Raw genomic sequence first — 253,958 nt, 5'->3', positions numbered from 1 at the left:
AGGGCTAAACCGGTGTCAGCACCTTCCTGCTCTCATCACACTCCATCTTCCACTGTGGGCTGGTCCTATTGATTTACAGCCCTGTCCTCTGCATGAGACTCAGCTCAGCACAGGGCCTAAAGACGGCCCTCAGGGGACACCAGCTGAGTAGAGCACAGAAAGGGGGACCCAGTCCCCCCTGCACCGTGGTCCTCACTGTCCGCTCAGGGGTCTTGATCTGGGAAGGAGAAGGCAACCGGGGAAAAAGCAGAGGGAGAGTCGGACTCAGCTGTGAGGCCAGTGGGTCTGGGTAGGGGGTACAGGCATAGAGGGGGTATGGGTGGGACAGTGCACAAGGACTGGACTCCGACGACCCTGGCTGTGTCGCTTTGGGCAGCGAGTTCTCCCTGAGCCTCAGTTTCCCTCTCTGTAAAAGAGATAACAGCACCACCTGGCGAAATTAACTTGAACTGCCCCAGCACAAGGCCCAGGAGGCGCCCTGCAGGTGCTTTAACCAGCTTAGCAAGGGTGGGAGCTGGGGTTGGTGCCGAGGCAGTCGGAACTCTGTGTAGGAGGGTCCAGGGCATGGAGGCGAAAGCAGAGCCCCTGACCCATAACTCACTGCGGCCCATTCAGCTACTGGGGCTAAAAATAGTGCGACCCCCGCCCCCTCCTGCTTTCTCCCGGCATCCTCCGCGAGGGGGCCACGGGTCCTGCAAAAGGAAGTGAATTACGGTCAGGTGGGGACTCAAAAGTAAATCACGCTGTGACTAGCATTTAAGAGCCTTTTCTGAGGCTCTTCACTTAACCTCTCGGCCCCTCCTCTTTCACTCGGGGACAGCGCTGGATGGGCACCAGGGCGTCCAGAGGGTCAGGGCTCCTGCTACCAATGCCCAGGCCTTGAGGTCCGGAGGCCTTGAGGTTGGGTAAAGAGAGAGGGACCGGGAAAAACACCTGCACCTTTGGGCTGGATGATAAAAGGGGGCGGGGCTGGCCTGTGGCCGTAACTCGCAGGTAATGGGCACCCACGCAGGATGGTACGGTCCCGCCCACCCTTACGCATGCTCGTGGCACTGAGGCCCCCCCCCCCACCTCCGTCCGTCCGTCAAATAGCAGACACACGTGTGCACGCCCGGCGTTTGTCTGGTTCCACCCCGAGTTAATGCTCCAGGGCAGCCCGAAGAAACTGAGGCACAGAGCAGGGCGGTGACTTGCTGGGGGAGCTGCAGAGCTGGGGTGCCACCAATGCTGCCTTTCAGAGGGCGCCTGACAGCCACCCAGGTGAGTCCAGCCCTAGAAGTTGTGTCTGAGGGGAGGGTCTGGGGTGGGCAACCCTGTTAGCCCTTATTGGGTGGGTGACCCCAAACAGGTGGCCAGCTGTCCTGAGCCTCAGTCTCTCCACTGCGGTGGAGCTGAGTCTCTCCCTCTGGGCTGTGGGGCGGCGACAGGGCCTGGGCTGGGCTGAAGCAGTCTGAGTGCCCCCCACCCAGGCTCCCCACCCCATCCCCCTTCCCTTTGTAAGTGCAGCTGTGCTTTTGGCCTCTGATTCCTAGCAAAAATCCACCAGCACCACATCCCCCAACCCATGGCTCTTGTCCTGTGTTGCCTTTACCACAAATAATATACCTTCTCTGATGAAACTTAGAACATTCAGACTTGAAAGAAAAACTTCAAATTCCCCGCTCCCACCCAGCAAAGCATCAGGGTTCATCCTGCCTGATTCTGCCTCTCCCCGACCCTGTAACCCGGGGCGCACACCACTGACGGTGTGGTCTCAGGGTGCCCATTGGTAGCTGCATGACTCGTCCAAGCCCAGGTCCTGGGGTTAGAGCTCTGGCTGTAGAAGACCTTGGTTCAGAAGGGGCAGGGGTTGCCCAACTCTGCCCATGGCACGGAGGGGGAAATGAGAATGGAGAGGCAGGGATGGGGTGACATGGGTCCAGTTGAGGAAGTGAAAGTTCTCCTGAGTCCACCCACCTCTGACAGGGCTGACTGCAGCCAGCCACCACCGCTCCTTGTCCCAGATGGAGGTTCACAGGGTGGTGCCCCCACCAAACCCGGCCAAAACCATCCTGGGGCCCCAGGCTGTGATGCAGGGAGGGAGCGGGTCCCCTGGTCCCTTGCCCAAGGAGCCTCAGCTCAGGGGGACCGTCCCAGCCTCAGACCCCTGACTTTGGTCTGGCCAGCCAAGCCTCTTGAGTGAGGACGGGGAAATTGGGGCCAGGGAGGGGGCACTTGATTGGCCCTGTTTTCAGGTAGAGACTGAACCGGGACTAGAGTCCAGCCAGGGCCTCAGACGCCTGCCCCAGACGTTCTTGGTGGCGGCCTCCGGGTCAGTGCTGGTGTCCCCTGAGTCTACTGTACCCTCTGAGAGATCTCCATGGTAACACAGAGCTGAGTTCAAGTCCCGTGCTAGCCTCGCTGCTGATGTGGCCTTGGCAAGCCCCTGCCTCTCTTTGGCCTTCTGTAAAATGGTGCCAGTGAGACCTTGTGCTCATGTGGGGAGTAGATAAGTACAGACCCGCCCTGGGTGAGCCCCGGATGGATGTCAGTTGGGTTGGGGGTTTGGGCATGGGGCTGCTCCTGCCCCACCAACTGACCCCAGGTGTGGCGGGACAATGGGCTGGTGGCCGCATCTGTGCTGAGCTCACCGGCTTCCGCTGGGGCCCCACAGGGCCGCCTGTTTTGCTGGGGAGAGGGTCTCCCCTCCTATCCTCTTCCTCCAGGCCTCCTTCCTGCTTCCCTAGGTGAAGCCGGCCCTTCCGTCCAGGCGCTCATCAATCGCACCCGAGGTGCCAAGCGTCCGGCTGGCCTTCTCAGGCCCTGACTCACTTCCTGTTTCCCGGAGCTAAAAATAGCTTCCCCTGGATGCTAGACCAGTGCTGGGGGGCTCCCTTCCCGGGCAGCTGCTCAAAGTCTCCACAGTGCGCCCCTACCCAGGCCTGTGCACCCACCACTAAGTCTGTGTTCTGTTGGACACCAAAGCAGCCCAAGGACCCATTCGTTGCTCGCTTAGGGATGTAGGAGCACCCCTGGGGGCCTGGCCATGGGGCAGCAGCAGTGAACAAACAGATGAGGACCTGCCCTCGGGTGTCTGCAGACATTAACCAAATAACTCTGCAACTAGGTGCCTTGAGCCCTGTACAGGGAGGGTGTGGAGGCCTCTGACTGCCGCGCAGCCCACAGAGGCTATGGATGAGGAAAAAGGGGTGGGGCTTTTACCCCTTTTCGAAGGGTTTCAAGTTGTAGAAAAACAGATTCTACAGATTTGCAATTTGAAAATCTCCCTCAGGCTGCTTCATGGAGAAGTGATTCCGGGAGAGGCAGGAGGAGGCGTCCAGGCAGGACGGGGGGTTTCAGACCAATGAAGTAGTCTCAGACTGATGGGAGGTGATTAGGGGGTGACGTCTGGACAGGTGGGAGGAAGGGACGGGGTGTCCGGGTGCCCCCCGGGTTTTGCCTTGAGTGCAATGCGGTGGAGGCCTGGGCTGGGTCCAGGTGGTGTGACGCATCAGTCCATGACTGTGGGCGAGTCACTTAACTCCACTGTGCCTTACTTCCCATCTGCAAAGTGGGTATAATGAAAGGGCCTCTCTCCCAGGTGGTTGTTGTGAGGAATAAACATGATAATCCATGCGAACCTCGTGGGCAGCCTCAATAAACTTTAGCTGCTTTTATTTTCTGCCTTAGGCCTGGTCTTCTGCCATGTGCCAGGGGCTGTGAAAGGGGTGATGAGGCTCCTCTGAGTTGGAGAGGCGCAGCCTCACACCCATTTTGCAGAAGGGGAAACAGAGGCTGGGAGAGAGAAGGACTCTGTCCCAGGTCCCACTGGGAAGTGGTGAGGCAGGATGTAAACCTGGTCCCTCTGGCCCCATGGCCTCCCACGGGGATCCCAAAGTGCCCCTCCCCTGCCTGTGGCCCTAAGCTGGGGGAATGGAGGTGAAGCTGGTGCAATTGTCCTATAAATTTCAACCCAGCCGAGTCACGTCCTTGTAGGAAAACCTGTAGTTTTAGACTCACAAACCCTCCCCAGGCCAGGCCTGGCCAGGAGGTGTCGACCTTCCCTGGCAGGTGGGTGAGAGCAGGTGGGTGAGAGCAGGTGGGGACATCAGCAGGATCCTGGGGGGAAGGAGGGCCCTGGAGCTGTATGGAGTGGGTACCAGCCAAGAAAGTGATGAGAGAACATTTGTTCATCTCCTCCCCCATTCATTCATTCATTCATTCATTCACCCTTGTGAGCCTGCTTTGAGTCCAACCTTCTGCCTAGTCATGCAGGGGACACAAGTATGCCCCCAACAAGATCCAGCTCCTGAGATGCCCCCTGGTGGGGGAGCCAGAGCAACAGACACATCGTCACCTGGTGTGGGTGCTCTGATGGTGGCAGCATAGGGGGGCCATGGGAGCCCAGAGTAGGAAGACTAATCCAGCCTGGGGGATCTGGGAAGGCTGCCTGGAAGAAGAGAGGCCAGAGCCGAGTCTTAGAGACACCCTGGGACTTAGCCAGGGTGATGGGGCAGGGAGGGAAGTTCAGGGTCATGGTGAAACTTAATATGCACACCAGGACCCTGAGGACTGCAAGGCTTTTGGGACTCAGATTCTGACCTGGGTTGGGGGAGGTGTGTGGGGAAATACAGGCAAAAGATGGTGGCTCATCCTGAGACTCCCAGCTGTGGTTAGTGGGGGCTGCTCTTGAGTAAGATGAAGGATGGCGTCATCCAAAAGTCCCTGAAGAACCGGTTCCAAGTTCCTCAACAGAGGGGACTTTGGCCAGGCTGAGTAATACTCACAGGCTGGCCTGCCCAAGGTTAAGGGCTGGACCATCCAAGGCCCGCGGCTGGACCATTTAAGGTCAGAGACTAGACGACTCAAGGCCAGGCTGAACTCTACAAAACAGAGATCAGGCTATTGAAGGTTGATAATAAAAATCTTGGAGTTTCAGGAGGAAATCCTCTAGCAGCCCTGGGGGCAGAGGAGGGTGTAGTCTGGAGAGGACAAGAGCCTCTTGAGGTGAGGCTCTGGCTGCAGGGGGAAGAGGAAGGGACAGGGAGAAGAGCTACCTCTGTGGGCACCTGACACCCAAGCCAGCTCTGAGCTCTGTCCAGCTAGGGCAGGGCAGGGGCAGAACTTTCCAGAAGCCAGAGCTGGAAGGATGGTGGGAGCAGCAACGTCTCCTCCCCATCAATGACTTTAATAATAAATGTCATTGATTATTTACCACGGGCCGGATGGCTGGTGGCTCCACACTCTCTAGGGATTATTTCTTTTGATCCCCCACAGCCTGGAGGGATAAGAACTCTGAGACCCATTTCACAGGTGTGGAAACTGAGACCCAGAGAGGTGAAGGGACTCACCCTGGGTCATGCAGATGGGAAGCAGAGGGTTGGGATCTGAACCCAGGTCCCAGGACCACAGGATGACAATTCCATAGCCTTGACTGGACCCTACTCCTGGAGAAGAGGGAACAGCCAGACCTAAGAATTCCTGCTCCACCTTGAGCAGCTGGGTGGCCCCGAGCGAGTCACTTCCCTTTTCTGAGCCTCAGTCCCCTCCTCTGTAAATGGGCCTCACAGCCCCTGCAGTGTGAAAGATGAAGTTTATGTTGGATACTCAGTAATCCTGTGAGGGCTCCTTAAACTGGGCTCAGGTGCCCCTTCCCCTGGGAAGCCTGCCTTGCTTGCTCCCATGGGCCTGGTTGCCAGAATGCTCCTCTGTGTATCCTCAGGGCATCATCGCTGCTGTGTCCCAGGGCATACAGTAGGTGCTCACTCAGTATCCGCTGGAATGAGCATGCTTAGACAGACCTCGGTTCAAATCCAGGACCACTGCTTTGCCTCTCTGAGCCTGAGTTTACTCATCCATCAAATGGGATCACTAGCATGGACCTTTGACGGCTTTCGCAAGGATTGGCTGAGAAACGTCTAGCACACAGTAGGAGCTCAGCCCCTGTGACTCCCTGTCCTCTTCAGCTCTGGGCCTCCCCTGCTTCCCTGTGGCTCCATTCGTGGAGTCCCTACCTTCTGCTCAGGAATCACCTGTCCCTGCCGCCCAGCCTGCCCCGGGCAGCTGTCCCCTGGAGATGGCAGTAGCCTGGGAATGTGCGTGGGGTCCCCCAGGGGCGGCCCTGCCCCCGCCGCCACCGCCGCTGCTGGACAGAGGCCTCAGTGTGGAGCTGCTGGGGTCCTTTCACGGGCCCAGACCCATGACTGGACGTCTGAGAATGCCGCCCATTATCCGACTCACAGAGCACAAAGGGGCCACGTGGGGGCTTGGCAGGCCAGGCGCCCGGGATGGGTGCACGGGGGCTCCGGGTCCCCACCCCAGCCTGCTGCGTCCCCACCACAGAGGGCAACGATGTGCCCAGAGTCGGGAGAGGGCGTCTGTCACACGCAGGAATGAGAACCATTTCCTTCAGCCCCTCGGGGAGACAAAGACAGAGAGAAACAAGCAGGGGCTTGGCTCATCACAGACAAGGGCGGGCACCCCTCCTGAGCCCTGATACCAAACCTAGAAGGCCACCCCCCGCCCCTGCCACCCAGGGGTATCCAGTGGGGCAGGGGAGGGAATACTCCAGAACTCAGAAGGGGGGAAACCCCCCTGGTCTTCCACAGAGTCTGCAGTGGGGAAACACCAGCAGAGCCACACCAGCAGCACCAGCGGTCTGTAATTGAGACACAAGTGCGATGGGTCCTGTGTCACCTGTCAGTGCTGCCACTCGAGGGTCACCCGGCCCCTCCTGGGCCCCTCCTGTAGGACATGGTGGCAATGACAGGAGACCCAGTGTGGAGGGGCAAGGCTGGCTAGAGATGGGGCAGGGGTCACTTCGGGCCACCTATTTGCTGTGTGACCTCAGGCAGGCCTCTAGGCCTCTCTGAGTCTGGCGTCCATGTTTATGAGAAGAGGGGAGGGAGACCTGGTGGAGGGTTAATTAAGGCAATTTTTTGCATCCGAGCCCTTAATGGCACTGGCACCTATGACGCGTCTCAGTGGCAGCTGCTATGAGGATGAAGTAATTATCTGGGTCTGGGGGCTCTCCTGAGTGGGGTACAGATGACCAATTTGAGGACCCTGGGGAGAGGACCCCTGTGATTCAGAGCTGGAAAGTCAGTGGATGCCATACTTCCTCATGTGCCAGGCCTTTGACACGTGTATGTTTTTCCATCCTCACAGCAGCCTTGTGAGGTGGATTATACTCCCCTTTTCCAGGTAAGGAAACAGAGGCTCAAAGGGAGGTGGTGCCACCAAGCTCACCCAGGTGGTTGGGGCACAGCTGCGCCTGGAGCTCAGGTCTCTCAACTCCAAGGCAAGAGGTAGAGAGGGACACAGTGGCCCAGGGCAGAGTTTGGAGGCTGGTGAGCTGTGCAGCTGTGGGCAAGTGGTGTCACCTCCCTGACCCTCAGTGTCCCCATCTATAAAACGGGGCTGATAAAACCCACCTCTCAGCCTTGTTCCCAGAGGGAATGAGATGGGCAAAGCCCCCAAGGAACTGCAGTGGTGGCTCCTGGCACCGTCGGGGCCCACGCTGGGGTTGCTGAGCGGTCCTGGAGGCTTCTGTTCCTGTCACCAAGGCAGTGCTTGGAGCAGTGAGCATGTCAGGAGCACTTCCTGCAGGGGCAGCATTCGCTGAGGCCAGGCCTGAGGGACAGGAGGGCAAGGACCCCCTCCTCCCTGTGCAGCCCTGGCCCCACTGTTATTTTTTCCAATTGAAGAAGGAAAACATTTCCTCCTCCCCCTCACGCTCTGCCCTGGGCAGCCAGAGAGCCGAGGATGGACGGGGCAGGATGGGGAAGCCCCTGCCCAGGCAGCGGTGAAAGGCCCAGGCCCGCCTTCTCTGGGCCAGCCTGGCCCCCTACCCCTGGGTGTCCAGGCAAAGACCTGCCCCGTCTGGGCCGCCATGTCCTCATCTACAGAGGCACTGGATTAGATCAATGTTTCCCAAATTTTAGGCATTTTGTACCACCAGGGTTATGACCATATTTGTCTCTAAGTTAACTCACATTTTAAAAACTTCGATAGGGACTTCCCTGGTGGCGCAGTGGTTAAGAATCCGCCTGCTAATGCAGGGGACACAGGTTCGATCCCTGGTCCGGGAAGATCCCACATACCGTGGAGCAACTAAGCCCATGTGCCACAACTAAGCCTGTGCTCTAGAGCCCGCGAGCCACAAGTACTGAGCCTGCGTGCCACAACTACTGAAGCCCGCGCGCCTAGAGCCCGTGCTCCGCAACAAGAGAAGCCGCTGCAATGAGAAGCCCGTGCACCACAACGAAGAGTAGCCCCTGCTCGCCGCAGCTAGAGAAAGCCCGCATGCAGCAACGAAGACCCAACGCAACCAAAAATAAATAAAATTAAAAAAAAAAAAAACTTTGATAAATGCGTTTATCAAGCAAGCTTTACATCATTATTATACTTGGAAAGCCTGTAGTATCACTTGCCAAAACCAGAAAATAACTGCAAATATTATAAAGAAAACAAGGAGCTATAAGTAAATTCTAGAATGCTGAGCTTGAGACCTTCTCTCTATTAAAAACGGACAATGACAAATGTTAGAGGCATTAAAGACACATTAGCCCCAAACAGAGTCCTTCTCCTTGATATAATCAGAAGTCTTGAACAAAAACTGAAAAGGGCCTGAATCGCAGTGTAAAAGCCAGCAGTCACTCCAGGGTTGGTAAATCTGGTTTAGTTAATTCAAAGTGAGTTGATGCTGGGTGCTACCTAACCAGCCCTCCTGGGTACCATCCATATCCCCTTGGTTCGCTCTAAAATCCCTTCTGGGAGGATACCCCACCACCTCTTAGCAAGGCCAGGGGAGATGTGGGTTCTTTCATTCATTCGTTCCTTCCTTCATTCACTCAGCCCAAGTTATCAGCACCTCTCTGCCCAACCAGCGGTATAGGGTGGCTGCCACCATGATCCATCCTGGCCTGAGGGAGCTCCCAACTAATGGGCAGAGGAGAGAAAGCACAGGATTTGAAGACAGATCTGGGTTCAAATCCTCCTCTTGCTAATAGCTCTCAGTTTCTCCATCTGGGAAATAGGTCCGATGACCCCTGCCTTTTCAGCTGGCTGTGAGGATGGCATCAGATTGTTCAGGGCAGTGCTGGGTGCAGTAGTTTGCTCTTGGTAGACAGTGGCTCTGCTAGCTACCATGAGGCCCTGATGGGCCATTGCTCAATGGAAGGGGAAAAGCGGGCATTTGCCCAGTGCCTGCCACGTGCCCAGCACTGTGCTTTCTGGTACGTTCCGTTCTTCACATCATATAACCTCCCAGGGGCTGGTGTGCTATTATGATTGTCTTCATTTTACAGACAAGGAAACTGAGGCTCAGAGAGGGCAAGTGCCTTGCCCTAGGCCACACAGCACTTCCACCTCCAGCTTATGTGAAGACACTTGGACCCCGGCTATGCCTTCTGCGGCTAACCTGGCCCTGCATATCCCCAGCTCCAGGCGGCTCCTGAGACCCAGCACTCAGCTTGGCAGGTAGTTTGTGTCCAAAGTGCCCGGAAGCATCCACTCTGCGCCAGACTGAGTTGCGACCACACAGAGCATTATCCTCAAGGCTCAGTGGGGGGAGCTGCAGGATGCAGCAAGATGAGCCCAGAGACAGGAAGGAAGCTAGGAGGGGCGAGAGGGGGAGCGAGGGGTGGGAGATAGGGAGGGAGACAGAGAGAGGCAGAGACACAGAGAGAGAAAGAGATATACACACAAAGAGACAGACAGTGGAAGGGTGGGGGGAGAGACTGGGAGAGAGAGAGAGAGAGAGACAGAAACGGGAGGAGCAAGAAGACAGACAAAACCAGAGATGGGGTGGCGAAGGCTGAGAAAGATAAGACGAGGAGGGAGACAGACAGAGGGATGATCGGGGAGGGGTGGGGCGAGGTGCACCCCGGCAGGGCTCCCAGGCTGCTTCCACAGGTGGCACAAGATAAGTCCTCCCCACCCCGAGATGGAGGTGGGGACATCGGTCCTATTAAGCTGCCCCCTGAGTGGCCTTCAGCCCCAGGGGTGGGGGATGGGGCCCCGCAAACAGAACCTTTGATTTCCTGTGTTGAATACTCGTGGCTGTCAAAGCAGTGGCCAGACTGACAGAGGGGGTGGAAAAAGGCAGGCGTGATGAGCACATGCTGATGGCAGGAAGGCGCAGTGTTGGGGGCGTGGGGGACTGCTGTCGGCTTGGCCTTTCCTACCTCCCCCATGGGGCACAGAGAAACCCCTGTTCTTCCTTCCTGACCAGGTGGGAACAGGTGAGGGAGGCCACGCCACCCGCAGAGCCAGGACCACGGCACCATGTGGGAGCCCCCCATTCTGAGAGGCCTGGGCTGGGGGAGAGTTGGGGTGGGGTTCAGAGCCAGCAGACTGGGGCTTCCAAACATTGTAGTTCTCCTCCTTATGAGCTGTGCGTCTTGGGCCAGTCCAGTCACCTCTCGGGCCTCAGGCTATGAATCTGTAAGGTGGGGCAGTAATCGTACCAGCCTCAGAAGGTGGCTGTGAGGGCGAAGTGAGTCAAAACACATGAAGGGCTTGGCATAGTGCCTGATAGGCAGCGAGCCCTGCTTGAGCGCCCTCACGTAAGCTCTGTGACCCTGTAAGCATCACTGCCTGCCCCGGCCCCCAATGCCCACCTGCTCCTCCCAGGTGAAAGGAGAAGCAGGCCCAGTGCCAGCTCACCTGTGGCTGGTCTTCAATAAATCTGGGAGGATTTTAGGTCCTTTCAGAGTCCCGAATAAAGTGGGTGGAAGGGCAGCTGGGTCTCCACAGGAGGTAACTGTGGGCCTCCTGGGGCCATCACCCCCCAGGACCAAGGCTCCACTCTGGGTACCCCGGGGCTTGGCACAGACCTGAAAGCTCCTCTTCACTTTTCCCTGATTTATATGTCTGACCCTTGATCTCTGGTCCCTGCCACTTGTCAGACCCCTTTCCGGGCTGGGGATCTTGGAATCTGAGGGGGCAGTGCCCCCTGCCCAGCTGACCCTGGGGGTGTCCGTGGTTTGGGATCTAAGACAGAGGGTCCGAGGGGGCGGGCGCGGAGGGAACCAGGAGAGAGGGAGAGAGAGCCAAGGGCAGAAACACAGGAGAGAAGGGGGAGAGAGAAAACAGGGGAGAAAGGGGAGGGGCGGGGTAACAGACGGGAGAGCGAAAGAGAATCAGACTGAGAAAAGGAGAGACAGCACGCACGGAGTTGGGGTGGGGGGCGGGACACACAGACAGAGACAAGGAGACACTGAGAGACACTTACCGAGAAGGAGGGAGAGACAGAAAAGGAAAAAATAAAACAAGCTCGAGAGACAGGCCAAGGGGCCAAGAGGGAGAAGGAACTAAAGCAACCAGCGACGGCGGCGGAGGCAGCTCCGGGAAAGGAGCCTCGGGCCGCGGGTGCCGCACGGGAGAGTCCTGGAGGGCGCGGGGCGGCGAGACCCAACAACAGCTGAGCGAGGGCCCGGCGGCCGGAGGGCGGGGCCGGCGGGCAGCGGGGGCGGGGGCCCGGGGCGCGTGGGGAGGTGGGCCCCGGGCGGGCGGGGGCCCCGGAGGCGGGCAGGGCGCGGCGGGGGGCGGGGCGCGAGGGCGTGTCCGCAGCGGAGCCGCCCCCGCCCCGCCCCTGGGTTGCGCGGAGCCGCTGAGCCGGGCCGGGGCGCCGGGGCCGGGGGCGGCTGGCGCGGGCAGGAAGCGCCTCGCGGCCCGGGCCCGCCCCCCGCCTCCTGCCGCCTCCGGGCTCCCGGCTCCCGGCCGCGCCGCGCCCCATGCACTCGCCGTGCCGCGCAGCCCGCGCACGCCCGGATGGCTCGTCGCGGCGCGGGCGGCGCACCCCTTAGCGCCCGGGCCGCCGCGGCCAGCCCCCTGCCGCCGCGCCCGCCATTCTGGGCCCCGCCGTGCCCGCCACTGCTGCTGCTGCTGCTGCTCCTGGGGGCGGTGCGGATAGGCGCCCTGGAGATCCAGCGCCGGTTCTCCTCGCCCACGCCCACCAACAACTTTGCCCTGGACGGCGCGGCGGGGACGGTGTACCTGGCGGCCGTCAACCGCCTCTACCAGCTGTCGGGCGCTAACCTGAGCCTGGAGGCCGAGGCGGCCGTGGGCCCGGTGGCCGACAGCCCGCTGTGTCACGCCCCGCAGCTGCCGCAGGCCTCGTGCGAGCACCCGCGGCGCCTCACCGACAACTACAACAAGATCCTGCAACTGGACCCCGGGCAGGGCCTGGTGGTCGTGTGCGGTTCCATCTACCAGGGCTTCTGCCAGCTGCGGCGGCGGGGCAACATCTCGGCGGTGGCCGTGCACTTCCCGCCCGCCGCGCCGCCCGCCGAGCCCGTCACGGTGTTCCCCAGCATGCTGAACGTGGCGGCCAACCACCCGAACGCGTCCACCGTGGGACTGGTCCTGCCGCCGGCCGCCGGCACCGGGGGCAGCCGCCTGCTCGTGGGCGCCACGTACACGGGCTACGGCAGCGCCTTCTTCCCGCGCAACCGCAGCCTGGAGGACCACCGCTTCGAGAACACGCCCGAGATCGCCATCCGCTCCCTGGATGCGCGCGGCGACCTGGCCAAGCTCTTCACCTTCGACCTCAACCCCTCCGACGACAACATTCTCAAGATCAAGCAGGGCGCCAAGGAGCAGCACAAGCTGGGCTTCGTTCGCGCCTTCCTGCACCCTCCCGACCCGCAGCCGGGCGCCCAGACCTATGCGTACCTGGCGCTCAACAGCGAGGCACGCGCGGGCGACAAGGAGAGCCAGGCGCGGAGCCTGCTGGCGCGCATCTGCCTGCCCCGCGGCGCCGGCGGCGACGCCAAGAAGCTCACTGAGTCCTACATCCAGCTGGGCTTGCAGTGCGCGGGCGGCGCGGGCCGCGGCGACCTCTACAGCCGCCTGGTATCCGTCTTCCCCGCGAGCGAGCTGCTCTTTGCCGTCTTCGAGCGGCCGCAGGGGGCCCCGGCGGCCCGCACGGCTCCGGCCGCGCTCTGTGCCTTCCGCTTCGCCGACGTGCAAGCCGCGATCCGCGCGGCGCGCACCGCCTGCTTCGTGGAGCCCGCACCCGACGTGGTGGCCGTGCTCGACAGCGTGGTGCAGGGCACCGGGCCGGCCTGCGAGCGGAAACGCAACATCCAGGTATGCCCAGGCAGCGGGGGCGCTGGGGACCAGCCCAGGGGGCTGGAGAGAGAGCGTGCGGGTAACTGGGCAGGTTGTGCGCTGAGCGGGTCACACGTGTGAGTGTGCCGTTACCTAGATGTGCGTGTATGGAGACTCAAGTGTATACTCTGAGCCACAGGTGCATTTGCGGGGACCCAGGTGTAGTCGCGAGGATACAGGTGTCAGCAGAGGTGGGGGGCACTGCCGTGAATATGGCCTAGGTGTGCGCGTTGGGCACTCAAATGAGTGCTGGGTTACAGGTGCACATATGTAGGTGTGCGGGGCGGTCGGGTTGTGGATGGGTACCCAGGTGTGCGCTGAAGAGAGCCGAAGGTGCATATACATCCCGGCTGTGCAAGTGAGGGTCGCAGCAGTGGGCTGTGTGCACAGCAGGTGAGTGCAGCGTCTGACCAAGGTATGTTCTGGGCCGACTGCATGAGCCCGTGAGGGCTGCCTTTGGGAGTTGGCAGGTGTGTGCACGAGTGTGGCAGGTGTGCAGGGAGGCATGCAGGCGTGCATCAGGGCCCTGCAGATGGGGGGTGAGGGGAAGCAAGGTGTATGCACCAGACTTGTGTGTCACTGAGCTGGGTCACACAGGTGTGAGGGCAGGAAGGTGCGTGTGGCAGGGACACACTGGTGCAACAGGGCAGGCCTGGGTGCGCAGTGGGATGTGTGCGGCAGGGGACGCAGGTGTTTGGAAACCAGTAGGCACTCTGGGGAGGCCGCTGGTTGGCAAATGGGTGTGTTCCTGAGGCCAACTTTTTATTCACTCATCCAACACACATTTACTGAGCATGTAGCATGCACCAGGCCTGGGGGCTATGAGGAAGGCAGTAACACTTGTGGAATGCCTACTAAGCGCCTCACATGGCATAACTCTAGGTTTTAACAGCAGTCCTCTCAACTAGGCTCTGCTCTCGTCCCCATTTTACAGATGAAGAAACTGAGGCACAGAGAGATTCAGTAACTTGCTCAAGGTCACACAGAACTAGCAGAGGCAGGATTTGAATCCAGGCTGGTCTCAGCATCTGTGCTTGTAGTGCTGCAGAGCCTTTTCCGCCTTACAGATGTGGAACTCAGAGTGTGTGTGTTGGAGGAGTCCCGGCGACTGGGGTGGGGAGGTGCCGGCTCCAGGAGAGTGGAGGGAGGTGAGCAGGACTGCATGTAGCGCTTGAGTGGGCCGTGGGGATCTGGAGGGAACGAGGAGGGCCAGGTATAGGGCCACAGCAGCTGGGGTGGGGGAATGGGGCCCAGGTGTCTGGGGCTGGGCAGGGCAGGAGCGAGGAGGCCAGGTTGGGGGAGAACGATGTGTGTGTTGGTCTTGGGTGGACGTGACACAGGGGTGCAGGAGGGTTCTGTGTGTGGTTCCACTCAAGGAAGCGCATCAGCAAGGGGTTACTTCTTTAGAGCGCCCTGGGAGGTGGACCCCTGTGCCTTTTCTGCACTCTCCATCCCGAGCTGAGTCAGGGGAGACTTGGCCACTCCCTTAGGAAGCCTCAACTTCTCAAAATGCAGAACTTAGCCTTCTCCTGGTGATTATGGAGCTCTCCTTGGGGCCAGGCTCCCTGTGGCTCTGCCCCATCCCTCCTCTGTGATCCTCAGGCCCTGGCAAGAAGCTCGTGAGATTAATTATTCCCCTGTGGGTGTGCCCAACACTGGGGGCTTTGAGAAAACACAGATTCCTTCGCCTGCAGCTGGTCCCCACACTGCCTACCACCCGGCTGGCTGGCTGCCCTGAAAGTAAAGGTCATGGTGGGTGAGCAGGGCAGACTGGCCCGGGAGCGGGTCTGCTACCAGCAGGGGCCAGCTTTGTCAGGGTGGCCACCCAGCGCTGCGGTTGGGACATGCACTCTTCCCCTCCCCAGAGCCACATGCCCCAGTGGGCTGTGTTGGAGGGCACAAGCTTTGTGTCCGGGGGTCTCAGAGCCTGAGGAGGTGAATGGGGAGTCAGTCGCTGCTCTACGGAGGGAAGACCCTGTCGGAAGGGCCTTCATCGGGCCTTTCCAGGCTTGTGTGTCCATCTAGGCCCTCAGTGTGAGGCAATCCGTGGGATTCCTCAGGCCGCCACAGTCCCCCTCTCCCTCTCCCCCTCTGGCAGGAACCGTCCTGGTTCCCACGGTCCCCCGTCCCCAGCCTGGCCTGGTGCAGTGACTCACTGCTGAAGGGAGCTGGGGCTTCCCTTTTCTTCGGGGGCAGGGCCTCTCCAGGGACACAGCCCCAGGGACAGAGTGCTCAAGGGCCTCCTCCCCACCCCAAGGTGGGGTGGATTCCTGGCCCTCCTTGGCCACTCTCCCTGTGTCCTCCACACCCCTCTCCCCTTCCCCATGCCCAGCTGTGGGCACAGGCCCCAGAGTCCGGGCCTGTAGCCTCAGGTGGGGGTGGGAGAGTGCTCCTGGCTGTTGCCAGCTCCCCAGTTACAGTCTAAGAACTTGGACCTCGCACCCGGGGTTAAATTCTACTCTGTCACTTCCCAGCTGTGTGACCTTGACAAGTGACTTAACCTTTCTGAGCCTCCGTTTCTTCATCTGTAAAGTGGGGACAGTAAATCTGTAAGGATCGCTGAGGACCAAATGAATTAATTAACGTAAAGCACTTTGTACCCGGCATGTAGCAAGCACCTAGTAGATGTCTGCTGTTCTTGTTATTATTACCCCGGGGGGGCATGATTAGCACAGGCCTGGGCTTGGTCCTCGACAGCAACCAGTGACCTATTTTGGCTTGTTCTGCAACAGTGAAGACCCCACCTCTAGCGCCCGATGGCAGTCTCAGTAAACATTTCCTAAGTCCCTACTGTGTTGCTGTGTGCTGGGGACCAGTGGTGATTCCCTTACTGTCTGCTCTCGTGGACCGTGCCGGCAGACGTGTGGCCAGGCCCTTCCAGCCCAGAGAGCTGGGTGCTGTGATCCCATCCGGGCAGACGGAGCCCGGAGAGGGACATCAAGGCCTCTGGGGGGAGTGGTGTCAGAGTGCAGGTGGGTGGGTGAGCAGGAGTTAGTCACATGAAGCTGGCAGGAGAAGAGGAAGGGGTCCAGGCAGAGGGAACAGCCTGTCAGAGGCCTGGAGGTAGGAAACAGCAAGACGGACTGGAGCAGTGAGAGGTGGTCATTGTGGCTGGGGAGGGGAAACAGGAAGTATGAGCAGGGCTGGGAAAGGCGGGCAGGCCTGCCATGCGGGTGCGGATAGGCGTGACTGTGTCCTGGAGACGTGGGGAACCATGAAGGGTTTTAGCCAGAGCATCTGATCTGAACGAGCACCTCAGTTTCCTCCTCTGTAGAACAGGAACGATAATAAAAATACCGACCTCGCAGGACCGCTGTGGGGATTAAATGAGATGCTACAGGTGAAGCACTTAGCAGAGTGCCTGGCACACGTGTTTGCAGTTACTGTGATGGTTTTTAACGGAGCTAGTTTAGAAAGTCGTTAGGTGGTTGGTGAGAAGGAGAGAGGAGAAGCGGGGAGAGTAGGAAGGAGGCTGGTGCCATCTTCCAGGCAAGTGATTCACTCCTTCATTTGCAAATATTTCTTGAGCACCTACTGTGTGGCGGGCACTGGGCGCAGAGGTAGGGGTGGCCGGCCAGGTGTTGTTCTCGGGGGATGTGACAGGCCTGGTCTGAGGGCACAGAGAGAAGAATGGGGGGTTCAGGACAGATTCAGATGCCTGGATGTAGCCCCAGAGGTGGGGACGGACAGGATGGAGGAGAAGGGAGTTGCCCAGTCCAGCCCGGCATTGGGATGGAAGTCGGGGATGCGACAGGGGTGCCTCTGGGGGAGACGGTGGGTTTGGTGGGGGGGCGGGGGTGAGTACCAGGAGCCTGGAGCCCCTCTTCCTCCCAGCCCCGTCTGGCCTGACTGCTCCAGCACCAGGTGGTCTCAGTGGGGCTGGACAACGGGGGACAGGACCCTGCCCTTCCATCTTTTCTCCAGGGATGTCTGCCCCCCAAGCAGGGTGGCTCAGGCAGGCCTCTGGGCACCCAGCCTCGTGCTGTTGCCCTTGGGGCCTCAGGCCTGAAGCTCCAGAGCCACGGTTGGGGTGGTCTCAGACATTCCATCTCCTCGCCTGGGAGGCTTTGCCCCCTGCTCACCACCTTTAAGGCAGTGAAGAGGCAGGGAACCTTGTCCTCCCAGCCTTGGGCCCCAACTTTGTCCCTGATTGCTTTGGGCATATTTGGGGCCTTTGGACTATTCTGAGAGAGAAAGTGAGAAAATTAGCCTCCGTCGCATGTAGCTTGGATCCCTTTTCTCAATTCACGTATGTGGTGAAAGTGAGTTGGGAAGTTGCCTGTGCTCTCGCTGGGGAAACTGAGGCACAGGGCCACCCAGCAAGGCGAGGGCAGACTGAGTCCGACTCCTTTCCCTGAATCTTTCCCTTTAACCGATGAATGGCCGTAATATTTGTATTTTAAAATAAAAAAGAAAACCGACAGGGAAATGTCAATGTTGCATTTTCAAGGTGTCTTTTTATAGTAAAGGTGGAAAAAAAAATCCTCAGGCAGTTTTAAACTGGCATGCAGTGGGTGGGTGCCCGTCGTCAAGAAGGCATTTTCTGAACCAATTTAGGGGCTGAAATGCTGGGTGGAGGTGGAGGGAGATAAGCTTCCAAGATGGGCTTTCCATTTGGAGTTGGCCTGGGGTCTGGGAGTGAGCTCCCGCGGCCGAGGGTAAAAGCAGAGGCACTTGGGGGCACTTAGGAGAGAGGGCTCTGGCGGGGTTGGCTGGGATGACCTTCTAGCCTAGAGAGACAGACACATCTTGGGCCAGGAGACGGTTAACATACCTCCCTGCCCTGGGAGTGTCATCAGTCTCGACTGCCAGGTACGTGAGGGTAGAGCTGATGGTGAGTCCTGTTCTCCTGCCCGTAAGCTGTGTGACCCAGGGTGAGTCACTTACCTTCTCTGGGCCTCATGCTTTCTCACTGTAAAATGGGACAGTGTCTCCTTCTGAATTGAAATCTCCCACGAAGTGCCCAGGAAATGGCAGGTGGAGGTATGAGTACCAGGAGAAGAGAAATACACCTGAGAAAAGTGTGCTCAGTGTGTGGAACAGCCGGTGGGGCAGGGAGCGCTCAGAGGAGGGAGGAGATGGGACCAAAGCAGGCCCTGAAGGTGAGCAGGGGTGGGCGAGACAGAGGGGTGAGGCGCGGGTGTGTCGGGTGCCTCCCAGCCCGAGCTCAGCGGTGGGAGGCACAGGCTGAGGAGAGAGCCGCCGGGCGCCGCTTCTGTTAATGGTGAGACGCTGCACATCTGGTAGGCCAGATGCTGGGTGCCCTCTCAGCTCTCTGGGGCTGAAAAATGACCACAGCCACCCTCCCAGTTCTGAGCAGGGACGCTGCATGGGGCCCTTCACCTTTGCCAGTGTGTTTGCTCTCACAGCACCCCACCCCCACCCCGTGAGGCAGGAAGTGCTGTTATCCCCAGTTTTACAGATGGGGAAACTGAGGCCCAGGGTCCCACGCAGCTGGCTAGTGGCGTAGGGACCTGCAGACTGGCTGTCTGGCTCTGGAGCCTGCCGTGGGTGACCGCTGGTGTTAGCTGTGGGCTCTCAGCTGGGGGTTTTGCAGTTACCCCCAAATCCCGCAGAGATTTGGGTGGAGCCCTTTGTACAAAACCCCCTCTGGGGCAGCACCTCCCAACAGGCCCCGGATGGAAGCCGGGATGGAAGCCGGGAGCTGCCGCTGCAGTGACTCAGTTCCTGAGCCAGCTGAGGCTGGCTAGGGTATCTGCAGAGGCCCTGCCACAAGTGGGGGCTGGGGCTGAGGGGGCCTCCTGAGGAAGTCAGGGAGGCAGGGAGTCACTTAGTGACATTCATCTCTGAAAATGTGATTGTGACCCCCTGGCCCTTTGGGTGCGTGAATGAGAGATGTGGTCAGTTTGAATGACTTGACAAATCCCTTTCAACCCTGACCCCAGCCCTGGACCATGCTGTGTACTGGGGCTGGGCAGGCTGCTGCCTCCCCTCCAGGGCAGCCCCTCACTGTCCAGCGTTTGCTAGGAGGGTGGAGGATCCGTCACGGCCCTGGCCATGCCCACCGTCAAGCCTGCCACACCCACACACGCCCAGAGTGGTGGACGGGTCAGTGCTGGACCCTGGCACCAACTCCCTGGATTCAAATCCTGGCTCTGCACCTCCTCCCTGGGGCCTCCAGCAAGTCACTTACCTTCTCTGGGCCTCCACTTCCCCATCTGTAAAGTGGGCTCAGCATAGACAAGAACAGGGACCCCTGGAGTTCAGCGGAGGCCGTGTGTGAGTTGGCTCAGCCCCTGCAGAAACACCCTCTACAGGAGTCTCATTTACTCACTGCCACGGCTGCCAGTTTTCATGGAGATTAAGGAAACAGGCCGGCTTCCGGGTTCTGGTTGCTGGAGGGTGGAGAACAGACACAGTGTGTATGGAAGAGGAGCATGAGGGCCTGAGCCCATGGGCCTGAGGAATCCCTTCCCATTTCTGGGCCTCAGTTTCCCAGTCTGAGTTGGGCTGTGGGGTGGCAAGAAAGCCCTCACTCTGTCACCAGAACTGCTCGCATTGGCATCATTATTATTACTATTATCTATTATTGTTGTGTCTTGGGAACTTATTCTGTGTCAGGCAGTTTGCAAAAGCACTTGACGTATAATGCGTATCTTTTAATCCTGCCAGCAATGGAATGGGGTGAGTGTTATGCTAAGTCTACAGGAAGGGGAAACAGAGGCCCACAGAGGATAAGTGACTTGCCTGAGGTCACACGGCGGGTAAAAGGTGGAACAGGTGTCTGGTGTCAGAGCCTGTGCTCATCACCTTTACTCCCTGGTTCCTCTGAAAACGCTGACCTAAGGGGTGTGAGCCAAAGAGGCCCTCAAGGTCACAGCGATGGGGTGAATGGGTCCGTTTTAAAGTTGAAGAAATTGAGACCCAGTGATGTTCTTCCCCTGCTGGGGCTGCAGTGGGGAGTAATGAGAACTTCCCAGTGAGGCCAGCAGAGCTGCCGAGCCCCGTGCCCAGTGTGGTTCCAGGCTGGGGCCAGGTTCCCCGGGTGCAGGGCTCCTGTTCCCCACAACTGCAGCTGTCTCCACCTTCGCCCACCAGAGCCCAGACCTCCTGGGCACCATCTTCTGCCTGTCTGTGCTCCTGGTGGAGGGTTCCCTGGAGTGTGGCAGGGAGGGGCTCAGCTCTGTTACATGGCAGCCCGTTAAAAGGCATGAATCGGACCCTGCCCCTATCCTCCAGGAGCCCCAAGACAGTCGGGGAGGAGTTCAGGACAGAAGATACGCCAAAGCAGAGCTGAGTCTGAGGGACTCAGGGAAGGCTTCCTGGAGGAGGGGGGTGTTGGAGCAGGACTTTGACAGATGGGGCTTGGGGAGGCCTTCCAGGCAGAGGCGAAGGCTCAGAGACGTGGTAGAACATGGTTTGGATAGCAGGCAGAGATGAAGCCGAGAGCATGTGAGGTCTGGGGTGCAGGCCGAGGATTTGGACACTGTCCTGTGGGCTGCAGGGAACCAGTAAGGCCTGGGGGAGGAGTGAGACACAGTTGATCTGGTTCTAGAGGAGACCCCGTGGCTGCTGGCCCACATTCGTCCTGCCAGGTGCTGGCGGGAGCAGGACGCTCTCTCCTGGAGCCCCCACTGGGGCTGGACCAGGTGACTCCCAAGGGGCCCTCCAGCTCTGCCAACGGTGTGGGGATTGCCATGGAAACCAGCTGGTCCCCGAGTGGGGACAGGCCCGGAAAGTCTCCTGGCGCCAGCCACGTGGATTTGGATCCCGGCTCCCCCCAGAGCTCGCCTGTTTTCCTTCTTTCCAAAGCCTGTGTTGAGCCAGGGCCGAACCCAGCAGGCTGCCTGGAAGGGCCCCGCTGCCCCGCCCACTCTCCCGCTGCCACTGATCCTCGATGCGATGCCCATGGCACCGAGATCGGCTGGGCCAGTGAGGCTCGCCCCACCCAGTCCACCATCCTTTACCCTGAAACACGATAAATCACACGCTGGAGGAGGGAGGAAGCTCACAGCTCCATTACGAGGCCCAGTGAGGCTCCAGTGGGGCGTTAATCACGGAGCGCTTTCTGCTCTGATCGGTAAATAATGGGGGGGGGGGCATGGGCAGAGGGCTTGAAGTGGAGGCCAGGCCCAGGAAAGGAGCTAAACAGCGATCGGCGGTCACCTCCACTCCCCCATCCCCCTCTCAGAGCTCGTCCACCGTCTGTGTTGGAGGTGATTGAACCCTCTGGAAGTGGCTAGCTCCTTGATGGGCCCCAGTATCCCCAGGGCCTTTCCAGCTCCACGTGGCCAAACTCCCAGCAGCTGTTGGCTGCACCCGACAGAGCAGGGGGCGGAGAGACTGTGGATTAGGACGAGGGTACTGGAGCCAGCCAGCCTAGGTTTGAGGCTCACCTCTGGCTATTCTGGCTGTGTGACCCTGGGCAAGTCACTTTACCTCTCTGTGGCTTAGTTTCCTTTACCATAAAGTAGCAGCAACTTATGAGGATCTGGTGAGGGTTCAGTGAGGTTATACAGGCAGAGGTCTCTGCACAAAGTAAACCATTGCTGCTTATTATTGTTGTGTTACTGATTCCACTGTGTCGCTACTATTATAAAGCTGTCCCTTCCCCACGTGGGGGTGGTCTCTGAACTGGGACATTGATAGCCAGAGAGAGGGCCCCATGTCACCTCCATGTCTCCAGCACATGGGACCCGGCCCAGAGATGTTTGCTGGGAACCCCTCGGCTGCGGTCACAAGCCGTTGTCAGATGACTCTGGGACCGAGGCCAGCACCCCCAGGGGATAGGGAGGAGGGTGTGAATTCAGTATCCAGGGCCCCTCAGCCCCAGGAGGAGGAAGGCCTGGTGTCCCCAGGAGAGCCAGCTGCACTCTCAGCTTCTCCCGGCCTGCGTCCCTTCAGGGGAAGAAGCTGGGACCGAAACTGTTCCAGGGTGAGGAGGGGCTGGAGCTGCCGCGTTCCGCCTGCCGCCCCTCCCCCGCTGGAGCTGGCGGGAAGGAATGACCGCCCCCCCCCCCCCACCCGCGCCGCCCCGGCCAGGGAAGAGTCCTGGCTGCCCATCCCACACTGTGCTCCTCTGGGACCCGGGGGGAGGGCTGGAAACGGGGCCAGGCTGGGCCGGAATGAGAAACAGCTTCGGGAAGGGGGAGCTGAGTGTCTGGGGGGCCGTGTCCAGCTAACAAAACAATGGCTGCTTGAGTCAGCGGCTGCGGCAGCAGTTCCCAGGCAGGCCCCGAGCAGAGCCACCCCAGCCCGGGTGAAGGCAGCGGTGCTGATCCAGCCTCAGATGCTTGAGTTCGGGGAGTGGTGGAGCGGCTGGTCCCAGGGGCCCTCCTGTCCTCGGGCGTCCCCGAGCCTCTGCCCAATGGCCTGCAGAGATAATTGGGAATGTGTATGGAGCACCTGTGGTGCTCAGTACTGAGGGCTGCTGTGAGCTGAGCCTCTGTAGTGGGTGCAGTTATTGCCCCCATTTTATAGGTGAGAATACTGAGGCTCAGTGAGGATGGGGCAGCCCACAGTGAGTTAAGAGCTATAAGACTTGGCACATCAGGAGACTCGATTTCTCTGTCTGTTAAATGGGAACCCAACGAGAGTGTGTGCTCCATGCCTGCATGCAGCAGGTCTTCAGTCTAGCCCGGCCTCTGACCTCAGCCTGGGGCTGTCCCTCCAGGCTGTGTTTTGTTTGGCGGCAGGGTCGGGAGTGCCAGTTGTGGGTGGGTGGACACATCGTGCTCAGGGCGGCCTGGCTGGCTGGTCCACACGGCCCTTCCAGGTGGTGCCCAGCTGGCCCGGATGACCTCAGTGCTTGGGCTGGGCGATCCACCTCCTCCAGAGAGCGGGTCAGGGAAGCCAAGGCAGGCCCCTCTGAAGCTGTGGAAGGGTGCACGCAAGCTGTTCTGCCCATTGCCATTTGTTGGTTTTTCCTGCCTGATTCAGGCAGCCTGGGGCCAGGAAGAGAATTACTGCGCTGTGTGTCCTGAGGAAGCCTCTGCCCCTCTCTGTGCCTCAGTTTCCCCAAAGCACTGCTTTTCCCCTCCCACTCAGAGCCAGGCCTGCTGACTTGTTCTCTGGCCTGGCTGGCCATTCTCTCCCCCACTGCCCCCCACCTCCACCCCTTCAGGAAGTGAACATCTTGATCACCAACTGGGAGGTGCTGGTATTTCCTTTCTTGGCAACAGGCAGCTTCCTCCTTGGTGTGAGGGCCATTGCCAGAGGCCCCCCAGAGCTGAGTCTGTCCTGCCCCCTCCCAGGACCGGCATGCGGTATGCCCAGGGCTCTTTTCATGCCTCGGTTTACCCTCAGTGGAGAGGTCAGCTCAGTGGAGCTGTAGCCCAGTGGCCGCCGTGTTTCGAGAGCACGCACAGGCTGAAGTGGTTGGGTGGAGTTTGGGTTTGGGAGTCGCAGGTGTGGTTTCAAGTCTGGGCCTGACCTGTGCCCTTGGAGACCTGGAGAACACTTCCCCCTTTAACCTCAGAGCTTCGGGAGAAGGTGGGGGGAGGGCTTACTCACCCAGGCTCTGCAGGAAGCAGAGTTTAGTGCCCTGTTTCTAGGCCTGGCTTTTGATGCTGTGCCTGTCAGACCCCCATTACTGCCCTGCTGGCTCCCCGTTCTCCAGTCCTGGCCCCTCCTCTCCTGTCCACGCTGAGGGAGAAGGAGCTGGCCAGGACAGGGGTTGGGGGAAGCCACAGAGGGGCATGCCAGGTCGAGCAGGGCCTTGAGGGCCCAGGAGCAAATTTTGGGTTTATGCTGAGGGCACTGGGGATCTATTGAAGGCTGTTGAGCTGTGGGAGGGACACAAGCCACTTTGCATTTTTTCTTTTTTTTTTTTTTAAAACAACTTTTAAGTTTGGAATAACTTTAGATTTACAAGAAAGTTACAAAGATAGTACAGATAGTTCCCGCATACCCTTCCCTTAGTTTTCCCCACTGCTAAGATCACACGTTATGACAGATGCGACATATATCTGTCAAAACTAAGAAACCAACATTGGTATTTTACTCTCAACTAAACTCCAGAGTTTCCTCCACGAATGTCCTTTTTCTTTTCCGGGATCCCACGTCGCATTTAGTGCTTTGCGGTTGTAAGAGCTCTTTTTGGCTGCTGTGGAAGGGTGAGTGGGAGGGGGCTCAGTGCAGCCCCCAGCCCGTGTGGTGAGCGGCAGGCCGCCCTGCAGTCTGCTGCTTAATACCCCAAAGTGATTGGTGTGCTTTCAGCTCCTCGGCAGTGAAACCTCACTTTCCCGGGATCGGGGTTCGGTAACAACCAAAAACTTGAGGCAGGAAAGTGCCTTCACTTCCCAAGCACAAAACCCCAACAGCCGGTGTAGTCTACACCTGGGGCGGAACCGCTGGGTCTTGTAGTCTGCCACTGACGCCTCATCCTCCTCGGAGTGCCACCTGCGGTGGGGCTGAGGTTTGGTGGGGTCTGCAGGCAGGAGGCGGGAGGCTGAGAAGCCAGGCTCTGGAAGCTCTTGCTCCAACTGGCTTCCTGGGGAGAGAAAGTCAACACAATTACAGTTGGTAGTGAAATCAGTATGTCGGAGTTCTAGTGGGAGAGTGGGCAGAGCTGAGCTTTGGCCCCCGGAGGCAGCCAGCGGAGAGAGAGGAGGTGTCCTGCTCCTAGAAAAGAGCTGAGACCAGCAGCCACCTGTTGCTCATCCCATTTTAGAGAAGGATCAACTGAGGTTCTTAGAGGAACCAAAAGTAGCAGCCAGGTGCTGCCTGGCACTGAACACCTGGCTCCCCCGTGTTGTCACACGCACAGTTGACATACAATTGACCCATACTTTTCCTTCCGTTCTCCAGCGCCCAGCATGGCAGTGTTGCTCTCATTGTTTCTTCTTTTTTATGTATATAAATTTATTTATTTATTTATTTTGGGCTGCATTGGGTCTTCGTTGCTGCGCGTGGGCTTTCGCTAGTTGCGGCCAGCGGGGGCCACTCTTCATTGTGGCTCTCATCGCGGGCTTCTCATTGCGGTGGCTTCTCGCTGCGGAGCACGGGCTCTAGGCGCGTGGGCTTCAGTAGTTGTGGTATGCGGGCTCAGTAGTTGTGGTGCACGGGCTTAGTTGCTCCACAGCTTGTGGGATCTTCCTGGACCAGGGCTCGAACCCGTGTCCCCTGCATTGGCAGGCAGATTCTTAATCATTGCACCACCAGGGAAGTCCCTCTCATTATTTCTGCTTGGAAAGGAAGAAGCTGAAAACAGTCATTCACACTTTAGTCAAAATTAGTTTCCTTTCTTTAGTAAACACTCACCCCAGAGCACAGTCTCCACCCTGGAGAAGCTCATGCATATGCTACCATTCTACCATGAGAAATGAAGGTGGTGACCAGCACAGTGCTGTCACAGAGGGCTGGAGAGGTTTTTTTGCAATTGCATCTTGCAAGCTGGCTGAAAACTTGCTGCCTGGGCACGCCTGGCAAAGGGAACACCGTGGGTCAAGAGGAGGGGAAATGGAGGGCTCAGAGGTATGAGAAGGGCATTGGCTACTGAGGGAACAACATCATGAAGGTTCAGGTGCCCCAGGAGGAAAGTGTGGCCACATTTGAGAAACTGCGGAGATTGATGTGATCGGAGCTGAGGGCGGGGCAGAGGGAGAAGTGAGACTCCAGTCCTGAGCAGCCGGCAGGAGCCAGATCACAGAGGCCTTGAATGCCAGGCTTTACCCTGAGGATGGCCAAAAGCCAGGGAGGGGCTCTCCAGTCTTGTGCTTGGGAAGGTGGCCCTTGTGGGTTGGAGGAGGCCACTGTGAGAGTCCAGCCCTCCCCCTGATCTCAGAGGAATTTGTGTTTTGAAAGACCAACGCCGAGTGAGACTGGAAGGCGGGCTGGTGCTGATGGAGGGATTTCAGGCCGTGTCACACGGTCAGAGCAAGCAGTATTTTGGGCCTTGGAGCTGACTGCCCCTGGAGACCGGGTTCGGCTGAGGGCACACCCGGGACGGCCGCCAGTTCCCCCGAGCCCACTTTCCCCCTTTCCCGGGCCACATTCCCCAACAGCGGAGGCCTTTCCCGCCTGCCCAGTGGACGTGTGTCTGGCTTCCGTTTTCGAGTCAGTTGTAGCCTTGTGATTTCCCCTGGCAGCTGGGGAGCCAGCTTCCCCCTCAGAGCACAGATCACACAGAGCAGCCAACGGGTTACTTCTCCTTTAAAAATTTTTTTAAATTTTATTTTTAGAATAAGAAAAAAAAAAAGTCAGAGGAAAGGCTTTTTAGAGAATTCCTCCAGTGCAGAATTAATGGCTGTGAGCGTCAGGGCGGGCAGGCGAGAGCTAGATTCCCAGCCATTCCCGCCTCATCCTCTCTGCACCCCCGGCCCACAAATCACCCTGATCTGGGCGCCTGGTCCGGCTGTTCCCAGGACCCCCCATTCTGGCTGGCTGGGGACCCCCCATCGCAGGGCCCAGTGCAGAAAACCCCAAAGTTGTCACCCAGGCCCTCCAGGTGTCCCCTTCCTGCCTTCCCACCCCTCCCAGAGCTCAGGGAGGAAGCGCCTGTCCCCTGGGCGAGGGTTTACAATTTTAATTTTAGAACAACGTATTATTAAATGGCGCAAGTAATCCACAGATTTCACTGAAGAAAAGTTATACAACCCCTGGGAAAAGCGTCCTCATGACAGGTCTTGGGCCCAGGTGCCCGCTGTCCTGCCTGCTCTCTGGTGGAGCCATCTCATCTCTTCCCTGCAGCCGCAGGATTGCGGGGGGTGGGACCAGGGCTGGGAGAGGCCGCTGGGGAGATGGGCCAGCAGCCTCCTTCCAGGGCCGGCCCCCAACTTGGGCACAGAGGTGAACACAGAGGATGGGTCAGGCAGGGTAGTCTGAAGCTGAAAGATGAGGAGCCAGTGATAAGACAGTCTGGGCAGTGGCATTCCAGGCAGAGGGACTGGCACAGGCAAAGGCCCTGTGGCAGGACCCAGCTTGGACTGTTTGAGGGACAGAAATGAGGCTGGTGTGGCTGGAGTGGAGGAGTGAGGGCAAGGATGGGATGGGATGGGCCCAGAAGATCCCAGGGGCCTGAAGGGAGGGTTTAGGATTCAAGGTTTATTCTCAGTATCGTGTAAACCATCCGAGGGTTTCAAGCAGAGGAGACCTTTGTACCTTTAAAGGGCTCACTTGGCAGCTGTGTTCAGGGGGAAATGTTGAGGGCAAGAGTTGGCCCAGAGAAGAGGGGCCTGGAAGAGGCTCCTCGGTGAGAGGATGGCTGCCTTAAGGTGGTCCCAGGTGGTCCAGGTTAGAAAGTTTTTGAGGTAGGCATGATTTGCCCCCAAATTCCACTTTATAATAATAATTTCAGTGACTGTCATATCTGAAACAGCGATAGTATCAGTTGACACTCCTGGAGCATTTACTGTGAGCCATGCTCCGTGCCAGCGCTTTACAATGAACTGTCGTATCCGAGTGCCTATGAGGGAGGTGCTGGAGATGCACCCATTTTATAGTTGAGTAAACTGAGGCTCAGAGGAGTGAAGCGACTTGCTCCGGTCGCTCCTGGCCATCCTGTGGAAGGCCACCCGGTCATGAGTTGTGGCCCAGGGCACTCCGCAGCCCCACCCCATCGCTGGGCTCAGGGCTCAGCTCTGTTTATTTTCCCAAGAATGAAGGACCTGGTATTTATGGTTTGCTTTTGAAAACTAGTTGAGATTTTGTACAAAACCCATGTGGGCACATCATCAGTGGCTTTGGCTTGCAAAAAGCACAGATAAGGGGAAAAAAACCTCTCTCTAAGGCTGTGCCCTAAAGCCAGTTCTGCTGGCCGCTTCAGTCCTGGTGGCATGATATTACAGCTGGTGACCTGGAGCAGGCCGCATCCCCTCTGAGCCTCAGTTTCCCCATCTGTGACATGGGACCTCAGAGGGCTGCCAGGATTCAGGGAGTTGATGCACAGGCCCGGTACAGGGTCAGTTCCCAGTAAACGTGGCCTGTATTACGTTTGCTGTCGTGACTGTTACTTTAATGTTTATGTGCCAGTTTTACCAAAAAGGCCCCATGACGTCCTGGGACTTTTCTCAGCCAGATATCTTTCTTCATAATCAGTGCAGATTTGTGGTGTCTCCCAGGGCTGGGGTAGCTCTCCTGGATGATGTGCTCAATCCTCGTGGACACTGAGGTTGTGTCGCCCAACCCCCGCTCTTCTAAAACACCCTTGTGTCTGCATCCTTGTGGATTTGCACAGTTGTCTTCTGAAAGGCACTTCCTGGAGGCCTGTGTTGTACTTCTGTGGAGATTGCAGAAGAAACCTTTGAAAGAACCAACAAAACTCAGAGAAAGGTGGAAAAGGTGGGCACAAGTCCAGGGAATGGCGGGGACTGGGGATGCCAGCGCGGTTTTCCCGCTCCTGTGAGGTGGGGCTGATGTGGATGGCAGGATTGTGCATTTGGAAACACCTGGCCTCGGTTTGCCCATCTGTAATGTGGGCAGATGAAGGGATGTGTGTTGGGAAAGGAGAGAGGGGCCTCAGTTTGGGGAGCCCTCAACCTGGGTCTGGTGAGCTGCTGGGAATTTGGGAGGGGCTTGCTTGGGTCAGAGCAGGGGCCTGGGGGGAGGAAACCCCATGATTGCTGTGGAGACCTCGCCGGGACAGGAGGGACACCTCTTGGGTGTCGGCAGGTAAGTTGGGGCAGAGGCTGGCCTCCCTGGGCCTTCTTGCCTTCCTCACATGACTCCTCCTGTCCAGCTCCTGCATGCCCGGAACGTACCCATCTCCTTGGGGCAGCTCCGTGACTGAAGCCGAGGGCAGGGGTCGACCTGGGCTCAGAGATGGGGTCCTGCTTATGTTGGGGCCTGAGCCCAGCGCTGGGCATACAGAACCGGAGCAGGACTTTAAAAGCACTGATGCTGAGGCCGGAGACCACACAGCCAGCTGTGTGGGCAGGGAGCCGGAGAAGGTTCCGGAGCCGAGGTCTGACATGAGTCTCTCTTCCAGCTGCAGCCGGAACAGCTGGACTGCGGGGCCGCCCACCTGCAGCACCCCTTGTCCATCCTGCAGCCCCTGAAGGCCTTGCCCGTGTTCCGAGCCCCGGGCCTCTCCTCCGTGGCCGTGGCCAGCGTGGGCAACTACACGGTGGTCTTCCTGGGCACAGTCAGTGGCCGGCTGCTGAAGGTAGGGCTGGGCCTGGGGGGGGTCCCCGGGGGGGTAGGGGGGAGGGGCCCACGGGTTATAAGGCGGCATCTTCCACGTCTGTTTCTTCCACTCTTGCTCACAGCAGTAAGTGCCCATCGTGCAGAGGAGGGAACCGGGGCTGAGAGGGGGCCCTTCTCTCAGGGCTCCAGGACGGGGGTTTTGAAACCGGGTGGATCTGAGTTCAAGTCTCTGGGCTCTGCCACTTGCAGACTGTTTGACCTTGGGCAATGAACTTTCTCTCACCCGGCTTCAGTTTCCCCATCTGTTAAGGGCTGCACTTTCGGCCTCTTGAGACTGTTGTAGGGCTTTGAAGGGGTGGGGGGAGGCCACAGCCTGGCAAGTGGGGACTCTCCCTCCCGTTTCCTCCTCCACTCCGTTGGCCGCTCTCTGCAGATGCCCCAGCCCGAAACCAAAGTGACTGGTTTCTGGAGGTAATGATGCCCGGCCCTGAGTTGCCTGGAGCTGGGAAGGGGTGAGAGGAATCTGGTTTCCCCACTTAGCGGCCTCCAGGTGAGGGCGTGCACCTGCCCCCCAGGCACCTACCACACCCTGCCTGTCCGGAACGTCAGCCACCTGGCATGCCTCCAACTGGCACCAGGCCCTGGCCTAATTTATTCAGATCCGATAAGATAATCCAATTCCCTCAGTTCCCTGGGCAGACGCCACAGGCTGGGGGTGAGCAGTGGGGGTCGGCGTCCCAGCCTGCCTGGCCCCGGACCCTAGCGGGCCTGCTAACATCTCTGGGGGAGATGCCGGGCGTGGGAGCAGGGAGGGGACGGGGGTCCTCCTCAACCTTCAAAGCTTCCGTTGAGGGTCCGCAGACAGTGGGGCTTGTGTTTTGGGGTCAGGTACTCGGATGGGGATCCTCGCTCCTCCCCTCCCAGCTGTGTGACCTGGAGTGGTTACTTCTCACTCTGAGCCTCAGTTTCCCCATCTGTCCAGGACTCTCCCCCACCCCCACCCACGAAGCTGCAGTTATTAGGCACCACTGTCTACCCAGCCTCAACAGGCATGTCACGGGCATCATCTTGTTTAATTCTCACATCCCTTCATGGAAGGCAGAGCCTTGATCCCCATTTCACAGATGAGGACACTGAGGCTCTGAGAGGGGAAACAACTGCCCCAAAGTCACACAGCGAGAACCGGGATTGAATTCAGGTCTAGTCAGCACAGAGCCGCCCCACCCCTCAACCTGGACCTCTTCACCCTCCACCCTGCGCTGTGCTGGGTCATCTCACGCCCACTCTTGTCCAGCTTGGGGCTTAGATCGTAGCACCCAGCCCAGGCCCTAGAGCACACTAGGTGCTCAATAGACTGTTTTGTTTTTTTGGTTTTCTTTGGCTGCGTTGGGTCTTTGTTGCTGCGCGCGGGCTTTCTCTAGTTGTGGCGAGCGGGGGCTACTCTTCGTTGTGGTGCACGGGCTTCTCATTGCGGTGGCTTCTCTTGTTGCGGAGCGCGGGCTCAGTAGTTGTGGCTCGCGGGCTCTAGACCGCAGGCTCAGTAGTTGTGGCACACGGGCTTAGTTGCTCCGCGGCACGTGGGGTCTTCCCGGACCAGGGCTCGAACCCGTGTCCCCTGCATTGGCAGGCGGATTCTTAACCACTGCGCCACCAGGGAAGTCCCATCAGTCGACTGTTGAAGGAGTAGAAACATGTCTGCTGGATGCCTGGGGGTAGGAATGGGGCCAAGCTGCCCGGGACAGACTCTGCCAAGAGGCCACATGGGATGAGGGATGTTGCAAGGGCAGGGACAGCCTGTGGGAACCTGGGGAGAGAGTAATTCCAACTGGGTGTGTGGAGGGCATCTGGGAAGCCCTCCTTTTTGTTGGAGACCTTGGGAGGACAAATCTTGGTCCAAGGGGGAGAGGGAAGTGTTCCAGAAGGGAGCACAGCATGGGAAAAGGCTCAGAGGCTGGGATGTTGAGTCGGGTTTAGTGGGTGGAGATGAGGCTGGTGTAGTAAGCTGAGATGGATCGTCAGGGCCTTGAATGCCAGAACAAGTTGATGCCATAAGCAGGAGGAGCCATTAAAGGTTTTGGAGCCCACCGAGGAGGGCTGGGTGGTAGGAGGCCCCAGGGAGGCATCTAGACCCCTGACCCCAGCTCAGGGCTTGGCAGGACCTTGACAGGGCAGCATGTTGGGATTGTGAGACCAGCCGGAAGAGAGCAGTTTGATGGGTCTCTGATCGGCATTGTCAGTTCTCTGGGGGACATGCAGAGGGGCCCTCAGCCAGAGAAGCTTCCAGGCCCCAGCTAGTCCTGGTCCTTCTCCTGCCCGGACATTGGACCCCACACCCCAGCCCCAGCCTTGGTCTCTGGGGTCAGACAGGCCTAGGCTTGCATTGCGACCCTGAGGCATCTTCATTTTAGGACTCTTGCCAAGTCCCTTGGTTTCTCTGGGCCTCAGTTTCCTCATCTGTGAGATAGGCGTGAGAGGGGAGGGATGAGACGGGTGGCTCTGCAGCTTCTCCCGGGCCTGGCCCTAGCAGCACTTCGCCCACATCTTCTTTAGCACACTTCATGGTCACGCGGGGCAGGTATCGTCATCAGCCCCATTAGCTCAGAGAGGGGAAGTGACTTGGACAACTTGTACTTTGTGCAGCTTGTAAATGTCAAGGCCAGGATTCAAACCCAAGTCCCTGCTCCTTGGCATGATGCCCAACGGCCTCCCAGAGAATGTTTTGTAAACTGTGAAGCCTGAACCTATTCACAGGGTTGGATGTGCCCGTGAAGGGCAGCGAGGGAGGCCCTGGTGGGGGCACAACAGAGGCAAAAGTGTAGAGTGACCCACTGCCAGTCCTGGAAGGGCCCGAGAGAGGGGCAGAGGCGGAGACTCCAAGCCCGGGTCAGCCCCTACCCCCAGGGCAGGTCCCCCACATTCGGCCTCCCCCTGCCGGGGCACCCTCCTGGCGCACCATCCCCTGACGGCTCCCCCCCGCCCCAGATCAACCTGAACGAGAGCATGCAGGTGGTGAGCAGGAAGGTGGTGACGGTGGCCTACGGGGAGCCTGTGCACCACGTCATGCAGTTTGACCCCGCAGACCCCGGTTACCTCTATCTGATGACGTCCCACCAGGTAAGGCCCGAGCCTCAGTCTGACGAGGTCCCAGGACGAGCTGAGCTCTCTTGCTTGCCTTGCCTTTGCACGTGCTGCTGCTCCTGCTGGGAGCGCCTCCGCCCTTACCCCCTGGCCTGCTCATTCTCACCTCGCAGCGCAGGCATCACCTCCACAGGGAAGCCTTGTTCCCTGTGTTTCCCCCATTACAGCATCGAGCCTCAGTTTCCCCAGCCTCTCACGGCCCTCGCCGTGCTGACTCCCCTGGGAGGGGCCGGCAGCCCCTCTGATCTGGGCCCCTGCCTCTGCCTCTAGATGGCCAGGGTGAAAGTCGCCGCGTGTGCTGTGCACACCACCTGCGGGGACTGCGTGGGTGCAGCCGACGCCTACTGCGGCTGGTGTGCCCTGGAGACGCGGTGAGACCCCTGGGACGGGGGCTGGGCCAGGGAGGCCATCGGGGTTGGGGAGCCCCCCTGCGTCCTGACCTGTGCCGTGCCGCCCCAGGTGCACCTTGCAGCAGGACTGCGCCAACTCCAGCCAGCCGCGTTTCTGGACCAGTGCCAGCGAGGGCCCCGGCCGCTGTCCCGCCATGACCGTCCTGCCGGCCGAGATCGATGTGCACCAAGAGTACCCGGTGAGTCTCTGGGGAGCCAGGACCCAGCTCCGGGCTCAGAAGTACGGGTGGAGAGCAGCCTTTCACCTGGCACCCAAACCCTGAGGTGGAGACTCCTGCGTATAGCATCCCAGGGACCTGGAGGCAGATGACGAGAACAATAACGACCGGATGGTCTTAACATCCCCATTTTACAGATGAGGAAACTGAGGCCAGAGCGGTAAAGTGACTTGTTCAAGGTCATACAGTGAGGGAGTGGCAAAGCTGGGGTTTGAATTCAAGTGGGTGGGCTCCAGAGTCCCAGAAAAGGGGGGGCAAGTTGGAAGATGGGAGGAGAGCCAGCACCCCCATCTCACATCCTGCCTTTTTCTGGCCCCAGTACGGGGTCGGGGGAGGCCACCAAGTGCCAGACTGCTGTTTCTTGAGCTGGGAAACAGATGAATCTGCAGCATGGGGGCAAGTAGCTACCCCCTCACCTGTGTCCAGGAGGGCCTAGAGCTGCCGCAGCCTGCTGCTTACTTGTAGCAGGCAGCCTCTGGGCAGGGGTGTTCCAGACCCTGGCAGGGGCTGAGGGACAGATAGGCTTGGGTCCCACCCAGCCCTGCCCTCAGTGACTTCTCTGAGGCTGGCGTCTTCCTCTATCACCTGGGGGAGATGATGGCTCTGATGGCCCAGACAGGTCCTGGGGCTCCTCGGCGCCCTCCTCCCCATCATTACATATCACAGTCCTGCACACACGTCATCTGGTCAAGCAAACTGGCATGTGCCACGCGCAGGCCTAGACTTGGGGACACAGCAGTGAGCAAGATAGACAGACGCCTGGCCCTTGAGGGGTTGACATGCTCATAAGGGAGAGAGACGAAGCAAGATAAAATGCCAAGATGGTGATAAGTACTATAGAGAAAAAGAAAGCAGAGCAGAGAACAGAGTGGAGAGCGAGTAGGTTGCGGGGGAGTGTTGACATTTTAGACCAGGTCGAGGTGGGGGGCTCACTGCAAAGGCGACATCTGAGCAGAGATAGGAAGCCAGGGTGAGTATCTGGGCAGAGGGAACCTCCAGTGCAAAGGCCCTGAGGTGGGAGCAAGACTCATGATTTGAGAGAGTATCAGAGGATGGCGTCTGAGGTCACGGGGGCCGCATCATGCAGCGCCTCTCGCTACTGTAAGATGGTCAGTTTCATTTTGCAAATGGGGAAACTGAGGCCCATGTAGGCTGCAGCCCTCTGGCGTGGAGGCCTGACCACCCACCACCTCTTCTCCCAGGGTTACAGGGCGGGGGTGGGGCGATGCGGGGAGTGGCCTTCCTCCACCCCCCACTTCCCCACCCCCCCAGCTAAGGGCCCTGGCCTCCAGGGTATGATCCTGCAGATCTCAGGGAGCCTGCCCAGCCTCAGCGACATGGAGATGGCCTGTGACTATGGAAACGACATCCACACTGTGGCTCGGGTCCCGGGCCCTGCCTTTGGCCACCAGATCGCCTACTGCAACCTCCTGCCGAGGAACCGGTTCCCGCCCTTCCCACCCCACCGAGGTAAGCACTTCACTGCCTGGGCTTTGGGGACAGCCAGATGGGGGCTCTCAGGTGGTGGAATCTCAGGCATGGGGGTCCTGATATCACAGCCTCTGACGTCGGTGGAGACCCCCTGCTCCCTTGTTCTTCTCTCCCTGGATCCCCTGCTCTGTTTCAGACCATGTGACCGTCGAGATGGCGGTGAGGGTCAATGGGCAGAACATCGTCAGGGCCAGTTTCACCATCTACGACTGCGGCCGCGTTGGGCAGGTGTATCCCCACACAGCGTGAGTGGGGCGGGGCCTGCTTCCAGGTGGCGGGAGGAGGTTCTGCTCCTGGGGAAGCCTGGGGAAGAGAAATGATGGTGTCCCAGAGGCAGACAGGACTCTTGGTTGTTCACTCGCCAGCACGTTTGTGCAACAAACTCGTCACCCAGTGCCCGGCGTCTGTGAGCACCCAGGCTAGTAGAGGCCAAGAGAAGTGCTTTGATTACACTTAACTTAGTCTCCTAAAGGCCCTGCTTGCCTATTTCCTCCTTGCATACCTCTTTCAGCAGGAAGCTCACTACCTAACAGAGTGCCCAGCCCCTCTCGGCAGCTCTGATGTTGAGAAAGACCTTTCCCTGTGCTGGGATCTGCATCCCTGGGTCCCAGTTCCTGGGCACCGGGGCTGGGAGCCGGGTAGCTGAGGGCCCCCCTTGTCTTCCAGCTGCACCAGCTGCCTGTCGGCACAGTGGCCCTGTTTCTGGTGCACCCAGCAGCACTCCTGTGTTTCCAACCAGTCTCGGTGTGAGGCCTCACCAAATCCCACGGTAAGCCCGGCCCAAGGGGTGCCCTCTGCCTCCAGTGTTCCATTTTTTCCCATTTAGTATGTTGAGAACATTTCCGTATCGTTAAATTTTCTTCCTTCACTCCAGATTTAACAGCTGTGCCGGGCTCATCACCTCACAGTGCATTTAACCAATCCCCTCTTGTTGGACATGCCGATCCTTCCTGTTTCTTTTTTGCGTTCTGATACGTCCAGGGTGCTGTGCACGGCCTTGATTATTCCCTGGAGACCAGTTCTTCAAAATGGCATTTTGGGGTGAAAGCCTGGCCATGTTTTTCACTTTTAGCTTGGCTGACCCCCAGAAAAGCCTGAGCCAGTTGACGCTTCCAGCTGTAGGAGGAGGCCCCTTTCTGCATATTGTGCTCGTTTTCAATTTTACCTTCAACATTTTCAGCAACCCTAGAGAGTACCAGCCCCCAGAGCAACTGAAGCCCCAGCCTCTTGGCTCTGGGCTCAGAGAACCTCGTCAGGAATCCCCAAAGCCTCGTCTGCCCATGGCAGGTGCCAACGAGCAATGCTGAGGAGGTACTTCATGGCCTGAGCCTGGAATCCTGTGGTCTCAGCCCCTCCTGCCTGAGCCTCAGAACTGCTTTGAGGAAGAGGTGTCCAGCAGGAGCAATGCTTAACTCAGAGCAGTGATGCAGTAACGTGGGGTTTCCAGTGCTGGGAGAGAGGCCCGGTAGAGGCTGTGTGGCCAAATCCCAGGGGAGGCTCCGAGCCTCTGCAGTGGACGCTGGGACTCCAGTCTAGGCCAGCCAGGACTCCTGCTCTCGTTTGGGGCCGACATCTCCTTCCGGCCCCAGCCCTGGACTGTGTATACAGTAGAGACTTGATGAATGTCATTGTGAAGCATTCATGCCGGCAGCCTGCCTCCTGTGCTCTACCCTAGGATACTGGGGCGAGGAGGACCCAGCCTCAACACTCTTCACTTATTGAGCACCTGTTGTATGCCTGGGTGTGTCCTAGGCACTGGGAAAGCGCCAGGTTAGACACAGTTCTGCCCTCCCCGTCGTGAACCCAGAGCCTGAGGTGTGAGTTGTGGCTGTGTGATCCCGGGCAAGCTGCCAGACCTCTCTGTGCCTATTTCCCTGTCTGTAAAATGGAGCCTATTTCAAAGGCTGGGGCGGGCATCTGGAGTTACACCTGTCTGTAAGGTACCAACTTCATACTTGACACACAGTAGGTGGCCACTCTGCTGGGTGGGACAGGGAGGACTTCTCTGGGAGGGGAACCTTCTGCCGGGTCCTAACAGATGCACAGGAGCTCACCAGCCTGGAGGTGTATCTGTGGCAGTGCCCCCGTGAACCACTCTCTCCCAGGTCTGCAGCTCTGCAGGTCAGGGTTGAGCGGGGTGCAGAGAGGGCCTGTCTTAGAGGATTATGGCAATCCAGTGGGAAAAGAGGGAGCTCCCACGCTGGGCCTGCAGGAGTTTCTGAACCGATGCTTAATTTGGCGTTTAATTAAGTGCCAGTTAGCCGTGGAGGCGCCATGCCTCTGATGGAGCGGCAGACAGCGGGGTCTGCACATCGTCCCGGACCCCTCAGGAGCTGGGAGGAGGCGGTAGGGCTTGGGCCAAGCCAGAGAGGTGTCTCTGGGAAGGCAGGTGCTAGGGGCTGAGTCTTCTCTCACTTCCCGTTCCCTCGTGGGCCCCAGAGGAAGGAAACCAGGGAGTGCAGGATGCCAGGAGGAGGGCTCCAGCTTTTCCGCGGAGGGGAGGAGAATAAGGAAGGCGCTGCATCCTCCACTTTCAGTTGTCCAAGGAGGGTGTGGCCACCCCAAGGCGGTGTGACTTTCGGCCTTAGAAGCAAGGAGGGTTTGGGCAGATGGAAGGGCAGGGTCTCTTGGTGGGGAGCCTGGGTAGACGCCTCCATGAAGGTGGTTAGGAGCCAGTGGAGAGGGTAGTTTGGTGGGAATGCGGGGGAAGTTTACAGGGGCTGGAAGCGGTGCAGAAGGGCAGGAAAAGAACAGGTCAGGTGGGTTCAGGGTCCCAGGGCCACCCAGTGCTCCGCTGGATTGGGACCCCAGTTCTTAACTCTTGAGCTTAGAAAGACCTTGGGGGAGTCTGTGAACTCCAGTGTGGAGACAGGTGAGACCCCCTGTGAAATGGCACACACTGGGCTCACATCTGGGCTTTCTGTGGCTCCTGGCATTGCTGCCCTGGCATCTGTTCCCTCAACTCCTGGTCTCCCGCCTTCTCAGCTCTGCCCAGAGTTCGGTCAGTCGGCCGTGGTTTCCTGAGCCTGCAGCTACGCTCTGGCAAAGGGGAGAAGCCGCTCAGCCTCTTTCTGCGGCATTGACGGCTCTGCTTGGGATGGGACAGGGAGGCCCCAATCCTTTGCGAGCGGGGAAGCCCTAGCTCAAACTGGCCTCAGCCCCAACAGAATCATGTGGCTTGTGTGAGTACAGAGTCCGAGGGGCGGCATCCCTTCAGGCACAGCTGGATCCAGGGGCTCCAACAGTGTCAGCAGGGCCTCCCCACCCCTCTGAGTGGCCTCCACTCTCAGGCAGGCCCTCCCCTCTTGGCAGCAAGATGGCCTCAGCAGCCCCGGGCAGGCTCCTGATCCCCCAGCAGCCCCAGGAGACTTTCTCGTTGGTTCTGCGGAAGTTCCAGGGGAACTGGGTCACGTTCACTCCCCATACCAATTGCTGAGTCCAGGACGGGCCTGGGTACCCGCCCATCCCTGGGGCTAGGAAGTAGGGTCAGCCCTCCCAAACCACAGGCCTGGGGGTTGGGGAAATTCCCCAATGGCCAAGGCAGACTTGGAGGCAGATGGTGAGGGGCTGGAAGCTGGCAGCAGATGTACCAGCTGTCCCCAAGGAGGATTAGCCAACCCTGGGGGAGGTGCTGAAAGAGGGCAAAGATGCGCCCGCACTCTCAGCCTTGCTCCCACTCTGTAGAATGGGTACAAGCATCCAGGTGGCCGTGGGTTATAAGGATCAAGGGGAGTAGGGGCCCTCAGGGATGGTCCTGCGTCATTTCCTCTGGGGGCACTCTTGTGGAAGCTCCCCCTTCCCAAGCCCTCACCCCTCCAGCCCCCGCTGTTGGCCACCTACCCTCAGGTGGGGGGGAGCTGGGAGGACAGAGCCGCAGGGCCCCCAGCCAGCTGTGAAGCGGGCTGGCAGCGGCTGTGAAACCCGATTAGAAACATGTGGGTTCCATTCCCGGAAACTCCAGGGGGTTTACACATGGATGGCACAGGACAGCAGCTCAGAGAGGGACAGACTTGTGGGTCACACAGCGAGTGGACACCAGCTGCTACCTCCCAGCCCCACAGCGTGGTCAGCTGAGGAGGAGGAGGCCCCACCTGGGCCCAGCCATGTTGCCTCTTTGGCCAAGGCCCCTGTGGTCGGCTGTCAGGGAAACTCACCAGTCTGGGCGAGGTTTCTGGCCTGGAGGTCAGCAAACATTCTGGACAACCAGAGCCCGCTGTGCTTGGTCAAACCACTTTGTTTCTCTGTGCCTCAATATCCTAGTCTGTAAAATGGGTGTAATGATGGTACCTACCTCATAGGGTTGTTGGGAGAAGGATTTGTTGAATTAATACTGTGCAAAGTGCTCAGAAGTATCCAGGTGCACAGGGAGGGCTTTGTCAGCTGGCCGCTACTGCTGTCACTACCATGGTCACTTATGACCATGGTCAATGATAGTAAATATGGCATTGGCATCCCTCGAGCTCTGGTTTTATGCTGGGCCCCTGAGGGTCCCCTGAAGGAGCTCCCTGTCTGATTAACAATAAGGAGTAAAGACCCCTGGTCCCTGGCCCTCAGTTTCAGGCCTCAGTCTCTGGCCCGAGAGTCAGATAGATGGGAATTCAAAGGGCAACTCTGCCCTCTGCCCTCAGATAGCTCCCCTCCTCTCTGAACCTCAGGTTCATACCTCCCTCCCCCCTCCCTAACTTCCTTCCTTTTTTGAAGTCGCCTCTGTAGCTCCGTGGAATGCGGATGTCCAGGCCCTCCGCAGGACTTCCCGGAAGCTGGCACCTCCACCCAGAGGCCTGTGACTCGCCCGGGCAATGGGGAGGGGTCTGGAGCCTGGCGGCACCAGGGCGCTCACAACCTGTTTCCCGTGGGCTGTTCAGAAGTCTGGGGTTTCTCTTTTCTGAATCATTTATCGTGAGTTAACCTGGAAACCAGAACTCCAGAGCTGGGTGGAGTCCCAGAAAGTGGTAGAGCCCCTCATTTTACAGCTGGGAAAGGTGAGGCCCAGAGACGGGGAGGTTTCCTCTGAGAGGCACGCGGTGGAGCGGCCATGGGGACCCAGTTCCACTGGGCAGGGTACTGCATCTCTCTGTGCCTCAGTGTCCTCGTCTGCGAAATGGGGCCAATGCATTCTCCTGCTTGTAGGTCTTGCCGTGAGGGTCAAGTGAGATGGTATGTGGGAGGCAGTGGGCACGCAGTCCTCGGTAGATGTGGCTGCTACATTTTGTTAGTAGTGTTTCCTCACTTCCCCGGGCTGCCTGGTGCCTCCCCGGGGAGACGGGGCTGCGCAGGCTGGCTGGGGTGGTCGTGAACCCCGTCTCTTCCGAAATGCCCCAGTGCCAGCCCCACCTCCTTGGGTTTTGACTGCAGAGCCCTCAGGACTGCCCGCAGATCCTGCCCTCAGCCCTGGCTCCCATGCCCACGGGCAGCTCCCAGAGCATCCCGGTGCATCTGGCCAATGCCGCCTTCTTCCAGGTAAGTGAAGGCTGGGCGGGGGTGGGGCAGAGGGCTGGGAGAGTGCCGTCCCGGTTGGGGGGGAACCTGCTCTGGGCCCACCACCCATGCTTTGGTTTCCTTCCTCTGAGTTTCCAGGCTATGTTTGAGAAAGCCCCGCTCTGGTTGCACGGAGCTGGGGGAACAGGAAAGTGGGCGGGGAGGGCCAGGCCATGGGGACAGCAGGCCGCCCCCAGCGCCTGCAGGAAAGCCTGGCCAGGACCCCCAGACCCTTCTACCCTCTAAAGCTCCCCTGACAGATCCAGGCCCAGCCCCGCCCAGTGCCGCAGCCCATGGGTGACACTGTCCATATTGTGCCCGCCCTGCCCTAGCCCCCAGGCTGAGTTGTGACCCTGGACACACCTCCCCAGTTCGTGGCTGACATGTCTTCCCTGGAGAATGGCCAGAGAACCCCTTTGCCGTCCAGGTGGGGAAAATGAGGCCTAGGAAGGGGACGCAGGTGCCTCCAGGTCACACGACGTAGGGCTGGACTTGCACCCTAGCCCTGGACTCCTTGTTGAGTGCTCTTCCCTACAACCAGTCTTCCCCTCCCCCTGCCCATCTGGGCTGGGGGAAGGGACACAGCCCCTTTCTGGGTCCCTCCTGGAGGAGCGTCCTGGGTGGGAAGTGTTGATGAGTCCTGGAAGCATGCCAGCCACCCCCTCCCCGGCTTCTGGGGACTTGCCATCTGTCGCTTCCACGGGGGAGCCGAGGCCCGTGACGGCTGTCACACGTGGGGGCCACATGCCAGGCATCTGGGATGCGTCAGGCAGCCTCGTGGCAGGGGCTGCAGCTCAGTGAGGGGCAGGGCGGCCCTGCCCTGGGCCCTCAAGCTCTTCCCTGCGATGGTTGGGAAGAGCCTCCAGGGGCAGCAAGGGGCCTGGACCCATGTGGAGGGCTGTGCCGCTCCCCTGGGCTACAGGAGCCTGGCACGGGGAGGCCCAAGGCCTGGGTTTGGGTCCTGGCTGCTGCTTTCAAGCTGTATAATCAGGGGGCACGTGTCTGCTTCATGGGGCCTCAGTGATCCCAGCCCTCCTCCCCCCGGGCCTGTTTCCGGAACACTGAGGGTGGGGGTGGGCAGAGCCCCCTGCCTGGGCTCTGCAGCAGCTCTGTCCACTGAGCCTACGCCCTGCAGAGCCCCAGGACAGGCTGGGCCTGCAGCCCTGAGCCCGGGACTCGGACAACACACCCACCTCCCAGCTCAGCGTGGCAGGGACACGTGAGCTCTCAGCCCTATCAACAGCCACTTTCCTGTGTCAGTTTCAGAACGAAGCGGGGAGGGGGCAGGGCAGGGGAGTTGCTGACCTGCTATCTCCTCAGGGTGTCACATCTGCCAGCGACAGGGACATAAACAGGAAGTCCTGCCACGCGGCTGGCCTAACACACTCAAAACCCGGGTTTGTTCATTCAGCAAATATTTACTGATGCTGCTCCCGGAGGCCTGTGCTGGGCTGAGGGCAAGACGGGATTGGGGAATTGGCCCTGTTTAGTCTTTCAGCAAGCATTTATTGAGCACCTCTTGCATACTAATAACCACCAGCATATATTAGGCACCCACAGTGTGCAACCCACTAAAGATAACATGATCTCCAGTTTTCCTAGAATCCTGCAGAGTAGAGCAGCCTCTTTCTGTTGCAGAGTTTAGAAACCCGAGGCCCAGAGAGGAGGAGCCACTTGCACAGGGTCACACATCTAGCAGGTAGCAGAGGTGGGATTCGAACCTGGGTGGGCCTGTGTAAGGTAGAAGCTGAGCTATTTCAGCTGCCATCTGCTGCCCTTGGAGGTGTCAGAGGGGCTGAGACCCAGCCCCAACCCTCCCCAGTGGGTGGGGGGACAGGTGTAGACAGAGCCTGCACAGGGGATAAGGGTGGTCCTTGGCATACAGGGTCGGGGACAGGCTTTAGGAGCTTAATGGAGCCCCTGGCACACACCCAAATGTTCATTGCTGAATGGATGGATGATCAAGTGAGGGGTTCCCCTGTGATTTGAGGGGGGAGTCTGGGAAGGCTTTGGAACATGGGACACTTGAGCTGGATTTTGAAGGCTGTGTTGAGTTTTGCTGGGTGGAAGAATGGGCTTGGGCAAAGGCTGAGGGCAGGACAGCCTGTGCTGTGTCGACACGTGTCCTGTGGCTGGTCCCAGGCCTTGTGGGGCAGCGGCGGGGGGGTGTTGACGTTAAAGGGCAGGTGGAGTCTCACTGGGATGAACCTTGGACGTCGGTCATGCTGAAGAGTCAGGGCTTTACCCGCGGAGTGAAAGGCCCTGGGTTTAGGCCATTGGGAGATGTTGGTGAGACTTTTAGTGGCATGGAGAGAGCACAAGGCCGAGGTTCTAGGTGTTCATGTACCCCCTGCCTCCATCGAACACTGGACATGGAGGCCAGGAAGGACATCCTGGAGGAGGTGCAGCCCAGGCAAAGGCCTGATAGTAGGACCACGCCCACTCTTCAGGACAGCAGTGTCTGATGTCCTGATGGAGGTACAGGGCAGTGGGTGCTGACCTGACTCTCCCCAACCCCCATCTCCCAAAGGGTGCAGCGCTTGAATGTAGCTTTGGTCAAGAAGAGATCTTTGAGGCTGTGTGGGTGAATGAATCAGCTGTATGCTGCAACCAAGTGGTGGTGAGTGGTGTAGCTTTAACGGCGGGGGTCGGGGGCAGCCGGGAAGGGGAGGCCTGCCGCAAGTCCAGATCCTACACTCCTTCCTTTCTACCTCCTCTTTTTGGACCCCCTGCCCCCAGTAGCCCTGCCCTCATCTGTCTCCCTGACACCCTCCCCCAACAAAGACCCAGACACCATTCACACCTCTCATGGTTTTTCCTGTCCTTTTGCAGCTGCACACAACCCAGAAGAGCCAGGTGTTTCCACTCAGCCTCCAACTAAAGGGGCGGCCAGTCCGATTCCTGGACAGCCCTGACCACATGACAGGTGGGAGCGCCTCACGTGGCCTCGGGGGCTCAGCCGCGGTGGGTGGGACGCAGCCTTGGGGGACTCATTCCTGTGCTCCGGTGTCCACCTTGCCGTTCCCTAACACACACGCTCTCTCAGATCCCAGCCCGGCCTTTCTGTGCCTGGTCAGTTACTCAGCGCTTGATTATTGAGCAGCTACTCTGGGCAGGCACCACGCCCTCGGGGCATCTCCAGGCCAGTGGCTGTGCAGCCCCAGGTACTTACTTACCCTTCCCTTTGTGAGCCTCATTGTCCTCATATGAAGCAAGGGCAGAGGCCCTTTCGCAGAGGGTGTGGTGAGGATTTGCTGTGATGATGCACACAAAGCTTTGCAAGGGTGTCTGGGACACAGTCTGTGCCCCTATATGGTGGTTGGTGTCCTTGCTCTTATTATATGTACTGAATCAACTCTCCAAGGACCTGTCTGTTCATGGGGAGTCTCAGACATCTCTGTGGACATGGGCACCCCCAACATCCATACTATGAAGGTCCCAGACAGAAGCCCCAGAACCAGCCTGCATACCCTGAGGCCCTGGAGAACTGGCCCTGCATTCCTCCTTGTGCCAGTCTGAGGGTCTGGTCTGAGGCTCACAGAGCCCACATTGCTCAGTGGTTCCCTAGCATCCTGGAGCTCCGTGGGGACTCAGGAGACCCACTCGGGCCTGGGTATGAATCCAGCTCTGCTACTCACAGGCTGTGTGACCTTGGGCAAGTCACTCTACCTCTCTGAGCCTCATCTCTTATCTGTCAAATGGAGCTAATAAACAGCTCCTGCTGGATAGATTTACAGGGAGGATGAATGTTAATGGGGCTGTGGCTGCACTGTGCTTAGCACAGCCCCCAGGGGGTTTGGAGAAGGCTCAGAACTTCATGGGGTCCTGACCCTAAGAACCAGGACCCTGCTGACCTGTGCTGCCTCTGTGTCTCCCGCAGTGGAGGTTTATAACTGCGCCATGGGCAGCCCCGACTGTTCCCAGTGCCTGGGCCGGGAGGACCTGGGCCACCTGTGTGTGTGGAGTGATGGCTGCCGCCTGCGGGGGACCCTACAGCCCCTGCCTGACACCTGCCCCGCCCCCGAGATCCGAGCGGTAAGCACCCCGCCCCCTCCTCCCCCCTCGGAAGCCCGTTGCACCCACACGCCTGAATGTGCACATGTACAGCGCCCCACATGGGCTCAGGGACCCGCAGCACACCTGCTGGCACACACCCAGGCCCATGCACACTGTATTACCCCCTGAGCACCTGCTGGGTGCCAGGCCCTGCCTGGTGCTGTAGACACAGCAGGGAACGAAACAAGTACCTGCCTTCGCAGAGCTAATGTTTCAGTTGTGGTTAGGGGACAATAATGAGAAAGGAAATAATTTACATAGAGAAGGTGGTAAGTGCTACAGCAGGTCAGGGCGGGGGCATTGGGAGTCTGGGGTGGAAGAGATGCTGGGGCTGATTGACTCTAAATTTTATAGCGAGGTCAGGGAAACCTTGCTGATAAGGTGAAAATGGGGGCTGCCAGTAACTCCGAAGCCTCAGTTTTAATTAAGAAAAAAATCTCAGGGAAGGGGTCTGTTTGGCTTAGCCTGGGTCAGGTGCCCATCCCAGGCCCAGTCAGCTCTAGTTGGGATGTAGGGGCATGTGGTCAGACATGGCCGCTGGGAGTGGACCTCGGTGTCCCCAGGAGATGCCCCTCAAATAGCACTGACTCTGTCCCTATGCACTGGTGTCCCCAGACCCAAGCTGGCTCAGTATCACAAATGCACATCCTCTCTGGCAGCCCCAGTGACCTGCCAAGTGGCTGGCGGTGCCAGCGCTCTCAGAGCCTCCCCTCAGTGATGAGTCTGCCTGGCCCTGCCTCCCCGGGAGCCTGCCAGCATCCCAGCCTCTGAACCCCATTCACCCCTTTCTCCGGTTGCCTGGCAGATTGAGCCCCTGAGTGGCCCCTTGGATGGCGGGACCCTGCTGACCATCCGCGGCAGGAACCTGGGCCGGCGGCTCAGCGACGTGGTCCGTGGAGTGTGGATTGGCAGCGTGGCCTGTGAGCCGCTGGCCGACAGATACACGGTGTCAGAGGAGTGAGTAGAGGGCAGTCCCTGGAGCCATTCTGAGTGACCGCAGGCCCCACCCCACCCGGAAGTGCCAACTGCATCTCTGCCCTCCCCTCTCCCTTTTCTTCCCCCCCTCCCCCCTCTGCCGTCCCACTCTCCTCGGCACCCTTCTGCTCCCCAGAAGTCACTCACTCCTGGGTCTCCCGGACTTTGCTCAGGCCATTCCCACCATGCGTCCTGCCCTTTCCTGCTCGGGACACCACTCCAGCGCCTGCTCCCCTGGGAAGCCCTCCCGTGTTCCCCTAGACCAGCCCTACCTCCACGGAAGCCTTGCTCCGATGAAAAAAATTGCTGTTAAGAAAGTGTTGGAGCCGCTGGTGTGGTGCAGAGGTCTGGGCCTGCAGCTGTGGAGCCTGGCCCGGAGGGCAGGGAATGAGCTGGGTTTCCTTTCTGAAGGCTGTAAGTCAGGCTTGCAGATAAGGCCATCAGTCTCCCAGCCCAGCAAATGTTCTCATGGTTGGAGAGCTCTCAAATATCCCCAAAGACCATCTTATCCAATCCCCTTGTCTGATAGCTGCAGAACTGTCGTAAACTCAGGTCAGGGGTGGTCCCGCGGAAGAGCTTGGCACCAGGGTGACACCTGGGGGACTCAGTGGCTGTTTTCCAACTGATAGGGAATTGTCTCAGTATTTTGACATGGGTAATGCCGTTGGGTGTCCTGGCCAAATGCCAGCGCCAGGTGTGAGTGGGCGGGTGGGTGGCTGAGTGCAAGGATGGGGCGCTCACACACCCTGGGGGTGGAGCAGGGGCCACTGTTTGAGGGAGAAACCAGATGGCACCTGCCTGGGCCCCCAGGATCCGCTGGCTGCTCCTTGACCAGAGTTGCCTCCCCCAGGATCGTGTGTGCCACAGGGCCAGCCCCAGGGGCGTTCTCAGACGTGGTGACGGTGAATGCCTCCAAGGAGGGCAGGTCACGGGAGCGCTTCTCCTACGTGGTAAGGGAGGCTGCAGCCTACCCCCCTGCCCACCCTACCAGGCTCACCCCGGGCTGGCCTGAGGCCTGACCACCTGCCTTCCTCCCCACAGCTGCCCCTGGTTCACTCCCTGGAGCCTGCCATGGGCCCCAAGGCAGGGGGCACCAGGATCACCATCCACGGGAGCGACCTCCATGTGGGCTCCGAGCTCCAGGTCCTGGTGAATGACACGGAGCCCTGCATGGAGCTGGTGTAAGCCCCTGGGCCGGGGGGCTGGAGGGCTGGGGGTGATGTCCTTGCACCAGGCATCACCAGGGACTTCACTGGCTGTGTCCCCTTGGCCAAGCCCCTTCCTCTTTCTGAGCCTCAATTTTCTCAGCCGGTAAGAACAGTAGCAGTGACTTGTGGGAAGTGCTGTGCCCAGCATACAGTAGGTACTTCATAAGTGACCTTAACCTGCAGTGAAAATAGTGATGATTGTACACACTCTGAGAGCTGCCGCTGGCCCAGGGGTGTGGCCAGTGGCAGGGTTGTGGTCCAGAACCTCTTGGTGAAATACTTGTCTTTATTATGCACTTAACGTGTACCAGGTGCCATTGATAGGCATTGCTGTGGATACCAAGATCAGCCCAACAGTCTCAGCCCTCAGGGTACAGCAGACACTGTCACAGGAGCTAGGAACATCCAGGGGGGTCAGGATTGGGAGAAGTCAGAGCTTTCAGGGCTGTGGGCGCAGGGCCCTCACCGGGGCAGGAGCCAGGAGAGGGTCTCTGGGAAGGCTTCTTGGAGGAGGTGGGATGGGGCAGGTCAGAGAAGAGAAGGCAGGGTGTCCAAGGTGGGGCAGACAGCCCAAGCAAAGGTGCGGCAGTGGGAATGTGGAAACAAGATTTCTGTATGAGGTGGGAGCCAGGTGAGTAGGCCTGGACCCCAGGCCACGTGCCCCAGGTGACGGGGTGTTGGTCGCTGGGGAGTGACGGAGGCGGGTTCCTGCTGACGAGGCCCGCGTCCCCCGCAGGCGCACGGACACCAGCATCACCTGCACGGTGCCTGGGGGCGCCCTGCCGGCCCCCGTGCCCGTCTGCGTGCGCTTCGAGCGCCGGGGCTGCGTGCACGGCAACCTCACCTTCTGGTACAAGCGGAACCCGGTCATCACGGCCATCAGTCCCCGCCGCAGCCACGTCAGGTGAGACCTGGACGTGACCCCAGGCCAGGGCACTCTCTGGGGCTGCACCTGGGCTCACGGGGCTTGCTGTCCCCCCGCAGTGGCGGCAGGACCATCACGGTGGCCGGCGAGCGTTTCCACATGGTGCAGAAGGTGTCCATGGCCGTGCACCACATCGGCCGGGAGCCCACGGTGAGGGCGGGGCCCCAGCGGGCAGGGCTGGTTGCGGCCCCGGCTGACCAGGCGTCACTCCGCCACATCTCCTCATCTCTGCCTCTCCTGTCTCTTTGCCTCTCTGTCTCCCCCTCTTTTTCCACATCTGACTATCCCTCCCGTCCCCCACCTTGGCCCCGGCCGCCCCCAACCAGCTCTGCAAGGTTCTTAACTCCACCCTCATCACCTGCCCATCGCCCGGGGCCCTGAGCAACGCCTCAGCCCCCGTGGACTTCTTCCTCAACGGCCGGGCCTACGCAGACGAGGCAGCCGTGGACGAGGAGCTCCTGGACCCCAAGGAGGCCCAGCGGGGCAGCAGGTTCCGCCTGGACTACCTCCCTGACCCACAGTTCTCCACGGCGAAGAGGGAGAAGTGGATCAAGCACCACCCCGGGGAGCCCCTCACCCTGGTCATCCACGTGAGTGCCAGTGGGTGCCAGGCGGGGGGCGTGAGCAGGCCGGGCTTAGCCACAGGCCTCACGAGCACCCCTTCTGCTCCCACAGAAGGAGCAGGACGGCCTGGGCCTCGAGAGCCACGAGTACCGGGTCAAGATTGGCCAGGTGGCCTGTGACATCCAGATCGTCTCCGAGAGAGTCATCCACTGCTCGGTCAACGAGTCCCTGGGCACAGCAGAGGGGCAGCTGCCCATCACAGTGAGTGGACGGGGCACTAGAGGCAGAGGTGGGCTTGGCCCCCAGTCTTGCCCCAAGTGCCTGAGCATCTGCCCCCTGCCCGGCACGTCTCAGCTGAGCATTGTCATGCTCAGAAGCTTAGACAACCAGGGCAAAGAGGAGCTTTACCTCCCCACTTGGCAGATGAGGAAGCTGAGACCCAAAAACTTAGTGACCTGTTCAAGGTCAGTAATCAGCCCCAGCTGACTCTCAGAGGCCATGACAAGTTGTCCCCGTTCCACTTGTTGCTCTACCCAGAGTCTGGGCCGCCAGTCGCCATGCCGAGTCATGGAGGGAGGGAAGCAGGAGTGGAGAGAGGGCCCAGAACATGGGATCTCTTCTGCACTGTACCTGCTTGCATGCCTCCTGAGATGGGGCGCTCACTCCCTCCCAGGTGGCACATGCCACCCAGGATGGCTCTGACTGCAAAAGCTCCCTTTCACCTGTACCCCAGTCCTAGTTCTGCCCTTTGAGTCCTAAGAACTCACCTGCTCCCCTGGTCCTTGGGCAGCCCTACAGGTACTTCAGGACATGGCCAGGCTCTATGAACTGCCCGGCCACTGACTCTTCTACTGCTCCTCCCAGGTTGTAATAAATAATCACAGTTGCCTGTATTTATTGAGTCTCCCTTCTGTGCCAGGCTCGGGACTAAGGGCTTGACAAGCATCATCTCATTTAGCCCTCATAGCATCCCCAGGAGATGGGTGGGGCTCTCTCTGTCTTATAGTTGTGGCATCTGAGGCTCAGAGAGGTTAGGTGCCTTGCTCAAGACCGCACAGCTAGTGAGGAGAAGAGCCAGGGCGTAAGTCCAGGGAAGATACAACCCCCTCCCCCCACCTCTGTGCAGATCCAGGTAGGGAACTTCAACCAGACCATCGCCACGCTGCAGCTGGGGGGCAGTGAGACCGCCATCATCGTGTCCATTGTCATCTGTAGTGTCCTGCTGCTGCTCTCCGTGGTTGGTAAGGAGCCCCACCCTCATGTCGCTTTGCGGGGGGCAGACCTACCCCACTTTGCCTCAGCCCCTCTGAAGATCCGTGAGTAGGAGGGAAGGCACAGTGGGCCGGGGCAGGCTGAACAAAGGCGTGAAGGTAGGAACGGGTGAGGCGCTCAGAGGGTGGTGAGGAGTGTGCCCCAGCGACAGCACAAAGGGTGGAGGACAGCAGCTGTTGAGAAGCGTGCTGGGCCCAGGCGATGGGCCCTGAGTGCCACGCAGAGGGATTCGGAACCTTGTTCTCCAGTCAGTAGGGCCTGCTGAAGGTACTTATAAGAGGGCTGTTCAGGGAAGATTAACCTTCCTCTTAGGTAGGCTATACCACTATTAAAATAATGGTTATGAAATTAATGTATTCAATGTAGCATGGAAATTGAAGCCCTCATACACTGCTGGTGGGAATTTAAATGGTGCCATTGCCGTGGCAAACTCTCCGGCAGTTCCTCGACATGTTAAATAAAGTTACCGTGTGACCCAGCAGTCCCCGTCCTGGGTATCTGCCCAAGAGAAATGAAAACATATGTCCACACAAGCACCTGTGCGTGAATGTTCATAGCAGCATTATTCATCACCAAAAGTGGCAACAGCCCAGATGTCCATCAGCCGATGAATGGATAAAGAAAATATGGTTTATCCATACCATGGGATAGTATTAAGCCATAAAAAGGAATATATATATTTTATACATCTCATTGTATGATATATATATATATAGATATATTACATCTCAGAAAGGGGTTATAAGTACTGCTTTGTAATTTTTTAGAAGTTCTGACACATGGTACAGCATGGATGCCCCTTGAGGAAGTCATGATAAGTGAAAGATGCCAGACATAAAAGATCACATAGTTTGATTCTGTTTATATGAAATGTCCAGAATAGGTAAATCGATAAAGACAGAAAGCAAATTAGTGGTTGCCAGGGGCAGGAGGAGAGTGGATGGGGACTGACTACTTGTGGTTATGGGTCTTCAAGGGGCAGGGAAAGTGTGCTAAAATTAGATAGTGGTGATGGTTACACAACCCTGTGAATATACTAAAAGCCATTAAATTGTATGCTTTACATGGATAGACTATATGGCATATGCATTATATCTCAATAAAACTGTTTTTAAAAAAGTAATATATGCAATGTAGAAAATTTAGGGAAAACTGGGATAGAATATAATATAAAAACATTATATATATATATTTTTTGGCTGCGTTGGGTCTTCGTTGCTGAGCATGGGCTTTCTTTAGTTGCGGCGAGCGGGGGCTACTCTTCGTTGCCGTGCGCGGGCTTCTCATTGCGGTGGCTTCTCTTGTTTCGGAGCACGGGCTCTAGGTGCGCAGGCTTCAGTAGTTGTGGTGTGCAGGGTCAGTAGTTGTGGCTTGTGGGCTCTAGAGCTCAGGCTTAGTAGTTATGGCGCACGGGCTTAGTAGCTCCGCGGCATGTGGGATCTTTCCCGACCAGAGCACGAACCCGCGTCGCCTGCATTGGCAAGCGGATTCTTACGCACCGCGCCACCAGGGAAGCCCCATGTATATTTTATGCATCTCATTATATGAGATATATAGAGAGATGTTACATCCCAGAAAGGAGTTATAATATAATACTGCTTTGTAATCTTTTAAAAGTTTCTTAATTCACAAGTAATACCTCGTCGTTGTAGAAAGAACTGAAAATGCTAAATAGCAGAAAGAGAACAGAAATCACCCATAATTCTCTCATCTAGAGAAATCCACTGTTTACCACTATTTTATTTTTTTCCACTCAACAAGTAATTTTTTTAAATTAAGTTTAATTTTATATTATAGTTGATTTACATTGTTGTGTTTCAAGTGTACAGCAAAGTGATTTAGTTATACATAAACATATATCCATTCTTTTTCAGATTCTTTTCTCATATAGGTTATTAGAGTGTTGAGTGCAGTACCGTGTGCTATACAATAGGTCCTTGTTGGTTATCTATTTTATATAGTAGTGTGTGTATGTTAATCCCAAACTCCTAATTTATCCCTCCTCCCACCTTCCCCCTTTGGTAACTAAGTTTGTTTTCAAAGCCTGTGAGTCTGTTTGTTTTGTAAATAAGTTCATTTGTATCATTTTTTTTCGATTCCACATACAAGTGATATCATGATATTTATCTTTCTCTGTCTGATGTCCTTCACTTAGTATGATCATCTCTAGGTCCATCCATGTTGTTGCAAATGGCATTATTTCATTATTTTTTATGGCTGAGTAATATTCCATGGCATATATGTACCACATTTTCTTTATCCACTCCTCTGTTGATGGACATTTTGGTTGCTCCCATGTCTTGGCTATTGTAAAATAATGCTGCAGTGGACATTGGGGTGCATGTATCTTTTTGAATCATGGTTTTCTCTGGATATATGCCTGGGAGTGGGATTGCTGGGTCATATGGTAATTCTGTTTTTAGTTTTTTAAGGAACTTCCATACTGCTCTCCATAGTGGCTGTATCAATTTACATTCCCACCAACAGTGCAAGAGGGTTCCCTTTTCTCCACACCCTCTCCAGCATTTATTGTTTGTAGACTTTTTGATGATGGCCATTCTGATCAGTGTGAGGTGATACCTCATTGTAGTTCTGACTTGCACTTACCTAATAATTAGCAATGTTGAGTATCTTTCCATGTGCTTTTTGTCTTCTTTAAAGAAATGTCTTTAGATTTTCTGCCCATTTTTTGATTGGGCTGTTTGTTTTTTGATATTGAGCTACATGAGTTGTTTGTATATTTTATAGATTAATCCCTTGTCGGTCACTTCATTTGCAAATATTTTCTCCCATTCTGTGGGTTGTGTTTCCGTTTTGTTTATGGTCTTTTGGGTTTTTGTTTTTGTTTTTGCTGTGCAAAAGCTTTTAAGTTTCATTAGGTCCCGTTTGTTTTTTTTTATTTTCATTACTCTAGGAGGTGGATCACAAAAGATAATGCTGTGATTTATGTCAGAGAGTGTTCTGCCTATGTTTTCCTTTAAGAGTTTTATAGTTTCCAGCCTTACATTTAGATCTTTAATCCATTTTGAGTTTATTTTTGTGTATGGTGTTACAGAATGTTCTAGTTTCATTCTTTTACATGTAGCTCTCCAGTTTTCCCAGCACCACTTATTGAAGAGACCGTCTTTTCTCCACTGTATAGTCTTGCCTCCTTTGTCATAGATTGATCATAGGTGCGTGGGTTTATCTCTGGGCTTTTTATCCTGTTCCATTTATCTATATTTCTGTTTTTGTGCCAGTACCATACTGTTTTGATTACTGTAGCTTTGTAGTATAGTCTGAAGTCAGGGAGCCTGATTCCGCCAGCTCCATTTTTGTTTCTCAGGATTGTTTTGGCTATTCAGGGGTCTTTTGTGTTTCCATACAAATTGTAAAATTTTTTGTTCTAGTTCTGTGAAAAATGCCATTGGTAATTTAATAGGGATTGCATTGAATCTGTAGATTGCCTTGGGTAGTATAGTTATTTTCACAATATTGATTCTTCCAGTCCCAGAACATGGTATATTTTCCATCTGTTTGTGTTATCTTCAATTTCTTTCATCAGCGTCTGATAGTTTTCAGGGTGTAGGTCTTTCGCCTCCTTTGGTAGGTTTATTCCTAGGTATTTTATTCTTTTCTATGCAATGGTGAATGGGCTTGTTTCCTTGATTTCTCTTTCTGATCTTTCATTGTTATTGTATAGGAATGAAAGAGATTTCTGTGTATTAATTTTGTATCCTGCTACTTTACCAAATTCATTGATTAGCTCTAGTAGTTTTCTGGTAGCATCTTTAGGATTTTCTATGTATAGTATCATGCCATTTGCAAACAGTGACAGTTTTACCTCTTTTCCAATTTGGATTCCTTTTATTTCTCTTTCTTCTCTGATTGCTGTGGCTAGGACTTCCAAGACTATGTTGAATAATAGCGGCGAGAGTGGACATCCTCGTCTTGTTCCTGATCTTAGAGGAAATGCTTTCAGTTTTTCACCATTGAGGATGATGTTTGCTGTGGGTTTGTCATATATGGCCTTTATTATGTTGAGGTGGGTTCCCTCTATGCCCACTTTCTGGAGAGTTTTTATCATAAATGGGTGTTGAATTTTGTCAGAAGCTTTTTCTGCGTCTATTGAGATGATCATATGGTTTTTATTCCTCAATTTGTTGATGCAGTGTATCACACTGATTTTTTTTGCAGATATTGAAAAATCCTTGCATCATTGGGATAAATCCCACTTGAGCATGGTGTATGATCCTTTTAATGTGTTGTTGGATTCGGTTTGTAGTATTTTGTTGAGGATTTTTGCATCTATGTTCATCAGTGACACTGGCCTGTACTTTTCTTTTTTTGTAGTATCTTTGTCTGGTTTTGGTATCAGGGTGATGGTGGCCTCATAGAATGAGTTTGAGAGTGTTCTTTCCTCTGCAGTTTTTTGGAATAGTTTCAGAAGGGTAGGTGTTTATCACTATTTTAAACAAACACACATTTCTTATTATAAGAATGGGACATGGAGCCTTATTTTCCTGGCCGTTTCCCAAGCCCTTGGCCCTGTAGTTTTCAACCCACTGGGGAGGAGAGGACCGTGAGCTGAGGCGCTCGCCCCAAGGAGCTGGAGCTGAGGGGCACAGGCAGGACCTCTCCCTTCAGGCCCAGGCCCTGCACAGGGCAGGTACCGACAAATGCTCTCCGAAGGGCTTTCATTGGCCTGACCCGCCTCTCTGCTGCCCACAGCCCTGTTTGTCTTCTGTACCAAGAGCCGCCGCGCTGAGCGCTACTGGCAGAAGACACTGGTGCAGATGGAGGAGATGGAATCCCAGATCCGAGAGGAGATCCGTAAAGGTAGCGGGTGGCGACCATGCGGGACCTTGGGCCTCGGCTTCGCCATCTGACCCACTCACAGCCACTGCCTGTTTACCAGGCTTCGCTGAGCTGCAGACGGACATGACGGATCTGACCAAGGAGCTGAACCGCAGCCAGGGCATCCCCTTCCTGGAGTACAAGCACTTTGTGACCCGCACCTTCTTCCCTAAGGTCAGTTCGGGCCCCTGCCGGCTACTTCAGGAGCTCCTCGACCCCTCCCTGGGCCCTGAGAACCTAGAGGGCACTTCTGTGCCGACGGGAGAACTTGACAAGTGCAGGCTGGGCCCCTTGAGTAGAACGAAACCTGCATGCCTGCCTGTGGCAGCCTGGGCCCCTGCCCTGGCCTGCCGAGGGAGAGGGCCCAGTTTCCCCCCCTTTCCTTCTCTGCTCACTGATGTTTTAACTGTCCATACAGAAGCTGGCTGCCAGGCCCACTTTTCTCCTGGGGTGCTGGGCATGCCTCCCCTCTCAGGGGGTGAGTAGAGGCACCAGTTCACTGCCAGCCCCTCTCCTCTCTGGGTCTCCACATCTCCTCCTTCTGTCCACTGGACTCTGTCCCATCCCTTCCATGCCTCCTTGTGCTGTTCCAGGGGCCGCTGCCTTGTCCCCACCTTCCCTGGCCTGTCAAGAGCGTTTATGCCAGTGGCCAGCACCCTCCTCTGGCCCTGTCCACACTGTTCTCCATGCAGCGGCCCCAGAGAGCCCATATTGTGGTCGCTGCAGGCATTTCTGCCTCAGTCTCCCTCATTCTGCACTGAGCTGCGTTTGCTTCCTCTTAAGCCTCGTGCACTCCAGCTTTGCCACACCTTGGCTCATGCTGGGTCTGCTCCTTTTCCCCCAGAAAGCCCCCGGGGACTACCCTCCCCTCTCCTCTGGAGTCCTATGGCACCTGGGCGTGGCCCACTGCCTCTTCTTCCTTTGTAAAGTGGGCTTTTGCATTTGTCGAGCGGCCCCTGCATGTGTCAGGGGAAGGTGCAGCCCTGCAGAGATGCTGGGGGTCTGCGGCCCTGCTGAGGTGCTGGGGGTCTGCCTCCACAGTGCTCCTCCCTCTATGAAGAGCGTTACGTCCTGCCCTCCCAGACCCTCAACTCCCCGGGCAGCTCCCTGGTGCAGGAGACCCACCCACTGCTGGGAGAGTGGAAGGTGAGTAGCCCTCCACCTGTATACACACACACACACACACACACACACACACACGGCTGCCTCAGGGCAACCCCATCTCTCTCTGGGCCCCACTTTCCAGCTCATCTGACCCATTGATCCTAATCATGGGAAGTTGGGAGGAACCTGCCATTGGATGGTAGTGAGCCCTCCATCGCAGGAGGTATTCAAGTGGCCATTCAGGGTGTTCTACGTGCTGACTCCCAGGCCAGGTAGAGAGGGGAGAGGATTGGGTCCCCCTGAACATCCCACTCCCCCTGCTGCTTAGAGAATGGAAGGTGAGAGGGTCCCCCACACAGGGATACTGGGTTGCCTTCAGGCACCCTTGCCCGAGCCTCACTTTCCAACTCAACTGAGCCACTGTTCCCAGTCACAGGGAGGTAGGAGGCATCTACCACTAAAAGGTGATGAGCTCCCCCTCCCAGGAAGCATTTGAGGAGCCATTCAGGGCATCCTAAGTGCTGACTCCTAGGCCAGGCAGAGACACTGGACCTCTGTGGACACCCCCTCACTGAATGCTTCCGCAGATCCCCGAGAGCTGCCGGCCCAACATGGAAGAGGGCATCAGCCTGTTCTCCTCGCTGCTCAACAACAAGCACTTCCTCATTGTCTTCGTCCACGCGCTGGAGCAACAGAAGGACTTCGCGGTGCGGGACAGGTCAGGCTGCGAGGCTCCGGGGGAGGGCGGGGGCCTGTTGGAGGCCACCCAGCCGGTCCTGGGTCTGCCTGGCTGGATCCGAGGCTGGGCCAGTTTCCAAATCACCATGTCCTTGGGGCAGCTGGCATCTCCCCAGCGTCAGACCCTGGGTCCTGGGGCTGTGGAGGTCCTGAGACCCCCCTCCCCATTCTTCCCCTTCCTGGCCTCCTTGCCCAGGACAGGGCTCGTGGGCATGGCGGTTGCTGTGCATGGTAGGGAAGGTAGCCTTTTCTCCAGCGAGATTTTAGTCACACTCACCCGTCTGCGTCCAGCGACAAGGTAGCAGCAGAACCCCCAATGCGTGGTCCTCGGAGCCCAGGGCCTTGCGGTGCGGGCGGTGCTGACGCCCCCTGCCCACGCCCGCCCACAGGTGCAGCCTGGCCTCCCTGCTGACCATTGCACTCCACGGCAAGCTCGAGTACTATACGGGCATCATGAAGGAGCTGCTGGTGGACCTCATCGACGCCTCGGCCGCCAAGAACCCCAAGCTCATGCTGAGGCGCACGGAGTCCGTGGTCGAGAAGATGCTCACCAACTGGATGTCCATCTGCATGTACAGCTGCCTGAGGGTGAGTGTGCCGGGGTGCGGGGCAGCTGTGCCGCCGCCTAGACCTGATTTCATTTTATTCTCATGCCAACTCTGCCGAAGGGATGATCATGTTCTTTGTGCAGGTGTGGAATGGGGGGCTCAGAGGGCACAGGGACAGCCCCATAGGATCCATTATACAGATGGGGAAACTGAGGCTCAGAGAAGGGCTGACTTCCTGCAAGGGCTCAGAGCAAGCCCAGGACGGAACAGAGGCTGTGTCAGTGGCATTGTTTCAGAAGATTGTTTTCTCAGTCCTCACATGCCCCCTGATGTGCCTTTGAGTCCAGCTCTGCCACTTCCCTGCTGGGTGACCCTGAGCAGGTTGCTTGCCCTGTCTGAGCCTCGGCAATGAGAATGACACCCCGTACCTGGAAGGGTTGCTGGCATGATGAAATGAATGTGGCCACCCACATTAGGCGATGTTCGAGCTTGGAGTCCACAGAGACACCTCTGGGTGGAGGGTGGGAGTGAGGCAGTGGCACCAGGATCAAAAGGAGGGTATTAAGCAGGCAGCCACAGAGGTATTGGTAGAAGCGGGTAGCGAAGGCGTTCCAAGTTGGGGCCGGAATCTGGAGTGTAGGCTGGAGGCCAGGGGCTGGGCCAGGCAGTCTGGCCTCAGCCTCTGACAGGCCCACACCTACCGCAGGAGACGGTCGGGGAGCCGTTCTTCCTGCTCCTGTGCGCCATCAAGCAGCAGATCAACAAGGGCTCCATCGACGCCATCACAGGCAAGGCCCGCTACACGCTCAACGAGGAGTGGCTGCTGCGGGAGAACATCGAGGCCAAGCCCCGGGTGAGCCGGGCGGGCGGGCGGGCAGCCGGGCAGGACGTCACGGGCTGGGCTGGCAGGGAGGGGTCCCGCACCCCCGGAGAGTCCCGGCTCCACTGCTGACCGCCCCCCGACTTCCCACAGGCTGTCTCCCCTCCAGGGCCCAGTGGGCGCCCGCTGACCCTCCCCCTCTCTCCTGCAGAATCTGAACGTGTCCTTCCAGGGCTGCGGTATGGACTCGCTGAGCGTGCGGGCCATGGACACAGACACGCTGACGCAGGTGAAGGAGAAGATCCTGGAAGCCTTCTGCAAGAACGTGCCCTACTCCCAGTGGCCGCGTGCCGAGGACGTCGACCTAGGTGGGCAGGGCAGGGGCGGCTCCTGCCTTGGGCACACACACTCCCGCCCCTCATCAAATGTGCGCTTACTGTGGCTCTGGGGACGTGAAGACAGATCAGCTGCCAGGAGCTCCATTTGGGGCGGGGAGGGGAGACAGGGCCTGCGGTGGGAGGTCGATGCAGGCTGCTGCCAAGGTGGGCGGGAGAGGCCTCCCCAGCAGCTCTGATATCCCAGTGACAGCCCCGAGGATGAGGCCTTTCCAGAGCTCCTGCTCTGCGCCCGGCACCCGGCACCCTCTCCCCTCCCCGTCTCCCAGATGGGGAAGTAGAGGCTCAGAGACAGGTGTGGGTGCCGCCGGTTCTCTCCCGGTGTGGCCCGCTGGGTGCCTGCCTCCCCGCGGCCCCTGCTCCCCGCCCTGATGCCCTGCCCCCTGCCCGCAGAGTGGTTCGCCTCGAGCACGCAGAGCTACATCCTGCGGGACCTGGACGACACCTCGGTGGTCGAGGATGGCCGCAAGAAGCTCAACACGCTGGCCCACTACAAGGTGGGCCCCGGCTCCACCCAGCTCCCGCCACTCCCACCCTCCCTGACCTCCGACCTCTGACCTCGGCCTCTCTCCCCATCAGATCCCTGAAGGTGCCTCCCTGGCCATGAGCCTCACAGACAAGAAGGACAACACCCTGGGCCGAGGTAGTGCTGGTGCACGTGGGGAGGGCCCCTTCTGAGCGGCCCCAGTGGGGAAGCTGAGGCTTCAAGGGACAGGGCTGGGCCGGGCTGAGGCTCCCTGCTGGGGGCGGGGCCAGGCCCCCCTGCCGCAGGGCTGCTTGGCAGGGCCTGTGGCCAGGCCTCTCAGCGCTGGTTTCCTGCAGGCAGCAGAGAGAGGCCCCAGGAGGGTGGGATGTGATTCCAAGAGGTCTGGGCAGCCGCCAGGCCATGTGGGCTTTGGCCTGTGTCCCCACCTCAAACCTCCCATCCATACCTTCAGATGCCCCAGGCCTGGGGTCCTAGGCTCCTCTGGGTCTTGGGGTCCCCTCCGGAGGCAAGGAGCAGGCTCTCGGGTCTCTCCCAGTGAGGTCTGGGCTGGGGGGTGAGGGCAGCCACCCTGCCCTACTCGGGGGCCGTGCCCATCTCCATCTGTGACTGTCTCCCTGCTCCGGCTGTCACCTTGTGGATGTTTCCGTCTCTGTCAACGCCTCTGTCTTTCTGTCTCTACCTCATTCTCTGTGTGTTTCTCTGGATCTCTCTCTCAGCTCTCTTTGCATTTCTCTCTCTCTGCCTTGTTCTCTCCACACGTCTGTTTGGCTCTGTCCATTTAGCTCAGTTTCTTTCTCCATCTTTTTGTCTCCATTTCTGTTCCTCTCTCTCCCCACTCCTCTCTCATTTATTTATTGTGTGTGTTTTCCCTCTCGCAGTAAAAGACTTGGACACAGAGAAGTATTTCCATTTGGTGAGTGCCCTGCCTCCGGCCCTGGGGGTGCCCGCCCTTCACTGGGTGTCGACTTGGCTTCCTGCCACCCTGGGCCTCTGGGGGCAGTGCTTGCAGGCCCTGGGAAAGGCTGGGGTGGGGAGCGGGAACGGGACCCAGGGTAGCTCACGTGCACCACAAAGAGAGCCCAGTGCCCACGGGGGCAGGGTAGGACCGGCCACGGGCGGCCGGGGATGGTGCCTGGCGCCAGCACTGACCACTGACCACTGCCCCGGCCTCCCAGGTGCTGCCCACGGATGAGCTGGCAGAGCCCAAGAAGTCCCACCGGCAGAGCCACCGCAAGAAGGTGCTACCGGAGATCTACCTGACCCGCCTGCTGTCCACCAAGGTGGGCCCACCCTCATCTCTGTGTCCTCACTCCAGTGGGTCAGCTGTGACCACACACTTGGAGTGAGGGGGACAGTGCTTCCCCTGTGGGGCCAGCCAGGCTCTGGGGCGAGAGGCTGAGGGTGTTGGGTCCCAGCTGAGGAGGGGTTTGCTCCCAGCATGAAGGGTGCCCGATGACAACTTCTTTATCAGCCCGTGTGACACGGAGGGCAGCAGAGGCCCAGTGATGCCCCCAAGGCCACACGGCTGGGGCAGCAGAGTGGGCGCCTGAGAGCTCACACTGCAGCCCAGCAATTCCCTGCTCTATGTCTCAGTCCTTCCAACACCCTGTGGGGTAGGTTTCACTAACCCGTTTCACAGACAGGAAGACCGAGGCCCAGAGAGGTTAGATGACCAGCCTGATGCCACGTAGCTTCCCCATTCACCCAGCACTGCTCAGTCCCAGCACCACGGGCTCCCCTGAACCGCCAGAGGTGCCTGCTTACCCCGCTCCGTGTGGTCCTGGGCTGACGGCGGCCACCTGCTTCCATGCAGGGCACGCTGCAGAAGTTTCTGGATGACCTGTTCAAGGCCATTCTGAGCATCCGTGAAGACAAGCCCCCACTGGCTGTCAAATACTTCTTTGACTTCCTGGAAGAGCAAGCAGAGAAGAGGGGGATCTCAGACCCTGACACCCTACACATCTGGAAGACCAACAGGTGGTGGGCCAGTGTGGTGTGGGTGGGAGGCCAGGGGGGAGGGCTGTGTGGCTTCACCGTATCATTGGGGGCAGCAGTGGTGCGGGGGTTCAGAGCCTGGTCTCTCAGCCCACTGGCGTGGGTTCAATCCCTTATGCCATTCCAAGCTGTGTGACCTTGGGTAAGTGACTTAACCTCTCTGTGCTTTAGTTTCTCCTAGCTATAAAACCAGGGCAGTAAAAGTAACCCACTTTAATTGTAAGAATTAACTAGAAGTGAGCATTGTCTAAGTTTTGCCCTTACCATCACTCTCCTCCACCCCTCTGCGGTGGGCACCGTCAGCTCCGTTTTACAGATGAGCACACTGAGGCTTGAGGAGATGGTCCTGCCCCCGATCACATCCCTCCTTTGAGGCACGTTTTAGCTTTTCATGGTCACAAACCCCAACAAGAAGTTGTTGAAAACCTCAGCCTAACCCTCAGAAAAAAATGCCGCAGACCTAGAAGTTTCTGTGTAGTTGCAGGGGCTGCTCAGGGCCCTGGGTGGGGTGGGGTGGGGGTTCCGTATGTCCCAGGCTGCCCAGTCACTGGGGAGGAGGGTGTTACCAACCCTCTGGCCTCCTGAGGCTAAAGATCCAGGCCTCTCCCTCCCTCAGTCTGTCTTCCTGGTGACCCAGCTAATGATGGACTTCCCGCAGCCATGCAGGGGCTGGAGGAGGAGCCATGGGCTGCTAGGCGGGGGCAGGGCGGGGGTTCTAATGAGAACCAGGACTGGCTCCCTGGCTCCAGGCTGCTGCGTGACAGCGGGCGACTCTGCAGGGGGTGGGGCGGGCAGTGAGGGTGAAGTCAGGCCCTGCAGCTCCTGCCTCAGCCCGTGGCCCTCTCCATGCAGGAAACCCGGCTCCCAGCCCCTTTGCTGCCCCAGCCGGCTGGGGATGGCCATGAACCCCATTTGTGGAGGAGCAAACCGAGGTTTCCAGAGGTTCCGTCCTGTGACTAGTCTCTGCTGGCCTCGAGGGGCAAAGCTAGCCTGTCCTCTGAGCCTGCCTACCTCCCTGTCCCAAGTCCCCTCGGCAACCACTTCCTCCGCTGCCCACCCTCGGGGTGGGCTCACGCCGCTGCTTCTGTCACTCTCTGTCCCACAGCCTCCCTCTCCGGTTCTGGGTGAACATCCTGAAAAACCCACAGTTTGTCTTTGACATCGAGAAGACGGACCACATCGATGCCTGCCTCTCAGTCATCGCACAGGCCTTCATCGACGCCTGTTCCATCTCCGACCTACAGCTGGGCAAGGTCAGCTGCTCCTGGGCAGGCCACCTGGTGCTGATGGGGACGGAGATCTTTCTGGGAGGGGAACCAAAAGAGCTCAGATCTGGGGGATGTGGGATGAATGGGGTCATCAGAGGGGGGGACTCCCAGAAACCGGCACCCACAGTCAAACTACGTGGCTGCAGGCTGGCTGCAGCTGCCTCAGGTGTGCCCCGCAACAGTTCCCAACACTGAGGCCGTGGAGCCAGGCCGGGAGAAGCCAGAGTGAACTTGGAAAGCCTACGTGGTCTGGCACACCATCGGAGACCAGCGGGCTCCGGGCGGCAGTCCTGATGGTCAAGAGCCATCCAGTGGGCACTGAGTGAAGGGGTGGGAAGAGGGGAGCACAAGTGACCAAGACCTTTGAATACACGCAAGAGGGAGACCCCTGAGGCATCTGTCTGCAGGGAGAGGACCCAGCTGGCTTTAGCGGGCGCGGAGGAGAGAGAGCGGCATTCCAGGCAGAGGGAAGGGCCTGGGCCGGGCAGGGAGGCTGTGAGCATTAATGAGACGGTAGAGTTAGACCTGCCCCTGCAGGAGGGCGGGTGCCTGGCCCTGCGTTTAGCCCATGACTTTCAGAGAGAGGCCACGAAAGGCAGAAAGTGCCGTCACCTCTCACACACTATCTCGGAAGGCAGGACGCCCATGACAGAGAACTGGGAGCATACTTGGCACGTTTTGCTTTCAGGCGTAGGAAACATGTGGTGGGAAATATTCCACTGAGACAGCAATCAGGCTTCCAGAAATCTTAGCCACCAAGACCCATATCCCTAAGCAAGGATACAAACAAAACAGCCTGCGTGTCAAAGAGCTGGCACAAGCCCATGCACTTTTCCCCCTAAAAGTCGGTCCGCCTTGAGGTCATCACCCTGACAGTTCCGTAGAAAATAGGGCAGGGGTTCCAAGTACAAGGGCAGAGAGGAGAGGGGTGGGGGGCCCTGGTCCAAAGCCCGCAGGGCGGGGACGTTCAGTGATGGGCTCGTTTGTGTGGCGGGAGAGACGAGGGCTCGTCCAGGAGAAGACGAAGTCTGTGTCTTACTCCCTCACTCCTCTCTGCCCAGGACTCACCAACCAACAAGCTCCTCTACGCCAAGGAGATTCCCGAGTACCGGAAAATCGTGCAGCGCTACTACAAACAGATCCATGACATGACTCCGCTCAGCGAGCAGGAAATGAACGCGCACCTGGCGGAGGAGTCACGGGTGCGGCCCGCTCCGTGGGGACCTTGCCGGGCGGGGTTGGGGGGGGTGGGGGCGGGCAGGACTTGACCGTCAGCGAGGGGCTGCCTATAAGCAGCGGGTCTTGGCTGGGCTGGGCCTGGTTTTGACCATGGAGTCAACCTCCCTCCAACTCCCACCTTGTCTTTCCTCATAGAAATACCAGAATGAGTTCAACACCAACGTGGCCATGGCAGAGATTTATAAATACGCCAAGAGGTATCGCCCACAGGTGAGTAGCCCCCAGTGCGAGGCCCCCCTCGGAGCTACGATGCCCCCATGTCAGCCCTGTTCACCGCCACCTGCTCAGGGAAACAAACCCAGGGTGAGGGTCCCTCTCAGGCATTCATATCCCCAGGACGTTTCTGCTTTGGGGGTGGCCACCAGCAGTGGAAATCCAGGCGGTGTGTTCTCCCCCAGGATGTGTGGTGGGACCCGGGGGTCCTGGGCCCGGGCTTTGGCCCAGCTCCCTCCGCTTCCCCCGCTTCCCCCTCAGATCGTGAGCGCCCTGGAGGCAAACCCCACAGCCCGGAGGACGCAGCTGCAGCACAAGTTTGAGCAGGTGGTGGCCCTGATGGAGGACAACATCTACGAGTGCTGCAGCGAGGCCTGAGCCTGGGGGCTGGCAGGACGGGCGCCCTCCCTCGACTTCGCTTTGTCCCCAGTGCCTCGGACTCTGGCTGGGAAACGACGCAGCACGAGGGGCCTCTCTGAGCCAGCCAGAGGAGGCCCCAGCCCTGGCCCCTTGGGCACCGTCCCCTCCCACCTGCCCCCAGACCCGGCTCTGGGCTGGGGGCTCAAATGCTGCAGCCGTTCCCCCAGTAAGGCTCCCACCGTCCACCCAGCACAGCCTGGACGGTGCCCCACTCGCTCTGCCCTGCACGGCCCAGTGCTAACGAACCCACCGATGGGCGAAGAGGCCGCCCGGCCCTGAGGTCGCAGCCGGAAACACTACCTCATCCTACCCAGTGGAGGGGAGGCCCCTTGAACCAGCCCTCAGCTGGTTTCCGCTTCAACCACCAAAATGTTGTTCCTGTCTCTACTCACCTGCAGAGGACCCTGGCCACACGCCATCCAGTAGTGTCAGATTTCTGTTGCTCGAGCAGCCACTGGCCAAGTGGGCAGCATCCACTGCCCGCGGGAGGCTCCGTGCTGCCCCGGGAGCCGGGCGGGCAGGGGCCTAGGGGACAGGTGCTGGGCGATCCTGGTCTCGAGGGAGGGGAGGGGGCTGAGTTGCACCGAGGCTGTAGCTGGGCTACTTGATCTTGCTGGAAGTGTTTCTAAAGAGAGCACCATTTTTTTGTTGTTTTTTTTTTTTAAAAAAAGCTTTTATATATTAAAAAACTTATCACGCGCCAACTGTGAATAGCTGCCACTAGTGCAGAGGACCCGGGGAGGGGTCCCGAGGGGCTCCCAGCGCAACACTGGAAATGACTGTTCCAGGGGACAGGCAGACCTGGCAGAGACCCCCGCGCCCTGAGAACACCGTCCTTTCTGCTCCGTCAGAAGCGGCTGGCTGGGGCGGACCCAGGCAGTGCTGGGACAGGTCGCAGACCTTGGGGCTGGGCTGGAGGGGGAGGCTGGGATGCTCTGGAACCTTCTTTATAATAAAAGCCTAATGGGAAAACCTGCCGTGGGCTCCAGCCTTTATCCTGAGATGGCTGTACTTGTAGCAGAAAGGAGGGAGGGGAGCCTGGTTTAGGACCCTGCCCAGCTCCCCTCGTGAGGGGTGTGCAGATACCAACTCCGCTTCCAAGAAGGTTCAGTGGGGAAACGCGGGCATCCACTGACCGCCAGGAAGATGTCACAGCTGCTGTGTGCCATCTACCCCTGGGTGGGCCCTGCTCCTAACCTACTTACCTATGTAATAAGCCGTGAGGAACAGAATATTATCCCCATTTTACAGATGTAGAAACTGACTCTCAGCACAGTCGAGGAATTTCCCAGGTCACGGCACAGGGAAGCCAGAAACCAGCTTGCGTGGGCCCCTCATTCCTCTGTTCCATGCTTCCTCCAGGCTGGAGTTTCCACAGCGAACCCCAAAGTGTGTGGGGAGCTCCAAGGTGACCACCCTGGAAAGAGAACTGCCGTTTACACACTCACCCTGAATTTGTCATAAATATATACCATTAACTCCATTATTCAGATGAGGAAACAGAGGCAGTTTCTCCCAGGCTGGTATAACCCTGCACTATTTCTCACCACAGCACATGACTTGGGATCAGCAAATACCACAGAGACCCCCAGCCCACCCAGCTGGTTCTGGGCCTGAGCTGGGGCTGAGGTTCACTGACCCCCAGCAAAGGTCACTAAAGGACCACCTCCAAATCAGAAGCGGCTTAAGTTAGTTTTTTCTTTTTATGAAGGAAAAATAATCACACACACACACACATTAATCAGGAGTAAGAGCTAGGACAGAAAAATTCGTACAATTTAAACAAAATCCCACAAATACCAGTTCTAGAATTGAGAACAGAAAAATGAGAAAAGTAAACAATTTTTAGCTTTAAAAATAGCCTCTTCCTGTAGTGCCTTCTGGGTGGAGAGAGATTCTTTATCTTTTCAAATTTTCTATTCTGATCACTGATGCCTTTTTATTAAGCAGCAGACTTTCTAGTCTAAGTTATTTACACAATTTGATAAGAATTTTTTTTTGGGGTGTGATTCTAGAATGAATACATGTTTTCTGCAGAACTGTCAGGAAGTACAAAAAGCCTGAAGAAAATAAAAGCTACCCTAACCCACCCATGGTTAAAATCTGAGAGAATGCCATTCCAAACTCCAAATCGTGTGCCTGCCTTGGTTGGGGGCTGAGGAGTGATAATCGAGATCAGGAGGTACTCACCATTTCGCAGCTGCCTTTTCCCCCATGCAACATCTTTCTATGCCATTAAATATTCCACAGCCTGTTTTAATGCCTGATTAACATGCAATTCCTTCTTGAAGCTTAAAAACACATTTGCAAATGGAGGAAATCTCTAGTTTCTAGGGTCATTTCTCAGCACAGAAGGTGGCCAACCACTGTGAACCACCCCCAGTCCTTGTCTGGGGCCCTGAAGACTTGCCTTGCAGCTACAGGTGTCCCTTAGCTCCGTCTGAAGGTCACAGGAAGTGGGAACTTCGGCGTAATGTCTGTCCTCAAGCAGGGGAGGAGGCTCTCCCAAGTCTCGTGGGTGCTGAGTGCTGTCCGGCCTCTGCCAGGTCAGGGCTGCTGGCCTGCTGCCAGCTCGCGGGGGTGAGATGCCCACCCGCCCCCCCCAGAGCCTGCCCAGGGTGCCTCCCCCAACCAGACCCCCTAAGGGGGAAGCGCCAGCCCAGCTCCCTGCCATCTGCTCACTGTGCCCCTCGGGGCTCTGCTGGCAGCCGCGTTACAGATGCCCCAGGGAAGCCAGGAAGCCATCGGCACAGCTAGACAGAGCCTCACGTGGGATTCGGGGAGGCGAGGGCAGGGTTGAGGGAGCAGGGGCCGAAAGGGAACAGTCTGATGCTCCATGCTGGGCTGCCTCAGTTTCCCTTTGTGTCCCATCTGCCCCTTCCCAAGTGCCATCCAGCTTACCTCTGACTCCCTTCAAATCCACCCCTTCCGTCTCTGCCCACTCCCTGGCTCAGCAGTCACCCGTCATCTGGACCATCTCTTGGCAGCCCCCTGAACGAGCTGTTCTCACCCCAGAAGGTGGTCGCCATGCAAGCACTTGTGTGGACCCCAAATTGTGGACCCCTTTCTACATCCACTCCCTCAGCATATCCCATCCACCCTGCTTAAACATCTACCCAGAATCCACTACTTCTATCCCCTCCCTCCATGGCGGCCCACCCCTCAGCTGCACCATTGCAGGGGCCGCCTCCTTAGCCTCCTGCTGCTGCCCGTGTCCCCCTGCAGGCACTCCGCTGCTCACTGGCCTCTAATGGCTGTTCATCACAATTAAAACCAAACCCAAAATTCCTACCCTGGCTTACAAGGCCCTTCAGGATCTTGCCCTAGTCTACCCTGCAGCCCTTGTTATGGTATCTACTGCTGCGTAACAAACCACCCCAATACATTTGTGGTGCTTATGTGTCTGATTGGGGCAGGGCTCGGCAGGGAAGGCCCGTCCCTGTTCCACTTGGTGTCAGGGGGGCCGCTCAGCTGGGATAGGCGATCCATTTCCAAGATGGTGCACTCCCATGGCTGGCAAATTGGTTCTGGCTGGTCAGGGAGCCCAGCTGGGGCTGACAACTGGGGTGCCTCAATTCTTCTCCACCGGCTGTTTGGGCTTCCCCACAGCATGGTGGCTGAGTTCAAAGAGCAACTATTAAAAAACGAAAAAATAACAACAAGAAACAGCCCACACACAGGAAGTAGAAGCTGCCAGTCTCTTAAGGCCTGAGCCCAGCAACTGTCCTAATGTGAATTCCACTGTAGTCTATTGGTCAAGCAATCAAAGAGCCCAGGTTCAAGGGGCAGGGGCACAGACTCCAGCTCTCCATGGGAAGAGTGTCACATACGTTTTTAAAACACCCCAGACCTCACCTCTGTCTCCAGCTGGGCTTTAGCCACAAGGGCCTCGCTGCAGCTCCACATGCCTGTCAAGCGCGTTCCCACCCCACGGCCTTCGCGCTTTCTCTTCCTTCTGAGGATCCCCGAGGGGCCCACAGTCCTGCTCAGTGCCTAGTCGAACGGTCCGCACCTCCTCTCAGCTCCTCTAACCCCTCCTCTCCGCAGCCACAGGGCTCCTTCTCAACACACACCACGTCGGTCTCTTCCTTGCCTATAACCCACCCTGGCTCCCCACTGCCCCCAAAACAATGTCTGCCTTCCTTAGTCCACCCTTCCACACCTTCCTGCCCCAACTCCACGGCCCAGGGGCTCATGCCACCCCTCCCCCACCTGTGCTCCTCTCAAAACCACAAATCCCCTTCCTTCCAGCTCCACCCCACATGCTGGGCCCTCTGCCTGCAATGCCCTTCCCCTCATCTACCTGGCAATTCCTACTCATCCTTTAAGACCAAAAGTTGCCCCCTCCAGGAAGCAGTCCCAGATCTCAGGCTGGATTAAAAACCTTTCCAGTGCCTACACAGGTGCCTACGTGCCTTTGGATCCCTGCAGCGGTCTGCATCTCCCCAGGGCAGAAGCTTCTGTCTGGGTCCTAGCCCTGGACGGCCAAATCCTTAGACCTCAGCCTCCTTCCACACCAATTTGTGGGGGGAAAAGTCTTTATTGATAAATAGGTTACAGTGAAATAGAGTGAGAGTTTTTAGGGGAATAAAAAAGTAGAATCTCAGTCTCTCTCCACCCCGCCTCTAGCTCTCGGCTTCTGCCTTCTTACTGGCCGCTTTGGACGATGAGGACTTGGTGGGAATGCCAGGCTTTCTCGGGCCTTTAGGGGCCTCTGCCTTCCTGGCCAGTGGTACAGGCTCCATCTTGGACTCACTGCCCTTGGGAGGAACAGGGGCCTTGGCTTTAGGCCCCTCCCCGGCTCCCTGGGCAGCAGCCTTTTTAGGGACCTTGCTCCCCATCTTCTTTTTGGCTGGGGAAACAGCACCATTCTCACCCTATAAGAAAGCAAACCAGGAGCAAGGTGACAGAGCTGGGCAGGGCTGGGTGCACAGCTCAGAGCCCACGAACTTAGCGTTGAAATCCCAGCTCTGGGTCACTTTTGACAAGTGACCTCACCTCTCTAAGTCTCAGCCTCTTATCTATAAAATGGGGATGGTGACCCTCAGGGCGCTGAAGGGCCCGGGAGGAGAGGAAAGTGCTCTGTACTTTGTAGGAAAATAAGTTGCCCCCTTCCTCGGATGACCCCTCTGGGGCTGGGTGGGGATGCCCGAGCTCTGGTCGCTGGAGACCCGGAGCAGGAAGTCACCCAGGCACCTACCTTGGTGACCGTGGGTTTGGAACTCTGACTCCCAGGCTTTGTTTTCCTGTGGGCCTTGGTATCTGCTGGAAGAGGGGATGGCATGTGAGAAAGACCCCTTTCAGGAGGAGCTGCTGCTGGGCAGGAAGCTTCAGGGGTCCCACGGCCCTCGTCCTGCCCAGGGCCCAGTCCTCACTCTGACACTTGCAGGCTGTGTGACCTGGAGCAAGTAGTTTAGCCTCTCTGAGCCTGGGTGCCCTAGTCTGCCAACTGAAGGTAGCAGCCTCTCTCCCACGGACAGTTGGAGGATTAACTGGACGGTGGATGACCATCCCTCACTCCGTTCACAGCTCAACGCCTGCCCACACCAAAGGCCCCTGACAGGTGTATCTGCCTCTAGCCTTTAACCCATCCTCCACATGGCGGCCAGGATACATTTTTAAAAACACCTTGGGCCCTAGCTGTCCCCTGTTCAGAGTCTTTCTGTGGCTCCTCATCGTCCTCCAGATAAAGTCCAGCCTCCTGCTGCCCTTCACAACCTCCCCTTCCCCCTCCCCCAGTGCACACAGACACAACTATTTGTACTTCTTCCACCTTCTTCATGCTTCCAAGCCTTTGCACAAGCTGTTCTGCCTGGGACACCTCCTCCAGGAAGCCTCCCCTGACCCCTCTCAGAGATGCCCCCTCCTCCTCTCTCTGCGCTCTTCTTCCCCATACCCACCCCCACCAGCTACCATGCATTCTCTGTCTCTCTGAGTCAAGCCAAGTGCTCAGGGCACATTGGCTAGGAAACCCCTCCTCCCCAGAGCTGGCCCCTCCATCCCAACTCATGTCCAGTGGCTGCCAGAAACCCCCTCCCATGCCCCCCTCTCATCCCATTCACATCCATACCTTGGCTGCTCCTTCCACCTTTGACCTCTGACTTCCCGCCGGGCCCACTGGCAATGGGAGGGGCCTGTGTGGCCTTGTCTGGCTGTTGGGAGGACTTCTTGGCCTCACCCAGTCTTGCCTCTTGGTCTTTGGTCTGCTGGCCTTTCTTGGGGGCCTTCTTGGCTGCACCTGGTTTGGGGGTAGCTGTCCTCCCCTCTCCCAGCTTCCTGGATCCTTTTTTCACCTCGCCTGGGTTGGGTGGGTTCTTCTTTGACTCACTTGGTTTCTTGGGGTCCTTTCCCTCACCTTGACCAGGCCTCCTGGAGGCCGTCATGGTGGACGTCTTCCTGGGCTGGATTTTCCTTTTGTCTTTGGAAACTAACTGGAGGAGGAGAGAACGGGATGGGATTGAGAGCAGAGGTTCTGGATGTCTCACGCCCTTATAACCTACATGAGGCTCAGAGAAGACCCCATCCCAAAGGAGGGGGAGAAGAAGGCGGCCAAGGGCTTGCGGAGAGGACGCAAAACCACCTCCTAAATGCCGGCTGCCAGTAATGCATTCCACGCATTCATGCACTGTGAGAAAGGGTGCTGCCATTTAGGAGCTAAGGAACCCGAGTCTCCAAAACTCACCCAAGCTTCTCCTACCCTCCCTGCACAGGTGGCGGGCACGGGCCTCCCACCCCTGCACCCGGAAGCCTCGGAACCAGGCTTCTGGGAGCACATCATGCACACTGAGCCCTAACGGTATCTCGGAGATGCTAACCTATAATCTCCTTTGACCCCCCAACACCATCCCATGGACTGTGGCTCGGACTCCCCGCCTCCCCGCCTCACACCACCGCGTCCCCAAGTCTCCCTGCCGCTTCGTTTCTGTGTAGCTGGACACAGACATGGAGGTCAGACGGCTGAGAGTTCATGGCTTCCTGGGGCCTCAACCCCAGCCCAAGTGCGACTCGCCCAAGTCTTCTCCTCCCCCTCTGGCCTCGGTCTCCCCATCTTTACAATGGGGCCATCAGGGAGGGTGCGAGCGGCAGGAGGATGCAAGCGTCCCTGGCAAACAGGTGGTCCCTGCCCCTCTAGAGCGCAGCTAATGACGCTGCTCCCCAGCATCCCTGGACCCTCACGGCTCCCCGTTACCCACCAAGACCAGAAACAACCCCCACTCTCTGCACACACACATTCCTGACTCCGTGGTACCCAAGACCCCCTTCCCTGCCTCCCAGCCCCTTGGCCCACTTTCCTGACTGCCTCCCAGTCACACGCACTCCCAGTGCCCTCTCTTGCTCCCCTTCACCCCACCCTGTGCCCCTGGCCTTGCCATGGCTGGTGTCCAAGCTCTGACCCACACACCCAGAGTTCCAGGAGGGGGCATCCCCTGTGCTCAGCCGCCCTACTCCCACAGGGATTGGAATGTGGAGGTTGAGAACGTTCCACCGTGTTCCATGGAGCCTGTCAGAGGAACTGCTACTTGCTGGGGCACAGCAGTGACAAGACAGACCCCATGTCTGTGTCCCTGAGATTTCCCTGGTGGCAGCTGGCAGTCACGATGCTGGGGCTTAATTCTGTGGCCAAATTTGCCCTTAGCTCTGGGTGACCCTCCCCTTTGAAAGAGGAGGATGTAGTGGCTCAGGGAGGCGTCAGCCCTGGTCTGGAGACCTCTGGAGCCAGACAGCACGGGGAGCAAACCCCATTTCTGTGGCCCCGTAGAGGCCAAGGTTGGGTCTGTGCCGCCCGTGGTAAGGAATTCCAGGAAGGGGTCACGGGCGCCCAGGACCCAGAAGTGAAACAGCTGAGATGGTCTCTGGTCACTCAACACACCCAACAGGGATGGAGGCGGATGCAGCAGGGTGACCGGAGCCGTGTGGGTGCTCAGCTTTCCCGGGGAGAGGGGGGGTCTCGGCAAAGACAGAGGAAGAACGAGAAGAGACAGAAGGAGAGAAGGAACAGGGCAGGGGACCAGCACCCAGAGGCTGGGAAGAAAGAGCTGGAATTGGGGTTCAAGCCCTCGGGCAAGACCACCCGCACCCTGGGGCCTCTCGCCACCCCCCACCCCACTCCCAGCGGCTGACTTTGAAGCTGCCAGTGGCTCCCCGGGCCTTGGAGTTGACGGGCCTGACGAGGAGGCCGCGGTGCATGCCTGTGGCCAAGGCCTGCTTCAGCAGGTACTTGAGCCGGAAGACGTCCACCGTTGGGTACTTCTGCAGGATGTAAACCTTGATGGCCGCCACCGAGGTACCCCGGCGCTGCTCCCCCGCCTGCAGCGCCTCCAGCACCATGCGCAGCACCGGAGGGTGGCGGCGGGGCTCTTGGACGCCGCTCCGGCTCAGGCCTACGGACAGACAGCAGGACATCACCCGGGGCCCAGACCTCCCTCAGGCCCCGCTGAGGACAAACACGCCTAGTGAAGCACCCACTAGGCACTGGCCAGGCCCCACTGTGGGTGAGCAAGCAACCGGGGGATCAATTACACACCCCTCACCCCCACCCCAGGTCAGTGCCACTGCCCCCTGGCCTGGGAGCAGAGGCGGGGGGCACTGCTTGGCCAGCCGGGGTCTCCTGGTGCCAGCCGTGGGGCTGGGCACGCACCAGCCCTCCACGAAGGCTCATTAAAAGCTTTAAAGGGTCCTTTAACAAACAAACCTACACCAGGTCAGTTGTCTAGCTCTAACTACCAGTTTACAGGAAATGCAAGGGCCACGGGCATGAAATCAGTAAAACCCAGACTGTGAGGAACTCTCCAGAACACACGGTCCGGTTTCTCCTACAAATAAGCAAGGAGGAAAAGAAAACGTGGGAAGGGCCCCAGAGAGGAAAGATCCTAAGAATCCCTTTAACCAAATGCAACATGGGGGCCTTGCTCAGACTCAGAACATGATTTGAACAATCCAACTGGAAAAAAAAAAAAAAGGCAACTAGACAAATGTGAACACTGGAATATTTCATGATATTAAGGATGATACTGTTTCCAGTGTGCTGATGGTATTGCAATTATTTTAAGAGGTTCTTATCTTTTAAAGGTAAATACTGAACTGGGACTTCCCTGGTGGCACAATGGATAAGACTCCGTGCTCCCAGTACAGGAGGCCTGGGTTCGATCCTTGGTCAGGGAACTAGATTCCATATACATGCCACAACAAAGAGTTTGCATGCCACAACTAAGGAGCCCATGTGCCACAACTAGGGAGCTGGTGAGCTGCAACAAAGGAGCCTGCCTGCCACAACTAAGACCCGGTGCAGCCAAATAAATAAATAAATAAATAAAGATAAATACTGAACTGTTGACAGATGAAATGATAAGTCTGGCATTTACTTTGAAATAATGCAGTAGGTGAAACAAGGGTAGCCACAAGCTGTTAGCTGTTGAAGTCGGGTGATGGGTGCATGGGGTAGGGGCACAGGTCACTGTACCATTCAGTCTACTTTTGTGTCCATTTAAAAGTTTTCATCATGGGACTTCCCTGGTGGCGCAGTGGTTAAGAATCCGCCTGCCAATGCAGGTGACGCAGGTTCGATCCCTGGTCCGGGAAGATCCCACATGCTGCGGAACAACAAAACCCATGCACCACAACTACCGAGCCTGTGCTCTAGAGCCCGCGAGCCACAACTACTGAGCCTGCATGTCACAGCTACTGAAGCCTACGCACCCAGAGCCCACGCTCCACAACAAGAGAAGCCACCGCAATGAAAAGCCCGCGCAACACAACAAAGAGTAGCCTCCGCTCACCGCAACTAGAGAAAGCCCGTGCTCAGCAATGAAGACCCAACACAGCCAAAAATAAAATATAAATAAATCAATTTATTTAAAAAAAGAGTTTTCATCATAAAAAGTAACAAAAGAATTTCACTCCTAGGTATATGCCCAAGAGAAAAGAAAATATATATCCACACAAAAATGTGTACACAAATGTTCACAGCAGCATTATTTATAATAGCCCAAAAGTAGAAACAACCCCAAAGTCCATAAACTAATGAATGGATAAATAAAACGTGTTATAGCCGTAAAATGCAATGTCATCCAGGCAACAGGAGGAATGAAGTACTTCCTTGAAAACATTATGCAGAGTGAAAGCAGCCAGTCACAAAAAGTCATATATTGTATGAGCTAGTTTATATGAAATGTCCAGAATGGACAAATCAGAGCCAGAAGGTAGATTAGTGGTTGCCAGGGGCTGGGAGGTGGGCAGGGATGGGGAGTTGACAGCTAATGGGTACAGGTTTTCTTTAGAGGGGATGGAAATATTCTAAAATTGACTGTGGAGACGGGTACACAACTGTGAATATACTAAAAGCCATAGTACACTTTAAATGGGTGAATTGTATGGTATGTGAATTATTGAAATATCTTGATAAGCTGTTATTTTTAAAAAGTTGCAAAGGAGAGTAGGATCCAGAGGTGAGGAGGGAGACAGTGTGAGAAGTTGTCAGTCACTGTAAAGCATGTAAAAGTGGTTTAAATATGAAACCTGATTTAAACATAGTGATTAGAAATGTTGATTTCCAACCAATTTGCAAAAACTAAAGACTCAAAAAAGGAATCAAGTGGCTAAAATATATATATTTTTAAAAACCACATTTTAAAATGGAAAAAATAAAACAACCTTGTACATATACAGACTGCTATATCAAAGCCACATGGGAACTACAAACCAAAAAACTACAATAGATACACACACAAAAAAGAAAAAGCAACCCAAATACAACACTAAAGATAGTCATCAAACCACAAGAGAAGAGAACAAAAGAAGGGAAGAAAGAAGAGCAACAAAAACAAATCCAAAACAATTAAGAAAATGGTAATAGGAACACATGTATTGATAACTACCTTAAATGTAAATGGATTAAATGCTCCAACCAAAAGACATAGACTGGCTGAATGGATACAAAAAAAGACTCATTTATATGCTGTCTACAAGAGACCCACTTCAGACCTAGGGACACATACAGACTGAAAGTGAGGGGATGGAAAAAGATATTCCATGCAAATGGAAAACAAAGAAAGCTGGAGTAGCAATACTCATATCAGACAAAATCAACTTTAAAATAAAGACTGTTACAAGAGACAAGGAAGGACACTACATAATGATCAAGGGATCAATCCAAGATATAAAAATTATAAATATGTATGCACCCAACATACAAGCACCTCAATATATAAAGCAAATACTAACAGCCATAAAGGGAGAAATTGACAGTAACACAATAATAGTGGAGGACTTTAACCCCCCACTGACACCAAAGGACAGATCATCCAGACAGCAAATCAATAAGGAAACACAGGCCTTAAATGACACTTTACACCAGATGGACTTAATTGATATTTATAGAACATTCTATCCAAAAGGAGCAGAATACACATTCTTCTCAGGTGCACATGGAACACTCTCCAGGACTGACCACATGCTGGGCCACAAAGCCAGCCTCAGTAAATTTAAGAAAATTGAAATCATATCAAGCATCTTTTCTGACCACAACGCTATGAGATTAGAAATAAATTACAGGAAAAAAAAAAACCTGTAAAAAACACAAACTCATGGAGGCTAAACAATATGTTACTAAACAACCAATGGATCACTGAAGAAATCAAAGAGGAAATTAAGAGAGACAAATGAAAATAAAAACACGACCATCCAAAACCTATGGAATGCAGCAAAAGCAGTTCTAAGAGGGAAGTTTATAGCAATACAATCTTACCTCAGGAAACAAGAAACATCTCAAATAAACAACCTAACCTTACACCTAAAGCAACTAGAGAAAGAAGAACAAACAAAACCCAGTTAGCAGAAGGAAAGAAATCAAAGATCAGAGCAGAAGTAAATGAAACAGAGGTGAAGAAAACAATAGAAAAGATCAATGAAACTAAAACCTGGTTCTTTAAAAAGATAAATGAAACAGGTAAACCTTTACTAGACTCACCAGAAAAAAAGGGACAGGCTTCCCCTTTCAATAAAATTAGAAATGAAAAAGGAGACTACTACAAGCAACTATACACCAATAAAATGGACAACCTGGAAGAAATGGACAAATTCTTAGAAAGGTACAACCTTCCAAGACTGAACCAGGAAGAGATAGAAAATATGAACAGACCAATCATGAGTACTGAAATTGAAACTGTGATTTAAAAACTTCCAACAAACAAAAGTCCAGGACCAGGTGGCTTCACAGGCAAATTCTATCAAACATTTAGAGAAGAGCTAACACCTATCCTTCTGAAACTCTTCCAAAAAAATTGCACAGGAAGGAACACTCTCATTCTACAAGGCCACCATCACCCTGATACCAAAACCAGACAAAGATACCACAAAAAAAGAAAATTACAGGCCAATATCACTGATGAACATTTACGCAAAAATCCTCAACAAAATACTACAAACCGAATCCAACAACATGTTAAAAGGATCATACATCATGATCAAGTGGGATTTATCCCAGGGATGCACGGATTCTTCTATATCTGCAAATCAACCACTATGATATACCACATCAACAGACTGAAGAATAAAAACCATATGATCATCTCAATAGATGCAGAAAAAGCTTGTGACAAAATTCAACACCCATTTATGATAAAAACTCTTCAGAAAGTGGGCATAGAGGGAACCTACCTCAACATAATAAAAGCCATATATGACAAACCCACAGGAAACATCTCAATGGTGAAAAAATGAAAACATTTCCTCTAAGATCAGGAACAAGACAAGGAAGTCCACCCTCACAACTATTCTTCAACATAATTTTGGAAGTCCTAGCCACAGTAATCAGAGAAGAAAAAGAAATAAAAGGAATACAAATTGGAAAAGAAGAAGTAAAGCTGCCACTGTTTGCAGATGACATGATACTATATATAGAGAATCTTAAAGATGCCACCAGAAAACTGCTAGAGCTCATCAATGAATTTGGTAAAGTTACAGGATACAAAATTAATGCGCAGAAATCTCTTGCATTCCTATACACTAACAATGAAAGATTAGAAGGAGAAATTAAGGAAACAATTCCATTCACCATTGCAACAAAAAGAATAAAATACCTAGGAATAAACTTACCTAAGGAGGCAAAAGACCTGTACTCAGAAAAGAAAGAAATCAAAGACGACACAAACAGATGTTCTTAGATTGGAAGAATCAACATTGTGAAAATGACTATATTACCCAAAGCAATCTACAGATTCAATGCAATCCCTATCAAATTACCAATGGCATTTTTCACAGAATTAGAACAAAAAATTTTACAATCTGTATGGAAACACAAAAGACCCCAAATAGCCAAAGCTATCTTGAGAAAGAAAAACAGAGCTGCAGGAATCTGGCTCCCTGACTTCAGACTATATTACAAAGCTACAGTAATCAAAACAGTTTCATTGCAGCACTATTTACAATAGTGAGGACATGGAAGCAACCTAAATGTCCATCAACAGAGGAATGGAAAAAGAAGATGTGGGGACTTCCCTGGCAGTCCAGTGGTTAAGACTCTGTGCTCCCAATGTAGGGGGCACGGGTTCGATCCCTGGTCGGGGAACTAAGATCCTGCGTGCTGCAGCCAAAAAACAAAAAAAAAAAAACCAAAGATGTGCTACATATATACAATGGAATATTACTCAGCCATAAAAAAGAACGAAATAATGCCATTTGCAGCAACATGGATAGACCTAGAGATTGTCATACTGAGTGAAGTCAGAGAAAGACAAATATCATATGATATCACTTATATGTGGAATCTAAAAAAAGGGTACAAATCAACTTGCTTACAAAACAGTAGGGTCACAGATATAGAAAACAAATTTAGGGGCTTCCCTGGTGGTGCAGTGGTTAAGAATCTGCCTGGCAATGCAAGGGACATGGGTTTGAGCCCGGTTCTAGGAATATCCCACATGCTGCAGAGCAACTGAGCCTGCGTGCCACAACTACTGAGCCTGCATTCTAGAGCCCGCAAGCCACAACTACTGAAGCCCACATGCTACAACTACTGAAGCCCGTGCACCTAGAGCCTATGCTCTGCAACAAGAGACGCCACCACAATGAGAAGTCCGTGCACTACAACAAAGAGTAGCCCCCGCTCGCCACAACTAAAGAAAGCCCGCACGCAGCAACGAAGACCCAACACAGTCAAGAATAAATAAATAAATAAATAAATAATTTTAAAAAAGAAAACAAATTTATGGTTACCAGGGGATAAGTGGGGGGAGGGATAAATTGGGAGGTTGGGATTGAAATATACACACTACTATATATAAAATAAATAACTTATAAGAACCTGCTGTATAGCACAGGGAACTCTACTCAACAATCTGTAATGGCATATATGGGAAAAGAATCTTAAAAAAAAAAAAAAAAAGAGTGGATATATGTATATGTATAACTGATTCACTTTGCTGTACACCTGAAACTAACACAACATTGTAAGTCAACTATACTCCAATAAATTTTTTTTAAATGAGACCCAATTAAACTTAAAACTTTTGCACAGAAAAAATAAAACAAAAAGACAACCCATGAAATGGGAGAAAATATTTGCAAATGAAGTGACTGACAAGGGATTAATCTCCAAAACATATGAACAGCTCATGCAGTTCAATATCAAAAAAAAACAAACAACGTAGTCCAATCAAAAAATAGGCAGAAGATCTAACTAGACATTTCTCAAAAGAAATACACATGGCCAAAAAGCACATGAAAAGATGCTCAACATCACTAATTATTAGAGAAATGCATATCAAAACTACAATGAGGTATCACCTCATACCAGTCAGAATGGCCAACATCAAAAAGTGTACAAACAATAAATGCTGGAGAGGGTGTGGAGAAAAGGGAACTCTCTTACAGTGTGGGTGGGAATGTAAATTGGTACAGCCACTGTGGAAACAGTATGGAGGTTCCTTAAAAAACTAAACATAGTGGGGGCTTCCCTGGTGGCGCAGTGGTTAAGAATCCGCCTGCCAATGCAGGGGACACGGGTTTGAGCCCTGGGCCGGGAAGATCCCACATGCCGTGGAGCAACTAAGCCCGTGCACCACAACTGCTGAACCTGTGCTCTGGAGCCCCCAAGCCACAACTACTGAAGCCCGCAGGCCTAGAGCCTGTGCTCCACAACAAGAGAAGCCACCACAGTGAGAAGCCCGTGTACCGGAAGGAAGAGTGTCCCCCACTCGATGCAACTAGAGAAAGCCCACATGCAGCAAGGAAGACCCAACACAGCCAAAAATAAATAAATAAAATAAATAAATTTATTTAAAAAAAAACAAAAAAACAAACCAAAAAAAACTAAACATAGAACTACCATATGATCCAGCTATCCCACTCCCAGGCATATATCCAGAGAAAACCATGATTCAAAAAGATACATGCACCCCAATGTTCATTGCATCACTATTTACAATAGCCAAGACATGGAAGCAATCAACATGTCCATGGAAGGATGGATGAATAAAGAAGATGTGGTACATATATACAATATATATAATGGAATATTACTCAGCCATGAAAAAGAATGAAATAATGTTATTTGCAGCAACATGGATGGACCTAGAGATGATCATACTAAGTGAAGTAAGTCACACAGAGAAAGACACATATCATATGATATCACTCATATGTGGAAGCTAAAAAAAACAAGGTACAAATGAACTTATTTACAAAACAGAAATAGAGTCACAGATGTAGAAAACAAACTTACAGTTACTGGCGGGAAAGGGAGGAGGGATAAATTGGGAGATTGGGATTGACATTTACACACTACTATATATAAAACAGATAACTAATAAGGACATACAGGGAACTCTACTCAGTACTCTGTAATGACCTATATGGGAAAAGAATCTAAAAAAGCGTGGATACATGTATACTGTACACCTGAAACTAACACAAAATTGTAAATCAACTATACTCCAATAAAAATTAAAAAAATAAAAAATAAAATAAAGTGGGAAAAAACCCACCTGAAAACTCTAGATCTCAGCAAAAATTGTAAAGAGGCTTAATCAAATTCAACCTCTATTGCCTCCTGGCCAGGAAGAGCCCAGTGTCTGAGAATATTCATTTTGGGGCCAGAGCCTGCAAATCAGTAGAGTCTGAGGTCAGTCAGGACCTCTGGAGTCTCACTCTCCTCCCGCAAATAAAAACTCCCCCATCTCCCATGGTGGGGAGGGGGCCCTAAGGAGCTCTGAGCCCTCCCAACTGCAGTGTCAAAGGGTTTCTGGAGGTGCCTGGCCTGGCGCGACAGCTCTGAGACAGGCGGGGACCTGGGACCGTCTGCTGCAGTACTTGCACCTGGACAGACATCTCCTCAAGCAACAACATACAAAGAAACTATAAGGGACTAAAAAAAAAACTGCATGCATGCCCAGTGGGGCAAATTACGGGCAACAAGAATCAGAAAAACCAAAAACCTAACTGCTACTTCTGAACAGCTGGGAGCAAAAGCAGGGTACTGGGCATGCCCCCTGCACAGAACACCACCAAAGGGGTGGGCAGACCACCTAAGCCACCCCTCTGGCCCGACCCCTGGACACACCCTCACCCCACCCCATATGAGGAAGCAGTTTGCACCCCTCCCTCAGCAAGCGAGCAAGGGAACCTGTTACTTGTTTTCTCTTCCCCCTGCTGCAGCAGGGGTCCCAATAAAGCCTTGCCTGAATTTTTTTTTTTTTTAATTTATTTTTGGCTGCGTTGGGTCTTCGTTGCTGGGCGCGGGCTCTCTCTAGTTGCGGCGAGCGGGGGCTACTCTTCACTGGGGTGCGTGGGCTTCCCACTGCGGTGGCTTCTCTTGTTGTGGAGCACGGGCTCTAGGCACGCGGGCCTCAGGAGTTGTGGCGCATGGGCTCAGCAGTTGTGGCTCGTGGGCTCTAGAGCACAGGCTCAGTAGTTGTGGTGCACGGGTTTAGTTGCTCCACATCACGTGGGATCTTCCCGGACCAGGGCTCGAACCCGTGTCCCCTGCATTGGCAGGCGGATTCTCAACCACTGCGCCACCAGGCAAGTCCCTTTGCCTGAATTTCTTATCTGGCCACTGATCAATTTCTATTGATAAGGAGGCCAAGAATCGTGTTCAGTAACATACTTTGTGGCGACACCACAAAGGGACAATTGTTCCCTTCCCAGAAGAGGATCTATGCACTTCTGGGACCACTGAACACAGCTTCCCCATGGGTGACAAGTGGCCACCTGAACCTCTTGTTTCAGTGTCACCACATTTGGTAAGTCTGCCTTCCTGGCCCCTGGGGGCCTCAGTACCCTCATTCAGGCAACTCTTTCCCCTTCCCCTTTGTCCTTTTTCCCTCACCGCTTTCCCTTTGTCCCTTTTCCTCTCCTGAAATCTCTCTACTTCTCTCTCTGTCCTCTCCTACTTCTGTCCTATCTTTCCGAGAGAGTGGACATCGGGTAGCTACAGCATCACTCCTCTCAGCTTGTGAGACCTGCTCCCTCTGGCCGGCAGCAGCTCACCTCGACAGGTGACAAGCAGAGGTGGGAGAGGCTCGCCTCACACAGTGCAGATCCTGGTCCAGCAGGCTCTCCTGACAGGAGATTTATGAGAATGATAGAGTTTCCAACCTCAACATGTGGCTGGAAGTCCGATCATCCCAACATTCTCACCTTTATTTTCCTGCCGCCAAGAGAAGTCCCGTTGGACAATAAATGCTAGAGAGGGTGTGGAGAGAAGGGAACCCTCCTATACTTTTTGTGGGAATGTAAATTGGTACAGCCACTATGGAGAACAGTATGGAGGTTCCTTAAAAAATTAAAAAGAGAGCTACCATATGATCCTGCAATCCCACTCCTGGGCATATATCCGGAGAAGAACATGGTCCGAAAGGATACATGCACCCCAGTGTTCATTGCAGCACTGTCTACAATAGCCAAGACATGGAAGCAACCTAAATGTCTGTCGACAGAGGAGTGGATAAAGAAGACGTGGTACATATGTACAATGGAATACTACTCAGCCATAAAAAAAGAATGAAATAATGACATTTGCAGCAACATGGATGGACCTAGAGATTGTCATACTGAGTGAAGTAAGTCAGACAAAGAAAGAGAAATATTGCATGATATCGCTTATATGCGGAATCTAAAAAGAAATGATACTGGACTTCCCTGGTGGCGCAGTGGTTAGGAATCCACCTGCCAATGCAGGGGACACGGGTTCGAGCCCTGGTCCAGGAGGATCCTGCGTGCCGCGTAGCAACTAGGCCCTGGCGCCACAATTACTGAAGCCCGCGCACCTGGAGCCCGTGCTCCGCAACAGGAGAAGCCACCCGCAGTGAGGGGCCCATGCGCCGCAGCGAAGAGTGGCCCTGCTCGCCACAACTAGAGAAAGCCCGTGCGTGGCAACAAAGATCCAACACAGCCAAAAAATATAGAATTAAATAAATAAATTTAAAAAGAAATGATACAAATGAACTTATCTACAAAACAGAAACAGACTCACAATCTTAGAGAATGAATTTATGGTTACCAGGGGGGAAGGGTTGGGGGAAGGGATAGTTAGGGAGTTTGGGATTGACATGTACACACTGCTATATTTAAAGTGGATAACCAACAAGTATCTACCGTATAGCACAGGGAACTCTGCTCAATATTATAAGATAACCTAAATGGGGAAAGAATTTGAAAAAGAATAGATACATGTATATGTATAACTGAATCACCTTGCTGTACACCTGAAACTATCACAACATTGTTAATCAACAATACTCCAATAGAAAATTAAAAGTTTAAAAAAAGAAAAAAGAGGGGTCCCATTGGGAACGGGCTAAAGTGGCAATTTTCTATATACTGGTGTATGCGTGGGTGAGAGTCCCACAGATGATGTACAACCGGCTGATTTCCGGGCTTGATCACCGGAACGGGCAGTGGATAGGGTCTTCCCTCCTTCACTGGCTCTTTCTGGAAGCACGCAGGTTGGTGCCTGAATAGATACCCACAGGGGGTGGGTTGAAAGGGCAATCTCTCTCTCTCTTTCCTTTTCAGTCTTTTCTTTCCCTCTTCCCTTCACCTGTCCCTTGGTTCTCAGCCCTGCACTCTCATCCCCTTAATCCTAAAGATTTCTTGTTTGTGTGTTTAAGTTTTTGTCACTGGTATCTTTGTATTATGTAGTCTTGTCTGTCCAACTGCTCCTGCAAGTCTCTGCCGAAGCGCAGTGGAGCATTTAAGCCTTGAAGTACAAACACACACAGCCACAACGCCTGAAACTCCAGTCTTGGGTTACTTGGTGGGATTTTAAAGAACAACAACAACAAAAAAAAAAAAAAAAAAAAAAAAGAGAGGGGCTTGCATTTCTCTCCTCTGCCTTTGCAATGTAACTATTCTGCCTGAGCTCCAAGAATTCCCTGAGCCATCTGTAGTCCCCCAGTCTGAGGGAAAAAAAGAGGCCTTTTTAATTTCAAGAGGGAAAACTATGAGATCTCTGATTCTGTAGAAATTAACTTGTCTAACTTAAGCTTGTCAGTTTAATTAATACAGACCTGTCTTTAGAGTCATCAACATTAAGTATATTTTATTTGTACCTAGGGTTACTGAAAGTCAATAAGTACATATTGTTTCTGTTATAAAATCTGTCATCAGGGAGAATGACCTGATGTGATTAAACTTTTAAGTAAATTTAACTATGATAAGAGCTTTTTGATAAACTCTATGGGAATAATTATGTTTTGGAAACGTCCATCTAGAATAGTCCCTCCAAATTTTGGTAACTTAAAACTAAATTAAGTCAAATGATAGGAATCCATCGAGTATCCAGGCCATTTCAAATAAGATGAAATACTGGAACATTAATTGCTAAACAGGTCTATATTTACCTACTTTTGTCTTCTTGTGAGAGGGAAACTAAAGATATTTGGGTTTATTAGACACATGTCTTGCACCATATTAAGGAAAGAAATTGTGCTTTGGGAAGATACATGTTTCTAGATGTTATGGGATATTCCAATCCAGGAATGCTAATGTAAAAGACAGCTCATGGTTGCTTAAGGAAAGTAGGATGTGTGTTTTCAGAAAAGAAGGTATGAGGGTGGCTTCCTTGGTGGCACAGTGGTTAAGAATCCGCCTGCCAATGCAGGGGACACGGGTTCTATCCCTGGTCCGGGAAGATCCCACATGCCGCGGAACAACTAAGCCCGTGTGCCACAACTATTGAGGCTGCGCTCTAGAGCCCACGAGCCACAACTACTGAGCCCGCATGCCACAACTACTGAAGCCTGTGTGCCTAGAGCCCATGCTCTGCAACAAGAGAAGCCACTGCAATTAGAAGCCCACGCACCACAACGAAGAGTAGCCCCCGCTCGCCGCAACTAGAGAAAGCCCATGCGCAGCAACAAATACCCAACGCAGCCAAAAAATAAATAAATTAAAAAAAAATAAGATGTGAGGAATGGAAATATATTTTATTAAAAGGAAAAGGTGATTTTTGTCCTAGGGCTGGTTATTTCTGAATGGAAAGAATAAGGGACAGTGTAATATGGCTACACAAAGTTGCAGAAGGTTTGCAGAAAAGGATCATTGGAAAAAGAATTTTGTATGTGGTCAGGACTTTCTAAGATTGGGTCAAATTTAATTAGCAAAATGGATTTTATTAAGAGTAGGCTGATGCAAGACTGGATTTGATTTCTCTCTCTAGGAGAACAAAATTGCCCTGGAGTGCTGCTTTTGATAAAAGATTGTGTGAGTTCCTGTATTTACTTTTGAAATCGTTTTTTCACCTTAGCTTAAGGAGTAAGTAAGTACTCTCACCTTATTCTATGTCCAAAAATCCCCTGTGGGAATACTCCCACCTCTAGGCCCTCAGGTCCTGACCCCTGTGGCCTTTTCCATTGCGAATCTGTAAGGAGAGGTTTGGCAGGTTCTCAGAGAACCCTGACAAGTTTAGGGATGAATTTATCAGGCTGGGGTTGACATTCTCTCTCACCTGGCAGGACATCATGGTTATTCTGGCCCACCGTTGCACCCTGGATTAAAAGGAGCGCATACTGAGAAAGGCCAGGGAACATGCAGATGGCCTGGTGGCCACCAATCCACACCACCAAATTTATCAGGCGGGTAGGGATGCAATCCTAGAACACGACCGACACTGGGACTGTGAAGATTGTGCAGGCCAAGCTAGGATGAGACATTATATTACTTGTCTATCAGAAGGAAGGAAAGGGTATATGGTGAAGCCTGTAAATTATGATAAGGTCTGAGAGGTTACACAGGAAAAAGATGAAAATCTGGCAGTCTTCCCGAGCCGGGCGACAGAGGCATTCAGGAAGGACACCAATGCAGACTCTGAGTCCACAGAAGGGAGGACACTGTCGGCCATGCATTTTATCACCCAGGCTACTCCTGATATCCGGAGAAAATTACAAAGGCTTGAGGCCGGGCCCCAGACCCCGCTGTCAACCTTGGTAGAGGAGGCCTTCAAGGTCTGTAACAACCAAGACTTAACGGAGGAGACCAATAAGAATAAGAGGCTAATAAAGAAAATGCAGCTTTTGGCTGCTCTGATCCACCCACCACCTCGAGGGGATCCTGAAGGGTCAAGAAGGCTGGACAGACGGCCAAGAAGCTGCCTGGGCCAGAACCAGTGTGCTTTTTGTTGGAAGGGGGCGCTGGAAGGGGGAATGTCCTGAAAGCCCTCCTGTGGGATGCCCTAGAGGCAACCCCGCCCCGCCCCAGTTCCTTGCGAATCTCTCAGATAAGAGATTCCTGCACACCGACTGAGGCGGCCGGAGCGCCTGCCCGGCTCTAGATCCCACTCGATCCATCCTCATCACTCCAGGGGAGCCTTAGGTCACCCTTGATGTGGCAGGTAGGAGAACTGAATTTCTTGCAGACACTGGAGCTGCCTGCTCTGTTCTGACTTGGCCAGCCGGCCCCCTCTCCAACCGTGACTGTACTGTGACGGGAGTCGATGGACAGCCAAAGGGAAGGCAATTTAGGTCTCCCCTTGCCTGCGGAATTGGGTCCATTATTATTATTCACTCCTTTCTGTATATGCCAGAATGCCCTGTCCCCCTCCTCGGAAGAAATTTGCTAAATAAATTAGGAGCTAGTATATTCTTAGGACAGGGGAGTCCAAGGAGGTAAAGAATTCAAATTCAAATAGAGAATGCATCTATTTGTAGCCCCAAATGGCCCACCTGCTGGTCATCAAAATGTTCCCCAAGACATCCCCCAGGAAATTAGAGAACCGGTAGATCCTGCAGTTTGAGATACCTCGGTGCCAGGAAGGGCAAAACTTGTTCCCCCAATAAAAATACGGTTAAGGCCTGGGGAAAAATACCCCTGGAAAAGACAATATCCTTTAGATGCCACACGCCTGGTCTTGTGCTGCTCGCTAGGGGTGTTGCCTTAGAGATCTGCACGGGCTGGGCTTGTGAAAGGATCAACATGCCTTTGGCTAGAGATTCCAAGATCCTTCCTTGGAAAAGGAAATGAAAAAACATAAAAAGAAATGCCTCGGGGCTTCCCTCGTGGCGCAGTGGTTAAGAATCCGCCTGCCAATGCAGAGGACACGGGTTCGAGCCCTGGTCCGGGAAGATCCCACACGCTGCGGAGCAACTAAGCCCGTGTGCCACAACTACTGAGCCCGCGTGCCACAGCTACTGAGCCTGAGTTCTACAGCCTGCGAGCCATAACTACTGAAGCCTGCACACCTAGAGCCCATGTTCCGCAACAAGAGATGCCACTGCAATGAGAAATGAGAAGCCCGCATACCACAACGAAGAGTAGCCCCCACTCGGTACAGCTAGAGAAAGCCCGCGCGCAGCAATGAAGACCCAACACAGCCAAAAGTAAATAAATAAAATAAATTAATTAAAAAAAAAAAGAAACGGCTGGTTCAAAGTACAAATTCTTATTTTATGGATGTAAAATGTCCAGGTTGCTACAAGATTACCACGGTTTTCAGCTGTGCTCAGACAGTGGTGCTTTACGTAGGTTGTTCAACAGTGCTGTGCCGGCCAACAGGAGGAAAGGCCAGACCCACAGAAGGGTGTTCGTTTAGAAGAAAGCAACACTAATGATCCACACAACTTCCTGAATTTGTGTTCTATCGCAGAGAGCCTTATCAGTTCAGTAATTCCAGTTAATCTACCAAGATAATGTAATTATGTTTAATTTTGTAAGGTATACAACAGCGCTCTCCTATTTGGGTGTCACTTTTTCAATCAAGTTTTGATTATGGGGAAAAAAAAACCCCACGATATCCTTTAAAGCCTGAAGCCCTGAGCGGAATCCAACCGCTGCTCATCAAATTCCTAAAACACAAACTCATTAGGCCCTGCCAACCCCCTGCAATACCCCAATCCTCCCCGTTCAGAAGCCTGACAGGGAGTATTGGTTTGTGCAAGGCTTACGAGCAGTGAATGAGGCCGTCATCCCTATTCACCCACTGGTGTCAAACCCATACACCCTCCGCACCCAAGTGCCAGGGAGCACACAGTATTTCTCTGTTTTGGACCTCACAGATGTATTTTTCTGTATTCCCCTGCATCCAGACTCTCCATACCTTTATGCCTTTGAATGGACGGACCCTGACACCCTGGAGGCTACCCAATACACCTGGACAGTACTTCCGCAGGGTTTTCAGGACAGCCCCCATCTTTTTGGAAACGCGTTAGCAAGGGGACTGAGGGAATTGAGCCTTGAGAAGGGAACTCTGCTACAATATGTTGATGATTTATTGATAAGTAGTGAGACCAAATAAGATTCAGATAAAAATACTGTTAGGGTCCTAAATTTTCTAGCAAGAAGGGGATATAAAGTATCTTCAACCAATATAAAGTATCTTCAACCAGCAACAGTTTCAATATTTAGGATTGGGTTTGACCCCAGGAGCACAAGCCCTTGCCATAGATTGAAAAACAGCAATTAATGCATTACTATCTCCAACCACAAAAAGGCAACTCTGAGGCTTTCTCAGGATGGCTAGGTTCTGTCGTATCTGGATTCCAAATTATAGCCTTATAGCAAAACCCCTATGTGAGGCTCTAAAGGGAGAAGAAAGGGAACCCCTTCAACGGAATAAGGACCACCAGCAGGCCTTTGAGACCCTGAAGACTGCGGTGAGTAGAGCACCAGTGCTGGGGTTTCCAAATTTGCACAAGCCCCTCACCCTACACGTTCATGAGAGGTCAGCGGTAGCACCACGAGTCCTGACCCAAAAGCTGGGACCGGATCAGAGACGAGTGGCTTACTTCTCAACACAACTGGACTCAGTGGCCCTGGGACAACACTTAGGTGTGTCAACCCCTCATCAGGTACAATTTGTGCTGGAAGTCAAAGGACATCATTGGTTGACTGGAGGAAGGTTAACAAGATATCAGGCCCTCCTATTGGACACCCCCGGCGTTATCTTAAAGGTGTGCCAAACCCTGAACCCAGCAACTCTGCTTCCAGCGGTCTAGAGTGGAGACTTAGTGCATCAGTGTATAGAGACCATAGAACAAACTTGCTCCAGCAGGTCTGATCTAGATGAACCTCTTGACAGCCCTGAGGTCAAACAGTTTACTGATAGGAGCAGTTTTATAGAAATGGGAACCCAAAAGGCAGGGTATGCCAGTTAGTCTAGATGAATGGAATCGAAGCCAAGGCCCAGCCCCTCCAGACATCAGCCCGGAAAGCTGAACTAATTGCATTAATGAGAGTTTTGCAATTAGGGAAGGATAAGAAATTAAATATTTTTTACTGACTGTAAATATAGGTTCCACGTGCTACATGCTCATGCTGCCATTTGGAAAGAGCAATGTTAATCGCTAGAAATTCCCCCATAAAATATAAAGATTTGATTCTGGCTCTTTTAGAAGCAGTGCAGCTCCTGACCCAGGTAACAGTAATCCGCTGCAGGGGCCATCAGAGGGATGGATCCTTTGTGAGCCAAGGGAACAGCAAAGCTGATCCAACTGCAAAACAGGCAGCTCAATTGCAAGAGCCTGAGCAAATTACGGCCCTAGTGATTGGCCCCCCTGAACTCGCTAGCCTTCTCCAGTATTCCCCACAGGAACAAGAAGATGCTGAGAAACGGGGCTATGAGAAGAGAAGCACAGGCCGGTACAGAAAGGAGGATACGGTTCTAATTCCTGAGGCCCCAAAATGGAAACTCACTAAGAGCTTACATGGTGCCACCCACTATGGGAGGGATCACTACGGGACTTGATGCAAAAGGCTTTTTCAGGGAAGGGGCTTAAAAGAACAGTAAAACAAGCAACACTTGCCTGTGATTTATGTGCCCATAATAACCCACAGGCCCATCCAATCCCCCCTTCATTACTCAGGCCAATTCAATGCCGAGGGACATATCGGGGGGAAGACTGACAGTTAGATTTCACCCAAATGCCCCCCGCGGTCAGGATATAAATATCTTATGGTGTTTGTCACTACTTTCACAGGATGGGTTGAAGCCTTCCCCATCTGATCTGAAAAGGCTATGGAAGCCTGTAAGTCCCTTTTAAAAGAAGCAGTTCCTCGGTTTGGACTTCCAAAGTCACTCCACAGTGATAACAGGCCCTGTTTTATAGTCAGAATCACACAGGGGCTCACAATGGCCCTAAGGATAGACTACAAGCTACACACCTCTTGGCACCCCTAGTCTTCAGGGAAGGTAGAGAAAATGAACCATCCTTTAAAGAAAACCTTAGCAAAACTCTGCCAAGAGACTCATGTACCCTGGACCAACTTGCTTCCTATTGCACCCCTCAGGGTCCGTGTAGCCCCAGGAGTGGTCTGAGGCTTAGCCCATCTGAAATGACCTATGGGAGGCCTTTTCTTACTACTGACATTCTACTGGATGAGGAAGTGAACCAGGCCCTGAGATATATTATTAATCTAGGACAAGTTCAGGAGGCAATCCAGGACTCTGCCCACAAGGCACTGCCAGCCCCCACTACAACTACAGAGGAAGGAGCAGGTCCTTCACAAATAAACCCCAGGGACCAGGTTCTTCTTAGAACTGGAAAGAGGGGTCCCCCAAAGACCAACTATTGCTAAAATGGAAGAGCCCCTATAAAATAATTTTAACCACCCCTACTGCTGTCAAACTGCAAGGGATATCTAGTTGGGTACATTTGTCCAGACTAAAGGTTTTACCTCCAGAAACCCCGCAGGTTCCAACAGAAGAACAATACACCTGTGAGCCGGTGGAAAATCTGAGATACCTATTCAAAGACAGGCACCATCAACAGATAAGTAAAATGATGTAATAGACTAGACTCTTATTTGCCATTCTTGCTATTGTACTCAGCAGGAGCATACAGGAGCATCTTGTTAAAAATGTTGTAGAGCTTTATATGCTGGATTATCAACATAAGGGTCTGCTGTCCCCTAATTTTTTTAAAATTAATTAATTTATTTATTTTGGGCTGCGTTGGGTCCTCGTTGCTGCACGCAGGCTTTCTCTGGTTGCAGCGAGCGGGGGCTACTCTTCGTTGTGGTGCGCGGGCTTCTCATTGCGGTGGCTTCTCTTGTTGCGGAGCACGGGCTCTAGGCGCATGGGCTTCAGTAGCAGCATGTGGCCTCAGTAGTTGTGGCTCGCGGGCTCCGTAGTTTTGGCACGGGCTTAGTTGCTCCGTGGCATGTGGGATCCTCCGGGACCAGGGCTCAAACCCGGGTCCCCTGCGCTGGCAGGCGGATTCTTAACCACTGTGCCACCAGGGAAGCCCTATCCCCTAATTTTTTAAGTACTAACAAGAGTTATGTCCTTCAAGGACTGTCCTCTCTTAACAACCGTGAGACAGACATTCAGTTCTGCACCCCAGAAGTGTTTGTTTTTCCTCTGCGGACACCCAAACCATCAGATGTTATGGAATTATGGCCAGGCCCCTGCCCTTTTCCAACCAAGCTATAGCGTATAAATGCATTGATGATGTTCACTTCATAGGAGAGGGCACTCTAGGGACTATAGGCCTAAGAGGGGTTTTTATCTGTAACAGAACCACTCCAGCTCATCAGCGAGCCCAGAGAGTACTAGAAATGATCTTAACAGGGGCAGGGCTGGCCATAGGGTTGGCAGCTCCGTGGCGAGGCCTTACCTATCATGAAACAACACTGAGAAATCTCACTAGATAGCTTGGTTATATGATGGAACAGACAAGACAAGCCTTAACGGGACTTAAAATCTCTTGTTTCTTTGGCTAATGTAGTTCTTGACAATCGCCTAGCTCTTGGAAATATATGCCCAGGCAGAGCAGCTTCACAATTTTGGCAGGGGCGACATCGCCTCCACTGTCTGGTCAACAGTTAAGGAAGCCCTCCCAAAGTTAACCTGATTCCTTCCCTTTCTAGGCCCTTTAATGGCTATTGTTGTTCTTCTCCTTTAGGGCCCTTGTTTGTTTAACCTTCTGGTTAAGTTTGTGTCTTCCAGCCTCCAACAGTTTCAAGTAAAGACTCATGATGTCTCAAGGAATTCAACCCATTCCAGTGGACAGTGGCTCAGGTCCCTACAGGTCCTTGGAATAGTCAGCGAGGGACTTCTACACCACTAGGGTAGGCTAGGGTCTGTGGCCCCTGTCTAGCAGGAAGAAGTTTCAAAAGGAGAGACCTTTGACCCCTTACCCTTTAAGAATAAGGGGTGTAGAATCCCTCAGGGGGGAATGAGACAGGCTGGGACCTGGGACACTTTGCTGCAGTGCTTGCCCCTGGACAAATGTCTCCTTGAGCAATGACATACAAAGAAACTATAAGGGACTAAAAATAACTGCGTGCATGCCCAGTTGGGGCAAATTACAGACAACAAGATACAAAAAGACCAAAGAGCTCAATTGCTTCTTCTGAAGAGCCAGGAGCAAAAGCAGGGGGTCAGGAGCAAAAGCAGGGTACTGGGCATGCCCCCTGCACACAACACCACCACAGAGGTGGGCAAGCCTCCTAGGCCACCCCTCTGGCCTGATCCCTGGACACACCCCTACCCTCACCCCATAGAAGGAAAAAGTTTGCCTCCCACCTGAGTGAGCAAGCTAGCAAGGGAAACTGTTACTTGTTCTCCCTCCCCCCTGCTGCAGCAGGGGCCCCAATAAAGCCTTGCCTGAATTTCTTATCTGGCCTCTGATCAATTTCTATTGATTAAGGAGGCCAAGAACGCTGGTTGGTAACAGATGCGTAGGTGGGGGAGCGGGGAGTCACTGTACCATTCAGTCTACTTTTGTGTCTGCTTGAAAGTTTTCATCATAAAAAGTAACAAAAGAATTTCACTCCTAGGTATATACTCAAGAGAAAAGAAAATACAGGTCCACACCGAAATGTGTACACAAATGTTCATAGCAGCATTATTTGTAATAGCCAAAAAGTAGAAACAACCCAAAAGTCCATAAACTAATGAATGCATAAACAAACCGTGGTATAGCCATAAAATGCAATGTCATCCAGGCAACAGGAGGAATGAAGTACTTCCTTGAAAACATTATGCAGAGTGAAAGCAGCCAGTCACAAAAAGTCATATATTGTATGAGTTAGTTTATATGAAACGTCCAGAATGGGCAAATCAGAGCCAGAAAGTAGATTAGTGGTTGCCAGGGGCTGGGAGGTGGGCAGGGATGGGGAGTGACAGCTAATGGGTACAGGTTTTCATTTAGAAGGGATGAAAATATTCTAAAATTGACTGTGGAGATGGGTATACAACTGTGAATGTGCTAAAAGCCACCGTACACTTTAAATGGGTGGATTGTATGCTATGTGAATTATTGAGGTATCTCAATAAGCTGGTTTTTTTTTTTTTTTAAAGTTGCAAAGGAGAGTAGGATCCAGGGGTGAGGAGAGAAACAGTTGTCAGTCACCATAAAGCACATAAAAGTGGTTTAGGGCTTCCCTGGTGGCGCAGTGGTTGGGAGTCTGCCTGCCAATGCAGGGGACATGGGTTCGAGCCCTGGTCCGGGAGGATCCCACATGCCGCGGAGCAACGAAGCCCGTGTGCCACAACTGCTGAGCCTGCGCGTCTGGAGCCTGTGCTCCGCAACAAGAGAGGCCACGATAGTGAGAGGCCCGCGCACCGCGATGAAGAGTGGGCCCCGCTCGCCGCAACTAGAGAAAGCCCTCACACAGAAACGAAGACCCAACACAGCTAAAAATAAAATAAATAAATAAATAAATAAATAAATAAATTTATTCAAAAAAAAAAAAAAAAGTGGTTTAAATATGAAACCTGATTTAAACATGGTGATTAGAAATGTTGATTTCTGACTAATCTGCAAAAACTAAAGACTCAAAAAAGGAATCACGTGGCTAAAACATATTTTTTTTAAAAACCGCATTTTAAAGTAGGAAAAAACCACCATCCCAAAACTCTAGATCTCAGCAAAACTTGTAAAGAGACTTAATCAAATTCAACCTCTTTTCTTTCCTGGCCACGAGGAGCCCAGTGTCTGAGAATATTCGTTTTGCTAATCCGTAGAACCTGAGGTCAGCCAGGACCTCAGGAGAGTCTCACTCTCCCCTCCAGGCCTCAGTCTTCCCATCCCCCATCTCCCACGGTGGGGAGGGGCCCTAAGGCGGTCTGAGCCCTCCCAGCTGCAGTGTTAGAGGGTTTCTGGAGGGGCCTGGCCTGGGGTGACAGCTCTAACCCTTGCCCTGTCTCCCCCAAACCATGCCCTGTCCCAGGGAGCCACCCCCAAGTCTCCTTCCTCCCCCCCGCCCTCCAACTGTGTTCAGCTTCTCATTCCACAGTTATTCGATGCCTGCTGTATACCAGGATGTCCGGAACAGAACTCACAGCTCCCCGAAAACCTGTCCCCCATCTTCTCTCCTCCACAAATGTGCCCACCCCCATACCTACCCAGACACCCAAACAAGTGCCCAGGGAACATCCTGGAGCCCCTCCCGCTCCCCAAAGCCTTCTCTGCCTCCATCCCCAGGGCGCAGTCTCCTCCCCCTTTCCGACCCTCTCCTCCATTGCCTTCAGTACAAGGGCCAACACACCTGACCTCGGCCTTGGAGGCCCAGTCTGATCAGCCCCTGCCCCCATCACCGCGGTTCCCCCAGCTCTGCCCCAGCCAGCAGGAAGACGGCGCAGCTCCCAAGCACTCCACCAGCGCTCTCCCCTCCAGGCCACAGCCTGTGCCATGCTGTTCCCTCGGCCTGGGCGGCCCTGACCACCCAAGCAGCTTTCATTCATCCTTCAAGACCTAAACATCATCGAGATTTGGACCCCAGCCAAACTGAGCAACTCTCCCTGTGTTTCCCAGGCAGCTGGCACCCCTCACTTCCTCCAGAGGAGTCTTTGCAAGTACTCAGAACACTTCCCCTGCCCCAGCCCTCCTTCCCCTGGGTGAGGCTTATCCCTCCTTCAGAGTCACCTCCTCTAGGAAGCCTTCCCTGACCTCCCAGAGGGGGTTAGGCGACTCCTCTGGGCTCCTACAGCCCTCTGGGTCCCCACCACTAAAGCACACGCCACATTATCAAATGGCATCTATAATGAGGCAGGCTTGCCTACCAGACTGGGAGCACCTGGAAGGAATGAAATGGGTCTGTTTGCCTCAGTGGACCCCACATCCAGAGAATCCTTGAGGCGTTGTTTGTTGATTGAAAATTGGGACGCAGCCCTAAATCCAAAGCCCAGTCAAGCGTCGAACGCTTGCTTAGCTGTTGCTCCGGCCCCTTCAACTAGCTGCCCTGCAGCTGCAGCTGGGCTGCCAGCGCTCGCCCACAGCAAATGGGCTCCAGCTGGGGAGGCCCCCGTCTGCTCTCTTCCCTGGCCCCCACTACCTCTGGCATCAGCTCTTCTGCCCCTGGGGTGGGTTCTGGGGCCGGACTGAGAGAGGAGGAGAAGGGTCGGGGAAGAAGGGTTCAGGACACCCAGGGAACGGGCTCGCGCGGATGAGGGAGGAGCCGCTCCCTTTGCTCACCTGGCTTTTCAGACCCAGATGACCTGGACGACCCCAGTGTGGAGGTCGAGGAGGCTGAGGAGGCTGAGGAGGCCGAGGAGGTGTCACTGGAGGCGACGCTCCCAGGAGCCATTTCACAGGCAGATGCAGATGGCCCCCTACCCAGGCGTGAGGCCGCCAGGCCTGCCTGCTCGCCTTACATACCAGCAGGCCCGGCCCCACCACTCCAATTAGCCCCTGATTGGGCTGGAGGCTCTGAGCCGCTGATTGGGCAGGAAAGCTGAGAGGGGGCACTGCAGCCCTGCCTTGTGTGCTGATGCCTCAGCCGGGCCACCTGCTTCTATGTGACCTTGGGTGTATCGCTTGACTTCTCTGGGTCTCAGCCCCCATGGCAAAATGATGGGGGCTGAGATGCTTGATCCCTCCTGCGCCCTCCGCTCAGCAGAACCTGGAAATGCTGATGGGGAACTGGGCACACCTGGGCTGTGGAGGTAGCTGCTGAGGCCCTCCAATCCCACTGCCCCAGTGTCCACTCCTGTTCCCAGGCCACTGCTGGCCTTGGTGCCTCAGGAAGTAGCAGTTGGGGGCCAACCAGTGGGTTTACCTGGAACAGACACCCCAGGTCAACCTGTGGCCTCCTTTTGTTTTGTTTTATAAGAAAGAATTTTTAAGGGATGAATGAGCAATTTTTAAATTAAATTACTTCCCCAAAGTCTCCATAAATAAGGACAATGTCCTCTGGGAAAATAAACAAAGAATATTAATTCACCAGAAAGGCTGATAAACACAGGAAAATATCTTCGACTTCTTTGACACTCAGGAAATTTTAAATTGAAACAACGATGAGATACTATTTTCTCATCACATTGATAAAAATTGAAGACAAAGCGTTGGCAAGGATGCAGGGAGCCAGGCCCTCACTGCCTCTGCGTGGGGCATAAATTGGGTGCAGCCTACTTGGAAAAGGTATTCCCTTGAGCCCAGCACTCCACTTCTCTTTCCTAGGAGTGCATTAGTCGGAAAAGAAATAATTGCTGCATTATTTGGAAAAGGAAAAAATATATATAAGTTCCAAATGAATCACTCAGGCTCTGGCTGAATTACTCCCTTACTGTAGAATACTCTGCAGCCATTTAAAATGACGAGGTGGATTAAAACAAGGATGAGGTGGTAATTTCACACCCAGTAGAATGACAAATATTTAAATGCCCGTCAATACTGCGTGTCTAGGATGTGAAGAAATGCACAGCTGTCGGGAAGGTAAGTTGGTGGCCACATAGAAAGAATTGAGTAACATCTAATACAACTAAGACAGATTCGTGCCACATCCCATCCATGTCATTCTGGGTATAAATCTGAGAGGAACTCTTACACTGATACACTGCAATCTTAGCAAAAATTCAAAACAACCTAAATGCCCGCCAAGGGGAGATTGGACAAATCAACTGTGATCTGTTCACACGGTGGAATAGTACACAGCAGTGAAAATGAAATAAAACAGAAAGTATCTGAGGAATATGTCCCCACTTCTGAGAAGACAGAACTTGTGTGTGTGTGTGTGTGTGTGTGTGCATGTGTGTGTGTGTGTAAGTGAAGCCACAGAAGAAGGTCTGAAAGAGTTCATTCCAAGGTAGTAGCAGTGGTTACCTATGAGGAGGGTGTAGGATTTGAAGGGGACAGGCTTAGAACAGACTTGCAGTTTTCTCTCTGTAGTCCTATTGTTGGGATTTTTCCAGGGGACTCTTCATCACCAGAGGTCTGGATTGAGGGAGGCAAAGTGTTCTAAAGTGAAACTGGATATCACTGCCCTGCCTAGCTCCCTTCATGGCTCCCCACTGCCATGGGTGAAAGCTTGACCTCTTCAGTCTGTCTTATGGAGCCTCCTTCCCCCTGGAAACCCACAGTCCAACCACAATGAGGCTGTTGGAACTGGTTAGGTGTTGAGAGCTGGGTTTTCCCCTTTGTGTTTCCTCTGTGTGTGTATCTGTTAGATTGATGTCACAATGGCCCCAGTTTTTCACCCCGTCCATATCCATGCCCATTTGCAGTATAAGTTTGCAGCTCCTCCCACATGCCTTGAATCTGAGCTCGCCTTGTGACTTGCTTTGACCAACCCCACATGGTGGAAATGATGTCTAGTCCCAGCCCATGTGAACAAGCCTGCTGGATGCTGAGCAGCCCATGGCTCAGTCTCCCTGGTCACCCAGCCCACAGCTGGCCAACTAGCCAGCCCTCCAACTGACCACAGATGCTTGAATGAGCCCAGCAGAGATCAGCCAAGCTTGGTCCAGATCACCTGGCTGACCCGCAGAGTCACGAGCAACAGTACATGGTGTGTTGTTTGAAGCATGAGATTTGGGGGTTGTTTGTCACACAGCATAAGCTAGCTGATACACTCTTCCTAGAAGGCCCTCCTTTATCTCCACCTACCTTCTCTGGACCATTTCTCACTCATCCTTTTGGCCTCAGTGTAGACATCACTTCCTCGGAAAAGCCCTCCCTGACACCCTAGGATGTTCGGGACCCCCCTCCCTTGGGTTGCCAGCAGCCCCTCAACTTGCTCTGTGGGAGCCTCTAGCACCCCGAGTTAAAACACTGCCTTACCTGTCTCCTTGAGCTCTGGGAGGGAGTAGGGGTGGGCAGGGCTGTGTCTGTCTTGTTCCTGGTTGTGTTCCCTGGTGCCCAGCACAGTGCCTGGCACGCAGGAGGTGCTCAGCACCCATTGCTGTGGAAGCCCCAGTGCCAGAGCCCAGCTTGGCTGAGTGGAGGGAGGCCTGAAAACCATCTGCGGGAACCATCTAGAGCAGGAGATGAGATGAGGCAAAGAGGCGCATGGAAGCTGGTGCCAATGGGGGCAGCAATTTTGATCACATTTCCAAGAACTGAGAAGTAGAGAAAGACTCAGTGATACAAACATTCCCACGAGCTTCATCTGAAACCCTGCTCCAGGGCTGTGCCAGGACAGAGTTTTGCATTTGGAGGGAAGAAGTTCTAAAATGTGCTGCGTGATCTAAAAACTCTTCTAGAGGATTGCCTTTTCACAGGGAAATGGTAATTGTGAGGATCAGGCTTCTGGAGAGAGGACAGGTTGCTTGGTGTACTCATGAGACGCTTTTACTGAGGCCTGTACGAAATGTAAGTTTTGCCAAAAACTTTTTTTGTCATCTTGTAACATTGAATGGGGTCCGCCTATGTGTAAACTTACAGTTCTGCAGGTTTCAGTTCTAAACTCTTTGAAGCAGTGCCTGTTTTGTGTTAACTTTAACCCCTGTAGCATGAGCACATCTGTGACTTTAGGTCAATAAATGCATAGAGGGCAGGGTAGAAAGAGCTGCCATGTTCAATGTCCACATATTTTATATTCACTGTTACATTTATACATGAAAAAGCTAAAGTTCAGAGAGGACCTGCACTAGGTCTTCCTAAGTCCAGACCCTGGGCTACAACCTGGAAGCTCTCTGCTTTAGTTAAGAAACCATCCCTGACTCCAAAATAACAGTGGCTTCAACATGAAACCAGGAGACTGTTCTCTCATGAAACCCCTCAAGTCTGGGTTGTGCAGGGCTGGTGAGGCAGCATGGGAGACCCAGGCTCCTTCTTTCTTGATGCTCTGCCATTATCTGCCCACAGATTCTACCTCATGATCCAAGAAACTGTTGCAGTGCTGGTCATCATGACCACATTCTAGCCACCAGGAAGGAAAGAAGAGAGGACATGGTGGACACCTCCATTCTCTGAAATGCACAACCCAGAGACTGCACATATCACTTCTGATTATATTCCTTTGGCTAGACCTTAATATCACCTAAGTGCCATCGCAGATGCAGGGGAAGCTGGGAGACACAGTCTTGTGCTGGGTGGCGAGGTGCCTAGCTAGAACTTGGGCTGATAATACTAAAAGAAAGAAAGAGGGGCTTCCCTGGTGGCGCAGTGGTTGAGAATCTGCCTGCCAATGCAGGGGATACGGGTTCGAGCCCCGGTCTGGGAAGATCCCACATACCGCGGAGCAACTAGGCCCGTGAGCCACAATTGCTGAGCCTGCGCGTCTGGAGCCCGTGCTCCGCAACGAGAGGCCGCGACAGTGAGAGGCCCGTGCACCGCGATGAAGAGTGGCCCCCGCTTGCCGCAACTAGAGAAAGCCCTTGCACAGAAACGAAGACCCAACACAGCCATAAATAAATAAATAAATAAATAAATAAATAAATAAATAAAATTTTAAAAAAAAGAAAGAAAGGGAATGAATACTGGGGGCAGTTAGCACTTGCTTCCCCCTTTCCTGAGACACCTCCATTATTTTAATCTCTCTACGCATCTATCTCCCACTATAACAGGAGCTGCTCCTTTGAACTTGGTTCATGTCTCTGGGAAGGGAACTCACATTTATTGAATGCCTATTATGCACCTCATCTCTTGTATCAATAATCTCAGTCCCTTTAGACAATTCTACCAACTGGAATGATTCTCCCTTTAAAGCTGAGGGGTCTGAGCCCTAGTGAAGTTCAAGGATTTGGCCTGAGGTCACACAGCTGGGAAGGGCACCCACTGTCTCCCAGGGGCACTTTGGGGTATGTGGAACGCATGTCTCTACTAGAGGGCAAGGGGCAGGCTGTCATCAGGCCCTGCTGCCTTGGGGTGGAGGTTCATGTGCTCTCCTCCCAGAGGCAAAATCAGGGGTGAGAGAGCTCTGTGGCCCTGACGCTGGCCAGGTCACAGCCCAGAGACTTGCTCCCTCCAATCCATCTCTGAGTCCCCAGCACGTCCTGGCCTAGGGTCAGCTTCCTCAGGTTGGGTTGAGTGAAGATACGATTGTACACGACAGGCACTCCATAAACCTGTTGGCTTCCTGGAGCCTGGACATGAGCTGGGTAACACCCTCTCCCCAGCCTCAGTCAGCAGCTCTTTGCCTTTATTTATGGCGGGTTCCCCATCAGTGGCTGTCAAATCAATTATAAATTAAGGAAGTAAGGAGGCTTTTCTCTCTACCAGGAAAAGCCAGAGAATGTTCTGGTTTTAGAGTAACTTTTTTCTCTGGATGTGAGGCTGAATCCTCAGAATAAGTTGACTGGGGTGTGGGAGTGAGAGGACAGGGCTGCCTGCAAGGCAGACGAGCTGAAATGCCACTGTCTCTCCCACTGCCGTGCCTGGCCCGACTCGGCATCTGAAATGGAGGGTAAGACCCGCGGGGGCCCCTTGGGAACCTTCTCCTCGGGTCCCCGCTGTGGGGGGAGGCTGGACTAGCTGGGCATCACCGACATAGAGTCCATCCCCTCTGGCCCGCTGTTGGTTCTGGCCACGCTGCCTCTGGCCCTCCTCCTCTAGTAACAAGCCCCTGAGGTTTCCTTTGGGCTCCTTCCTGTCCCTACCCTCAGACCATTTGGTTTCTGTGGGGTTAACTCTACCTTTGGCTGCAGAGGCAAGCAGGTGACCCAGGTCTGGCCAGTCAGAGGATGAATCCCCATCCCAGCCTGATCATAGGCTTAGGGGCTATCAGGTGACCCAGGCCTGGCCAATCAGAGGATGAATCCCCATCCCAGCCTGATCATAGGCTTAGGGGCTATCAGGTGACCCAGGCCTGGCCAATGAGAACCCTATCTGGGAACTGTGCTGGAACAGATGAGAAAGAGAAGACCACTTTCTATAGGCCTTGCAGAGCCTGGAACTGCTGGTGGCCTTTATGCCACCTCTTGAGAACAGTCAGCCTTGCATGAAGCCAACACAGAGGAAAGTGCAGCCAGAGGGGAGACATAGAAGCCAGATAACATCATCCGAGCACCTGCATCCAGCTGTGCCTGATGCCCTTAGATTTTCATTTATGGGAGCCAATAGTTTTTCCCTTTTGCTTCAGTGCTATTGAGTGGGATTTCCTGTCACTTGCAGCCAAAGTAATCCTGATTGACATCACCTAGGGAGACAGAGTAAAGAGGGGCAACAGTAGAGATCCCAGCCATTACCTGCTCCAGTCCCTCCATGGCACTGGAGATCTTCCTTCTCAGGCTTTCTCGCCCTTTCCTACCTTGGAGGATGAGGGTAATTTGGGAGCTACATCTCCATCCCATTCCCCTTGGAGATGAGGTCCCTGGTAGGGCCAGCTCTGAGCCAAGGCTCCAGTAATGCCAAAAGTCTCCCACTGTCTGCTGTGTCCAGGAAGCAGGCTGGCTGCATAAAGCCTGAAAGCTCATCAAATCCCATCAAGGTCAGCTTTAAGATTCCTTTTTGCAGATAAGGAGGCTCAGAGAGGTGACAAAACTTGCTTGCAGTTTCACGGATCACCTGGATCTCTGTGACTCCAAAGTTGGGGCTTTTCTCATTCCTCGGCCTGCTCCCCCCACCTCGTACTCCCAGGGGGCTCTGACGGTTGCCCAAACCGGGCAACCCAGGGTCAAGGATCAGGTGGACGCTGCCCTGTTCCAATCCATCCTGCAGATAAAGAGCTTGAGAGTGACAAAAACCACCACCATCAACACCAAGTATAGGAGCTGAGCTTTTAATACCCCAATTTGCCTTCATCTCCAGGCAGAGCTGGGGAGAGGTAGAGCTTCCAGCTTTGGTTATGTGGAGGAGGAGGGGCAGTTGCTGAAGCAGCTCCGTTTTGATGCCCCAGAGTCCCAGCCAGTTTCACAGCAAGGACTCTCCACAGTGAAGAATGGACTGGAGCCGCTGAAAGCTCGCCCAGCAAGGGAGCCGAAATCTGAGACCTGTGAACATCCCCAGGGAAGGTGGGCCCAGCCAGATTTCCCATTCTTTGTTTCTAAGCTCTTTGAGACAAGGGTGACATTGGGGACCCAGCTCCCCATTAAATGTGGGCAGGTAAGCGTGGCTTCTAGAAGCTCCATACTGGCCCAGAGATGCTGCAGCCTGAGTGCTGGGGAGGAGAACAAGTGGTTTCCGGAAGCTGAGAGAAAGGCCTGTCTCTCCATGGGCCACACTGAAAAGGGGTGGCCCTAGTCCCGGGGCTCCATGCTGGAGGTGAGATCCCCGGGCCTCGGTCCCACACTCTGGACCCCCGATGTTGTTTTTTCAGTCCTGATGACTGCATTCTGCATTTCCTTGACTGTCCCTCCCGTGGCCCAACACCCAGCCCTGGTCTGGCCTTGACGTCTGGCTCATTTTTATAAACCTGCTGAGGCTGGATGCTCAGGGCCTTGCCCAATCTCAAAATGGTCACTATCAAGAGGAGATGATCATAGCAATGAATTAATTATATTCATTGATATTATTTATAATGTTAACTACAGTCTGTACAGCTCCTTACCATTTACAAAGTGCTCACACACACACACACACGCACACGCACACGCACACACACAATCTCATTTGATCTTCACAGCAGCTGTGTGGGGGATTTGGAATTTCCATTTTATGGGGGAAGAAAGTGAGGCCCAAGGAGGAAAACAACTGCTCAAGGTCATCAGCAAAGGGTGAGCTGCTGCTGCTAGCATGGTTTTGAGAGGATAGATATGCTCGCCCCGCCCATTCATCTCTCCATTCATGTCTCCATTCATTCCTTCCTTCATCCATCTAGCATTTATTAAGCACCTACTATGTGCCCCACTCTGTGCTACACACTTATCCCTAAGCTGGGACACTTTTCCAGAGCAAGAGTTCTCGTGTGCCTGAGAGATGAGTTTGGGGGGAAAGGGGGGTACAGATCCCACCAGCCCCTGGGAAATCAGGACTCCAGACTGGGCCGACCCTGCCAAGTGAGGAGCCTCATTTTTCTCTCATTAATTCTTTTTTTGTTTGTTTGTTTAAACTCAGGGAGCCTGTGTGACCTGGTTCCGACAGGCACGGCTCCTGATGGGGCGGCTGGGGTGGGGGGCGGGGGCTGGGAGACTCCTACAGTTGGCCACAGAGTCCTTAGGCAGGCGCCACCTGGCTGGTCTCTGTCTTGGAGGCAGTGGTGGAGACCTCATCGTCACCCAGTGGGCTCCTGCCACAGCACAGGGTGGTGAGCATGCAGTTCCGGAACTGGAAGGAAGGGCATGAGTCAGTGTCAGCGTCCCCCAAAATGTGGGTGGCAACCGGCATGGTCGGTGAGATTTGCCTCCACCCCCTTCCCGCTTCTGGCCCTCCCAGCCTCCACTCCCCTCTCAAATGGCTCCCTGGAGGAACTTACTAAGCCTTCGCGACCCCACGCGGAAATGCCAGGACCAAACCTCAGGGGGCTTTGTCACTGGTGATGCTCCATGATGCCCTCTGTGTGCCAAGGGCTATCTGTAAATTATCTCATTTAACCCAAGAGTTTAGGATTTCACCCTTCCTATGGATGAAGAAACTGACGCCCAAAGAAGGGAAGTGACTTGCCCAAGGTCACAAAGCTAGAAACTAGCAGAGCTGGGATTTGAACCCAATATGTCTGACTCCATGTTTTCCCCACTGGATCAAGGGATCTGCAGAGGAACCACTGGTCTATGTTAAACGACCGCTTTATCCCTTCATTCCTCGGAACAAGACTTTTTAGCTCCCTGTCCAGCTGTGCGGAAACTGTCACCTCTTCCCAGGCTTGGGACTTTGACCGTTTGACCTTTAAAGCAGGCCTCCGAAACCATCTGGACTGGTGCTTCTCATTCTTGAGCCAGCATCAGAGCCACCTGGAGGGCTTGTTAGAAATGCAGGTTCCTGGGCCCACCCTGAGCCTCTAATCAGAAGGTCTGGGGGTTGGCCCAGGAGTCTGAATTTCTCCCAGATGACTCTGATGCCCCGGGGAAGACCAACTCCCTGACCATTTTTCAGGTGGAAAGACTGAGGGCCCAGTCAAGAATGTGGCTCGTCCTCCTGTGGCCTTGGGGGACCTGGACCCTCCCGCCCCACCAGCAGGCACCTGCTTGTTCATCATGATGTAGATGACGGGGTTGTAGATGGAGGAACTCTTGGCAAAGAACGCCGGGATGGTCATGAAGATGGGGCCAAAGTCGGAGCCCTGGTGGATGAAAATGTAGAACGCCACGCTGGCATAGGGCAACCAGCAGATCAGGAAAGCCACGACCATGATGATGACCATGCGAGTGACCTCCTTCTCGGCCTTCTGCGTGGTGGCCGACTCCTGCTGTTGGGCAGCCGCCTGCGGGGACACAGGGCCTGGTGTTCAGACTGAGGCTCCTCTGGGACGGGGGCTGGGCTCAGCCCGGTCAATGTGCGCGTCCCCAGCGCCCAGCAGAGGACCATACCTCCTTGACTGTGAAGACCAGCTGCCCGTAGCAGAAGAAGATGATGACCAGGGGGATGGAGAAGTGGACCACGAACATGTAGATGACGAAGGACTCATTGTTGACCTCTGGCGAGAGCGTGTAGTAGTCAATCCCGCACGAGCACTGCATTCCCTCCGGGATGTACCTGAGGACCGGTGGGGGGATGGGGCGGGAGGGGCAAAGGGAGACCCACATGTGAGGGACTTGGGAACAGGCCCAGCTGACCAGAGTCCCCTGCTACCGCCTACTGTAGGGCTGGTCTCACTCTGGGCCTCACTTTCCCTCTCTGTAAAATGGGGATAATAAACCTCTCCTTGGTTGTGTGACTGTGAGGATCACATCGACTGAGATAAGCGATTCAAATGCACCTGTGGAAACAGTGTTGTTTCACTGTTCTGTTCGGCGCCGTGTTATCCCAGGACCATAGTCTCTCCAAGTCTCTCATCCCCCGCCCCGCCCGGCCTGCCACTCCCTAGCAGCCGGAGGCCAGGCCTCGGGCCACGCAGGGCACAGGTCGGCGGGGAGAAGGGAAAAGCGCTCCCAAGCTCTGTATTTGAGGCGCCCCGGTCTTTCTAGGCCAAAGAGGGGCACACAGGGTAACTAAGGGATCTTTGCACTTTCTGGAAACAAGAGGCCCCGGGGCGCCTGGTTAGGATGTTTGGGTGATTTCAGAGGATGGAGACACTGGACCAACCTCGGAAAACCCAGTGTCTGTTAGCTGTGCCTATGAGGATGTAACCGGGCCAGACTGGAGAAGACAGGGAAGGGGGCCAGAGTTTTTTGTCCCTTGCTGAATTGCTCAAATTCAGCACGGGGCAAAGAACAGTAGCCCCAGGAAGACTGAGAGAGGAGGAAAGTGGAGAGAGATGGGAGTTTCCCGGAAGCAGAGGGACACGAGGCCGCCCACAGAGTCACTAGTCCAATGTCCGGAACCACCGTCCACCGCAACCCCAGCTCATCTCAGCCCATTTGGAGATAACGGCCTAGAGTCTGGACAGGACTGCTTCCCAGAGGCTACAATGTCACACCTGCATGAGGAAGGCTCTGCCTCCCCAGGTGCTGAGGCCTAAGGTCAGAGGAGCCGCTCAACAGGGCACTGGACCAAAGAGGATTGGAATCTGGCCCTGGCTTAGCTGCGGATTAGGGGCGCAGCCAAGGTGAAGGGTTGGGGCGTCTTGGAGTCTCCTTGACATGGGGACCAGCCCCATAGCAGCGTTAGGGGCTGACCATCTCTTCCCTGCCCTAAACCTCAACCCCATGACAGTTGCCAGCTCGGGACCTGGAACCAGACAGCCCCCCTGGCTGGAGGACCCTACGAAGAGCCTTGGAGACCCTTCCTTCCCTTCCACTCGGTGCTGTTACCTGGACCAGCCGACGAGGGGGGGCGCGGCACAGGCCAGAGCCATGATCCAGGTGACGGCGAGGCCCATGATGGCATGGTTCTCCCCGAAGCGGAAGTTGCTCATGGGCTTACACACCACCACGTACCGCTCGATGGCCAGGACCACCAAGGACCACAGGGCAATTTCACCTGCAAGGTAGCCAGTTGTCAGTCAACACGCCACGTGGCTGGACCTGTCTAAGGAGGGGGAGCTCCTCTGAGGGATGGGGAGAGGGTGGCCAGGAAGGCACCTGGGGGCGGGCCTGAAGCAAGGCCTTAGGGTGCGGAGGGCCTGGACACTGAAGAGGGGGTGCAGGGCAGAGGGGCCAATAGGCCACGAAGAGTAACTCCTAGGAAGGTTAGTTCAGCTGAAGAGCTCTGGGTTCTTGAGGGACACAGAGATCGGGTCATGGGGTCATGGCTAGACTGGGAACCCTCTAGGGAGTTTTTACAGAAAAATGTGTCCTTCATGGGGCAACAGGCAGAGTTCCTGTCAAAAGATATTGCAGAGGCAGCAGAAGCCTGGAGTTGGGAGGCCTTCCCTCCCTCCTGGGCAGCGGCCTCTCCCCTCCAGGGAAATGTAATAACATGAGTTATGTGGGACCCTCTCCTAGGAGCCAAGGAGCTGCATAATGTTTTGCTCAGAGAAAGGAGGAGGAAATAATGATGTGATTCAGACATCTGCCCTGCACATCACCCCAGAAACTCAGGAGGGAGGGTGGCCATAGGATTTATCGGCCAAACTAGGACATTTCTGAGAGTGAAAGGGAACACTAGTGAGTATTCCAGGACCATAGTTGTAGCAGAGACGTGTCCGCCTGTGTGTGGCACCCTTCTGGCCTGAGACTGTGTGATTGTGGTCATTGAAGGTGACAAACACCCAGTGACGGCCAGAGTCCCAGGAATGGGGCGGAGGCCACAGCCTGGACACAGGCGGGAGAGAGATGACAGGAGGCAGAGCGTCCTTGTGGCTGGTGCTAGGCTCTCCCCGTCACCCTGGCTTTCTAATAATGGCCTCTCGTGTCTCCTGCTTGCCTGAGAGGCCGTGTGTCCCCAGGGGACGTTCCTGGATCTGAGCCAGGAGACCTAGGCCCTGGTCACTGCCCTGCCATATCCCTAAGTCACTCTTCCCCTCTGCACACTGCAGTTTCCTCATCTGCTAAATGGGATCTATTCTCTGCAGAGAATCAGTTTTTCAGTTAAAGAAAGTATTTTAAAGTATGGTTCAAAACTACACAGATCACCTCACAGGTCTAACGTCTCCCTGTGAATGGACTCATCAACGCAGAAAGCATTCAAGCATGGCAGAGAGGCTGGGGGCAGGCTGGGAGGGACTCAGCTAGATGCTGGAGAAGGACCGAGCCCATCGCCCAGTACAGGCAGTCCAGTGACTGGAGGACTGAGAGCCCTCCTCCCGCCCCAGGCTGGGAGCCCTGAACACAGGGATCTGTCTTGTCCAGCTCTATCCCCAGTGCCTGGTGTGGGTCTGACCCAGCACAGCTGCTGCGAGGGAAGCAGAATATGTCCTGAAGGGCCTCAGAGACATGGGCTTGAAACTCAGCCCCGCCAGAAACTCGATGTGACCCCAGCAAGGCCCTTGACTTCTCTCATCTGCTTCCTTGCTGGGAAGCAAGACAATGACCCCACTCCAAGTGAGATCAACAGTGTTCAGTGCCCACCCTCGACAAACGGCAGCCTAGCTCATCATCACTAAAGTGTTTGTTGATTAAGTGAGGGCTTTGGATAATGGCCTCTCAGCCACCATCCCCAAGGCACAGGCTGTCCCCAGACACCGCCCCCCTCACACCGCAAACTCCTGGCTCCTGTAGCCCCCGTCACCCGCACCCCAGCTCATACCGCCCAGGGTGGCAAAGAAGCCCTCCAAGTTGCATCCCGTGGGCCCCAAGACGAAGTACGCGTGCAGAGAGGTGTAGAGGGTGGTGGTGAAGCCACCAAAGACCATGAAGAGGTTGGCCACGGCCAGGTTGAGCAGGATGTAGTTGAGAGGCGTGCGCAGCTTCTTGTGCTGGACCGTGACGTAGAGCGTGAGGAAGTTGATGGGGAAGCCGAGCACGATCAGCAGGAACATGTAGGCGGCCAGCACGGAGAACTGCCACGGCTCAGCCAGGTAGTACTGCGGGTACTCGAAGGGGCTGCGCACCACGCCCGTCTTGTTAGAGAAAGGCACGTAGAAGTTCAGGCCCTCCGTCCCGTTCATGGCTGCGGCCCTTGTGGCTGCCCTGCGGCAGCTCCAACCCGAGGATGCTGCTGAGGCCTGAGCTCAGCCACACAGGGCTCCGGCTGGATGACTCCAGGCTCTGAAACTACCCGCCCCCCCCCCAGGCCCTTATAAAGTGACCTCCCCTCCCTAAGCTCCTGGCTGAATCAGCACCTGCGAGATTGGGGGCGTTATTAATCATATTAATCCTCACTGCTGCAACTGGGGGCCTAATTGGCTTCCAAGAGGGGCCAAGGTGACTCCAGGTAGAAGGCTGCCGTCGGGGAAGGGAGGTGCTGGGGACCCTGGGAAAGGGCAGGAGGCCCGCCCCCAACTCTCCTGTTCCCAAGGAATCTCTGTCATCTCAGCTGATGGCCTTGGCCTGGCATCAGGACCTCTGACTCCATACCCACTTCCTTCTGGCTTAGGGCAAGCAAACTTCGTCTTCCTCCCAAATGGACCATGAGCTCCCAGAGGGCAGAGGTGCCGGTTATTCTCTCATCCCCTCACTCAGCCCCTCACCCATTCCTTCCCCACCTAAGTCACCTCCTGGCTCATCCAGTCACCGCATACTGAGAGTAGCCCATCTGCCAGGTTGTGAGCTTCGCAAGGGCAGGGCACTCCCCATGCCAGACACAAGCCCGGCATCACCCAGGAGCTCAAAAAGCATTTGTTACATTGAATTGGAATTCACTCGCTCACTCGTTCAACAATCATTTATGTGCAGGCCACTGGGGAGCCGAAGCTCGAAGAAGGAGGAGCTTACAGGCTGAGGACGACTCCCGTGTGGGAAGAGCAGCTCCCGGCCCAGGGAGGAAGGCTGCCTACCTGCGGAGATGTCCAGGGAGATAATGTTTTGAGGGAGGGGGTACACTTTGCCAGGTTGCCAAGTGGAGAAGACAGCGTAGACTGAAGACAAAGGCTGGGCAGAGGCCTGAGGCCCACGTGGCATGTGGCCTCACGTGGGCTGGGGCCAGCTCTGGTGGGGCTTAGTGCCAGGGGCTTTATCCAGGGGCAGGGGGCAGCGCCTTGGGCAGATCTCGGGGACAGAAAGGTGGCTCAAAAGCCCTCAAAGATGGATTGAAGGGAGCGAGGATGGAGGAGGGGACCAAGGGGGGGGGTAACCGAAGCAGGGAGGGGACAGAGGCCCTCGGGGCTCCTGAAGGCCCTTGCCTGCGGGAGGTGAGCTGTGCCAAACCCATGTCAGGCACCAGATCCCTGCAATGAGCGAGGCAGGCGTGGTCCTGGGCACCCCTGCGTGAAGGGGAGGTGGACCCCGGAAACAGGACTGGCTGGACACTGCAGCACACAGGATGCGACCCGGGATGTCTGGTCAGGCTGGGTTGGGACCGTGGGCCTTGGATGCCGGGTGATAGGCAATGCCATAAGGGCGGGTCCCAGGACGGCGGGATGAGCTCTGGGGGAAAATGAGGGCTCCCATGTAGAGCAGGATCGTGAGGACATCCCCCAGGAGTGAACTGGGAGCCTGGCCTTCAGGTGCTCAATGACCACGGTCCAGCCACAAATTTTTATCCAGCACCTACTGTGATCCACACGAGGTGCTCAGTTCTGGGGGACACAGTGGACAAGAAGGACCAAGCCCCTGCCTGCAGGAAGCGTCTTTCTGTGGGGAGCGAGGAGGGCCCCGCAAACAAATAATGAAACCAATGACAACAGGGTAAGTTCAGACGGCGACTCACTCCCAGCGCACGGTTGTCCAGAGCAGCCCAGTAAGGCCTCTCTGAGAAGTCAAGGATGGAAGGAGTTCTGGGGGGGTAGAGACGCTCAGGGAGAGAGAACAGCAAGTGCAAAGGCCCCGAGGCTGGGAATACAAGGCCGGCCAGGGAAGTGTACCAGTCTCCAAGACTTCCATCACTGAAGTTCCCTCATGCCAGTTTCTCTTCCCACCTGGGTTTCCTACATCTGTCTGCTCAGAAATGTGCCCCCTTCCCTCCAGCCCACCTGGGGCTCCAGACCCCTGCGGTCCCGGGCAGGGTCAGGACTTGCTCCCGGAAGCTTGATGAAATGTGTGCTGGTGAATGAGCCAGGGGCAGGCGTGGCGGGTGGGTGGGGCATGGCCTCTCAAAGTGCAAGGTGCTTGGCCCAGTGATTAGGCCTGTCGTTAATGAGGTCAAGGTGAAGAGTTTGATTCTGACGCGGCCCTTGGTAGCCAGACGGAAGGAAAGACAGTGGACACCCTGGGTCAACACCAGCCCACACAGCCCTGCCCAGGCTGGGCTGAGCCCTTGACCCTCGACCTCAGGACCTTGCTTGTTACCTCCTAATGCTTATGACAACCTGGAAGCTTTTCATTCCTATTCTGTTCATGTGTCTTTTGTCCATCTCCTAGGCTGTAACGTGAGTCCCTCAGGGTAGGCTGGGGTCTGTCCTGCTCACCACAGGGCCCCAGAGCCCAGCTCCACACACAGCAGGAGCATGTAAATCATTTCCCCTGAACTTGAACGAGCTTGGATTTCTGTTTGGTTCACTGAAGTATTCCCCGGGGTCTGGCACATAATAGGTGCTCAAGAAATATTTGTGGACTGAGGGGAGGGATCTACGTTACATCACGAAGTGCTTCCCTTCTCTAAGACTCAGGTTCACCCTCTGTAGGAAAGTTTAATAATCCGACGCTCACAGAGTGAGGAGATGGGGGGTTAAAGGCCATCCCTGATGCGATGGAGCTCTGTTCTGTAACGCATGATAAAGAATTAAAAAAAAAAAAAAAAAAGCTCTTTTTGTTCAGAGGAACAGGCTCATGGAGCGAGCAGGAAGGTCATTAGAAGACACCTACTCTGACCCCCTCTTGCCGCATTTTGCAGGTGGGGAGACCAAGGCCCCTAGTTGGCAGGGAGTCACCCAGGTCATGTGACAAACCTGCCTGGCCACATCTCCCTCCTGCCCCAAAGACAGCTCTCAGGAAGAGCTTCCGTTCATAATTCACACCGCGGTGCCAATGACAAAAGAGGGCTGCGCTGGGGTTCTGGAAAAGGCCCAACTGAGTCGATCAAGCCTGGGCAGCAGTGGTGGAGGCGGCACTGGGCTCAAGCCTGTGGCTCTCGGTGGCCAAGAGAGCCCCGGAAGGCCCGCTTCCCCTCTCAGTTCGCTGGGATTAGAAAACTCTGGTGATCCACCTGCATGGTAAACCTGACCCGCTTTCCCCACCAGGGAAAGCGCTCACAGACCTTCAGACCCAACGATACAGGTCTCACGGTCCTCCCTCGCTGGACTGAGGCTCTGCAGCCACAAGGCCAGGTGTAGCCCAGCCCTCCCCCCTTCCCTGTGCCTCAGTTTCCTGCAGGTGATCAGTGAGCGTTGCTGAAAGCGTTATCCTCTTCTGAACCTCGTTCAATCCACAGCCATGGAGAGCCCCCACCAGCTCTACACGCCCGGGGGGCCCATCCATCACACGTTCATTTCCTATTTGGTAGTCATCACTGTCAGCAACGGTCTTATGTGTCTCCTGACTGACGGCCCATCTCTCTCTAGAAGGCAGGCCCGGCTCGGCCTGTTCTTGGCTACATCTGAGCTCGCAGCCCAGAGTAGGTGCTCAATAAAGATTTGCCCAGTGAAGGAACATCTGCTCCCAGCCCCGTGAGGAGGCCTCAGTCCCCTCTGACCACTGAGGGAAATGAGGTTCCTCGGCAGAGCCGGAATGGAGGCCAGGCAGCTAGCCCTCCAGCCTGAGCTCTTTTGTCCCCTGTGTCAGGAGGTCCAGAGAGGGGCTCAGAGCACACGGAGGGCCAAGTCCGGGTGTGGGCGACCTTCTGAGCCACTGCCCCCTCTTGGCCAGGCTGAAAACAAGCTGCGAGGAGCCGTGAGGGGTGGTGCCGGGGCCGCCGGGGTTGGTTGTCTCTGCTTCCCCGGGCCAGCCCCTCTGGCACGCCAGGGGTAGGGCTCCTACTTGGCCATGAAGGATTAGGGCTTAGGGGACAGCGCGCAAATAGCTCGTAAGCCTCTGTGTGGAGGTGCTGCTTGGTCAGCAGCCCCCTCCTCCTCCTCCTCCCCGCCTCCCCTCATGGCTTAGCCCCACAGGCTGCGTCACCACAGCCGAGTGAGGCCTTAGACTGAGCTGAGAATGTCAAGGGGGGAGAGGGAAGGAGAGGCCAACTCTCCTCTCCTTCCAGCCTCCTCTCCTCCCGTCCCACTTCCTTCCTCCTTCTTCCTTCCCTTCTACTGCAACATTTGGCCTGAGCTGGGTGCGGGGGACACTGAGATGAATCCTAGACAGTCCCTGTCCTCAAGGAGCTCCCAGGCTTAGGAGGCAGCAGACAAAGGGAAAACTAATAACCGTGAGAGGTGGGAATATGCTCCAGCCCCAGTGCTGTGGGAGCCCAGAGGAGTGAGATTTGGACCAGGAGGGAGGGGACGTTCCCCAGCCTAGGCAGGAGGACAGCTGGGTCCAGGTCCAGGGAGGGAAGGGCCGGCTGGTGTAGAGGCGCTGGGGCCACGGGATGGGATGGCAGGGGAGGCAGGAGGGCCTACGAGTCCGGGGGGCCAGCTGGCGGCCAGCAGGGGCCACTAAAGTTACAAGCAGGGGAGGGCGTGGCCGGGTTCCATTCTAGGAGATGTTCTGGAGTCTGGCTGGAGGAGTATCAGGGTGTACTTGGGAAAGTGCTGGGCCCAGGGTGACAGCCCGGCCCAGTGGTGGCCTCTCTGCTGGGGCTCTTACCTGCCCTGAGGGCAGGGCTGGCACAGTGGAAGGTCATCTGGTATCTGCCACCGGCAGCAACCTTGGAGAAGGGGCACCTGCCCAGCTGTTCGAGAGCCACGAGGGGCTCCCGGCTTCGGCAGCCTTGCTGGGGGTAGGTGCAGACACCAGTGGGCTGAGGCCGGGCTAGAGCCAGGGCCACCTAAGGTCTGGCCTGGGGCTCTTTCTGGGCCACCCAATCCCCGTTTCCTTACCTCCTCCTTCCAGGAACTGGGAACAGTGCTGAGGACCTGGAGCCAAGAGGTCAGGATCAAGTCGCAGCCTGAACCACTTCCAAGCTGCACAGCCTCTGGCAGCCGCTCCTCTCCCCGGGGCCTCAGTCTCCTCTTAGTGAGACAGGCATCTCGAGACCCCCGTGGTGCCTTCCTCACTGTGGCATGGGAGGGGCTGTCAGGGTCATCTGACACAGACTGAGGCTGGAACCTCAGTGTCAGAGCTGGAGGGGCCTCTTGTACAGATGGGAAAACAGCCTTGGAGGGAGGGCTGGACCTGGCCAAGGCCTTGTCCAGGTCGGAACAGGAGAGCAGCAGGGCACGGTGCTCGCGCACAAAGGCTGTGCCTGCCTGCGACTCTGTCTCCACTCAATAAATATTTGATGAATGAAAGAAAAGAGAATGTCACTGAGCCTCAGTCTCAGCATCTGTACAATGGACATCCTTGAAGACGGCTGAGGGTTACAGAAGATGATGCATGGAGAGTGCTTGGCACCATGTCTGGCGCTCAGTCAGGGCCAGACGTAACGGGAGCTCAGACCCAGGCCTCTGGAGCTCAGCTCCCCTGTGGCAGCAGAACCTGGCACAGCACACCCTCACCTCTGTGTCGTTCGGCTGAGAGGATGCACGCTGGAGTCTCAGGCTGGGCCCCTCCCCCGCCCCTAGCCGCCATCTGATCTGTCAACTGTGCTTGACGCCTGTTAGGTGGCAGGGGGCTGTTTTTTCCCTCTCCTTTCTCCCAGCCATATGCAAGTGCTTTCAGTTCAAGTAATGCGCTAATGGAAATCCTAACACATTAATAAATGTTTAGCGAGAGAGTGAGTATGCATGATCGTAAGTAATTAGACACTCAACGGAGGAGTTCTGTTGTCACAACTGTCCGGCTCCCTCTCCGTATTCTCCTCCATCATCCCCTAAGAGAGATGCAGAGGGAGGCAGGGAGGAGAGGGTGGGGCAGGGGTCCAGCTCTGGACTCACCACTGGGTGGCCTCTGCAGCTGCTCCCTTCTCCAGGCCTCAGGGTCTTCATCCCTCCAATGGGGACATTTGCCCCGCTCTGCCTACTTCACAGATGCCCTGTAAAGTATCAATATCTAATCACCAGGGTGGTTTTCCACACATTCCCTGGCAGCCCAGTTCCCTTCTTCCTGCTGTCAGGACTTTGTATAAAGCACTGGACTGCTCGCTGCCTCCTGGGCAGGTAGAGCGGAGGGCGAAGGCAGAGGCCTCAGGACAGGACAGGGGCTTCCCAGCCAGGGCCCCAGCACCTCCGCTCGCCCCCATGGCGGCAGAACGGAAATCACCCCCCTCCGTCACAGAGCTGTGAGAACTGAGCCAGCCTATGAAGCACGGCTGGCACAGAAAAGGTCCCCAATAAATGTCAGCTCCCCTCCCCAGCTTCCCATCGGCCCTCGAGCTGCCAAATCGGACACTTGCTGATGCTCAGAAGGGACCTTCCTGGAACCTCAAACGAAACCCACACGCTCCAGGAGCTGAAGGAAGGGGAAAGCCTCAGGTCAGCTTGGGGGGCTGGGGGATGGTGGGGAGGAGGGGGGCCTGGCCCCAGCTGGGAAGTAGAGGATCAACTCCAGAGGCCCCAGGAGCGGCAGCCCTCTTTGCCACCTTCTTTAGAGCCAGGTATCTTATTTTCTCGTTGAGATGGAGCACCGTTAAACCAAAATAAATAAATGAATATTTTAAAAAACCCGTTCCCCTACCATTCCCATATTGCCATTTCGATTAGATTAAATTTTAAGAGCACACAAATGTAATGTTCCTCTCAGATCAAATTAGAAACAGGTGCACTTTTGCATAAAGAAATTAAGTTGCAGACAATACGAAGATTTGCGAAAATGCAGGCACGGATGATGAAAATAAGTAGCCGTTTTATTTGTAATTATTGAGGCAATCTGTTCACAAAGTGTACACGTTAATGGTCTGACAGATCTGTGGACTCCAGCAGGCTGCCGTGAACAACTCAGAGCCGTTCTGAAAGTAACAGATTTTTTTTCCTTAGAAAATACATGTACATTCTCTTCTCCCTCTCCTGGCACTATTTACAAGGCATGAAATGCCATAAATAGGAATTCCGTGGTTACACAGGGCCCCTCCCTAGAGTACAAACTTGATCTGGGCAGAAGACACATTCTGACAATTTAACTCTTCCTTCAATAGCCCAGCTGCCTGCAAGGCGGCCGGGAGGGGGCAGGTGGTCCCGAGGGTGCCGGTCAGGGGCTGGGGTCGTCGATGCGCCTCCGGCAGTAGGGGCAGCAGGTGTGCTGAAGCACCAGCAGCTCGTAGTCCTCTGAGTGGAACATCTGGGGAGAGACGGCCGTGACCCCAGGCCGCAGCTCTGGGCGCCCAGCAGCCCCAAGCCTGGTGGGGGCCACTGACCTTCCAAGGGCAGGTGGCTTGGCAGTGAGTTGGGGCTAGAGACACTACATCCAGGCCACCTTTGTCTGAGGACTGGGAGGGAGGGGGAGAAGGTCTGAGGCCCCTTTTTTTTCTAAATGAAGTTCAAAGGTGCATCACATTTGCCCAGCCCTCCTGGTTTAAGGGCAGGTACAGAGAGCACAGGGTCAGGGGCAAGTCCACTCCAGACAGCCCATGGAATGCACGTGAGAGTGGGGAGGGCCTAAGGATGGCCGAGTCTCTCTCCCAACTCGGAGCCCTGGCCTTGGCCTTGGCCTTGGCCGCTGAGGGACACCTGTGCTCCTCCCAGATGCCTGGCCTCCCTAAGGGGTCATCTGGGAAATGGAAAAGCAGTGGAGACGAGAAACTGGGAACCACACATGAGCTGCAGGCAGCAGGCAAGGTACCTGGAAGCAGGAGGGGCACATGGTGATGGAGGCGTCGGGCAGGAGGGAGCGGAAGTACTGCCACCGCAGGGGCGGGGGCCAGCGCTTGACGAGCACGTCCCGCCGGCTCATGGAGCGCAGCACCGAGCGGTTCACCACCACGGGCACAAACTCCAAGCCACCTTGCTGTAGGGCAGGCGGGGAGAGGGGCACCAGGGCCCTCACTCAGCCACGGGGACATGTTTACGTGGGTTATGATCCCACAGAGGACCCCAGACACTTCCCCCACCGGGTCCCTCAGTAGAACCTGGCCAGGCCACCTCTGTGAAGGCACCTCCTCTCCCCCGAGTGGCCCTGACAGGGAGTGTGTACAGGAAAGGGACCCAAGACCGCCCTCCCAGCAGGCCTCATGGGCCTCAGCAGCCTGTCACTCAGAGGGGCGCCCTCACCTCAAAGCTCAGCTTGGCTGTGAAGGGGTCGTCGTCTCCCATGGAATCCAGGGTCTCGTCCAGCCTCAGAGTCTGGGAAGCTGCAGGAGCTGGTCAAGGACGGGACCTGAGGCTGAGGGACAGGCCCCACCCTCCACCCGATGCGTTGAGACCCACGGGAGCTCCCTCCAGGCCTTGCGTGGCACTCTCCCTACCAGCCGTGGGGAAGCGCGGCAAGGTCTGTGGAGTGGCTTTCCAGATGGAGGGACGGAGGGAATGCGGGCTGGGGAGGAGACGCCACGGTCACACGAGGCCGGGGCCACGCCCAGAGCACAGGTCGGGAAGGAGGAGACAAGGGGCTCTGACGGGCCTCTGCTGCCCCCTCAGACCAGGCACGGCTCACGGAGACCGGTGAGAAGCGCCATGTGAGCAGAGGCCTGTGGGCCTGCTGGTGTGGGAGCAGCAACGATGGGCCTGGCTGGAAACCACGGCCGGCAAACCCACCAGCTCCTGGAGAAACACTCAGCAGCTGCCGGGTGGTCTGCAGGCACTTGAGGTGGCCTCGCAGATCCTGTTTCAGGGAGAAGGCGGAGAGTGCCTGCGGATCCCAGGGAGCCGCCCCCTCTGCCAGGCTGGCTGGGGCTCCGATGAGGAAGAGCCCCCGGGGAAGGGAGGCTGCTGGTGCTGAGTCAGGTGCGGGACGTGGCCCCGCACAGCAGCTACAACCCAGCCTAAGCATCTGACGCTGAGTGTGCAGAGAGGTCGGGCGTGCGTGCAGACACGGTTCCCGTCTCCGTCCTTCAGTAAACAACTGCCTGGGTGTCCCTCAGTCCTGCTCCTCCAAATGTGGTCCACAGACCAGCGGCATCGGCATCGTCTGAAAGCTTATAGAAACACCGGCTCCCAGCCCGCCGAGACCTGCCCACCCAGCTGCTGCGTGCTCACAAGGCCCACCGTGTGCACGCCGCGGCTCGGCTGGGACCATGACTGCGGTCCTGGCCACAGGGACACCTGACGTGTGGCCTGTGGCCCAAGCTGTTCCAGGGAGGGCGTGCCCCGGGGTTTATGCTGACACGCTGGGAGGAGCGCCGGGGGTCGCAGGGCTGATGGGATGCAGGGTGGGTACTGCTGGTGGGGATGGGGCAGGTGCGGCCTAAGAATGAAGCTACCAGAGGACAGCAGGCCCCAAAGGACAGGAGACAGGCTCCCGTCAGCGCTGAGCGAGCATCTGGGTGAGGCTAAGCACCCGTCCACGCTAGGTTTCTCTACACCCTTTTGTTGGCTTGGCCTGTCCAAGTTGTGTTTCTGTCCCTGGTCTGTAAAAGTGACCTGACCAGAAAAGCTGGGCCACCGATACAGGTGTCATATGCCGCGCTGGCTGCTCATCAGCCCCACACAGCCAGAAGCAGGGGAGCGCCTTTCAGGAGCCAGGGGTGGGTGGGAGGCCCTCCTGGGTGCAAGGCCAAGGCGGCATCTCCACTTCCACATGCCACTTCTGGCCTGCGGGCACGTGCTGTCCCCTCCTGCACCCTGGCCAGCGCTCTGCCCATTTCTGGCCCTGTGCCTGCTCCCACATGGTCCTCGCCATCACACAGGGTGGCCTGCCCTGCCCTGCCCTAGCCTTACCCCCCAAGGCCCCTGCCTCCTGGCGTGCTCCCAGGCCGACGCTCAGCCGACACACACAGGGTCTGGCCGGCACCTAGGATACTGTTGCTCGCGATCTCTTGCCATTTATTCTCACGCTTGTGTCTTGGTGCCTCCAGGTCAATTAGGGAAACGGCTTCTTCGTCAGTGATCCCCTCCTCCAGGTAGAATTCAACCAGGTGCAGCACCTCTGCAGGCACAGGCACAGGGAGGGGGAGGGGCTGGGGCTGGAATGCTCTCACCAGGCAGCGTGAGGGGGTGGAAGGGTCCCATAGCTCCTTCCCCACCCAGCACAGGCCTCTCTGAAAGCTGGCAGGTGCAGCATTGCCGCCTGACACATCTGGGGGAAGCAGGCATGTGTGTGTGTACGTGTGTGTGCGTGCAAGCATGCGTGTGTACGCAAGGGTGAGCACCGGGGGCCTTTACCCCTGCTCTGTCCCCCTAGGAGCCGGAGGGACTCCTCTCCGAGGGAAGAAGAGAGGCGTCTCTCTGCCCAGCTACTGGGAAGGGGCTTCTGACCCTCGTCAACATGGAAGGAGCTGGGACTTGAGAGCCACATCAGCCTCGCAGATAGAGTGCCTGACTAGTGGCGCCTCTTCCCAGGCATTTTCATCAGGCAGCGCCGCACACCAGGCTCTGAGGGGTGGGTGCTTCAGGTCTGGGCAGCACTGGGGTCCTGCCTCTGGGAACCCGGAATGACTGTGCCTGTCAGGCGGGGTGGGGGTCTCACGGTCCCCGATTTCCAAAGGAGGACACAGGTGCCCCACCCACACGCCGGCCGCCCCAACCGCACACGACACTCACCATAGGAAGAGGCTGAGAAGACGAAGGGCTGGCGGCAATTGATGCAAACGTTGCCCAGGTTGTTTAGCAGCGGGTTGTTGGTGGAGCAGCGGTAGCACAAGGGCACCAGCTCCTACAAAACGCCAGCACCACAGCGGCCCGAGGGCCCAGCAGGGGTGGGGCGGGGTCCAGCCCCGTCTCCTCCCCTGGCTTCAGCTCCCTGGGGCCTGGCGGCCGAGAGGAAAGGCCACCTGGGTAGGCGGGCAGGGGGCACTGGAGAGGGCGCAGCGCACAGGCTCTGCGCCGCGGCAGAGCAGCATAAGGGCCTACAGGGACCACAGCGGCCCTGGACACCCCCTTCCCACGCAGGGCTCAGCAGCGCGGTTCTCCCGGCAGGAATGGCAACCACCACGGCCCCATTTACCAGCCAGTCCCCGTGCTCCCTGGACTGCGCTAAGCACATCACCCACGCTGGCTCACTTCTCCTCACAGCCTCGCGTGGGAAAGCTACTAGGCGCATCCCCATTTCATAGAGCTGGAAACCGAGGAAATGGGGGAGCTGGGATTTGAACCTAGATCTGTCTGATGCCAAGTCTCCGCTCTGAGCTTGAAGGAGGGGACTGTGAAAGAGACAGCGGCTGGTTGGGTTGGAGGAAGGCGGGCTGGGGCACAGACTGAGCTGCAGACACTCGGAGTAGATTTGCTGGAGAGTGACAAGCCAGTTCCAGAAGGGGTGGGCTGGGGGAGGGGCTCCTAGGATGAGGTGAAGGCAGGGCCAACCTGGGCACTGGGGCGGAGCAGACCTGGAGCCTCGGGAGAGCTAGGAAGCAAGGGAGGGCAGGGCTGTGGGGCTCGGGGGGCTGGGGGCTGCGGCAGAGAAGAGAGGAGACAGAGAGGGAAGAGGGGAGAGAGTTGGCAAGCCAGGGCTTGGGCGGCAGTGGGAGGGGGCGCAAAGCCCCAGGAGCACGGCAGCCATCTACAAATGAACCCAGGTCGCACCAGGAGGTGTCAGGAGAAGCCTCCTGCCCGAGGGGGCCGCGCCCTCACCTCGCTGTCATGGAAGGGCTTGGAGCGGATGGTCAGGCTGCCCAGCTCGATGGACTTCTGGAACCTGGCGGGGGTCTGCAGGCCCTGCAGCTTGTCATAGGCGTGCCGGGCCAGCTTGTAGGCACCCAGTGCTTTGCTCTGTTTGGCTAGAGTGAAGAGCGTGTTCCTGCCGAAGACAACGTTAAGGACAGTAGAGGCCACTCCAGGCCCGAGAGCTGGCACTGCCCACCTCTGGAGCGAGCCCCGTGCTGGAACGCAGCTCGTGCTGGTGCCGGGAGAGCACGGGAAGGAGTCTGAGCACTGCCTCGCTCAGTCGTGGGATGTCAGTATATTTCTCGGATATCAAGGCCCAGAGATTTTTCCAGAGACAGAGACTGCGTAGTTTCCATTAATATTTTAATCTTGCTTGGGGTTTCTGGGCCTGCTGATGGCTCATTCTGTACCCTGCCTAGGCCAAAACGGCTCTCTCCGCCTCACCTAGCCTGCCAGCCAGGCCCTAGGATGCCTGGCACCAAGTGCCCCCCTGCTCCAGCCCCGCCAAGGGAGCCTGGTCCCAGACCGCCTGGAAGCCGGTCCCCGGTGCAGACACTCCTCTGCCTGCACTTCACCAAGGCCATGGTGAGCTCTGAGCCCAGCCTCCCTTGCTCCGAGGCCCTCCTTGGAACTCCTAGTCTTTGTGCTGGATCTCAGGTCACCTCAAAGGCCGGCTGTGCCCAGGCCTGGCCTGCCCTTCCTCCCCTCCCCCCACCTATGAATGCCCTTCCCCACTTCTCCCTAACAAGCCTCAGCTAAACGAGGCCGAGGCCCAAGCCTCCTCCCCATGCCTCCTCCCCACTCTCCTTCCCCATGCTCCTGTTCCCCACACCCCCAGCGTGGCCCCGCCCACCCCAGCAGTCACATGGAGGCGAGTCTCCTTGTCTGTGTCTCCACTGTGCCTGCTCAGAGTCAGGGACTGTGTCGGGAGCTGTTTCCACATCCCCAGTGGACAGCAAGGGTGAAGCTCAGGGCAAGGGTCCAGTCAAACTCTGCTGACTTGAACAGAACTTGCAGCAAAGGCCGGGTGTAGGTCCCGAGAGCCCCTTGGTCTGCGGCAGCTTCCCCTGAAATGTAAATGATGGGCCTGAAACCCTTTAGAGAAGCTAGTTCTCACCTCTGAACCCTCTCCTGGGAGGGTTTTTCACTCACGGAAAGAAGGCAGGGTTGGGTGGGGCTGGGAAGGGGCTTAGAGATAGTGATGTTTAGAAGAGGACATGGGTTTATTACGACTTTCATCACTTTGAGGACCTTCAGGATTTGGGGTCATTTCCTGGTCGTTTCTGGCAGCACAGGCCCTCAGGCCCCTCCTCAGCTCATGGCCCCTCCGTGGCCCTTACCAGACAGAGAAGGAGAGGCTGGCTCACAGGGAGGCCCTCAGGCCACTGCCCCTCCAGCCTGGCTCCCACGCAGAGGGCCTTCAGCTCCTCCCTCCCCCCACCTCACTTCCCTCCAAGCCCTTCCAGGCGCTGGATGCTCCCCTGGAACATCTACTCCACGTCTTCCCTGGTTACCTCAGCCTACAGGATGGCTGTCACCTCCTCTAGGCAGCCTTCGCCAACCTTGGCCCCGGCCTCAGCTGCATTCCACCCTCGGACACAGCACACGCCCCACTGAACCAGGCCCTGACACTCGTCACCTCCCCCATTTGATGGCAGTTTGTCGCCTACTGCCTGGCCCGGCGCCGGGGATGCAGCAGGTGCTCCATCCACCTGGGCTGAATAAATGCTCCCCCCCCCACCCCCCAGGGAAGTGCCCAACATTCCAAGCCCGAAGGCCCGGCGTTTCCTTCATTTCAGTCACGCCCTCATCTATGGGTTCCGGGAGGGCCTGGACAGTGTTGGCCAGAGGTCTGCTGCTGGGCCCAGCCCAGAGAGCCCTGAAAACTAATCCTCCCTTGGCGCTCCCTCTTTCTCCCTGGCTGAGCCTCTCGTCCAGCCGAACAGCAGCGGCAGGGCGAGCTCTCTCCCCTCCCTGAGGCAGCTGGAGAGAGGGAAGCTTCTGCCAGCAAAGTGCTCTGGCCATGAGACAAAAGGGGCGGGACAGAGGGTGGGGTGAGAGAAAGGATACACTTTAGAGATGCCCAGGGGAGTGTCCTTGGTCAGGCTGTGCAGCAGGAACCTGGAGATGTTGAAGAGCGTTTCGGGAAGGTGGAAACTGAACGGCTCCTCCTGCCGCGAGGAAAGCAAACAGGATGGAATTTCTCAGCCGAGCTGCTGCTGGGCCGGGCGAGAGGCAGACACCAGTAACTCTGAGCGACTTCAACAGAACAGCAGACCCACCCAGTGGGCACCTACTGTGTGCCGGGCGCCTGCAGCCACTGCCTCGGGTGGTCCCCAACCCAACCCTGTGAGGGAAGCATTGTCACCCTCACCGCGCTGACGAGAAAACCGAGGCCCCGAGAGATGATCGGCCCAAGTCACCAGCTAGAAAGGAGTGGAGCTGGGATTCAAACCCAGGTCTGATCCCAAAGCCCAACAATGTCTTTCTCCCTAGCTTACTGCCTCTGGGGTCAGTAATGATTCCATTTCCCTGAGCTCAAGTTGTCTCCAAGTAGCTCTAAAAGAGGATACATTTATGCGATTTAAGACATGACCTCCATATAAGCACGTCTTTAAACGGAGGCAATTAACCCTTTGTAGCATGAAATCGCAGGCCTCTTCTCTGCTGTCCAGCAGCAGCCTGACTGTGCGATGCCCACAGATGTGCCAGGCGCTTGGGCTCCCGGCTGCATCCCTCTGCCCCCAGCGCCTGGCACAGGCCCTAACAGACAGGCACTCAAGACACGTGAGTTGAATGAACAGGTCTTCTGCACCTAGAGGCTCAACACAGTAGAGCAGAGGGAATTTTCTATCAGGAGGAGTCTATAAAAGATTAAGAAAACCCTGTTTTGAAGGAATCTGGAGCGCTGTTTTAGATGACAAGATGAAAGCAGGCCAGCTACCCCCCCCGCCCCCCCCCAACCGCCGCAGTGAGCACTTACTGGTAATAAACTGACATTTCCTGAAGGGCCTTGCTAGGCCACAGTCATCACTGAGCCACCAGGACTTAGGCCCTAATTGGTCTCAGTTTGTGAGGACTCACTTTACACTACTTCTTTGGTCCAGAGCCCAGCATTCTCTCTTTAGTTCTCACTTAGATTTCTATAGCCTCTGTTAGTTCCAAGAACCCAAGAAAACCTGAGAGTGCATCCTTTTCTGGGTGAGAGCCAGGGAGAAGCCTGCCTCTGGTTATACCACACTAGATGTGGAAGCTCAGAAATGTCCCAGAAAGAGGAGAGTGTGTGTGTGTGGGGGGGGGGGCGTTCCTCGGGATTCGCACCTCTCCTCTGGGAAGGACGCCATTATCTCAGGAAAGGTCTGATGCTTCCCTTTCCAGCCTGCTCTGAATGAGAGCTGCTCTGCCGGGCCCTGATGCCAAACCCTGAAACACCACACCCACCTCCAGGCCTTTGCTCACGCTGTGACCTCTGCCAGGAATGCCCTTCCTCCTCCTCCTCTTCACTTGCCCCATTCTTACTTATCTCCCACCTCTTGGCTTGGGGGCCACCTCTTCGAGGAAGTCTTCTAAGCGTCTCCTTTGCGGGAACTGCACTGCAGTCGCCTGTTACTAGACTATGAGCTCCTGGGGGGCAGGGACAACGTCTCCTTCAGCACTGTGCCCGAGGTCTTGGCACGGGGCGTGTCACACAGCGGGCATTTGTTGAATGAAGGAAGGGCCCAGTGAAGAAGCCTGAGCTGGGATGAAGAGCCAGGCCCTGCAGTGGGTGTGAAGCTGCCACAAGCTCACAGCTGCATCAGGTCCTGGGGCAGAGCTCAGCTGTTCCAGAGAGGAGACCCCCAGGCCCCTGCCTCCAGGGGCCAAGGGCGATGAAGAGAGCAGGGAGAGATGGAGCTGGGTCCCAAAGTGGCTCAGGCAAATCGAGACCGGGCTGGGCCCTGACTTCCACCCTGAGTGTGGGGTCTTTAATTTGGAGGGCTTCTTTCCAGGTAAGCACCTGATAGAGATAAGGGGCCCCAAAAAGACTGTAGGGAAGATGAGGTCCCTCGAGACCACTGGGCCTGGTGCAGGGAAGAGGTGAGATGCAGGGCTAATGGCCCAGGCAGGGAACCTCCCCTCCCCACAAGAGTCATTCTTGCCAGACTTCGCCCAGAGGCAGAGAATGTGCCAGGAGCTCAGCACAAATAAGGGGAAAGAGGCACCAAGGGTGGAAGGCTGGGCCTTTGAGACACCCAAAGGCGACTGCACAGCCTGCGGGGAGCAGGCCGATGGAAAACTGGTTTGAGGCCTCCGCACGGGGCAGTGGGAAGAGCTGACACTCGTGCAGGGTCACTCTTCCAAGTGCTTCCCAATATTAACTCACTGAATCCTCACAACAACCCCATCAAGTAGGTACTGTTATTATCCTCCTTTTACAGAGAAGGAAGCTGAAGCACAGAGGAAAGTAAACGACTTGCCCAAGGTCACACAGTGGAGCTGGAGTGTGAGGCCAGGGATCTGCCTTCTCTAAATTAGCGGGGTGGGGGGCTAAGAGCACAGGCTCAAGGTCAGCCTGCCTGGGTTCAAGTCCTGGCTCTGCTACTTACTAGCTGTGGGATCTCTCTGTCCAGCACTTCAGTTTCTTCATCTGTAAGATGGGGATGACAGCACTTGTCTCACTGCATGGTTCAAAGGCTGACACGATAAAGCCCTCAGCACATTGCCTGGTATGTAGCAAGTGCTCAATAAAGGTCGCCTATTGATGTTACCCTCTGGCTTATTAGCACAGGATAAGCTCAGGATTAGCACAGGATAAGATCACGTTGTTGAGTGATCGAAGGTACACAAAATAGGGAAGCTGATAACAATCTGTCACCTGTTCCCTACTGTCAGGAGGCAGATTTAAAATGGCTTAATCAGAAGGATCCAGGAGTAACTAAAAAGAACTATTTGGGTCTCTGGAGATCAAGCCAACACCCTTCTTTATAGAGAAGGAAACTGAGGGTCAGAGAGGGGAAGTAAATTGCTCAAGGTCACATAGCAGGTCAGTGGCAGGGCCAGGGAAGAGACCTCAGGCCTTTGGTTAGAGCTAGACCTTCACCCATCTAGAAGAGAGGGCTCCAGGCAACGTCCCCCACTGACCACTTAGAGAGACAGCACTTTGAGTGGCTAATCCAGAGTCTGCCTGAGTCATCCAAACCTGAAGCAAGCAACCACAAAGGCCCACCCCAGCTCTGGCTTGCTAATTCTGAAGTCCACATGCTGCACCTCAAACAAGTAACCAATCAAGGAAAATCAAAGTTCCAAACTGTCTCCCAGGAGGAGACCAGGACTTCTCAGCAGGTCATCATGCCTTGGGTTTACTCTCCATCCAGAGGTCTGCTGCTCTGTTAAGACGTGCCCAGGGCTCCCAGCTCAGCTGGCGGTGCCCCCGCCAGGACTCATCTCCCGGCCACCTTACCGTGTACCGCTGGATGGCGTGGTAGCCGTGGTACAGCTCAGCCAAGTGCTGGAAGTGGTGGAACTTGCCGAGCATCACGTCCTTCTGGGCAGGGTCTGCAGGGCGCAGCGGGAGGGGAGCAGGGCAGGAGGGAGAGGGCGTGTCAGACTGTGCAGGTTCTCCCCCAACACCAGACCTGAGCCAGGGAGATGGGAAAGGCGCTCTGCGCAGGAGCTGCGCTATCCCGAGGCAGCTAACATCTCGGCTGGGCAGAGCACACAGCAAGACTTCTCTCAGGGTCATTCCCTGGGGGAGGGCCAGCTGTGCGAGAGGGCGATCACTGGCATCTAGACAAGCCAGAGCCACCTGGCAGGGAGGGTGGACAGACGTCAAGTTCATTCACGCTCACCTCATGGCTCTTCCCTCTGTGTCCTTCTATATCAAATCACAAACCACTGGCCAAAACAAGAAATGCCACCTTACACTAGAGCTTGACAGTTTTCAAACTATAACCATGGTTCTGGGAGGCTCACAGCAGCCCTTATGAAGGAAGCGGGGCGGGATGACCCCCACGCTACAGATGGGGCTGCAGTGCTGAGGAAGGACTTGTTACGAGTCGCCTAGCTGCTCCAATGCCAGTGTCTTTCCCACTCCTGCAGGCTGGCCTCGGCCCCGTGGAGAGCATCTCCCTGCCCCGTCCGCTTCCAGAACTCCCTCAGTGCATCATGGGAAGTCTTGTGAAAGAAAGCAACATCGAAACTATCTTCCTGCCTGGGATGAGCGAGAATCTGGAGTGTGTTATTGTAAAGTGATTTCTTTTTCACCTTTCCATTTAATTCAACGTTTTGAAACCACTGCTCAGCCAGGTCCAGTTACGGGTTCCCAGGTAGCAGGGAAAAGATACGTTCTGAATTAGCAACACAGGGCAAAACCCAGGGCTTTAATTAAAACCTCCCAGCTCTTCCGATGTTTATCTTGGTGCCAGAGTGGGGCCGGGAAAACAAGCGGCCCTGCTGATGTTTACTTACCTTGAGCTATATCGAGGCACTGCATGGACAGCATCCAGTAATAATAGGCAGCGTCATTAAATCTGCTCTCGACCACGGCATTGTGTGTGAGCTGCTCCAGCACCCTGACTGCTTCCCCCTGCCGCCCGGCCTTGTGGAACGCTGCAGGGGCACAAAAGCACACACCATGCGGGGAGTTGGGTGGAATTCTGCAGGGCTTGCAAGGGGCTGGGGCTGCTGCAGAAGCAGGACCCTCGTCGGAGCATCTGCAGCACCGCGCTGCTGGGATGCGCCTCTCAGGCCGGAGGCTATAAATAACCAAGGCTACATCCTGAAAAAAAGTACAGAGAGATATACTCCTTTTTGGCTGGGAAAAGGCAACCCGCTTTGGAAAGGCATGGCAGACAGAGAAAGCTGAGGGGCCAAACTGCAGGGCAAAGTCCGAGGACAGAAGCACTGTTCACCGTCAGTGAGGTTCTGCCCCCTGCCCTGTTCCAGGACAAAGCCTAGTGACTCCCCAGGTGACACTAACAGGACCTGGCACTCTAACGGGCTCGGTGGTTTTACAGAGTGCTTTTGTTGATGATTCCCTCACAACAGAATCTGTGAATCTGTTGGATCGTCACAACAGACCTAGGAAGACGTTTTTGAATGGGCTCGCAAGGTGGAGGTAAAGTGGCACACCCAAGGTCACAGAACCGAGCCCGACTCAAGCGCCTGGTCGGTCTCCAGCTGAGTGCTTTTTGATGACAACCTTGGAAAATCTGGCTTGGTTCTAGCAACCAAACATTTGTGAAAACAAGCAAAAATTTCTCAATCGTTCTCACATCTACTTAACAGAAATTTCTTGAGTCCCTACTGTGTGGTCAGACCCTCGGGATGTTGGGGGCGGCTGGGGAAGCACTTCTAGCTGTGACACTTGCCCACATGTGGGTGCTCAGATGATCCAAATCCTCTGCTTTAGGGAAGGAAGAGGTCTGGCCTTTGTTCCATTCTCATCTCCAATCTCTTGTCTGAGTACCAAGTTACTATGGCGATGGATTCTTGGAAGGACAGACCAGACAGATGGATAGGTTGATGTGTTTTGCCCAAACATGCACATACTTCAGCAACTGGGTGCTCTGGAAATGCTGAAGCAATGGAGAACGTGCTCCTTCAACGGGGCCTTTCAGCTGAGGAGCTTCCACAGGGAGCCACTCCGAAATGTGTCCGGAGGTGGCAACTGTTCCCACAGAGAAGTGCAAATGGGATGCTATGGAACATGACACATCCAACTTCAATTAGAATACTTCCTAGAGAGGCAGTAAACCCTAGTTGGGAGAATCAGCCTCCCCAGTCTGACAGGCCCTGGTCCAGTCCTGGCTCTGCCGCTCTGTGGCTTTGGGACTTTGCAGGGCACAGTCAGCCTCTGCGTCTCTGCAAGGTTATGTGGTTACGTGCCCAGTCAGTGCCTGACACACAGAAGGCCATCACGTTTAAAAATTATTATTACCACTTTAAGCTCTAGACTTCCTCTCGCTCCTGTGCCCAGCCGTTTTACCACTGGGTATGCTGAGGAGCAGAGGACACCCCATTTCCCTGAGCCAGAAACAGAACCCAAGTTTCTCTTCCAGGTGAGGAAAGTGGCAGGTGGGACCATGCTGGCCATTCTGCGGCCGCTCTCGTTCCGTCCTCCCCAACCCTGCCTCAAATTCCCTCTCTGCCACCTCCTTGCTGTGGGACTTCAGGCAAATCCCTTTACCTCTTCCAACCTCAGTTTTCTCACCTACAAAACGGTACCTGCATCACAGCGCTGCTGTGAGGAATAAACAGGAAGATACACTGGAGCTCACGGTGCTTTGCTCAGAGAGGAGACAGGACCTGCTGAAGGTCCTGAGGCATGTGAGTGGTGGGCCTGGGTGCATCCCACGCAGAGCCCGTGTTCTTCCCACGGCTCCATGGCCTTTCAGCACCAAGCACATCACACCCACCGGAGGAAGTTGTCTACCTTGGGGCCCACGGCAGGAAGGCTGGGCAGCCTTCCTGACGCGTGTGTCTTGGCAGTGCTTTCTCCTGCCCCTTCTGCAAGGTGCCAGTCTATGTGGCCTACCTTTCTGGGCTTCCTCAAAACGATCGCTCTCTGCTAGCCACTGAGCGTAGGGCACGTAGATGTCATCCTTAAACTCGGGATGCTTCTCACCCAAGGCGAAGGCCTAGAGGAAGGAGCAAATGGCTTCTTAATAAAGCAGCCCCCGCAGCCCCCATGAAAACACGGCGCTTGGCTGAATCCATCAGGGATGTCATATTTTGCCAGCCTGACAACTTGGAGGAGGAGAGTGCCTCCCCCCCCCAACCCCCAGAAACGCAAAAACAAATCAGCTCTTTGAAAACAAAAGGCAATTAACAGCAATATGCAAGCAACTGGATTCAGTAACAACACAGTCTGTTTCTGGACCACAGAAGCAGCACAGAATCGGAAACATTTTATTTTGAGGCTTTGCGTGGGCTCCTGTAGCGCTGCAAACAGATTTCTTTTAATTGCAAGTGACACCTAAGGAAACAGAATCGACATTATCATCATTGCTGTTTATTAGCTGTCAAAGATGACCATGGTCGTGGTGCTGCATGGGACCCGGTGACTGCTTATCTAAGCCCCAGAACCACCTGTCAGACCAGGAGAACCGGAAATGAGTCACGGGGGACAACAATATGTGGCAACAGGGAGAAAGTCGGCCTCATGCACAACCAAGATGCTCTAATTTATGCTGCTTGAGAAATCTGATAAATGTATCTTGAGAAGCCATTATTGCCTCTGTCCCTGGCTCCACCTTTTCTCATCAGTGACCTTGTCACCTCACCAAATGGAGCCACTTAGCGGGGAGACAAGAGTCAGACAGCTCTTACCAGCAAAGGCCTTGCAGTGGCTCTGCAGACCGGACCACAGTGGGCGGGTGGGGAGGGCGAGGACCGTGCGCACAGCTCTCATCCCCTCGAGGATGCATTTTAATCCAGGGCGCAGGGAGCCAGCGTGCTGGAGGGCGGGAGTCAAGCACACCAGCTGCTCCACCAGCCCCACCGCAGCCATCTTTCCCGCCGGCCTGGCTAATTCTCTTACCGACCCTCACGACAGAGGAGTCGGGAGGAGGGGGCAAGGAAGAGGAGGAGGAAGTACGGGTGGCATCTTCTGCCAAAATGCCAGTCAGCAGGTTTTCAATGTCACGCAGGTGTGCCTCCCTGTCTGCAATGCTTCAGCCCGTGGTGCTGGTAGGAGGCAGCTCGGACCAACAGCAGGCAGTGCGGGCTGTCACGTTAACTCCCGCATCCTTGGTGTCCATCACTGGGCTGGCACACAGCCAGCAGGCTGTAAGGATTTTCTGAATGAATGAATGAACGAGCGAACAAACAGAAAGCGAGTACGGAGAGGCCCTCCAGGATACTCCGGCTCAGAGAATTCACAGGTGAGTCTCGTGACTGCCAGGCCAATGTTCACGCCCACAAGGAGGGCAGCTGCTCTCCACCCAAACCCCCAAAATCCCCGTGTCCTGGGGCTCAGGGAGGGCCGCCTACGCTCACCTCATCCCAGCGCTGGGTCTCCACGTGCAGCTGAACCAAGGACTTCAGGTCACCAATCTTCAGGTAGGTCTCGGCAGCATAGCCAGGGTTATCCAGCTTCTTGAAGTAGTGGGCGCACATCAGCAGGGGCTCCCGCTCGGCCTTGTCCAGCTTACGGGCAATGTCGATGAGCCTGGAGCGGCGAGAGCACAGGGAGGAGATGGGCTCCCGGGAAGGGAGCCCGGTGGAAGGAAGCGAGCGTCTGGGTCTTCCCAGGGCAGGTTCGGTGTTGATTTGTGCTGACGTCCCCAGGCCTCAGTATGGTGCCATGGCCCCTGGTGCTTGATGGGAGGTTATTAATTAGTGAATACTTAATCCAGAAACGCTGCTTGGTAAAGGACACCATCTCCCCCACCTCTTGTGCCTTTCACAGGAGTTACGAACCTATCCAGCAAGCTCTGGGGAGAGAAATCAATGTTTACTGATCACCTACGGGCATCAAGCTCAGCGCCATGAGCTTTCGCATGTGTGATCTCATTGAATCTTCACCGCTCTAAGGGGGTGGTACTGCTATTCCCATTTTACAGATGAGGAGACTAGAGGCTAGGGTGAAAGGTGAAGCAACCTGCCCAAGTCTCTGCAGCCAGGAAGTGGCAGAGTGCCCTTTCCAACACAATTTGAGGAATTCTCACAGGAAAGTAGAAGCAGAGGTGGGAGATGTCTTCTGGGACAGGACCTCTCAAGGAAGAGGCATGTGCGGCTCTGCTCTGAGCTCTGGAAGGAAGGCCTGCAGGGAATCTTGACTGTGCCTCTCCTCCTGGCCAAAGTGCTGACCAGGCTGAGGGGCCATGGGGACCACTGGTTCACCACTTTTCCCCAGTGGTAGCCAGCCCTGCCACTGCTCGTGGGCACATGAGGCTGCGTGGAAAGTGCTTGTTCCCTCTGGTCAGGCCGGGGTTTTGAGTAAAACCAGCTCTCCCAAGGGAAAGAGGTTCTACCCAGCTCGCTCTTTGTGAGAAGCAGCTGTAGCAGAGCCCTGTCTCAGAGACAGGCGAGCTCAGGGAGGTCTGTCAATCTGTACTTAGAATAATAATGGCATCTAAAAATAACACTTCTCAGCAAAGAAAGGACACGTGTTTAGGGAAAGGTGGCACAGGCAACCCCTTAGCACCTCCGCCCCCGCCCCGCCCATTAACCCTAATGTCCCTGGAGGAGAAGCATCTTTTACAGCCAGGCCTGGAAGAAGGACAGAACATGCTTAATGTCTCCTTTCTGCACTAGATAAGTATCCCCAGGGTAACCTGATTCATATAAGCTGCAAATGAAAGTGACAGGCAAAACCAGAGGATTGAGTGGGGGACCTAAAGCTGCCTGGCTCTCTCCTGTACCACACCTTTCATGAACAGAATAACTGGGGGGCAAAGTCTGCACCTCCATCTTCAAGAAATGTTATCCTTGGACAAGAGAAAGACGGGGTAGTAGGTCACCCACCCAGGTCCCTTTGTGAGGGACCACACCAACCACATGACTTAGTCATCAACCAGCCCCTCCCCCTCCCCGGTCCCGGGCCACTGCTAACCTGTTTTTAGAACAGCCAACAGCCTTCAGGGCTCAAACTGAGCCAAACTCAGGAGCCACTCCCTCACCTCTTCTCCTGTGCCAGCTGTAGCAGCCTATATGTGTGTACATGTGTGAGCACAAAGCCCACTCTCCCTGACGGTGGGAGGAGAAAGCCCTCCGCCTGAAGGTCTGATGCTCTAAGAGTCCTAAGACCAAATCCATCCTCTGTCTGGCAGCTCCACCCCAAGCCCCCGTGCTTCTGTTCTGTGCCTTGAGTGAAATCACTGACCACCAGGCCCAGAGCTCAGAATCAGCTCTGCCGGCCCTGCCCCGACGCACCCTGCCTTGGGTCCTGTCAGTTCAGCTCCTCCACGTCTCTCTCGCTCTCTCAGCCGCCACACTGCCCCCTGGTCCACTGCACTGGCCACTTACCTGGTCCTCCTCTAGTTTTCCCTCCATCCCCCACCTGCTGCCTGAGTGGGCTTCCGAGAGCACAGCCCCGACCAGGGGTCCTCACCACCTACTGACGAACCTAAACGCCTCAGTTTGGCTGGCCCCTGAGGCCCTCCCGGTGAGGCCAGCCCCGATGCCCCTGCCGCAGCCAGCACCCTCCACCCTCTCCTGGACCCTTCGTCTGACCGACGCCAACTTGTCTGCTTGTGCTGTTCTTCCACCTGCACGATCTTCCCTTCCTACCATCTCTACCTCCTGAAATTCATCAAATGCCAGTCGTGCAAAGACTACCTCTCAGGAGGAGACACCCAGGGCTCCTCCTGTGAGAATTCACGTCTCCTTCCCTGACATGCTTAGGACTTTTCTTGTTCTTTTCAGTGCCTACCATCATACCAGTTATGGGCACTGAGATCAGTCTGTAGCTCTGCTCCACAAATTCCCAGCTACCTGGCCTTATACGATCACTTGGTCCCTGAACCTCGGTTTCCTCATTTGAAGGTGGGCATGGAAACACCAACGCGGAGGGTGTGGGGGAGAACCGAAGGCCAGCTCGTAGGGAGGGCTCAGGGAATGGCAGCCCCGGGGCCTGGATGGCTCCCCCCTCAGTCCCCACCACCCTTTCCCCAGGGCCTCGCTGAGCTTCCCAAAGGCAGCGACTGCCTCGTTCAGTCCCTGTGTCTCCCAAAAACCAAGTCACCATCACCTTCGGATCAGATACTTAGAGAAACACTAGTTTTTTCCTTGTCAGTCAAAACCAAGAGCTGACATGACATGACATGCTGCCAAATGCCTCTTGGGGCAGGGACTGAAAACCTACGTGTCAACCCAGCCGTGGTCGCCGCTGATCTCTATGGCCTTGCCGTGCTCGCCCGCCGAGATGTACATCTCCACGGCGGCTTTGGGCTCGTTGATATTTCGAGCCCAGTCGGCCTGTTTGGTGATTAGCATCTTTGTTTCTTTGGGGTCTCCAGATCCAAGGAAATCCTGAGGAAGCACAACAAACAAAAACATTCCGGATTAGAACTTCCTGCTGCCAGCATTACGTCAGGCTGCCGAAGGCTGCAGCAAGGAAGGGCCCCACTTGGCTGCAGCAGGCGGTCAGGATGCAGGCGTGAGCCCATCCCCTCGGGGCGGACTGGGGGGCAGGCCCAAGTGCTGGGGAGGAGGGCTCGCAGGCCGCCCCACAGGTGCTCCTGGGGGTACGAGGTCAGTGTCAAGGACTATGGCCCTCAATGCTTCTTGCCCTTCCCACTAATGGACGTTCGTTCTTCAGCTAAACAACACTTTCCCGACTCTCTGGAGTACTGCACACAACCCCGCACTGTGGGAGGTTTATGATCAGAGTACTTTGTTTCTCTCTCACATAGAGTTTGACGTATGTGTAACTATTCCTTTATAGTGACTTTACACAATTTCGAACAGTCAGACTTAAAATCTTTATTCAGAGAGTAAGGATGATACCACACGCCTCAGAGTGAGGCTGAGTATGTGGTGCCCTGAACTTAAAGGAGGCAAGATGGTTTACAGAGTTCTAGGACGGCCCCTCAGCCATCACCACACTGCAAGTATCACTGGCATCTGTTTTCTGACTCTGTTCACGTTCTGCTGCCTGAACTCAGGGCGTTGTCTCCTCGGCTTTGCCCCAGCTGTTTGCCTGGGGCCGACAAGGAGCACGAGTGGTTTTGGTGAATTACGTCTCAACAGGATAGTATCAGACCCTGTCCTGAGGTCAGGTCTGCAGGGGTGGGGACAGCAGGAGGCCGTGGGGCATCTGAGGCAGGGGGAAGGGGCTGGGAGAGAACCCATGAAGGAGGACAGGCCTGTGTTCCTCCCACCGCAGTAGGGGCCTCTGAGGGGCCGTGCCCAGCTTCCCCAGGTTGGCCTTAGAATTCGCAAGAAACAGCCTCAGAAAATCACCTCTTTTCAGGATACAGTTACCCAAAATATGTGTTGAGGGTTGCCAGAGTTGAGGCAGCTTTTGGTGCTGACAATTTGAAAGGTGGGGCTTTTCAAAAAGGGAAATTGAGAGTGCTTGGAGCCCAGCTCTGCACTCCTCCTAAGAAGCGGTTTGTCTCAGGAATAATGTACCCTGCAGAGGCTGCGCTGTGTCAAGCTCACAAAGCATAAGAAAGCACTCCTTTCCCCTGATTAGCACTCACTTGTCAGAAAAGTACAGTCAATGTATGCTAAAAACCCACTTGAACAATTAGCATTCTCTCTTTTCTTCCATTTGCTTTCAGGGTAATTTAGGCCCCTAAAATAACATATTAGACTGGCCTAAGACAAGCGATTCTTTTAAGGAGAGGAAGGAGCATCATGACCCTGATGCTGAGGATCCAACAAAAGACAGGCCCGCCTCGCTGGCTCGGGGCTCTCTGCAGTCCACACGGGTGAAGGGGCTGGAAGGCAGCCGCTGGCTACCTGGAGACGCCTGGTTTGGGCTGTTACAGGCCCAGCCTTTACTCTTGGCAGTGACAACGTGTACTCTTTATGCCAACACAAAGCCGGAAACTCTTCCTTAACCTGGTTGGCTAAATGAGGTTAGCAGCTGGGGAAAACAGGCATCGTGAGAGAACAGGGATGTCCTTCAAAGGGAGCGCTCAGTGGACTCCGGGTGTCTCGCTCATTCTGTAGCGAGAAGGGTCAGAGGCTAAGAGCAAAGCCATAAATTCAGGTCGTCCGTGTGGAGACCAGGCAGGGACACAGCCCCCGGGCTTGAAGGAGCCCCTCCAGCCCCACGGTCCAGCTCCCGGAGCTCGGACCTAATAGAACTTAAGTCTAAATGGTTCTTCAAGGCTCAGCAAACTGGGTTTCCAAAGGTTCTCTGGTCCCATGAAGCTAATTTACACGTTATCTGGGGCCATGGCAAAGACTCTGTCCTGGAGTGGACAGAAAGAGGCTGTGCTGAGTGATGAATGAGACTAACCAGCGTTCTCATGCTTGGTGATTTTGATAAGGACATACTACATAAGAGTTAAGAGCATTATAATTCCCTTTATCTCCATATAAACATGTCACTTCCCCGGAAAGCATACAATTTATTTGTACGTGGGAATGTAATTTAAAAATTTTCCAAAAACCAGATTGAATCTTGGGAAGCAATTTTCAAGTAAACAAAAACATGCCATGTTATTAAGCACTGTTATCTCCCCCCACCCCCCGACATAATGTGTACGTACACATTTTCTCAAATTCAGACTGTCGGGGGTCGGGGGGGAATGAAATGGAACCAACCTACTTGGATCCTACTTGGAATTGTGATCAAAACCTGAAACCGGAAACAACCCCCAGCGTATTTACCTTCTCGGAGAGGCAGACCAGACGGACTGCGTAAATGGGCTGCCTTTCTGGGTGGAAGAGTGTAGGCGCACAAAGCCCACGGGAAGTGTGAGGAGGGGCTTCAGTGCAGGGCGGGGTGGGGCTGGCGGGGGCCGGTCTGAAGGATGGCCATGCTGTGGTCACGCCTGGCTCCACTCACTCTCCCAGCCTTTCTACAGCTCGGCCTTTGTAAAGGGCTTCCTCGTGGGTTCATTTCTGCAATTCTCAGAACTGCGCTCAGCTGGACTAGGCGACCCTCCAAGAAGGAAATGGAGGCTAGCAAAGTGCAGAGTCTCCCCCAGGTCACCCACAGGGAGGCTGGGACTCACGCCCGCTCTCTGCGCACCACGGCAAGGTGCTGTCTCCTACGCCACAGCTGCCCACCAGGACTTTTCAGAGGATCCGGGAAGCGCTGCTGGTCCAGAAGAACAACCAAGGCTAGCTGTTCCTAAAGCCTGAATTCCACCCTCAGGGATTCGATCCTTTAATTCAAGGTTTTATCCTTGGTTTAAATGTTGTCACCCCCAGAAAGAGACACCCTGATTTAGGTGTTCTCAGTGTGAACGCACTGTTAAATTGTGTGTGTGTGTGTGTGTGTGTGTGTGTGTGTGGTAGGGTTTGGGGGAGGATACAAAAGTTGAAGAGGGCAAAAAGGGGGCTACCTGAAGCACCCAGATCTGAGGGTTGGGGTGAAGGAACCACCAAGGAAGAGACAGACTGGAGCCCAGGTGCTTGGCCAGGTACTGATGACCAGCAACTCCCGGGCTGCATCACAGGGACCCAGACACAACCTTTAGCCCCAGGGTCTCACAGATGGTAGAAGATAAAAGAGCACACAGCCATCTCCAGGAACAGAAAAGCAGGGGAAAAAAATGGGGAGGATTTTCCATCTTGAACTTGTTAGCTAATTACCATTAACAGCCTCTAACTGGTTGTGGCTGATGACTCACTGAACATTCTGAAGCCTCTGTGAGGTTATCCGGAGACAGGTTAACAAAGGCACCTCCCTGGAAGGAAGAACCTGGCTGTCCCAGGCACCCACCCTCTTTTCACCCGCGCTAGGCGAGCCTGCATGTGTCCTGGTGGTCTGGGGTCCTCAGTGGGACTCAGTCTCACACAGGCCAGCAGGAGCTGCTCCAGGAAGACTGCCCTCACGTACCTTTAAAGGCCCAGACCTGCTGGGGACTAACCTTCACAGGGGCCCTTCAAATGCAAGAGGATATCTCCCCCAACCCCAGGTGAGCGATGGGGGCACAGTGTGCTCACAGCGGCGGGCAAGGCCTCTGTCACAGCGCCTCTGAGGCCCAGCGAAGCCCAGCACCAAGCAGAGCAGGCACTTAGGAAACCTCGGTTGCAGGGAACCATGCTGGCCTATGTGACGACAATGAGAGAACCAGCTCATGCCTGAGGACACAGGTTCTCAGTGGCTTCTGACAAGGTTTGAGAGACTTTGTGGGAAACAGAACCCCGAACCCTTAACAAAGCGACTATGCTGGCTAGGACTCACCGCCCATCCAGTTCTGTCACTGACAAAGCTCTGAACTGTTACACTCTGTCCCTTTTGACATCAGCCTGAAAGGTCAGTTGTAGGTCAGCTTTAACCAGTGGCCTCCGATGGTTCCTCTGTTTACCAATGTGCCCACACCCGTTCTGAGGCCACGGCTACCGTCTGTCCGCACCACCTCTGGGGTAGACAGCCTGGAGGCCGCAGGGTCGGGACGGCGCTGGGCAGGCCGTGGCCGGGTTACCTTGGCGTACTCGAACATGCGGAGGTCTGTGTACATGTCGAGTGCGAGGTTCTCGTGCCCGCTCCTCTTGTACAGTTTGGCGGCCTCGTGGAACTTCCCCTGGTAGGCAAACACATCTGCCAGAAACAGGTCATTGTTGGTCTCTCCCCGCTTCTTCCTCTCCTGGAAAAATTAGAAGCACAGGAAATGGCCTCTGCAGCCATGGCAGGAAGCAGCCTTTACAAAAGTTAGATGTTGCTATTTCAAGTTAAGCCCCTGGGCCTTCCTACTGGAACCTACGCTTGGCTCCTGGGCTGTTGTGTCTCTCACCTAGGTTTCTGGTGGGAATGCCTGACAACAAAAGCAGATTTTTTTTTTCCCAGATGAGTGAAGATCAAAAGAGATGCAAACTTTTGTTTGTTTAATGGAAATTCCTCATGGCTGCTTCCTTATATATTCTTCCAAGGAAACAACTGCATAGTGAGGATGGTGTGTACCACCCACTCGTAGGGGGTCCCCAAGCTCTAAGAGCTCCCAAATCCTCAGGCCTGGTTTGGCCGAGTTGTTACTCATGATAATGGTGGACAAGGACAAAGTTTAGGGTTTCTTCCCAAGAAAAAGACCAACAAAATAGGACAGAGAACCTTACTACGTCCCTGTCTCTAAAGAGAAGGCGAGCAACGCCGTGTGTTGAGAACCCACTAGGCGCCGGCTACTCCTCACCCAAGTGTCACGCTGCAGGAAGCTGAGACTCGGGAGAGGGGCAGGTCGCGATCACACAGAGCTGGCGTTTGGACTCTGTCTGACTCCAGATGCTCTTTGTTCCACGTAATACAGCCTTCGGAAACTTGTGACGGCCCCCAACAACACACCTGTGTGCGCATGCGCGCGTGCACACACACACACACACACACACACACACACACACACACACACACACACACACACACAGACAGGTAGCAGTGCTGAGAATGAGGAGAAGTAACTGTCACTCTCCCCTCCCTCCTGTGTTACGGAACAGCCAATAGTCTACAGCTCCAGCATTTGTAAACACTCAATAGCACCCAATCTCTCATCCCCAGCAGTCTCCTTTTGCTTGTTTTCTAGCTAGTGTGTCACAGTGGAGGAAGATGAAACATTGAATCAAACTCCTAGGCAAGCTGGTGAAAGTTATAACAGCGGCAGGCAACATGCTTCCCCACTGACAGAAATAATTTTTTAACCCCCCCCCCCAAAAAAACCACCAAACTACACATAGTTTAGGCTAATCAGCCCAATAAACTAACTCCTAATAGTACGAAATGAATTAAAATCTTTCAGTGAGATAAAGAAATAGGTTTCACTAGGCGTGGAATTTAGGCCAAATCTGTTCCGGGCCCCAGAACCTCACCATGATCAGTACAAAGGATTCCACACACTCAGTGTGTAAGAGCCACATGGACAGATGCTGTTCCTCCTGCTATCAGCACAGTTGCATCTGGCCCACCCAAAAGAAGCGCAGTAAGGAACCCCAGTTCTCTGGAACAATGCTGAATGCCTAGAAGCAAGCAACTAAGGCCTCAGAGCAAACAAAATGGATCCTCACTCAAAGGCACTTTGCTCTTTTTCAAGAGGCAATTCTTACAAGTTTACTTTGCCCAGCTCACAGCACACCAGAAGAGACAGTACACGGGATCTCCATAAGACATGATAAATGGCCAAAGTTGGTCCTCACAGAGGTCAGTTACTTTTACACAGAGAAAAATTATGTTCCATGGCCTGATGTTAAGACCCCTAGATCCAGACCAGCTGATCTACAAATGTGGCCCCTCGTAGTAAGTGGTACTGGGCATCATGGGTAGATGGCTCTGAAGAAACCCTTCACCATGCAGGTAAGGACGGAACGGAAGACAGAGATGCTCCTTGTGACTGTGCTGGGGGAGGGAGAGGGAGTGCAGGGAAAGCACCACGAGCAACTTCCAAGAGGGCAACATGGCCCAGAGTAAAGACAGCAGGAGCGTGGATAACAGAACTGGCTTAAATTCCAGCCCATCTTTTTGCCCTGGGGACGTGACACAGCCTTTCTGAGCCTTAGTTTCCTTGTTTATCAAATAGAGGTAAGAACAGCAGCTGCCTCACCAAGTCGTTGTGAGGATTTAAAATCGTGTACACATCGATCACGTGTGCGGCATGGAGCAGGCGCTCAACAAACGGCAACTATTATTAGGCCAAGCAGGCTGTGAGCTCCTGCAGGCCTCTCTTCCACTCAGCTCTTTGCCCACTGGGCTCAGCCACACGGCTTGGCCCACGACAGGTGTTTATTATGCTGAACTGAATCGAAGGGAGGAGACATTTCCTGATCTCCTCACTGCTTCCATATGTGAATTCAAATGTATCTCACATTCCCAGAGCCTCACAATAAATCTGTTGAGAAGAAGAAATATGTACACCTTTTTACGGACAGACAGCATGAAGATGCACAGGAATGAAAAATATTTTCTCCCATCACCCAGCAAATGGTGCAGCTAGAACCAGCCTCTTTAGGCCCCCATCCGCCTCTGGGTGTGGCTGACGAGGTCCAGGCCGGGACCGGTGGGCTGCGGGGAGGGCTCAGAGCTCCACAGGCGCCAGCTCGGTCACATGCCTCCCTCCCCAGGGCCCATCCCTGCAGGTGGGTGCAGACCATGTGCATTTGGGAAACGCCTCCTACACTGGCACGTTGTTGGAGCCCTAGAGGATGGTAGCAAGCTAACAGCCACTGCGAGGATGAAATCCCGTTACTGAGAACTGTTTAATCCTCCCAGCAACCCTGTGAGGTAGGTCTCATCCCATTTCACAGACAAGAGACCAAAGCTCTGAGAGATTAGGGACCCACCTGCCTCACCCAGCTACCAAGTGACAGACTGTACTCCCGGCTCCCACGTGCTGGCTCCCCCCACGTGGCACTCTGCCCCCCAGAGCAAGGCTGTGGCCCAGACGCCCAGACACCAGTGGGCTCTGTCCACGTGTCCTCAATACCCTCGCCTGCTGGAAGAGCCGCCTGCAAACCACGGACAGCGCATCTGCGCTTCCCTGAGAATCAAGAACGCTTCATCTTTTACCTCAATGCTGTTGATGAGCTCTAAATACCGGAGGTCTTGTACTCTGGTGAAGGCCTACAGGGGAAGAAATGAAAGAATAAAATCAGCTGCCTTCTGGGCTTCAAAAGTGGGTGATTGGCTGGGGGTGGGAAGTCAAGCTTTAGAAAGTGAGCCAGTAAGGAGGGAAAGAAACAAGCACTGATTAATCACCGTGTGTACTGGGAGGGTCCTGCCACCCAGGGAAGCATGGCTTTATCCCTGGGATTAGTCCATATGAAGAACAGCAAAGAAGCCCTGGTTGCATCACTCACTTTGGGACTAGGTAAACAAAACTTGGATACCGCAGTTGGCGATGGGGCTGGCTTGGAGGAATCTCTATGCGAAAGGGAAGACCAGGCTGGTCTGAGCCTCTGAGGCAGCAGCACAGGAGTGGGAGTGGGAGTGGGGTGGGAGTGGGAGTGGGAGTGGGAGTGGGAGTGGGAGTGGGGTGGGAGTGGGGGGACATGCTGACTGTGGAGAGACCGCACGTCCACCTCAGCGACCAGGATGGAGCACAGGAGACAGCCTTGCTTACCGGCAGGGCACAAACACAGGGCCTGTGGTGCCGGCACAGGGGGAGGGGAAGAGGGGAAAGCTGAGAAGGAACAAAGATGGTTTCTGGAAGGAAGGGGGAGGTAGGGAATGAATCACTCCAAGTCCCTGGAAGGCAAACTCTTATGTAAATCCTAAAAGTGGAGCTCTTGCGTTGGACTCGCAGTAAAGCCAGAGATTTTAACCCATGGGCTACTAGAAACTTCTAGGCAGCCTTCTGCAAACTGATGTTAGCTAAGCCCCTTGTGCTGCTTTCAGATTCTGCAAGGGGTTTAGAGGAACATAACCCACCCTGTCAGGCGGATCTTCATGTGGCTTTGCTGCCAGCATCTCCTCCCATTTAATTCCTCCCAGGCGGGCTTCTCTACAGAGTCCCACATGAAATGGGCTGACACATGCCTGGAGGAGGCAGCAGGTCCAGGAGCCTTCGAATTTAAAATGCAGAACAACAACCCTGGCCAACTGCTCTCTCTGCTCAGCTGCGTGACATCCTCCACCTAAAAAGCCAGGAGATGAGCAGGTCATCCGGCCTCCGGCTGCCACACAGATGACCACAATGTGACTTCATCTCTTCGTCCTGCAGGGCCAGGCATCCTATCAGGGGCTGGGGACCCAGAGACGAACATGACTTGGCCCTTGTCCCCCTCTGTGATTCAAGGGCCCATATTCTAAAAGGGGAGGCAGGCAGATTAGACAGATCATGAACTCTCCCTGAGCCAAGAGCTATACAATTATGAACTAGACGCCCTGGAGAACACAGATTCACTGTCTGGAAACGGGCAGGGGCAGGAGGCTGGAGGCTGGACTAAGCAAAGCATCACAGGGTAGGAACCTGACAGATGGGACCTGAAGAGGGGTCCCTTGAAAGGGTCAGGCACGCATCACTTAAGCAAAGGGATGAGGGCTCAAAGCACCCATTTTCCACACAGGAGGGCTTACAAGCTATCGTCTAGATCTGGGCTTCCTGAAAGCAACATGAGGGGGAAGCCTGGGGTGTCTGGCAAGGTGGCAGAGAGGAAAGAAGGAGCATTCTAGGTCTCAGTCCTGGCTCTGAGACCTTCCAGCTGGGGGGTCCTGACCCCAACCCTTCCCCACCTCCAGGCTGCCAACAACTTCCTTATGGAAAGGGGTAAGCTAGCGAGGTCGTCTCCATGGCCTTTCTAGTTCTGCTCTGCTAGGATTTGAGGACTTGTCACCGTGAGAAACCTGAGTTTCTTCAGCCCTGACACATTCTGCAGAGTGAGGGGTGCCCTGGTCAGAGCAGTCAGAGTCACAAGGCCCGTGGATAACCTCAAGCAGAGGGAAGTGTGGGAACAGGGCCGCATCTGCAGTTCTGCTTGGGGCTGCCTTTCCAGGTGTGAAGCAGCTCTCCTCCGCCATCTAGTGGAGACACTGGCCTATCGCCGGGAACCATCCTCCATCCCCGTGTGCCTGAGACTTGGCAAAGCAGAAAAAGAAAGGCTGGGGAATGGGAATTTGGATAAAATGGTCAAGTTCTAGTCTATGGTTAAAATCTTGTGGGCTTCACACAATAACCTCTATTCTCAGGGAGCGTCTGGAGGATACAGGGTGGGGAGGAGGGGTTCCAGTTTAGTTTGTGTCAAACGTTTCAAACGTTTGCTGAGTGCCTAATGGTCTACAGCACCGTGCTAGGCAGTGCTGGCTGATGCTAGGATGAGACTGATGCTTAGTTGCTGGGTGTAAGGAACTGACAATCTCTCAGGAAGACTTCTAATTTCATTCCAGGCTAAAAACAAACAAACAAAACACATTCTAGGAATCCTTTGTCATTCTTCACCCCACCTGGCATTTCTGGGTGGGGCAGGAGAGGGAAGTTCCCTCCATGGACTTGCTTCCTCCCTCCTCTGAATTCTTAAGAATTCCTAATAGCCCTTCTCTATTACCACTTTTCTGATGCTAGCTAGATCTAAAACTATGATACAGATAATTATTGTATCATGGTAATTTTACTTGTTGTACTAATGGTTGGCATTTGTACAACCACTGCCAGTTTTAGAATCCCTCTTACAACGTGGGGGTTACACCTAATGACACTGTGTCACGCAAGCCTGTCAGTCGGCGTTTTCACCGTCCCCGCTGTGGGAGTGGGGGGGCTGAAGCTCCGAGAGAAGCGGCTGGCTGGGGTCATCCAGCCCGTGCAGGCACAGCTGGGCCTCAACCAGGCTGCTGAGTCCCGGCCTGGTCCCCATGCACTCTCTTTTCAGGCCTAGAAGTCCCACCCTAGCACAGGGCAGGCACCACACACTTCTGCAACCACGTGCCCACCAGCCAGGAGTATGGGCTAAATGAGGACCTGGTTAACTGACTGTGGGGAAGAAAAAGAGGGGAGGGAGGAGTAGGGGAGGGGGGGTTTGGAAGCCACTCGTTTTCCCTCCTCAGGCTCCAGACGAAAACCCATCGCAGAGACGTAGCTGGGCTTTTTCTAATATGTGCAAAGGGGGCAAATGTTTTCAACCATTTCTATAGTTTTCATAGACTAAGCCAGGCAATGACACCACGAATCAAGGCCGTGAATCATGCATGCCATGAAGGTATGTGTGGAGTGACACTGCTGTCAGAATCAGAGAACGTGACCATTTCTTCCAATGTACTTAGCGGAGTGCCAAGAAAAACAGCACTGTGCAATAAGTGGCCCTAATACCAGTAAGTGCTTATACCAATGATAAAAGCTACCGTCTACCGAGTGCTGACAATGTGCAGGCTTTTCTGTGTGCTGTGCATGGATGATCGCTCACAAGGCTGACAACTAGAGTCTATCAGATGCCCCGTCTTCTGTGTTAGGCTTTACAGGCATTATCCATTAGATCCTTATAACTCCATGAGAATGGGGCCTGTCATCACCTTAATTTTACAGATGAGCAACCTTAGAAAGGCTGTTACCTGCAGAGGCTCACGGAGGTGGCTGCGCTGGGATCCCAGCCCAGGTCAGTCTAACTCCAGAGCCCACGACAGTAGGCATCTGCCTCCTCAAGGGAGCCTGCGAGGACCAAATTCCAGCTCACGCTGACTGACGCTTACCTTCTTTGCTGTTTCAAACTCCAATCCTTCTAAAGCTTCCATGGCCAGCTCGCGCCAGTCAGTGTCTGTCACGCCCAAGCAAGCAATCTGGTAGGCTTCTCGGAACATCTTCCTATCCAGGTACTGGTACATCGGAGCAGACTGGAGGATTTCATCAAAAGGAAAGAAGACTGCCTTCAGAGCAACGGAAGAGTCAGATGCACACAAAGCCTGGTTCCACGTGTGTGCACCAACTTAATGACAAATGTCACAGAGCAAGGTCACAATGACCCATCAGCACCCTGCTCAGCCTCACCCCGGCCCACCTGATGCCCTTCCATTCGGCCACCCCTTTCACAGCCATCGTATTGAACCATCGTATTCAGTAGCACAAACTTCCACCCGCCTCCCCTCCACCACCACCGGCTTTCCCCACCTCCAGGGTGGCCGGATCACAAGATGTCACGCTTGCCTGGAATGCCTTTGCCCCTCCTCGCCCTCTGCAAAGTACCTAATTGGCTTTAAAGGCCCTGTTAAAATGTCACCTCTTCTGTAGTCTTCACTGACCCCTCAAGGGAAGGGGTCTGAGCTCCCTCTGCCCCTTGTTCTGAACTCAGGTTGTATTTTATTTTTTAAAAATATTTGTTTATTGGGGCTTCCCTGGTGGCGCAGTGGTTGAGAATCTGCCTGCCAATGCAGGGGACACGGGTTCGAGCCCTGGTCTGGGAAGATCCCACGTGCCACGGAGCAACTAGGCCCGTGAGCCACAATTACTGAGCCTGCGCGTCTGCAGCCCGTTCTCCGCAACAGGAGAGGCCGCGATAATGAGAGGCCCGCGCACCATGATGAAGAGTGGCCCCGCTTGCCGCAACTAGAGAAAGCCCTCACACAGAGACGAAGACCCAGCACAGCCAAAATAAATAAATAAATAAATAAATAAAATTAAAAAAAAAAAAAATTTGTTTATTTATCTGGTTGCGCTGGGTCTTAGTTGCAGGCTCCTTAGTTGTGGCTCGTGGACTCCTTGGTTGCAGCTCGCCAGCTCCTTAGTTGCGGCAGGCGGGCTCCTTCGTTGTGGCATGCGAACTCTTGGTTGCAGCATGCATGTGGGATCTAGTTCCCTGACCAGGGATTGAACCCGGGTCCCCTGCATTGGGAGCATGCAGTCTTAACCACTGTGCCACCAGGGAAGTCACTCCGGCTGTATTTTAATTAAAAGTCTGTCCCCACAAGGCTGTGCACAACCTGAGGGTGGTGGCGGGGTCGTACTTAACTCCCTCAGTGGGCCCTCAGTCTACGTTTGCTGAAGGAATGAACAACGTTACTGTGAGGAAGGGGCCTGGGATAGCCTCTTACGAAGAGGGAGGAGAAACCTGCATCTCCCAAGAAAGGCTGCCGTCTCCTAGTGCCCCGGCCCTGGGAACCTTCCTACCATCCCTCCATCCAGACAGGGCTGCCTCACCATGATACCTGTGAACAGTTCTTAATAACTTCTTTTTTTAGGTTTACTAAGTGCTTTTGGATCGGTCCCAACAGCCCTGTGTAGTAGGTATTACTGCCCCCTGATTACTGCCTGGAGACTGAGAGGGCAACTGACCTGCTAAGGACACAGGAGTGGCACGTGGAAGCCCTGGGGCTGGACCGGGGGCACGCTGACCAGGTTCTGTGCTCCTCCCTGCCGTGTATATGTGTGTTCTTTCGCACACGAGAACAGGCGTGAGCTGGGCCCGGGTGTCCTCTCAACGACGAAAGGCCAGTCAGCGTGCTAAAGGGACTGCACCCCTCCTCTGGCTTCCTGGGCAGTGGAATCGATCAGCCAGTACCTCCGCGCTAATGGTTCCCAAATGTGGAGCTGGAAGAGCTGTTGTGTCCATTTGGGGCCTTTATCTTTGAAATTCCCTACCCCATTTTTTAGCTTTAGAGTTGAAGGAAACTTGTTTCTTTTTAAGCCATTCTCCCCTCTGACAGCAAGACTGCTTCTCAATGCTCACCTTTTCTGCCCTGCCCCCCAATCTCTCCTCCCTTCAAGGGGGCAGCAGGGTATGAGGCAGGGAGCAGTTGAGCCAGAACCCCGGCCTGGCTCAGCCACATCCTAGCTGTGGGATTTGGGGTAAACTGATTAGCTTCTGTTACGATGCCCTGCCCAGCCCGCTGGCCACCAGTGCTTTGAAACTGGGAAGGTGCCAGGCGAAAGCGAGCCTGCTCCCTCCCCACTGTGCTTCCTCAGCACAGAAACACAGCTGCTGCTCCTCTCTGTCTTTCCAGACCTTTCTGGGCTCAGATCAACTGTCACCACCTCACGGAAGCTTTCTCAAACTCCCCAAGAACGAGCTTTCCTTTCTAAACTCCTTTGGTGAACAACCTCTGTTCCAATTTAGTTGTTCTGTAGGGTTTGCTATTTAAAGATTGATGATAATAATAATAATAGGAATTGGGCCAGACAAAACCTGAAGGATGGGTGCGTTTAGCTCCACCACAAGGAAAAGTGAGGCCCGAAGAGTGAAAGGAGCTGCTCCAGGTCACAGCTGGTTTGGACGGCAGAGTCAGAACGCAAAGCCAGTGCTCCTTCCCCTCAACTGCCCCCAAGGCTGAGCCCCGTAAGCGTGGTTCGGGGACTCGGACAAGCACAGCAGAAGCCAGCACAGGACAAATGGTTAACACTCGGGCTTGCCTGAGAGGCACACTCTGAGAACGGGAGTTTTAAAAATATACTGACGGAACAAATGCCCTCAGAGCTCTACTTGATCTCATTGTTGCATTCCAAGCATGAAGTCACCGCCGCCCTGAGAAGCCCGACCAGGGTTCGCCGCCCTACTTGGCAGCCCCGACTAAGCAATTCTTGCACAAGATGATGTAAATTTCGAAAGGAAACCAGAAATCCCCAGAGCGGGTCTGCTCTTTCTCCCTCCTCTCTGGGCCAAAGCCACAGGATGGCTGGAGGCAGAGGCGACAGATAAACAGCCTCTGTCTTGAGGCTGCCTTTCCAAACCCTTGGCAGTTGTGACCTGCTGCATCAGCAGGACGGCCTTGGTGCAGCCACGGGGGCTCTGGCTGCTGAATCTGAAGGGCTTGGCTTCAGAGGAAGCCCCGCACTGCCCCGCCGGCTCCTCTTGGCGGCCAAAGCCAGGGAGCAGCAGCAAACTGCATTTATCTTCGAGGTCACGCTGGCAGTCTTGGAGGAAAACTGTCACTCAGCACGGCCTGCCTGGCACGATGGAGGAGGACTGGGTTTCTGGTGGCTGTGGAGCCGGGGCTCGGGATGGGGAGCTCCGCGAGGAAACAGTCCAGCAGGGGCGGTTCTTGCCCCTCCTCCTGCCCTGCTTCCACCCACCTCTCTTCCTTCTTTCTCTGGCTTTCTTTTTGTCTCTCTCTTTTTCCTCAGTTCTTAATTCTACTGCCATTTATTGAATAACTGCTCTGTGTCAGGCACTATTAATTCCCGAAGCAATAAGTAACAAGGGTATCATCAGCTTAGAGGGAGAAGCGGACCCCAGCCCCAGCCTTTACAAGAAGCCAAGGCAGGGAGCGCGAGTGAAGGTGAGGTGTCTGGAGGGGGCGCAGACGGATGGAGCCCAGCTGAAGGGCAATCTGGAGACACGTCTACAAATCTTTCACATAGACATGACCTCTGACCCAGCAATTTCACTCCTAGGAATTTATACCAAGGAGCTATACTGGGATTGGTGCAAAGACTTAGCTAGAAAGATGCCCACTATCTACAATAGGGAAAAAGCTGTAAATAGCATGACCATCGAACAATAGGCGCTGGTTGAGTAAGTTGTGGACGTCATGTGACAGGACAAAAAGCAATCGTTAAAAACAATGGGGGCAGCAGGAAGGGGGTGTGGTTATAACAGAAGGGCAACCTAACACCAGGGATCTCGTGGGCTGATGGCGGAGGTACCACTCACCTACACAGGTGATAAATTTGTACTGTGGTTGCAAACTGTTACCAGCGGGAACACCTCGGCAAGTTGTACAAAGGATCTCTGTATGATTTCTTACAATTACATGTGAATCTACAATCACCTCAGTATTTTTAAATGCTAGAGAAGCACATTTACTAATGTGGAGCCATGTTTCCAGTAGATTGCTGAGTGAAAAAGCCAGAATGCTAGTTGATGGCCAATAATTCATACAAAGTGATGGGTCTGCAGTATGTAAATGTCAGGTGGATTAGAAGATGGAGGTAAGGGGAGGTGATTAAAAGTCTCTCTTACTTATAATCCACATTCAGTAAAGTACGTACAGTAAACCTGAGGTTTCATCCATAGGAGCAATACTTACAGACAGAAGTCACAAAACAGTATTTACAGTATGGTTCCACTTTTGTTTAAAAATGTTTATATAAAATCATATACTCATAATTGCATATCACGCATCTATTATATGTACATATAGAAACAGTCTGGGTGCATATATTCTACAATCTTTAACAGTGATTCTTGGGCTTCCCTGGTGGCACAGTGGTTAAGAATCCGCCTGCCAATGCAGGGGACACAGGTTTGAGCCCTGGTCCGGGAAGATCCCACATGCCGCAGAGCAACTAAGCCCGTGCACCACAACTACTGAGCCTGCACTCTAGAGCCCACGAGCCACAACTACTGAGCCTGCGAGCTACAACTACTGAGCCTGTGAGCCACAACTACGGAAGCCTGTGCGCCTAGAGCCCGTGCTCCGCAACAAGAGAAGCCACCACACTGGGAAGCCCACGCACCACAACGAAGAGTAATGAAGAGTAGCCCCCGCTCGCCACAACTAGAGAAAGCCCATGCACAGCAACAAAGACCCAACATAGCCAAAAATAAATAAATTTATTAAAAAAAAAAAAAAAAAAGAGTGATTCTTGGGAATTTCCTGGTAGTCCAGTGGTCAGGACTTAGTGCTTTCACTGCCGGGGGCCCAGGTTCAATCCCTGGTCGGGGAACTAAGATCCCACAAGCCTCAACGTACAGCAAAAAAAAAAAAAAAAAAAAAAAAAAGGCAAGAGTGATTCTCTCTCAAGGATGGGAAATTGAGGGCTAGCCTCTCCTTGGCGCTTGTCTCTATTTTAAGACAGCTCTACAGAGGGCGCGATTCCCTTGGGGAGAAGACAGGAAGCTGGGGCCGCCGGGGTTAGGCCAGCCCCAACTTGGGTCGTCAATCTCTGCCCTCCTGTCTGTTTCTGCCCTCCCCACCACTCCGTGGCTCTGGACTCCAGCTCGCCCCAACCCCCCACATCTGTTCTGGCCTCCTCCTGGTTTGAGGGACGGGTGCAGACAGTCCCACGCTCCCTTTCTGGCTCAACAGACCTCGGCTCCCACGCCCCGTCCCACCCATATTCTCTCTCACACGCACACACCACCCCCTCGCACGCCATGCGGACGCCCTGCTGGACTCCCAGCTGGACTCCCAGCTTTGCCAGCTTGTTCCACTCTGTCCCACGCACGGCTCTCAGTAAAACACGCTGTCTGCTGCCAGACAACCTTGCATACCCCTCCCCGCCCCTCCCAGGAAAAGGAGGATCAGAAAGAAATGGAGGCTTAGTGAGGTTGAGCTGTTTGCCCAAAGACACACAGGTTGCAAAGGGTGGAGATGGGGTTCAGGTTCAAGTCCAGAGTGCCTTCCACGCTGACACGGCTGCCACTCTAGTCTCTCCCCCCTCTCTCCTCCCCAGTCCCTCCCACGCACCACGAGGAGCCTGGCTTTCCTGGTCTCGTCTGCCCTGCCCCGGCTAAGAGCTGACAGGCTCCCGGGTTACCTGTGGCACCTCCACGGCCGCCATAGAAAAGGCGTGGAGGCAGAAGATCCTGGAGCCGTTGTAGCCGACCACGAAGCCCTGCAGCTTCTGCTGGTGCACGGGGAAGGTGCTGGCCTTGATGTTGAGGTAGCCGCCTCCAGAGAAGCAGAGCATGTCCTCACACTGGGTGTTCCAGGCCACGCTGTTGGCGTTCGGCTCCTGAGGGACGGGGATGGTGAGGGTGACAGCCCCAGGCGTGGGCACCATTCCTACACTCAGACAAGGACTCCTTTTAAAGCCTGAATCACACTAAGTTGCCAACAGTGGGGTGTAGGGAACGGGGGGAGAAGGGGATCGGACAAAATGGACAGGACACAGAGGCAAGCTCCTCTTTGCACTGTGTGCGTAGGAATTTTTTAATAAGCAAGCATTACTTTTGAAAAAAATATTATTATCCCCAAGTATTAATCATTACATAGTAAGTGAGAAAATCAGCAAGGTGGGTTCTAGTTCTATTAAGGAATAAATATACAAAGCTAGTCATGGAAGAAGGTTTCAAGGGGTATATTCCAAAGAATTAACAGGGATTGTTTGAAGGTGGGTGGAATTGTGGGTAATTTTTGTTTTCTACATTTTCTGTTTGTCCATGAGATTTTCTTTTGGTCCATGAACATCTATTGTTTTTTATAATAAGAAAAAGAACAGTGAGTTATTTTTAAAATTAGAAAATAATATATTCTCTCTGCATTGACAATTCACACATGTAAAAACTACAGTCTCCCTGGGAGGCACCCCTCCCCCCTCACTTCCCCTCCAAAGTTTTCTGCTCAGCTCTGGGGCCCCAGGGACCAGCAGATGTTCATACCTTTCCGCCTAGAATCTGTTACAATGCCTGAATCGTTTATAATGAGCATGGATTACTTTTATAATGAGAAAAAAACAATATAGCTGTTTTTGCTTGCAGGGGGCCGGGGCAGCTGAGAGGAGAAAAAAAGATAGCTGGGAATGTTTGTGTCTCCTGGCAAGCCTGGAGAATTACCTTCCCTGGCTGCCTGCAGAACCCTCAGTGGGGACTGGGAAGGACACACACCTTTCCACTCCTTCAAGGCTCAGGCGCAGATTCACGACTGGGGGCCTGCTAACCTACCTCCAGGGGGTGGGTGTTCAGTCTGGAGAGAAGAGACGTAACACCGAAGGCCCTATTTTGTGCCAGGCACTGAGCTAGGTTCTATGGTACCTTATTGAGCCCAGCAGCAATTCTGTGAGGGGGCAAGTACTAGCTGCATGTTAGAGGTAAGGAGAAATTGAGGCTCAGAGAGGTTCACTAACTTGCTCGAGATCACACAGTAAGTGATGACGGCAGGACTGGAGGCAGGTCTGTCTGAAGGCACAGCCTGTGCTCTTTCTTTCCTCGAAACCACTCTGCCTCCCGGTGATGGGGGCGAGTTGTTATGGGGGAGTCGCCTTGGGCTAGTGGTAGCCAGGTGTCCCCTTCCAAACGACCGAGGCCGCACCCCTCTGCCGTGCCGATTCTGCTGCCGAGGACAAGGAGGAGCCCTGATAAAGGGTCCTCAATCTGCCCATGACACAGGGCAACCTGCAGTGGCTGAGGAAGCCAGTCAGGGGAGGGTTTAGCTCAAGGGGGAACCCGCCTCAGGCAAATGGCCCTGACCGCTTACAAAGCCCTAAAGAGGCAAAGAGCAGCGCCGAGTCCAGCAGAAAGCCAGCGGGCGCTGGGCACGGAGCCTGTGGGCGCTCTTCTCCGGGGACACCCCTCCTCCAGCCACAGGACCAAGCAGTGTGTAAGCAACGACTGTCCCCCACACACTCCACCTCCTGTTGGCTCTTACAGTATCCCTGGGAAACAGCAGAGGAAGGGCTGCCCCCATCCCTTCCCTTCTTTCAGATGACAAAACCGGTCCTGTTTCCTGACCGTGTCTCAGGGCACTCGCAGACACAGGCAGGCCTCCAGCCGGTGAGCAGCAGACTTTTTCAAAAGAATCATCTTCACATTAAAACACCTACTGAGAGCCCACCTATGAGCCCCACTTAGACTGACTATTATTCACTTACTGCTCACAGTAACCTCAGAAGAAAGGTGTAACTTGCCCACCTTACCTGTGAGGAAACCGAAGTCCACGAGGCTCGCCCAGCTCCCACCGCTCACGTGCGAGGCACAGGCTGGGCCCGGCCTCTTGGACTCTGCGCTGCCATGCGGTCCCCACACCCCACACCTCACTGCTCTCCCCGGAGGCCCGCCTGGGAGCCAGAGTGTGAGCCCTTCCTGCAGGGACTCTAGGCAAGGACCTCGTCCTGGGCACTCTTGGGGGTCACCTGAAACAGCAGCTCCTTGGTGTGGATGTCATACACCAGGCACGTGTCGTTTTCATCCACCACAGCCAACTTGTTGCGGGAGGCGCTCATGTCCAGGCAGCGCACGGCTGTGGCCTGCTTTAGCAGGACGATGGCAAAGAGACTGTCCACAAAGATCTTCAGGATCTGGCAAAATTTCAGAGGAAAACTGTGAGTCCCCATGGCAACAACACCCTGGCGCACCGCCAGGCCGTTGGAACCCATGTGCTCTACAAGAACAACTCCCACTAACTTCACCAGAGGCTCTGTGCGGAGAAAAGGACCCATCAAAAGAAAGAGAACGGGGCTTTCTCCATAGGAGACCGGAGTGTGGTCCGTCAGAGGCCGCCAAAGTAATGACAGTCCCCAAGACACGACCAACTCACTTGAATGTCTGCTTGACTGGGGACTATTAACAACATTACCCAAACTGCAGGGTTAGGAGACACCATCTAACGAGAGCTGAGTCACAAACTACCACGGGAAGAGGCGCCTGTAAACACTAACAAGACATCTGGTGTAGCCACAGCAAGATGACGATGATGATGATGATGATGATGATGATGATGGTGGTGGGGATGATGATAATTTTGATGATGGAGTTGATGATGTATATAGCTATCAGTTATTGACCATTTTTGACAGCCCTGTGAAACGTGGTATTCTCTTCATTTGTAAAACCTGAGCCTCAGAGAGGTGAAGTGACTTGCCTAGGATCACACAGCTAGTGAGTAGCTATGGATGAACATGACCCCAGGTCCACCTGCCCACAAAGCCCATGCTCTCCAGCCTCGCACCGGAAGTGACAGCTGACAGAGAGGAGGAAGCTGGCTTTCCTTCCCTGTGGTGCTGCTACGCTGTGGCCCCTGCCAATCTCAACTTCCATGACTTCCGTCCCCAGGAAAGGCCTGACAAGGCTCAGCCACAAGCCATCTGCTAGACAGCTTGACTCTCAGGCTAATGCAGTTATATTGCAGTTATATTTTCCCTTTCAAATTTCCATGTAACCCACTTAGAACTTTCTTCTTTTGAGCAAAGAACACACACACACACACATGCACACATAAATCTGCTTAACTTTTTGTAACCTAGATTTTCCACATCTATTTGAGCAAAGGGCCCATTTGTCTTAAACGTCTAGTAACAGCCTGAGGACTAGCACCCTCTGGGATACAAGCTAGAACACATGCCTTGATCCATGCATTGCTCTAACAGGGACCTAACCTAAGGAACGAGCTCTGCCTTCCTCTCGAGCAAGACACTGAAACTGAATCTCTAACAAGTCTCCCACCTTCTGGGTGACCTTAAATCCACTAACCCACTCTACGGCAGCCCAGAGGCTGCAGGGCCGACTCTGTCAGAACTCGGCATGCTATGAGTCGGAGCATCTTTGGCCTGCAGCTGTCCTCATAAAATGGAACTCTGGGAGGCCCTCCAATGTGCGTGGGGCGGGGGGTGAGGTGAGGCGGGTGAGCCCCGTTCCTGCCCCGGGGAACCCACCTCAGGGTCACAACCAGTCTGGTCGCCAGTGTCTGCCTGCAGATAATCAGCCTGATGGGAGACGCGAGGGAGCGCTCACCTGTCCGTTCTTCAGGCCGACTAACAGACCCTCCCTTCCTGGGGGGCCGCCGATCACCTTGATGTAGCGAATGAGAGACTCCATCTGCCACTCCCGCTCCTTCACTCCGCTGAAGGACAAGCACTGCAGCCGCTTCTCCTACAAAGCAAGTGCAGCTCTGCGTGATATTCAACAGAATAAGCATGCCCAGCCCTCCCAAGGAAGTCTGCCTGCACCTAAGGGATGAAAAATACCTACACACTCAGGACCTACTGAACCCCATCTAGACCCCATGCCTGGCACCACCACCCCTGCACACAAGTTTTCCCCACGAAGCCCAGCTCAGCCTCAGTTCTTGAGCAGACCTCCAGGAGGCCACAGCCAGAGGCAGCATCCAAAAGCACAGCTTTTTGCCACATCTATCCTATAACCTGCGGTACCCCTAAACTGCCTGAAGTTCTAGATTTTTAGAGCGATTTTAATAGTATTTTACATCCAGTGATTCCTAAAGGATTTCTTCCATTTTATCACTTCCAACAGGCCTAGTTTCTTGAAACCAAATCCACCTCTACTTCCAAGAAAGATGCTGGGCTGGCCTTCTCTTAAAGTCTTTCCAAACCCTCCTGGCGTTGACCTAGACATTTCTAGGAAGCTCTAAGTTGAGAAATTTTTTGCTGTGAAAAAAGTTCTCAGAAGTAAAATTTCCTTTACGACTGTGAGTTGATATCATAAATTTTTTTGTTGTTTAACTGAAAGGTATCACAAATTTTTAGGTGTATATGTTTACCAAAAAATATTGATCTTCCTTTTGTGGGATATCAATGTATGCTTTAAGTCATTAAAATATATATACAACCCCAGTTTAACAAAGTGCTTTGCAATACAAGAAAGTATTCTCCAGTTTATGGCCCATGACTTTCTGGTAGAGTGTGACTCATCTAGATGCCAATAAAATGAAAGCAATAAATAGCCACTGAGCTTGACGGAAAGGGACTTGCTTCCTAGTGACCAATTTTAAAGCTGTGAGTTGGGTACCCCACTCTTGGAGAAAGCATGAAGTGGATGCGGCCCACCCTCCCAGCCACCGCTGCCCACCTGGCAGAGGATGATGTGGTCAGCACACACCACCAGGAGGTTACATTCAAACTTCCTAACAATCTTCTCCTTCACCCGGTACCGCATGTCCAACGAGTCATCTGAATACAACTCGTAGATGAGTATTTTCTCGGGCAGTTGGATAGCTAATCGATTTTTGTAGATGGCAATTTTCTTGACAAGCTCTTTGCATTTAATCCGAACTGTCAAAGAGAAAAAACAAACAAACAAACAAAAAACCAGCTCTACCAAGAGGCTGTTAAGCAAGGTAGAAGGCAGAGAAATTAAAAGCCATCATTTAGTTACTGCTACTGGCAATTAAAGGAGATACTCTCATCAAAAAATCTTTACAGAGTGTCTAATATGTACAATCAGCTCTGCTAAACTGAGATCCAAAATTGTATACAATGTTTGTGGTCCAAAGCTTACAAATGGCTATGGAGAGTAAAATTCTTTGTGCTACCATCACTTGCTGAATATAAATCTAATCTCCTCTGCATGGCACTAATGGCCCCTGACGATCGGGAGCCCGTCCAGGTAACGGCCCACACCTCTGGCCACTTCCCACCCACCACCCTTGACAACAGGGAACCAAAGGTAGTTTCCGGTACACACAAGGGTCTCACACTCTTGCTACAGACCAGGTGGAGAAAATGTCCTCAGGAAGGAAACCGGGGAGCTACCCAAGTAGCTACACCCTCACCATCATAGCTGGAATCTTCAACCAGAGGTGGTGCTCCCAGATGAGGACCAGAGGATGCCACCTGAATCTGCAGGACAACCCTCGACCTGGATCCTACAGGTCCCCACAGGCCCCCAGCAGTGTGCTGTGGCCAGCACATCTGGATACGAATGCACTTGAAGTCAGTGCATTGAACCAGCATGGCCACTTGGGTGGACAGAGGAGGAGACTGACTACACTAGGCCTGGAACCCTGATCTTCTGACCAAGCCTGTGCAACCCACTGCCTGCTTATCTCTGGGAGAAGGACCCGCCAGGAGGCGCGTGGAGACGGAGCTGATGGAGCAGCACCCCCGAAGCGACTGTGACCAGAGAGGATACAGGTCCACAGAGACCCATGCAGGTCAGCCCCAAGCCCCAGCTCTAACTTGTGATACGTTATCCTCCTTAGCCAGGGGGTCCACGTTCCCCTTAGTATTATCTGCAAAATTTTCTGAGTCTGTGCTTTTTTCTTTTTCTTTTTTTTTTGCAGAGAGGGTTTATTGCTTTCACAGACATCTACATCTTCTCCACCCCACCATAAAAAAAAAAAAGCAAGAGCTGGTGGTCCAGCGTGTTTCCAAAAGACCAAGGAGAAACATTTCCTACCATTTCATTCGCCCTGTCAGGAGCCCTCTCAACCTGCCCCTCTTCCCAGTGTCTGGAGGGCAGAGGGGCCGTACCTGCCTTTTACCTTTCTGCTCGGTGATCAGGTGCTGCACGACAACATCAGTCATGCTATCCCTGTAGGCATAGCGGTCCTTGTAGAGTCCGTGGACTGTGCTGAAAATGAGCTGGTAGAAGGAAATGGTGCCATCCTGGCAGCCTACCACCTGCAGAGAAAGAGAGTGTCAATTCCCAGCTCTCTGCGGAGAAAGAGTCGACCCTCCCGCTTGTCAGGAATGAGCGTCAATGATCTGACTGGCTAAACATGGCTGATGTTCAGTGACTACTCTGGCAATGGCCCATCAAATGAACTCCCCCTTCTTACCACATAGTTGGAATCGGGTTTCACTTTACACGTCCACACCCAGGAGTTCTGCTCCCCAACAGTCCCGAGGCGCACTCCATCCTTGGTGAAAAGGGATACTTGCTTGTCTGACCCCCCCAGCAAAATGTACTCCCCTTTAGTAAAGTAGCTGATGCAGCAGGGGTCAAAGTTCAGTGACCGATCCTTCCCAATCTGAGGAAAGAGAACACACCAAGGGAAATCTACTTCTGAATTCATGATAATCACAACACAATCAAGGGCTTTTCCCTCCAACTTTTAGAGGGAGCTGGGAAGACTGGGGAGAGCTGGCCAGCATTCTCCCGTGTGTCACTGATTCCATCATGAACGCAGGCCAGCACTCTAGAGCACCCTACCTCTCCCCTCCACACAGCCACATCCTCCAGTGTCTTCCCCAGTCCCACCCAGCTGCTCCAGGGGTGTGTCTCAGCTCCTCAGCCCATCTGCACCCGGGACGGTCTTTCTCCCATAGGCCTTCCTCCGTGCATAGCCTTTACTAGGGTTCAGGATTCCCCTCAGCTTCTTTTCTTTTTCCTTTTCCTTTTCTTTTTCTTGCCTTTTCCTTCCTCGCTCCCTCCCTTCTTTCCTTTCTTGTTTTATATTTCACAAGACTAAGTCCATTCAATTTCCTAAAAACTGTCCTTTATTCTGAAACTACACTCATCCTAACTTCTCTTTATAACAACCTTATTGAGGAATTTCACATACCATACAATTCACCCACTTAAAGTGTACAATTCATTGGCTTTTAATATATTTGGAGTTGTGCAACCATCATCACTAATTCTGGAACATTTCCAACACCCCAAAAAGAAACCCTGTACCTGTTAGCAGTCAATCCCCATTCCCTCCTCTTTCCATCCCCAGGCAACCACTAATCTACTTCCTGTCTATAGATTTGCCTATTTTGGACATTTCATATAAATGGAATCATAAAATATGTGACCTTTCGTGACTAGTTCACCCTTGTTGTAGTGTGTATCAGTACTTCATTCCTTTCCATTGCTGGATAATATTCCACTGTATGGATATTCCCCATTTTATTTATGCATTCATCAGTTGATGGACATTTGGGTTCTCCCTATTTTTGGCTATTATGAATAATGCTGATACGAATATTTGTGTACAAATTTTTGTGTAGACATATGTTTTCATCTTTCTTAGACACACATACCTAGGAGAAGAATTGCTGGGTCATACAGTAACTTCATGTTTAACCTTTTAGGAACTACCAGACTTTTTTAAAGTGGCTGGCTGTACCATTTTATATTCATATCAGTAGTAAATAAGGGTTCCAATTTCTCCATCCTACTGGGTGTGAACTGGTGTCTCATTGTGAATTTCATTTGCATTTCCCTGGTAGATAATGATGTTGAACATCTTTTCATGTGCTTACTGGCCACAAGTATATCTTGCTTGAAGAAACGTCTATTCAGATCCCTTTCCCATTTTTTAATTAGGTTGTCTTATTATTGAGTTGTAGGAGTTTTTTACATATTCTAGGTGCAAGTCCCTTATCAGATAAACGATTTGTAAAAATTCTCTGCCACTCTGTGCACTGTTTTTTCACTTTTGATGGCGCCCCCTCTGCTTTCAGGATGAAGGTCAAGCTCCTGAGCTCTGTTCCCAAGATCCTTCTCTCAGCCAAAATGAATTTCTTCTAGTTTCCTGAGTGGCCCATGCTCTTTCAATCCTCCGTGATGACACAGGTGCCAATCTCCACACCACCCCAGCCCTGGCCAAGAGTGCCCTTTCCCTCTTCTTCTCTGCCAGGTGTCATCTCCTCCAGGAAGCATCCCCCAGTCTCCCTGCCCACCCAAGGCCTAATTAAGAGCCATCTCCCTGTGCTCGCCTCTCCCACAGCACTTCTCTCACTGCTCTGTAGTTGCACATTTAACTCGATGTCTCCCCACTAAAGCCCACGCTCCTCATTGTCACCCGAGTCCTTTGCTGCCCCTGAGTGTGCCTTCTGTGACAAAAGACTATTTTTTATTATCATTATTAAACTAATAATCACCTTATTACAGAAATAACTCTAAAATCCTGGTTTCTCAAGTTTTGTTCAACTTACAAATATTTGTTCAACTTACAAATATTTTCCTATTTATAAACCTAGTAAAAATAAGCAACCAACTGAAAAGGAGTCTTTCATTAAACTTTATGGAATTCAATTTTGAACAGACCATAAAATCCCTTAGTCTCATTTACAACATAGTTAATTCCCTTAAACTAATTTAAACTGCAATTATTAACTTAATATATTCATTTTTCCTTTTTAAGAATTTCAAATGCCTAATAACCAAAAGCTCCCCTCGTACTTACATAATGACAGTAGCTCTAATGAGAAAACTAAAAAATCATATGAGTGATGGCACGGAAGGCTTGCAGCTTCTAGTAATGCTCACTAGTTGCCACTGGACCAACTCTCCTACAGGTAACAACAGTAAACTCTGGACCAACTATAAACTACAACCACCTGGAGGCACTGGAGAGCAACCAGAAGCAGAAAGAGACTTAAGACACAAATGCATCTGGAAGAAGGGAATGGCATTAGGTGAGTTCCTCATTTTTTTAATGGCTTTTTGACTGAGGGCAGGCACTGTCAGTGACCTGATGGATGAGCACAGAACTTGGAGTGACCACAGCAGCTTGCAATTGAGGTGGGAAATCCCAGAAAAGAGACAGATGCAGAGGGGGAGCCCCAATCCTGCACATACACTGCTGAATATCTGGAGCCCCTTGAACTACACACGCCACGTGTGGGGCAGATGCCAAGCAGCCTAGCAAAGGCTGAAGAGCTGAACAGAGACTCCAGTTGCTGCCCACACTGGAAAGGTACAATTTAAATGTTGAGTCCAGCAAAGTTAACTACCTGCTTAAGGGAAAAAAAAAAAAACTACACAATAATCTTAAGAGGAACATGACAGATGTTCCCTATGCTGTATCCTTCACAATGTTCAGAATATAACCCAAAATTCCCAAAAGCAGAAAAATGTGAACCATATTCAAGAGAAAAGACAACCAATAGAGACTGACCCCAAGATGATTCAGAATTTAGAATTAGCAGATGAGAATTTAAAAATAGCTATTTTAGGGAATTCCCTGGCAGTCCAGTGGTTAGGGCTCTGAGCTTCCACTGCAGGGGGCACGGGTTCGATCCCTGGTCAGGGAACAAATATGCCGCATGCCATGAGGCACAGCCAAAAAAAAAAGAAAAAAAAAAGCCATTATAACTATGGTCAAGAATATAAAGGAGGACTTCCTTGGTGGCGCAGTGGTAAGAATCCGCCTGCCAGTGCAGGGGACACGGGTTCGAGCCCTGGTCCGGGAAGATTCCGCATGCCGTGGAGCAACTAAGCCTGTGCACCACAACTACTGAGCCTGCGCTCTAGAGCCCGGGAGCCACAACTACTGAGCCCGCATGCCACAACTACTGAAGCCCATGCACCTAGAGCCCGTGCTCTGCAACAAGAGAAGCCCCCGCAATGAGAAGCCCATGCACCGCAACAAAGAGTAGCCCCCGCTCGCCGCAACTAGAGAAAAGCCCGCGCACAGCAACGAAGACCCAGTGCAGCCAAAAAAATAAATAAAAATAAATAAATTAATTAAAAAAAAAAGAATATAAAGGAAAATACACTTGTAATGAATGAACAAATACGAAAGAAGAGCTAAATAGAAATAGAAAGAGCTGAAAAATACAATAACTGAAACAAAAATTCACTGGATGGGCTTAAGAGAAATATTACAGATGACAGAAGAGTCAGTGAAGTTGAAGACTGAGAAACAGAAATCCTCCAATCTCAAGATTAGAGGGGAAAAAAAAGATTTAAAAAATGAACAGGGCCTCAGTGACCTGGAGAACAATATCAAAAGGTCTAACATGTATAACTGGAGTCCTAGAAGGATAGGAGAGAATGGGGAAGAAAAGTTATTTGAAGAAATCATAACCAAAAAATTTTCCATATTTGGTGAAATAATAAAGACATAGATGTATAGCATCAAGAAGCTCAGTGACCTCCCCCACAATCCCAAGCCAGAAAATATAATAAATCTCTTTAACATTCCAATATTGCTTAGGTACTTAATAAAAATGTCTTTTATCTTTCAGTTTAAAATTGGAAGAATAAGGGAGTTCGCTTCCACTGCCATGGGCCTGGGTTCAATCCCTGGTCGGGGAACTAAGATCCTTCAAGCTGTGCAGCATGGCCAAAAAAAATTGGAAGAATAAAATTGATTACTAGATTATGTCTTTTAAATGGTCATCATAAGACAAATCTGATAGAGATTCTAATAGGGATTCTAGTACCAGTCTGCCTGGGTTCCAATCCAGGCTTGATCACTAACTAAACTGTGTGTCTTCGGGCAATTACTGAACCTCTCTGTGCCTCAATTTTCTTAGATGTAAAGCGGTGATAATAGTATCTACCTCACAGAGTTGTTATAAAAGATTAAAAGAATTAACCTTATAAAGAGTTTATACAATGCCTGAAACTCAATAAATGTTAGCTATTGTCATTATTAAGCCAGATCCCCTTAAACATTACAAACACTTAAAATGCCAAAAGTACACATTATACCTAAGCCTAACACAAAAGTATAGATTTGATCTACTTCATCACCGTATATTTAATTCTAAATCTTCCCAGATTTAGAAGACACTTACCCACTGAGGAAACAATTTTACTGTCCCAAACAAGTTATCTCAGCAGAGTGAGGTTGTTTATCATTCAAAAACTCAGGGCCACAACATGAGCTCTGGAGCTGCATACATGCAAGATATCTCCCATGGCCTGGCCCCCACTTTGAGCTCTTCTTTGTGGTCACTGTAGCAACGAGACCCCATTCCTTCCCTGTGTAGTGTGGATTTTTGTTCCCATGAACTTCCAACACCCACACCCGATGTCCACTACACAGTAGATATGCAATAAATATTTGTTGAATGATGATGTACACACATTAAGTGGAGGAATAGATAGTGCCAGGGCTAGATGCAAGATGATAAAAATGAGGGTTTGGGGAAATCAGCCATGGGAAACTGAGAAAACACTCCTTATTTTTTCTTTACTTAATTATAAAAGAAATGACCAACAGTAAGATGAGGTAGAAGAAATGGCCCCAAAGGTAGGCTACACATACCTGAAACCTTTCCCTTCTAGCGTGACATTTTTTGAGGAGTAAGGATGTTGTTAAACAAAGGCTCCATTGAACAGGCTGTAATTCTCACCTGCTTGTATGTGGTTCAAGCCACCCCCACTACCTTCGCTCTAATCCTCAGTGTCTTCTGCCTACTAACAGATTTTCCTACTACCAGGCTCTCTCTATCTTAATCCACCCTCCATAGAAACAAGGAAATCTTCTGAAATGGGAATCTGACCAGCTCACTCCCTACCTGGATCTATGGCTCCTGAATACTTACAGCAGATGATGTTCAAACTCCTTATTCTCACTAGTCAGGTCCTTTACAATCATGTCCCCATCTTCCTTTCTAGCTCCATCTTTGTCCACAAGTCTGGGGATCCAGTCACCCTGAACAAATCACTGTCGCCTGAACTGTCACATATTTTCATTCTTCCCTGCCTTTGCAGATGCTATTTCCTCTGCCTGAAACACCATTCCCACTGTCCTCTGCCTAGCGAACTCCTGCTTGTCCTGCTCAAAGCCCACCTCTACAAAATCTCCAGTCTCCACCAAGCAGTGCTGCCTTCTTTTTTTGTGCCCCTATAGCTGTCTATGTGTACAATTCTCTCTCATGCCACGGATCACACTGCACGGGGACTGCTGGCTATCCCCACCAGCCTGTGAGCTCTCGCAGAGCAGAGGCACTGACTTACACAGCGCTATGTCAGCAGCCCCTAATAGGTGAAGGGCTGGCCTAGCGGCTGCTCATAACTGTCCACAGGGTGAATAAATCAAATACAGGAAGGTAGGGTCATGACTGGAACCAAGACTTTACAGACCAAGCTACGTTTCAATCCCAGGTGCCATCATGTACTAGCAGTGCGAGACCTTGGACATAAGATTTATTTCACCGCTCTAAGTATTATCTACTCATTTCTAAAAAGTTGATCAAAGTACCTATTTCAAAAGGTTTTGTAAGAAGTAAATGAGATAAAGTATGCATAGCACTGAGCACCGAAGCTGGTATCACAGTAAATGCTCAATAAACAGAAGCTAACAAAAATAATGTACAATTATTATTAATACAATCTCCAAACATGAAAATACACTAAAACAGGCATGACCGAAACTGTTTCTCCCATCGGGCTTGTACAGAACTACATACCTGTTTTCCACTCAGCTGGTAGAAGGAAAGCTTCTGTCCCCAGTCAGCTACAGCCAGGATGTCATTATGTTCCTCTCTAATCAACAGAAGACAAAAAAGGTTACGTGGGGCCATGGCCTGCTCAGGAGTGTAGCCCTCATCAGCATCTACATCTCAGTGTAGTCTGAGAGTTTAACAAACAACAGGAAAAAGAAAGCCCTGGCCAGGCTGTCAGATTGCCAAATGTTGGACAAGAGTACAGAGGCCAAAAGTTGTAATGTGGGCTACCCATCAATCAGTCCAATGGGAAGGGGCCAGGTGAGATTCAGCCCTCCCGGGATCTGTTATTTCACTGAATGCCCTGCCACTCAGGTGCTCGTGGTGCCAAGACACTGCCACAATGAAGAGGTGAAACCTCTCATTTCAGTTTCCTCGGAGCAAAGCTAAGAAACAGCAAGGTTGCAGATCCAAGAATGCTTCTCTCTTACACACTATAAAACATGGAGAGATGGTGGAGAGATATGTCTTCTGCACTGGGAAGGCATGGATCGTCGGATTTTTTTAATGGACAGAGGGGAACTTGGCTTGCTTCTCCTCAAGAGGGAAATTAACACCTAAAACTAGGTTCTCTCACAGTTGGGGTTTTTGCACAGGTGAAAAGGTTGACTGGCTCTAAAAAAAAAAAAAAAAAGACCAACAACTGTCTTTGAAACTGAGTGCCTATCAGGATCAGTGTCTAGGAACTGGGGCTGTAGGACCAGCACAGGAGAAACCTCCTCAGCTAAGGCTGGGGATCAGGCTGCTCAGGAATCTAGTTCAAGAGACATTCCCAGCCCTAGAGTCCTGGTCTTAACCCACCTAATGTTGCCTCCTCTTTGTTTACTAATTCCAGCTTTTTGAGCCCAGGGCCTTGTGGTCATCGGGCAGCACCATAATTTATGCAGGCAAAGCATGGTGCAGCCCTATCTGCAAAACCCAGCCAAGAGTGGCAAAATAGCACTAATTCATAACTAAGGGAAAAAAGACAAAGATGGAGAGGGATGGAGGGGACCCACAGGTGAACTTTGTGTGAATGGCACAGAAATCCAAACACGATCCAGAGGCCCAGGCTACAGTGAGCCCTCTTGGGGAGACCACATACAGCTCTGGGCCGGGTTCAGCCCCATGAGCTGGATGGGTGGTTTTCAACCTTCTTTTCCCCTGGCAGTGGGACTCCTTACCAAAACAAAAACTTGTGCTAACAATTAAAGGGTCTGCTCTGGCTGAAGCACAGATAGGGACCTGAAACCCTCCCTTTCCTCCCTTCCTTGTCCCCCACCTCCCACCTTCTTTTTCCAAGGAACCCCAGGCACCACAGAACACAGTCTGAAAAGTCCTAAGCTCGATCACTTTTGCCCAATCAGAATATCCTGGCTCCCGCACTCCAGCCTGCAGTGTTTTCCCTGCAGGTAACCTCGACCGAAGAGAAGGAAGGACGGCTGGACAGCGAGGATTTGGCGTGAGGACTGTGGGTAAGATGGGGTCTCCTCTCTGACACGTGTCCTAGCAAATACAAGGTGAGGTGCGGCGTGGAAACAGGCTAAGAAAGTGTCCAGTACGAGAGGAAGTGTTCACTGAACTCCTGGGCGGGCGGCCGGCCATGCCAAGGGCACACGAGGCAGGCACTAAAAATCATGTTTCTCAAAGGACCTCTAATGTTACCGGAAAGAGTTCACTCTATGATGTTAAGCGGAAAAAAAGGAAGTAGGATATGATTTGGTTCATTATATGAATACACTAAAAGCCTGAGGGGAAATACACTAAAATGCTAACAGTGGTTTCATCAGGGGATGGGGTTTTATAGAAAAGTCAAACTTTCTCCCTTAGACTTTTCAGCATTTCCTAAAGTCTCTCAAAGAAGAATTTTTTATAACTCACAAGTTTTGCGGGAGTGTCCCCCTTGCTGGGGGAGCTTTCACCAGCAACACCCCCGCCCCCGGTCCCTTTCAGAAAGGAGCTTCGGAGCAGCACCTGCCCCAGCAGGTCTACGCTGGGGGCTGGACCCTTCCAAGGAGGGTTCTCGCTCCTCGGGACACACTCACAAGTTGTCGTCCCTGGGACTGTCGTCCTCTTCCTCTGGCTCTTCCTCCTCTGCCTCACTACCCTGACTACTGTACACTGCTGACTTCAGAGTGGAAGGGATTTCCTGAAAATATCTGTTGACAATGACTTCCTCGGCATCCTCGTTCTCTCTGTTCATCCAGAAACTCTCCCATCGGCTGCAGACAGTAAGTGGTTGTTCACAGTCACATTGCCTAGAACTACACTAAAGCTGTAATTTCAAAACCTGTCAAGGAGCCCCTGAACCCCGCCCGGAAGAGGAGAGCAACCAGGTGCACTGGGTGTCCCGCTTCTCATGAATTAAAAATGGCACCCTGAAGCCACAAAGTCATCTGTGGCCACAAAAATCAAACAGCAGGAACTCTGGGGCAGGCTAATGGCCTCTGAAGGCATTAGACATACATGGTACAGCCCTGGGCTGGACAAAATTATTCAGGAAGAAGCGTAATAGTCTGACGTAAGAAAAGCAATGAAATTAAACTACCTTCTAAATCAAGTACGCACCACCTGTAAAATGACATTGGGCTGGTAAACATTATGTTCTTTACCTTCAGAGGACTCTGTGGGGGATACTGGTGGTTTAATAATATTATAGAATTATACCAAGAGGATGTAAAGCTATTAGTCCACCGTCAAAGTCACATGAGCACAGCAAGGAAAACGTGTGTAAGGTTAGAGAAGGTAGATGCCAACTGTTTGTGGAACTATAGGCTTTGGGGACATTTATACTTAATTTTGACGTTTTTTTGACAAGGGCAGCAAAATAGGCATGAAAAAGTAAAAAAGGCTCATGAAAAAGCACGTCTTCTGCTCAGACTTGGAGGGAAGAACTGAGAGGCGGAAAAGACCAAAATAAAGCCACAGCAGAGAGGTGTGCTATTGATTCCTAAGGAAATGGCTCTCCTGTGTCACATGCATACATACTCTCTCTCCCTCTCTGTCTCACGCGCACACACATTGAGCTGGTCTAGATAGCTCATCTGCTCAGCTCAATTTCTGGGATTCATTCCAAAACTCAAGATGGGCTCTTTAAAAATTCCATTCACATGGAGTAGGTTCCAAAACAGATCAGTCAAATGGGGTGAGAAGCCTTTGAATCATGGAGCCCCCAGGAGGAAAGAACTCAGCCGCTGAGGAAGGCCTTCTTCACAGAGTTTCTGTCCTGGGAGGAGGAGAGCTGTGCGGTCACCTTGAAGGGTTCCAGCAGATGGACCATACGGGGGACAGGGAGCCCCCCGGCCGCTCAATCTTCACCTTCTCCTCGCCGTTTTTGTTCCGTATGCTGATGATCCCGTTGAACATCCCCAGAGCCAGGTACTGACCGTCATTTGTCCAGCTGTTCAAACAACCAACAAAGGCCATGGGGAGGGGAAAGGAACACACAGAAAGTCAAAGCTGTGAGGACGATACCTTGGTTGAAACAATCTGATGAGGCAGCAATGGCTGGACTCATCCTGACCCTGCTGTAAAAATCAGAGGGCCAAACTTAGAGTCCCATTTCTTCCTGGAGTGGAGGGTGAGATGTGAAGGCAGGAGCACCTTCTCGGTGCCCACAGTCTCTGTCTGCACTGCCACAACGGCCCTTAGCTTTGCCTGCACTGCTGGGCCAGCCTCCATCCCCCGCTCGCCATTTCAACCTCCTCCCACTTCCAGTGCACCGTAAGAACAGAATCTGCGTCTTGGTTGTTGCCAGCCTCTAGAACAGGTGCCTAACAAATGCTGAATGGAAAGAAAGGCTACAAATGCTGATGGAAAGAAAGGCTGCGCAGCAAGACCAGCCACCATTTGAGAGCGTCTACCGTCTGCAGGCACCGCGCTGCTTGCTTTAAACTCCTTAGCTCGTGTGCATTTCACAACAGCCCCATCAAGTCAGCATCTTAATCCCCATTTGTCAAATAAGGAACCTCCTGAGGTCACAGAGCCTGTCAGCCACTGAATGTGGATTCGAATCCATATCTAACATCAGAGCCCGAGCTTTCTCCAGCACATGTGCTGCCTGGACCAGGACAGCCTCAGGTCCCCAGAGCCTCCCCTGAGCACAGCTTGAGGCTGGGGAGGCCTGCTGCTAGACAACTGTACAAAAGCAACCTGCAGTTCTCTTTTGCTTGCCGATCAAAAGCACAGGTTCTTCCCATCAAGGAGACCACGAGAGAAGAAAAGAGAAAACATGGGGCCCAAACCAACTAGGTAGCACAAGACCTCTACTGTGTGAACTAACCAGACTTTGAGAGTCTGTTTGAAGAGCGGGGAACAAAAAACTACCTTCAGAGCTGCCCTCAACTTACCTGCAGCAGGTGATCTTGCTGCTAGATTTGTGCTTAGAGACAGACTTCTGTTCAGGAGACCATAAGCCTTCAACACAAAATAATATAAAAGAAGAGAGATTGGTTGGAATATTACTCAGCAACAAAAAGGAACAAACTATTGATACACACTACAATTTAGATGAATCTCCAGGGTTTTATGCCGAGTTAAAAAAGCCAATCTCAAAAGGTCATATGCTATATGATTCCATCTTATATAAAGATGGGGAACAGATGAATGGTTACCAGGTACAAGGGGTTAGTGATAACAGGAGATGGGGGAGATGATGCTAAAGGAGTATCTTTGTGGTGATGGTAATCTACACAGGAGATGAAATGACAGAACTATATACACACATTGTGCCAGGCCCCATCTCCTGATTTTGATACTGTACAACAGTTACATAAGATGTATCCATTGGGGAAACAGGAAGAAGGGTACATAAGACCTCTCAACTATCTGCAACTTACTGTGAATCTATAATTATTTCAAAAGAAAAAAGAGAGGAAGATATATTGGTGAATTGATAGCCAACTTTTCAGGAGTTTAACTCAAAGAAATGGCAACTTCACTGTTCATAATTATTACACTGCAACCAGAGTACAACTTAGCATTCAAAGTAATGAATGAGGCTTTCTGAAAATCCAGTCTCTCCTGACCCTATCTGGGCTGTGCCATGTCCCTGGCACACTGGTCACCTTCGGCTTGCTCCCTCCTGCCAGTGACTCAGTGGCCCACAACAGGTGTAGGTCTGGGCAACATAAGCAAATTCTACTCTTTGCCTGAGCCATGAAGCACGGCCAAGGAGGTAAACCTAGGGCAGAAACACATTTACACAGCAAGGTGCAACATCAAACAATGTGCTTCCCCTCTCCCCTGCCCAGAATGCCTCTCCCGGCATTTCAGCCTATGCACACCTTACCTGTGGTCCACCGAGCCCCGCCAAGAGCCTCCAGCTGGAGGAAACCACACCCTCCAGGCCCCTGAGGCAGCGCTGACCAGAGCAGACTCTAGATGCAATCACACGGCCTAGGTCCAAGCCCTGGGTCCATCCCTTACCCGCTAGGTGACCTCAAGCGCGTCACTGGACTGCTCTAAGCCCAAGTTCTGTTCCTCAGTGGAGTGGGGATGAGAATAATACCCGACCTCAGGGGTCGTCACAGAGCTCACACAGGAATTCGTTTCAACTCTCAGCACAGTGCCTAGCATATCACAAACATTCAGCAAATATTATTCCTTAATAGTGTATTTTTACAAATTCTTCCTCCCTACCTGCCCCCGACCACAAGCTCTTTGAGGGCAGGAATTCTATTTTGTCTTTTTCACCCCAAAAGTAAGCACCCAGACCAATGCCTCACATGGAGAAAATGCTAAATTTTTAATGAATGACAGTCCCTTCCCCTTTTATTTATACAACATGCTTTCAATTACATCTTCTCTTTGGAACCTCAGAACTCTATCAGTGGATGGACGGGGGGGATGCATTCATCTTAGGTCAGGAAGGGAAACTGAAAGGGATTAGATCTCTTGCTCCTTGACTTCAACAATGGCTGTTCTGTTGTAACCACTATCTCTTAGCAAGGAAGACGGAACTTATGAGCTGTAAGCCAGAATCGACCTTGAAAAGAGAACATGAAAGCCTCTGCTCGCGTTCCTGCCTCTTCGCTGACGTCTCACTGCTTCTCCTCTGCGCCAGGACCACGCCAGTGCCGTGTGTGGGGTGGGTGAACTCCTTGGGGCATTCAGCCCCTCAGGGAGGACAGCCACAGCCACTGAACAACTAATGGGGACACGCTGCACAAGAAGCACAGCGAAGCTTTCCACACATACACGGATGCTGGGGGACCCGGAGGTGGGGACAACTGAACTGTCCCTGCCAGGGTGAGGCGGGGAAGGCTTCCCAGAGGTGGCAACACCAACTTAACGCCTGTGCTCTCCCATCCCTCTTACCATCTCCCTCCCAGGGCCCTTCTTGCTGTCTCCCAGACTTCTTACCAGACTCAGTGCCATCACTCACTCTCTTGGTTTCTACACAATTTAATGAACAACTGCCAGCCTCCCTTCAGCCATTGACGGGGGGGAGAACGGCATTAACTCTCTCAGGACAAAACCACCACATTCTGGATAGATTTCAGCACTTTTTGCCAATTTTCAGTTATTCCCAGACAAGACACTGGGAATGAGAACCTACCAAAGTCACTGGAGGAACAGGACGCCAGCTGGTGGGTAACAGGGTTGTAGGAGACACACTGGATAGAATCATTGTGCCTGGGAAGTAAACAAGTGTAGATGATTATGCAGCAAACCACAAATGCTTCGGTGGCTACAGCTCAAGATTTTAATGATGGGTCCACAGCCACTCTGACTCCACACCGTGAACTCTGATGCAAGTGACCAATTAAAAGCACAGGGATGGGGCTTCCCTGGTGGCGCAGTAGTTGAGAATCTGCCTGCCAATGCAGGGCACACGGGTTCGAGCCCTGGTCTGGGAGGATCCCACATGCCGCGGAGCGGCTGGGCCCGTGAGCTACAATTGCTGAGCCTGCGCGTCTGGAGCCTGTGCTCCGCAACGGGAGAAGCCGCGATGGTGAGAGGCCCGCGCACCGCGATGAAGAGTGGCCCCCGCTTGCCACAACTGGAGAAAGCCCTCGCACAGAAGCGAAGACCCAACACAGCTATGAATGAATAAATAAATAAATACAAAATTAAAAAACTTTAAAAAAAAAAAAAAAAGCACAGGGATGAGTTCTCCCCTCCTGGGCTACCCCCCACCCACTATTTTCCTCTCTCAAACTCACCCATCAGACTGGCCTAACTTAAATGCCACCTCCTCCAAGACTAGCTTGCTGCACACCTCTGGTGTGCCAGCTGGTAAGAGAATGATGTAAAACACCTCGCCTAGCGCCAGGTGCATAAGAAGTGCCATATTAACGGCCATAACACTTATTGCTTTGTGGAGGCCTGGAAATACATTCATTAATACAGGATGAAGGTACAATGAAAATACCTGACCAATATCTGGAAACATCTGAGATAACAATGAAAGCTGAGTGAGTCATGTACCACACGGGGCATCTCAGCCTGAATTGTTTTTTGTTTTTTTTTTAAATTAAAATTAGTTAATTTTTATTTTTGGCTGCATTGGGTCTTCGTTGCTGCACGCGGGCTTTCTCTAGTTGCAGTGAGCGGGGGCTACTCTTTGTTGCGGTGCGCGGGCTTCTCATTACAGTGGCTTCTCTTGTTGCAGAGCACGGGCTCTAGGCGCACAGGCTTCAGTAGTTGTGGCACGTGGGCTCAGCAGTTGTGGCTCATGGGCTCTGGAGTGCAGGCTCAGTAGTGTGGCACACGGGCTTAGTTGCTTTGCGGCATGTGGGATCTTCCCGGACCAGGGCTCGAACCCATGTCCCCTGCATTGGCAGGTGGATTCTTAACCACTGTGCCACCAGGGAAGTCCCTCAACCTGAGTCTTATTCCTCCATTTCTGGGTAATACTTTACTTACAACCTCATTCATTCATTCATTTATTCATTCATTCAAATGTTGATTTGTTGATTTGTACATCAGTGTTCACAGCAGCATTATTCTGAATAGCCAAGAGGTGGAAGCAACCCAAATGTCCGTCAACAACAGATGAATGGATAAACAAAATATGCTCTGTATGTACACCAGAATACTATTCAGCATTAAAACGTAAGGGAATTCTGACACAGGAACCTTGAGGACATTATGCTCAGTGAAATAAACCAGTCACAAAAGGACAAACACCACAGGATTCCAGTTATATAAGGTACCCAGAGTAGTCAAATTCATAGAGACAGAAAGCAGAATGGTGGTGCCTAGGGCTGGGGGAGGGGGAATGGAAGTGGCTGCTTAATGGGTATGGAGCTTCAGTTTTGCAAGATGAAAAACAGTCCTGGAGACTGGCTGCACAACAACATGGATGTACTTAGCACTACCGAACTGTACACTTAAAAATGCTTTGGATGATATGTTATGTGTATTTTACCACAATTAAAAAGAAAAACGATCATTGGTTGAGTACCTACTACAGGCCAGGCATTGCACTAGGCACCAGTGACACAGCATGAGCAAAACACAGTGTTTGCCCTCGTGGAGCTTACAGGCTGATGGGAGATATCAATCAGCCACCAGAATAAGTGTAAAACTACAGCTGTGAGGGACTTCCCTGGTGGTCCAGTGGTTAAGACTCCATGCTCCCGCTGCTGGGGGCACAGGTTCAATCCCTGGTCGGGGAACTAAGATCCCACATGCCGCACAGTATGGCCAAAAGAAAAAAAAAAACTACAGCTGTGAGAAGCGCCATGAAGGAGACCCGATCAAGGCTAGAGGGGCAGGAAAGGCTTCACAGAAGAAGCAACATCTGAGATGTGCCGAGTGAGTAGGGGTTAACCAGGCGGAGGGACGGGGAAGAACAGGAGGAGAGCCTCTGCACTGAGAGGGGCCTGGAGCACACTGACCCCAAGTCTCAGGGTGTCAACGGGGGCTGGATGTGAGGCTCTTGAAAAAGGACAGGTCGGGGTGGGGTGGAATGTGCGATATCAGATTAACTAAACTGAGCTACATGGAAACACCTAGCCCAGCGCTGGCCAAGCCAGCAGTGCTCAAGAACTGTTCCCTCACTTACTCATTCCCCAACCCTCCCAGCGCACAACCCCACAACTTCACTTGAAGTTCAACTGCAGAGAAAAAAGTCCTTCCTGATAGCTTTGCTAAGGGGCTTTTGCTACAGTAGCTCAGTAAGAGGCAAACTAATAATACTGTACACCTAAACGGTTACTTACGTGTACTTCAGAATGCCTTCCAATTTTGACGTCCAGATAATAACACTTTTGTCAGCTGATCCAGAAGCAAAGCGCTTGCCTAAAAGTGTTTTTAAAAAGATTAAATTTTCACATTCATTTAGGCCAGCATTTTGCAGAGTATTTCTTAGAAAACGACTTCTTTAAGGTCCCTAGTAAGTGTCAGTTGCTTCTCTACCCCTTCTTCTTATCTGTACGGAGTGGCAGTACTTTGGAGTCAGGAAGTTTGAGCTCATATCCTGCTCTGTCTGGCACTAACAAAGATGTACTGAGGGCCTATCACATGCCAGCACCATGTTCTGTGCTCAGAATCAAGTAGTGATTAAAACATACATGCTGCCTACCTTCATAGAGTTTGTCTGGCGGGAAAAGTAGGCATTAAATTAAATTAATCCAATTCAAATACGACGTGGTGAGAAAAAAAAGCAGGCCCTATGAAAGAGAATACCTGGGGACCCAATTTTGGTGAGGGAGGTTTCTGTGAGAATGGTATCTTTCATTGAGACCTAAAGGTTGAGCAAAGCTTAGCCAGCTGCAACGAGAGGAGACCCATCCATATGGGTCACACAGATGTGCAAAGGCCCTGAGGCAGGAAAACCCTGCATGTGTGAGGAGCTGAGAGGCAGCCAGCATGGAACATCAAGGGCAAAGGGTGAGGTGGGGGGGGGAGGGATCTCTAGGGGCTTCGGGGCCACAGTAAGATCCTGCTCTCTATCCCAAAGAAAGGCTTTAAGCAAAAGAGTGACAGATGAGATTTTCATTTTCACACTGCTTGGGCCGTGTGACGCTGCTGCAAATACTAAATAATAGAAGCTGCTCTTATTTATTATTTCTGTCACTGCTCCCTTACACTGGCAGGCAGCAGGTGATGAAGAGTGTGGGCTAAGGGCTCAGAGTCTGAGCTGGAATCCTCAGTGACGTCACCCACCAGCTGCAGGACCAGGAACAAGCTACTGAACATCTCTAGGCCTTCATTTCCTCATTTGAAAAGTGGACGCAACAACAGTATTTACCTCATAGTTGTTGTGAAGATGAAATGAGATTAAAGTGCTTAGGTCTGTGCCTAGCCTAGAATCAATGCTAAACAAAAAGTAGCTATTATTATTATTTCCTTACATTGCCTTGTATTGCTTTCCTTGAAGAAAAACTAGTTCTTAATATACCTTTGTATCATGGTTGCTCATTAAATACTTATTAAACTTAAGCGGGAAATCGGAAACAAGCAAAATCATCATTTTTTAAAGAGCAAAACCATAATTCAGTGTATCCTCACTTCTAGATCCAAGGGGAAAAGACTTCCTTATCATTACATGAGTGTCATGAGGGGCAGCATGATACACCAGAAAGAACAAGGGCTCTGCAGTCAGAGGATCCAGGTCAGGCCCAGCTCTGCCACCGTCACCCGTAATCGCTCCAAGCCTGTTTTCTGATCCGTGAGAGGAGCTGCGATCCCTTCCCTGCCTCCTTCAGAGGGCTGCTGGGAGATCAAACATGACGATGTGTGTGGCAGGACTCTGCAAAACGCGGACAAATGCCCCTGATGGCAGGTCTCACTCTAAGATCCTCAAGGGCCTTGATGGTGCTGCAGGCCAAAGACGCCCTAGGCTTATAAACTCTGAGGCCTCACAGGTCTCCCCACGGTACTACTCTGAACTTAAACTCAAACACGCACGTAAAAAAATATGACTACCGTGGCATAGCACTCCTGACTACTAGGCAAGAAATAGCGTTGTCTTTGCCACTAACTCGCTGTATGACCTCAGCCAGTCGTGTGACTTCTCTAAATATTTATGTAGGTGTAACATGAAGAGATTGGGCTAGATCAGACTAACACTGTGTGCCCCAAATTGTGTGTATACATGAAGTATGTGCATTTTTCTAGAGAGGGGTCTATAGCTTTCATCAGATTCTCAAAGAGGTCTGTCATCTAAAAGAAATTAAAAACCTGGAGCCTGAATGATCTCCATGGTTCATTCAAGCACTGTACCATCGATTCTGCGACTTCTCGGCAGTGGTCACAGAGGGCCATCTCTAATCCTATATCCACTTGACACATGAGGAAATCGAGACTCAGAGAGGGTCAATAACCACCTCAAACTCACAGAGCTTTTCGGGTTGGAGCTGTCTCATCCCAAAGTCCATGTTCTTCCCATTGATGCTATGCTGTGCGTAGCACGGATTTACTTTTAACTCTCAATGTCAGTTTCACGCAGCCGGTGTGACCACCACCTCTCCTCTTTCTCACCCCACCTGGTGCCCTAACTCCAATGACCCTTCAACCCCACTAGAACCTCCCTCACCCCTTGTGGTCCTCTCTCCCCTCGTTACTCAGCAACAAGGTTGCTCACCCCTCATTACTCAAGGTCAATGTATATAATCATTCCTTTGCATACATCCTCTGCCCTTGCCCTCTCACTGCATCTTCAGAGGTGCTTGTAAACCCACCACTCTGGTTAAATCCAACTCTCCACCTCCTCTGTCCCTGTATCTGTGCAGCTCAAAGTGATGGAGAGAAAGACACAATCACACCACTGATCTCACTTTCAATTCATGATCACCAGCTTTGGGTGGGCCCTTCGTGTAGCTAGGGTCTCACTATACTTCCCGGGGCCATTCACTCAGCCCCTCAACTAGGTGGTGTTTTATTTTTTTTCCTTTTTCCTCAACTCTCGGACACCTCCTTCCCCATCCTCACTCTCAGATGTTGCTGCTTCCTGTTTCACTGAAAGAACGGAAGAGAACTCCGTTAGACTCCTACTACCACATGCCCCCGCTGCCAGCACTTGCAGTGACATCCTCCACTTCCCACCATGCTCACCTCTGCCCTGGATGCCCTCTCCTCTTCCCACTCAGCAACTCTGCTCCTGCAATTCCGCCCCCCCTCTCTACAGCGTCAACTTTCCTCAAACTCAACATGTCTGAAACTGAACTCCAGATCTTCTGCTGTAAGTTTCTCGGCCTGCAGCCTTCCCCATCTCAGTGGAGGGCAACTCCATCCTTTCAGTCATTCAGGTCAAAAACCATGGAGTCACCCCCGACTCCTTTCTTCACACCCCACATTCTGTCAGGCAATCCTATTGGCTCCACCTTCCAACTGTATCCAGACTCTGACCACTCCTCCCCACTTCCTCTGCTCCTACAGGGGTCTGAGCTGCCATCACCAGTGGATGACGCTTCTTCACTCGTCTTTCTGCCCAACCCTCATCCCTTGCAGCCTGTTCCCAGTACAGCATCTGGAGGGATCCTTTTAAAATATAAATCCGATCAGATTTCTCCTCTGCTCAGAACTCTTTAGTGGTTCCCCGTTTTCAGTGAGAATCAAAGCCAAAGTCCTACGACAGCCAACATAATCCAGCCAGCCCACACCTATTACCTCTCTACCCTCTTCCCCTATTGCTCCCCACTGATTCTCTCTGTCCCAGCCCCAGGAAGGCACACCCCACCTGAGGGCCTCTGCAATGGCCCTCCCCTCTGTGGGGAGCTCTCTTTCCCCAGATGCTCAGTCGTTACTTCCCTGCCTCCCCACCTTCAAGTCTTTGCTTACCTGTCCCCATCTCAATGAGCCACCATGACTACCCTGTTCAACACTGTACCCAATGCCCTGCCCACCCAGCACTCTCAATCCCCCTTATTCTGCCCTACTTTTTCTTCTTCCTAACACTTACCACCTTCCGGCGTACTGTTCAATTTACTTATTTACCACGTTTATTGTATGTCTTCCCTCATACTCTCTCTCCTTCCCCCACACCCACCCCACATAGATAAAAGCCCCATAAGGGCAGTGATCTTTGTTTTGCTCTCTCAAGTATCTCAAGCAGCTAGAACAACGCCTGACACACAGATGGGCCTCAATAAATACTTGAATGACTGAATTGAATTGAATGACTGAACTGAAGTCTAAGAGACTAACTATCTTCCGAAACTGCAAGCTGTACTTGAGCTCACTCAACACGACGAAGGCGCAGCCAAGGAGAGAAATGAGCGGCTGTGAGGCCGTTACAGAGACTAAATCCAGAGCAGCCTCTTACCATCCTTCGCATATGCCACACAGTACACAGTATCTTTGTGTCCCTTTAGGGGCTGAAGTAAGGTGCCATCAGACGTGTCGTAAACCTGGCAAAAAAGAGACAAAAGTACAGATTACCCACGTGGCATCCATTAGTCAGAATCCCTGCAGGTTGCTGCTGCTATTTTTGTTGTCATAACAACACATTTGTCAATATTCTAAATTTGCACCAAGTAAAAACTGAACCAAGAAACCAGAAAGAATGTGACTTAAAGTTGGGAAACCCAAGAAGGAGAGGCTCTGATTCTGCCCATTACGTGGCCGGAAATGTGCCATTAATGCTCGAGAAACAAAAGTTCACTCCGTGAAACTTCTCTACAAAGTTCACTCCCCTTGCATGTATTTGGATATATGACCAAACAAGCTAGGCCCTCCCTAATAAAGCCAGCACAAAGAGCCCAGCTAGAGCATGAATTAAATGCCAGTGCTAGCCCTGCCCTACTACCAACATCACAGAGAGATGTTTCATACTTGCTACCAAGAGTTGGAAGTCACAGACCTGAACTCTGGGTTTGCAAACTGAAGGGAGTGTTATAAAACCCATCTGTAACGTGCATTTAGGATGTTATAGCTGTGTAACATCTATAAGTATGTGGAGATTTAAAAAACACACCATCTGAGAAATAGAAGCAAAACCCTCCAGAAATGGTAAGTGTTGGAGAAGATAAGCTATGGGAAAAACCTGAAAGGATTTGGAGTGTTTACCCTGGACAGAAGAAGTCTGCAGAACAATCTACCCACGGCTTTCAGATTATGTAGTTACCATGCACAGAATGGAAATCAGGCCGTCTGCATATCTCGAGACAACAGAGCAAGAGGAAGCGGACTTACGCAGGAGGAAGGGGAGATCATGCAAAGGGTTTTAGGTCAAACATAAAGAGTTCTCTGAAAATTACTTTTATACACTGGGACAGGTTGCAGAGACAGCTTACGTTCTTTGAAACTATGAAAAATAGGACAGCATCCATACGGAATTGTTTAGGAAGGCCAGTGCCTAAAAGCTGGGGTCAGGCTATCTGGCTTCTCATGGAGGGAGCCCCTTCAGGCCTGTTGTTTGAATTTTTCAGGGGGACAAAATGTGAACTGACAACAGCTCAGTTTCAAAGGCATTTTAATTATTTTGAACTCTTTCGTGGGTGTCTCAAAGTAAAAAGGCAAAGATTAATGACTCCAAAGGAGGTATTGTTCACAGGTTCCTATCTGATAGACAGTTTACCTACTTGTTTTAAATAGCCCATTTCCTTCCCTATTAAAAAATAATGACTGATTTTTCCACCTTGCATTTTTTATCTTAAAAAAAGGGTCAAATTTCAGAGCACTTACAAGAGGGAGAGGAAAAAAAGCACTTAAAAAGGAAACTCAGACAAAATCCTACCAGTAATCTGTTTCCTGCAGCCAAAATCAGCTGGGTTCCGTCGGGCTTAAATGCGAGGTCATATACACTAAACAGGAGACAAGACAAGACAAAAGGACAATTAGGAACCAAAATGATGAGGTCTGCTAATGGCCGGGAAAGCAAACTTTATTTCCATTACGAAGCACTGATTGTGTATGAGAGACAAAAATAATGGCTAAGAATTGCATTTGGTTGCAAATTCCATTCAACTACCACACCTTCGATCACAATTCACTTGGCAGTTAGCGTTGTGTCCCAATTTCCACCTGTCCAGAAGCCAGACGCCAGACATGATTCAAAGGGTAAACAGTGGAGGGCACTACCTCATCTAATAATACCATAAAGGTTACACAAACTGAAAGAATGTGTGAGGGCTAGCAAATCCACAGGTCTCTGAAAAAGTTGGTCATTTATTAAAATATCATTACTGGACTTCCCTGGTGGTCCAGTGGTTAAGACTCCACGCTTCCAATGCAGGGGGCACGGGTTCGATCCCTGGGTGGGGAAGTTCCACATGCCGCGAGGCACGGCCAAAAAAAAAAAAAAACATTACTCTTTCCAATTAATCAGATACTTATCAAGTGCCTCTTAGGTGCTAGGAGCTAACAGATACAAGATGAGTAGATCACAGACCCTCCCTGCCCTCAAGGAAATTACCATCCTGTGGGAAGGCGACGCTCAGACACTCACAAAGAATCACGTGTCATCAATTGTAAAGCACACGTTTTTTTCACATTTGAACATTTCTGATGTTGGGATGTGTCTTATAATTGATGATGTGTCAGTTTAACTGGCAGCATTTTTTGCTTTCTTAGCCGTATGGAAAATAATGATATTTTACAATCAGTGACCTCTTAGATTGGATGAAATATAGAATAATACTGCGATAGAGGCTTTAGGAGATACATTAAAGTATATATTGTAGGATTCCAAGGAGTGGACACTGTTCTGATTTGGAGAGGATCAGAAAAAGCTTCATGAAGAAAACAATATGTGAAAAAGGTAGGGCTTCTGAGACATGCAGGAGGAGACTGGGTAGGTGCAGCATTTCAGGCACAGAAAACAGAACAAGCAAAGACAAGACAGTGGGAATAGCAAATATCTAAATAACCTAATTTGACTGAAACATTTGGCTATGTGCAAGGCAATAGGGAGCGATAAGGCTGGAGAAAACAGGCTGGAGCCATATTACAAAGATTCTCAAATGCCCCCAGGCAGAGGATTTCATTAGTTCAGGTGACCCTAGTAAGAATGTGTCAGACAGCACTGCCAAGATGGCCTATTGTAAAAGTTGAGCAGGGGATAAATTAACCTGGCACCTGTGAGTGATCGAAAAATATACACCCTGGAGTATTCCCTGGCGGTCCAGGGGTTAAAACTCCACAATTTCATTGCCGAACGCGCGGGTTTGATCCCCGGTCAGGGAAATAAGATCCCAAAAGCCACATGGTGCGGCCAAAAAAAAAACACACCCTGGTAACTACTTGGAGCATTTACCACAGACACCCGATGCTGAGCTCTTCAAATGCATTATTTTATTCTGTCCTCACAACAATTTTATGAGGTAAGAATTACTACTCAATTTTGTGGTTGAGGACACCATGGTTCAGAGAGGTCAAGTATCTTGCCCAACATCACACAGCAAGTGAAAGGGCCAGAATTTTAACTCAGGTCTGACTTTACAGTCTGTGCCATATGGCCTTCCACTCTCCTGAATTACTGTCAAGTATAACAAATCTATGCCACCCTCAATACTTTAATAACAGTGACTAATATTTATTAAGCACATTTATTTACATGTGTGCAAAGTACAGTTTAAATGCTTTACATGTGTTAACTCACTTAATTTTCACAACAACCTTTTATCTGTTTTGCAGATGAGAAAACTAAGGCACAGAGAAGTTAACTAACCTGCCTGAAAATAAACTGCTACTGAGTAGAGGTGGAGCCAGAATTCAAACGCAGGCAGTCTGACTCTGCAGCCCAAGCTCTAACCACTACGCTTGTGGCCTCCATTATAATTATTATTTGCATATGCCATAGTTGACCAAATAATTAGCAAGAGTCTCCATGTTTCATCAGCAGGAAAAAAAAAGTGTTATCATCTACTCAAGGCATCACACATAGAATTCAGAGTTCTTATATAGGCTCCATTGACCTCAGAAGCTTCCTTTAATAAAAATAATTCTTCACATATATTCAAGAGTTAAGAGTTGTTGAAGAGTGTAAATTTACATGATCTCATTTGACCTTATGCTAACATAATGTCTCAGACAGGCCAGGCATTACTGGCCCACTTTTACTGATGAGGAAACTGAAGTACACAGGCGAGTCATCTGTCTGCTGTCACACAGCTGGCTGATGGAGAAGCTGGAACACAGCGATTGCTACCCCTCTCCAGTTGGGCATCCCTCGTGATAGAAGCAAACACAAACCCTGAGTCCTTCAGCTTCCTCGCTGTTATGTGGTAACAGACCTGGGCCTTCCCATCTCTCAGGCTTTCTTTCTCAGAACCTAGGGGACAACGTACTGGGTGCATTTCACACTCTGCGGAGAAGCAGGGCGGGAGAGGGAAAAGCAGGGGGAGCTGGGGCCAGAAGGGCTGACCCCCGGCCTGAGCTGTGGTCCTCACCTACACAGCAAGGCTAGGGAGCTGCCCTTCTGCCTCACAGGGTACACAAGCACCACCTCCTGTGGGGAGCTGGTGAGGCACGAGGTTTGGGAGGGGTCTGCACCTCTCTTCCACAGTCATCTTGGTCGTGTGGCTCCCTTCCTGCCTTGTACATATCTGAGCCCATCAAAGTGGTTCCCGTGTGGCTTCTTCTTAACTAGGATCATTTTGGGCTGAATTATTAGCAAATAATTTCTGAGCATCTCACTTGAGCCAAGTCTTTAGCTATCTTCTTTTCAGATGTGAAAATTCATTCTCTCTGCATTTCTTGAAGTTTGCTTCTCTAAAGTATAACATACATGTCTGATTTACCCCAATCAAAATTCTTATTGTACTTAGAATCTGTACAATTCAATTTAAGAATTATATAATCTTAAAAAAATAAATAAATAAATAAAATTAATTACATGGGACTGAGTGAACTGATGAGGATGATTATAATTTTTGTGACTTTCTGTTTGAATTTTAAAAAAAGGGCTTCCCTGGTGGCGCAGTGGTTGAGAATCTGCCTGCTAATGCAGGGGACACGGGTTCGAGCCCTGGTCTGGGAAGATCCCACATGCTACGGAGCAACTCGGCCCGTGAGCCACAACTACTGAGCCTGCGCGTCTGGAGCCTGTGCTCCGCAACAAGAGAGGCCACGGTAGTGAGAGGCCCGCACACCGCAATGAAGAGTGGCCCCCGCTTGCCGCAACTAGAGAAAGCCCTAGCACAGAAACGAAGACCCAACATAGCAATCAATCAATAAATCTAAAAAAATTAAAAAAAAAAAAAATCCCACAAGGACTCAGAGGCAAAGAATATACAAATCAATTTTCACTGCAAAGTAAAGGAGCTGTTACAGTGGAGGATTACTGGACTGAATGTCAATATTATGACATAGCATGAGTGTGTTTCTTGTTTGGTAATTGCAATCATTGTTGCTTTTGTTGTGGTCATCCATTTACAATGCTTGGTGTCAGTCTATTTATCTCTTGTAAAAATAAAATAGTGTGAAAAAAATAAAAAATAAAAAATAAACTTAATACACACACACACACACACAAAAAAAAGATATATGACACTGGTAGTTAAAAAGATAATATGTTAAATTTATAATGTAACTTGAAGCAAGGGTACTGTAACATATTATTTAAGTAATCTCATAGATTGTAATTGTTATATAATAGTGGGTGAGAGTCATATCTTGGTAATTCCCATAATGTGAAATGTAATCCTTTCTAATATGATATAAAATGATATCATTAATTTAAAAAAAAAAAAAGAATTATATAATCTTCTGTATTTACACTGTTTCAGATACTATCTTATCCCCTTAATTACAGTCATATGCAATTTAAGGGTAATGACCCTATTTTAGACATTTGTGGACCCACAGTACATGGCATTGTCCTAGACACAAAATGAGTATAACTGACAAACTGACAAGATTTTTATCTTGAACCCCTTGGGCTTTAATTACATCATAAGATCACAGAAACTTTCCCAAACTATTGGGAAAGACCCTAGACCCTGTCATATAGTCCAACTCCCCTACCAGGGCAGGAATTCCCTATTGATGGATCCAGCCTCTGCTTGAACACTTCCAGGGCTGGGGAGCTCACCCGTCTGCAGACAGTCTATTGTACGGTAGGATGGCTCTCTCTCCCCACCTGCACCCTTTTATGAAAAACGGACGTTGTCAGATTCCACTGCAGAGAGACAGAGGGTGAGTCCTGCAAACTGTCCTCTGCCAACCCTGTGCCCACCCCACTGTAAACTGAAGCCTCAAGGTGCCTCTCCAAATTCTGCACAACCTGATCCAGCCCCCACTTACTTGATTTGAATCTTAAGCAAACTGTTACCTCATTAAGTCTCAGTTTCTTCATCTGTAAATGGGGTAACAATTCCAACCTCACAGGCTGCTGTGGAGATTAAACAAGATAAGGCACGTAAACACTGTCTGGCCCACAGCTGGTGTGGATGAGGGGCAGAGCAGATGGCAGCCCGCCTGGAATAAGGCATCATGGTTGAGAAGAACCTAGAGCACTGCTTTGAAGGGAGAAAAGAAGGAGTTCAGAGAAGAATAAGAGAACGTTTGGGGAGGGCCTTTGGACAGGAAAATGGAGTTTTCAGCTGAACTGAAAAGCATAAATTTAAACCTTAGCAAAAGGGGGCAGGGTGGGGCAGGGGAAGGACCACCTAATTAAGTGCACAATCTGACATGGAAGGCAATGGGGAGTCACTCTGGGTTGATGAGAGGTGGAGTAACGGATCACAGCAACAGGACTCACAAAAGAGAATTCCTGCTGCTACATGAAGTTTAGACAGAAGCAAAAGAGCAGACCAGCAGGCGGAGCTGGTTCAGTGTGGAGGAAGAATCTTTGACATCTGGGATTTTGGAGTTCTACTATTTATTTTTATAGTTTTTTGTTTTGTCTCATTCTGGGCTATCAGCTTGCATATGTAGCTGCCATCAGTATTGCTGGTCTCTAGAACCCCTAAAGCCCCTACACTAGAATAGCTGTAATGGGCCAAAAACCAAACAACCAATCTTCATTCATCATTCATTCACCCACCTCTTCATTCATTCATGAATACCACTATCCATGAAATAATCACAACAACCACTGTCTAAGCTCTAGAATAAGCCTTGGAAATGAGTAAGACATAGCCATTGCTTTTAAGGGTTTTATAGACTTCTGGGATCAACAGTTTCCCATAAACTCTTGCACTAGACAGACTCTAAGTACCACAAGAGGAATGAACAAAATCCTATGCCAGGGGTTGAAAACTGGGAGCCAATCAGGCTATATTTGGCCAGCAAACGTTTTGTTTGGCCCATATGGTATTTTATTTTGTATTTTTTTTACAGATTAGGTGCCAACATTTAAAAATTAGGACATTTCACATAAAAACCCAGATTCCTGGTTTCTGGTGAAAACAGGAAGCTCTGAGCCACGCTGGGCCAAATTCCTGCAGGGTGGTAACTGGCAGAAGCAGAGCAGCTGCTCTCCCTTTCAGTCAGAGCATGCGCTCTCCAGTTTGCCACAGTCCTTGCCACTTGTTAGTATCTGACAGCAAAACCAAATGCTCAGCTGCTAGCTATCAGCAGCTTGTGCTATGAGTACTTTTATAACAGTTAAGAGAAAAGTAAAAAAAAAAATTTTTTTTTTTACTCAAATCTCTATTAAAAGTAGAAGTGAAAGATACAGTGGTAGGGCTATACGTTTCAAGAAGAGTGCAGTATAGAAAAGAATACTCCTAGGGAAAACAAACAATTCCTTGTGTTCAAGATGCAAATAAACATCCTCCCATTTACGTTGCCTGCCTGATTCCTGCAGGCATTTGAGTTTGCAGCCTCTGTAACACCAGGAATAATTAATGCAGTGGCTAAGAGCATTGGCTCTGGAGTGAGGAAGAAAGCTGGCTCCACCACTTACTCACTGTGTGACCCTGGCAAATTATTTACCCACTCTGTGCTTCAGTCGCCTCATATGTAAAACAGAAATAAGTACAGTACCTACGTCAGGTACTGTTGTGAGGTGACAATGAGATAAAAGATATGAAGTTCTCAGCCAGTGCCTGGCACAAAGTAAGCATTAGCTATTACTGGTGCAGAGTACAAAGAGAGCGACCATCTCCAAAGGGAGGCTTAAGGACATTTAGGACTTCATTGTGAGGAGATGAAGGCCTCACACAGAGAGGCCAAAGAAAAGACAAAGAGGGAATGGCTCTGTTCCAGTAGCCAAAGCAGAGGCTTCACAATGAAGCTGAAAAGATCATGTAGGAAGTTTTGAAAGTCAGGCTGAGGAGAACTGCCCAATAAGTCAGTATGCCCCCAAATGTGTTGTTATATGATGGATTTGGGGGATAAAAATGGAATAGGACATTAAACAACGTTGAATCATAAAGTGAGAAAGTCATTCTCTTTCGATCCTCTTTCAAACCTTCTAACAAAACATAGGAGAAAGTCTTGCTTTGATGCTATTCAACTCAAGCACCTCTCCAACCACACTTGCTAAATCTCTAGCTCTAGAGACACTACACCTGAGGCTCAGAGGTTCCCTAGCAACAGTATCTAGCTACAACTTGTTAACGCCGTTTTGTTTCTCCCTGCTTTAAGTTCTACAGTTATCTTACATTTACAGCAATTGCTACTGGTTTTCATATACGGTGTAATAAAGTTTCCCTGTAGAATGTAAAAGCGTGTTTAAAGGAAAATAAGTGAGACAATTTAGAGAAAAGGTCAAGTAAACAAGAGTATAGGTAATACGCGGATGCGGCGTAAGTTGCGAAGCTGGAAAACACTGATGAGCCCAGGATGGATTTTGAGTAAAGGAACGACAAGATCAGACTGTGATTATGTGTAAAGCCGCCTCCACAGGCCACTACCTCACGCGTGGTACATTCCCTTGCTCCCTCTCCAGGCCTCAGTTTCTCCATCCGCAAAGCGGTGGGAAGGCGACCCTGCAGTCGCCCAGAGCCGGGACTCAGGGCCCTCAGCCCAGCCCGCAGGTCCGTTACCCTTGGCAACCACCAGGGTTCACGCCATAGCGCCCGCCATCCCCGCTGGGGCTCAGCCTCCCGCTCCTCCCGGACTGCCCCGCTCCTCACCACTGCTCGGCTTTATCTCTCCACGTCAACACGGCCCTCATAGCGGTTTCCCTCACACCTCGGGCCCCTCCTCCCCGCCTCAGCAACAGGCCTAACTCCGCGAGCCACTTTGTCTGCCGGCGCTACCCCGGCAACGCACATGCGCAGTGAGCTACGCACGAGGCAGAGAGTTCCGAGTGCGCATGTCTAAAAGGGAGGGCTAGAACGAAGGAACGGGAGGCTAGAAAGAAGGAACGGGAGGCTAGAAGGCGTCCTCATATCTAGGACGCGCGCGATTGGTCGGAACGGGCAGGGGGCGGTGCGTCTTCCTCGACAAAGGATTTGATTGGCTGAGCCGTGGAAATGGCGGCTTTGGTTGAGGGGGGCGGCCGAAAAGCTGCTGAGCAGTCGGACAGACTTCCACTGCCTTCATCTTTTGGTTCCAGCCTAGAATTCCGAGCTGAAGAAGTTTTCACCTCTAACTCCGCTCCACACCCAGAGCGACGCACCCTCTCGGCCTATTACTGCATCCGGAGCCCGCTTGACGGACACGTCTGGGATGGAGAGTCCGAGCCTGGGGGACTGCGGAGCTGCCCCCTCGGTCATCGCCAACCAGCGCCTAGTCCCAGACCGGCCGTGTGACCTCCGGCAAGTTATTGTCCCCTTTCGGGCCTCAGTTTCACCATCTGTAAAATGGGAGCGAGGGAGTAGACGGTGGGTGGGCCTTTCTTACCTAGGGTGGATGGACACTTGGAGGCCGGCAGGGTTAGTTACTGCGAACAGAGGCTGGAGTACTGAGTACTTGTGTATGTGCGGTGTGGGGCTAAGATGATTTACCTACTCTTTTTTTCCCCCCCAAAAAATGTGATTCTCAGAACTACCTTGAAAGAGGTATTACCTCCCTTTTACAGATGGAGAAAGAGACTTTGACACGTTAAGTAACTTGCTCTTGGACCACATAGGTAGTAAATGGCAGAGCTGGGATTTGAACCCAGTCTGTTGATTTTAAAGTTAGTGCTGTTTTCACCAGGATTCAGTTTCCTTATCGCCAAAATTGTGAACAGTATAATTTTTTAAGATCCACCCAGATCTCCCAAATTATTTAACCCCGTATTACATCAGAAGACTTTGATTCTAATTATAGTTAGTCACTGGCTCATGCTTTGTTTCCCTATTTGTAGAAGAGAAGTTGGTTAGACATCTCTAGAGACTCATCCAACTTTGAAAATGTAAATATGATTTAATGATTAGGATACACTCTACTGAAGTTTTTCAACAGTAGTAGAGAGAGAGAAGTATTAGACCAAGATTTAGTAGATCTAGGTCCTGGAATCAGTTCTGCAAATAACTTAATCTTCCTGTCACTCAATTTTATCAATAAACTGAGAGTAATCCTTATCCTACGTACCTCACAAGGTTATCGGATCAAGAATAAAAGAGAGTTTGAAAATTCTTTATCAAATGTTCTTTACCTTTTAGAGGGTTACAAGCTCTGATGAAAGTAATAGACACTGTCTCCCCCACCGCCCCCAAAATGCACATATATATGAAAATTTTACCTCAGTTATTTCGGGGGAAGGAGGGTGTCTCACTGACTCATTTAAGCTGTTCTGTTGATCCCCAGGTTAAGAGCTCAGCTATTGGTTCATGTTTTTAAACTTATGCCAAGTGTCACCAGAAATCTCTGTAACAGAGCTATTCAATGATTAACAAAAAACAATTTTTTTTTAGCAAGTAGCTTGAGCTTTTCATTGTGCAGAGATTTCCAACCCTTTTTAACCATGTTGGAGGACAGGAAGATATTGGAGAGGAGGAAGATACTCTCAAAGAATGACTGAGCCACACTGATTTTAATCTCTCCCGTAGTCCGAATAGTCCATGTGGTTCCTTCTCTGTTATGGACTGAAATTGAATAAGCAGAGTCAAATTAAGTTTAAATGAGCTAATCACTTGGAGTTTGTTTTTTTTCAGGGAGGAAGACGTTGCCCTGGGATCAGAAAGAGTGGGAGAAGATGAGAAACAAATGGTGATAAAAAGCAGCAGTGAGTGTAATCCCCCGCTGCAAGAACCCGTTGCTTCTGCTCAATTTGGTGGTAGCGCGATGACAGAGTGCCATAAGTCTGTACCGTGTGGATGGGAAAGAGTTGTGAAGCAAAGGTTATCTGGGAAAACAGCAGGAAGATACGATGTATATTTCATCAGGTGAGCACGCAAGATGGTAAAGATAGTACAGCCAAATAATTTTGTCTAGACAGGTGGTAGGAAAGCATAGCAGGAGTTTTGGCTTTTTTCTGTTTTTACCATGAAACCATTACGGATTCTGTTCCTTCACTGTCACTGGTTACTTAACATCAGGTGATTTGGGGAGAAATACTTACATTTTCTCCTACTGTGAATGGCTACTGGTAAGGTTGCACTTAAGCTATATTTGTAAAATTATGTTCTGTTGTCATAGAGGAAACTATTTTAAAGTATCAGTTTATCACTTTTTTTATTTTAAATGACAAATACCCATGGCAAAGTTTGGAAATTATTAATAAAAAATCGGAAATGTCCAGTTTTTTTTAAAAGTCACTTTTATTAACTAGCAATAAGTTTTCTTTAATATCATTTTCTAGCCCACAGGGACTGAAGTTCCGATCCAAAAGTTCACTTGCTAATTATCTTCACAAAAGTGGAGAGACTTCTCTTAAGCCAGAAGATTTTGATTTTACTATACTTCATAAAAGGAGCATCAAGTCAGGATGTAAAGACCAAAGCATGGCAGCTCTGCCATCCCAACCTCAAAACGAAAGTAGCAATTCAAACCGGAGCCTCAGGACACGAAGCAGGTGGAAAAAAGATGTGGTTTCTTTGCCAAGTGCTAGTTTGGAATTGCAAGATAGCAGAGAACTCTCTAACTTTGCTTCCATTCATTGGCTTTTGAAAGAAGATGACGGTGTTAATGATGCTGACTCCAGAAAGGTTAGAAAGTCCAAAAGAAAGGTGACTGTTTTGAAAGGGATTCAAATTAAGGAAACTAAAACAGGGTGCTGGAGGAGTCGTCCAGATCCTGTTCAATGTAATAGAAAAAGAGCATCTGTGTATAATAAGGCAGCAGATGCTGAAAGTGAGCCTCTTGCACAAGAAAGTCAGCTTGAGAGAACTTGCTGCGTCTCTGATGCCAGAGTGAGCGACAAGACCCTCACTGTTACCAGTGAAGAGGAGAGGCTTGGTAAAGAAAAATCATTGTGTTCAGGATCAGATTTTGAACAGACCACTTCTGGCATCATAAACAAATTACGTTCAACCGAAGAAGCAGGACACAACAAGAAGTGTGAGGGTACCTTTTTAGAATCTGAGGAAATAAGAACCAAAGTAGAAGTTGGGGAAAGGAAGGAGCATTTGCATATTGACATTTCAAAAGGTGGCTCTGAAATGGACAACAGCTCACAAACGGAGAAAGACTCTACTTCTGCGAAAATATTTCAAGGTATTCAGTGCACTAAAGTGCTGTTAAACATGTGATGAGGATTTTGCACTTCATGCCTGTACCCAGTTAGCATGTGGGAATAGAATGAAGAAGTAGGGCCAAATATCAGATACATTCTACCAGTTGGTCCTAGTGCCTTGTGTAACTGATATTTAAGCCCTTTTGTATGGCAAAGAAACAGTCAGCTGGCTACTGCCTTGATGTCCCCAACAGAGGACAATTGTGCCATTAACCGTTGCTACCATCCTGGTACAACACCTGGGACTCTCCTCAACAGTGCTCTCCCTTCTTCCCTTTTTTCCAGCCAATAATCTTACAACTTTAGGGGAAATAAAAAGGTTTCACTTGTGAAAAGATTTGGGGAAGACTCCTTTTATACATAAACTGGTTGAGAATAGTATCTTCTCTTTGCACCCCTCCTGTTACTTATTACTGATGTGTGACTTCCAATTTAATTTTATATATCATAGTCATTTTTATCTTCTATTGTAATATAATGCTTCTCTAAAATGCTTTAGAGCTCTAAATTCAAAACTGTAATCACATAGTTCATCTATTATTTGTAATATGCTCTTAATACCGAGTTCAGAGCTTAACAGTTTTGCCTTTATAATACCTCAGTGAATAAGAGGTAAAAGAAAGGAGATCTTTGAGCAACCCTATATTAGTTATTCATTATGCCATTATGGTATAATGAATAACTCCTTTAAAGAAGAATAGTAATTTTAAAGTCCTATGGGGAGACAGCATGGACAAATTAGTAGAGCAGGTGGTTAGAGTTGGTTCCTGCTCCTGGTCCCACTCATGATTTTATTATGTCTTTGCTGTGCCTGGAATTTCTCTACCTTGAACAGAAGATGACCACATACACCTAGGAACTGCATAAAAATTCTCCAATGTGTCCTTTAAAGACCTTGAGCTTCCTAAAGCCTTGAGGTTTATGTAGATTTATTGCTAGTAAAATGGGCAAATAAAATATCAAAAACATCCTTTTGTGACTAAAATGGAAGTATCCTAGTCATCCTATGCATAAAGAAGTCTAGTTCTCAACATAAGTACGTTTACTGTAGGTAATAGGTATCCAACGGAGTAGTAAAGACTTTCCCAGTGCCTTAGTTAGAAATTGCCACGTAAATTGAGCTTAGTCTCCTAGTAATAAAGGAGGCTAGTCAGTAATTATCTATAGGAACCCACAGAAGAAATTATCAAGTAGGTAGTAAGAGCAGTTTCCTTTGTTCTGACTCTTTTTTACTTTCCACTGGGCTTTGCCTATTCAAACTAGAATAGCAAAAAAACACTAGACTGATTATCTGGAGATGTGGATACTTGTCCCAATCTATGGTCAGTCCCACTATTGTTTTCAGATAGTTGCTTAATTTCTAAGCCTTCGAGTCTTCATCTGTAAAACACAGGTAATAACCCTCACCAGTCCTGTTTTTCACATCATGATATTGTAACATAAAATGAGAAGTGAAAAAGATGGCTTCACGCTAGACAAATGCAAGGTATTATTAACTAACATTCAAATTTAGAGGGTATGGCTATAGGGAGTATTAAATGTGATGATTTTAGAAACTTGAAAGCCTAATAATGGTGGTCAAAGAGTCTTTGTTAAATTAAACTTCCCAGTAGATAGTGGCCTTAGGTGTTCTAATATCCAAATCTTAGGCTTTCCTGCAGGTTCTGTTTTATCTGTATCCTTTTTTTTGTTTGTTTTTTGTTTTTTTTAGTAAAAGTATTCACTGCAGAATATTTGGAAAATATGGAAAATTAAAAGAAAAGAAAAATTAACAATAACCATTATACCATTATGCCATTTTGGTTTATTCTAATCTCTCACATTTTTTTCTTTTTTTATTAAATTGGGATCATATGTTGAATATTGCTTTTTTCACTTAAAAATTAATGACATGGGAAAAATTCATGATGTAGTCTCAAAATATTTTAATAACCACATTGTACAAATGTCATAATTTAAAATATTCTGTATTATTTCCAATTTTTCAATGTAGTGAACTCTGAACAAAAATCATAGAGAACTAGTGTAATAGTGGTTAAAGGCATGGACTCAGGAACCAGACTGCCTGGATTAGAATTTCAGCTCTTGACACTTACTAGCTGTGGGACCTTGGGCAAGTTACCTGGCTTCTCTGTACCTCAATTTCCTTATTTGTAAAGTGGAGACAAAATAGTACCTACCTTGCTCATAGGTCATTAGTAGGATTAAACTGGTTAATTTTTGTGACGTGCTTAGAATAGTGCTAAACTGAACGTTTTATAGCAGTAGCGTGTTGTTGTTATTTGCAGCCCTGAATATTTCTTTAGGCTAAACCATAGATTCTGTAAACAATGTTCACTCTTTCCTTTTCAGAAGACACCATCCCACAGACACAAATAGAAAAAAGGAAAACAAGCCTGTATTTTTCCAGCAAATATAACAGAGAAGGTATCCCTTTTCCAATCAGAAAACCAGACTTTAAATCTATTTCAAGTGTTCCCCTCTAATACAGTGTGTTTGTTTAGCTCTTAGTCCCCCACGACGCAAGGCCTTTAAGAAGTGGACACCTCCTCGGTCACCTTTTAATCTTGTCCAAGAAACACTTTTCCATGATCCGTGGAAGCTCCTCATTGCGACTATATTCCTCAACCGGACCTCAGGTTTGTGGATTTTTTTAATTTTTGTCGTAGTAGAGACAGTGTGATGAGGAGAACTGATCAGGAAAGCTGGTCTCAAGTTTGATTTTGACCTCAGGTAAGGCCTTCTTTCAGTCAGTCCTCAAACTCTTCACCTATAGACTAGATGACATCCAACAGCCTTTTTAGCATTAAAGAACAGATTTCCATTTATGTTCTACTTCCAAATTACTTTTAGTCATCAATGAAAATCCGTTACTTAACCTTCCTCCTCTCTGTGTCATGTATAAAAGCATTTCTTTTTCATTGGATGCTTTCTTTAATGTCACTGGCACCTTATGTTCTGTATGCTTTTACACTAGTTATATGATGATCTGATTATTTAAAAACCAATATCATGCAAGGCCAGGTTTTGGCATAATTTGGACTGTTAACCAAATCGGTTGATGGTGTTGGGTTTTGACTCTCAGAGTGGTTGCTGATTTAGGTAATGTCTTCTCATCAGTGGTTTAAAAAGAAAGAAAGAAAAAAACTCTCTATATGAGATTTCTAGATAAAGAAGTACGTGAGCCTAAAATCAGCCCATCTGGAGGCTTGTAGTCACGTAGTTACTTTTACTTCCCAGGCAAAATGGCAATCCCTGTGCTTTGGCAGTTTCTGGAGAAGTATCCTTCAGCTGAGGTAGCGAGAACTGCAGACTGGAGAGATGTTTCAGAACTTCTTAAACCTCTTGGTCTCTACGATCTTCGAGCAAAAACCATTGTCAAGTTCTCAGGTACTTTACCATATACCCAAAGGGAAAAACATAAATTGTGCCTATTTAAGAGAGCCACACCTTAAACTTTAATGTCCTCAGTTGCGACATTAATAGAGGTCATTCAGCTCAAGCACTGAAGGCATTTGAAGATAGTTCGCTTGCCCCAAAGTGCAGTCTCCTGCTGACCCAGGTGATAAATCTTTGCCCAGCACCGGGTCAGGCCGTGTGGGCAGGATTAGAGGAAGAAGTCAGTGAAGCAGAAAGCCCAGTTGACCTCAGGGACATTACCCCTGTCTCGTTAGGTCAGCACAAAACAATAATGGTTAGTGAGTGGCAGACAAGCAGGTCAGACAAGGGGTGGTGGCTGCAGGAATTCAGAAGAAAGCAGCCACAAGTCAGGCTGTTAGGAGAGATTCTTTCCTGTCCCTTTCTGTTGTTTCTCCTTTTCAGGGAAAGTATTTTCCTAGAGGCTGACCTGATATGTGGGGTGTTGTATTCTCAGATGAATATCTGACAAAGCAGTGGAGGTATCCGATTGAGCTTCATGGGATTGGCAAATATGGCAACGACTCTTACCGAATTTTTTGTGTCAATGAGTGGAAGCAGGTAAGGCCCATCTCCGGCACATTTTGTCTCTGAGGCAAAGTAAGTCCACCGTTATGGTTAAAACTATTTCTTGGACACACGTGCTATTACAGTCACAACCAGCTTTGTTCCAAGCTTGAGGGGCAGTGGTGGCTTGGGGTTATTGACAGCAGGAGAGGGTCCATAGATTTCCCCAAGTCCACAAAGACTCCCTGGTCTCTGACTGACCTCCACTGGTTTGCCACTTCTAGCCCTGTTCCTGTTATTCCTATTCACGTACTGTCTCTAGGCCTGATGTGGTTTTCCTCCTGTCACAGTCATAGTCGCCTTCAAAAGCACACCACTGAAGGGAAGCAGGCAGGTGCGGGATTGGAGTGCACGCTTGTTGGGTTTCTCCTAGTGGTCTCAGACTATTTTTGTGGTAGGTGGGTCCTACTTCGGCTGCCCATTCTATTGAGTATGCCCAGCCCATGGGCATCTGGGTGGCATCCTGGCAGCTGATAGGCACTGCCACATAGCCTGTACACTGCCCTCTTAGTCTGTGACTTGCCCTAAAGCATTTAGCTGGGAGGTCTGGCCAAGCCCATCCCTGCTTCACCATTTATTGTGACCTGAGCAGTCCATTTAACTCTCAGGGTCTATAACCTCCTGGAAAATGGCATATTAATACTTGACTCATGTTATCACCACCTTCCATACTGAGTCCCAGTGAAGATCAGTACCAAATTGGAAAGTACTTTGTAAACTGTAAAGGATTGCTTTGATGTAAGGTATAATTTTAACCATTCCTGAATCTCATTAGGGTAAAGGTTATCATTTTCAGGTATATTGTCATAAGGTACTGTTCCCCCACCATATCTTTAAAAAGCCAATTAAAAAAAATGTATTTCTGGGCTTCCCTGGTGGCGCAGTGGTTGAGAATCTGCCTGCCAATGCAGGGGACACGGGTTCGAGCCCTGGTCTGGGAAGATCCCACATGCCGCGGAGCAACTAGGCCCGTGAGCCACAACTACTGAGCCTGCGCGTCTGGAGCCTGGGCTCCGCAACAAGAGAGGCCGCGATAGTGAGAGGCCCGCACACCGTGATGAGGAGTGGCCCCCGCTTGCCACAACTAGAGAGAGCCCTCACATAGAAACGAAGACCCAACACAGCCAAAAATAAATATAAATAAATAATAAATAAATAAAAAGTGCATACATAACTCTGTGTCTGGCGCACAGTAGGTGCTTAGTTTAAAAAAAAAAAATGTATTTCTGACTAACTTACATAAGGCCTCTGTCTCTTAATGTGTTGTATTTCTTCCAGGTACACCCTGAAGACCACAAGTTAAATAAATATCATGACTGGCTTTGGGAAAATCATGAAAAGTTAAGTCTATCTTAAAACGCTTTGACGTTTTCAAGCTTGTTTTTATGCATTGCTTTGCACTTTGATTCTTAAAAGCTCCACTAAGCACAACCGCCTTTCCAGGCGTATAGATTCTAATCAGCCCAACTAGAAACCTAATGTGTGTCTTAATGTGTGTACCACTGGAAGATCTTTGCTACTGAATGTGCTACGACATGTTCTGAGATTTTTTTAAAAAATAAATTGTTATTTGACAACAATCCTAAAAATGTATATGACTTTTCCAATAATGAAATGTGATTTGAAGTTTAAAAAAATTTCCTCAGTTATTAATAATACAAAGCAAATTTCTATCAATCTTGCCTGAGGGAAGATTAGACCTCCTGTTGTCCTTCTATAGAAAATGATATCACACAATTGTTATATGAAGAAGCAAAGAGTTTTCAGCCACACATGTCAGAAAAGATATGATAGGGTAAATTAGGCAGTTAATTAATAAAGTATTTTTATTAAAAAATGCTAACCTCCAAAGAAAATAAGATTATTTTGTCATCATGTGTCCTTGATGACTGTCTGCTGGCTTTTAGGAATTGGAGATTTGACCATTTGATAACCTAATGTGCATATCTGCCTGCAGTTCTGTTGCAGAGTGTTGGCTTCTGGCTTACGCATTTACCTTGATGCCTATGTGAAAACTGGAGCATTTACCCATCTCCCATCTTCCAGCTGGAGGACAGGACCTTTTAAGTTTTATGCCATTTTTAAAACAGGTATTATAATGGTATAGCTCAAATACTGAAACATTTACTTTAGAAGGAACTCACAAAACAAACAAAAATCTAAGTTATTAAATCTCGATTATCAGTTTTCATTTTAAGGCATAACTTGGAAATTAAATTGATTGAATAAATGAAAAACAAATTGTTAGGGAAACTACCTTTGATGTAGGGTAGAGTGTGAACAGAACCAGGATACAGTGTGCTGCAGAGCTAGTTGGTTGTTTCCACTATAGTGAGTGAGATTCATTTTTTAGAGAAGGATGGATTTTGACCATCCTTCAAAATCCAGGAACAGGAAAACTGGCCACACACACGCACACCTCCAAGGCAAACATCCACTTCATAACCTCCCATCACGTTTTTATTTAACAGGTATCAGAGTAGCATTCACTAAGTGCAAAGCTCTGTGCCAGGGAGGCACAAAGATGAAAAGGCTCTGTAGAGACCCTCACGGGAGAGAGAAAGGGACACACAATAATGAAAGGGAACAAAAGGGGTAAGGTGTGGGGACAGGGTGCCCAGCCCTGCAGCGAAGGGTCCAGAGGGGCCCCTGCAACCCTGGGCGTACCTGGGGTCAGAGGGTAGGGCAGGCAGCAAGCTTGGGGCATCAGGTGTGGCGTGGCGGTGGGACCTGCTGTCCAGTCCCGGCCCGGCATCTCCATCAAGACTGTGGGCCTGCGGGTGCAGCAGGGGAGCTCTGCAGCAGCCAGGCCGGGCTTCTCCCCTTTCCTGCAGGTGAGGTTGCCTGGCCTCTGTACCTGTTTCCTCATCTGTTGAACGGATCAGTGGTGCCTACCTCACACAATTATGATTATTAAGTTAATGCATGAAATTGCTTAAATCGAGCCTGGCTTACAAAAGTGCTACATTAATGAGGCCCAGAGGGTCGTCTGAGTGACGACTTCAGGTTGTTGAGAGGGTCACAAAAATAACGCATTTCAGTAAGGATGGTACCTTATGCAGAGTAAGCACTCAAGTGTTTGGGTCTTTTCTAACTTCTTTATTTGAGACAAAATCCACGTAACATAAAATTGATTTAACCATTTTTTAAAGTGTACAATTCAATGGTTCTTAGCACACTCACAGTGTTGTGCAACCATCATCACTAGCTCCAGGATATTTCCATCGCCCCAACAAGAAACCCGTTACCTGTTAGCAGTCAAACCCAACGATCCCTCCCTCCCCCAGCCTCTGGCAACCACTCGTCTGCTTTCTGTGTCTTTAGATTTGCCAGTTCTGGGCATTTCTTACAAATGGAATCATATAATCTGTGGCCTTTTGTGTCTGGCTTCTTTTCACTGGGCATATTTTGAAGGTCCGTACATGTTGCAGTATTACCGACCCAGGTTCTTAGACTCTAATCAACAGAAATTGATAAGAGGCCAGATGAGAAATTCAGGCAAGGCTTTATTGGGACTAGTGCTGCGGCAGGAGGGAGTGAAAACAAATAACAAGTTCCCTTGCTCGCTTCTTGGGTGGAGGGGGCTGAGCAGGTCCCTTAAATGGGGTAAGGGTGGAGGCTGACCCATGGGTTGGGCTGGAGGGGTGGCTTAGGTGGTCTGCCCACCCCCCTCGTGGTGCTGTGTGCAGAGATCATGCGCAGTACCCTGCTTTTGCTCCCCACACCTCAGAAGTGGCAGTTGGGTTTTGGTCTTTTTGTATCATGTTGTTCATAATTGGCCACAACTGCACATATGTGCAGTTATTTTTCATCCCTTATATAGTTTCTTACTCGAGGAGACACTTGTCCAGGTGTAAGCACTGCAGCAAAGGGTCCCAGGTCCCAGCCTGTCTCAGCAGCATGTGTCAATACCTCATTCCTTTTTATGACTAAATAATATTCCGTCGTTTGGATAGACCACCTTTTGTCTATCCATTCATCTGTCAATGGACATTTCAAATATTATTAATACTCCAGTTCTCAGGTTCTATAATTCCAAACCATGGCACCCTGTCTTTCAGGGACAAAGCATACCAAAAACACTGCCTCTATTTGGCCACGACTCTCTCGGGTTCCCTCTGGAGGAGGGAGCGCCTGTTCTTTGGGTGAGAACACAGCCCTAAACATGTGGAGACCTGCTGGAGACCCTACGGTTTACAGGAAAACCTGGGATTTATTACTCCAGATTCAAGGACCACTGGGCCAACCTAAGAAATCCTGTCTTTTGCGGAGCCGGATGCTCTGCACCATTTCCTCGCGGCCCCTCCCAGGACCCTCGAATGGAGCGAGACTGTCGGGGTCTCCGGCTCGGGCGGATCCTCTCCCCGATCACTCCAACTGTATTTTCCATTAACCTCCGGCCACGTGGCGGCACCCAGCCAATCAGCGCGGGGCGTCCGTAGTCTTGGCAGCAGTTGCGCCAAGCTCTGCAAGTCACGGGTCTCTTGCAAACTTGGTATTACTGTTTTTCTGGTACCCCATACCCCCGCGCAAGCAAGCACACACAGACACACACACACACGCACATTCACACGCTCTCTTCAGCACCCGCTTCCGGCGCCGCGACCATGGACTATTCTTCTGAAGCGTACGAGGCTGTGTTTCGGTCTCTGCTCCGTAAGTTCACCCTAAGCTCCCGGGAATCAACGCCAGCTCCAGGAAGCCCTCAACCCCCGGGTGGACGGGTGCAAGTGGGGTGAGGGCTAGGACAGGGACGGATATCTCATTGTGTCGTCCTCTCTCTGGGTGCGGGGTTGCCAGGGAGTCGGGGGCAGGTCGTGCATGTTTCTCAGATTTCCTTGCCCGGGCTGGAGGAGCAGGCCGAGTTGCTTTGGCTTGGAACCAGCGGCCCAACCCATGGGCCCGGGAAAGGTGTCCAGGCCCTCTGGCTGGCCCTACTTCTTCGCTAGACATTAGTGTGTTCAGTATGGCAGAAGAGGCATGGAGAAGACCATCAGTCTTCAAAATTTTGGTGATAGCTTGCTGTCTTTGACAAGCACTGCAACTTCAGAGGTGAAAGACAGATAAATGGATACTTACAGAAGAAGAAGGGATAATACTGGGTCCAGGGGTGACACCCAGGAGTAAGAGGTCTGCTAAATGCAGAGGATGGGGAGGAATGGTTCCAAGGTCCTGGAGAGCTCTTTACACTGGAGCTTAAATTAAGGATACAAGGAATTATCCAAGCCAAAAGGGGGAGGAAAGGTATTCCAGACCAAGGGAACAGCATGCACAGAGGCCCGGAGACATGGGGTCTTCAGAAAACTGCTGGTAGTTTGAGTGTTGCTGGAGATGAGAGGCAAGAGGGGTCAGAAGGGTCAAGATCAGGAGAGATCTTGTGAGCCAGGAGATGGGGAAGCCACTGAGAATGACAGGATTGGATTGGGAGCGTCAGCAAATGCAGAGTCTGAATTGGCAAACTCACAATGTTGGGAGTGGAGCGATCTGGGACTGTCCCAAATTCCCAGGCCAAAGATACTGGGAGGTGAGGGAAAGGTGCCAGGCTAGAGGGGGCTGATTGGATGGGGAACTTAGAAAGAGTTCAGTCTTGGTTGAGTTGGAGATCCTCGTAGGCCGTACAAGTTGAGATGCTTTAGGAGCAACTGTATGTAGAAAGTTGGAGCTAATTCCAAGTCATAAATATTGGTATGGGTGTCCTCTGCATATGGAGGGCCACAGAAATGAGAGTGGAGGAGAGTGTTTGGGGCGGGGGGGGGAAAGAGTGCCCAAGTGTAAGCCTGGAGCCTCCACATTTTAGGAGTGGGTAGGAAAAGAGAGGCCAAGAACAAGTGGCCAGAGAGGTAGGATGGAACTTAGGGAGAGATTTATATCAGGAGCCAAGAGAAAAAGAGAATTTCAAGGAAGTATTGAATTGTCTCCAGACACCTGAAGGGCTGTCCCAGAAAAGAGGGAACAAATGTGTTTTCTGGGGCATCAGTGGGGGAGGACTAGGACCAAGGGTCGTAGAAATTCCAGGGAAACAAATTCTGGGTCAATATAAAGAAGTCTTTTCTAGCAGTTGGAATTAGGCCCTCACAATGTTAAGTAAAGAACACCCTGTCACTGGAGGTATACAAACAGGCAAAGTCTGCAGGGGCATTGTAGAAAGAGTTCCCTGACCTGGGCAGGCAATGGGACTAGTTGGCCGCTGAGAGCTGGCCTCATTAATCCCTGGGGAACATTTTCACACAGGCTCTACCCACAACCACATGGTGACCTCTTTTATTCTAAGAGCCCTCCTCACTTTCCTATCAACGGACAGAGGACCCCAAAGACCACTAGAATGCAAGCTCCATGGCATGGTGGGCCTGCAGCCTTCGCTCTCGAAGGGGAGGAGAGTGCGGGGAGGTTAGGGAGGAAACGGAGCCGAGCCCCAGCAAGGTAGCTTTGCAGGCCACTGTGAAAGAGGGTCGTTTATTCTAAGAGCAGGAGAAGCCATTTCAGTGAAGCCATTGCAGGGTTTCAGAGGGGGAAGGGACGCCTCTGGCTAAAGGCAGATCATGGATTTGGGGTCTAGGGGGGGCTCAAGTGGAAGGGGCGAGACCAGTGAGGAGCATATTTTGAATGTGTTCCCATGGGCTGCAGAGTACAGTTTAAACCCCTGAACCTGGTGCTGGAGATCACTCCAACTGTATTTTCCATTAACCTCCTCCTTCGCACACAACGTGCTTCCAATTTGTGAAACTGTTTAGTAACCCTCAAGTCCCTAAACCCCACCCTGATCGATCCCCATGCTGGCCCCTCTATCCCTTGAAACCCGACTCATTCTGAAAGCACACTCAATGTCCCCTCCTGCATGATGACCTCCCAGATCCCTCAGTCAGCGTCTCTCCCCTGACTGAAACCACCTTGTAACCCCTCTGGTTACCCCACCTTGTTCTGTGCCAGCATACTGCCTGTTGGGCACCCAGCCAGTACCAAGCACTGGGTAACTTTCAGTAAATGCTGGTTTGATGAATGACTAAATTTTCAGTCGTACCGAACATCTTGTCCACAAAGAAATGATAAATGGGTTGTTGAGAAGTACTTACTTCTGTCCACATTGATGTATACATACTTTAATTATTTTCTGACTATGAAAGGAATACATGGGCATTGTAAAGGGACTTAACAAATGTACTGACTGTTCACTTTGTGCCAGGCTGGGTACCGGGGATGCACAGGAAGTAAGACACAGTTCTTGCCATTGGGAAACTCACAGGCTGTTGGGAAAGAAAAGTATCTTCATCCAGAAAAATATGGTAAATGCTATGAGGGGGCTAAGCGTAGGGGCTATGGGGACCCAGAGGGGCACGAGGGAGAGGCTGGGATGCTTCCGGGGACAGTAATGCCTGAGCTGAGCCTCAAAGGCTAAGTAGGGAATAATCAAGTGAACAGGGGAGAGACAGAAGCGTGTTTCAAAGACAGGAAAGAGCACGGTTTGTGGGGGGCAGGAGGGGGAACTACGGAACCACAGCTTAGGTTGGGTACAAATACAAGGTGAGGCAGAAGGAATGAGAGAAGGAGCTGGAGAAATTAGAGGGGTTGGCAGGGGTGGGTGGGACAGGTGGGGCTAAGTTAAGGAGATTGAACTTTATTCTAGAGGCAGCTGGGAGCAATAGAATGGTTTTAAGCGGGAGAGTTTTGGTTTTAGAAGGAAAATGATGGTGACAATATTTTTAATAATAATGCTGTATCCCTTCTGAATTTTAGAACATTCCGACACCTGTTATTCATTTGATCTTCATAATCGTTTCGGGAGGTTGCTGGAGGAGAGTTTATATCATTTTAGGCATATAAGAATTGAGACTTGGTGGTGTGCTGAATTGGGCGATTGGGATTGACATGTATAAAGTGATGTGTATAAAATTGATGTCTGATTAAAAAAAAAAAAAAAAAAGAATTGAGACTCAGCAGGATTAGGTGACAGCCTGGGGTAATATCAAGTAATGGCTAAGAGTTGAGCGCTGGGGCTAGACAAACCAAAGTTCATGTCCCAGCTCTGCTACTAATCAACTGTGTGACCTTGGGCCTCTCTGGGCCTCGGTGTCCTTATCTGTAAAAATGGGTGTAAATCATGATGCCAACCTGTTAGGTCTGTCCACTTGTCATTCACTCACTCACCAAATATCTACTGAGCTCCCACTATATATTGGCACTGTGGAGGTGCTGGGACTCCAGCAGGGAACAAGAGAGATGAGATCTCGGTTCACAGTGTATTGGAAAAAAATAAACCAAGTAATTGCACCAGGGGTTTCAAATGCAACTGTCTGCCTGAACCAAGCCCTTACTGAATGAAATGAGCTGTGTGTAAGACGATAGGGAATGGTGAGGCCTATGGCAAGCTGCAGAGCGCGTGCCCCAGCCTAACACAGTGCAAACTGGAAAAGTTCAAGCAAACAAGTATGTCAAGCAAAACAGGACCCTAAGCCTCATTCAGTATGAGGGCTGCCAGTTTGCAACCCTTGATTTACATACTTATGATAGGTGGTCTGAAGGAAAAGTACAGAGATAACATGAGGATATAACACAGCCTGAAGCTGGAGAGGGAACATTTGGTCTGACACGTGGAGAATGAGGAGGAGCGAGGAGGGGATGGATGGGGGAGGGAGCATTCCTGGCAGAGGGAACAGAGTGTGCGGAACCCTTAGGCAGGATGGGGCTTGGATCATTCAGGGAACAGAGAGAACGCCAAGACGTCTGGACAGGGTAAGGAAAGACAGGCAAGTGATGACGCAGGAAAGGTTAGCGGAGGAGAGTCATGGGACTTTATTTTGAGGACTATGAAAAGTCATGGAAGTATTTCAAAATGGGGGGAGGGTAAGTATATAAAAAAATAATAACAGTGCACTTATTGTGAACAAACTGAACTGATTCTAAACATCTCCACCACTCAATAAGGTAGGTACCATCATTATCCCCATTTTACAGATGAAAAAATTGAGACCCTGCAAGGATAAGTGATCATGCCCCCAGTAAGCGGCAGGGCCGGAACTCAGACTGGAGTGTTCTGGCTGCAAAGCCTCTGCGCTTTACGGCACTAAGCTGCCTCAGATGATCAGACCAGATCAGAATGGCATTTTAAAAAGATCATTCTGATTGCCAAGGAGTACTGGGGGCGTCGGGAGTGGGGTGGAGTAAGATTAGAATCTAAGAAGGTTCATGAGAAAGCATATAAATCTCTTAGCATAGTGCCTGCTGTTGGGAGTGCCCAGTCACATTAGATGTAATTATTTTCATCATCATAGCAAGGCAACAATAACGCCAGGCCTGGAACCCAGGTGCCCTGATGCCCAGCCTGGTGCTGAAGCATTTCTCCTTCCTGACTCCTTTGGTCCTCTTCCTGAAAGGAACTCACCTTTTAACCCTCTTCCAGGGTTCTACCAGTCTAAGTCCTTGGTTGACGATGAAAACGCCAGCAAGGAGCCCATGTTCAACCCTGAAGCGGTCATCGCCCACTGCTTCAAGCAGTTCAAGCAGGAGGACTTCCATCTGCCTCAGAGCCCCAGGAGGATCATCATCTTGCCTCGAAAGGAGGCTCTGATGCCCGTCAATCCCACCCCCCAACCCCAGGCTCCCCCCAAGCCCACCCCCAGCTCCAAAGCCCTGGAAGTTGGGGACATCCAAGAACAGCCAGAGGACCCAAGGGCCTGGCTGACCCAGAGGCTGACGTTTCGGCAGGACCTGGAGTCATTTGGCAACATAGAGAGGTGGCTGCAGAACAAGTCCAGACTCACGCCTTCGGAGGCCAAGGTCCTACGTGAGAGCCACAAGGAGCACGAGGCCCGGCTGATGGGCCAGCTGGCCACTACCAGAGACACCAAGGTGAGCAGCCCCATTTGCCAGATGCAGACACTTCGGGTGTTAGGGGCATGCTGTCATTTCACTCCCTTGAAGTAGGCAGGATGGGGATCTTTTACCCCCACCCCACCCACCATCCCCCTCCCAGTCCCAGGGGAGCAAACAGAAGTCCTGAAAAGGTGTATTTGTTTTCTATTGCTGCATAACAAATACCTGCAAGGTGACTTAAAGCAACAGATGTTCATTATGTCACTGTTTCTCAGAATGAGGAACCTGGGAGGAGCTTAGCTGGATGGCACTGGCTCAAGCTCTCATCTCAAGATGCTGGCCTGGGCCACAGACATCTGAAGGCTTGACTGGGCAGGATGACCCGCTTCCAAGCTGGCTGCTGTCAGGAGGGCTCAGTTCCTGGCCACGTGGGCCTCTCCCAGGGCTGCTCAAGTGTCCTAACCACATGGCAGCCGGCTTCCCCCAGAGCAAACGGTCCAAGAGAGCAAGGAGGAGGCTGCAGTGCCTTTTACGACCTCGTCTCAGGAGGTCTCAGTTTCAGAAGTTTCACACCATCACTTCCACTGCGGTCTGTTTGTCAGGAGCAAGTCACTAAATACTGCCCACATTCTAGGGGAAGGGGGTTGAGCTCCACCTTAGAAGGGAGGAGGGTTGAAGAATTTGTGACTATATCTTAAAACCACCCTGGGAGGAATCATCCCTGGCATTCATCTGTGGGGCATTTTAAATCCTCATTGTTCATTCATTGGTTTATTCATTTGTTGAGGGCCTATATGTGCCAGCATGTGCTCACAAGGCTATTGTGAGGATCACAGTTGGGAGGTTGGAAGAAAATTTTTTATAAATTTGTATATGTATTTATATATATTATATATATAAGTCCCTTTTATAAATATGAAAATAGAAGCTCAGTGAGGCCTACATTGTCCAAGCCCATAGGGATAGTAAATGGCAGTCAGTAACCAAAGCCCTCATCTTCCAACTCTTTGCAATACAGACACTGTATGGGACATTTCCTTACAATACAGACACTTGAAATTTCTCCCAGTTCAGGTAAAGCTGGCATAAGAGGTCAGGTAGCTCTGCTCCTTCCTAGCTGTATGATCTGGGCCTTAGTTTCCTCAACTGTTCCGTGGGGATAACCATTGTGCCTGCTTCCTAGGGCCGCTGTGACATCTAAACGGACTAATTTATATATGGTGCCTGAGACAGTGCTGAGCATATCGTGAGCACTCAATAAATGTTTGTCATTTTTATTATTATTGCAGACTTACGGATGTCATTTGGGTTGGCCCCCAAACTTCAGCGTCAGTCCTTGGTGTAATCATAGTCAAAAGTCAACTTTCATGGGTCCAACACACGCTTTCCTGCCAGCAGCACAGCATCTAGGTATAAGCACAGGACTTGGGTTAGAAACCCAGCTCCGCTGCTTACCTGCTGTGTGAGCCCGGGCAAGTCACTTCACCTCTCAGCCTGTTTCTTCATTTGTAAAAAAAGGGAAACTAATACCTAATACCGAATTCACAGCATTGTTTTCTTCATTCAGCAAACCATTACTGCCTACCTGCAGAGGGCTGGGGGCTTTGTTGAGTACAAGGATAGGAGGTGGGGTATGTAGCTAAATAAGACATGGTCTTGCTCTCAAGGTGTTCCATGCTAGTGGCAGAGGTGGACACAGCAGATTAAGGACTCTACAGTTTGCCACAGGCCATGAATAGACTGTAGGACACTGAGGAGCTATAAGCTAGGGAACGGCAAGGCCCTTTGTAAACTGTCAAGTGCTGCACCAAAGTAAAGGAACATTATTCCTAAGTACAGTCTCCCTCGGCATCTGTGGGGGGGGACCCCACAGATACCATCATCTGAAGATGCTCAAGTCCCTTATATAAAAGGGCAGAGTATTTGTATATAACCCACAAGCATCCTCCCGTATAAGGAGGATAAATCATATCTAGATTACTTAGAATATCTAATATAATGTAAATGCCATGTAAATAGTTATAAATACAATGTAAATTTTATGTAAATAGTTGACAGCCAACAGCCATGACAAATTCAAGTTTTGCTTTTTGGAACTTTCTGGAATTTTTTTTGGAATATTTTCCATCTGTGGTTGGTTAAATCCGTGGATGTGGAGCCCATGGACCCGGAGGGCTAACTGTATTCCCGTTCACCTGGAAATGGAGGAGGAGTAGGATTTGGACAGGAAGAGAAAGGAGAGGTATTCCAGGCAGGAGGCCCAGCAGGGGCAGAGGCTGGGAGGTGTGGGCAGTGGGGGCCCAGGAAGCTCCGGCCAGGGGCAGGTATTTGCACCGAGAGCCCAGTGCGATTATAATACTGACTGGTCTGACAGGAGAGATGTGGTTACGAATGAAATTTTAGTTCTCATATTGTCCAAGCCTCTTGTTTCTCATGGGAAATTGGAGGCCCAGAGAAGCAAAATCTCCCAGGCGTCCCGTGGCAGGACGCACCTGCCGGAATCCAGTGCTCCTTGCCCTCCACCTTGCTGTCTGGTCAGGGTGGCTCAGACTCTCTCTCTCCCATTTCTATCTCTGGGGATCTAGCTCCATCGGCCTGTCTCCCCCAAACTCTCCCCTTTACCCCACTCTCTTGCCTTTTTCAGAAGAAAAGCCTGCGACCCCTCCACCGGCAAGTGCCCCAGCTACAACTGCCCGAACCCTCTGCCCTGTCGGCCTTGTACTCTTACCTGTGTAGCCACAAGATCAAGATCCAGGAGGTATTTCACAAGGTGGAGCAGGGCAAGAACCAGAGGATCTCCAGGGAGGAGTTCATCACGGCTCTGAAGGCGGTAAGTGCCTCCCCCGCCCCCAAGGCTGGCCTGAGGTGGGGGTAGAGGGCGCCCATGCACCCCCCTCCCCTCCCCCCCCCACCCCTTCCCCAGATCCTGCTCCGACTATCAGCCGTATTACTTATAAAGCCGGACTGGAATATGTGGCTTAACCTGAGGCCCCATCAGACCCCTAAGGCCACCCGGCACCTGTCTGACCTTGAAAGGCCCTACCTGAGTGGGAGGTCTGCGGAGCCAGCCCCATAACCAGCCAGCTGCTTGGGGAATCACCCCAGAACTGAGCACAGAGAGCTGGGCCTTCAGTCCTGCCTCTAGAACCTTCTAGAACTTCTGGAACCGTCATTGGCATATGACTCACCTGCGGTCTTGTTAAAACGCAGCTTCTGTCTCAGCTTCTGTCTTGTTAAAACGCAGCTTCTGTCTCAGCTTCTGTCTTGTTAAAATGCAGCTTCTTGTTAAAACGCAGTGGAAGCGAAGAGTCCTAACCACTGGACCGCCAGGGAAGTCCCCCCAAGATGCTGCATTCTAACAGGCTCCCAGCGATGCCTATGGTGGAGGTCCACGGACCACACTTTCGCAGGTTATTCAAAAATTCAAATTAGTTGTAAAGAAAGAAAAATCCAGTTCCTCAGTCACGGCAGCTACAGCTGGAGTGCTCAGTAGTCACATGTGGTGAGTGGTTCCTCCACTGGATCCCTCAGACGTAGATCATTCCCATCATCCCTTCTATTGGTCTAGCAGAGGTTTGCTAACTATGGCCCAGGATTCAAATCCAGCCAGTCTCTTGTTTTTGTAAATAAAAGTTTTTTTCCTGTAAATAAAGTTTTATTGGAACACAGCTACACTCATTATTCTACATATCATCATGGCTGCTTTCATGCTAGGAGGGCAGAGTTGAGTAGTGATGACAGAGATCACGTGGCTCCCAGAGCCTAAAATATTTACTATCTGGCCCTTTCAAGAAAAAGTTTGCTGACTCCTGGTCTGGGTGAATTAAGCTTTTATATATTTTGAATACAAGATACCTTTTAAAAAAACTTTAGGAAGGGGAATGCTACATCTTTTATGGTCTTAAATCATCACCAGTTTTCACACTATCATTTTATGACATGTAATTATCTAAACAAAATTTCAAAGCATTTAAAACAACAAAAAATAAAGGGTTGTTAATCAATGTAACCAAAAAGATAAAACATTAAATCCTTTAGGACCAGGTGAGTTCTGATCTTCTTTAAGTAAAGCTCAGTGCATAATATCTACAGTCTAAAGAAGCTGACAAAGTTGTATTTCCTTTAAAACTTTTCTTCTTGAATATTCGGTATTGCTGGCAAGCATTTTACTTCTCTGAAGTTGCTCACCATCCTTAAAGAAGTAATGTGTATCCGATTTCTGATTCTATTTTACTTCAGCTCAGGGAGGCTTATGTGTCCCTCATGGACAAGGACGACAGATGTGAAACCCTTCTTCCAGTCCAGCACAGGAAGGCTGTCACTGAGATTGGAATGGAGTGGGGAGGGAGGCCAGAGGAAGAAGTAACAGACTCTGCAAAGATGACGATATGTCTGGACTGGGTTTTGAAGGAGGGATGGGAGTTTTTCAGGCAGGAAGTGGGAAATGTCTGAGTAAAGGCAGAGGGTGAGAATGTGTAGGGTGTGTTCAGGGCCCCGGGGAAGGGCTCTGAGCTCCTGGGCAGAGACCTTGGGTGTGAGCTGGAGTGGCTGAGGATGAAACTAGACGGGGAGGTGAGGCCAGGCTGGCAAGGCCTTGGCCGTCCTGGCAGGACGTTTGGAGCCTGCCCGCCCACCTTGGGGCTTCTTTTCTCTCCTCAGGTTGGAGTCCCTCTGAAAAGCCAGGAGGTGGAGGACATCGTGATCTATCTCAGCTCTCTGGGAAAGCACAACAGCATCACCGGGGATAGCCTGGCCAGCACCTACAAGCAGTGGTCTTTGGCTCAGCAGAAAAGCACCCTGGCAACTGCAACAGAGTGTACATATCCACCTCCACCCCCGTGCCTCCACTTCCGCATCCTGGGAGCCAGTGTGATGGAGGCAGCCTTGGCTCACTTGAGTGTGTTCTCCAGCTCTGGCTTACTGTAGGTGGGCCAAGCCTCCCTCTGGTATTTCCAGGCCCAGAGATCAACTGCGGGGTAGATATTCTCTTGAGTGCCCAGCTACCGGGTCTGTTCAAAGATGAATGAAGCCCAACCCTGTCCTTAAAGGAGGATTCTCAAAGGGTGGTTTTAGCCCATCAAAGCCCACCTGATAGGCTGAGAACTGACCCAAACGGCAAGCCTTTCCATTTGTATGTGGGTCCAAGGCCTTCCCACTATTATTAATCTACATATTATTGATAAAAAGTTAACTAGAATTCAGAAACTAGAATTAGTACATGTTTAGAGTTTACTGGAAGATCTACTTTGGTATTCTACTATCAGGGATATTAGCAGGGCTGCCGTGAACAGTTGTATAAGTTGTGCACAGCTCAAGTTCCATTTGCCAAGCTGTGTGCTTGTGAAGCCACATCTACCCAGACGAAGCACAGAGGCAAATTAGAAATGAACCAGCCGTAGCTCTGCCTATGAATTTACAACACAGGGTACATCATGTTTTTTGTTTGTTTGTTCTTTGGTTTTTTATTGTTAGTGCCGCTATTGTAAAAAAAAAAAAAATTTGAACAACTATAGATAAAATTAAAGCCCTCCCTTGACTACTACCCACCATTCCAGAGTCCTTCTCAAATATAAACACATCTCTCTTCTTCTAAATGAAACAAATCTTGCTTTGTCCCCACCCTCCAGGTTGGCAGGAATTTAATTTCAGACACGTTTGTGAGGGTGGACATGGGGGGACCTCCTGGCCCTCCCTGAGGTCATGTAAAAGCCCTAGGAGGGCAGCAGAGGGGTTTCCTTACAGAGGTGAAGATGTGGACAGGGTCTCTGGAGTTCAAGGTTACACTGAGCTGGGTGCTCAGCCTCCTCACGGGTAGGTTCTTTTAGAGGCGGCTCCCTTAGAGCATCCCCTCCTCAGTCCCACAGGGTAGCGAGATTTTTTTTTTTAATTAATTTATTTATTTAATTTATTTATTTATTAATTTATTAATTTTTTGGCTGCATTGGGTCTTCGTTTCTGTGCGCGGGCTTTTCTCTAGTTGCGGCAAGCGGGGGCTTGCGGAGCATGGGCTCTAGACGCACGGGCTTCAGTAGTTGCAGCACGCGGGCTTAGTAGTTGTGGCTCGCAGGCTCTAGAGCGCAGGCTCAATAGTTGTGGCGCACGGGCTTAGTTGCTCCGCGGCATATGGGATCTTCCCGGACCAGGGCTCGAACCCCTGTCTCCTGCATTGGCAGGCGGATTCTTAACCACTGCGCCACCAGGGAAGTCCGGTAGTGAGATTTCTGACCTCCAGTCTCAACAAGCCTCCAGGCCGAGGCACCGTCACCCCAGGCACGGTCTCCATTCCTCTCAGAACCCCAGGGAACCTGAGTGCCCCCACTGTAATGAGATCCTGTACCCTTTGTGTCTGGTGCATCCTTGAGGTCTCCTCGAGTTGGGTGGGCTTTCCCACCCACACTCTTTTTGCCTTTTCATTATGCATTACCGAAGCTTATCGTTATCCGCGTAGTTGGCTGCAAGTTATTTGGTGAATGATCAGAGTGCACCATGGTACACGTTTGCAGCAAAGGTATTTGGGACCTATTATTTCCTAAGAGCCAAGAGCAGGTATCTGCTTGGCCAGTGCTATCTCAGTGTCCTCACTGAGTTCCTTTTCCCTGGAGAGCAGCAGTGGGTAAGGTAAGCAGACTTTGGTATCTCTTGCTTTGCTTAAAGGGGCAGCAGCATCAAGAGTCTGGACGCCTGGCTTACAAGGGAGAAGGCGGTGGGTTTGGGGCACCCCCTGTGGGCTGCGAAGCTCTACCGTCATTTACCCACAGCATTAGGTCATTTTCTCCTTCCAGTCCCGGGAGGTCAGGGCTACTGTTCATGCTTTGCAAGGAGGAAGCTGAAGCTCGGAGAGGCTGAACACCTGTCCACAGTCTCAAAACTAGAAGGTGGCAGGGCCAGGATTTCATTTCTGCCCGGGACAGTGGAGGCCTGGAAACAGGATGCTAGAGGATGAGAATGGCAACAGGAGGGCTGTGGCCATGGTGCAGGTGATGGAGGGGGTGGCCACAGTGGAAACGGAAGAAGGGACACCTTCAAGGTGCACCTCAGATGGCACTGACCGGACACGTGGGCACCTGCTTGTTGACACTGGTTAACTGCTTGATGGATTCCATGGCTGGGCACCCTCTCAGTTCCTCCTTCCTCTGTCTCTTCCCTCTGCTCCTAGACTACAGATCTGCCAAGGACAGTGGTTCCCCACAGGGTCCATCCAAGAAGCAGCAGGTGAATTTAGCCCCAGAGCCTCTCAAGATGGACCTGCTGACCGTGCCCGTGGTAGACATCGAGATGGAGGCACGGCCCATGACCCTGGAGGAGATGGAGGATGTGGGCAAGCGGTACCGCGAGAAGAAGCGGCAGAGCAAGGTGCCCCCGCCAACAGGGGAGGGATGGGGCTTGGAGACTGGGTAGGCCTGGGTTCAAATCCACTGCCCCTGCATCACCTTCTGGCCGGGGGAGCTCTTAGGGGGCTTCCTTACCTCCCTGTTCCCTCTTCTGTACGTAAGAATGGCACTTACCTCACAAGGTTTCTGTGAAGATAAAATGAGATGATGCATCTGAAAGTATCGAGTTCCCTTCCTCCAACTCTTTAATTATGACTTCGCATCCTGAGACCAGGACTGCATCTTCATCACAGCTGGAATCCAAGAACCTGGCCTGGGGCCTGGCGCTGAGTAGACACTCCAGAAACAATGTGACGAGTGAAGGAAGGGAATAACTGGTTACATGAGTTAATTTGCATCCAATAAATATTTATCGAGAGCCTGTGATGTGTCAGGCACTGTTCTAGGTGCTGCCTAGAACAAAACGGCCCCAGGCCCCAGGAAGCTGAGAGTCTAGTCAGGGAGGCAGACAGTACTAATATAATACTATCTATCGATAAATATTTTCTACTATGTACTTTTTTTGTTTCTTTTTGGTTGCTTGGGGTCTTTGTTGCTGCGCACGGGCTTTCTCTAGTTGTGGCGAGCGGGGGCTACTCTTCGTTGCAGTGCGTGGGCTTCTCATTGCGGTGGCTTCTCTTGTTGTGGAGCACGGGCTCTAGGTGCACGGGCTTCAGTAGTTGTGGCACGTGGGCTCAGTAGTTGTGGTGCACGCGGCATGTGGGATCTTTCCGGACCAGGGCTTGAACCCACGTCCCCTGAATTGGCAGGTGGATTCTTAACCACTGCGCCACCAGGGATGTCCCTCTACTATATACTTTTTATAGTATAAATATGTATGTATATATATACATATATAAAATAAAATGTCAGGTATTGGTAAGTGTTATATTGACTAAGATCTGATTAAGTTGCATGATGAGAAAACCCAGAATGTTAGAGCAAGGATCAGCAAACTTTCCCTGTAAAGGCCCAGATAGTAAATGTTTTAGGCTTTGCAGGCCATGTGGTGTCTGTCACAACAACTCGGCTCTGCCGTTGTAGCATGGAAGCAGCCATAGACAACAGCTAAACAAATGAGTATGGCTGTGTGCCAATAAAACTTTATTTATAAAAGCAAGTGATGGGCCAGATTTGACCTATAAGCTATACTTTGCTGATTCTGATTTTATTGTATTTATTTATTTTTGAACAAAAACAAGGAAAATTTTATTAATAGTTGACTACATCAAAGCAGTGATTCAAGTAGACGTCAGAAACTACTTTGGTCTAATTAGAACAAGAGATTTCTATTTTTTTTTTTTTTTAAATAATTTTATTTATTTATTTATTTATGGCTGTGTTGGGTCTTCGTTTCTGTGCGAGGGCTTTCTCTAGTTGTGGCAAGCGGGGGCCACTCTTCATCGCGGTGCGCGGGCCTCTCACTATCGTGGCCTCTCTTGTTGCGGAGCACAGGCTCCAGACGCGCAGGCTCAGTAATCGTGGCTCACGGGCCTAGTTGCTCCGCGGCATGTGGGATCTTCCCAGACCAGGGCTCGAACCCGTGTCCCCTGCATTGGCAGGCAGATTCTCAACCACTGCACCACCAGGGAAGCCCCAAGAGATTTCTATTTTAAAATGCATTCTCGGGGGACTTCCCTGGTGGTCCAGTAGTGAATCCGCCTTCCAATGCAGGGGATGTGGGTTCGATCCCTGGTCAGGGAACTAAGATCCCACATGCCACGGGGCAACTAAGCCCGCACGCCACAACTACTGAGCTCGCACGCCTCAACTACAGAGCTTGTGTGCCACAAACTACAGAGCCCACGCGCCCTGGAGCCCGTGTGCCACAACTAGATAGAGAAAACCCACATGCCGCAACTAGAGAGAAGCCTGCGTACTGCAACGAAAGATCCCGCATGCCCCAGTGAAGATTCCACGTGCCGCAACTAAGACCTGATGCAGGCAAAAAAATAAAGAAAAAAAAAACCTTAAAAAATAAATAAAAAGTAAAAAATTCATTCTCGGACTTCCCTGGCGGTCCAGTGGTTAAGACTCTGCGCTCCCAATGCAGAGGGCATGGGTTCGATCCCTGGTTGGGGAACTAAGATCCCACATGACGCATAGCAAGGCCAAAAAAAAAAAAAATGCATTCTCATACTCAAAATAGCTATTTAATCATTTCTTCATAATATATACTAAGGTAAGCAATGACCTCCATTAACAGCTGATGCTGATTTTAGAAGCTTTAAAAAGATAGACTTTTTCTTTCCTTACAAAGAAATAAGGCCAAAAGTGGCTGTACACTCCCCAGGCCTCTTCTATACCTTCAGTACCTTGCTCTGTCATCCTAAACACGTGGCTTCCACCTCAAAGTCACAGGCGGCTGCACCTAATTTAAATTCCCACACAGCCAGACACTTGAATGTAATGTTTCGATAGGACACCTCTAGGGCCTAGTGTATGTATGATACAGTTGTGTGTGCGCTTCCGTGTAAGGGGCTGTGCACACAGAACTGCACACGCTGACCATTCAGATGCTCTTCCGGGGGTCACTTTGACCACGTGTGATTTTTCCTCCCAAGCCAGACTTCAGAACCTGCATTCTTTGCCGTCGCCCCTCACGGGGGCCTGGGGGGAGAGGTAGATGAGGCTCTAGGTCTGCCTTGGGCCAGGAGGTGCGGAGGAGTGAGTGCCAGCCTCTGCTCTCTCCACAGCTCACCATCCCCTCCATCCAGTACACGGAGCAGTGCCGCCTGGTGCGCAGCGGAAACAAGCACTTTGATGAGCACTGCCTCCCGTCCACCATCCACGGGGAGATGGAGGCGGTCATCAACAGGTCGCGCACCCGCACCTTTCTGGTCTACCTGCAGTGCTGGAAGCTCTGCAAATCCTACGGCCTCCCGCTGACCGAGAACGTCCTCGTGAGAGGTAAGGGCCTCGGGGCTGGTCCTCGGGAAGGTGCCAAGGGGGCCCACAGCCAGGGCGAGGATGGCGTCCACCTGAGGTCTGTCCTTCTCCAGCCGACACACATCCAAGCACGCCACTGCGGCCTGTGGTGGGGACACTGCGGGGCCGGGCGGGGGGGGGGGTTGGTGGTGGAGGGAGGAACAGCCCCGCCTGGTTCGCTGTTAGATGGGATTTTACAGCCCTGCAGGGCTGCGGGCTTCACAGGCCTGGAGGTCCGGGTTCCCCAGTCTAGAGCAGGAAGCGCCAGGACAGGACTTCCGGGTGAGGCAGCCAGAGGTTGGGCACAAAGAAAGGATCCCAATTTCAGAGAGGGAGCCTGGCTGGAAGTGGTAACTGCTATGATGCATTGGGTGTTCCAAACCACTTGTCTAGGCCAGGCCTGTTTCTTGGTGCTTCTGCCACACGGAGGGAAGAAGGCACCGGGAGACAGGCTCTGCTGAGGCCCTTTGCTCTCTGCTCAGACCACAGGTCTCCACCCTGAGATTTCCTACTGGTTCTGCCCTCTGCGTGGGGGAAGGATTGTGTTTTCACACATCCAAGCAGATCTGAACCCTCCACATCTCTGGGTGTGTGCTTCTGGGACAGGGGAGTGTCCCCATAACCCCCTGGTGACCATGTAGCAATGCCGGCATCCCAAATTTATGAATTTATATATTTAATGGGCAGGTCGCTGTCTGTGCTTTAAAAACACAGAGTGAGGGGCACTTGAGGGCAGAGGTTTTCCCATAGGAACTCTGCAGGAAGGAGCTGTGGCCATACTGGGCATGTGGCTTTCTCAGAAAAGGGGGCCCCCAGAGAGTAGTGTGACTTACCTGAGAACAAGAGTTAACAGTCACAATTGATTGTTTCCATCTTTTCCCCCAGATGGAGGGAAACACGTGCTAAATGTACAGGGCCTTGGGTCTTGTATTAGTTTGCTAGAACTGCCATAACAAAATACCACAGACTGGGGGCTTAAACAACAGAAATGTATTTTCTCACAGTTCTGGAGGCTAGAAGTCCAAGATCAAGGTGCCAGCAGGGTTGGTTTCCTCTGAGGTCTCTCTCCTTAGCCTGCAGATGGCCACCCTCTGGCTGTCTCTTCACATGGTCTTTTCTGTGTACACATGCACCCCTGCTGTCTCTCTGTGTGTCCAGATTTCCTCTTCTAAGGACACCAGTCAGATTGGATTCAGGCCCATCCTAATGGCCCATTTTAGCTTAATCACCTCTGGAAAGGCCCTATTTCCAAATACAAATTCTGAGATTCTGGGAGTTAGGGCTTCAGTATATGAATTTGGGGGGACACAAGTCAGCCCATAACAGGTCTATACAAGGGGAAGTGACCAAGGGCCTTCAGGAACACAGGCCAACCAGCCTAAATGGTCATTGTCTCCTGTACATGCTGCACACCCCTCGCTTGGGCGGCCACTTGCTGCCCGCCTGGGCTGGAAGGGCAGAGACAGCAGGAGACCCCACAGCTCTGGACACCAACTTTTCACCAAATCATCGTTCCTTCCTGCTCCCTCGGGGAGCCTTGTCTTCCTGGATCATTTACATCCCCTGGTCTTGGCTAGCAGTGGAGCTGCAGCTGTGTCTTCTAAAATACCAGTGTGCTTGCCAGGCACCCAAAGGCTCCTGTGGGCTAGGTCTTTCCCCCGGACGTGCCCCTTGGTCTGTCCCCACCAGAGGATCGAGCCTCTACTGATTCTCTCCACCACTGGCTTTTGCTGGCTCCTGGGTCCGCACACAGGTGAGCTTCACCTGTCTGCAGGATCCCACCACCCATGGGCACATGGGGGCATCTGTGGGTGGGCTTCCTTTTGCTTCTGATTGGTCTAGACGGAAAAGACGCTGGTCCATCTCTGACCACTGTCCTGGCCACTTGGCTGTCCTTATGACAGAGGCGTGATCTGCTGTGGCCCAAGAAGCACAAACATGGGGATTTCCAGGTCTGTGTTCAAGGCTAGAGCTTGTGTTCAAGGTCTCAAGCTTATGGGCTGGAACTCCAGAACATCGAGGCATTTCCCGTCCCCACTGAATATAGCTTTATTATTTTTCTCCCCTTGATTTTATAGATAATCCATGCTCACTTATACTTTTTGAAAACATAAAAATAAAAATCCCCCCAGCCTGAGTTGACCAGCAATAATATTTTAGTGACTGTCCTTTCACAAGGACAGTCTTTCTTTACTATTTACACAAAATTATTTATGTAAATCATTTTTTAAAGTCATGTGTGTATATATATATTTTTTTAATGTAGTTTTCAAAAATCATTTAAACCTTTAAAAAATGTTGACATTGCACGTCTCCTCCTTCCCTCCCCTCCCTTCTCAGCTCCGCAATCCCTGCCCTCCCCGCCCCAATAACCAGCATTAATAACCTGGAGAATAACCCTCCGTCACTGTGTCCAGAACACGAGATGTTTGTGTGTTACCATCTTAGGACAAGCCCTGCTCAGCAGTTGCAGGAGGGTGGAGCCCCAGCCCAGAGCTTCTTATGTTCTGCACGAGGAGAAAACTGCCATCGACTGGGTCTAAGTTAATCTAGTGAAGTCTTGGGTGAGGCCTCCCTTCCTCCTCCTGGGACTCCTGACCAGGACGCCCCTGCAGAGTAGGGTGTGGGGCAGCGCTCCGTCCTAACTGCCCCCAAGCCTCGGGGCCACTTCTGCCCTAGCTGTGAACAGGCACCCTCATCTGCGGTCCTGTGAGCGGTACTGCACCAGCCGTGCTTCCCGACGACAGCGTGCTGCGGTGATGCACATACCACCGTAGGGGGGCGCTGGGAGAGGGCCTGGGGGACGCTCTGCACTACTGTTTGTAACGTGTTGTGAATCTACAGTGATTTAACAATAAAAAATTTTTAAATGTATATAAGAAAAATCTTCTCAAACAAAAATGTGAATTTATTAAAACAAACAACCCCCCGCTCTACCCCAAAGGCTCAGTCTGGGGAGGGGTCTTGGGCTGACAGGCTGTATTTCTCTTGCTGCTCACAGCCCTGATGTACCCGGGGGACAAGATCATTTTGCAGAAGGACCAGGTGCGTCCGATCCGGCAACCGGGAGGCTACTACTCAGACCTGAAGATCTTCAGTCCGAACCTGGCCCTGCTCCGATCCCAGGGCGTTTCCAAACCTGTGGCTCAGAAGCCTGACAAGCTGAGTGTTGGCCCCCTCCTCCCCTGCCTGTGCCCCTGCCCCACTACTGCCCCTTTGCTGGGGGGCTGGGGGTCATGTTGTGCCAGTGTCTGTGTCCTAACCTGGCATGTCCAACCCAACTGATCACCATGGACTGGCCATGTGTCCCCGGGCACATGTCTCTGCAGCCGCCTTGCCTCGTTCCCACGCAACCACCCTCCTGACCACATCCTATGTGACCTCAAGCTCTCTGGAAAAGGTTAAAAAGAGGGACTTCTTAGAGAAACGGGGGAGGCCCCTTCACAAATTATGGGCTGGGTGTTAGGGCCCCTGCAGAGGACAGTGATGGCAGCCCCTTCTCTGGCAAGAGGTGGGCTTGCAGCCCCCCAGGAGGAGAACAGAACTCTGCACTGGGGCCTCCCCCTGACCCTCAGATCCCAAGTCCCCTCTAAGAAAATGTCCTCCTTTGTCAGGAGGTGACCCCAGGGCAGGCTATGAACCAGCATCAGTGGTGACTGCAGACTGGAGAACGGCAGCATCCCTGCAGAGCGGGGGAGGAGGGGGCAGCTGACCAGATACCATGAGGGGGGGAGGGGCCCAAGATGGAACCACACCGTAGGTCACTGCCAGCTGCCTACTAGGGTAGTCTGGCCAGAACAGCAGGGGTGGGATGCAGCAGAGCCGAGTGGAAATCCAACAGGCCAGCGGTTAAATGGACAAGTTACCTTACTCACTGAGCCTCAGTATGTTCATCTGTAAAATGGGCACAACAGCTATACCACACACAGTGAGGACCAATGAGAAATGCAAGTAAGCTTCTTAGCAGTTAGCAACCGAGCACTGATTGTTGTTGTTGTTGTAGCCTGCCCCGTCATGGCGTTCTCCAGTGCAGGAGTGGGCTAGGTCTGCAGGTGGGGCTGTCCACAGCCCTGGTTGGGAAGAGCTGAGCACGAACCGGGCAGGTTGTGGCCTGGAGAGTCCTTTCTGATCCCCTAGTGACTGCCTTCCAGCCCCTGAGTGGCTGCCATCAGTTCCTGAGCCATGAACCTAGGGAACCTGAGAAAGTGACTTTTGTCCTGCTTAGGTGGGCCACAGTTATAAAGGATAGAGGTCCCCCGGGGCAGGAGTGGACTGGTTTCATTGGCTTCTTTGAATGCATTGTGAAAGATTCTGGAGCCAGATGCAGGCTTGCTGGGAAAGTGTGCCGTGGTAATTAGTGATGTCTGCCAGGCCTGAGGTTTGGGGCGTTAGCTTTCACCACCCTTGTCCTCAAGGCTGGATTCAGCTCTGGAAGGCAAGTGGGAGTCAGGGGCCCCAAAAGGATTCAGATTACTGAGCATGTCTCATAACCATCTGGGAGGTCTCTGTGCTGGGAAATGAGAAACCCCAGGCTCCACAGGGGGAGTGACTTGCCCCAAGTCACCCAGCCAGCCAGGCCTTGAGCCCAGGGCTGTCATCCTGTCTGCCTGACCAATAGGGGCCCAGAGGTCTAGACACCCCAGCGCACTGTGTGTTCCACTGGAGCATGGGGGACAGAGTCAGGGCCCCACCCAGGTAGAAGAAGTTCTCCTTTCAGAGCTCTGGTCTGGACTCAGAGGTGGACCCCCTGTCACACTGACCTACTCCCCAAAGCCCCACTGACCTGGATTTCCTGTCTCCTGATAAGATACCTCTCTCTCTCTTCTCCACTAGGAACATGCTGAAGAAAATCAAGAAAGTCAGCTTTAAGAAGTTTGAGGAATTCACCAGGTCTGTAGTGATCATCTAACTCTGGGAGGGGGGCGGGTAGGAGGAAGGTGCCCAGGACTCGCATGTTGCAGGGTACACGGTAGCACAGCATCTGGGACTCAGTGCCCAGGAGCTGAGGGGCATAAAATGACACTTAGGAGTGCTAGGCAGACCCTGCTCTCCAGATGTTAACTCACGTAAATCCTCTCAACAACCCTATGAAGTTACTCTTAGCATTCCCATTTTGCAAAAGAGGAAACTGAGGTACAGGAAGTTTGACTATCTTGCTCAAAGTCACATCTCTATTAAGTGGTGGAGCAGGGATTCGGACCCAGCTGTGCTGGCTCCAGAGGCTGCATTCCGAACAGCACATTAAAATGCCTCTGCAGAGCAGGCGGTGTGCACTTAAGAGTTTGGGTTTAGAGGCAGCAGACTGGCAGTCAAGCCTGTGCCCTGCCACTCGCTGGCTTGTGTGGCCTTGGGGAAACAACTCAGCCTCCTTAGGCCTCCGGGTCCTCGCTGGTGAGGCAGATGGGACAACGGAGCCCACCGCACAGCACTGTTGGGAGGACTGAGTACTAGAGTGCTTAGCACGGTGCTGCACCTCCACTCTGCTCACAGCGGGCGGGCTCCGCTGGGAAGCAGCCCCATCCGCCACCTGTCTCCATGACAACCGTCCCGGTGTCTTCTCCTTCTTCAGGAAGCTGAAGGCGAAGAGGCCCAGTGGTCCGCAGCTAACCCATCCCAATTTCTTCTGGCCGGGTCACCTCCTGGACAAGCTACAGCTCTACCTGCCCACTGTGACCGTGGACCGGAGCCTGGCGCTCTTCAGTTGTGTCCAACACCGGTCCCAGGCCTACTCAGCCACCTACCATCCCGACCACTGGTGGCGCATTAAGGACATGAACTACATGACCTATTCCTATTACGATGCCCCCAAGATCTACCACATCAACTAGACTGGCCCAAGTGTCACCAAACCTAGCCATCCTGGGGCCGGGGGCCAGTGTAGCTAGCAGCCCAGAGCCATAGACACAGGGAGGGTATCAAAGAGCCAAACAAGAGAAGTCGTTTCAGTGGGAAGGCCCGGGCCAACTCTCTCCAGACTCAAAGCGTGCAGTGTCTCAGAGGGTGGATGTGTCCAGGGAAAGATGTGGGTTTTGAGCATTTCCCTCTCCTGACCTGTGTCCTTTTGAAATAAACCACATTGGGGTTTTTCTCATGTCACCTGTGATCCAGCTGATGTGATTTCCTGCTCAGGAGCTGTGGCCAGAGGGATGTTGGCAAGCTGGGGTCCTGAGCCTGGGAAGAAAACACACATTGCCTGGGGTTTTGACAGGGATGCCTGCATGGCACCTCCAGCCTCTCATCCTGGATCTCAGGGCCCCCCAGGAAGCAGCAGGCAGTGTGGGTACCCCTGCGCCCTCCTCTTGAAATGTGTCCCTCATCCCCCAAAGAATCAGCCATTTGGATCACTACTTCCAAAACTCTTGGGCCTTCCACAAGTGCAAGCACACTGGTTCATGAGCCCTTCCCCTGATTCACCCACCTGACCCCACATCAAGACCTTTTCCTTCACAACACACACCCTGTGGGCTGCTGTTGGCACAGTGCCTCCGTGCTCAGCATCCCAGTTGACTTCCACAGCCCACAGGGCAAGCAGGATTCGTGAGGTGTGGTGCAGTCTCAACCCTACGGCTTGCCAGCTGTGTGATCTTGGACAAGACATTCCCTTCACATTTCACGTTTCACGTCTCTGGGTCTCCTCAAACTCCCCTTAACAGTCAAAATCTCACGAAGGAGTTGTCAACACTCGCTCCCTTCCCTTCTCACCCATCGCAAAGTCAACAACACCATCCACTTTAGCTTCTGTCTCCATCTGGCCCTGAAACTACTCTACCACAGATCACTGATGACATGACATTCCTATTGTGTTCGGGCTGTGGAATCAAGGGCCGTTTTTTTTTTTTTTCCCTCTCTTGAAATTTGATTTTCACAATAATCTTAAAAACAAAAGCTAAAATAAAGAACAATTTTAAACGAGGCAGTCTAGCCTAATGGTTAGAAGTGTGGATTTTTTTTTTTTTTTTTTGGCGTCAAATCTCCATACTTCACTCTCTATATATGTAAAATGGGGAAACTAATAGAACTACCTCATGGAAATGTGCGAGGTCCACTGAACGAGAGCTGTTACAGTCTCATTGCTATTTATAAATTCACGTGAGAGAATTATTAAAATATCGCTGTTTTGTTCCCTCCTGGCCACTAAGAGGAGCACTTCGGAAGAAGAAACGCGGGCGGCAGCAATCTAAAAGCTGGATTATCCTCCGGAGGGGCGGCTTCAATTCCTGGAGGAAGTGGATGGCTCCTCACCAGGTCTTAGAAGCTCAAAAAAAAATTCCAAATTTTTACGTAGTCCCAACGGCAGGCATGAAAATTTTTAGCGCTACTCCTAGATATTAACATCTAGGAAAACACAAGTATTCTCGAATTTTTTCACTATTATTTCTCTGACGTGTCTATAGTATCTTTGAAGGACCAGAAGCCGGAAGTGCTCTCCTTTTCCCTGCCAGGACCCAAAGGTGAAGTCCCATCAGCCTCGCGCGCTACCTTCCCCTCTCTTCCTCGGCGCTGCCTACGGAGGTGGCGGCTATCTCCTACGCGGTGAGTATTAATCGTTGGCCATCCTCGTCTCTGCGGTCTCCATCTGGCCCCATTGCCCCCTGCCGAGGAGGCCCGTCCTTCCGAGCACTCGTCTGGGTGGGCATGGCCCTTGTCGGTTGGCTGGACCACGTACAGAAACAGAGCGAAGCGGCCCGGAGGGTGATGGAGCTTCGCTTCCCAGGGCCTCTTGCTCTCCTACGGGGGCCGCCTGGGGTCAGAGCTGCGGACAGCTTGTTGGAGTCCTGGGGGCGCAGGGCGCCGGTTGGGGCTAGACTAAGGGGGCTCCTGGGGGCCGGGGCGCGACTGAGGGGGTTCCGGCCTTACGGCCCTGGGACACCTCGCTCAGCGATGTCTGCCCACGTGTATTCTTCTATGTCCGCTGCTCCACGCTCCCTCCTTTCCAGTTTCTGGCCCTGGGGTTGCCTTTGTGGCGAGACTGCCAAAAAATTCGATCTGCGAGTCGAATAATTCAATTAACCGAAATTCTGGTAGCGGGTCAGGATCTTTGGGAATGTGAGACCGCATCCTGGTCTTCGAGGAAATCATTGGGGGGTCGGGGGAAGTTCATTTATTGGACCAATTCATTGAGTAACTGCTGTGTGCTCTACAAAGAAATTGGTGGCCGTGAAGAGAACAAAAAGGGTGCTGCAATAGAAAAGGTAGCTGGGAAGGCCACCTTGAGGAACGTAACTTTTTAAAGCTGGTGTTCGGATGATGCTCAGGTGGAACTGAACGTTCCAAGGCTTAGAGGCCTTTTAGAAGCACATGATGGTTTTGTGTATCTTTCGAGAGTGTCATAGAGCAGCAGCACCCTAGGGGAATTACAGGTTTCTCTTTACTGCACATCTCTTGTGGTCCGGGCACTGCAGGTGTTCAGTGTGCAATATCTCCATTTAAAAGGTGAGAAAACTGAGATTCAGGTTCATGAAGATTGCCCAAAGCCTGCAATTGGGCCATCTCAGGGCCGGGACACTTTGTAGAATGGGATTTGCTGCGCCTTTGCAAAATTTCCCTTTGTGGTTAATTTGTTTTCCGTAAGTTGTCGGCATTCTTTCTTGGCTTTGACTGGGCAAGGTGACCCCTGACCTCCTAGGATCGCGTCTGGAGAATGGCTAGTATTCTGCCAGCTTCGGAGTTGGGAGGGAAAGCAAGCCTGGCAGAGGTACCCATTCCATTCCCAGTTTGCTCAGTAGCTGGTGATTGGAAGATACTCTGCAACAGAGTTCAAGCCCCAGGCAGGGTGGGAAAGCCTCCTTCCAAGACTCATCTTTGACATGGTCTCTCGCCTCTTTCTGGAAAGCATCATGGCTGCCCTCAGACCCCTCGTGAAGCCCAAGATCGTCAAAAAGAGGACCAAGAAGTTCATCCGGCACCAGTCAGACCGATATGTCAAAATTAAGGTATGTGGCCCAGGACGGAAGTGTGTGTTGGGGTGAAGAAAGGGGTTCCTAAACAGGCTGTTGGGTTTCTCACATCCTCAACTCAGATGACCTTTGGTAGGTGAACTGGTCTGTGGCTGGTGGTAGAGTTCTCTAGAATCCCAGGTGTCCCTGCCTTATTGGCACTCAGTCTCTTGATGTGTAAATTGAAATGTAAATGGCAAGGGACACTTGCCTGTTTTGAGGTGTCTAGAAGCTTATATTTGTTATATTTCAGGTGGCCTTATGACAGTATGAGAGATAGATTACGCTTATTTCATAGATGAGAAAACTTAGGTGTTGAGTGTGATGTTAAAAGCCATGCTTTTCATCTTACTTTATACGTGGTCTCCTCCCATCCCATGGGTATGTAGTCTGCTTTTCCTTTGCTTGGAAGGACTGTGAATTTGGATCTGTATTCCTGCTGGTCAGATGCAGGAGCTTCTATTTTTTTCCACCAGAAAAAATGTAGTGAAATCCTGTTCCCTGAAGACAACTACTGTTCGGCACGTTTCCTTTTCATCTGGTCCCTTATTTCTCCGAAAGGAAGAGTTGGCGTCTTCACAGACACTGACCATGTGTTTTCTTTCAGCGGAACTGGCGGAAACCCAGAGGCATTGACAACAGGGTGCGCAGGAGATTCAAGGGCCAGATCTTGATGCCCAACATCGGTTACGGGAGCAACAAGAAAACAAAGCACATGCTGCCGAGCGGCTTCCGGAAGTTCCTGGTCCACAACGTCAAGGAGCTTGAAGTGCTGCTGATGTGCAACAAGTGAGCTGGGTCCCACCTCTCGGTTCAGGTGTCAGAAGCCTGAGTGTGTGAGCAGTTTCGGCAGGGACTCTAGACCTTCTGGAATGCATTTGGAGGAGTGGTGTGTCCTCAGGAGCTTGGGTGATGCTTGTTGGGGACTTCAGAGTGTTTCCTTTGCTGGAGAGATGGGGGTTGGGGGCTGTCCTGAAAAGTGTAGAGACCTAGGACCGGAAGAGAGTAAGTGGATTTGCTTGAGCTCGACAGCGCAGCGCGGCTCCTGCTGTAGCCTCTGGCAGTCATTTTCAGAACATTACTTATGCGGGGGGGGGGGGATGAAATGTAGCCTCAGACCTAAGGGACACTTTACACTGTGGCCACAGGTATCTTCAGAAGGCTACAGGAGTAGAGGAATTGCTGCCTCATTTTGGGCTTTGATCTGAAGTGGAGAAATGGGAAGGCTGCAGGCAGAGAGGACAGCTTACACAGAGTTGTAGGAGTGCAAGAAGGGCATGGGGGTTCGCAGCATTATTTTAGTTAGTGTTTTGAGAAATTTAGACAGTTGGTGAGCTCTGTGTGTAAGAGACTTTTGGTCTGCTTAGGGCCAAACTAGGGCAGTGGGATGAGAAAAGATTTCTCATGGGTAGTGATTTAGACACAATTTTAATCTGGATTGGGGGGAATGGTAATTTTTGGTTAAGCAGAGGACAGTTTATTTTCTTCCCTTCCTGTTAAACAGGAGCTAAAAAACCTGCATTTTCTTGGTGAGTTAGAAAGGACATGGAGAGAGTGACCAGTAACATCTGTGTGTACGTATGTTTACAAAGATCTTTTACCTGTAGTAATTGTAGACGCAAGTAATAAACGACCATTATTCTCACTTTTGGTTGAGTTTCTCTAGGTCAGAAATCTAGCCAGGCATTGAAATGCTGCAGATACTCTTTAGAAAGGATGAGCATAGGAATTAATTTTGGATGCCCAAACTGCAGTAAGCAGGTTGATGGAGAATTGTGACAGAAAGATGCAGTTTAATCTCTTTTGTGTAGCAAAGATGATTGCTGTGCAAATGTAGTTGGTTGCCATAAAGATAAGTCTTTTTTAAATAGCAGCTTGGCAGTTTGTATCAAGAGGCACAGAAATACTCTGGATGTAATTTAATTCACAAGTTCCATTTCTGGGCATTTATCCTGAAATAATTGAAAAGTAGGGAAACTGTAAGCTGATCATTGCAGCAGTAACTGCACTACGTATAATTGGTGAATGGCGGGGTTACAAGCGCCGGCTGGAATGTTGTGCGTACGTTAAAAACGGTTGTCGTGTATATACGGAAAATGCCCAAGCAGAGGGGAAAGTATTTGAAGTATGTGCAGTGTGATTGTGATTATTAAATACACATGGATGAGGACTTGGGGAGTTTTTGAAAAATGAAAAAAGTGTGATGCAACTTAAGTCTCCTTGGAAATAAAGATTAGGGAAATGTTTTAAGATATTGGACTTGAGTGGACTTCTTTACATAAAACAAAGAAGTTCTCTGTCTGGATTGGTTTGTCTCTTGCTGTTTTCCTGCAGAGTTCTTAAAAAGAACTGTGCCCACTGCCTTATTTACTCACTCCCTAGAGTCTTACTCCTCTCTCTGCTGAAAATTCCTCCTGGGGTAGAGTGTCTTCTTAATCCACTGTTGATGGCTTCATAAATCACCTCCTTACTGAAATGTGCTCATTCGGCCAATTTGTAGTCAAACCGGGGTGTGGTGTGGCTGTGAAGGAATGAATAGAACGGTACCTGGCACCAGCTCAGGAAATGTTAGGTGTTATCATTCACTGGGTGAGTTTAGGCACTGTTACTTTTCAAGTTGAATTTGTCTGCAGCAAACAGGCAAAATGTTTATGGTCTGGGCCGGGGAGCCCTTGGCTTAATCAGGCTGTTGGGTTTTGCTGTTGGTTGCTTTGCAGAAAGTACCTAAACTTTTCACGGGCAAGTCCAAGCTCCCTGAGACTGCCTTGAGCTGGGCAGGTTGGTTCAAAGGACTGAGGGAGAACCTTTGAACCTGGAGCCTGGGGCTGAGCCATCCTGGCCTGTGTGTGACTTGGGAATTCACCTCCACTTTGTGGGCCTTGGTTTCCTCGTCTGTAAAATGGAGGCGCTACCTGGATTACAAGGCCGCTGGGAGGGTTAAACGAGAGGGATCACTACCAGGGAACACTTCAGAGCCGTGTTGCTAGTGCCATGGAATTAGGGGAGTTAGCAGTCCCCCCTCTCTTCAGTGCTATAGCTCTGGAAGCAAAGTGACCAGGGCTATTGCCTTCCCAGTGGAACACAAAGTGTGTTTTCCGCGATGGCCTCCTTACTCACATACCAATTCTCTTCCAGGTCTTACTGTGCTGAGATTGCGCACAATGTCTCCTCCAAGAACCGCAAAGCCATTGTGGAGAGAGCAGCCCAGCTGGCCATCAGAGTCACCAATCCCAACGCCAGGCTGCGCAGCGAAGAAAATGAATAGACAGCTCGTGTGCACGTTTTGTTTAATAAAACCGTAAAACGGCCATCTGGCATTTCCCCCTTGGTTTTACTCTTCAGTTTGTTTGACAGCTTGTCACAGAGATTGCTCTTTTGCCTGTTCGTGCTCTGTGGAACCTTCTGTTTGGAAGGTGTTTGTAAAGGATACGTGATCCCTCCTTCATGGGGCCCAGGCCTCAGGCGCCCAGAGCAGCCTTGGTCAGGTCCAGGTGGGCTCGGGAAGATGTGGCCCTCAGACCACGGTAGGTTCTGAGACCCCTGGTTGAAGGACCTTGCATCTTGGAGCAAGTAGTCATTTTTAGCCTCACTTTATAAAGTTAGGAATCACCCTGTGTGGTTCTTGTGAAGATTGAGGACAATCAAGTTTCCTTTTCAACTACAGTCCTAGACCTTAGTCAACAGTACCTAGAATTCAGCTGTTTTATGAGGCTAAGAGGCCATTTTTCCAAGACATGGTATTAAGTGGCAGCACAGGTCACATGGAACAGGGCATGTGGCACTCTATAGCACAAGATTGGATTTAAGGCCCTTAGTTCAGTAGATAAATGTCTTAGAGATTGGCTCCTGTTCAAAACTCAGTCTGAAACGTTTGAGTAAATTGTTGGTCATTGTGTGACTTCTTTGAATTGACGTGGGAAGCATTCTGATAGTCTTCTGACTACTGAGTAGAGGGATTGTGCGGAGAAAACGGTAACAGTTTAGGATCTGTCCTTTATTAACCTGGGATAGCAGAAAATTCTTTGGCCTGTTGCTTAATGTTTCTGTGTCCTTGATACTAAAAACTAGAAAGGACGTGTTCACAAACCACCTGGTTACACCTCGATGGGGGGACATGAAAGGTGGTTTGTACTTTTTCATTTGTGCTTTCCTGTCTCTCTTTGCTACGTAAAGAGTTTTGGGATTAGAAAAAAAACATTACATCCAATTACCTACCCCACTCACCTGCCTCTGCAAAAATAATACACATTTCTGATTTATCACTGCCAATGAGAAATAAAGCATTTTGGATTCTAAAGTGTGAATAGCTCAGGGAGGTACCTGAGTTTTTAAGATGCCCAGCCAAAGCACTAATTTTTGGCACATCAGATCAGGTGAAAACATGGGAGTAGTGTGAATGACACATCTGGGACAGCGGGGAGGAAGGCCATCCAGCTGCCTCCTAAGCTTTTTGCAGCTGTGACCACACGTATTTCTAAATACTACTAAGTACTTGGTGAGGCTGGGACCCCCAGTTTGAAGGAGCCAGGCTGACCTGTGTTAAGTCACATCTATCTTCCGTGGAAGATTTGGAAGAACTACCACACCCGCTTTGAATAACTGTCCTGAGTTAAAGGGCCCAACTGTTGGCAGCCTTGCAGCTCGGACTGGGGTCCCTGGAGAAGGTGCCCGACCAGGAGAGGGAGGGCCCCAGTGAGATGGATAAGGGGCAAAAGTTAGAGGCCTGTGGTGCTGGGAGGGTGAGGCTCTGGCTTCAGTGGGCCTCCTTGTGAGTTGGGGTCCCCTGGGGGTGGGGGAGCACTAGCTGAGCTCCATGGAGTCTGTGCTGGGGGCTGAAGCAGAATCCTTCTGGATGCTTTCAAAGAGGGCAGCCAGCTCGGGGTTGGATCGAATTTGGGACAAGAAGTCAGCCATGATGGGGCTCTTCCCCACTTCTGGGATGGTCAGCAGGGCGGCCACTGCCCTCATCGCGGAGCGCTTCAGTTCGTCTTGCTTCTCAAACTCCTGTTTCACAGAACCAGCTTTGACCTAAGATGGGAAGCAATGAACAACGAGCCATCCTTTATTGAACATGGCCTTGCATTTCCCTGGTCACGTCATCCTCCCCAGCTCATGCGCCATCTCCTATCTTTATTTACTGCGCTTAAAGCAGGCTCTTGGCACCACTGGACTTCATGAATGGGTTGCTGTGACAGCCTTCTAGCTGGCCTCTTACCCACAGTCAAGTCCTTGCCTCTGCCACCCATTCTGCAGACAAGCTGGGGAGTAGACTTCCAAAGCTGCCTCGCCTGCTTTCCACGGCTTTATCCCCTACCTCTCCCGCTTACTCACAGAATCTCAGGAATTTCCCCACTGCTTATGGAATGAAGTCCAGATTGCTTCTGCTCTGCTCTCAGGACACGCAGCCCAGACAACACTCGGGCTCTGCCCTGAAGAGGCTCAGGTAGAGGTGAAAAGCTTGGCATTGGGGCTGGACAGTCCTGGGTTCAAATGGCTCTGCCCCCTAAGAGCTGTGACCCCTCTTTAAGCTCCAATCTAAAATACTCTGCTTTCTTTCTGGTTAATTCCTACTCTTCCAAAACCCAAATTAGTTCTTGCATTCAGCAGGCATTTACTGGGTGTGATAGGCTCTGTTCTCAACGTGACAGCTTTCCGTGAGCCTTCTGCCCCAGATCCTCCCCGGACCTTGAGGCACTCCAGGCTAACTGCCCTATACCAGTCAATCAGTCAGTGACTTCTATCTTTCTAAGGGTCTGACTCAGTCTCCCAATTAGGATGTGAGAGGAGGGAGTCCACCATGTTCAATGTTGCATCCCTAGTACCTTGCACAAGGCCCAACACTCAGGAAGTGTTTAATGAGTGAAAGAAAGACAGAGCTAGGTCTGAATCCCAGCTCTGCAATTTACTGTGTAGCCTCAGTCAGTAACTTAACCTCTCTGAACCTTTGTTTCCCTGTGTGTATAATGGCAAGAATAAGAAGTACTCTGTAGGGCAACGATAATGATCGAATAAAGCACTTCATACACCACCTGTACCGCAGAAGATTCTCAGCAAACAGTAACCATGAACGATCTGCAGAGAACCCGGCAGGTGCGCCCAGGGCTGGGCAGGGGGCTTACCTTAGCGGTACAGGTGGCCCTGAGGGGCTCGATGAGCCGGTCCACCCTCTGCAGGACAGGCACAGGACACAGGGTAGCCAGTCGGGCGAGCATGATGAAGGTCAGCATCTGCCCGGGAGGAAGGAGACAGTTCTTGGTGAAATGGCCCAGGACGGAAAGGAGCAGGCGCTTGGGAAGAGCAGAGGTCTGGAGCTCAAGCCCAAGCTCTAGCAGCCAGCCTGCCCGCCTGCCACACTGACCTGTGTGTACTGGCACTCACCAAATATTGCTTGACAAAATTAAGGAATGTTTTTGTGCGTTTTCCCAGGAAACACAGAGATTTACAACAGTGGTTCTCTCTAGGTGGAGTGGAACTTTTGGGTGATTACTACTCACTTCTCTATTCACTTTTTTTTTTTTTTTTTTTAAAGGAATTCCTTTATTTTTATTATTTATTTATTTATTTTTGGCTGTGTTGGGTCTTCGTTTCTGTGCGAGGGCTTTCTCTAGTTGCGGCAAGTGGGGGCCACTCTTCATCGCGGTGCGCGGGCCTCTCATTATCGCGGCCTCTCTTGTTGCGGAGCACAGGCTCCAGACACGCAGGCTCAGTAATTGTGGCTCACGGGCCCAGCTGCTCCGCGGCATGTGGGATCTTCCCAAACCAGGGCCCGAACCCGTGTCCCCTGCATTGGCAGGCAGATTCTCAACCACTGCGCCACCAGGGAAGCCCTCTATTCACTTTTATATCGTCTAAACCCTTTAAGACAAGCATAATTCCTTTTGATTATTTTACACTGGTTTTTCGTTACAAAAATGATTCATGTTCATTGTATTTTAAAAAGCTACAAGAAGGATAGAAAGTAAAACCTGTCTCCCTCACAGGTAATAAAAAAATGGCCGAAACTTCTACAACTCACTTATCACCTAACAGTGGGTCTTGGCCACCTTCCATGCCAGCACAGAGATCCCTCTCCATCTTTGTAATGCTGCCAGGATCCCATCCATGGCTGAAGGTACCCGTTTTACTGAGCCAGCTCCCCATGAGTGGACATTTGGGTAGCTGCCAGCCTTTCCCAACTCCCAGAAAGCTGTGGAGAACCATCTCTCACATAAAACTCTGAATGTATTTTTAGAGTCAGTCCATGAAGTCAGTTCATGGAGTGTCTAAGAATTCTAAATTTTAAAATGTTTCTAAGGTAGTATGGGGATATATGTATTTGTATAGCTGATTCACTTTGTTATAAAGCAGAAACTAACACACCATTGTAAAGCAATTATACTCCAATAAAGATGTTAAAAAAAAATTCAAAAAAAAATAAAATGTTTCTAAATTCTACATTTTTCTAGTTCTGGTCAACCCATCCTCCCAAGAGCTTGCCCAGTGTAGACTCCCACTAAAGGTGTGAGACGTGGGTTCTTTTTCTTATTGTTAAAGAACAAAGCAGCTGTTTTCACGGGGGCGCCTGGGGCAGGGGTGGGGGACAAACAAGAAGTGGGCCCTGTGGCGCCTGGCTGTCCTCTCGCTGCGGGGTGGGCCTGGGTCCGGCAGGGGGCTCGTCCTACCCGGATATCGTAGTGGTCCTTCAGGCCGTCCTCCACGTGGTTCAGGAACTCGCAGATGTCCAGCTGGTCCAGGCAGCTCTCGAGCAGTGAGTACATGCACTCGAAGGCCGCCTTCCGCACATCCAGCCCATCGTCCACCGTGTGCTTAAAGGGCCCCATCTCCACCTGCAGGAGGGAGGGATGAGAGCAGGCTGGGGGCTGTGACCCCAGGGCATAAGGACACCTTCCCAGGTTCCTGCTGCACCCCTCCCTCTGTTGTTCAGTACTGCGTCCCATCCCCAAATCATGCCTTAGACTCTTAAGTCTCCATGCCTTTGCTCAGCCCATGATGCCTTTTGATAATAATAGTAACAATAATTATAATTACAAGTATTAGAATCTACTGAGCAGTTATGATGTGCCAGGCACTGTGCCGAGTGCTTGACAGATGACATTCTACTCATTCATCACAACAGTCCCAGGAAGACAGTGTTACTATTAACTCCATTTAATATATGAGGAAACTAAGGCTCAGAAAGGTTAACTAACTTGCCCAAGGACACTAGCCCAAGCTAGTAAATGGCTCAACCAGAATTAAAAACCCAGGTCTCTCTGAAGTTATAACCACAAGGCTCTGCTCTTAATGGTAAACTCCTTCTTACCCCTCAAAGCCCAGCTCAAATGTCCCCTCCTTTTGGAAAACTTTCCTAACCCCTCTAATCAGTCACATCCTCCTCAGCGATGCCAGGTGGTTCAGCCCTTCTCATTATATCGCGCAATGACTTGGCTGTTAAATCACTTTTAATCTCTGCCTCTTAAATACTAACTTCACCAAGTGCTCTAAGTAACTTAAATAATCAGCAGAGAAGGTATCCCTCCCTCTCCTTCAGGAGGCCATGAGCTCCCTGGTGCCTCGTGTCTGGTCCTGGCGCCTGGACGCAGGGCTGGTGCTCCACGAACACCTGCTCAATGTCGAGTGATAACAAGAGTTGCTGACATTTACTGAGCACCGACTGTGTGCCAGAAGCAGATCTGAGCACTTGTAGGATTTAACTCATTAAAAATCTTCTCAACAACCCTATAATGTGGACACGGTTATTTCCCTCCCTTTGCCTGTGAGGAGAAACTGAGGCTCAGAGAGGATCGGGTTGCCCCGGCCAGGGTCACACAGCTGGGAAGTGGAGGGGCAAACTTGACCCTGTGGGCCGGACCTGCTCTGATGAGCTTGACCCTAACCCTTGCCCCAGCCGCAGCAGTCAGGCCCAAGGGCTCCCGTCTCTGTCCTCCCACGGCTTCACCTCTCGGATGAGGTCCCGGCGGATCTTCGTCTCCTGGTAGAGGAGGGGCAGGATGTCGTCCAGCAGGTCGCGGACCAGTGAGGGCTTGTTGTGCACAGCAGAGTTGAAGAAAGCCAGGGTGGCCCGGCGCACATTCAGGTCTGGGTCCTGCAGGCTCTCCATGAACTCTCCTGGCAGAAAGACCAGAGGTGGTGTGAGGGGCAGCACAGCCAAACACAAACCACCCCACCCCACCGTGCTTATCTGGTTAACGGGAGCCGTGCAGACCTGCCTGGACAGGGACAAACGTGTTCTGAGCATCTACTCTGCGCAACAAACCTTCAAAGTCCAGACAAGAATGTGGACTTGAGTCTGGCCTGGGTTCAAATCCAGGCTTGACCACGTCCTAACTGTGGCACCTTGGATAGCCTCAATGTCCTCAACTGTAAAATGGGTGTAACAGCAGTACCTACACTGTAGGACTGGTTTTAGGATTAAAAATGTGGTGATGTCTACAAAGCACACAGCAGAGCACCAAGTGAGGACTCTATAAATGTTAACTTAGTTTTATTTCAGATGAGAATGCTGAAGATCAGAGAGGGGAAGAGACTTACACAAAATCACACAGTATTTCTTTTAGTATAGGTTAGACTTTTTAATAACTATGTTAATGTTTTATATATTCAAAAAATAAATAAAATCAAGAATGGGAGGGATCCCTAAAAAAAAAAAAACTGTATTTCAAATGATTAATATAACCACCCAGGTTATGAAGGAGAAAACAACTCACCTAAGTAACTTCCAAAGCATTGTGACAAGATGCCCTCAGGCTAAAGACAAAAGAATTATAAACGAATACTGATTTTTCACAAATAAGGGTTAGCAATTCTCATGACTACCTTCTGTGTATTCCAGGATTAAGTGAATAAATATCTCAGGAGCTGGGTTCCTCCTGTAACAGAAGGGTATATGGAAAGGGAGAAGGCTAGCATGAACCCTCTGGTGCTGGACTGGAATATATATGTGTGTCTGACTATGTACATACAGTCATACATACTTAGATTTCCTGATTCTGTCTGCTGAGAGGGCCTAGAAGTAATGGCATCCCAGTAGCAATGAGCACACCTATTGCTCAGATCTTGGATTCTGAATACTATTCTCCACTAAAAGGAATCAGGCTCCTTGGAGAAATGGTTGATTCCAGGGCTGGGGCAGGAAAGGTTCAGGATGGGTCGGGAGCACCTTATCGTGCCAAAAGGTAAGGAGATGCTCAAAGAATGATGGAAACATATCAACAGAACATAAGAACTAGCTTGAAGGGCTCCCACTGGCTAAATGTGAGACAATCTTGGGAATCAAAATAAATAAGACAGTTCTAGATTATAACCCATTGAGTGAAATACAAATCCCTGAGTCTATAATGATATGAACAAATCAATGAATAAATAAATGTGGGAAAAGGAAAAGTTATTTCTGAGAACAAAATACAAACTAATAAATATGGGAGGAATGCTGGAATTAGAAAGTTGTCATTTAGCAACTGTCAGTAATCATTTATTCAGGCAAGAAACCACAATGGATGCAAAATGTAGTGGGCAAAAATTTGATGAGGAAGAAGATATTTCAATAGGCTTAAAAATACTTATTCATGGGCTTCCCTGGTGGCGCAGTGGTTGAGAATCTGCCTGCCAATGCAGGGGACACGGGTTCGAGCCGTGGTCCACGAAGGTCCCACATGCAGCGGAGCAACTAAGCCCGTGCTCCACAACTACTGAGCCAGCGTGCCACAACTACTGAAGCCCGTGTGCCTAGAGCCCATGCTCCGCAACAAGAGAAGGCACTGAAGTGAGAAGCCCATGCAACGCAACGTAGAGTAGCAACGAAGACCCAACGCAGCCAAAAATAATAAATAAATAGAATAAATAAATTAAAAAAAAAAAACTTATTCATTCCAAAGGGAAAAGTAACTTTAAAGTGGAGAAACCTAGAAGTCTCCATCCTAACCAGTCAATCAGAGTTACCATCACCTGTCATGGGACAAACTGCCATCATGGGCCTCCTGATGTGATGCACTGGGAAGAACACAGTCTCCCAGCAGAGCAGGATCCAAACCCAGGGCTGGTGGCTCTGGGTCCCTTCTGCTGTGCCCTGCTGGCTCCTAGGTTCTCACTCTCTCTGAGAACACAGCTGTGGGGACCCAGTAAGACCTGAGTTCAAATCTCCTCTCTCAGCCTTACTTTCCTCATCTGTAAAATGGGGCCAGTGCTCAGGCTACACAGGGGGCTGTGAAGATGAACCGTGATGAGGTAAAAGCCCTAGCATGGTACCTGATCTACAGCAAGAGCTCAAAAACATACAACAACAAACCCAAACACCCAGATGGAGGCCTTGGGGGGTGCCAGCCATGGGCAGCTCAGGCAAGATGGAGAAAATCAGGGCTGGAGGCAGCGTGCGCCCGCTGGGTCAGGATGTGGGATGAAGTAGTTGCTGACAATATTGCTGCAGCTTCCGGACATGTTCTCCAATCCAGAGTGCTGGCCCCTCTTCCCTGGCTGTCCAGTGGTTAAGACTCTGCACTCCCAGTGCAGGGGACAGGGGTTCGATCCCTGATCGGGGAACTAAGATCCCACATGCCGCACGGTGCGGCCAAAAATTTAAAAAAAAACAAACAAACCCAGAGTGCTGGTCTCTTGGTCGCACACAACAGTGCCCCAGCAGGTGGGGATCAGCAACTCCATTTTATAGCCAAGGACGAGGTGGCCTGTCCATGCTCACACAGCCCAAGCAGCAGAGCCAGGATTTGAACCAAGGCTGCTTGGACTCTAAAACCTCTCCACACTCCACCAGGCTGCCCTGCCTGGATGAGGAGGGCCAGACTCTGGTGTGGTCCAGGTGAAGGTCCACAGGCAAGGCTGTCTGGGCTCCTCAGGCCAGAAGGCCCCTCAGACCAGGGATGAGCCGGGGAGCTGCTCTCCCCAGCCCCTGTGCAGCTCTACCCAGCTAGGTGCCCGCCAAAGCCAATGCAAGGGAGAGGCTGTGGTTTTCTACCTCTAAGAGCCTGTGTTCATGGAGTGCTTTCCCCCCAGTCACACAGGGGGGGTCTCCAAAACAACCTGAGAACACGCAGATAAGGATTTCTCAATCCCATTTTACAGATGAGGAAACTGAGGCTCAGAGGTGAGAAGGGGCATGCTGGGCCCACCCAGCGATTCCGGGGCAGTGCAGGGATTTGAGCCCCGCTGCCCATCATGGGTGAGGCAGCCTCCCAGGTCTCCAACTCCCCTTGGCTAACATGTAAGAAAAATCAGCTCAAACCCACACACCTGTGGTCACCTTATCTTTGACAAAGGAGGCAAGAATATACAATGGAGAAAAGACAGTCTCTTCAATAAGTGGTGCTGGGAAAACTGGACAGCTACATGTAAAAGAATGAAATTAGAACATTCTCTAACACCATACACAAAAATAAACTCAAAATGGACTAAAGACCTAAATGTAAGGCCGCACACTATAAAACTCTTAGAGGAAAACATAGGCAGAACACTCTATGACATAAATCACATCAAGATCTTTTTTGATCCACCTCCTAGAGTAATGAAAATAAAAACGAAAATAAACCAATGGAATCTAATTAAACTTAAAGGCTTTTGCACAGCAAGGAAACCATAAACAAAAGACAACCCTCAGAATGGGAGAAAATATCTGCAGATGAAGCAACCAACAAGGGATTAATCCCCAAAATATATAAGCAGTTCATGCAGCTCAATATCAAAATAACAAACAACCCAATCAAAAAATGGGTGGAAGATCTAAATAGACATTTCTCCAGAGAAGACATACGGATGGCCAAAAAACACATGAAAAGATGCTCAAATCACAAATTATTAGAGAAATGCAAATCAAAACTACAATGAGGTATCATGCCACACCGGTCAGAATGGCCATCATCAAAAAATCTACAAACAATAAATGCTGGAGAGGGTGTGGAGAAAAGGGAACCCTCCCACACTGTTGGTGGGAATGTAAATTGGTGCAGCCACTATGGAAAACAGTATGGAGGTTCCTTAAAAAGCTAAAAACAGAACTACCATATGACCCAGCAATCCCGCTACTGGGCATATACCCAGAGAAAACCATAATTTGTAAAGATACATGCACCCCAATGTTCACTGCAGCACTATTTACAACAGCCAGGACATGGAAGCAACCTAAATGTGCATAGACAGAGGAGTGGATAAAGAAGATGTGGTACATATATACTAAAGAACAAAATAATGCCATTTGCAGCAATATGGATGGACCTAGAGATTGTCATACTGAGTGAAGTAAGTCAGACACAGAAAGACAAATATTATATGATATCGCTCATACATGGAATCTAATTTTAAAAAACAATACAAGGGCTTCCCTGGTGGCACGGTGGTTAAGAATCCACCTGCCAATGCAGGGGACACGGGTTCCAGTCCTGGTCCAGGAAGATCCCACGTGCCGCGGAGCAACGAAGCCCATGAGCCCCAATTACTGAGCCTGCGCTCTAGAGTCCGGGAGCCACAACTACTGAGTCCACGTGCCACAACTACTGAAGCCCACACACTTAGAGCCCGTGCTCCACAACAAGAGAAGCCACCACAATGAGAAGCCCGCGCACCGCAAAGAAGAGTAGCCCCCGCTCGCCGCAACTAGAGAAAGCCTGTGCGCAGCAACGAAGACCCGACGTGACCAAAAATAAACAAATAAATAAATTTATAAAAAACAAAACAATACAAATGAACTTATCTACAAAACAGGAACAGACTTACAGATATCGAAAGCAAACGTATGGTTACCAAGGGGCTGGTGGGGAGGGATAAATTGGGAGATTGGGATGGACGTATACCCACTCATATATATAAAATAGATAACTAATAAGAACCTGCCGTAGAGCACAGGAGACTCTACTCAATACTCTGTAATGGCCTATATGGGAAAGAATCTTTAAAAAAAGAGTGGGTATAGATATATGTATAACTGATTCACTTTGCTGTGCACCTGAAACTAACACAGCATTGTAAATCAACTATACTCCAATAAAAATTTAAAAAAAAAAAAGAAAAGAAAAGAAAAAGAAAAATCAGCTCAAGCCCAAGAACAGGGTGGAGGTGACCAAAGGGGACAGAGGGGCGGGGGCACTCACCAACGAAGGCCTTCAGGATGGGGTCGATGGGGTGGGGCTGGTCCGAGATGAGGAACTTGACGGCTGTGATGACAGTGCAGCGGGTGTGTGGCCGACCTGCAGGACGGGAGGGGGCACTTGGGGCGGGCGCGGCGGGTCCCGGACACCCACAGGCCAGAGGGCGCTGAGGCTCCCCTCGCCTCCGTGGGAGACAGAACCACATCCCCTCCCCACGTGAAACGCCCCGCCCATCTCTGGGGAAGCTGATGCTACCACTTTCCTTGGCAGCCCAGAATCTCCCCTGAATTCTTCCTACTTCGGCTGAGAGGGTAAAACTGCCAGTTCTCAGGCAGCCACGCCAAGGACAGGAACGGAGAACGAGAACCCAAGACAGGGCTCAACTCGAAGAAAGATCTCTCTGCCCAGGCCTTGGGGCTGTGTTGTATTTTTCAGACACATTATCTCAATTAATACTCAGGATTAATTAATCCTAGTCATTGGTTGATAATAATAATAAATCATATAATATTAGTAACAATAATTAATAAAAATTCTTCTTAATCTCCATTTTACACGTGAGGAGAGACCGGAAAGGTTAAATTCACGTCTAAGGTCACACAGCAGGTCCAGAATTCACCAGCTGCTTCTGAGCCCTCTCTGTGGGCTTCTCCAAGGAGGGAGCAGTTGTGCTTCAAGCAGGCTGAACTCAATTTTGCTTTTCTGCTTGCTTTCTGAGTAGAGAAGCTGCAGAAAGGGAAGGGAGTACACTTCCCATTAGGGTGAAGGAGATTAATCGGCAGCTTCCACCCCTCCGGCACACAGCACTGAATGGGTTAAGGCTGTTTCCATCCAAGACTTCAGTTCAAGACTCAGCAGAAAGTTTACAATTTGATGCTAGGGTATGAGTGAGTGAGCTACTGACTTCAGACTTGTAGTTTTTTCCTCTTTCTCTTTCCATCCTGACTGGCTCCTAAGAAGATTCAGGGTGGCTGATGAAGATAATACACATAGAATAGGATTAATTGAATTAAGAAAAATGAGGCCAAGGACAAAGTGAGATGGAAACCAGAGTGAGGGGCACGCAGCGAGAGGCAACTAGAAAGTCCTATGAACTTGCTAGAAGCAGGCCGCTGATTCGGCTCTAAGCATCCCAGCAGCCGGCAGTAAATAGGAAATGTGACTGGTTAGTTGGTTCAACAGTGGGCACGAGGTCTAAACAAATCTGAGCTTAGAAAAGGCAGGGCTGCCCCTCATCCCAAGACTCTTGCCTCCCAAGGTTCCTTGTGAAGAGCCCTGTGCAGTGTAACAGGTGATGTCCTCAACGTGGTTGTCCTGTCCACACAGCGGTGAGGGCCCAGAGCTGCTGCTTGTATACCAGCAACCCAGGAAGGGCTTCACCGGAATCACTGACACAGCAACGATAGTGGATACCAGCAGTACTAAGTAGGTACCACCCACTATACCAAGCACTTTGGCTGCATTATGTCAACTAACACAGCACTGACCCTATGGGGACCAGGTGACCAGCTCAAGGCCTGGAGGCCTTTCGCCCTCAGGAGCTTCCACTTGCCTAAGAGCCCACAGTCCACCTGCCCGCTTTCCTCCCTCCTGAGCTGCAGAACATCCTGACGTGCCCTAACCCCGGAACGTAAGACCTGCCTTCCTCACCCCCTCCCAGGCCCTCTCCACACCCCGGGGCCTGGCATCCAATCCTAGCCCACGTTTCCATTTGCTCCTGCCTCATGCTAGCCCGAGACAGCTGCATCCTGCAGGCTGCCGTTTCTGGCCCCTCAGAGAACTGCCTTTACTCACTCTCACCTGGAACACAAGGCTGCTGTCCACAAGTGGCACCGTGAAAAGTTTATTTGTCGGAGGGACACATCAAGGATTCTGTCCCCTCCATCCCAGAGGGTCCCACAGGAAGAGGCCTTTAAGTCTCAGGAAACACTGTTTTTAACAGCTCCTCTGCCTTGAATCTTGTCAACACTGTGACTCTCAGACCCGATTACCAGAACAAGTTCGCCCTATGTGGACCTCCGCCCACCTCCGATATGGGCTGCCTGTGCCCATCCCTGTGCCCCTACCTGCAGCAAGCTGCTTCCGGAACCGGGGCAGGAGAAATGGAGGGTTCACGAGGACCAGCTTCCCGAGGCACTCGGCCACCACTCCCCGGGTGCCCTCCTCAGCGCCCTCGCAGCGCTGGAACAGCAGGGTCCAGATGTCCTCGGTGTAGGGCTTCAGGCTGTCGGGCTGGGCGGCCCCCAGGGCCTCCCGGAGCGAGTGTAGCAGCAGGTACCGCCGCCGGGGCTCGGCCTCCATCTGCCCCAGCAGGAAGGGCAGGAAGTCAGGCAGGTTCCCCGCGCCCACGCGGCCCAGCGCGTAGGAGGCAGCCGCCCTCACGTCCTCGCTGGGCGAGCCCAAGGCTTCCAGGAGCACCGCCTTCAGCTCCCGCTGGGGGCCCGGCCCGGCCACCTGGCCCACTTCGGCCAGCGACAGGAACGCCAGGACCTTGACCCCTGGGCTCGAGCTGGGTGACCTGGCATCGCAGACCAGGCGGTTGGCCGTGCCCGCCACCTCCTGGGGACAGGCCACCGCGAGGGCAGCCACGCACCGAGCCAGCGAGTGGAACACCTGCTTGTGCAGGCCGGGCCCGCCGTCCGCCACCTGCTCGTAAACGGGCGCCGTGAGCAGGCCGACGAGCTCGGCGTAGTCCACGCACGGCGGCCGGGTCCCCACCAGGGCCTGTAGGAAGCCTTCGGCGGCCGCTAGCACACCGGCCGGCAGGAGGGGCGAGCGCAGCAAACGCAGCAGCTCTGCAAGCACAGGGCCGCTGACCTCGGCCAACAAGGCTGGCTGGGCGCGGGTCACGGTGGCGAGGAAGTTCACAGCCAGCTGGGCCACGTGCATGTCGTTCTCACTGACAAGGGAGGGCAGCTCGGCCAGCACGGCCCGCACGGCGGATGGCGGGAGGCCGAGGCCCTGACTCTGGGCCAGGGCGGCCAGGGCGGCCAGCGTGGCCAGCCGCAGCGCCCGCTGGTTCTTCCGCAGGAACGAGGCCAGAATGGGCAGCGCCTCGGCTAGGATGGGCTGCAGGTCGATCCGCAGCGGGGACACAGCCACCAGTGTGAGCGCCTTGACGGCAGAGAGCCGGGTGATCTCATTCCGCAGGCGGTCCAGGAGGAGCAAGAGCGACGGCTCCAGGTTATCCCCGAGCTGGTCACCCAGGTGGCCCACGAGGTGGCCCATGCAGGAGATGGCCCGCTCCTTCACCTCCTGGTCCAGGTCGGTGGCACGAAGCCGTGCCAGGGTGGCTGCGGACATCTCTCCAATGTAGGGCTCGGGGTCCAGCGTCCGAGGCCCGTCCAGCGGCCACAGGGCCCTCACCAGCTCCTGGAGCACCAGCAGGGCCTCGGCTGCGATCTTGTAGAAAGGGTCAGCCACGCAGGCCATCACAGGTGGCAGGAGAGTGGGCAAGTGGGGGTGGAAGGCCTCAGCCGGCTCTGTGCCCAGCAGCCCCTGCAGGAAAGCCAAGGCATCCATCCGGATGGTAGAGGAGCTGGAGCGGTCCGCCAGCGAGAAGACGATGCCTGGGTTGGGGGGTGTGGGGGGAGGCGGGGCAAGGTTACCAGGCCACAGACCCTGACCCAACTCAGCCCTCCCTGGATGCAGGGGTGGAGTACCCTCAGGCGTCTGAGCTGGACCCAGGCACCTGGGCTCTCATGCAGCAGATTGTATGAGGTCAGGGCTTGGCCGTGGCCGGGGCCAGGGCTGAGGACACAGGCCAGGAAACCTATTTAAAAACAGGACATAGGGCCTGCACCCCATCCCTGTTCTCACTGCTGGCAGTGGGGAGCCACTGTAGGTTGCTGAACAGGGGCACTCTGAGGGGTTGGGGGTTGGGGGTTGGGGGCTGGGGGCTGGGTTCAGGGAGAAGCCCAGAACAGCAGACACTGGGTTCCACTCCATCCTACCTGCCACCAGCACAGGCATGTGCTCTGCCAGGCTGCCCGGGAGGACGCCTGCCAGCTCGGTGAGGAGGCTGAAGCAACCCTGGCGGGCCCTGACACTCCGATCTTTAAGCTGCCTCTGCAGCGCCTTAATCACAAGAGGCACCTGTGGATGGAGGGGGGAGGTCAGTGACCACCCAGGAACCTCCACACCCCACCCACTACTGGGGGACTCTGCCCGGGCACCTGCCCATGGAGGACCCCCAGCGTGGAGAGGATCATTCCACCCCAAGCTTCCCATCACTTGCTCTGTACCAGGCACCTGATTCCACACTCGCCTTCTGAGGTGGGTACTAGTCCTGTGCCCAGCTGACAGATGGGAAACAGGCACAGAGTTGAAGTAACTTGCTCAAGGTCACCGGGCAGTGTGGTTCTCACTCCTACACTTGGTGAGGGTGAAGCACCGGGGTCCCCTTCCCTCTCCCAGCTAGATTCCCTCCCCAGTGAGCTCATCCACTTCTGAGTTGAGGATTCCCCTGAAGCAATGACTCCTAGATCTACATCTCTGACACGAGACTTGTGTGCCAACTGCCCGCCAGACATCTCTACTCCGGCATCCAACGAGGGCTTCGAACATAAATGTCCAGAACAGAACTCTAGACATGCCCCCGCTCCACCCTCCACCATCTCAGGGACTGCACTATTTTTAGCCAGAGCCCAGAACTCACATGACACCTCCCTGCCCCTTGCCTTTCACATCCATCTGCAAAACCCAAAACTATCTCTCAAGTCCGACACCTGTCCCCCTGCCCCCTGCCCAAGGCACCACGCCCTTTCACCTGCACAGCTGCAGCGGCCTTCAGCCCATTACAATCCATTCCCCACATAGCAGCCAGAGTGAGCTTTTTCAAATGTGAGTGGGATCCCATAATTCCCCTCCCGTGGCTTCGACCCTCTTAGAATAAAACTGAACCCCCTTCCTGTGGCCTGGAACCCTACTTGTGCTGTTGGCTATCTGCCCGAGACTGTGTGGTCCAGGGCCAGGGACTTCATCTGTCTTGCTCCCCGTTGTGCCCCGCCACTTCATACACAGGGCCGGGCACACAGCAGGTGCTCGGTACGCACAATCCGGTGGGTGGAGAGATGGGGGGCGGTGGGAGGGTGGGGAGATGGAGAAGGGAAGGGTTGTGAGCAGGAGGGAGGGGCAGGGGGAGGGGCAGGCAGGCACACCTGTCCTCGTAGCATCTGGAGGTTGCTTCCCGACTGGGTGGGCTCCTCCATGGCCTCCAGCCATCCCTTCGGGGGCCGCGTCTGCCGCAGCAGCACGATGTAAGCCCCGAACACGTCGGCCTTGACGTTCTCCTCGCGTTCCCTGAAGCGGCGGATGAGCACGGGCGCCAGGGTGCAGTGGAAGCTGGGCAGCAGGTCGGGCCGAGAGCTGATCAGGGCCGCCAGGCACTTGGCCGCTGCCCGGCGCACCTTCCAGCTCATGTCATCATCGTCGCTGTACTCGTCCTCGCTCTCTGGGGCGGGAACCAGACACCCATGGAGCCCTGCGCACCACCCAGGGCGGTCTCCCAGGACGGAAGGGTGAGAAGTGAGGGGGCAGTGAGGGGGGCTCCGCCGGGGCCTCACCTTTCCATGGTCACTACCGCTTAATGAACACCTGCTGTGTGCTAGGGGTGGCGTCAAGCAGGGAACCAGCTGGAGGTACACCAGGGTCCTCCCGCTGCCTCCAGACTCTTGGTTGTTTTGACTGCACCAGGGAAAAACTGACTCCCAAGCTTCCAGTGAGGATTTAGGGAATCCATCTGGGGCACAAGACCCATCCTTTGGTTTCAGGACTGGCTGTGTGATGTTTCATTTACTGGGATTTCAGAAGGGAAAGGTGATAGCTCCCCTGCCCCAGACAGGGTCCTGATTCTGGCTTCCAAGCAGGACTAACAATAAGGAAAAGCTGTGTTTGTGTGGCTCTCCACTCTCCAAGCTCCCCCAAGAGGTCAGAGCTCAAGTCTTCACCATGCCTCAGGAATGAAGGTGTCTTGAGCCCCCTTTTATAGATGATACATATAAGGCTCAGAGAGGATGAAGACTCTCCTGAGGACACACAGCTAGAAACAGCAGAGATGAATGAGGCCCATAAAGCCAACTCATACACCTGGGGAGACACACATGAGGCTCAGAGGGGGATGGTCCTCCCTAGGGACACCCCCAGGCACAGGCTCAAAGGCCAGCATGTTCCTACCCACACTGCTCTGCAGAGAACTCAGACTCTCAGAGCACTGCATCTGGACAAGACATAGTGGGCCAGGTGGATGGTCCCCCAGCTGTGTCTTGTCAGCGTAGCAGATGTGTCCCCTCTGATGGACCCTTGTTTGTTATTTCCACACTATGTCACCCATGAAGAAACATCCAGAGCTCCCTGTTACTAACAAGAAAATGTCCAATCTCCTTGACCGGGCATTTGAGCCCAAAATGCCTGTCCAATCTCATCTCCTACCACCGCATCTCGCTCTGAGTACCCATCAGGACCTAAGGCCCTCACCTCCATCAATGCCTATAGGGCCCAGGGCCTTCCCTTTGAGTGACAGACAGGCCCACAGGCACAGAAGGAAAGAAGCCATTGAGTCCATCCCCCATCCAGGTATCTCTCCCTGTCAGTGCCAATCATTCCACCACTAGAGCTTCACTCTGCTGGGTTAAAGCAATGGCTCTTGGAAACCATAACTAAAACGGTACAGAGATGGCAGCATGAGGTGGGGGAGTCTGGCAAACATGGCTCCAAGGCCCAGCTACGCCACTTCCTAGCTGTGTTATCTCAGGCAAATCTCTTCTCATTAAGTCTCAGTCTCCTTGTCTGAAATATGGGGATGATAATAAATACCTGGTTTCCTAGGGTCATTATAAGGAACATGAAATAAGAGAGTACTTAGGGGACTTCCCTGCTGGTCCAGTGGTTAAGAATCCACCTTCCAAAGCGGGGGACGTGGACTCGATCCCTGGTTGGGGAACTAAGATCCCACATGCCGTGGGGCAACTAAGCCCGCACGCCACAACTAGAGAGAAGCCCGAGCGCCACAACAAAGATCCCGCGTGTCGCAACTAAGACCTGACACAGCCAAAAATAAACAAATAAATATTTAAAAAAAAATAGCACGTAGGACATCAGGAGATGCTCAATAAACATCAGCAATTACTACTATCTTGTGATCTGTGCGATCAGAGAGTGTGGGCACCACAGAGGATCCAGACTTCCAAGAGCAGGGCTGGAGCCTGAGGAAGAGCTGGGATCAGGATGGGGGCACCAAATGTGGCCCCCGTCTTTGGCTGGGGGATTTGCAGGAAGGCTGCACCCATTTCCACCCAGCAGCCCAAGGACAAGCTGGCCACTCACCTTGCTCACTGAACTCACTATCCTCCGTCTCCATCTGCCCCTCTTCCCCGTCACTGTCGTAGTTATAGTTGGGGTCGTGCTTTATGTACTGGAGGCAGAGGCTGGTCACGTTGGGCACGTGGGGGCCCATCTCCTTGGGGCACCTGTGGGGTGGGATAGGGGAGGTTCTGCTGGACCCAGGCAGGACAGGGTTGGGGATGGGGCCCAGTGGTGAGTCCTGAGACCTGACTGCTTTGAGGCCAGCATCCTGCCCCCACTCCATCCCCACAAACTTCTCAAAGAAACCCCGGGGCCCCCGTTTTCCAGCACCCCTGTTGCACCTACTTCCTCAGGAAGGCCTCAAAGGCCTGGAGGCAGGACTCCCGAAGCTCATCATCATCCAGGTTGCAGAACTCCTCCACCAGCGGCACCAGCCGGTCCAGATGGGTCCCTGCAGGCCCAGGTGGGTCACTGAGGCAAGGCGAGGTGAGGCCAGACCATCTCCGGGGCTCCCCCAGCCCACAGCATTCAGCCTGTGCCTGCACCTGCAGCCCTGGCCACTGCAAAGTTACTCAGAGGCTTCAGAGTCAAGCAGATGTGGGTTCTAGCCCTGACTCAGCGCCCTATAAGCTATGGGACCTTGGGCACATCACAACATTCTTTAACCTCAGACCACTCATCTTCACAGTAGGGATAACAATGCCTACCAGCCAGAGAGTTTGTCAAGATTAACGATAAGATTCAGATAAAGATCTCCACCCAGGTCCTGGCACAAAGCAGGCGCTCAATAAGAAGCATCTGTTGTTGAAACTACTACTCATGTTCTTGCCTTATTTCCTGCACTAGGTTGTAGACCTGGGCAAGGAAAGTGGGGAGGCAGGCACTGCCCTTACCAGGCAAGAGGGGCCCCCTCACTGGTCCCTGGGCTTTATATGTATTCTGTCCTAGGTCTTCTCCAGCCGTACCCTTCCCCACCCTGAACCCTTGTCCAGTCCTGTGCAGTTCCCTCTCCCAGGTCCATGCTCCTGAGGGTGGCTGCTGTTTGCGGGGATGTGGACAGAGTATGGACTGCAGGCTGGGGTCTCAATGTGTGCTTTTAAGGTCCCTTGCAGTGAGAGAGCCAGAGGGGAGGGAGGGCAGACCGTGGCCACTCTACTTACACTGCCCTGTTCTAGCCCGAACTAACTCCAAGGTGTTTGAGAATAAATTCAAAACTGATTGCAGGATTCCATTTCTACAAAACTAATCTCTGGTGACAGAAAGCAGGTCAGTGGTTGCCTAGGGTGGGGCAGAGGGTGGATGGACTGCAAAGAGGCACAAGGAAACTTTTGGGGGTGATGGAAATGTTCTGCATCTTGACTGCGGTGGTAGTTTCACAAGTGCGCAAAAGGTCAAAACACACTGAATTGTACACTTTAAGTAATGCGGTTTATTGTACATACATCATCCCTTTGGAGGCATGACTTATAATTACCCTCGCGAGCCTCTGGGTAGGGCTCAGAAGCAGGTTGAGCTCAGGGCCCACCTGGCTGCCTCTCCAGCCCACTCTTCCTCTTCAGGCGCTTCAGCACCACCCCCGCCCCTCCCCACCTCAACCACGCCCCCTAACCAAAGAGGTGACTCACCCAGGCCCCACCCCCTCAGCCCAGGATCCCTGTAGTCGGCCCCGCCCCCTCCCCGTGGGGCCCCGCCCCCTTACCGAGGCGGTGGCCTGCCTGGCGGCCAATGCTGCCCAGGCACTGGATCAGGGTGCGGATTGCCGCGGGGCTGGCGGGCGCGCGTGGGCCGGGCAGCCGGTCCAGCAGGTGGTCCGCAAGCTCGACGAAGAGGTCAGTGCTGCAGGCGGCCGCCAGGTGGCCGAGCGCCCCAACGGCCCGCTTGCGCACGGCCAGGCGCGGACTGCTCAGCTGCGGCAGCAGACAGTGCAGGAGGCTGGCGTGGAAGGCGCCCAGCGGGGCGCCCAGCCTGGGGAGCCAGAAGGAAGGGGTGTCGGGCGAGGTCCACCCGGCGGGCAGCCTGGGCCAGGCACTTCCCCTCTCCCCATGGGCTCCTGGCCACCTCCCCCATTATGACAACCCAAGGGCCCTCACCCTCCCCATCACTGAGGCCAGAGTGATCTAAAGTGTGCCTCTGCCTAACTCCTTCAGTGGCTCCCCAGTGCCCTTCGGATAAGCTGAGCTCTGGGCTCAAGGCAAGAGGGAACACCAGAGAGAGAATGGTTTCTGCACAGATAGAACGCAGCCCCTGCAGCAGCTTCTATCCCACCTTCAAACCAGGCCTGTGCTTTTCCTGTCCCATATGTGTCCTAAAACCTTTTCTTCTCTCACTCCACACCAACACATTGACCTCACCCTCCCATATCTCTCTGTCCAGCCCAGACCTCTCTCCTGGGTTTCATTTATTTATGCGTTCACCTACTATGTGACAGGGCCTGGGCTGGAAACTCGGGACAGCAAGACGGACTCTGGCCCTCAGTCCTGCCCTATGGAGTTTTCGGTTGAGTGGGTACCTCCCAGGCACCTCAAATTCAACATGTTCCAAACGGAAACCATCACGCCTGCCCCGACATTGCTCCTGGAGCGCACCTACACGGCCAATGGCCCTGTGTCTGTGCCCACAGTTAGGAAAGCCAGACCCCTGGGTGTCAGCCTTGAGTCTTTGCCTCTCATCCACTCCAAGCGCTGTGGAGTCCACCTCCTAAATACAACCTGAATTCACCTGACTGCAGAAGCCTTCTAAGCAGTCTCCCTGCCCATTCAACCCCCTCCCATCTTCCGTGCACTCTGCACATAGAAAGATCAGTCTAAAACACACAAATACACCCAGGGCATTCCTCATGCCTGCCGAGAACCCCTCCGTGAGCTCATCACACTTTCAGTAGAATCTTTAGTCAGCTGCCCCACCCTCCCAGCCCTCATCTCTCCACACCAGCCCCTCCTCATGACACCCCATGACTGCCGTGCACACCCCCCAGGACCCCATGTCTCTCTGGTCTTTGCCCTCTGGGCCAAAGGCAGGTCCCCCATCCAGGGTCCCCCTTATGCTCACCCACGCCTGGCCAAGTCCTGCCCACCCTTGAAGGCTCAGCTGGCTGGACCCTCTCTAGGAAGGTTCCCCACGCCCCAGCTGGGTTATGGGCTCCTCCTCTGAGCTCCTACGGGCCCTGCTCTTAGCCGTATTGTTGTTCTTACTCCATTCACAGATTTATGTGTCTGTGAGCTTTTCCTTAGGGGCCGCCAAGACCCAGCCAACTCCATATTCCCAGAACTAGTCCAGCACCTGACATTTTTCCGGTAGGTGCTCAAATCTTGAGAGGCTGAATGAATGAATACTTTAAAAATGTGTAGTGCAATTTAAAACAAAGGCCCAGCTATACTAATCCAAGAGAAGAAAAAGAGAAAGAAGGGCCGAGGGAGAGGATGAACAACACATGGGCTCCAGCTATGGAGAGACCTGAATTCAACACCTAGGTTCTGCCATTTACTGACTGTGACTGCAGACAGGCCACATCGCCTCTCAGAGCCCATAAAACGGTGACAAACGAGTTCCCCTGGGACACTGCTGGTACGATTGAAGAGCCCTAGTACAGGGCCTGGTGTATAGCAAGTGCTGGCTCTGTGAATTTGAGACCCTCCCTGTCCCCCTGTCCTCCTTGCCCAGGGTGGCCTCCCGCACCTGCTCAGCATGTCAGAGAGGATGTCCAGGGCTTCCAGCTGCACAGCCACGTCCTCCTGCTGGGCGATGGCACTGGTGAGCTGGCCTGTGATCTTCCGGCACACACTAGTGGCCAGGCCGGAGCCTGCACAGAGCACAAGGTGGGTGTGGTGAGGCCCAGGGCTGGCCTCCACCTGTGGCTGGCCTTTGCTCTGGTTGTGTTCCTGAGCCCACATCCCCCAAATCCTGCTGACCAGGGAAGCCAGGGCTGGCGTGGTCCAAGGTTTGACGCAGAGTCAGACCAAACTAAAGGAGACAGCTGGGGAGCTAAAGAACCAAGGGCGGACCTGCTGGCTGGCTCACCTCACACCTGACCCCTTTTCCCTCTGCTTTCCAATGGGGAGGTGGGAAAAGTTAAGCACTTCTTTCCTAGACTCCTTTGCTGCTTGGAGAGGCCAGGTGACCATGTTCTGGCCAGTGAGATACAGGTCAAAGTCTTCTGGGGAAACACGTGCTTTTCTTATAAAGGGCAAGAGACATGGGCAGAGACTTCAGCCCTGTCCTAACTGAGCTTCTGAATGAATGAATGGCTGTAAAAATGGAGTGGCTGATCCCTTCAGAGTTTCGTGAGAAAAGCAACCCCCTACTTCTTCAAGCTGCCATTAGACAGACTTTGTTACTTGCAGCTAAAAGCATCCCTGAAACAGAGCCATGAAGTTTAACAGATCTGGGTCTGAATTCTCTGCCACTTATTAGCTGGCTGACCTTGGGTAAGTCCTTTCACCTCTCTGAGCCTCAGCTTCTTCAATCATAAACTAGGACAAATAACAATAGCACCGAGTCCCTAAGACCTGAGTACCTGTGGCTGCAGGGGGGAGCTCCGACAGGACGGTCTTGAGGCCGATGCCAGCGATGTCTCGGAGCTGCTCCTTGTCTGACCGCATGTTGGCACAGAGGGCATCCACAATGGTCTCCACCTGGTACTCCTTCACTTTGCCCACCAGAGGACCCAGGCTGAATATGGAGGGAGGGAGGAGGTCCAAAAGCCCAGGCTCAGCCCGAGTCGGGCTGCCCCTTATGTCCCCTCATGTCTATGGGGCCACATGTGCTGAGGAAAAGGCCCCAGATCAACAGGGGACTTCCTATTTTGCCAGAAAGAGAGGTACCCTCTGGGTATGCCGACATCATTCCTGGCACCTCCCAAACCTGCACCTCCTCTTGGGTTTTACATCTCAGTATATGGCCAAACTGTCGAACCCAGTAACCTCAGCTGGAAACCAAGGAATGCCCAAGAGTAGGGTTCTCAAACTTGCGCGTGTATCAGAATCCCCTAGAGGACTTGTTAAAACACAGACTGTGGGACTTCCCTGGTGGCACAGTGGTTAAGAATCCGCCTGCCAATGCAGGGGACATGGGTTCGAGCCCTGGTCCGGGAAGATTCCACATGCCGCAGAGCAACAAAGCCCGTGCGCCACAACTACTGAGCCTGTGCTCTAGAGCCTGCCAGCCACAACTACTGAGCCCACGCTCCACAACAAGAGAAGCTACTGCAATGAGAAGCCCATGCGCCGCAAACGAAGAGTAGCCCCTGCTCGCCACAACTAGAAAAAAAAGCCCGCATGAAGCAACGAAGACCCAACACAACCAAAAAAAAAACAAAAAAAGGAAAAACACAACACAGATTGCTGGGCCCCACTCCAGATTTTCAGACTTAAGGGGTCTAGGTGGGGCTTGAGAATTTACATTTCTAGCAAGTTCGCAGTAGATGCTGATGGTCCAGGGGCCACACTTTGAGAACCTCTGCCTTAGAGGCTTGCTTCTCCAAGTGTGGTCACAGATCAGCATCATCAGCACTACCTGGAGATGCAGAGATGCAGCAGCTCAGGTCCTACCCGAGAGCTACTGAACTAGAATCCGTGCTTCAACAAAACCCCCAGCTGATTCGAATGCACGCGAAAGTTTAAAAACTGCACCAGACACACTGCTTCTCAGCCTTAACTGCGCATTGCCATCACCTGGGGCCTTTTAAGAAACTGTTACCCAGGTGCCAGCCCCAGAGTGTCTCAGTTAATTGGTTTCAGGTGTGGCCTGGAGCTGGGGAGTTTTTTTTAATTCCCCGGGTGATTCTAACATGCAGTCAAGGCTGAGAACCTCTGACCTAAAAGAGTGGTTCTCAGATGACAGTGCGCATTAGAATGCAGATTCCCGGGTGCTACATCCTGATCTGCCCGCCCCAGCCCCCTCCTGAATTAGAATCCCTGGGTGGGGAGCACACAGTTTAAACAAGGGTCCCAGGTGGCCGCAGTGCACACCACTTGGCAAACTCTTGACTTCTAAGTAATCCCAGGTCTTTCCACTCTACCTTCTATAGCACTGGTTCTCAGTAGGGGTGATTCTGCCCTGAGGGGCATTTTGGATATTTACCTGGGGGGGCCCTTCTATTAGTTATGTTCATCATAACTAATGAGATGGCACTTCTGGCTTTTATTGATGGGATGGGGGGGAGGTCGGGGATGATAGAAAGACAATATTGCAAAACCATGTTCCATGTCCTGCTGGAGTTTCTAACATCCCACTGGGCATTCATACAGGTAAAAAGCCTTTCTATAATTATCTGAGTCCACAACCTAATTTCATTTTACATATAAACACAAAGTACTTTTTTGCACTATTTTAATATATTAAAATATTAATATTTTAATATACTCTAAAATTTCCAAAAATGTAGTTATCAGGTAACTCGAAGGAAGACTGTACTTTATTTTCCTGGGAAACTTTACCGGGACATGGTCACCATTTCAGAAAATCTCGTAAGAGCAATGCCGCCTGTGCTATCTGAGTCCCCAACGTCCACACCTGTCTCCACCTGCTTCCTGCCTCGGCGAGCCTACCTCAGGTGCAGGCTTCTCACGACTTCATTACACGTCTACCGTCAACGCGCCTGAGCATTTACACAGTGAAACATATACTATTTTACCATCAACAACGTTCCTCCTGTTTCTTCTTTATGCTCCAGTTGAAGGCATTATATAAACTGTTCTGTAATCATGTGTAAAGGCAGGTTTTATTATGCATGAATTTCATTTCGTGATAAGAGTATTTCAGACTACGTGTTATAAAAAGGGGTTATTGCTTCTGCTAGTAGGAAACCACTCCACCTGATCTCAATTCCACCGTTAGAGGGATGCTCCCAGACCACAAACCTGAGCACGTCTTGCTCCTGCATGAAACTCTTTACTGAATTCCTCTACTCTTGGGATCAAGTTGAAATTCACTACCCGCCCCAATTCACTACCTGGATCCAGCTCGCAGAGTACTGTTTGAGAGGCAGTGCCCCAATTCTCTGTTGACCCCCGCCATTCCTCAGTCCCCTGCTTACCCCGCCACACACACACATGCCCCGCACATACCCCATCTTGCTTTTTCAGCTCTGGGGGTAACTGGCAAAAGGTCTCAGAACCACACCTCATGATGCCTACGGCAAACGCGCCCACCTCCACCGCGTTCTTTCACCCCCACCACTCCTGTGCGTGCCAGCCTGACCTTCCAGCTGCCAGCACCTGCATCTGTGCCTGAGGGCTTTCCCTGGCTGGAGATGCCAAGGAATGCATAACCCTCCACCTACCCCAGGAGCAGCCCTCAACCAAGGAAAGCTGGCAGGTGGGAACACTCCAAGGTGCATGTCCTACACTGTGTGCCAGGGATCCCCAGCAGGGGTAAGCTCTACTCGCCCACAGGAGAAACTTGCTTGATGCTTTATTGCTTTTCTTCCTTCCCTGCCTCACTTCTCTATCCCCCGACCTAGTTTCCTGGGATCTCTTTCCTGGTAAACGTACACTTGAATCCTTGCCACGGGGTGTACTTCTGGGGGAACCCAGACCAAGTCACTGTCCGGCTCCACGGGCGCTCCAAGAGCTGCTCAGCAATTCTTCTCTCAGAGGCTGTACCCCAAAGGGGCAGGGACCCTCCCATCACCACCAGGGTCGACGCTCACCACTTGACCGCCAGGTTCTGCACCTCCCCGTTCTTGTCCTCCAGAAGCCTGAGGAGCATCTTCACCACCTTGCGCTCGCTGTCCTCATCCAGCTGGATCGAGTCCTTCTGCAGCTCTGACATCAGGTCACTGGTGGCCATGAACCTGGGCAGGGAGGACAGAGGAGGATTGCCGAGCAGCTCCTGGGCCCCGGTGATTTGGGCAGAACCTGAGTTCCCCAGAAGCAGACCTTGACACAAAGGGTCAGGGGCAGTCAAAGGCAAGTAGATTATCTGGGCTGTGGGCACAGTTGGGCTACCACAAGGCGACGCGTGTGTGAGATACCGACTGGCAGACTCGGACACACAGCATCCCAGCTAAAGGCTTAGGACCTCCAAAGCACGTGGCTCCTGCTTCTGCCATTTATGCAAATGGGAACTTGGGCAAGTTACTTCACCTCTCTGAGCCTTATTTAACCTGTCTGAAAAGTGGGGATGAGAACGGTACCTGCCCTGTGGGGTTGTATGGAAGATAAAAGAAGACAATGTATGGGGTGTGCTTGGCACACAGGGGGCACTCAGTAAGTGTCCTGCCATGATTATAATGTCATGTCGTTCACGTCTCATTCGGGCTAGAAGGTCGAACACAAACCTTGCAACCAAGTCAGGTGTCAGCAGGAAGCCTCTCTACCTGACAGGTGGAGGGGGACTAGCCCCGCCCAGCCCACCCGACCTCAAAGAATTACTCAGCCCTGCCCTCACACCAGCGGGTCTCAAACCGTAGCCAGCATCAGAATCACCTGCAGGGCTTGTTAAATGCTGCTGGGCCCCAGGGTTTCTGAATCACAAAGTCTGAGCTGGGGCCCCAAATTATGCATTTCTAACAAGTTCCCGGATGAGGCTGAGGGGCAGGGACCACACTCTGAGAACTAACGTCCCAGGCCAGGTTGACAGGCAACAGGCATATCTTAGACATAGACGGCAATGGCTGAGCAGTCCCCAGCCACAGCTCGCAGACCCAGGGTGGGCATCAGTGTCAAGGACCACCCACCCACAGCTGGGCAGATCCGTGTGGCCGGATGCCCTGTCCCCGGCATTTGAAATTGCAGTGGAGTCTGAGCTGGAAGGTCATGGAAAGTTGGGGCTGCCGTAGCAACACGGAGCACCATTCCTGCCAAGATCAGGAAGGGAGAGCAGTTTTAAACTGGCAGCCCTCGGCTGTGTCCACCTGGCAAATGTTTTTCGAAAATTTGAATTATTTATTGACATTTAAAAATTAGAAGAGGGCTTCCCTGGTGACGCAGCGGTTGAGCATCTGCCTGCTAATGCAGGGGACACGGGTTCGAGCCCTGGTCTGGGAAGATCCCACATGCCGCAGAGCAACTAGGCCCATGAGCCACAACTACTGAGCCTGCGCGTCTGGAGCCTGTGCTCCGCAACGAGAGAGGCCACGATGGTGAGAGGCCCGCGCACCGCGATGAAGAGTGGTCCCCGCTTGCCGCAACTAGAGAAAGCCCTCGCACAGAAACGAAGACCCAACACAGCCAAAAATAAATAAATAAATAAATAAATAAATAAATAAATAAATAAATAAATAAAAAATAAAAAAAAAATAAAAATAAAAATTAGAAGAGTTGACATAAAAGTACTGATTTCCAGATTCTCCTGAAAACAGAATATTTGAATACAGCTGGGCCAACGGTCTCTGGTGACTGTAACTGGCTCGAGGCAGTGGCGGCTGCCCTCTGTAGGTAGATGCACACTCCCCAGCTCAGAAGGTTCTCCCCAGGCCCACTGCACCCGTTTATTGGCTCCTGCAGGCACTTGACAGCAGAGAGGAGAGATGCTGTGAAGTCCGGATCAGAGAGTGGCAACCCCAAAGAAAGCGTCCAGCTTTTGCTCCCCAACCAGGCCTCTTCACACCAGTCTTGCTTTCTAGCTTGAGTGAGTCAACCAAGAACCCGCTCTCCCCGCCCCACCAAGCCTGCTATGGCAAAATCGGTCACAGTGGGATTCCAGCCTCATCTTTGCAGGCTCAGACCTGCTGCTGGATGTCACAGTGGCCCCTAGGGCCCCTTAGGCAGGAGGGCACTTGTCGGTGTCATAGCTGTTTCTTTTTAACAGCTGGGATAAGCCTCAAGCCTGAAAGAAGAAAGGAGGCTGGGCTGGAGGCAAGGAGCGGGTGGCAGGGCTGACCATGCCCACCTGTGGGCCTGGCCACCTCAGGACAAGCAGCCAAGGTAAGATGAAGGATGAGGTTTGGATCTGAGCCAGGACAAGGCCTGGGGTAGCCACACGCACCCCAAAGTCTGTCCAGCAGAAGGGATGTTCAGAGAAGGCAGGCAGGGCCCTGAAGCTGAGTTTCTGCTGCAGTCCGTGGAGACCCAGCTCAGCCTGGCAACCCAAGGGATGTACTTCTTTGCCCAAAATGGGCCTCCTGTCTCTTTCTTCTCCACCTACTGAACTCCCATTCACCTGTCAAGGGCCCAGCTCAAATGTCCTAGTCTCAGGGAAGACTCCTCTCATCACCCTGCCCTATCCTCCACCCACAATCTCTAAGCACACTTGGTCCCCCCCCCCGCCCCGGATAGGACCCTCTCAGATACTCTGGACCCCTCCATTATACCATCTCTCACACTGCGCTGCAAGCTTGGTCACCAGTGTCTCTCCTGCTAAACTGTGAACTCACAGAGGCCTGTCAGTTCATCTCTGGGACTCCAGGCCCAGCAAACAACAGGTCCAAAGAGGCCCTGAGGGGGCAGGGTAAGGGCAGAAGGGGAAGGAGGGTTAGGACCAGCCCCCTAACAGGGCTCAGAGCCAACCAGCTGTGTGGAAATCCAAACTCAGAAACTAATCCTTCTGAAATATTCCCCAGCACTTCTGACACCCCAGAGTTCCTGCAAACACTCAGCTCTCACATATATGTGTATGTGTGTGTGGTGGTCGTAAAGGGGGCGTATACAGGAAAGGGTATCATTTGGTAGATAAGAGCTTGGGCACCGAAGTTTGGCTTTAAGTAAATATACTGGCCATATACTTATCACTTGGGTGACCTTGAACAACTGACTCCTCTCTCAGCCTCAATTTTTCCATTTATAAAATGGGAATTTTCTTTGCCCCACTTCGTAACACCTTTGGGAGGTTTTAATAGGACAAGCAGCTTTTGGCATGAGGCAACTAGGCTCAGAGAGGTTGCATGAACCGCCCAGTATCACACAGCAAGTTGGGAAAAGAATCAGCACACCGGTCAGGTCTCCTGGCTCCTCAACCAATACTACTACGTTTTCAAGAAATGATGTAGGAATTCCTGCAAGACCCCTCAATTTACCCATTTCACTGTTGAAGTCTGAGTGGGAGTAGAGCAGCCGCCTGCCCACAGAGTGGGGGCCCAGAACAACAGGAATCGAAGGCTTCCTCCACCTGCCCGGGACCCCCACTTGCAGTCACCGTCCGCCTCCAGGAGCTAGAGGACACAGTCTCAGTTTCATTCCAGAGAAACCCTAGAGGCGACTCAACTGAAATACTTGGCCACATGGGTGCCTGGACAGCTGGTCAGCGGGATCCAGCCCCCCTGGTATTTGGACTTTAAAAATAGACATCATCCTCATATGCTTGGGGTGGTTTTAAGTGTTCTCAGGGCCGCTGGCAGAGCAGACTGGAAGGGCTTCTCAGGCTCCAGTTGGCAGGGCCAATTCCCTCTCCTGGAGCCTGGACCTGAGGGCCTAGACAGTGGTGCAAATCCCCTCGGCGACTGGCCGGCTGTGTGACCTTGGGCAAGTCACTTCACCTCTCCAGGCCTCTGGAGAACAGGAAGAACAATCACTACCACCCAGGCAGACAGGAAGACTGAATGAGATTACACTGGACAGCAGGGAGCCTGGGACACAGAAAACATTCACTGAGCACCAACTGTGTACCCAGAACATACTCTGGACACAAAAGGAAAGTGCACAGTCCAGAGGTCCAGGAGCTCTGGGTCTCCCAGGCTTAAAAAGTTATGCAGCAGAAATATGGGCTGGGGGAGGTGCCTAACCCTGCCTGCGTATCAGGAGGCATCCCAAAGAGGTGACAACTGAGTAGAAGCTAGCCTGGTGAAGGGGGGAAATGATGGGGCAGACAAAGAACTTCCAGGTAAAGGCCCAGACAGGGGAGGGGACTGGCAGATTTCTGATGTGCCCAAAATCACAACAGTGTCAATCTATTAAGCGCTCACCTGGTGCCAGGCACTAATCTAAGCATCCCGCATGTATTAACTCATTTCATCTTCACACCAACCCTCGAGGTGGGTTCTGTTATTATCCCCATTTCACAGAAACAGAAGCTGAGGCTCAGAGGGGTTAAGCAGCTTGTCCACAGTTACACAACCAGTAAGCAGCCGGAGGCAGGATCCGAACCCAGGACTGTGGCTCAGAGGCTCTACTAAAGTGGGGGCTCTTGAGCGGTGTTGAGGAATGAATTGCCAAAGGCAGGGGTCAGACCAGGAGGGCAGGGCCTGGGTATCCTCACCTGTCAGGGGGCCTTGCTGAGATCTCATCCTCTGTGTTAGACTAACCTGGCTGTGCACCTCGATTCTCCACTTCCTAGCTTTGTGACTGCACCTGGGCCCTTCTTACCTCTGAGCCTCACTCTCCCTATCTGTAAAATGGGGGGGGGGGGGTTTAAAGTGACAGAATGTTCAACGGGCTATACCCTCTCTGAGGACTCCTTTCAACTCAGAGGGTCCAGAACTGGCTGTGTGATTACGGACCAATCCTTTCCCCTCTCTGGGCCTCAGTTTCCCCTGAGGAGGAGGGGACTGGACCAGAACGGGAGTGGACCACAAAACCTATAAGCCCCCACCGAAACCATCACCTACCTCTGTCTGCTAAGCCACTCAGCCCAGCCCCCTCCCTCAGGTGGTGTCAGAGCAAAGCCGGGAGGCGGGGAAAGAGTGCCCCTATGAAGTGCGGGGAGGAGGCCTGGGGTGATGTTGAGAAGAGAGCAGAGCTGAGGGTACAAGTGAAAAAGTCAGCCCTGGGGCTTGGAGTCCTGGGAGGGGAGCGGGTTTCAATGCGAAGAAGAGGCAGGCGCTGGAATCCCCAAGGAGAGGCCGAGGGCTTCAGCGGGGGTTGAAGAGGAGGGCCAGGGCCCATCAAATGCGGCGAGAGATGCGGACTGGGCATAAGTGGAGAGAGGAGAGGCAGAGGAAGCGTGCACAGGGGCAAACTGCGGCTCAGACGCGGGACGGCTGGCAGGGGCTGAAGTTTTGCACGGTGGGAGACGCAGCTGGTCTGGAGTCCCGGAGAGGACAGGGCAAGCAATCCGCGGAGAACGCAGCCCGAGCTTCCGCCGGGCGCAGAGGCGGGGAGGGGGCGTCTCGGGTGGAGGAGTGGAGCCCGCAGCGAGGAGCAGAGATGGGGGCTGCAGGGTCCCGGGGGAGGGCCGGCGCTCCGGGAGGGGAAGGCCGGGGGTTCAGGGCGGGGCGGAGAGGCGGGGGCCGGGCAGCGGGCGCACCTGAAGTCCTTGTCGCTGGACGTCATCTTCTCCAGGAGGCTGGAGATGTGGAAGGCGGCGGTGCTCATGGTGGCTGCGCCGCGGGGCCGCCGACGGGAGGGAATATGGCGGCGCGGCCCCCTCCCCCGCCGCACGCGGGCTGCGCTCAGCGAACAGAAATAGCCGCCCCCGCCCCGCCCCGCCCCGCGGCGCAGCGCTCGCCTCTGCTGTGGCCGCCGCTGCGGGAGGCGGGAGGCGGGAGGCGGGAGGCGGGAGGCGGGAGGCGGGAGGGGCCCGGGAGGGGCCCGCTAGGAGCTCTGTGGTCTCGGCTAGGCGCCAGCCCTGCAGACGGCCCATCACCGGCTTGCACACTCCCGCAGACGGGGAGCTCACCATCTCTCACCGGACAGCCTCTCCCT

General features: G+C 52.3%; 9 protein-coding genes and 1 non-coding gene across 12 annotated transcripts; 6 read left to right on the top strand and 4 right to left on the bottom strand.

Moving 5' to 3' along the window:
* The first annotated feature begins 11,754 nt into the window (after positions 1–11,754).
* PLXND1 (plexin D1) lies at positions 11,755–63,900 on the top strand. Of its 2 annotated transcripts, none has more exons than XM_061197309.1 (36): positions 11,755–13,074; positions 28,982–29,158; positions 32,122–32,253; positions 32,548–32,648; positions 32,737–32,866; positions 34,198–34,375; positions 34,533–34,641; positions 35,063–35,165; positions 39,752–39,856; positions 42,405–42,494; positions 42,707–42,800; positions 43,755–43,909; positions 44,736–44,887; positions 45,756–45,855; positions 45,947–46,086; positions 46,850–47,017; positions 47,098–47,188; positions 47,365–47,628; positions 47,717–47,863; positions 48,729–48,843; positions 53,585–53,692; positions 53,772–53,884; positions 54,752–54,856; positions 55,402–55,532; positions 55,942–56,140; positions 56,807–56,953; positions 57,132–57,288; positions 57,709–57,812; positions 57,895–57,958; positions 58,681–58,715; positions 58,978–59,082; positions 59,616–59,779; positions 60,903–61,050; positions 62,127–62,267; positions 62,440–62,514; positions 62,779–63,900. In XM_061197309.1, the coding sequence occupies exons 1-36, from the start codon at positions 11,755–11,757 to the stop codon at positions 62,893–62,895; spliced, it is 5,784 nt and encodes a 1,927-aa protein (XP_061053292.1). In that variant the 3' UTR covers positions 62,896–63,900. The 2 variants fall into 2 exon arrangements, with proteins under 2 accessions (XP_061053292.1, XP_061053290.1); XM_061197307.1 differs by having other exon boundaries at positions 47,714–47,863.
* Positions 63,901–67,562: 3,662 nt separating this feature from the next.
* LOC133095779 (histone H1.8) lies at positions 67,563–93,897 on the bottom strand. Its single transcript, XM_061197492.1, has 5 exons — positions 93,786–93,897; positions 71,059–71,318; positions 69,008–69,368; positions 68,138–68,202; positions 67,563–67,814 (listed from the first exon to the last, which is right to left on the bottom strand). The coding sequence occupies exons 1-5, from the start codon at positions 93,895–93,897 to the stop codon at positions 67,563–67,565; spliced, it is 1,050 nt and encodes a 349-aa protein (XP_061053475.1).
* On the top strand, positions 84,273–86,122 carry LOC133094913 (small ribosomal subunit protein eS27-like). The gene is made up of 2 exons (XM_061195647.1): positions 84,273–84,377; positions 85,776–86,122. The coding sequence occupies exons 1-2, from the start codon at positions 84,273–84,275 to the stop codon at positions 85,974–85,976; spliced, it is 306 nt and encodes a 101-aa protein (XP_061051630.1). The 3' UTR covers positions 85,977–86,122.
* Positions 93,898–100,290: 6,393 nt separating the features above from the next.
* On the bottom strand, positions 100,291–106,638 carry RHO (rhodopsin). Its single transcript, XM_061195604.1, has 5 exons — positions 106,191–106,638; positions 104,315–104,483; positions 102,932–103,097; positions 102,586–102,825; positions 100,291–101,732 (listed from the first exon to the last, which is right to left on the bottom strand). The coding sequence occupies exons 1-5, from the start codon at positions 106,549–106,551 to the stop codon at positions 101,622–101,624; spliced, it is 1,047 nt and encodes a 348-aa protein (XP_061051587.1). The 5' UTR covers positions 106,552–106,638; the 3' UTR covers positions 100,291–101,621.
* Positions 106,639–113,339: 6,701 nt separating this feature from the next.
* Positions 113,340–182,733, bottom strand: IFT122 (intraflagellar transport 122). Of its 2 annotated transcripts, XM_061197306.1 has the most exons (29): positions 182,558–182,733; positions 175,270–175,336; positions 173,857–173,941; positions 169,811–169,889; positions 167,200–167,276; positions 164,990–165,056; positions 163,894–164,040; positions 160,626–160,701; positions 154,325–154,516; positions 154,028–154,166; positions 152,614–152,816; positions 151,540–151,677; positions 149,943–150,107; positions 147,630–147,827; positions 141,911–142,051; positions 138,302–138,355; positions 135,243–135,404; positions 130,994–131,160; positions 128,185–128,356; positions 126,722–126,824; positions 124,654–124,794; positions 123,647–123,741; positions 120,277–120,377; positions 118,174–118,339; positions 117,148–117,259; positions 116,408–116,533; positions 114,721–114,800; positions 114,293–114,457; positions 113,340–113,791 (listed from the first exon to the last, which is right to left on the bottom strand). In XM_061197306.1, the coding sequence occupies exons 1-29, from the start codon at positions 182,596–182,598 to the stop codon at positions 113,702–113,704; spliced, it is 3,549 nt and encodes a 1,182-aa protein (XP_061053289.1). In that variant the 5' UTR covers positions 182,599–182,733; the 3' UTR covers positions 113,340–113,701. The 2 variants fall into 2 exon arrangements, with proteins under 2 accessions (XP_061053289.1, XP_061053288.1); XM_061197305.1 differs by lacking the exons at positions 113,340–113,791; positions 114,293–114,457; positions 114,721–114,800; positions 116,408–116,533 and having other exon boundaries at positions 117,169–117,946.
* A 170-nt stretch (positions 182,734–182,903) lies between these two features.
* On the top strand, positions 182,904–191,544 carry MBD4 (methyl-CpG binding domain 4, DNA glycosylase). Its single transcript, XM_061195602.1, has 8 exons — positions 182,904–183,184; positions 184,508–184,738; positions 185,155–186,008; positions 188,380–188,454; positions 188,532–188,666; positions 189,268–189,417; positions 189,902–190,005; positions 191,290–191,544. Exons 1-8 carry the CDS (start codon positions 183,096–183,098, stop codon positions 191,365–191,367), a joined length of 1,716 nt encoding a protein of 571 aa, XP_061051585.1. The 5' UTR covers positions 182,904–183,095; the 3' UTR covers positions 191,368–191,544.
* A 3,074-nt stretch (positions 191,545–194,618) lies between these two features.
* Positions 194,619–215,944, top strand: EFCAB12 (EF-hand calcium binding domain 12). The gene is made up of 9 exons (XM_061195603.1): positions 194,619–194,667; positions 199,406–199,854; positions 202,463–202,648; positions 204,478–204,634; positions 206,975–207,171; positions 209,885–210,098; positions 213,118–213,277; positions 214,950–215,006; positions 215,686–215,944. The coding sequence occupies exons 1-9, from the start codon at positions 194,619–194,621 to the stop codon at positions 215,942–215,944; spliced, it is 1,728 nt and encodes a 575-aa protein (XP_061051586.1).
* Positions 215,945–217,541: 1,597 nt separating this feature from the next.
* On the top strand, positions 217,542–222,373 carry RPL32 (ribosomal protein L32). Its single transcript, XM_061197304.1, has 4 exons — positions 217,542–217,649; positions 218,950–219,049; positions 219,660–219,841; positions 222,188–222,373. The coding sequence occupies exons 2-4, from the start codon at positions 218,954–218,956 to the stop codon at positions 222,315–222,317; spliced, it is 408 nt and encodes a 135-aa protein (XP_061053287.1). The 5' UTR covers positions 217,542–217,649; positions 218,950–218,953; the 3' UTR covers positions 222,318–222,373.
* On the top strand, positions 218,733–218,872 carry LOC133095820 (small nucleolar RNA SNORA7). Its single transcript, XR_009701682.1, has one exon. It is a non-coding gene; the product is annotated as a small nucleolar RNA SNORA7 (small nucleolar RNA).
* Positions 222,371–253,643, bottom strand: CAND2 (cullin associated and neddylation dissociated 2 (putative)). Its single transcript, XM_061197303.1, has 15 exons — positions 253,561–253,643; positions 248,090–248,233; positions 244,955–245,109; positions 244,117–244,240; positions 242,141–242,406; positions 240,787–240,892; positions 240,463–240,605; positions 238,299–238,591; positions 237,093–237,234; positions 235,206–236,708; positions 233,143–233,238; positions 227,991–228,160; positions 226,714–226,878; positions 225,172–225,279; positions 222,371–224,080 (listed from the first exon to the last, which is right to left on the bottom strand). The coding sequence occupies exons 1-15, from the start codon at positions 253,626–253,628 to the stop codon at positions 223,853–223,855; spliced, it is 3,711 nt and encodes a 1,236-aa protein (XP_061053286.1). The 5' UTR covers positions 253,629–253,643; the 3' UTR covers positions 222,371–223,852.
* Positions 253,644–253,958: the final 315 nt, after the last annotated feature.

This window comes from Eubalaena glacialis, chromosome 7, assembly GCF_028564815.1.
Source record: "Eubalaena glacialis isolate mEubGla1 chromosome 7, mEubGla1.1.hap2.+ XY, whole genome shotgun sequence".
Lineage (NCBI taxonomy): Eukaryota > Metazoa > Chordata > Mammalia > Artiodactyla > Balaenidae > Eubalaena > Eubalaena glacialis.
The sequence above is the reverse complement of the archived record's forward strand: the minus strand, read 5'-3'. Positions and strand labels throughout refer to the sequence as shown.

Coding starts and splice junctions, on each gene's coding strand:
- CAND2 (XM_061197303.1), bottom strand. CDS start 253,628: ATGAGCACCGCCGCCTTCCACATCTCCAGCCTCCTGGAGAAGATGACG. Junction 245,110..248,089: donor CAGAACCTGGCGGTCAAGTG/GTGAGCGTCGAC, acceptor CTCCATATTCAG/CCTGGGTCCTCTGGTGGGCA. Junction 228,161..233,142: donor CATCCTGAAGGCCTTCGTTG/GTGAGTGCCCCC, acceptor TCTTTCTGCCAG/GAGAGTTCATGGAGAGCCTG.
- MBD4 (XM_061195602.1), top strand. CDS start 183,096: ATGGAGAGTCCGAGCCTGGGGGACTGCGGAGCTGCCCCCTCGGTCATC. Junction 186,009..188,379: donor TTCTGCGAAAATATTTCAAG/GTATTCAGTGCA, acceptor TTTCCTTTTCAG/AAGACACCATCCCACAGACA. Junction 190,006..191,289: donor GTGTCAATGAGTGGAAGCAG/GTAAGGCCCATC, acceptor TATTTCTTCCAG/GTACACCCTGAAGACCACAA.
- RHO (XM_061195604.1), bottom strand. CDS start 106,551: ATGAACGGGACGGAGGGCCTGAACTTCTACGTGCCTTTCTCTAACAAG. Junction 104,484..106,190: donor CTTCTTTGCCACCCTGGGCG/GTATGAGCTGGG, acceptor GCTACCTTGCAG/GTGAAATTGCCCTGTGGTCC. Junction 101,733..102,585: donor ACATCATGATGAACAAGCAG/GTGCCTGCTGGT, acceptor CCTTCCTTCCAG/TTCCGGAACTGCATGCTCAC.
- RPL32 (XM_061197304.1), top strand. CDS start 218,954: ATGGCTGCCCTCAGACCCCTCGTGAAGCCCAAGATCGTCAAAAAGAGG. Junction 219,050..219,659: donor ACCGATATGTCAAAATTAAG/GTATGTGGCCCA, acceptor GTTTTCTTTCAG/CGGAACTGGCGGAAACCCAG. Junction 219,842..222,187: donor GTGCTGCTGATGTGCAACAA/GTGAGCTGGGTC, acceptor ATTCTCTTCCAG/GTCTTACTGTGCTGAGATTG.
- IFT122 (XM_061197305.1), bottom strand. CDS start 182,598: ATGAGGGCCGTGTTGACGTGGAGAGATAAAGCCGAGCAGTG. Junction 150,108..151,539: donor TCGGCCTGAAGAACGGACAG/GTGAGCGCTCCC, acceptor AAATTTTGCCAG/ATCCTGAAGATCTTTGTGGA. Junction 118,340..120,276: donor CCCCTGGGCATCTCTAAAGT/GTATCCTTTCTC, acceptor TGTCTTCGGCAG/GAACACGCTCTTCACTCTAG.
- LOC133094913 (XM_061195647.1), top strand. CDS start 84,273: ATGCATTTTATCACCCAGGCTACTCCTGATATCCGGAGAAAATTACAA. Junction 84,378..85,775: donor TGGTAGAGGAGGCCTTCAAG/GTCTGTAACAAC, acceptor AAATTAATTAAA/AAAAAAAAGAAACGGCTGGT.
- PLXND1 (XM_061197307.1), top strand. CDS start 11,755: ATGGCTCGTCGCGGCGCGGGCGGCGCACCCCTTAGCGCCCGGGCCGCC. Junction 34,642..35,062: donor CAGGTGTATCCCCACACAGC/GTGAGTGGGGCG, acceptor CTTGTCTTCCAG/CTGCACCAGCTGCCTGTCGG. Junction 56,141..56,806: donor GCATGTACAGCTGCCTGAGG/GTGAGTGTGCCG, acceptor CACCTACCGCAG/GAGACGGTCGGGGAGCCGTT.
- LOC133095779 (XM_061197492.1), bottom strand. CDS start 93,897: ATGGCTCCTGGGAGCGTCGCCTCCAGTGACACCTCCTCGGCCTCCTCA. Junction 69,369..71,058: donor GAGCCACTGGCAGCTTCAAA/GTCAGCCGCTGG, acceptor CTCCTCCTCCAG/TTAGTTTCCAAAGACAAAAG. Junction 68,203..69,007: donor AGGTGGAAGGAGCAGCCAAG/GTATGGATGTGA, acceptor CCCCTCTTCCAG/CAGATACCAAGGCCCACAGG.
- EFCAB12 (XM_061195603.1), top strand. CDS start 194,619: ATGGACTATTCTTCTGAAGCGTACGAGGCTGTGTTTCGGTCTCTGCTC. Junction 199,855..202,462: donor CCACTACCAGAGACACCAAG/GTGAGCAGCCCC, acceptor TGCCTTTTTCAG/AAGAAAAGCCTGCGACCCCT. Junction 215,007..215,685: donor AAGTTTGAGGAATTCACCAG/GTCTGTAGTGAT, acceptor CTCCTTCTTCAG/GAAGCTGAAGGCGAAGAGGC.